The sequence below is a fragment of the Nyctereutes procyonoides genome, unplaced genomic scaffold (assembly GCF_905146905.1).
Source record: "Nyctereutes procyonoides isolate TBG_1078 unplaced genomic scaffold, NYPRO_anot_genome, whole genome shotgun sequence".
NCBI classification, from domain to species: Eukaryota; Metazoa; Chordata; class Mammalia; order Carnivora; family Canidae; genus Nyctereutes; species Nyctereutes procyonoides.
In genome coordinates, this window is record NW_026575140.1 from 18,506,253 (window position 1) to 18,783,869 (window position 277,617).

Genomic DNA, 277,617 nt, shown 5'->3' on the forward strand with positions numbered 1-277,617 from the left:
CTGGGACAGTGGGAGGCAAGGGGCTCTGCATATCATCCACCGAGTCCCAACGCTGCCCAGTGTACGGACCCGGTCCTATTGCCTGCACATTCCTAAGCACTGGGGAATAGGTGAGAGTGACTATCAATTGATCAATCACTGCATATTTGTTAAGCCTGATCACGTGCAGGCGCTAAGCTAGCTCTGCTGTGAGCCAGGAACTGCCGGCTTCTGCCTTCATGGAACTCTTCTTGCAGCATCTTGGGGGCTCCGTGTCACTCACTTCAAACTAAAACCAAGAAGTAGTATTTAAAGATGACATCAATTCAACCCTTTTCCCCTGAGCACCTGCAGAGGGAAACATTACAAAGAAGGAGTGGGGGGAAAGCGTGGAACTTTAGGTCAAACGGAATTACGGGTTCACACCTTGGCTGGATTCCCACCAGTTGTCTGATCATCTCTGAGCCTTAACTTCCTCACCTTTAAGATGGGGATAATAATGATTTGTGTCTTCTGGGCTCCCTGGGGAAGAAAGAACAAACATGAAAGCTCTGGCATGGTACCTGGCACTTGGCATGCTGCTCATTGTTATCGTGATATGCCTATGTAACGTTTACAAATCAACCACCGAACCCAAGCAGCAGCTGAGGATGTCTGGAATGGTCCTAGAAGAAATCAGGGATTTTTGCTCCCTGGTAAATCTCATCCTGCTGGAGTTTGCCCCCTGGATGGGGAGAGGAGGGTCTGCGGATGTCCCTAAAGTGGACAGCAGCTGCTCTGAGCCATCCTACCCCGTGACTCCACGTTGGCCCCCATCATCTCCCTCCTGGGTACAGCCTCCTCACTGACTTCCCTGTCTTCAGGTTGCTCCTCTGCAAACCTTGACCATGTCATGCTGTGGCCAGTGACCTGATGAAGGTGATATCCACAACCCACTCTCTTGCATGGTCCATGTGGTGGCTTTCGACTGCTCTTGGTCTGGTCCCATTTCAGGGCACTCAGCCCCGGGTCACCTTTTAGGCTTCTGCCCTGCAAGCCTGGGGCACTTTGCAAGCCTTGTCAAATGCATGTAGTTTCCTGGACAGGCTGAGTGTTATCCCACTTCTTACCTTTGTATGTGCCATCCCCTCTTCCAGGAGCACCTTTTCCCTTCTTTACCTGATTCCTGAAGACCTCCTGGAGTCAGTACACATACCCCGGGGCCACAGTATAGCTGGATCAGGTGTCCCCTCTCTTATCCTGTAGCCTAAGCACAGCATGGTCATTGCCTTTACATTGTCCTAGACTCTGAGCCTGATGAGCTAAATGCACCTGGCAAGTTACTCAGCCTCTCTGTACCCTCACCTGCCAGAGGGGATGGTGATGGCACCTAGATTGTGGTTGCCCTGAGAAGGAGCAGTTGTATGCATGCAGAGCACTTAACATACAGGAAGAGCTCAATAAAGGGTTGAACAACTGGCCTAACCCCACCCCTTAATGGCCTGGAAGTTTTGGTCACAATCATGCCCTAAAACCACATCTATATCATGAGGTGGGAGTGTGGGCTTGACCCTTTCTTGCTTATTTTCTCAAGGCTGTAAACTTTAGAATTCGAAGATCAGAATTTGCCAGCAAATGGTGGAGGGTTGACCAATTCCCCATTTTCTCACCTAACTGCCTCCGCAGGGGGCCAGGAGGAGAGAACAGCTCTACCTCTCTCCCGACACAGGCCCTATGTGCCTCCCCACCCCCACTGCAGCCCCGGCCAGGCTCAGGGATAGGATCCTTGCCAGGAGCCCCTCCATCTCGTCTGTTCTTGGGAGAGGGGTGGGGGGTGGGGGTCTAATTCCCCGTACAGGGATGCTGTGGGCAAACTGCCAGCATTCACCGTGCAATTCAATACACACTCACACGCTCACATATTCACTACGGAGGCACCTTCACTTAACAAAAAAGGCAAACATCTGGGGGTTTCAATGGTATTAACTGCAGACGTGTGTGGCTGTGAGAAAGCCTGGCGGAGAAGCTGAGCATTTGCTGGGTGGCTTTAGCTGCCTCTCCCGAAGACAGAAAGGACATGTCCTTGTTGCAGAGTTGGAGGTCCTCGGTGACACCAGGGTGCTTCCAGTAGGGTTCTGTCCCAGCCTCGTGCGGGGCCTGGTCTGAGGGGAGAGGCAAAGAAGCTGGCGCTGCTGGGGCGCAGGCAGAGGAGCGGCCCTTAACTCTGGGGAGGGACTCTGTTGTGTAGGTCCCTAGAGTGGGGTCAGACTCGCGGGGGGGGGCAGTCTGTCCCTCCCGGGGACGCCCGGGGACCACAAGGCCCAGGGCCCCACGGACCTCTGTAAAAAGGCGGGGGTGGGGTGGGGGGCTGGCGGGGTCTCGCAGGCTGACACAGCAGCGTGAGCTCATTGTCCGGGTGACTGAGAGGACATTCTCAGTTGGAGGAACCATCCCTGGCCTTGGCCCCCTGTAGCCAGCCAGGTGGACAGCCTGGGCGTGGAGGGGTGTCAGGGGCCGCGCGGTCCCGCCGCCCGCCCTCCGCCCGCCAGCACGGCCCGGCCCGGCCCGGCCCCGGGCTTGCACCTGGCCGCACCTCGGGCCGCCGCGTCCGTGCGTCCCGGGGCGCTGGCCGTCCGGGTCCTGGCCGTCCGGGTCCTGGCCGCCCGGGGCGGGCCGCTCCGCTCCGCACCCGCCGAGCACCGGCCCCGGCCCGGGCCCCGGCCCCCGCCCGGGCACCCGCCTGGGCACCCGCGGGGGCGCGGCTGGCCGTGACGTCACGCGCCCCGCCCCCGCGGCCCCCGCCCACCCCCGCGCTCGGGGCGGGGCAGGCCGGGGCCGCGGGGGCTCGGCCGCCGCCGCCGCCGCCGCCGCCGCCGCCCCCTCCCCGGGGGCCGCCCCCTCCCGTCGGGCCGCCCTCGGGCCCTCGCGGCCCGGCCGGGCCCGGCGGCCGACCCCGCCTGCGAGAGGCCGGAGCCGCGGCGGCCGCCGCCGTTGCCGCCATTGACGTCAGAGGGGCGGGCACATGACCCCGCGGGGACCAATCGCGCGGGCGCCGAGCGGCTTCTGCAATCTCTCAACTGAGCCGGCCCCCGCGGCCCCCGCCGCACACTCGCCCGCGGACGGCCGCCCCGACACACGTACTGTACACACGAGCGGGCGGCGGGGCCGAGACACGCCCGCCGCCGCCCCGGCCCCCGCCGCCGCCGCGCCCGGCCCCGCCGCCGCCGCCCGGCCCCGCCGCCGCCGCCGCCGCCGCCGCCGCCGCGAGCATGCACCCGACGAGCTAGGAGGAAGCGGAGCCGCGAGGAAGCGCCCGCCGCCCGCCCCGCGCCCCGCGCCCCGCGCCCCGCGCCCGCCGCCGCCGCCGCCGCCGCCGCCGCCGCCTCCGCTGCCCGCCGCCCGCCGCCCCCAGCCCCACGCCCCCCACCTTCCTGGGCGGGGGGGGGGTGCGGGCCGCCGCGCGGGGGCCCCGCCGCCCCGGCAGCCCCGGCCAGCCCCCTCTGCCCGCCCCCGGCCCGGCCCGGCCGGCCATGGATCTGGCCAGCAGCGCGGGCGGCGGCGGCGACCCCCGGCAGATCGAGGAGACCAAGCCGCTGCTGGGGGGCGACGTGCCGGCCCCCGAGGGCGCCAAGCCGGGCGCCGTGCCGTGCCGCCGGGCCCTCCTGCTGTGCAACGGGATGAGGTACAAACTGCTGCAGGAGGGCGACATCCAGGTCTGTGTCATCCGGCACCCGCGGACCTTCCTCAGCAAGATCCTCACCTCGAAATTCCTGAGGCGCTGGGAGCCGCACCACCTAACGCTGGCCGACAACAGCCTGGCGTCCGCCACGGTGAGTCGCCCCGCGCGCCGGCCCCCCGCGCCCCCCCGCGCCCCCCCGCGCTCGGGGACGGGGACCTCGAACTCTGCACAGGACCCGGCCCGCCGCAGCCCGGGCCCGGGGGGCTCCCCCAAGGCCCGCGGGGCCCGGCTCGACCTGCGCGGGGGGCGGGCGGCGGGCGGGGGAGGGGGGGCACGAAACAACCCGACAAATAAAGAAGGAAAACCTAACAACCTCGAAACCCCCAAACCCAGAGAATTTCCAGAAGCCCGTCCCTTTCTGGGCTCCACTGCCTTTTTCCTGCCCGGGCTGCGAGGCAAGACCGGCTGCTTCCCTTTCTGTGAAAAATCTCTTGGGCACGTTGAGAGGCGGGGAGGGGGGGAGGGGCAGGGGCAGGGGCAGGGGCAGGGGCAGGGGTCCCGGACCCCCTCCCCGCCGAGGGGCGGCCAAGTTCTGGAGTGGAAGCTGGCCTGTGGGGCCCGGCTCTCGCATTGTCTGTGGCGGGTGTGTATACGTGCGCTCTGCTGCCGGGTTTATTTTGTTATTGTTACTGTTTCGAATATATGGCTGGGACTGGGTCCGCTGGATGAGAAGGAGAGAAGTCATCCTGTGTTTCTGAAATCCAGTCTGCAAGGTGGAAGACAGCGGTGGTGGGGTCGCAGGGGATGGGGGGTGGCGGGCAGGAGCCTGAAGCAGGATGCTTTGTGTTTTGCAACAAGGACAGTTTAAAGCACCAGCTCTGCTCGGGCCTGAGCCTTGCCGAGGGGATCCCGTCCTCCGGATGGCTGGCAGGTCTTCCCCAGAATGCACACTCCCCCTGGAGTGGCCGTGATCCTGTTTACTAAGCACAGTTGTTGGAGGGGTGGTGGTGGTGGTGGCGGTGGCGGTGGCAGCAGAATCCAATGCCTGCCCACACCTGTGCCAAGAAAACCCAGCCAGGAAACAGGGTGTCGCTTACATGGCATGTCACAAACGTGTAGCGTGTGTAGACATTTCCCCGGGATCCATGTTCCCTTGGCAGTGTGTCACAGGCCGTGACATACACTCCAAGGAATGGGGAGGGGGAAAAGTTAGCAGAAGAAGCCCTACTCATTGAAACCACTCCCCCCTCCCGAAAGCATTGAAGCACACGAGGACTCTTATTCTGAATTTTGGGTCCGACGTGCTCAGAACACCTATTTTTTTTTTTTTTTTTCTTTCCTGTGGGCAGGTTGGTGCAGTATCTGCAAAGACTTCTTCCTCAGGGAGGATCGCTGGTTGCCGCGAAGCGTTCTGTCCCGGGTTCAGGCTCATACATGTTCTTAAACCCGTCCGGAGCCACAGGCCTTGGCGTTTGGCTTTTCGTTTGATGGAGGGAGAACCTTAGAGAATTCACCAGCACGCAGTGTTTCAGGGAGGAAGCAGTGCCCTCAGTGGTTCCCTGCCTGGGATCAGGAGCCCCCAGATCTGGCTTCAGAATTTTCCCCTGCTTCGGGGAGGGGGGTGCGATGCTGTTTTTTCTGGCCACCACCACCCTTCTCCCCCCAACATGAAGGGGAGCTGGGAGAGGGAGGAAGTTGTTGAGAGGCACAGGGACCCTCCATGGGAGAAGCCCGGAGTGTGTGCTGCTGCTGTTGCTGCTGCTGGCCATGGTCTGGGGGAAGCCAGCCTTGGAGCCCCCTCCCCCCCAACAACTTACTCTGATTGCTCAAGAGGTATATAGGAGAGAGAGAGGAAGAGAACAAAGACTGAGGCTGGCCACTGGTTTCTTAAGCAGCGAGAGGCCCCGGCACCACCTTCACCCACCGAGGTGGGTGGCACCTTCATGGCTTGGGCCTCTCTGGAGAGGAGCTGTGATTTTCAGGACGGGGGACTGAGGGCCATCCGTGGAGCAGATTTGTCTCAGCAGAACCCTGTTCTGGTGTTGGAAATGTGGAAGGAGGAGCTATGAGCAAGTGTCCAGTGGGCTGGCAAATCTGCCTTCCTCTGCCTGTGGCCACCAACCCCTCTGAGCAGGGGGTGTCCTTGGATTTTGCGATGGTGGGCTCCACCGGGGGCACAGGTGCTCTCTGTGCCAGCCCCTGTGAGTGTGGAGGGGGCTGCTGAGGGCAGTCCCGGCTGTGGCGGTGGCCTCCAGGGCAGAGGTGGGGTTGGATCTGCACCAGGGCCCTTGCTTGTCCCATCATGAGACACCTGGTTGGTGTCCAGGCTCTGGGGAAGCAAAGCAGCCCCTGAAGGGCTTCCCTGAGGCCTGGGCATTATGTAATCTGTCTGCATTTTATAGTGTGGCCCAAGCACACTGTTGAGAAATATTAGCCCAAATGAAACAAAGGTGAATTTGAGTGTAGTTCACTACAACAGAAGCCCTGGGCAGCCCAGTGGCTTTGCAGAGTCCCCTGGCCCAGCCTCAAGCTGCCGATAGATCCGGTATGTTCCTTATCAGGCCTTATCGTTCCATGAAATGTACATCATCCATGTATTAACCCGTCTGCACAGCCCAGCTCAGAACCATCTGGTAATTATCTAGTTAATTGTGTGGGCTTCAGGAACAAGGCTCAGAGTGATTGATCTGGATTCAAACCGATAAACAAACCAAATACACTCCTGCCCAAACCATCTTTGGAGTCTGTCTACACTGATCCAATTAACTGGATCGTTGTCAGAGATAAAGGCTTCCAGGACCACAGCTGCATCAGGCTAGGGTGCAAGCACATGGGGAGCTCCCAGCCCGCCCCGGTAGGCTGCTCCAGCTGGGTACACCCTCCCAGGTGGACCTCAGTTGGTTCCCCGCTGGGGGGATGGGCTCCGTCTGGGGCCTTTGGGGGCTGGCCTCGTAGCCCCCTGGCCTGGCCATAAACTTTGCCCTCTGTGGGGTCAGGTTGGAGCTTGCCCCTGTGCCAGTCTCCCGGGCCAGTTACTGATTAAATCCTTGCAGAGCCAGCAGAGTGCCTGACGCGGCCTGTGACAGCGCTGGGCCTGATGCACTCTGCTCGAGACTTTGGATCCCCAGTGCTCATAAACAAAGAAGGAAACACAAAGGCTACAGTGACCTGGCTGACACGTGAGGGGTGATGGGGAGGCGTCGGCCTCCTCCCCGGGGTACACACGACCGACCACACCTGCAGGCCTGCCCAGACCACGGCCTAGACGCGGTGCCTCATTCCCCTTTTGCATCCAGACTTCTCATTCCCCCAGCCTCCTTGGGCTTTTCGTGGCTGCTGACTGTAGTGTGTGTTGTAGCCAAGGGCCAGGAGTTCTGCAGAAGCAGCCGAGTCCCCAAGACCAGAATCCATTTTGCTGTTCTCATGTGTGGGTTGAATTTGATCACCTGCTAGACATGTTTGTCCGCTGGAAGAGGGCTTTTGTCTGCGTGCTTTGTTTCTCTGCACCGAAGAAGCACAAATAAGCTGCCTACCTTTTCTTTCACCTTATTTTATTACATGCAGCACATGCCAGCTCAGAATGGTGGGTCCAGCCCGAAAAGTCGTTTATTCCTTGACCAAACAGGTCGGGGACTGGAGCTCAGGTGACAGTGGCCTTCTTTCTTTTCAAGCCTTAATTCCTCAGTGACTTGTTTTTAAATTTTCTCCATGCTGCAGCCCCGATTGCAAGGTTCCTGGGCTTTTTATCATGGTGAGGAAAAGCGAAGTCGCCTCAATCCTTGTCGGTCTCTATAGTTGGGTGTTCTCTCGGGGACAGCAACCTTCTGAACCTGGAGGATTTTGTTAACTAAGCACCTGCTGGGTGTTCAGTGCTGAGTGGAGAGCCCGTCCCCACAGTGTGGTTCCCGCCTGAGAATTAAAGTCTGTGTCCTCCAGGGTAGTCACAGGTCCCACGGGGACATGTCTGTGTGTGCATGCGCACGCGTGTTCGGTTTTTTTCCACTTTGTCACTTGCCCCACTCCTGTCTGTCCATCCTTCCCGCCTTTGGTTTATTTGATGTTTTCTGTGGCAGTGAGTAAACAGAAATAATTTTTTTTTTTCTTGCAATACCATTTGTCATAAGATTTTGGAGTCTATCAAGTTTGTTTCCCGGGTAACATGTCTGATTGGAGCGGTGGAGGGGTGGGGCCGGAGACAGAGAGGAGGAAAAAAAAATCTAAATTCTCCATAAACAGCAAACATCTTCTGCCTTTCTCAGGTTATAATAAATAAACGCATTTTAAGGAGGGAGTAAGTTTTGATGCTGCCATTTGCCTAGTACATGTGGAGGTGCTCTCTCTGGCCATGAGCAAAATCGTGCCAGTCCAGGTGGACGGTTTCATGGCGTGTGGCTGGGCTTTGCTGCCAAACTGGCGATGGAGACAGGCGTGTGCTACTGGCTTGGGCTCCTTGGCCTACAAGTGGTTTCTGGCTTGGCACTTCCTGCTCCTGCACCTGCCGACTCTCCTGGCAGTGGGAGAGGGCATTAGGGTAGCCTGGCAGTGTGTTGTCCTGAGACCCCAAGCTGTCTCACGGTTCCTTATGGCCAGCCTTGGGGAACCAGGGTGGATTCTTCTCCAGGCCGGCCAGGCTTAGACCACGTGGATGGCACCCTCGTGGTGTTTTGGTGGAATAAACATTTGAGGTGGTTGAATTATGCCTTCGATTAAAGGATTAAATGAGATTAAGTGAGGCAATGTGATATGGTTTAGGGCGTCCCCACCAAGGGGCAGAACCAGCCTGGGCTTTGCTGTCACATGGAGCTGGGTCTTAATTCTGAGGTTGTGATTTCCTGGCTGTGTGACTTTTATTTAGCACATTGCTTTCCCTTGGTGGGCCTTGCTTTCTTTCCATCTGGGGGATGGTGTAATCCTACCTCATTTGTAGGGTCTCTGTAAACTTTGGAGATTATTCAGAGTCATACCTAGTAGGACAGCCAGCATAGGGTAGGAATGTTAGCAGGGGCCAATATTCCAATTTGCGTTTTCTTAATTGCCCCAAGAGAGCTTCTTGAAATTCTGCACAAGTAGAAAGGACTGTTGCTATTTAAAAGTGGGCAGTCTCCAGAGAAAAGTCTCCTTCGATGAGCAGTGCGCTTGGGAAAGTTAGGGGTACTTAGCAGATCTGGTGTATTTGAAGGCAGTGAGATTGTTGAAAGCAATTTAAGGAAGGCTCCTCAGGAACGCAGTCTAGTTTCTTTAAAAAAACAAAACAAAACACCCCACAAAGCTCTCTTTTTTTAAATTGCAACAATAATGTGCGCATCAAATAAATGCAGATGGTACAACAAGGCATATCAGGGAAAAACGACCTTTCAGGCCCCCCTAGTCCCCTGGTTCGCCTCTTTGTAGGCTCGCCCTGTTCCTCATTTCTTATGTATCCTTGTTGATCATTCTGGGCGTTTACATACCGTTCTGGGCCGTGATTGGTCACTGGACAGCATTTTTTGGAGATGATTCCAGATCTGTGCATGCACAGCTGCCTGACTCTTTGTCATGGTTGTGTAGTGCTCTGTTGTTGAAGTGCGACATGATGCTGGTAGACCATCTTCTGTTGTTGGACATTGAGGATAGACCCAATTTTTTGCAGTTTGAAACAAGACACTTGCCATTTTTATTCAGTGGAGTTGTTCCCATTTTGATTTTTTGGATGTGTTTTGCTTCTTTGGTGGTTGTTCAAATATTTAGTCCCAGAAATCTTTGCAAGGAGGAGCTGACTTTCCCTCAGAGGGGGAAGGGAGTGTTGCCTGGGGTCATTGCTGCCTACAGCCCTACTTCCATCTGGCTTCAAGTCACCAGCCACGGAGCCACCATGTAGAGACCTGGCCCCCGCGCCCCAGGAGCGGACCACAGGTGAGGGGGGGGAGCTCTGAGCAGTCACGCTGACCTATGGCTCGAGGACAAGAGTCTGTGCGGCCCAGGCTGGCTGTTTCCTGCTCCACCTGAGAGCATCGTGTCTATCCCTAGACTTCCTGCTTCCCCAGGATGGGAGCCAGGCTGCCCGCCCCGTGGTAGAGAAAGGGAGGAAGTGAGAATGTCTCTTCCCCACTCCTGGCCCTGGTGACAAAGCACCCAGTGAGTTCAACGGGGCGCCGAGGGAGGCGGTGCACATTTGAAAGGAAGCTTTGCTGACATCAGCAGAGCCATAACCAAAGGGTGATGAGGCCTGTGTGTGTGTGTGTGTGTGTGTGTGTGTGTGTGGTGTCCCTGTGTACTGAGGCAAAGGAGATCTCCGAGGAAACATTTCTGGTGCAGACATTGGTGCCTGTATTCAGTGGCCAGTTATACCTGCCACGTGCAGGTGTGTCAGTGTTGGGCTGTGCAGGGCGGTAGCTGCAGGGGAGCAGCCAGACCCAGTGGAGTGGTCAGACAGATGAGCTGGAGTCCCCACCCTGTAGCTTCCTAGCTGGGAGGTGACCTGCCTAACAGTCTGTATTTACCTGAAAAATTCAGATTGTGGGGATTTCCTTTTAGCCTTGATGTCTGTGAGGTTAAGTGAGGTAAGGCATGATAGTTCATTCACACATTTATTCAACAAAGTGCTCTAGGCACTTTGAAGAAAACAAGACCCTGCCCTCTAGAACTGCCTGTTGGTGGGATGGACGAAGATAATAAACCACTAAACAAGGAGATACAAAATTTGTCTGGTGGTAACAGGGGTCCTAGGGGAAACAAAGCAGGCAGGTAGATTGGGTGTTCAGAGCCTGGGGAGTGGCATCCTTGCTGCTTTGCACATGGCAGTCAGGGAAGTGGGTGAGAGCATCCCAGGCAGAGAGAGTGGCAAGTGCAAAGGCCCTGAGGCTGGATCATACTTAGAAATCACCTAGTAAAGTGGCTGGCATTTAGTAAATGCTGTGCAATTGTTATTACCCCTGTTTTCTAGGAGCTGTTATCATCTATTCAAAATATTTATGAACACCCAGAATATAGTGTTAGGTGTTAGGCATACAGGGAGCTCCCCACCCCATGGAGCTTTCATTTTAGTGCTTCTGGGGTGTGTGTGTGTGTGTGTGTGTGTGTGTGTGTGTGTTTTAGTTAGCCCAGCTCCCTCTCAAAAGTGAATAGCTTTGGAGCAGTGCTGTCAGAGACTCTTAAATTATAAAACAAAACTTAAAAACCAGCTGCCTTTGTCCATTTTGAGTTACAAAGGTCCGAGGACCTAGAACATGTGAATTATTGAATTTGCCTCTGGCATTTTGGTGGGGATGGGGGAAGTGGTAAAGGGAAGTATGTTGCCCAGAGACCCTTACAAATGACTCAGCAGCAAGACCGGGATTCACACCCAGGACTCCTGCTTCCCAGCACCTTCCAGTGCCTTCTAGAACCTTCCTGTGCCTTCAGTCTTCCTTTTTCTTTGCTTTCCTGCTGTTTTCAAGCTGCTATCAGAAATGATATCAAGAAAGCATATAAGCAGATTAGGCTGAGTAAACTCCCTTTGGAGGGAAGCAGAAGAGCTGGATTCTCCAGTCCCTGGGCTGGTTGGGTCTAGCTCAGGTGGGGTCATCAGGAGAGGGAAGATAACACTGGAACTTATGGTTGTTTTCCAGGTGTCTTGAGCCAGTCCCAAGCTCTTAAACGCCCAGAAAAGCTGCAGACAGGAGGTACAATCTGGAGAAACTCAGGCCCAGCCTGCCTGGCCCCTCTTTGGCTCACTGTCTGGGCCAGGTGGATGTGATCAGTGGCACATGCTAGCGTGAGGCTCCAAGGGCCAGTGGAGCCATCCGTGTGAATGGGGCTGGGCATCAGTCGGGGTAGGTTCACTCTCTGCTGTAACAACCAGCCCCCAAATCTGGGTGGCTTCACGCAGCATGGCTTATTTCTTGTTCTCATCAGTCCGGTGGGGGATTCTGGCCTACTGGGCACCTGGCTACATCTTGTGGTATCACTGGCTGCCCTCGGGGGCCTCACGGAATGGGTGATGGGGAGAGGGTGGGAGTCCCAGGCTGAGCTGTTGGTAGGTTTGGCCACTCTGCAGCTCATACCTCTGTCATGTGACAGCCGTTGAGCTCAGGGAAGCTGGGTTCTGGAGAAAGGAGGCCGTGGAATGATGAGGACTCCCCCCAGCATTGCTGGGACGCCGCAAAGGTCTGGAGGTCTTCAAGGTACTGGCTGCAGAGTTGCTTCTCTGGAAAGGAAATGCAAATGCCATGAGCTCTTCTCGTTCCTGGTTTGAGCTTATTGGTGGGTCAGGAAGTTTGCAGTCTTCTCTCTGGTAGAGAATAAAATAGGCTAAGCAAATGTATTGCAAAGAATGGAGCAGTGCAGTCATGGTATTTATAGTAACATTTATTGACTGCCTACTGTGTGCAAAGAGTTGAGCGGAGAAGCAAAGGCAGGTGTGTGCCCCCAGCATGGGTGTGCATGTCCGTGAATCTATGCACATCCAGCAGATATATATATATAATTATTTCAGACTCTTGCAGAAACATCTTAGTTAAGAATCAGTGGGCTTATCAGTTTAGTGTTTGCTGGTGTTTGGCAGACATTCCTTTGTGAATTTGTCAAGTGAGTTCAGGGAACTGGTGTTGGGAAATGAATGCCAAGTATTTGTAGAGTAAGCACCAGGCACTAAGTTTGTGAGTCGAGTACCAGACACTGTGTGTGCAGAGGGAGTCTCCCGGGTACTGCGTTTGCCAGTGAGTGCTCCCTGGTACTGTGCTTACAAAGTGAGTGCTCCCAGGGACAGCACTTGCATAGTCAGATCTCGTCTTTGGTCCCCAAGGCTCACTTACACTGGGGTACACTACAAACTTTGATGCACTAGAAGTCAGAGAGGTCTGTGTCTTGTCTCACTATTTGGAGGGAGGAGGAAGTGCCGCCAAAAGGGCAGGTGTTTTCAGGAAGGACTTTGCAGGAGAGACACTTCTAGACAGACCCAGGATTGAGACGGGCAGAGATGGGGGTGGGGGCCAAGGCTGGGAACCGACAAGGGGAGAAGTAAGCAAGGAGGGCGAGGCCAGACCCCCTGGGGCACATTCTGGGTAGCCTGTGCCATTCTCCCTGAGCAGCGTGCACCACAGGAGAGTAGGAGACTGAAGTGGAGACGGGATCACTTCCCAGAGTGGGAGCCACAGGTCAGGGCGAGGTTGGTGCTGGATTCACCAGGGCATGGTCAGGCCAAGAGGGCCCTGGTCACATTGCAGAGAGACAGGAGACTGGCTGCCAGCTGGGAGTCTGGGATCGCCCCCAATGGAAGCTTCATGAGTGCAGGGATCTGAGTCACCCGGGCCAGGTGTCTGTCACAATAGTGACCATGGTGGCAAGAACTTGTGAGTGTTCCTTTTGCCAGGTGCTGTGCCAGGTGGTGACATCGGTGATCCCTGTGCAGCCCAATGACATACCGTTTCTCTGTCCAGTTTACAGATGGGGACATTGAGGCCTGGCTTCCCAGCAGATATTCTTTGGCTAGATGAGCAGATGAGCGAGTGGAGGAGTGAGGGAATGACTTTGCTCATAGTTGGTTGGTTCTTCTTTATTGGAAGGGGTGAGGGAAGAGCTGTGCTTAGACTTCCACCCTCCACCCCTGTGACCCTGTGTATCTCTGGCCCTCTGCGTGACAGCCATATCATACTTACACTGCTCTCCCCTCCAGGACTGCCGAGGCAGACGAGATGGTGTGTGCAGCGGACCTATGTGGCACATGGTGTGCACAGCCAGCCTCAGGGGTGGACACAGGCCCAAGGGTTCCTGGCCTGCTGCCTTACCCATGAGGCTGCCAGGCTCAGCTGGCCCGCCGGGAGCTCCTGATGGGCTTCCATCAGAGGCTTTTGATACTTTCTAAGCCCTGGACCTGAAACCTCCCCTGTCAGCTTTAGCTCCCAAGGCTACCCTTCTGGAACCTTCCCTCCAGCCCCAGCCTGGTCCTGGGGTTAGGAAGGTAGCACTGTCAAGCTGAGGCCTGGGGCAGGAGTGGCGGTTTGCTTTGGATCTGCATTGGGGTCTAGGGCTGGCGGCGGGCTATGAGGTAGTGGGGCAAGGCTGCCCCTTTGGAAAGGGGAACAGTGACTTGGCTGACATCCATCTCTCGCTCTGGTTGATTCATGTGTCATGGCCCTGTGACCGAGGCTTGCTTTGGGAGTGGGGAAGCTGAAAGCACTTAAACTGTCCTTGTGTTCTGGTGGCTGCGAGGCTTGGAGACCCAAGCAGGGTCAGTCTGTGGTATCCGATGGATGCAGAGTCCCACATGCAGAGTCCCTTGGATGTATTTGTGCATTTATGCTCACATCAGCCTCCGGGGTTCCTATTTATACATGGAAACCAAAGCTCTGAGCGTCTGAGGCTATACATCTGGAACCCAGACAACCTACATCCAGAGCTGAAGACCTTCCCCACGTGCTGCCATGCCTCCTGGCTGGGCAGGGTGAGCTTGTTTAATCTTCATGATGCCCCTGTGAGGTGTTGCTCCTATTTCCCCTGTTTTACAGATGAGCATACTGAGGCCCAGGGAGATGATATCACTAGTTACACAGCTAGTAATGGTTGGAGCCAGGATTTGAACCCAGGCTGTCTGGCTCCAGAGTGTAAGTAACTGTGGATATCCTGGGAGCCGGGCTGAAGAGCAGACGGTGAGAAAGACCCAGAGCGGCCAGGCTGGGGTTCCACGCTGAGAGGAGGGCCTTGCGGTGGTGGAGTAGAGGTGTGTGTTTGGGGACAGCACAGTGTTTCTTCGCCCTGGGGGGTGCAGGCCTGTCTGTGGGAGAGCCCAGGTGGACATTCTCACCTGCCCCATGCCAATCTCAGGATGGTGGACTGAGCCCTGGGGAGCCTTACTTTCCTAGCCTGAGATGGCCTGGCCTTGAGGAGGTGTTCATCAGAGCTGGCTGTGATGACCTGACTACGGTGAGCGTGAAGTCCAGGGTCCACTGAGAGTGCACGTCCTGCCCTGCCCTGCCTGCCATCCGGCTCCACTACCTGTACCTCAGAGCTCTGGCACAGCACCTCTTCTCTCTGCCTCGGTGGAGGCCAGCAGCCCCTGGAGTCTTCCCTGACCCCCCAGTGAGGGCTCCCTTTCCCAGCCTGATGCCCCTTGCCTCTTTGCCTATCAGCCTTCTCTACTGGCTGTTCATGTTTGCACTTGTAAAATGAAAACAATCACTCAGGGATACAAAGAAGCAAAATTTCTCCCCATGATCCCAGCCTCCCAGAAGTCATGCATATGAACATTTGAGGGGGGGTTGGCCTCTGTGCTTTTCCTAGATGAGTATGTAAGGCACCCATGAGATCCTTTGCACAGCAAGCAGGGATTAGGTCTTGTTCGTAAACACTAAGCCATTAGGACCATTATCTCCAAGTGTTTCAACTTTGTGCCTATTGATATCAGGGCCCAGATCATTCTTTGTGGCAGGGGCCATCCTGGGCATTTCAGGATGTAGAGCATCTCAGGCCTCAAACCACTAGATGCTCCTCATAGTTGTAATGGCCAAAAATGCCCACAGACTTTGCCCCGTGTCCCCTGGGGCCACCAGTCCTGGTTGAAACCTCAGGTAGCTCATTTAATATCCTACCCACCCTGAGGGGCTCTGTTTGACAGAGTCAGCCCTGGCTGTGCGCTGGCCTGTGGCAGAGCTGGGAGCTGGTCACCTGGATCCACCAGAACACAGCACAGAGGGAGTAAGGAGAACTTTGTGGGGGCTGCAGGAGCCCAGATGCCTGTGTCTGGCCTGGCATGGGGCCAAGTGGCAGGGCTCTCCAGCAGGGACCCTGGAAGGAAATCCCGCTGGCCAGAGCATTAGCAGGCTTCCCACCCCTTTGATCCCTAGATCGGCCCCCCTGCTGTGCCTGCCTTGATGACTCAGGACTTCAGAGATCTGGGTTGTTGAAAGGAGAATTGCATCATGCCAATAAAATAAAGAAAGAAAAATTAGCATTAGAAAGTTTTGGTGTGAGGAAAATGAAGCAGCCTGTCAGAAGTAAAGCGTTTTTTTTTTTTTTTTGGGGGGGGGGAGGGCGGGAATGTGGCCAGGAGAGAGAGAGGGCTGGTGGGGAGGCTACCTGGCTACAGCGCTCTTCTAAGAAGGCCTTCATCTGCTTGACTGAAGCCCCACCCAAGGCCATGCATTGGGTCTGTCTGCCTTTTGGAGCTAGTTGAACCACACCACCAGAAAAGATATAAAAAAGATGCTCCTACACCAGGAGGTGTATGTGTGGGTCCTGCCAGCAGGTGCACTGCAGGAGTGAGGGGCTTAGGTTAGGGCTTAGGTTAGGTGTTGCTCTCTTCTAATGCCCTGGTGGTAAGCAGGGCCCCCTCTGGGCCAGGAGAGCCAAGCCCTGGCTGGATCTCAGCCCTCATCCAGCCCTGGCATGCCCTCGTCCACATTCAGGGCAGCCTTGCTTGGAGGAATCTATGTTGAGGATTGGGGAGCAGCACACACCCTGCCCCCACTATGGAACCCTTGGTGGAGATGGAGGTGCTAAAGACCCTGCCTCCCCAGGTCGGTCCCCAACAGGGCCCTCACTGTCATCAGGTAACGTGGTTACAAGTGCTGGCCACTGTTGTTGGATTCAGACGCTTCATATTAGGGCCTGTGGCCAAGGGCATGGTCCAGTTGTTTCCACATCTATAAGAGGGGGATAATGGTAGCCACCTCCCAAGCTGTCCTAAGGGTAAAGAAGATCATAGATGGGGAGCTTAGAAGAGTTTAGAAGAGTGCCAGCATAGTAAGTGCTCAGTGGATGCCTGTTCCATCGGCCCCACCTGTTTTATCATGGCTGCTGCTTCCCCTGCATGTGTTCCTGCTCCCTGCTCAACTGTCAGCTTCCCGAAGGCAGCATCCTTTTAATCCAGTGACACCTGATGTCATGCAGGCCTTTGGCTGAATGCAATTGTTCTGTAGTGCATCAAAAGCCCCCAGCATCATAGATTGGGAAGGGACTAAAAGCATCTGAAGTTTTCTTAGAAACCCTGGCGCTGACTGGTGACCTTGGAGCTGTCCAGGAAAACCTCAGGGTTTGCCCCTGACCCTGTCCTATGACCTCAGGCACCAGAACGTGGAATGGACCTCAGCCCTGTCCCCAACACCAGCCACCATGTATGTCCCTGACTTGAGTAAGATAGAAACCCACAGCTGGGAGGATTGAGGTATTATTGGTGGTTTTCACCTTAGCTTTCAGCAGCAGTGCTTGGAAAATAAGATTTTGATCTTGGAAAATATGATTTAAAAACAGAATTGAAAGTCACTTTTGTTTTCTCAACGATATTGCCCCTGACACTTGCACAGGGCCGACAGAGTGGTGTCCGGCCTGAGTGTGCCCGTGGTAGACCACTCATGGCCCTTCCAGGAGGCACACCTCTGTGTATGTCCCATCCCCACTCCTCCCACCCCACCCCCCACCCTAGCAGGCTTTTTGTCTCCTCCACCTCCTTAGATCTGCGATGACAGAGTCCCGAAACCCCCCTCCCTTTTTTTTTTTTGTGGTAGCTCGTTGTGTCATTGTGGCTCTATTTACACTGTCAGTGGTGCCAGGGGAGGGGCTTCTTCCTCAGAGCCCTGCTGTGCCCACATTTGAATGTGGAGTATTAAATGTGTACACTCTGGCTTCATGGAGCTTGAGTCTGGTTGTTTTATCCCAATGTTCCCATCCCAGAGGAGGAGGAGATTGCTGTCCTTCCTTTTGGATGAGGGCTGGGAACTCTGAGTCCCCATGGGCCTCCCTGGCGAGCCTTCTCAGACATGGGTCCTGGTCCCCTGGCGATCCCAAGATATCGCTCCATTCTTGGCTTTTCTCTGCACCCAGGACCTGGCCATGTGGCCTGCCTTAGTGGCCTCCATGCCGTCTGGCTTCCACGGGGTTTTGACCAGCGGGGACCCTGGAAGAGATGAAGGTTGTTGGCCCCTTAATTTAAGATTGCTGTGGGCGGTCAGGGTTCCTCCTGTCCTGTCACTGCCCCCCCTCCTCCCGGCCTAGTAATGGAAACACCTGTGGTAGAAATGGGGTGGCCAGCTGTACTGGCCTGCCTGGGACTGTCCCAGGGAACCTCTCTCTGTCTGCACTCAAGCGCTGTGTCCTGGGAAACCCCGTAGTCCAGGCAGAATGGGACAGTTGGTCACCCTGGGGAGAGAAGCCATCTTTTGTGCTTTTCCTGTGTTCTGCCCACACCTTGGTATGTCGTCCTTTTGTTACAGTTTCTCCAAATTACACCATTTTGTGTCTGCCATCTGTTTCTTCCTGGGGCCCCGGCTGATACACCAGGAGCTTCAGGAGGATGGAGTAGTTTTCAGTGCTCTTCCCGTTTAGCGCTCACAGTAACCAAATGGGCCATACTCTAAACATGGGAAAATGAAATCAATCTCTTGGACGTGGACTCTTTTCTGAAAATACGCTGCCTTCACAGAATGGTGATGATCATCCCAGGGGCACAGGCACTGCGGGCTTGTTGCCGTGTTAAGAAGTTTGATGCGCCATTGTGTTTAATCATTGTGACAACTCTGTGAGGGCTCTCCAGGGTCAGGAAACTGAGGCTGAGTGAGGTGAAGAGGTTAGCTCGAGGCTGAGGCTGGGTGAGAGGTTAGGCCAGGGTACAAAGCCCAGTGGAGCAATCTTCGAGGTTGGTATGTTTACTGATTGATGAGGTGTTTTACGACCCAGGCCAAACCAGACGAAAGCCACTCTTGGGCCGCTGCTGGCTTGGATGGGGTGTCTTATTGGGTGTGCAGGCAGCAGATCTGATGTTTTCCACTTCCTCCCATGTGGCAGGGTTGTGTGCACAAAGCATGCAGAATGGGCTGGTCGGCCGTTTTGGCTTTGCTGAATTCAGCCATGGGCAGTGCTGGAAAATGTTAGTCTGTTCTTTCCTTTTCCATCCCCCGCTCCCTTTAAATTTTTATAATTAGAATCAGAGGCAGAGAGAACCTGCAGGCCATCTAGTTCTGGGATAGCAAATACATGACACACGTGCTGCCACTCCTAATTCCCTCACCCCTGGTAGACATTGCTAATCAATCCTGGCATGATCAATCCTTGCTAGTGAGCCTGGAGACGGCTACTACTAATCAGTTGTTGGCCTGCAACCTGTTTCCCACTGTACCCATTCGAACCCGAGACCCAAGGACATTAAATGACCCTCAGGGGAGCCCCAGGACTGTAGTGATGACCCTCTGTTGAGAGATGACTTTGGGTTAAAAGTCTGACATCAAAACAAGGTGTGGTGTAGGGGGAAGGATCTGGGTTTTGCACAACAGTGCATGGATCTCAGTCTAAATCCCAGTTCTGCCTCTTTCTGGTTGTAACTGCGGGTAAGTCACGTGACTTCTTTGAGCCTGGTCTGTGAAACTGGAAATCGTAATCACTGCATCCCACGGTTGTGAGAAATAAGTGGCCTGGAGTATTTCTTCAGCATCTGGCAGATACTGATTGAGGACCTAGTGTGTGCTGGACGCCCCTGTAGGCGTGTCCTGTGGCAGTGCACTGCGTGGACAACGCTCCACCCTAGGGAGCTCTGCTGTCTCATAAAGATGAGGCCTGACTCAAGTAATGCTGGTTTTCTTCCTCTTTCCTTTCTGCAGGCCTATGAAATCGTACTGTTATTATTAATTTTTAACGACTCCTCTGTCACATCCACTTAAATTTTGGCCTGTTTGTGCTCTGCATGACTTGCTTTGGGAAGTGATTTATTCTTTCTTTCATTCCTGGTTTCGTTTCCATCCTCACAGTGGAGTGGATAGTCAGTAGATCTGTTTGTCAGTTACAGGCAATGGAAATGACAGGTCTTCCCAACTGAATGAGTGTGCCAGGACACTGGGTCTTGGACTTTTCTGAACAACTCACCCCTTTTTGAAAATTTGATGAAAGCTACAGACCCTTCTGCTGATGAAATGATAACAGGCTCCTGGGACTTAGCATCCGTAATGTAGGCATTCTTGGGGAATCCTGCCTGGACTCCCAGGTCATAAACCAGTCCCGGGGGTCTGCGACACTTCACGAGCAGGAAATGGAACTTTGTGCAGAAATAAACATGTAAATGATAAAAAAAAAGTTTCATTAAATATGATAGATCAAGATTTTCATTCAGAGTTCTGTTGCTTTGGCTGCAGAAGTGGGTTTGTCCACACAGCATTTTCTGTGCTTGTAGAGCTGTGTTTAGTCTTCTTGGTTATGGTGAAGTATTTTTTTCTTTTATCCTAGTCTGGAGTTTCAAGGTTGGTACTTCTTGCCCCTAAAATGTTTGTTTTCAGATTTAGAACAGTTCTTCTCTCCTTGATAAGGCCGAGCGCATCACTGAAGCTGCGCTGTAGTCGGTGCAGGGTGACTCCGCCGGCATCGCAGATGTGGTGCAGCGCTCAGCCCCGCTCAGTATGCAGAGTGACCTTGGGCTGCCTCACCTCTCTGACCTGTAGAGCTAGGGGACAGAGTGGCCACTAACCCCTAGCAGTCAGGGATTAAAGACTAATCATAAAAAAATAGACCCGGAGAGTGTCCGCAAGTAGGCCACGGTGGACTTTGTGTTTGATCACCTTGAACTTGACTCAGAAGCGTGGATCCTCTGTGCTGTGAAGGGCTGCTGTTTTTATTGAGTGAATTATGCTGGCTGCTGGCAAAGTGAGCTGAAGTGAGCTGAGTCCCTTTGTGTAAGGTACAGGATGCACGCGGTTCTAGGACAGCAAGGAGGCTGACCAGCATAGTTAAGAGAAACCAAGTGTCTTCCTTGGTGGGTATGTAGAAGAAGACCCCCAATAAATGAGTTCCCTCGCTGTCTTACTCTTTTTTTTTTTTTGAAGATTTTAATTTATTTATTCATGACACACACACACAGAGGCAGAGACACAGGCAGAGGGAGAAGTAGGCCTCCTGCAAGGAGCCCGATATGGGACTCAGACTTGGATCCTGGGATCACACCCTGAGCAGAAGGCAGATACTCAACCCCTGAGCCACCCAGTTGTCCCCAACTCTTTCAACAAGAGCCGGGGACCCATCTTTAGCCATATTCTGGAGTGAAACATGATTTAAGTGATTAGAGACAGAGAGAGGGTTCTGTGGGGCCATTTCAGATGTAGACCTGGAATTCTGCAGGGATGATTGCTTTGCCACTGGATTTTGCATTTGCGTGTTCTGAAGCCAAGAAAAGGAGTTGAACTTTCCCTTTTGTTTGCTTCATTACTCCCACCACGTTTGGCAGTTTGGCGGGATGCGGTTGTGTTTTTTTATGATGCTCAAATTCTTTTTTAAAAGTGTGCTGTGTGCATGGAAGCCTCTCCCTTCCCTGAGGATTTTGCAGGGCGATCCAAGCCAGCTCTCTGTCCAGCTGGGTACCGGTTGCCATGTGCTAGGCTGGGCGTAATAATGGAATCTACCATTTCTTGAGCACCTACTGTGTGCCAAGTGCTGGTACGTCTGTTTCATCTTCACAGCCATCTCCTGAGTGGGTCATGTCCGTGGCCTCCAGGGTCACACAGCTGTGGGTCTCAGAGCACGATTCACACCCAGGTCAGGCTGACCTGAGCCCTTGTGCTTTTTCCTAAGCCCCAGCTTTTGTGACCTCAAGGGACTTCCTGGGTGATCTTTATGTCCCCAGCCTTGTAAGATTCCACTTAAGGAAAACTGAGTAGGCATTGGTTGGCCAGCAAGGAAAGGCCCAGAGAGAACTCTGCTTCTCCAGCCTCAACAGCCTCCATGCTGAGCTCAGATGCAGCCAAGGTTGGCCCCATCCTCTCGGTTACTGGCCAAGGTGGTCTTCTCCAGGCTGCGAGCTCAGAGGCAAGGTTGGTGCCCCTGTGTGACAAGAGCCTTGGCCATATGTACAGGAAGGGAGAGTGCAGAGAAAGTAACCTCATCAGTCTCTCTACTTCACAGATAAGGAAACTGAGGCTCCAAGGGGCGGGTGGCTTGAGCATGGCCACTCAGATATAACAGGAGAGGTGTTCCGAGCAGGTGTTCACTGCCTGTTTACTTTACCTGGGGGAGGTGCATCTTGGGAGTTGGCATCACGACCTGGAGGTGTTCACCTGCCAGCATCTTCCTAGAATCCTCCCTGTGTCAGGAAGTGAAAGAGCAGGTCACTGAGTCCATGTCTGGTCCGGTGGGGACTCATCAGCATCTAGACCAGTGCTCTCGTTTTTATGGTTGGGTGGACCAAGGCCGGGGGGCAGACACTACTGGGTCACATCCCTCCCTGAGTGCAGCTTCTGGTTCTCTCACTTTGTCTTCCCTCAGTCTTAGGTATTTAGGTATTTGAGGCTCTGAATGTTTTTTTTTGTTTGTTTGTTTTAATTGGAGTGAAAGGTACATAGCATTTAAAATTTTAACCATTTGTAGGTGTACAATTCAGTGGCATTGAATGCATTTGCAGTGTTACATTACCCTCACTGCTCACTGTATCTAAACTTGTTCGTCTCCCACATAAACTCTGTATTAAATACTAACCTCTCCTCCTCCCCCAACAGCCTCTCTTCTATCTTCTCTCTATATGAATTTGCCTGTTCCAGGTAGCTCGCATAAGTGTAATCCTGTAACGCTTGGCCTTCTGGGGTTGGCTAATGTCACTCAGCATGATAATTTCAGGGTCTACCCACGTTGTAGCATGTATCAAATTCCATTCCTTTTTATAGCTGAGTAGTATTCCGTTGTGTGGGTATGGCCAAGTCTGTGGATGGACACTTGGCCCTGTGAGTAACGTTGCCACGCATGTGGCGGCAAACAGCTGTCAGGTTGACTGCTTTCAGTTCTTTTGGATGTATAGCCAGGAGGGGACATCGCTCTCCTAAATATGTTCATCTCCATCTCCCTCATTGCATAGAGAACTTGGGTTCATTGTAGAAAAATCAGACAGTACAAATAATGTGGAAAATAAAATTTACCTGGAATGCTGCTAGTTACTGTTTTTGCACGTGGTCACTTGTGCATGCTGTTTCTGTCCATGCAGGATTATGCTGTGTGCCCACAGTCTTCAGTGGTGTGGGATGGATCTTCATATCGAAATATAAAAACCTTTGTGTAAGATCCCGGGACTGAGGGAGGCGCCCCTCAGTCTTTGCCACCCTGCTGAGGGTTTGCCATCTCCATGAAGTATCCCTAACGGGTGCAGTTTGAGTCTGGGAGGGCCGCCCGGCAAGCGCCTGGCAGCAGGTTGGCCCTCAGCAAACATTTGTCAAACAAGGGAATAAAGAATGAGTGAAAGAATGAATGAGTGCAATGAACAGCTGAGATGTGTGGCTTGGGGTGAATGAGTGGTGGGGGGTCCTCTCGGGCTGTGTCCTCCCCCTGTGGCATGCAGCGGGGCCCATTGGGCAAAGCAATGTGAACACAGTAAGTTGTCCCTCTGCCGAGTCCTTGCTCACATCTGCGGGAAAGGCGGAGAGCGTCCCTGCAGCAGAGGCTGTCCCTGCAAAGCTGCGTGGGAATTTACTCACAGTGACCGGGTTACCACACAAATGTTTGCTTAGGGTCTCCTGTGTGGTGGACACTCAGCTAGTGGCTGGGCAATGGGGTGACCAAAGCAGGGTCGCCCTGAAGGACCTTACATTCCAGAGAGGGGTCACTCTTGCACGTGGTAATTTCAGATGGAACTACTAAGTGTGACAGACATCTTTTTTCTTTCTTTCCCCCTTCCCTTCATTTCTATCTCTTTTTAAAAAAATTAATTCAGTTGGCTGTTTCTTGGTTGATTGGCAGCCAGGGATGTATGTGTGGTTACTGGGTTCGAATCCTAGCGCTCCCACTTGCTAGCGATGACCTTGGCAGTGACCTTAAATGTGGTGAACCTCAGTTTTCCTGTCCATATAAAGAAAGCTAGTGGTGTCTGCCCCTAGGCTTTTGAGGAGGCTTGATGGTGACACACTTTGGAAGCACTTAGCACAGTGCCTGGCAGCTCCGAGTTCTCAAGGCTTGCTGTGCTGGTCACGGGGAAGAGGCAGCGAGTGTTGGGTCGTGAGGCTGCTGGCTGCGTGGTCTTCAGACGACCAGACCAACTCCGTCCAGTTGCTTGGTCAGCTGGAGAGGTGGACACTGCACAGCATCACTTCCCTGGATGCCATGGCTGAACGAACAAATGTCCAGTGCCCCCTCCTTGCGGGAGGTCGTCTCCTCCCTGGGAACAGAAACAAAAGGGCCCTGCTCTGAAAGAGGCCCTTGTTCCCTCACCAAGTTCGGGAAAGGCAAAGGCGACTTTCAGCAGACGGTTCCAGGAGTGCTGTGGCCAGGCCAGACTCTGGGTTTTCTCTGTGCCTCACTGGGGGCTGGAGCCTTCTGGTTGGATGATCGTGGTGACCAGAGCATACAGGAAAATGAACAAAGAGAAACCCTCAAACTACCCTTTGAAGTGCTCATGTCCTTACAGGGCAGGGGCAGGGATCTTTTTGGGCACAGAGAGGTTGATTTTAGTTGGACAAATTTCCAGTTTGTTAGGCACAGGGCTCAACGATGCCTCCTGCCCCATGTGGGCCCAGCCTGAGCGAGTGTGAGTTGGGTACTTGGGCTTGTGTTTGCCACTCGCTGTGGTGGCCTGGGGCAGTCCTTCTGTGTCTTGGAGGGTCGGGCCTCAGGTTCATGGCATCTTGGCCATTGATGGGGGTGGGGACAGAGCCAGGGTGCTTGCAGGGCTGGGGCTTGTCACAGGGCAGCCCCTACAGTGCTGCCCCCCCCACCTCTCCACAGGGGCGCCCCTCCACCTTCTTCCCTCCCCCTGCCATGAGAAGGCAGGAGGATTTAGTTGCTGTCCTCTCAAAAATGCCATTTTTACCCACATTCAGGTGTGGAAAGAACAGAAATGTAGTGTTTTATCAGCTCTTCCTTCTGGTTCCTGTGGGCTTGGGTTCCAGTGAACAAGACCATAAAATGCACAACGGGGGGCACTCTGTAGCCCTTTGGAGGCTGAGGTGAACAGGAGACAACCTTGAGGTGACTGGTGGATTTGGGAGGAAGGGGAAGCCACAGTTCCTCTGCCCCCAGGGGCCAGCTTGGCTCTGCCTCCAAAATCAGTTAGAGTGGGCTCATTCCCTCCCCCTCCAACCCACTCACACACTCAGGCACGTGTGTGTCCTACAAGTGAGGAGTACAAAGTGTGAAGGGCCTGGCTTCCCGCCCCAGCCCTCTTGGTTCCTTACATAGTGGAGCCTTCTGCCAGAAAGTAGGGCAGGAACGAGAAGATGCACCCCGTGCCTGCATCTCCTGTATGCACTCAGCGTTTAGGCATCCGTGCTTGAAACGTGCACTTACAGAACACCTACTGGGTGCCAGTGTTGTGCCAAGGGCTGGGAATACAGAGATGCAGAGACTCTGACATACGTAAGGGTGACAGGGGAGCTGGTGGAAGCGCTGGGGTTCCCCGGGAGACAGCTGCTGAGCAGAAAAGGGGTCGCCTCGGGCTGGTGGGGAAGGCAGGAATAGCATTGCAGGCCAAGAATGGCATTGGCTGAGCCCGGAGGTGTGGCAGGGTGGTACATCTGTGGGAGGGAAATGCTCTTGGGCCCGGAGTGTGTTGAGTGGGGTGGGCCCAGGTGAGCTGTCCTGCATGCTGGGCTCAGGACTTTGGACTTGCACATGGAAACCAGTTCCCTGGAATGCCCTCGAACACCTCGTTCCTTTCTGCTCAGCCTTGAAAAAGCCTTGTTCTTTGCCCTGACTTGATCATTGTAGGGTCTGAGAACCTAGGAAAGGCTGAACTGGTGACGAGGGTGGGGCTCAGTTCTTTGCCAGTGAGGAAATGGCCTCTCTCCCTCAACCTTTGGTGTTGGTTGAGAGGCCCAAAGGGGCGGGCCCTTGATGTCATTTCAGGCAGGAAGCATTTAAATCCAAGATAATGGAAAGAACCTTCTGGTATTGGAGATGCTGGGATCAGTCTGCCTTGGCAAAAGGAACCCTAGGCCAGTGATCAGAGTGGTAAGCTGGAGTTTCACCCTAGGTTCCACCCTCACCAGCTGTGTGACCTTGGACAAGTGGCTTTACCTCTCTCAGCTTTCGTTTCTCATCAGTAAAATGGGGTGGATAGTGGTACCAATCCCCTGGGCTTCTGAGAGGATCCAGTGGGAAAAATGCATGTCCAGCATTAGCGCTGTACCCAGCACAGAGAAAGTGCAGGAGAAAGAGAGAGCTCTTGTTACTGCTACTGTTACTAGCGGTATTGCCAAGACCGCAGAGGAGGAGGGGCCTGAGTGAGCCCAGGGGAAGGAGTGGCCAGAAAGGGCTTACCAGGGCAGGTGACCTGGAACTTTGGAGTCACACATTCCTAAATTCAGGCTCTGCCAGTCTCTGGCTCTGTGTGATGCTGGGCAAGTTGTTGCAGTTAAATTGAGTATGTAATTTCATTCTGTCTCAGTTGTCCCTCCTGGCAAATGGGATAGTAACACTCAACTCTCAGGCTGTGGTGGGGGTGTAAGAGCTGTCAGGTCAGGGGTCCTGCCCAGATCAAGTTTCCTGCAAGTCTTGGGAGGTGGTGTAGGGAGGTCTTCTCCTTTCCCGTGGAGCCCCCTCAGACAGGTGTGGGCAGGAGCCTGGAGGGCCTGTGACCTTGTCAGGAAGTTGGCCGAAGTCTGCAGGTAAAGAGTGCTTCCCTGAGCCCTGTTGGGAGCCCTGACTGGCCTGACAATTTACCCAGAGCCCTGTGTTATCTTTTGCAGAAGTCGTGAGCAGGAGGAAGGACAAACCACTTCCTCTACAGCCTTCAGATTTATCAGGCATAACTTTTGACAGTTTCAGTTTGAAGAGAGAAAAAAAAAGATGTCAAGAAGCATTAGATAAACAAAGTGGCCTCACGCCTCTGCCCTCTGCTTCTTCCCCAGCTGGGACCAGGCCTGTCCGGGGGGCCCCCGGTGCTTGGCAGAGGTAGTGGGTGTGCAGGTTCCAGAGGCGGCTCACCGTGGGAACTTTCTTTGTTGGCATAGACCGCTGGCCACGAAGTTGGGGCTCCAAGCCTCTGCCTGCTTTCCTGGCATGTGCATTGTGGCAGGGGGTGTCTGCACCTAGGCCAGGTCGCAGAGCCAGATGTTTCAGAAGTTTGACCTCAGAGCTGCTTTCTTTTCCTCTCTGGAGAAATGTGTCTGGACAAAGCACTAAAGATAAGGCCTGACCTGAAGCTGCTGATGGTACCTGGGGAGTCAGGGTTGGGTGCTTGCTCCTCCACCAACCTGCCTGTTAAGATGCCACACGAAAGTGGACTCTTGGGCTAGATTTGGGGGAACCACAGGGAACTGGGATTTTGTAAGTCAGAAATGATTAAATATTGGTTTTAAGTACTTGGAACTACTAGTTTGTAAGTAAACACAGTTCCTGACTTCATGATGTCATCTCTTTGCTGTAGCCCTGAGACTCCCAAGATCAGTGCAAAAGGAAACCTTTTCCTGATGAGGAAAGGGAGCATAAGGACTAGTGTAGGTTTACAGGTGTATGCATACAGTTGTACACTCGTGTAGAGATGCACGCATATACAAACACATGTATGTAGGCACACGTGATGTGCACACACAGTGTACACATATGGTGTATAGTGACACATGCGCACAAGTACATGTTACATACTACATGTGTACATACATATACATATACACGTATATACACATCTTCTTACCCACCACATCCAAGTCGCCAGCTTTATTTCATAGGAAGGGGAAAACGATGGCATTTCACTCAATGGAATTTTACTCCTTGCATTGAAATTTACTAAGTGTGTGTGTGATTTTGGGCAAGTCATATAATTTGTCTCAGTTTCTTCATCTCTAAGATGAAATCAGTAGTAATATTTTTTCATTATTTATTTTTAAAAGATTTTATTTATTCACTTGAGAGACAGAGAGAGTGTGTGTGTGAGCACGACTGAGGGGAGGGGCAGAGGGAGAAGAAGAAACAGGCTGAGCAGGGAGCCCCTTGAGAGGCCCAGGCCCAGGCCCCCAGGATCATGACCAACCCAGGCACCCCAGCAGTAGCATTTGTGACCTGGGATTGTGGTCAGAATGCATGAAACAAGCTAGGACAAGATTCAGGACCCTGAAGGTGTCTAATTAAGATGAGCTCTTCCTATTTTTGGTGTCCTTTATGGTGTCTTATCTTCAGTGTTCCCACGGCACTTGGTTGGCCCAGGGGTTGGGGATTTGACCCATCTGGCCCGTGGTTCTCCTGGTTTTGAGTAGATGGTGAACTCCATGACCCATTCCACACTGCTGAACATCAACTCTGTGCTGTGCACTGTTCTAGGGCATTCTAACACGGCCTCTGCTCTCTGGAAACTTAGAGTTCATGGGGGCAGGGAGGTGACAGCCAACAAGTCAGCAGTCATAAGGCCCTTCAGAGGTGGCAAGTGCCAGCATGCAGATCAGACAGGGCAAAGTGGTGGAGACAGGTGGGCTGGGGGCACATTTTAGGTAGTGCAGCCAGGGAGGGCCTGAGCAGGCGGCACTGATGAAGGGACCAGTCCTGTGGGGATCTGGGGAGGAACATTTCAGGAGTGGACAGAGCAAGTGCATAGGCCCTGAGGTAGAAGTTTGGAGGTGCGGTCAGGGGCCAATCATGACTGCCATAGCAGCCTCAGCAAGGAGCTTGGATTTTTTATTCTGAGTACCTGGGAAACAGGGGCATGATAAGATCTCGTGACCTTTTGCAAAGGCTAGTGAGAGAAGGGTCAAGGGCAGACTGTGTGTCCTGTTCTTCTCTTGTCCCTTTGAGCCACGTAGTGGCTACCCTCCATGGGTGTCAGGTCTGCTTATGTCCCGTCTGCTGCGTATGCCCTCAGTGACCTGATCTGTACAATGGACCTGAGGATAGGGTTCCTCATCCCCGCACGGCCCTGCCTGGTGGCCCTCCCTCCCCATGTCCTTCTCCGAGGTCAGTTCCTTTCAGCTCCCAGAGCACCAGCACCAGCGGCTGACGTTTCCCCGGCTTGTTTGTTGTGGGGGAGGGGTATTTAATTGCATTCCTCCTGAGTGAATGACACAGAAAGGGCAGGGGTATGTCAGCGACGCTGCTCTGTAATTTTCGTGTCTGGGACGGGTTTCAGAGCTGAGCTGTTTTCCTCTGACCGGCAGCGGCTGGTGCCCAAGTCAACAGCGGGGCACTCTCGAGATTGCCTTTGTTGGTTTTCTTTCTTCTTTCTTCTTCTTCTCCTCTCCGTCTTCTTTTTCAAATAAGTCTTTTTTTTTTTTCCCCTTCCTATGAAATAAAGCTGGCGACTTGGATGTGGTGGGTAAGAAGTAGTAGTTCCTGTCCCTTTGGTGTGGGAGTCAGTGGGGGTTGATTTAAACATTTATTTCCCATTAAGAGATTCATGGGCTTGGAAGCTGGCATTAGAAGTGGAGTGATCTCAAGTCCCGACTGGTGATTTGCGATGCCTGCAGGACTTGGGTCTGCCTCAGAGGGAGGCAGGGACACGCTGAGTAGAGGTTGCAGGCGGGTGACCCACGGGCCAAGTCCAGTCTGCCCATATATTTTCCTTGGCCCACACAGTGTTTTGGGAAAAAAAAAAATCCTTTAGTAAGTTGTCTGCATTTAAAAATCGGGAGAGTTGCCCTTAAAAAAAAAATTGGATTTCCATTTTCTAATAATAACAACAAAAGCAAACACGTTGTCACTTACTACGTGCCCGGTGCTGTTCTAAATGGTTCTCTCTGCTCCTCTGATTCTCAGAATGGTCCTGTGATGCCGGGGCCTTTATTATTGTCCCTGCTCCGCGGCCAGAGACACCGAGGCAGAGCGTGGACCAGTGCACTCCTTGGCCGTGCCCGCGTTCCTGTCTGGTGGCTGTGGGCTGGAGCCGCTGGCGGCTGCCTCTTTCAGGCTGGACACTTGCTCTGCACTTCACCTGCTTATTCGGGCCCAGGGCCTGCCTGGGGCCGGGGGCATTGGGCTTCAGGCCCTCTTGAGCCTGGAGAGGTCGAGATGGGTGGTAGGAGTAAAGCTGCTGGTCTTTGATCGAGTCACCTGTCGCTGATTTACCCTCCCTACGCCCCCCATGTGCAGTTCCTGTTCACCCAGGCGCACCTGGGCCGGGCAGATCCCATCCCACTTGTGCTCTGCGGGCGGATTTGTGCCGGCTCCCTGATTTCGGTCCAGACCTCCAGGGGGAGGATCCCAGGGGTGAACTGAGTTAGACCACAGGAGAAGACGAACCCCAGCCTCCTGTTTTGAGGCAGAGACACAAGGCCCCCCTACCCCCCATGTGGGAGGAGCTGCTGAGGGTGCCCAGCCCCAGGCACCCTCCTTGTGGGGCTTCCCTTGCCCCAGCCCCGCCCCTCCTGCCAGCGCCCGCCCTGCACTGGGGAGCAAGCCCAGGACGGTGTCCGAGCTGAGGCCCCGCCAGCCTGGCCCAGCCCTGCACCACGCTGTGGGGGGAGCACCGAGGGGAGCGCAGCTTCTGCTTGTCTTTGTCAGAATTGCTGGTGGGTGGAACGTGGTTCTGGGGTGGCCAGGCTGGAGGGTGACTCACTTGGAAGCTTTGAGACGTCATTTTACCTAAGGAGGCTTCAGCTACGTGGAGGTGAAGTGGCCCTCTCCACAGAGGGCTGTGGCTTCGTGGATGGGGCTGCTGCGGTCATCGTGGCTGCCCTTCTTTGTAGCAGAGAGGAGCGTGGGCCGAGAGAAGCCACCATGTTGGGAGGCTTAACCCTTCCCTCTCTCCTTCCTCTCTCTCTCTTTCTCTCCCTTTGTCCCACCCCCACTTCTAGGTGCTTCTAAAAAAGCCCTCTTTATTGCGATGTGCTTGACATACAGTAAACTGCATATTCTGTCTTCCTTTTAGAATGCTGAATGACGTCAGCCATCCAAAGCAGTATATAAAATACTGCGTAACTATAACCACCCAGTGTAAGAAAGAAACCATTCCAGCTGCAATTTCTGATGCTTCCACGTGTGCTTCTCTCTGATTTCAACCTCTGCGTTTCTCTTGACCCTGAAGTCTTCACAGATGTCTCCCCTTGCTGGAGTGTGAGAGTTTCTCCTGCTCCTGCCTTCCTTCCTTTTCCTCTTCTCATCCTCCCCGCCACCCGTGGCTTCCTCCTGCCCTCACTTCCCAGGGGCAGTGCTCTCATCCCATGGGTCTCCTGAAAGCCATCAGGAGAGAACACCAGGTTGGAGTCCTGAGTTTTAGCACCAATGTGCTGGATGCCTTTGGATTTCATCTGTGGTAGGGCTGTGATCATTCGTGCAGAATTGAGCTGATCCCCTGAGGCATAGAGTAGGTGCCTGATAAATGGTAGCTACTAAATAAATGGTAAATCATCCACTGGTAAAGCTAATCCATCCACTGAGTGTGCAGAAACCATCAACCTTGGAATTGTTGGCCTTGAATTCTCAAGGGGCAGATATTAGGGCATGGTATGGGCTCTTGAAGTCAAGGACCTCGCCACTGGGGTCATGTCCATTCCTACCGAAGATGGCACAGTGCTCTGCCTTGTGTGGAGACAGCCAGGCTCTCATCATCTGCAGTCAGACTTGATTTATCCTGCATTTGGGTTCAGGGTTGATGTAATATTAAAAAGAAAAGAAAAAATAACAGCAACAAAAAACAACTTAGCAGCTTAAACAAAACAAAAGTTTCTTTCTTTCTTTCCTATAAAAGAAGTCTAGGGCATAGGCTGTAATATGAGGACTAGTGTGGTTGGTCTGTATTCTTCAAAAGGACCCAAGCTGCTGCTTCTGTCTTGTTGCTCCACTCTTCTTAGCACTTTGCCTTACGGTCCAAGTAGCAGCTCAGATTCCTACCATTGCATCGATATGCCAGTTGGTGGGAAGTGGGCTGTTGGCCACCATGTCTGCATTCCAGTTAGCAGGAAGTGGGAGTGGCAGAGAAGAGTAGGGAGAGGAGGACTTCTACCCTTTTAAGGAGACTTCTGCTTTCATCTTATTGGCCAGACCAAGTCACATGGCAACTCCTAGCTGCAAGGAGTCTGGGGAATGTAGTCAGGGAGACACATGGTGAACAGAGCACAGATAGAACCTCGTGCTTCTAGAACAGGCCATCGTTTGGAAACCTGTTCACGTGTGGAATGGTGGAAGGAGCTATAAGTCTCTTCACAGGAGCTGGGATAAGGAGTGAGCTTTCTTCAGCAAGGTTGTAAGGTACAACAAAGGACCATCTTACTTGGGGATCCCAGGTTGCTCAGTGGTTTGGCACCTGCCTTCGGCCCAGGGTATGATCCTGGAGTCCTGGGATCGAGTCTGGCATTGGGCTCCCTGCATGGAACATGCTTCTCCCTCTGCCTGTGTCTCTGCCTCTCTCTCCTTCTCTGTGTTTCTCATGAATAAATGAATAAAATCTTTTTTTTTTAAAAAAAAGAACCATCTTACTTTTCATGGTACCAGAAATTGGAACCACAGTCCTGGGACAGTGTTGAGGGCAGAAATTCTGGCTCCCTGTACGTGGAGGAATAGGAGAGGTAGTAAGCTCTCTGAAAGAGGAAGTGTGTGAGCAGAGGTTTGAATGGACGTGTGTCTGTCAGGGAGGCCACTGAGCGTATTCTAGACCTGGAAGGAACGCTCATGGAACGTTGTCAAGGACTGGCTCTCTGAGGAATCCCATCCAGGGGTGGCAGACACACAGACCATGAGTTGTCACTGCCCCCCCCCCCCCCCGCCATCCTGCTGATGGTGGACATCACTCGTCCATCCTGGTGCCCTGCTGCACCCAGAGCCTCCCTGTTGACAGAAGTCAGCTCATGAGATAAACCCATTTATCTTTCCTGAATGAATCCAGCTCTCTCATTTCTGCTGGTGAGGACGTTCAAGGCCAGACAGGGAAGTGATGTACCCAGAGGCGCACTGCCAGGGTGGCCAGGGGACCCAGGGTTCCCAGAGTCCAGTCCCTTTCAGCCACACCAGTACCCCTCCTGTGGGTCCTTCACCTCTTGCAGAAGACGCCTGGAGCCTCCTGGAGCCAGTGTGGCTGCGTCCTGCTGACCGGAGCTCAGCACAGACAAACCTTTCTGGGAGCAGGCTCGCAGAGCAGCACCTGCCACCCGTCCCCAGTCTGGGCCTCGCTGGACACCGGGAGTCGGGGGACTTGGGCAGGAAGTGAAAGTGTACGCCAGGCCTTTTAGTTCTGCTATTGACCCGGCAGGGTTTTTCCTGGGGGGAGGGGCAGGGGCCCCGCTGTGTTTTCTTTGCTTAATCTGGCCTTGCCCCATAGAGAAAACAGACGCACAGTCTCCATCCTGTTTGTAAAGAGGGCGTTCAGTTACTCGAAGTTGCTCGCCTGGAAAAACTGGGAAGCTGTCGTCTCCCGATAGAAGCGAGTGAGCTGTGTGTTGGGGACGGCTCAGATGGGGCTGGGCTGCTCTGCTGATGAGGACAGTGGTGCGTTTGGACTGTCAGCGCTTGACTTTTTAAATTGTGGGGAAATGCACATAGCGTAAAGTTTTGCCACTTTAACCATTTTTAAGTGTGCTGTTCTGAGTACATTCAGTGGTGCAAGCATCACCATCATCCATCCCTAGAACTTTCTCATCTTCCCACATTGAAACTGTGCCCCTTTAACCACTGACTCCACATTCTTTTCCTTCACACCCCACCCCGGGCAGCCACCATTCTGATTTTACCGGCTCTCTGAGTTCCACTGCTCCAGGCTCCTCCTAAAAGTAGGAATCATACAGTATTTGTTCTTTTGTATCTGTATTTTTTTTAAATTGAGGTGAGATTCCTTTAACATAAAATCAATCATTTTAAAGTGAACAATTCAGTGGGATTTAGTACATTCACAGTGTTGTGCAAGTCCTGCCTCTGTCTAGTGCCAGAATATTTCCTCACCCCGGAAGGAAACCTTGTACCCATTGACAGTTGCTCCCCATCCCCCATACCTCTGGTCCTTGGGCACATGGTGTTTTTTTTTTTTTTTTTTTTTTTTTAAAGATTTTATTTATTTATGAGAGACACAGAGAGGCAGAGACACAGGCAGTCCCCATGCAGGGAGCCTGACGTGGGACTCGATCCCGGGTCTCCAGGATCAGGCCCTGGGCCGAAGGCAGGTACTAAACTGCTGAGCCACCCGGGCTGCCTGGGCACATGATTTGAAACCTGTGAGTTTATATATCTTAGGCACTCTGCAAATACATGTTGAATGAATGAGAGAAGATCATTGCCAGTTGCTGAAATCATGATGAAAACTTGGATTTCCCGAGCACCTGCTGTGTGCCAGGTGTGTGTAAGCATTTGTGCTTCTGCTCTGCTTGTACCAAGTGATCTTCATAACCCTTGATGCCGGGCCCCAGCCTGGAGATGCAGATTGCATTGGTCTAGGGGCGGCCTGGGCATTAGCCTTTTTTATATAGCTCCTGAAGTGATTCCAGTGTGAGAATGGCTGATATGCATTATTTTTATTGTGCTATAGTGCTCCTTCTAGGCAGGTAATAGTATCTACATTTCATAGCTAAAGGAACAGGTCAGAGAGGTTAAGCAACTTCTCCAAGTTCACACAGCTTCCAAATCTTTGAGTCCAGAGCCCTGACCTGATCCTTTCTCCTACTTTTCTAGATAGTTCTGTTGTATGTGATTGCATAAAGGGGGCTTATAGCTACTCAAATGTATGCTGTGGGACAAACTAACTACAGACTACCTAACTAGCATTTATGGAGTGCTGACTGTATGCCAGGCACTATATACTTCATTCGCCTTTTCTTATTTGACCTCTGCAGGAACCCCATGCAGGGGACTGTGGTAGTGACATATGTTTCCCCATGAGCTGGCCCTGAAGAGTACATGATGATTGGGGAGACAGGTGGGGCTCTATCAGCCATCATCCAGGGGTCTCCCCTCAGTCATTGTGGTGTGGAGGTGAGGGGAAAGGGAAGGTCAGCCAATGTGGTGTGGGTCTGAGGACCAGACTTGACGCCAGACACGGGAGAAGCTGTGTATCCTGAGGGTTTTGGCTTGGCTTCTGTCTTCCTTCAGGAACATCGTGTCCCATGGCTTGTCCCTTGCTCCTCATGTCTGTGTCTGAGATATTTTGTGCCATAGGGCTCATTCATTCAACAACTGTTACTCAGACCTGATGGCCTGGCTCCGTGTGGGGCTCTGTGGATGTGTGGTGGGCAAGACGAGCATGGTCTCCGTTCTCCACAGGCCTGAGGTCTTGCACAGAAGTCAGATCGTAGTGGCAGACCCTTACTTGAGTATGCCAGGCTCTGTGGGTCCGTGGGTGCTCTCATGCCAGCCTCATGGCAGTTGTGGCAAGCCCTTTGGGAGAGATCAGGAGAAGGTGACACAGAAAAGTTAGGAAACGTTTTCAAGGTTGCACAGCTCCTGAGAGGTGGAGGCTAAAGCTGCACGGGGCTGTCCAGCTTCAGAGTACAAGCTCTCAGGCACTGACATAATTATGAAAGAGGAAGTCCCAGGAGCATCTGCATGGGGTCAGACCATGCTGGGGCCAGGGCAGGCCCCCTCTTGAATGGAGGGTGCAGACAGCACGTTAGTTTCCTATAACTGCTATAGCAAAGCACCACAAATGTGGTGGCTTAAAACAAAACATATTTATCATCTTACACTTCTGGGGGTCAGAAGCCCAAAAATATGGTGCTGAAATCAAGGTGTTGCATTCCTTCTGGAAGTTCTAGGGCAGAATTCCAGTTTGCAGAGACTGCCCACATTCCTTGGCTTTGTGGTAGCTTCATCCTCCCTCTGTATCTGCTGTTACATCTCCTTCCCTGACTCTGCCCCTCCTGCCTCCCTCTTCTGAGGACCCTTATGATGGTATCAGGCCCACCCACCCAGATATTCCAGGACAGTCTCCCCATCTTAAGAGCCTTGACTTAACCACATCTGTAGAGTTGCTTTTACCAGCTAAGGGAACATATTAATGGGTTCTGGGGATTAGGACTAGCATATCTCTGGGCATTGTTGTATATCCCACTGCAGGGGAGAGTGGGGCTGGCTGGGGTCCTAGAGGTGAGAGCGTGGCAGTTGGGGGTGTTGCTCCCTGGGTGTCTGCCTGGAGTGAGGACCAGCAGGATGCGCGGTGAGCCAGATAGGGCAATGGAGCGCGTGCTGGAGGCCAAATGAGCCATGGTCCAGACAGGGAGTCAGGCACCCGCTAAGTGATTTCTGAAAAAAGTACCTCTTCTCCTTTGAGATGTGAGGGCACAGGAAGATCTGTGAGTCCCAGGAGGGTGGAGCCTGGTGGGGAGGCCCCTGCCCCAACTCCATACAGGAGTTTTGGTCAGAACTGGAAGTATTAGCATCCTTCAGGATCCAGTGAACTCTGAGACAGGAGGCAGTTTGGCTCTGTGGAGTCAGGCAGGCTCCACATAACTGCATGTGGACACCTGGGCTTTGAAGTCACTGGAGCTGAGTGGATCCAGTCTCCACCACACTCTAAGCTGAGCCTGTTCTCAAGGCTAATCATGGGATGTGCCTGGCACAGAGCAGGCCCATTCACTTGCTCATTCAGCAGGTGTTGCTGGAGCATCCTCTGTGTGCCAGGCAGGGTTTGGGCACAGAGCAGAGCAGATGAGGTCTTGGCCCTCCTTAGGCCCCATGCGGGAAGAACATGGATAAGGAAATAGAAAATCTTGTCAGCTGCTGATAAATTCTGTGGAGAAAAACAGGATAAGGAGGACAGGAGTGCCGGTATGAGTGGGGAGGAGTGCAGTGTCTGTGTGTGGTGGTACTTTAAATAAGGTGGCCAAGGGAAGATCTGGATGAGAAGGTGACATTTGAGCACAGACTTGAAGGAGGTAAGGAAGCAAGCTGTGTAGTTATATCAGCATGTGCAAAGGCCCTGGGGCATGAGTTTGTTGTTTCCTAGGAATGCAAGGAGATGGTCAGAGCACAGCAAGTCAACTTGAGGAGGTTCTAGGAGTTGAGGTCAGTGAGTCAGTGAAGAGCCAAATGGTATAGAACCTTGTAGGAACTTAGGTTTTGACTCTGAAGAAGAGAGCTGTGCTAGAGCAAACATTCAAGAATATGGCAGCTCCTAAGCTTGAAATGCGTCCCTCTCTCCCTCCTGCTCTCCCCCTCCCCTTCCTTTCCTGCACTGCCCACTCTGTTTTGTGGGAATGGCTGGCCCATTGGGGTGTGCCACATTGAGCCCAGGCCCCAGTCTTACCTGAAGTCTGATCTGGGGATTTGACTTAGCTGTCCCCTCCTCCAGGCAGCCTCGGTGCTGGTCAGATACAGCTTTTGCTATTTATACAGCACAGTGGTTTACAAACCCTGCTTCTAGAATTTCACAACCTCTCCTGCAGAGCATTATCTCTCCAGGCAAATAATGGTGATCTTTATCCAAATCAAAGGACAAAAATTAAGGCTGTAGATAGAATTGTCTGCATTTCAAGTTTTCCACCCACTACATTTTCCCTTAAATGTTGAGTCCCATTGGGATCTTGTGTAAGAGAGCATTTGTTACGGATTTAGTTAATATTTGTTGAACACCTACCTTGTGTGGGGTTTTCTGTTAGATGTCAAATTTGGTGGTGAATGAAACAGGTGCCTTCTCTACCTTTACAGAAAGCAAGAACAGAAGTCAAAAGTAATTTCAGACTTGTTTGGACGTCATCCTTTTCCATAGGTTACTCCAGGTCAGGCTGGAGGACTGCCTGGTGGAAGCTATCCTTCCCTGTGTGTCCTGCTGGTCCCACTTCCTTCTGGCAAGGTCAGTTTTTATGAAAAGGCCCTGGCAGTGGTGGGGTTCCACTTGCCAGTCTGAGGGAAATTTCTGGGAGGTGCAGGAAGCAAAAACTGCCATGCAGCACTCAGCAGGCCCTGGCAGTGTTGCCACGGTCCCCCCCTCCCCGAGGGGGGTGCTAGTGTATGTTGACACTAATGGAGAAAGATTACCCGGGTATAAAAATCCCTGCAGTGAAAACCTCACCGCTTGCCCCTGGTCCCTGCATGAGGCAGGAGTGCAACTGCCCAGTGTGCACACAGACCCAGCTCGTTGAGGACTGACCGTTGGCTATAGACTTTCACAGACACTCAAGAGATGGGAATATTGGCAGATCCAGTACCCAGAGGCCCTGGACAGGGCTGGAGGTGCCAGGTCATCCTCTTTCTGCTATCAGCTTATGGGGCTGTCTGAGGCTAACTTTTGGCTTCCTTACTCCTCTATCCCATCCTGGGAACGTGCTCCGCCCAGCAGCACCCTCTTCCCTCCCTCTGTGTCTTCAGGCAGCCCCTGAAGACCTCTCTTCTGTCCAAGGCTTGCTTGGCTTTCGAGTAGCAGTCCCCATCCTGCGCTGCATATCACAGTAATGTGGGAGCCTAAACCCTGATATTCTGACACCTGGGGTTTGGGGTTCATGTGATGGGGTGGTGGGGGGCCTGGCCTCTTCTTTATCATAACACTGTCTATTGTAATAGCTGCAGAGTGTTCTAGTGCACACGTGTACCACGGTCTTATGACAGATGTTTGAGTTGTTTCTAAATTTTCCTACCATAGTACGTTCTCCATCCATCTTTTTGTGAGATCCTGTCAGTCAGGAGATACTATAAATGCTTTTGAAATGGGTGGGGAAAGATCCCTGCATGCCTTGTTTAGCTCACCTGTCTGATTTCTGCCTTTTGCTGTCTTTGAGCTGTTTTACAACTTTCATTGTAGAAAGCCGATAATAACGTAAATGATTTTTGTCCATAAAAATGCCCATTAATTGTGCCTGCGAACCCAGTTAAGATTGCTGTTGGACACCACAGTTTGTAAACACTGGGTGATTTTGACACACAGCAAGGTGGAAGTCTTGGCTTAGAAAGTTCTAGGAGAGGGACGCGTGGGTGGCTCAGTGGTTGAGTGTCTGCCTTTGGCTCAGGGCATGATCCCAGAGTTTTGGGATCGAGTCCCGCATTGGGCTCTCTGCATGGAGCCTGCTTCTCCTCTTCCCTTTTCCTATGTCTCAGCCTCTTTCTGTGTGTATCTCATGAATAAATAAATAAAATCTTTACAAAAAAAATTCTAGGAGATTTCTAACCTGTCTCTGGTGGTCCCTCTGCACTCAGGGGAATGGGTGGCTTAGTTAGCACTGTGTGGACAGCCAGTGAAAATAGTAAAAAGAAAACTAGCATTTGCTGAGCACTTAGAATATATTGCCAGACACTTTATGAGAGTTTTTGTTATTGTTTAGTTATGCAAGTGGCATTTCATACAGATGAGAAGCAACTTGATGAAATAGGCACTCTTATTAGCCTCCCCCACCCTGTGCAGATGGGGAAATTGAGGCAAGAGAAGTTGCTGGAGATAATATGGTTAATGAGAGACAGAGCGGGGGCTTGACTCGCATAGCCTGCTCGTGCCACCCCATAGAGCAGTTGGAACCTGGTCTCTTGCCCGGACTCTGCTGCTTCCTTCACTGCATCACTTAGCTGCTCTGAGCCTGTGTCATGGGGCTGGTGACCCCGAGCCCCCAGGCCTGCTGCCAGATGGCGAGGTGTTAGGTGTAAACCTGGCGCCATGCTTGGCAGGCTAAGAGGGGGCTCAGCGAGGCCACACTCAAGGCCATCACCCTGTGTTCTTTGCATGTTTGTTAGCACATGTGTCACCTCCTTGGTCAGAGTGAGTGCTTGTGTTGGACTTCACAAGTGTGTGTCTACAGGAGGAAAAGGAGGCAGATCTAGCATGGAAGGGCTTTCTTGGGGACTCTTCAAGTTTCCAACCCCTGGGGCTATGAGGTCTGTAGTTGATTGACTTAAAAATTGAGGGAGAAGTGTGCACACACTCTGTGCCAGGGCCTCCCCTCTCTTCTACCGGCTAGTCCTCAGAGCAACCTCGGGTAGATGCCATCATCCTCATTTGACAGCTCAGGAAGACGAGGTTCATTCATTCATTCGTGGGCTCCTTCACTCATTTACCTCCCACGGGCCAGATCTGCACTAGACCCCAGGACACAGTGGCAAATTGAGGAACTGCACTTTGGGTCCTTACTGTGGCTCCCTCTTCTCCAGGGAAGCTGAAATGATTTGCCCAGTGGTCCGGAGAACTCAGGAGAGGTGCCCTAGGCCACACAGCCAGAAGTGCCAGGGCCAGGCCTGTGTGCCCTCCCCAGCCATTTTGCATTTGAGCATATGAGCTGACTCTCCAGGGAGACCCAGATGTCCCCTAGCCCCATTCACAGTTTCCGGGTGTCCTTAGCCCAAGGGGCCCCTCACCCAGTCCCCAGAGAGACCTAGGCTCCCCAGGAACTAATTTCTTAAGAGAACTTTATGGCTCTTAACTCCCTAAGCGGATCCAGATGTGCCTTGTGGCTGCGCAGCTGCACATGTCCTGGCCACAGCCAGCTTGGTTTGGAAGCCCGGCCCCGGCAGCCGCCAAGTCTGGAAATGAAGTAAATGAGCGAGTTGTTCTTGGCGATTTTCCCCTCATCTCAACCCAACTCAGATCAGAGTCGGGCTCTGACCTCAGGCATCACACATTCCAGCATTTCCCTGGCCTCCTGGGGTTCCAGGGCCCACGACAGGAGATGAGCACGTTGGGGGGCATCGAGTGGGACAGGGCAAGCATTCTGGAGGGAGCGTGGGATGTGGAGGTTTGGGGGCAGCTGAGACAACTGCATTCCTCCAGCTGCCAGTCCTTGCAGAAACAGCCGGGATGCTTGCTGGGCTGGGGCTCCCTCCAGCATGAGGGGGTCCAGGAGAGAGGCAAAACTGGCTGAGCAGTTGGGATGGGGGCTGATTTGGGCACCCCTCTGGCCCCCCAGTGTCTCTGCCCTGTGGGAGGGCACCATCCCAGCTTTCCGAGTGCTGGGGGCCCTTCCAAGAGCTGCACCTGGATTCCTGAGGTCTTGGGGAACCCGGTTCAAAGCTGGGTGGCCAGGAGCAAGCGTGGTGCCGACTCCTCCACCCCCCAGGTCCAGACCAGACCACACAGACCTCAAGGGTGAATCACTTTGAAGTGATGGGGTTCCGGGGCCTGTGGCAGGCTGAGGGAGCCAACTTGGCGGGAATGGGCAGGCCAGGCAGGCTTGTCCCACTTGGCTTCCGGGCAGCTCCTCCTCTCCAAAGGCGAAGGAAGCCAGAGACCTGGAGGGCAAGGGGTGGACTTGGGTGTCAGAGAGAAGCCGAGTTCAAATGTCACTTCCTAGCTGTGTGATGTTGGGCAAGTCACTTAACCTCTCTGAGCCTCCACTTTCTCTGCAATCGGGGGCATCTTTGCACCACCTTCAGAGGGTCTGTGTGAGGATCATAGGAGAAAATCCCTACGCAATGATTAGCTTGGCATCTGGCTTCAAACTGGTACCAAACAGTAGCTTTGGGAGGACTTAGCCCCATCACCATGTCAGAGCCACCCCCAGTGACACGCAGCTTGGACAAAAAAGATGTGCTAGTTCTGCTGGCAGTTATTAGGGAATCTGCTGATGCCCCTTGTCTCACTGAATCCGTGCCCCCAGCTCCTCCTCTGTACCAGCTCTGGAGAGGCCATTGGTATGCCCTGTTCATTATTATTACTGTTGGGGGCTGGATGGCTTGTGTATCCTAAAACTGAGAGTATTAATTAACTAATGAATTAACTAATTACTGGCTACATGATCAAAGCACACTAAAGCTGAGAGACATTAATCAGTAGTTAAGAGTTCAGATCCCAGAGCCAGTCTGTGTGAATTTTAAATTCCCTTTGTCCACTCATGAGCTGTGTACCCTTGGGCCACTTTCTGGGTCTCTGTGCCTTAGCTTCTCAACCTGTAAAGTGGGGATAACACTGTCTGCCTCAGGGATGGTGGGAGGATTAAGTGAGGTGCTATGTGTTCTGTGCTTAGAACGGGGTTTGGTACGCAGGGGAGTGCTGTGTTGGCTGTTATTCCCGTGATCATTCCTTTATTCTTCGACAAGTCTTGATTATGTGTCTGGTTCTCTCCAGGAGGAAGTGGGAAACACCAGGTTCCCGGGGCTGCTGTGAGGGTGACCTGCCAGTCTTTTCCCATTGGTGGCCACCCCTGGGGTCACCTGCTTCCCTCACTTTTCCTCTGCCCCATCACAGTTCTGGGGCTACTGGGACCCTAGAGCCTCCAGACCCCCTTCTGGGAACTCTTGTCCACCCCTTGACTCCCTCTGCTGTCTTGCAGCCCCTCGTGATCTTGATGGGATGAGGAATAATGGCCAGTGTGGGTAGAGTGGTGTTGGGAAAGTCAGCTGCGTGCTGCTGTCATGTGACTCCTGGTGCTGGGCGGTCACTGCGAGCGGGAGCCGGCCTCCCAGGCATCCTTGTGTGCTCCATTCACAGCTCAGTCTTTCATTCAGTGTTCCCATTCTCTTTGCTGTCATTCATTCATTTTTCACTTTATCCAATGTGTGGTATGTCCTGGCCTCATAGGCGTGAGAGATGCAGCCCTGAGCAAGGACTTTACTGATGCTGCTGGGGTGGGGGTGGGGGCTCTCAGAGGCTGACTTGAGGGGTCAGGGCAAGCTTCCTAGAGGAGGTGATATCTAAGTGGATGCTTGGAGGAGGAGCTGGAGTTAGCTGGGTGAAAGGGAGAATTGGGGCTTGTTCCCTGTATAGGGGACCTTACCTGCAGAAGCTCAGAATCACTGAGGCAAGGAGTGGATTTCCAAACCTGGGGCGGAGGCGGTAGTGCTTCCTTCTTGTATCATTGGATGCAGGGGCCTAGATGAGAAACCAGCAGTACAGGTCTTGTTTTGGGGGCCCCCATTCCAAAAGTGCTGCTGTACCTGGAGGTCCAGGAGCCCTTCGGACCAGGCAGGGACCCAGCACACATGATCCTCAAACTGACCCACGAGGCCACCATTCCCCTAGGCCCCAGCCCCTCAGGAGCCATGGTGTAGGCATCTGGGCTTTGGAGCCCCCATCCTCTCCGTGAAGTGGCACTACCATGCCTAGCTTATGGTCAGGGAGAGAACTGAGCCATGTGTGTGAAGTGCCCAGCGCAGGAGAGGGTTCTGCAGGTGGCAGCTCTTTTCTGTAGGCATCCAAGGTCCCAGTCCTGGCTGGGGTGGGGGTTGAGTGGGGGGGTGGCATGTCCGCCTGGGAGGAGGGAGGAAGAGAGAGACCCTGGGGGGGAAGGAAAGACCCTGGGAACTTTCCCAGCCTTTCAGTGCTAGGAATTTGGCTTGCTTCCTCCAGGGGTTCCAGAATCCAGTAGATGTACTGAAATCTGTAGTTCCCACTTCAGCAAGGCAATCCGTCATGCTTCTGGCCTACAGGATTCTAGTGTCTTCTCAGCGCCAGCCTTTTGGTCCCAGGGGAGCAGGCAGGGCAGCAAAGAGGGTATGGAGCTTATGGATACCGTGGTGGCCTGGCCAAAGGCCTGCAGTGGCCTGGGGAGTCTGACGCCCTGTGGGAGCTGAGAAAGGTCATGTTGGCCTTTGGTTAAGTGTGGCCAAAGGCTCCTGTTCCTCTGGCAAAATCATCAGCCCATTTATTAATTGATTAGTTCAACATTGAGCTCCTACTACATGCTAAGAAAATGGCACTGCAGTGAACAAAGTCTCTTTTTCATGGTGAGGGGAGGCCCTGCTCCTGACCTGATAAATATGTCGTATGTCGCAGGTGTGGGTAAGGACCACGAAGAAGACTAGAGCAGGGTAAGAGGGCAGGAATATCCACCATGTGAACAGAGTAGGCTTCGCCAGGGGAACACTTGAGCTGAGATGTGAAGGAAGTGACCAGGGGAGCCACCTGGGTATCTGCTGTAGAACGTCCCAGAGAGGGAGCAAATGCAAAGGCCCTGAGGGGGGACACGGCAGGCTTGGAGGAGTACTTGATATGGCCAGGCACTGAACTGTGTGCATGACACACACTGTCCACTTTTACCCAGTAACTCCGAGAGGTTATAGCCCTGTTATAATCCCCATTTTACTGGTAGGTCATATTGAAGCTCAGGGTGAGTCAGTACACAGCCAGTAAGTGGAGGAGTCAGGATTCAAACTTGGGGCAGACTACACAGCCGTGGCTCATGCGTTTGTGCAGTCACCTTGATCCTCATTTGGCCGCAGGAGTTGGATGAGGGACCAGGAGTAGAGGTTTTCGTTTGTGGGTCTTCCTGTCCTGTTACTGTGTGAAGTGTGGTGATGAGCAGGTCAGGGCTTTCTCCTTTGTAGGTGCTCGGCTATCAGCCTGGTGGCCAGTATGTAATAGGGCCCTGATGTGTGTCCTGTGTTGTGGGGGCAGATGGCCATGGCCAAATGTCCAGGGGTTTGGAGCTCTGGCGTCCAGTGTTGGCCTCACATGAGCCCAGGAGGACGGGCCTAGAGGGTTTGATGTGGGGCCTAGAACTTCCTTCCCAGAGGGCCTGGTGTGAGTCTCGTCTCTGTCACCACATGGCTGTGGCGCTGAGGAAGCCCTGCCCCCCCCCTTTCCTAGTTTTCATCTTGTTGAAAATGGGGTCATTAAACTCCCTGCCCTACCTTCCTTCCGTAGCTTTTGGTAGATCACGTAAGATTACATGTGAGGTAGCCTTTTGTCAGCTCTAAGCCCTGTATGCAAGAATCCCAATTTTTCCTTTACTTAGTTGCAAAAACACTATCAAAGCAACATTAAAGGCAGTTTAAGAAGAAGAGAGAAGGAGGGAAAAATCTTTACTCACAGTTCTACTCCATAACATAACCACAGATACCCACCCTACCCACACACACCCCAGCTGAATGGATTTGAGTGCACCTTTGGATAAGTTCTGTGCTTTCCGAAACCCATGCCACTTGCTACCCCGAACTCGAGAACCACAGAGACTTGAACTGTTTGATGTCCTTTGCTCTCTGAGCTGAATGGATCTGGCTACTCAGACTGACTTGTACTGGTTTTCTAATTAGTCCTTTTGGTTTTTGTCTATAGATGCAGGTATTTTTATGGCTCTACAGAGTTCTGTTTCCCCTCTGCTGTCATCAGCATGGATTCTCTTTTGCATGGTCTTCGCAAGCACTATTTTTAGTGGCTGCATGATAAGCCACCACACCGTGTTTTATGGATGTGTCGCCTGTTGGTCAGATACTGAAGCCATTCCCTGCCTTTCCTCTGTAGTAGAGAAGCCATAGCAGAATCTGTGTGCTCGTGGCTTCTTTCCCCCTTTCCTTACGGTGATGGATGATTATTTGGAGAAATTCCCAGCAAGGAGATTGGTTGGTCAAAGGGGTATGAACGTTTTGTTGGCTTTTGGTGGCTTTCCAGAGTAGGTGAACCCATCTGGAATGCCATGGGCAGCATGAGAATGCCCTCATTTTCACACAGCCCAATCAGCTTTGGGTTTCACGGATTTTCTTTTTCTTAAATTAACTTTGTGGCTTGAAAATGGTGTGGCGTTAAGTGTCATAGTCAACAGTTGACTTTGAGACACATGCCTGAGACATGTCCTCAGTCTGTGCTGTCCTTTTTCCTTCTGCCCCTTGTCTCAGCTATTAGCACCGCTCTTAACAGCAAAGATCCTGGAGTCCCCTCCAGCTAGGGCCGGGGGGCAAGGAGCAGCAGCAGAGAGGGGCTCCTGACCAGGGCGAGCAACAGGGACAGGGAGGTGGCCCCAGTTCTGCCTCTGGCGGTGGCAGTGTCCCCACAGAGTGAGAGCACGGTCCTGGCACACAGGGGGACACCACCATAGAGTGCAGAAGCCACCTGTCCAGTCCTCCCTGGGACCTGGCTAGGTGTCCGCGTGATGGGGCTGTGGGTGCCAGGACATAGCCGGCGGTGGGGTGGTAGGGTGGATTGGGAGACGCGACAGGTACTAGCTTCTCCTGCACCTGCAAGCATCTTCAGATGCAGGCATCAGTACCATTGCCTGCTCCCTGGCTGGACAGAGGATTGCATGCAATTGGCTCAGCGAAGCCCTGGGAGCAGGCCTGTCATGCAGGGCACACGTCAGTGTGGCCCGAGGGGCGGCCCTCTGTAGTGAGGCCCATGGTGGCAGCAGTCCCATGGCCAGCATTGGAGGGAGCCCCAATCCAGGGCCTTTCCCACTATATCCCCTAGTAGTGTGCTGATTCCATTTGATCATTCCCACTTCACATTTGGGGAAACCGAGGCTCAGAGAGTTGGTAACGACAAAGATAGGAACAGTGGCAGCAGCAAACCGTTCATGAGGCCCTGATGTGCACAAGGCACATGTGCCAGCCGCGAGCCTCCAGACTGTGGGCCTGACCGATGAGGAGATGAGCTTGAGGAGGAGCAGTGGGCGGCTCAGGGCCATGGGGCTTGCGGGGCCGCAGTGCCAGTTTGAACGCAGATCCCCTGTGGCAGAGGCCAGGCCAGGCCCGGCCTCCATTTCAGTTTTCAGGCCCAGCTGATGAACTGGAGCTTTTCAGAAGTTTTAGGAAAGATGATTTATTTATTAGCTGATTTTTAAAAAAATCTCTTAATGAAATTTTTTTAAGTATGTAGAACTGTGATTCTATATGTGATCTATGTGGTTGAAGCCAGAGTCCTTGGTTCAGAATGTTCCAGAAGCTTGCCTCTAGGTTCCATCCTCATGCACAGACTGGTCACCTGGCGAAGTGGGGGCAAAGTTAGGTTGGCATCAGGCTGTTGGAGCTGCCTCTTCCCGGGTCTCTAGCCTATGGAGGCCCCACTTCGTCTGTGCCTTGGCCTCAGGGAAGTGCTGTGCACCTCCACTGCTGCCCAACGGCATGTATGCCCCTGCTTGCTCACCGCAGCACCGTTCCCCTCTCTGTCCCTCGCCAGGGCTGAGGGCACCCAGACTGGGTCCCAGTCCAAGGAGGGTGTTTCCCGATCTGTGCTGAGAACGGAGTAGATGCCGGGGTGAGGGCTCCCCAGAAATGGCCTCTATTGACACAGACTGGGTGGGGGCGTGGGGAGGAGCCACGTGGCTGCACCTCCTACTCAGTGCTGGCAACTCCTCTGGGCCTTCTTAGGAACTTTCCAAGGGAAGGCCAGACAGCCCTCCTTTCACCTTGGGGAGGAAGTGGAGCAGGACATGTTTCCCACAGGAAGCTGACATCAAAAGGAGGTTTGGAGAGAAGTGCTGGTGGGTTCCTTTCCCGGGACTAGTGTTCAGGCGGCTCCCCATGCCGAGTGCCACACGCGGTTCTCTGCACGGTTCCAGGGGTCACGGTGTGGGCAGAGGGGCTGCCCTGCTTGCCTTGCCGTGATGCCACGTCTATGTGGCTGGGATGCAGACTCCTTTGGCTGACCCCAGTCCTGGGCTCCTTTGACTCCCTAGCACTGCCTGAGGGCCTCTGGGTACCTGGAGCTCTTGTACACAGAAGTGACTTTTATCGTGAGTGTCCTTAAAAAGAGGAAGTAACAGTAACTGCCATTGACTGAGAGCCTCTAGGTGCCATGCCCTTCCCTGCACTATATTGTTTAGCCCGCTAAAGAAGTCCATGACATGGGCGCCATTGTTCCCGCTTTGCAAATGAGGAAACCGAGGCACAGAGTAATTATATAATTAGTTGTAGACTATAGAGTTGATGGCAGACAGGACTTCCACCCAGTTCTGGTGACTAAAGCCTGATACCTGGTCACTCCAGGTTTTGGGCAGCTTAGGTGACTTCTCTGAACTCCAGTTTAAAACTTCTCTATGTGGACCTCATTATGCTCCCTATGGGAAAGGTTTGAATTAATGAGAATTACTAACTGTAGAGTGCCTGGCCCATAACACAGGGTCTCATGAGGAACAGATGCTGAGGCTCAAAGTGCACCTTCCTGGCCTGGGGGAAGCAGAGAAAGAACCCTGTGGGTGAGACCCCAGGCAGGTTGGGCACAGGCCAGTGGGAGTCAGGCAGGTCTACAGGGCTGAGGCTCCCCTGAGGGGGTCAAGTGGACATGTAGAGGAGCTGCCTTTGATAGTGAGCATTGTAGGGACCTTCAGGAGAGCAGATCCATCCAGCCTGTCTGCTGTTGCATTTCCCACAAGGAGAGAAGTTATGGATTTCCGCCCTGGCGTCCAGGGAAGGATGGGACTGACTGCTTGGGTGCGGTCCACTTGGGAGGACAGTGGGGAAGCGTCCCGCACTCACCATGCTGGTGTGGCTCTGCCCAGCTCAGGGCCTGGATCCGGAGCTGGTTGAAGTCACAGACGTGCTTATCAGAGGGCAGGCAGATGTATCCCCGAATCTGGGATATTCTGGGTCCCTCCTCCTTTGTGTTTTATGGAAGAAATGACTGACACATTAAAGCTGTTGGCTGCTGTTGTTTTGAGGCCATGGAGCTAGCTTGGTAGAGGAGAAGCAGCCCTAGCATGGCACCTGTGAGAACTGTCCCCTCCTCCTGGAAGTCCTCCCTGATGCTCAGTGGCAGGCACCCATCCTTCAAGGATGTCGGCTAGCTCCACTCAGCTCTTTCACTGTTGGCTCTTGTTCTCCTTCTACCTTATTCCCTGACCTAGACAGGAAGTTTTTGACTCCTCCATCTCACGCCTTAAACATGCATGGTTGTGACATAATCCTCACCCTCCCTGGACAGAGTGACCACACCAGGAGGAATGGAAGGAGTAGAACAGCTGGTGACCAAGGGGGGAAGCCTTAAAGATGTTGAAGAGCTTGGGTTGTCAGCTCAGCTGTACCTCAGTTTTCTTATCTGTATGATGGGGATAATAATGGGCCCTACCTCCAAGGGTAGATGTGAGCCCTAAGTGATTTCCCACATGTGACACGTGTCAAGAGTCAGGCCCATAGTGAGCACTCTAGTTATTGCTGCCGATTATTGCACTTAGTCAATTAAAAAATGTACGTGAAGGCAGTCTTTTTCTGTGTCTGCTGTTGTACTGAGGATATAGTGGTGAACCAAAGCAACACCCTGCCCTCATAGGCATTACTGGTCAGGAACAGAGGGACGGGAAACAGATTAAAGTACATGAAACATGCCTACGGTAATGGTGGGTGCCATGGAGGGGCGTACAGCAGGGAGTGGTTTTCATTGTCAAATTGGGGGAACTTTTGTGCACATGCTTTCATGATTTTGGTATCACAACGATCCTCAAACAACATCATGAAGAGAAGGTTTGTAAAGGCGTGGCATCCAGGTTGAGGTGGGGGTCAGCCCCCACAGATACCCCTGAAAGCCCATCTGGGCGTCCCAGGGAACACAGTTGGGAAACTCATGCTCCATCTGATGGGCTTCTTCCCAATTAAACAATCCGAGTCTAAGAAGAACATTCTGTTAAACAGAACGGGGTGGAGAGTGGGACAAAGGGCAGGTTTAGGTGGGAGCAACCAGCACCAACTGGAAGGCAGCCCTGGGGGTGCCCACATGCATCCTGGCAGTGGGGCTTTTTGGCTCACCCTGTACTGGCGGGGAGTTCAGGTATTGGAAGAGGGTCTGAGGTGGATTTGCAGACACAGTGGGGTTTCTGGGCTGTGGGAGGGTCTCATTGTAGAGAGAGGGGAGGATACAGCTTAGGGCCAGTGAACACAGCCCATGACATCTGCGCTGAGTCCCTTCCAGCCCTGCCTGGCAGCCTCCCGTAGCCATGGGACCCAGCAATTGGGGGCTCCCTTCTGCCCAGGTAGTTCTGGGCCCCCGATAGCTGCCATTTCTAAGAACAACCATCCTGTGAGAAGACCTGCTGTGTGTCTTACAACTTTCTACCTTGGGCAGGGTCCTCTCCCTCCATAACACCCACTATATGATGGCTCCTTACCCCAGAGGAAGAGCTTGGCACTTGGCTAGCTTGAGCCACTTGTCCAAGGCTGCCCAGAGATGCCCAGTTGGAGTTTGGGTTTGCTAAGCATGTCAAGGTGGGGGTTGAGAATCCTTTTCTGAAGAGCCCCTGGACTCTCCTGGAAGCTTCTGGAAGGGTTTTGGCGGGGGCGGGGGGGAAGGGGACTTTCACTGTCATCAGCTTGAGCACTACCGGGCCTTACGACACAGGCTGCTTTGAGAAGTCACAGTGATAAGTCATCCTGCTGGTGACGTCCAGCGTTGGCAGCGCGGCTCTCCAAGAGTGTCCAGGCCTTGGCAGTGGAGATCTAGCTAATCTAAAATCCCACAGGACTAGAGCAGAGCTTGGAATGCCAGTTTTCAGAATTGACACTGAAGGCCCCTCTATGGAGCTGCCAGGCCTGCATTCTGACTCTGTGCTGACAGAGGCCAGCCTGGAAACCTCCACACACACCCGGCCTCCCCCTCTGCGCAGGCGCCTCAGGGCCCGTGAAGAAGGCTCTTTCTGGCTTTGTAGTGTGGGGGCCTGGGTCCTTGGCATGCCACTGTTACCACTGCTCACACCTCTCTGAGTTGGCCTTTTCCCAAATGTGGCGTGGGCCCAGTGCGTCCGCCAGCGCTTCTGCTTCATTCCTTCTCTGGGCACGAAGTTTCAGTTTCCTTTTCATTGTTGTTTGTTTGTCTGTTTGTTCATTCATTTGTGCGTGCTTGCGTTCTTCATTCGTCATTCGTGTTCATTCATTCATTCTCAGACCAGGGTGGTCACTGAGAGGACAATTAGAGTCAAATGAAGCTGGCCCAGAAGCCCGCAATCCCAGCTGTGGGTCTGTGGGCAAATTAGTTCGTCTGTTTCTTTGTCTGAAAAAATGGAGCTGGTCCTCTTCCTTGACCTGTTGAGAGGGTGAACTGGAATAATGGGCGTGCAGCCCCTGACACAAATGTGTCCAGTGGATGACCCTTGTGATGTCCTGTGTCTGTGTCCCTCCCACCCCCTCCCTTCCCCACTTCCTGCTTTCCTCCCTTCTTTTCTTTCTTCCCTCCCTCCTTCCTTCCTCCCTTCCTTCCTGAAACACAGGATTGAGTCAGATGTGGCTCGTGTCCCCAGCCTTGCTGGTCTGGGTTTTCTCCTCAATTTTTCTCCACTTACACTCTGCTGGAGGCTCCCAGCAGCTCTGAGGGGTCCCCCTGGGTCTCTGGCCATGATCACCCATGCTGCTCAGAGCTGCCTTTCCCAGTGGTGTCATTAGACCTGTGCTCACCATGATTCGCTCCTAGTGGTTCTAACCCACATGCATGCATGCTCTCAGAACATGCCTACACACCCCTGCACGCGCGCACACACACACACACACACACACACACACGTGTTCACATGCCATACTGGTCCATGAGCAGCATGTGTCTTGAGCACTTGCATATACTTCCTCCTCCAAGCATCGTGGTTACACACAGCACACATGTTCTGGAACAGCCGAATACACCTTATCTTGCACACGCATGTACACTCAGCCCACGTTTCCCAGGCCCTTCATGTGTGCACATTCCCATGTATTCTGTGCTGTGCACACCTGGATGTACACAGACATCTCTGCCCAGCTTTGTAACCACTCTCGTACACTCACATACTTATTTTTTTTTAGTACACATCTGTAGCATTTATAGGGCCACCTCTAAGTGCTTTATAAACACAATCCATTTAATCCCCCTGACAGCATCATGAGTTAGTGACCATATTAGCCCCATCTTCTAGGTGAGGAAGCTGAGAGGTGGACAAGTCAGGTCAGTTATTCAGGGTCACCACTAGTATAGGGCTGGGCCCAGATTCAGTCCCATCCTGGCTCCAGTCCCGGCTTGGAGCCCTGGCATGACGCCTTTGCCCCGTGAGCATGTGTGAGCGTGGCACACACCCCTCACAGCATATATATGTGACCACTGAGCACGCGTTCTTAAGGTCATGGGTGCACATACCTCACACATGTGTGGAAGGACACACAGCACACACGTCTGAGAAAATGCTCCTCAGTCTCACACAGCCTGTGCTTTGCCCTGTTTCGGGTTCCTTCCAGAGTCCTTCTCACCAGGCTGGAGAGGGAAGTGATTCTGCAGGTCTAGGCTTGCTCACTTGAGGCCACCCATGCTCACCCTCCCCCTGCTTGTGGCCTCTCCAGCGCCCCTCTTCCTTCTGTCAGGGCCTCCCCTTGGCCTCCTTCCTATCCATCTTCTCAGCTGGCACAGGACCCCAGCACCCCAGCCCCACAAGCCCCCAGGAATCTGTGAACATTGGCACTGGACTGGGCCGAGGACACGGCCATGTCCCAGGGAGCAGAAGTGACTGGTCCAGAGGCTTCCCATGAGTCCGCGGCAGGAAGCTCGCGTTTCCTTCCGGTCCTTCGTTTCCTGACCGAGCTCCTTGCTCCTCCCCACCCCCAGCCCCACCCCGGCAGGGCCCTCTGACTCTGCACCACGCCCTCGGCGCCCAGTCTTGTCCTGTCCGGGACCCGCAGTTGTCTCTGCTTTCACAGGCAGGTCTGGGCTTGTTGGCCTGGGTGAGACTCTCTTCTATTTTGGCCTTGTCAGAAGCGTCCACGGACTTCGGGGCCACGACCCCCGTGTCCTTGGCCCCTCACCTGCTGGGCTCCCCAGCACGTCCTTGTCTGGACTCATTTCCACACCTTGCTCGGCTGGAGGAGCCTCTGCTTTCCTTCTCCCAAACATACCGAGCCTCCAGTGAGGAAGCATGTCCCCCCTTTGCCTTCTACCACCTGTAGCTGTTCCTCATCTCTGCTCCTCCTTCTGGTGTGTGCTACCAGCCTCAGCCCCTTAACCCTGAGAGCTGATGGTCGGTGCCACCGGCTGGAGTGAGCCTCAATAACTTTTCTTTCCGTTAGTTTTGACTTTTCAGCAAGATGCCCTTCCCTCCTTCCTTCCTCCCTCCCTCCCCTTCCTCCTCCCTTTCCTGCAGTTTTTCCTTTTTTCTTTCCATGTGCCAAGCACTGTGCTGTGTTGAGCCCTGAGCACCCATTTCTTTGAAAGCCCCACAGATTGAGCTAACAAAGGAAGAAAGCTCCAAGGAGATGAGAAACCACCTGATTATGCAGGTGCCCTCTGCCAATCGGTTAAAAAGTTTTTATGAGCAAATCTGGTGGTTATCCTTTGGAAAATAAGCAAAGGCAAACCACTTCCTGCCACTTCCAGGAGCTGCCGAGTGCCTGAGCTTTCTAAGATCTACTGAGAATCTGAAACTTTAGGCAAGCTTCCTCCGTTTTCCTGGAGGACTCGGCAGTTTGTGTTGGTGAAATCCCACTGGGCCCCGTAGGGTTGAGATTGCATTTCAGTCTTGTCTTACGGAGGAATGTCTGAGATCGAGTAATTTGGTGAGAGAGAGAAAAAGTGGAACTTTGGCGTGTACCTCCTGGGCAGCAGTGCTCGCCCCATCCAGGCTGGTGCCTATCGGTCTTGCAAATGCCACACCGCCTCAAGAGACCCCCTCTCCTGAGTCAGCCAGCTCTCTGGGCCCAGGATGAGTTCCAGCAGTACCCTGTGCCAAACGTGGATGCAAGGCTCCTTGCACTTCCTACTTGACCCGTGTCATAAATTTCTAAATGGGGAGAGGTATGTTGTTGCTCGCCATTCAGAGTAGCCAACTGTTGAGAGGATGGGGGACAGGACTACAAGGTGGTCAAGAAATGGGCCCTGGGTCTTAGACTTGAATTCAATTTTGCCACCAACCAGCAAGTTACATAAGCCCTCTATGCCTTAGTTTCCTTGTGCGTAAAACAATGATTTTAGTACTCCCCTGGGGATGGCTGGAGGACTTCTTATTCAATAAACACACATAATGCACCCACCATATGCTAAGCCTTGTACTTAGGCTCTGCAAACATGAACTATATAATCTTCACAATGGCCCTTGGAGACAGCTAACCCCTTAGCCCTGTTGTGCGGATGAGGAAACTGATGCCCAGCTGGTCGGTAGCAGGACTGGGCTCTAGACCAGGGAGCCTGGCCCCAGAGTCCAGGCTTGTCCCCACTGAGCTACATCGCTTCTCTAGGTAGGGTTAATTGAGCTCCTCTGGAGCAGCAGCAGGGTCACCACTTATCCTGTTTGCTTGGGACAGTTGCAGTTCATACCTATTTATAGTACTGGTATCATTATCAGCCGTGCCCATTTCACTTCATTCTCCTGGTTTGGAGGAGAGACCGCATGGTTGGCTTATGTATGGAGCACTTAGGACAGTTCCGGCAACTCTGTGGGTGCTCAATTCATGGGAGTGATGGAGGGAAAGGTGACGGCCATAGAGGATCCAGCTTGTGTAGCCAGGGGATGCCTTAGTTTCTGCAGAATGGAGAAGTCCTCCTGTATCAACCCATTCACCGACTGTCCCCTGGGCATCTCTCCCATGCCAGGCATTTGGGCATCGCTCTGGGGTGGTGTGAGGAGGGAGAGATGAGACACAGCCTGCAGTGCTGGGAAATGAAGTCACACCCAAGACCTGCCCTTCTAAGAAATGCAAAGTATTACCGTTATGATCCTATTCCCATTGCTTTGTTTGGCAAATTGTGACAGTATGTCACTAGCTGAGCGTATTCTGATTACCTATTGTTTGAATTAAAAAAAACAAAACAAAACAAAAAACCAAGTCAGGAAAAGGCTTCTGGTTAAGGGCTGGTATTTAGAAGTTTCCATTCTTGAGTAGGCCTCAGGGCAGGGCCAGCGCCCAGGCTGTGTGGTGCCAGGTAATCGGTTTATCTTTGGTGTACATCCATCATGCCCTGTCTCTCTGTCCTTAGCTATGTTTGCAGGATGTCATGGGATGTGGCTTTCCCAGACAGACTGCTCAGCAAAGACATGCTCCAGCCTCCTGGTAGATATTTTATTAAAGACCTGCCCTCATTCAGCACACGCTAAACATGGTGACTAAAGAACATAGGTCTAGAGTAGGTGACCAGCGCATTCCTGTTGGCCCAGAACTGTCCCCATTCTAAAATCAAAAGTCCTAAGTCCCAGGAAAACTGGACGGTTGGTCACCCTACTCTGGAGTGAAGCCAGCCCTGAGTCACCAGACCCAGCTCTGCTGCGTGACTACAGGGACGTTACCCAACCACGCTGTGCCTCAGTTTCCTCTCCTGCACGATAGGCTTCCCTGTTCCTATCTCACAGGGGCATTGTGAGGGGCAGTAGTTTCTGAGAAGTGTTGAGCACAGAGGCACCTTACAACTGGCAATAAACACTGGTTTCATAATGGTTATAAATTACCGTAAGATTTTCATCATGGAGCTAAGGCAGAAGATGTTATGCTCTGATCTCAGTGGACCACGAGGCAGTCTGCCAAGGCCCTCTTTAGATGCCAGTCTGGTCACCTTACCTGATAGTGGATGTCTGGAAGCACATTCCGAGTCTCAAACCAGTGCCTGGATCTCTGAGGCCGCTTGAAGCCTGTGGCCCCACTCTAGATCCTTGAACTAGTCGTGGGGCCTGGGGGTGACAGATGTTGTCACCTGGGAGTAGGACAGGACAGGGCTGAATTGCTGACATTTATTGAGTGCCTTCTTCACACCTGGCATTGTGTTCTGTTTGTTTTCTATATAAATCTTCACCTGAAAATTCTCAGTCTACAAACAGAGTCAAGGCTTGGAGCAGGTAAATTTTATCTCCAATGTTAGAAAATGCAGAGCTGGGCCTGGAGCTGCATTTGTCTCTCTCCACGGACTATGGCGCTACAGGTGTGGCCTGGGGATTGGGGCCCATCTGTGAAGAGACAAGTCCAGTGAAAGAGAGGTCTAGAAACTTCTAATTTGACATTACAGTGATATTTTTATTGTATTTTCAGAAGTATTGGATCAGAAATTACAAATTAAAAAAAAATCAGGTCTATTGCCATAGAAGGGTTGAGAAGCGTTGCCCTGGGCCCTGCTCTTTGAACCTTTGCAGTGACCACATGGGTGAGGCTCTGCCATGGGGACAAGGAGCCTGCCCACCCATAGCTTTACACAGTCCAGGTTTATTTCTCCTTCGTCTCCGGAATACCCCAGGACCCAGACTCACAGAGGTCCCATCTCAGCACTTGCTTCTGCTGTCACAAAGGTGAGGACCAGGGATGCGTGTGTGCAGGTGGCACACCTCACTTTATGTCTCACTGGTCGGAGTGCCACACAGGCACACCTGTGAGCTAGGGCGCGGTGGGGAGCAGGGGTGGGGGGGAACCTATCATGTACCAGATAAAGGAGGAGGCTGTGCCTGCTTAGGGACAGTGGCGCTGCCACACTCATGCCTGTTCTTGCTCCCAGATGTGATGGGTCCTCTGGGTCCGGACGACTCCCACAGCTTTAGGGCTGCTGATTCTGTCCTGCCATTCACATTCCAGTTTTCAGAGGTGGCAGAGCCCGTGGGCCCCAGAACATCAGTTTGGAGCCTCAGCACTGGGTTTCTGGTCCCTAGTGAAGGATGGCTCTAGAGTGTTGTTGGTTTGGGAACCGGAAGTCTTGTCTACTTCCATCAGGCTGTGTGAGGGGAGAAATTATGAGCCGTGTCAGAAAACTACTCTGAAACTTTGACCAGGATCATTTCCCTCCTGGGACCTTGGGTTTCTCCTTGGTGTGAAATAGTGGCTAGTTTAAATCAGGAATGATACAAACTATGGTTTTATTGGGTGCTTACTATGTACTAGGCATCATGCTCAGCAGTTTACACACAGCTCCATTCATCCTCCTGCAACCAGAATAGGTGGGACTGTCCTTAGCCTCTTGTTATGGATGAAGAAACGAAAGCTCAGAGAGGTTAAGAACGTTCTCCAGGTCGCACAGTGGGATGCTGGTTGAGCTGAGGTTGGATCCAGGCCGGTGTGGTTTTGAATTTGTACTCCTGAACTGCTCTGATGGTACTTTCTGAGTTGGGGTCTGAGGAGACCATAGTGAGGAAGGGTCCCCAGAGAAAGGTTCAGTCCTTCTAAAAGCCCAGTGAAATCTTGACATTTACTATTGAGATGTGGGTCCTGGGTCAATTCAGCCATTATATCACACAGGGAAACCCATCCTTCCTTTTATTAATATTTACTGTTTTTTAAAAACTGTTCTTATGCTATGGAAATAACATTGGAAATGAAGATGAAAACAAAACTTAGTAATGGCTTTGGAACACTAGGTCGAGGTGGGGAAATGTTTTCCAAATACAAAGATTATGAAGCAGGAAGAAAATAAAGTGCGTTGTGTGTGCGCATATGTGTATTTTATTTTTTAAAGATTTATTTACTTGAGAGAACACACGTGCATGTGCACGCACACGCACGTAGAGCCAAATGTGGGGCTCTGTCTGAAGCCCTGAGATCATAACCTGAGCCTAAATCAAGAGTCGGACACTCAACCAACTGAGCCATCTAGATGCCTCTAAAGCGTGTCTTTGATGTTGAAATGACTTGCATCCTTTTCCCCACCCTAAGATGAGGCCACTTGGCTGGCTCTAGCTCTCTGGGGTCTTGGATTCCTGCCCTCTGCAGATACTGAAGGCAGGCCACAGACTCCTCATCTCAGCCCATGGGGATGTCAGGAGCTCCAGAAAGCACAGGCTCACCCAGCGTACCTTTTCCATGTGTCTGTTTGGCTTGTCGATTCAGAGGGAAAAGATTGAGTCATTTAACTAATAAGTAATTTAAAATATGGCTCCAGCCTCTTGGAATGAGCATTTTATGTGAGGGGTGGAAAGGTTAAGTACCTTAACTGGGGGGTAATTGATAACATGGCGCCCCTTTCTGGAAGTGTCCATTTTAGAAGATTTGGTGAGGGGGAGAAAGGTTAAACAATCTAACTAGGGAGTCATTTAAAATACTATTTTGTTATTAGAGCAAATGCAGATGTGGAGTGGGATAGAAAAATTCTCAAGGCTTATTAAGATTAAACACATGACTTGAGTGAAGTTTCCAGATGGGGTAGATGTGGGTCGCTGAGTGTTTGCCTTCTCTATTTTGGGGTTGTTGCAGGAAGAAGAATCCTGGGCTCTCGGGAGGGTTTGCTGTGACCACGCCAGTACTGCTGTGCCTGTGTGCCCCCGGGCTTCCCTGGGATAGCAGGCCAGCCTTGTGTCTGTCTGTGAAGGACAGCATTGTCTCATCTCCGGAGATAGTCTCGGTCCACACCAGCAGATGCATGCGTATGTGTATTTCCTTCTTTGTGTAGACAAGTCACAGAATCCTGCACACAGGTTCCTGTATTCTTTTTCCCCCCCGAACGGTAATAGGAGATTGTTACAGATCGCTTTCTCGCTGTGGCTGCAGAGTACGCCACCGTATGGAACTGCACACTGCATCCCCTTCTGATGGGTGTGTCTCCAGCCTTTTGCCCTTCCAAGTAATGTTGCAGTCATCTGCCACATGCATACATCTTTGAGACAAGCAAGGGTATCTCTGGGATAAATTCCTGGAGGCAGAATCACTTGTTCAAAGGTTATGTGCCTCTGAAGTATCAACAGTTATTTCCAAACTGCATTGCCCTGGGAGGGTGCCCCCTGAGAAGGGTCCTGGAAGCCTGGGCTGGCACGCAGAGTGAGCAGGGACCAGGTTGGGGATTGCCATTGTATCCCTGGGCCTTCTATGCTGTGTGCTCCAGCAACTATGCAGCCCGGGCTGGGAAATGCTAAGGAGGACAAGTGTCACTGGCCCAGGACCGGCCTCCTTTGGCCTTGCCGGCCACTTGCTTGCAAAATGAAGCACATGACGCATTCATTGGGAAGAAGTGGAATTTGGATGTTTGGAGTGCTGAGCCCCCTTCTTGCTTGGCTGGAAGGCCCCCTGTTTCCAGGAATTCAACTCTTTACTAAAAATGTAGATTCCCTTTCACTTGGCTTCAAGAGCAGCAGCTTTCATGATGGGAAGGGAATCATTGTATTTATTGTTTTTTAAATAAAGACCGCTCTTCAGGGAGAAAAACCAGCAAGTCTCATGAAGAGCAGGTTCATACAGGTCTCTGAAGGTGATGCAAGCTCCCTGCGTGGCAGGCCCTCTTCCTGGATCCTGGGTCATCGTCCTCACTACTCTTTTTAGGTCCATCCTATAGATGACCAAGCGCAACTAGAGAGGAGCAGTGGGCAGGACCACCCATCTTGTATGCCTTCATCCCTGTTGCCCAGGTGCCCTGCAGCATGCCATGGAGGGAGTGGGGCTTGGAGGTAGTCACTGTGTTTGAAATAGGGGCTCCTCTGCTTCTTGGCTGTATCACCTCTGGCGCCTCGCTGAACTTGAGGTTTTGCAGCACTAAGAATGGGAATGACCTTCATGATAGGCTGGGTGCTCTTGGAGTCATGGCTGGCTGCCTTTTGCTCCTGCCCTGTCTGTCCATCTCCCTCTGGTCATCCTGAGCAGGTCGGGCGAGTGTAGCCCCAACACAGAACTCTTCCCTTAAATATTGGAGCAGCTCCTGAATACTGCCTGGGCCCCCCAAGGGCATGGTCGGACCAACCATCTGTTTGGCCCTGTGCCATAACTACGTCTCCATGGCTGGGTCTTACCTGGGACCCAGGACCTCCAGACTCCTGTCTTCCTGTCTCCCTGGTCAGAGGATGGGCAGAAGCAATGTCCTCTGGTGGCTGGAGCATGACCGTGTGATGGATGGCATGGAGTGGACGGGCCTCCCCCTGCCTCTCTGGGTGGAACTCCAGGTGTCCTTCTCTCCATCTAGAAGTCCTGCCCTGGAGGCCTGTGCCTGTGTCTAAATTGATTCTGGTTGGCAAATAGAACCTCATTTTCTGATCAATTTACATTTACACTTTCGGATGAGGATGCTTTTCTTTTATCTCTGATGGGACATTTGGCAAAAGCCCGACTGGCTTTGGCTTTGGCTTCTTGCCCTGTGTGCACCCTGTCAAAGCGTCCTTCCACCACACTGCCTTCTCCTTCCTCCTGTAATTTGTGTTTCTCATGGCCCATTTGGGGACAGGGAGACATCTGCTCCTCAGAGCTGCCCCAGAGCTACCCCAGACCGAGTTTTGGGGCTTTCACTTCCTGGGTGAGCACCAGAACGTAGCTTGGAGATGTACCCGTGACAGACACCCCATCTCCGGTGTCCTCACCCCCTGATAACAGTGATGAAACCAGTAGGGATAGTGATAAGACCACCTGATGTTATCAAGGGCCCTGGGCTAAGCACTTAGTGTGGTATTTTATTTAATCCTTATGACAACCCTGTGAGGAAGCACTGTCAGGATGAGCAGAGGAGTAAACTGAGGGCTGGCAGCTATAGGGACTAACAGACTTGTCACCAGCCAGCAACAGCTCGGGGATTCAGGTCTCAGAGGTGCAGTTCCAGAGCGCCCTCTGCTCAGCTACCCTCCACCACCCTTTTCTGCTACTGTCTCAGTCCAGCCTGAGACTGACAGTTCTCTCTTTAGTTAAAAAAAAAAAATCAGACCTTCATTCTGGGAAATTTGAGAAAACACATTTGACCACAGAGAAGAGTTTGTGAACCCCTGTGTGCCTGTCACCAGCTTCCACAGTTACCAACTCAACAGCCATTCTTGTCACTGAACTACCCTCCCCTGCACCCCTCTCCCCTGACCACTGAATTTCCTGGAAGTAAGTCCCTGACATCCTGTCATTTCATTGGAGATTACTTTCGTAGGTTTCTCTAAGAAATGAGGCATCTTAAAAAAAAGAGAAAGAAATATAAATGCAGTGCCATTCTCAATGCTTAATAAACTACCATATCCGTGATATGAGATGCCCGGTCAGTGTTCACATTTCCCCAGCTGTCTCATAAATGATTTTTGTTGAATTGTTCAAATAAGAATGCAAATACCGTCTGTACGTTATGTTTGCTTAATATGGCTTCTGTGTTCCCGTTCTGTTGATTGCTTCCCTGTGGTGTCGTTGATCATGTTCCTCTGTGCCCTGTCCTTCATGTACATTTGCTGTACATTCTGTGGCTGTCTAGCTCATTCTGGACCTGTGCTGTCCAGTACGATGGCCACCAAGTACTTGAAAGGACCAATCTGAGTTGAAATGTGCTGTGTGATGTGCGCACCAGATTTTGAAGACTTAGAATGGAAAGAAGAATTTAAAATATCTCACTGGTGATGTGCTATGTGGATCACCTGTTGAAGTGATGATATGTCGGACACAGAGGGTTAAGAAGTGAAATGTACTCTTTGTAGGTGGCTCTGTGGGCTTCCCGCACCTCCTGGGGCTGGGTCTCCAGGTGGGTATGATTCATGAGGCGGTTCAGGTGCTGGCCACCTAGCCCATCTGTTCGCATAGTGGTCATCAGCCGTTACACACCAAGGGTGCGGAGCACACGTAGTTTGAGTCTATCTTTCCTCACTTTATTCATTAGATGGAATTACTCTGAAAGAGGCTTCGCTTCATCTGCCACTTGGTTGTTCTGATGCTCAGTGCATACAGGAAAGGCAGGGGAGAAAAGCTTGCTTCTTCCCCCTTTATACCAAGTTTTATGGTAATGAGCTGTTTTTGTAGGATCCTCCAGAGGTTTGTTTTGTAGTTTTTTACTCTCCTATGAATTCATGGATTGACATTTATTTTTTAAATTTTTATTTATTTATGATAGTCACACAGAGAGAGGCAGAGACACAGGCAGAGGGAGAAGCAGGTTCCATGCACCGGGAGCCCGACGTGGGATTCGATCCCGGGTCTCCAGGATCGTGCCCTGGGCCAAAGGCAGGCGCTAAACTGCTGCACCACCCAGGGATCCCCATGGATTGACATTTATATTTGATGAATTGTAACCAAAATTCAGTGCAGTTACCTATTCTGTTTGATGTTCAGATTGTCACACCTTTGGTTAGAGGGAGCCATTTACTTTGGTTTCTGTTCTTTGCCTAAATCCTTTACAAATCTCTTGAGTCCTTCATCCAGTTAGCCAGTCAGAGAGTCCCCCTCGACAGAAGCTTTCAGTGGGGCAGGCCTGTGGCCATGGCTGCTCATTAGGCCCAGGCTATGGCGGCTGCCTGCCAGCAGGCTATTCCTAGGTGCCACCTTTCTCTTTGGCCTCATTGCCAAGGTCCCAGCCAGAGGCCAGCAGTGCTGGCTCAGGCCCCACACATAGTAGGTGTTCCGGAAACGGCTGTCCAGGGAATGAAGGGACTGCAAGCTGATCCTTCGCACCACCTGGCTGGATTGGATTCCTTTCCACCCTGGGATTCTCCAGGGAGGCTGGCTGGCAGATAGAGCTGGCCTTTGATTCTCTGAGCGTCAGGACACCTTTCTGGGGCTGAGCATGTACAGAGCTGGGATTAAGCCTGCAGGGTCACACTGAGGTGGTGGGATGAGCACTGGATCTGGACCCTTCTCAGAGTGGGGCTGCCCCCGTTCCCAGGCCAAGCTGTTTTGCAGGGGGCACAGGCATGAGTCAGCCCCCAACTCAGTTGCCAGACTCCTTGCTGGTGCATATTTTTAAAATTCCAGCTCTCAAAATCTCCGGGTTTGGTTTTCAGTCCACTGACTCGCAGCCTTTGCACTGTTGTCTCTGCTCCAACAATATTGGCTTTGCTCTCCTTAGCCCTGGCCAGGCGTCCTTGCCTCTGCAGCCCAGCCCAATCAGGGGCTGAAGGAAGGCTTTGTGATTTGGCCCCAAAATGGACCATGGGGCTTCTGTTCTGGTTGCTACTGCTAGTTTAAAAAACAACACAACACACACACACACACACACACACACAAATGCTGCCAGCTTTGTTGAAGCCCAGAGAATCCTCATCCCCAAAATAATGTGTTTGTTTGTAGAGGATGATTTCATGAACTTACTACACAACATCCGGTGACACTCCCCATCTGTTTGAGGGGTGGGTCTGTGTCTGGGTTTGTTGGGAGGAGGGCAGGTGTTCCAGCCCATGTGGTTAGGGGGTGGGGTGGGCAGGGAGGAGGTGAGGGACCAGGAAAGCTTCCCCTTTGGCGAAGCTTTGACCACCCCTGGAGGATTAGGGTAAGAGAAGTTTCCCAAAATGGCACAAGGAGGGAGGAAGAGGCAGCTGAAGTCAACCTTAAGAACACGTTTGGCCCTGGGGGTGGAGTGGGGGTGGCAGGAGTGTGATTCTAGAACAAGTGCACCATGTGGCTACTTGTTAGTCTGTGACCTCGGATAAGTGGCTTGACCTCACTGAACCTGCCATTTCTACATCCACAAAGTGGGATATTGTGAGGATAAAATGGGAAAACCCATGTGAAGCTGTAGCATATAGTTCCTGCACGTAGTGGGCACGTTGTAATAGGTAGTGCTAGCGTAACCAGGTACTTGCGGTTAAGTTGTGTGGGCTTTGGCTCCACCACTTAAAAACTAACTGTGTGTCCATGGATTAATTTCCAAACCTCTCTGCGCTTTGGTCTCCTCGTTGATAAAATGGGCTGTGAAGTATAAGTGACCAAATATGTATGAAATCCATAGATGCTCGGCATGTGTGTGTGCTGTGTCAATGCTGGGCATTACCATTCTGGTTAATGTTAATACAAATATCTATCAGGTAAGATGACCAGAAACCCAGAATGGGAGGCCCTTTACTCCAGTGCCAGAAGGTGCCAGGAACAGCTCACCAGAGCAACATCATCAGAGGATCAGGTGCTATCTTCGTAAATCTCCCACAGTCCTGGAAGGAGGCCACATCTTTCCCATTTCCCAGAGCTGGAAGCTGAGGCTGGAGACTATCCATGGCCACATAGCCAGTCACCAGCAGAGCCGGGTATCCCCAAAGCCTTTAGCCTTTTCCCTGTGCCTTCTCCCAGCTGGACCGAAGCACGACACTAGCAGAGAGAAATGTACTGGCAGCCAGCCTTTATTCTGTGCCAGGACATGCCAGAGAACCTGACCAGGATTTCAGGATCAACTGGGCAGGTGAGACTGAATCCTCTCCCTCTGTGCTCGGAGGCTTCAAAGTGACTCACAGCCCAGCGGAGCATCTCGGCCTCCTGGTTTCCTGTCCTTGAACCTCCGGGTCCCTCCTGCTTTAAAATGTGGAAATAGATCACTGCTGGGTGGTGCGGACGTGTGTGGGGATGTGAGGGGCGGGGTGTGTCCGGTCTGGCTTTGAGGGCCGGGCAGGCAGGCACCACTTGGCTGCTGCTTCAGAGAACACACTATCGATTTTCTATTGAGTGCCTGAGAGTGCAGGGCCAGGATCGGGGATAATGAGAGGCGTGTTTCGTCAGTCTGAGAACAGCTTCGATAGCTATCAGGAAATCAGTTGTCGGCCTGGCAGGGCTCTGAAACCATCCCTGCCTGGCTTTATTTATTCTTTTAGCAAACGTGTCTCCTGCACCAGGTGCTATTCCAGGTCCTGAATGTTCAGCTCTGCGTGTCTGAACCAGTTCCTCCCCTGGGTGGTCGGTTCCTCACCCTTCTTCTACTCTGGCGGGGATGGGGGAAGGTGGGGAGCTGGACAGACTGCCTGTCCCAGGTGCCCGTGTCTCTGGGTTCAGCCACTGGAGGTAGCAGGTGGGAGGCTAGGGGATTTCCCCCTGCCTCTGTCCCCGGAATTCTGACAGCAGCTGCGACTCCTCTGTGGCTCCACCTGCCACCGGACAGGCCCTGTGGTTCTGTTGCCAGCCCCTGGGCTTCAGGAGCTCTGCTTTCTCCTTCTGTGCCTCCCACCAAGAGGTGATGGCAGCGTCTTGCTGGTGCTGACCTCTGGATCCCCTCATTGTCCCCCATTTGGTGTCTCAGCTATGCCATGCCTCTGCATCCATTTTCCTGCCTGAAAGCCCTTGGTTCAAACACTCCAGGGACTTCTGTCTTGGTGAAGACCTTGACTGATCCAGCAGGTGAAGATCCCATAGTCCTTGCTTCTGAGTGATTTCTAGTCCCATCACCCAGCTGCGGGTCTGGGCCATAGTTTATTTTCCCTTTGTGGTCTTCTGTGCAGGGAACTCTCTGCCCCTCATCATGCTCTTAGCCTGCTGCAGCCTTGCAGGCAGTCTGGGCTGTCCCCTTAGCCACTTCTCTTTTCTGGCACCCCTGGGCCCTCGCTGAAGTACACATCGAATCATGGCTTCTAACCTCCAGTCTGCTGCTTGCTCCCCACCAATCTCCTGTAGGATCTCAGTCATGCTACACAGTTTTCTCTCCCTATAGCACACGCGCTCTCTTCCTGCCTGCTGTTTGCAGGCATGTACTCTTCCTAGGCTTGGAATCTCCACCTAGTGCTCTTCCTGGGCTCTGTGACATCTGTCCCTCTGTCTTGGCCAGCTCTAACATAGGACCCAGCTCTGTGTTCCCTCTAGAAGAGGCCGACCCTGCCTCCCCAGCCTAGGTGTCTCATTGATGGCTGGGTACTCTGGACTCCTGGCTCCCTGGAGCCGGCACCAGGTCTGGCTGTGCATTGCCGAATCCAGGGGCCTAGTGAGAAATAGCGAAGCACCTAGGTGTTTGTCTGTCTTAAGGAAATTCTCTTTCACTCACCTAGAGACATGCCCAAGGACGTGTAAGGGAACAGAGTGAAAAGCTAGAGATGGTGGCCAAGTTCATCAGTGAAGGACTAGGTTAATAATTTTAGTACATGCGTAGCTGTGGAAAGATGTGTAAGACACATTGTTACACAAACACATAAAACACAAAGTATTTTTTTTTACATGTACATAAATGCCTAGAAAAAGGATTCCAAGGAAACTCCCCAAATTGATAAAAGGGATTATCTCTGGGGAAGGTGAGTGAGATTAAATCCAGGTAACGGGGACTTTGCTGCTTTTTGCTCTTTATATTTCTCTATTGTTCGAATTTTTATGACAGCATTCCATCCACATGTTAGCTACATAATTGTAAAATAAGTGATGGGCTCTCAAGGGAAAGAACACCCCTTCCCCCATCCTCACGTTTGAACCACTGTGTCCAAGGAATCTCCCCTCAAGACACCAGGGAGGCTGGAATACACTTTCCAAAAGAGCAGCAGCGACTCCCTTGGGAACATATCAGAAACGACCCCACCCTTTGGGAATGCCATTTTTGGAGTTAGATATTTCCTGGAGACTTGGAAGATTCAGCCATGGCACAAAGTTGGCAGTGGCTTGAAACATCTATTTCAATGTTGACCTCCCGCCACAACAATGGGAACCTTTTATAGTTCTTGGATTTTCTAGGAAATTGGACACCAGCAGATTTGTGGAATTTCTTCACAGGCAAAGTCAATGAAAGGAGTCTGTTTGAGCACCACTCTACTCTCCCAACTCCACCTTGATTACTTGGATGTGCAGGTGTGCATGTGTGTGCTCACGAGTATGCACACACGTGCAAGTGTATGTATGGTGGGGTGGAGGAGAAAGCCGGTAATGCAGCTAGGGGACTACTTGCTCTTTTGAAGGCTCCAGTCAGTGGAATACTGTTTCCTAAGTTCCCTTGGAGACCCCCGTGGCTAAAGCCTATGGATGATCTCAGCCCTCCATTTCCTATTTGGCTCTCTATTTGGTTGAAAGATAGCTGAGCGCAGAAAATTTGTCACAATTCTAAAACTGACCTGCCATCTGCCAAGGGGTCAGCTCACCCGGCCTGCTGGCTCTCCTCTGGGCTTGTTGACACCACCGAGTTGGGAAATGAAGAGAGGTGTTAGGGTCATGAATGAAAACAGTGGCCTTATCGTGGAGAATGGAATACAGGAAATGTCCGGACTGGGAAAGGAGGAAGGGACAGATGTGAGAGAGACTTTCCACTAGAGTCCCCAAAGTGATGAGGCTGGGCCGCACCCCTTCAGTTTGGTGAGAGGTTCAGAGACTGGCTGTGGACAAGGAAAGGAATGTCTGCAGTGCACTGCGTGTGAACCAGGCATGGTGCTGGGCTCCTGGTTCACATGACCCTGTTTATTTCCCAGGTAGCCCTGTGTGGTATGTGCCAGCCAGCTGAGCTCAAACCCACTGTCTACCTGCTTCCTGTGCTCTGTGCTTATTGGTATTGATTAAAAAACGTAAAACAAAACCCCTGGATTACCGGTCTTAACCGCTACAGCAGATGAGAGCAGAGCTTGGGCCCCCCAGAGAAAGTCCTAGCCTCCTGGCCCCCTCAACTCACACAGTGCAGGAAGTGGTTTCTCTGGTCTGTTTTCCCACTCCACCACACCCTTGCTGGGCTTCCCGGCCCCCCGGGCAGGCGAGGAAACAACATTGCATGGTACAGATGGTACTTCGACCAGGCTCCTGTCTGTGCCTCCTGCTTCCTGGCTCTGTGACCTTGGGCAATCCCTTAGCCCTTCTGAGCCTCGGTTTCCTTATTAATAAAGTGTAGTTGCTCTGGAGCTGAGACATTAGAATAAGTGATATGTGGTCGCCCAGAAGTTGACCACTTTGAATCTACAAAATGGCAGTTTCATGTGGCTCTACGTATCTATACGCCATGGAACTGCCTGTGTGAGGGGCTGCGGCCTGTTGGACTCTTGTTTCCTCCTCACAAACCCTCAAGGTTAAAGGCTCTGCCTTCCTGGACAGTAGTGGATGGGAAGTGTCTGCCTCGGGATGAAGAGGGAGCATTGAAATTGTGACCCCCCCTGAGAGGCCCTTTCTGTGCTGAAGGGGGCCATTAATCAAAGCCGTCATTATGCCAGATTTGGGCAGTGGAGGGGAGTGGGCCCTGCAGGGGTGCAGCCATGGGTGCTGCCACAGGTGCTCTTATACGGCCAAGCAGTGTCATTTTAAATGTGTCATGTGCTGACAGGCACATCCCAGGCTGTTTGGGGAGTAAATGTGTGTGTGCTTCGTGGAGTCCAAGCATAGCTGACTCCTTTGGGGTGGGAGGCCGTGCTAGGTCTCCAGGGTCTACTGTTTGTGTCTCAGCTGGCTGTGTTGTTAGGATGCAGTGTAGCAGGTGACTGAGAGCCTGGGCCCTGGAGTCCAACTGGCCAGCTGTGAGCCCCAAGTCTGCCTCTTGCCCGCTGTGTGCCCTCAGACAAATTGCTTCACCTCTCTGCATCTCACTCTCTCATCTATACAGGTTTCCACCTCACTGACTCTGTAAGACACAAAAAAGATGCTCCATGTAAGGGATCTGGTATAATGCCTGGCATAGAGTAAGCAGTCTCTATGGAGTAGCTGTGAATGTTTACCTAAAATAATGCTTATTAAAAATCAGTATTAGCTCTTATTAACATGAAGGGCCTGATTCATGGAACACTGCATTGGGAATAATAAAGGTGACCAGAATTTCTCCGGGCCCATGAGTTAGAGATTCAGACAGCTCTGCCCAGTGTACTGTGTGATGCCAGGTAGCTCACTTAACCTCTCTGAGCTTCCTTCCTCTGTGAGATGTGAGTAGGAAGTAGGGAATTAGATTTATGAATATGATTGTGAGGATGGAATCAGATGCCTTTTCTGAAAGGGCCTTACCCAGTGCCTGGTGTGCCACAGGGGCTGCTGTAGTGAGCTTGTGGTTCTTACTCTAGGAGCCTGTGCTGACACAGTCCGTTGTCTCCCCTTGAGCCATGGCCATGTATTGAAAGAGGTACCTGTAGGGCTTTTACCTGATGTGTTTGGCCCTGGAGGTTTTTGCATCCCAAGAATAGGAATGCACTTTCAAAAGGATTTAATCTGGGGGCAAATGAATTTTTGAGGAGCAGGAGATGGGCTTTTAAACCAAAATACTGGTTGCTTCAGAAGGGTTCTCTCTGTCACTTCCTAGTCCTTGTGGCTGTGGACCACAGGACCCCATCAGCCCCCTGGCCTTGCAGGAAGCCTTCCTGAGTGGCCGCTGCATCATTGCTTACGGAGCGGATGGTACTGCACGGTTGCCATGGTAGCAGCAGGATGTGGTTCCTATGGTGATGGTCGGCAGCGGCAGGAAGACAGCAGAGGTTTCAGTTAAGTGGTGGCTCCGTGTTCGCCGCCCCCTGAACAGAGCAACATGAGCTGCCCCCACTGCCGCTCTGCTCCGTAAACTGGTGACTATTGAGGTTCCTGCCTCCCCGAAATGCTACCGCTGCTTCTTGGAAAGACAGGGCTGTGCAGGGGCGTTTCTGCTTCTGCTTCCAGAAGATAAGGGGCCCAAGTGTCTCCAGGGGCACATCAGCTGGGGAGGGGGCTGTGCATGGATCCTGCATCCAGCAGGCAGGGTGTATGGGGAGCTTCCCCAGAAAGCCCATCTCTCTGGCTCCCGGAAGGGGAGGCCACCTTTGTTTGCAGGCAGCTGTGGGATGGTGGACTCCCAAGAGAAACCCAAACGGTTTTTAAAACTCTCGTCATACCTTGCATTCAGATTCCCCAAATGGTCACACTTTGCCGGGTGTGTGTGTGTGTGTGTGTGTGTGTGTGTGTGTGTGTGTGACTTTGGTTTTCAAGCAGGTGATACTGCTCTTCAGTTGAGGGTTGATGAGATCAGAGAGAGGGAAAAAAAAAAGCCTTCTGAATGTTTCTTTTTCCTTTCTGTCATCCCAAATCTGACAGAATTTCCCTCTAGGAAGGTGAATATGTGATACAGTGAAATGTAGCATGCAGAATGATGTTTCTTTTTTATCTAGAAATGAGGGAGGGAAAGTGTGTAAGCAGGATTCAAGGGGTACTGTTACAATTTAAGAGTAAATCTGAAATTTAGGAGCCGCGCGGGCGGACTTGGGGGCTGCTGGCTGGTGTCAGTGTTGGGCAACGCCCAGCATTTACACTTGATAAGGCTTCCCAAGGGAAAAGAAATGTCAAGTGTCTCTGCCTTTTGCTGAAATCCTGTCAACCTAGTGTGGCAACACAATTCACTCATGTTGGTCAGGCGCTCCGATTGGTGATTGGTGATGTCATTGGGTTTCCGGGCGTGTGATTGGTGGATTGGATCCTACCATCAGAGCCAAGCGCCAGGTGGCTATACCTGGATTGAAACAAGAGGGATGGCTAGTTCTCCAGACATTTGTGCTCATGCATCCCCTGCAGGACACCCAGGCCCCCTCAAGTGCCTGTCTAAGGAAGTGGGAAGACCTCTTCCCCCACTGAAACAGCCAGAGGTGGAGGAGTGCCTTCTAGCAGAGGCATGTGGCACCAGGATTCTGGATTCCGTCGGGGAGGGATCCCATTTAGTTAGCACTGGAGCACACACTCCATGCTCTGAGATACATTTTCTTTCTGAATTTGAGAATTTTAAAAAAAGATTCACAATTTAGGATGGACGGATAGATAGCAGAATTCGTTACCTGACCATATACAGGTGTCAAAGTCACTTTCAGGTCAGGCAACACAAATAGAAAGCAAGAAACACTAGTACTTAAAAAAAAAAAAAAGACATTTCTCCTGCCCAGAACTGACCACTGTTAATATTTTATTCTCCTTGCTTTGTCTTTTTAAGCAAAGGAATAAAATATTACCGGAGAAGTTATGATTACCTTGACATTCACCTGTAGTTCACTACCTGCCTCCAGGTACCCTTCTTCATAAATTTGGTGTGGGTATTTCCATTAGACTTAAACACTTCCACATTCTATAAACAGTGCGTAGCTTTGTTTTGGGTATGTTTTTAAAATGTGCTCACAACTTGGCTTCTCCACTGGGCATTGTTGGTTTCTGTGTCTGAGATCTGCGTCTGTTGATTCATACAGATCCAGCCCTTTCTTTTCACTGCTTCAGAGTACCTCTGTGTCTGCCCTCTTGTTCTACTTGGTGAACAGCCACAGATGGGGGACAGGTTCACCCTGTCCTGTAGGTGGGCCTGCAGAGCCCACAATCACTCAGCTGCTTAGTGGGCTTGATAGCCACCCTACCCTACCCCCATTTTGGTGGGACTCCAGAGGCAGGAGCACCTCAGGCCTGCCTGGTCCCCGGCCAAGAAGCTGACTAATTCAGTCTGTCGAATCCAGGTTCCCGAGTCACCCAGCCCAGCCATGTTTACCTGATTAAGTCACTGCCAACCCCTCGCCTCCACAAAGGGCATCATGGCCTATAATGCTGTCTGAAAAGGAAACGTGTTGACAGCACTGTTGTTGGAGGAGTGCTGTGCCCATTTCCCCAACTACCTTCAGCACCTGGCTCAGCTGAGCACCGGGAGTCCCCATCCAGTGGCACTGAGCTCAGACAGCCTCCTTGCTCAGGGAGTGGGGACGTAAGGCTGACCTCATCCCTCGGCTCTCTCCCAGCGTCGGGGCCTCTTGAACCAAAAGTGAACCCCGGGCATGCTGGCAGAAACTCGCAGCTACCAGTTCCTGAGTCATTGGGACCTCAGGTGTGTGTGTGTGTGTACTTGTGACAGCATGCAGGCATCCGTCCACCACGGGTTGGGTCCTTTTTCCATGCCTTTGACTGTGGCTCCCTCTGACCCCACCTCTGTCCATGGCTTCATGGAAAACACTGCCCTGTGACCTGCTGAGGCCGTGCCACCATCCCTTGCTTGTAAGAGAAGTCTGTTTGGGGGCCAGACAGAGCTTGGTTTTTCCTGTTGTCAGCAGGCATCTCGAGCCTCCAGCTCATCGGCTCTGGGGGTAGTGTGGTGAAGGAGACGGTCATATCTGGGGAAAAGCAAACGCACGCAGACCTGGACATCAGAATTCATCTGGTGGCCCGGCCTGCCAGCCCTGTCCAGGTGGGTGACTTTGTGTAGGGTTAACTGAGTCAGCTGTAAAGTGATGTCACGCTGCCACTGACCTCACGGCATTATCAGAAAGTCCCGGTGGGATGACATGCTCGTCCCTGTGCTGGGCAGATGAGCATGGCCCTCTTTTATAGAGGTGGGAACTGAGGTGAGGCCAGAGAGGTGAAGTGACATGCCCGTGGTGGCATGGCAGTTCACGTGGCAGCCCAGCTCAGAGCCACCAGGAGGTTGTCCCCGGCCACAAGGGAGGCCATTCTTCTTAACGGTGATGGTCTTCCATGTTCCACAGAGACCTTTTTTGCTTTATTTTTTATCTGGTCGGATACACATAACATAAAATTGGCCATTCTGGCCATTTTTGGGCATACAGTTCTGTGGCATTAGGGACACACACATTGCTCTACACCCATCACCACCACCCATCTCCAGCACTTCTCCGTTTTCCCGCACTGAAACACTGTCCCCAGTAAATGCTGCCTTCACATTCCCTGTCCCCAAGTCCTGGCAGCCACCCCTTCTCCTTCTGTCTCTAGGAATTCTACTCCTCTCAGTACTTCATATAAGTGGAATCATAGACTGTTTGTATTTTTGTGGCTGGCTTATCTCACAGAGCACACTGTCCTCAAGATTCATTCTTACTGTAACGTGTGTCAGAATTTCTCTCCTTTCTAGATCCATGTCTGTGTGTGTACACACCACATTTAGCTCCTCTGTCCATCTGTTGGAGGGCGTTTGGGTTGTTTGCACCTCCTAGCTGATGCGACTAGTGCTGCTGTGCATGAGGGTGTGCAGGATCTCTTTGAATCCCTGCTCTCACTTTGTCCAGGTCTCCACCTAGGTGCAGGGAGCATGTTAGCATCAGGAGTAAAATAAAGGGAATGAAAAGAAAGCTCCTGACTTCCAAGAGTCCTCATCCTCAGGTCTATGGATAGAGTTCAGGGAATCTGTGAGCTTGGATGTGAAAAAAGACACTTTTATGGTCACTACCATGTACCTGGAATGTCACATTTCCTTTGGCGAGGACCGTACGCACAGATCTCTCTTCATAGCCTGTTCCCACTGTTATGGGCATCTCGAATATCTTCACATTCGTCACCACTCCAAGGTGGTGGTAGTTGTCAGACTTACAGCTAGATCTCGTTACTTGATGCAGTAAAGAAGTCATCTTCCACTCTATCATACATTTTAAGAAATATTTTGATTATTATACTTCAGTGTGATGGGTATCCTTTGCAATACTACGAAGTTATTTTATGCATTTAAAAAGTTTACTCTCCGGGCACCTGGCTGGCTCATTTGGTGGAGTGTGTGACTCTTGATCTCAGGTTCGTGAGTGGGTGAGTTGGTATAGATATAACTTTCAAAAAAAAAAAAACTTACTGTAAGAAAAGATCCAGATTCTTCACCACCCAAGGACTCCAAGACACACAAAAGGTCGAGAAGACCATACCATCTTTCCCCCACCTGCGAGGACACGCAGGCTTCTGCATCTCCTTGGGTGCACCTGGGTGACCCGAAGGTGCAGAACCAACCACCAGAGCAGGTTTGCATCATTGCTCCCAGGTATTTCCATGGAGGAGAGTTAGAGTTTCTTTGGAGGGGTGTCTGGGGTCTTCCATGCTTTTTAAGCCAGCCCCCAAATAAGAAGAGAAGTTCTACTTTGTAATCACCTTCTCTGTTTCTGGGATGGCCTTGGATGTGTCTTGAGTCTGTTTGGGCTTCAAGGAGTGAGCACATGGGGCTGTGAACTTTGCCATTCGGGAGCTGATTTTTTTTTTTTTTTTTTTTACTGGTGGAAGCAGTACCTAGGGTGGTGGTGCAGTTCAAACAAACCCATGCACTCACACAGCTCTGAATCCGAAGAGGAGTGTGCTTCCTTGGGTTTGCCTGCTTCAGAACAATCCCAGATCACTTGATCCCAGATCATTCTTTAGCTGGTTGGCCCAAAGTGGGGCCATGATGGCAGGTGCTGGGGAACCAGATGATGGGGCTGGTAGGTTTGTGGCTGACCCTGGCTTGGCAAAGAGCCGTGCAGGGGGAAGCCAGGCTGAGTTGTTCGCACAACTTTGGCTTCATAGCCTGCATGTCAGTTTATCATTTATCATCATCAATAAGAATAACGATAAGGCCTGTTGGTTGGCTTCAGGAACGGATAGGTGTCAGAAAAAGCAAGAATGATAAAGTGTTCATTGCAGAATATGGGTGACAAATGTGTGGGTTCCCCCTTAAGAGCTTTTCAGCCATCTTCTTCTTTCTTTTTTTGGCCCTATCACTTATTTACAGAGGTGCCTGACCAAAATGAAGAGATCAGTAAGTCATTGCATCTCATGTCCTGTCAACCCAGACCATCAACTGAAATGTTGCCTGTGCCCCAGAAGCCCCCTTTGGGCTTCTCTCGAGTTAACTTTCCTGACCGCTGGGTGGCTATAGTTAGCTTTTCTGAGGTTTCAGCTTTATAGAAATCAAATCTCACCGTGCATATTCCTTCATGTCTGCCCTCTTCAGTGCAATATTGTATTTGTGAGATTCATCTATGTTTTGCATATAACTGACAGTTATTCTTTTTGCTAGAAAATAGTCTGTCTTAAAAATATGTACCTCCACTGATGGTGGGCATTCAGATTGCATACATTCTTTGGTTTCTATGAATACTGCTCGGAGCACTCTTGCATAGTCCTCTTGACAATGTGTGTGTGAAATTCTGTTGGCTTATAGTTTGGAGTGAGCTGGTAATCACAGAGTTTGTGTAGATTCAGCTTTTGTAGATGATGCCAGACGGTTTTCTAAAGTGGTTGTACCAGCTTCCGCTCCTGGGAGCAGAGCAGTACATGGAATTTCCAGTTACTTCACATCAATGCCACTGTTATTGTCAGTTTTTAAAAATTTAGCCATCTTTGTGGGAGTGTAGCAGCATTCAGCTTTTCTTTATGCTTGAAAAAAATTATAGAATAATAAAATGATAGAATTTTAGGAAAAAGTGTGTTTCACAGTCTTATAACAACTTTATAGAAAAATAGTATTTGTGAGGAAAATGTTGAAATTGTCACTTGCCTGGCATTGGGAGTGAAGACACGTCTCTTCATATAGGCTGGCTGTATGTCCTGTTACCCTGTGGTTCCCCCCTCTGCAACAGGCCCTATGCTGATGAGTCCTGGATAAAATTTAAAAAGCTGAGTATAGACAGAGACCCCACATGAGGTTGGGGTACCCTGTAACTGAGCTCCTGCATTGAGATGCCATGGCACAGAGGTGGGCTCAGGCGTGGAGGAGGTCCTGCCTCATACCTCCTACTTTTGAGTCAGCATGGGAATTTGAAATAGCTCATTGACTTTTTGCTAATCCTCCTGGTAATGGCTCCCTGCTCCCTAGGGCTTTTCTTTCTGATCTAGCACAAATGATGCTCCTGTCTGGAGTTTCTGGCATATGTTGGCCATGGCCTAGCTGAGTTCCCCTGGCATGGATGGTGACCCTTGCTCAGGCCTGTTTCCACCTTCTCTTCCTCCCTCTTTGCTTTTACTCAACAGGTGTTTAGTGCCCATGCATTCACCCATTCTCCATCCTTTCCTTCTGTCTGCTCATCCATCCATCCATCCACCCATGCATCCACCAGCCCTTAGTGACTACTCATTGTAAGTCAGGCCTTGAGGCTAGCACGATAAATGGACTGTGCTCTTGGACTCTTAGCTGCTCCCTATACCTGCTCTTTGAGAAGACAGATAAGTAAACATATCCTTGTCAGACAGTGTGATGTGTATCATGGGATGAGCAAGGGGGAAAAGGAGAGGTATCCCAACCAAGTTAGAAGGATCGGGAAAGGTTTCGTGGAGGTCATGATGCTGACGCTGTGTCTTAAGGATGTTGTGGGATGGGCCCTGTGAGGTCAGATAATGGGGAAAAGTGGGCACCTGGGTCCCCTGATGGTGGGAGACACAAAGGGGAGTGGTCCCTGGCATACTCAGTGTGAACCTTTGTCACCAAGTGTGGGTGAGCTGAGTGTGCGAGGTCAGGCGGGAGATCCAGCTCTGGGGAGGTCACCAGGTGGGGCCTGCACAACCCTGCAAGGGTTGTGGGCTGGGAAGCCATGGGGCCCTGGAACTTTTACACAGCATGGCTTTCAACCTGCAAATCCGTGGCCCAACATGGTGAGGGATTCCACTGATGTGACTGAGTTCCAGATCTTGGGGTGGGGAGGTTTTCATGGGTTACATAGGTAGGGTCCCTGTAGTCACAGGGAGCCACAGAAGAGGAGAAGTGAGGACCAGAGCAGAGAGGGGAGCAGTGTGCTTCAGAGTTGGGAGGAAGGGCCACAACACAAGGCATGAGGACACCTCTGGACACAGGACGAGGCTAGGTGACAGGTCTTCCTGTGGAGCCCTCAGAAGGGATTCAGCCCTGCCCACACCTTGACTGCAGCCCAGTGAGACCCATCTTGGACTTGCAACCTCCAAAACTGTAAAACAATAAATGTGTGTTGTTTTAAGCACTAAGTTTACAGTATCCCTTGTTACAGTGGCTGTAGGTGCTTGATGCGCATCTGGGAATCTGTGTACTAGGGTTGGGAGTAAGGATGGGTATTGTGTGAGGCTTTTGGGCCAGGGATGGTTGTATTGTCACCATTACTGGAGAACCCCCTTCAAGAGTTCATCTTCCCTTCAGGCAGCTGTAAAATGATTTTCTTCATAGATAAGTGATTGTTACCATTAAGGCCAGGGGACAATTAATCTCATTTAGGTTCAAGGAGACTCTCTGGTCCTGATCCGTTCTGACCCAGGTCCCCGTGTGTGACGACGTTCGAGCCTTCTTCTTAGGAGATCCTGATCATCCCCAGACACAACAGGATATGAATAGAGCCCCACTTTTGGTGGTGGTTGGGGGGGAATCCCTGTAAAAGTGAGGGGATCCCTCAGAGCCCTTGATGGATTTCTCGTTACTCATTTCTCCTGTTCTGTTGGGCGGGAAGGTGGGGTGTTTAGTGAGTATCACTGTAACCTGTACTTTCTAAAGTCAAACAGATTTCTCTTGGTGGGAGTATTCCTCTTTGTGGGATCCGTGCAGCCTGTCTGACTCAGCGACTCACCCAGCGCTCTCTGCAGCTGACACTCCTGACAATCCACTTGACTCTCCTGCCTCCAGCTCACCAAGCCTGCTAGTTATTCACCTCCCCTCCTTCCCCAGAGGCAGAGCGGGAGCCTCTCCCGCCCCACTCCCACTCTCTCCCCGAGCTGGGGGCCTGTGTGACTGCTCCCTCCGACACTGGTGTGTCACCAGCAATGGAAATAACACCCAGCGGTACAGCCGGGAGCCTCCTCCAGATACTACCCAGGGCGGCATCACTGAGTAGTACTGTGTGCAGGCGCTCTGCTCTCTTTTACATATATTATCTTATTTGATCATTACATCTTCTGCATTAATTTTTTTTTTCTTCTGACATCCCAGGGTTGATCACTGGAAGAGCTAAACCTAGCACCCAGCACATTCACCCCCTCACTGCCATTTCTCTTCTTCTGCCATTAGCTTTTTTCTTTTATTTTTCTTTTAAGATTTTATTTCTCTGAGAGAGAGAGAGAGAACAAGCAGGGAGAGAGGGAGAGGGAGAAGCAGATTCCCCAGTGAGGAGGGAGCCCAACACAGGGCTTGATCCCAGAGATGATGACCTGAGCTGAAGGCAGACACTGAACTGACTGAGCCACCCTGGCACCCTGCCATTGTTCTAATACTGTCTCGGATGGTCGCTATCATGGGTTGCATTGTGCCCCCCCAAAAGATATGTTCAAGTCCTAACTTCCAGGACCCGGAAATGTGACCTCAGTTGGCCTGGGATGCCTGCACATGTCATCAGTGTAATCCGGTCTGACCTTTGCTTGGAGAACTGGGTTCATTGGGTTCAAGATCATTCTCTTTGCTTCCAAGTTAACTGATTTCAAGAGGTCAAACTGTGTGTTTTGTTTTTTCCCAGACTGGCTGATTCAAACCATTGCCACAGCCAGGAAAGGGGGGTGGGTGGGATTATTGACTAAGAAACATTCATTTCTGTTGCAAATTACTAGTTGTGGCTGGTTGTTGATTATCTCACCTCTGTTGCTATTTGTATTTAGAAATGGCTCATAAATTTTGCTTACGTGGGTCTGGTTTGTCCTCTAAAATGAAGCGATTGCATAGCCAATAACTCCAGAACCATACTGTGGCTCAATCGCTTCCATTTAATGGAGCTCCCCAATTGTCAGATTCGGAGCCGGGTGCTTTGCATACATTACATGATCTGTCGTTGGCATAGTAATCTGGTGAGCTCCATTTTACAGACAAGGAAAGTGAGGCGGGGGACACCAGAGGTCACAGAGCTCATATGTATGGGAGCTGGCTTTCCCACTGTGTTCTTCAGACTCAAGATACTTTTCTGTCCTGCTTGTCTTCCTGCTAACTGCCAACATGTTCATAATCAGATGACGGAGAGAAACAAATACATGTGATTGGTAGAAGAACGTGTGTGTGCATGCACGCATGCACATGCCTGTGCAGAAGGCCTGTGCATTTGTATCATTGTCTTTCAGAAAGTTGACCATCACTGATGTTGAAACATTGCCTAAACAACCTTTCCTGCCAGGCCAATAAATTGAGCTCCCCAGGTAAATCACCTGGCTTATTCCTAGGCTCTTTAAGAACCTTTTAAATCCTGAAGATAGCTCTGTACCTCCCCAGGGGTCAGGGCTGGTTGTCCTTAGATGGGTCCTGCAGGCCAGGCCGCAGGAGACTCTCTCAGCTTGTCCTGTGGCCAAGCCAAGAGAAGCTTCCGTGGGGCCAGAGGAAAGTGGGAGGTGAAGCTGGGGGACCTGGTGCTGCACAGTGGGCTGGCAGGATGCCCTTCCTTTTCTCCACCACCCCCAAAGGAGGGCAGAGGCGTGGCACCAGTGTGAGTTTGTACCCTTCTCCCAGAACGTGATTGATGCCCGGCTGATCTCTCAATGATTAACCATGCGACCTTGGGCACACTGTGTCACCTCCTGGGCCACCTGCAAAGGCAGTGTAGCCTCCTGGGAGTTCAACTCATGGCTTGCACAGGACCTGCCCAGTGGTGCACCTGGAGGCCTTTGCCCCAGCTGGTTCTTCCTCCTGGGATGTCTCTGCCCAGTTGTCCACACTGCCTTCTCTGGCACTTCTGTTTCATCTTTACTCAGAAGTCATCTAATAAGGTTTCTTTGGCTGTCCCACCGAAAATGTTGGCCCTCCCCCTGGTATTTTATTTTAGTTCTCATTCTCTGCCTTATTTTTTTCTTCTTAGCACTTACCCAGAGTCTAACAGACTATGCATGTCTTATTTATTTTGTTTATGGTCTCCTCCTGTTAGGAAGGCAGGGATCTTTGTTTGTTTTCTGGCCCTCCCGCTACCGTCTCCCCAGCGTTTGGAACAGGGCCTGCTCCATGTACAGACTCACTACTTGCTGAGTGAGCTTAATGGATGAATAAGTGAATCGGTTTAGCTCTGGAGGGCCCCGCTTTGCTCGTCAGAGGATGAAGTCTGCCTCCTGACGAGGGTAGCACTCACTCACTGGTAGATACACTGAGTGAGAGCTTCTGTTATTGTTGGTATTATTATTATTATTATGTGCTTCATCTTTAAAATCAAGGCACTGCCTCTGAAAGGTCCCCAGAGCATGAGCAGGGGCTGAGTCAGTGCAGGGTACAGAGAAGCTCCAGTCTGAAGGAGATGGCTGGTAGACCCTCTTCGGCAGGGTCATCCGTGAGCATCCTCAGGGCAGCCAGGGTAGTGGTGGTAGGGGGAGTGCATGGAGCAGCCGGGGAAGGAAGATCCTGGAGACTAGTGTTTTCTTTTTTCCCTGCTGTCTGATTCCAGACAGGACAGGAGAGGGGTGCCCTGGGAGCCTGGCTCACAGCTCTGCTGCCACCCCCAAACCCCAATGTGAGTCTGCGTGTCTCCACCAGGCTGGGGCCAGGGCCTGGTCTCCGTCGGGGTTCCTGCACCCGGGCACGTCCCGGGCAGCCTGTGGTCGGGCTGCGTCTCATGGCCAGGACTTTCAGGAATGCACCCTCTTGACCACACAAGCAAGGCCACACATGCCCGATTGTAGTGAACTCTGAACTCTTTAAAGGAGTGTGAGTCTCACACAGCACCCTCAGTGAGGACTTGTCACCTTAAATCTCATTTACCCACCGGGTTTTATGGGTTCCTTAACCATTTGCATTTCTTTTGTACGTGTTCAGATTCTTTGTGTTTCATTTTTAATTGGGGCATGTGTCTTTTTTTTTTTTTTAAGTAGTTGGGAAGTGTTTCATTTTTGAGATAAAAAATTGTGAATCCTTCCTCAAATCACAGGTCATGATCCAGCGTTGTCTTTTCTCCAGCCTCTCACTCAGTTTTGCATCGGGGTTTTTATTTGACATATAGAAGTTTTACATTTTTCCATGGTCATATCTGAGTGTCTTAATTAGTGGCTTCGTAATGAAATGTCTTAGTGGTTTAAAAAGTTCTTCCAAATTTCAAGACAGGGTAAACATTCCCCACTTTTTTGGTAGTGCTTTTTTTTTTTAAACGTGGAACTATAAAATTAGTCTAGAATTAATTTTTGGTATAAAGTGTGAGGCAAGGCATAATGCTGTTCTTTCCCTCTTTCTCAGGTAAGAAAATTGTCTAGTAGTATTCACTGAATAATGTTCCCTTTTCCCAATACTGTAAAAATCACAATTCTCCTGTACTAAAACTTCCAAATACGTGCTAAAGTCTCTCCTGTGCTGTCAGTTAGTGCTGATTTATTATCCTTGCCCCATCACAGTACTGTTTCAGTTATTTATTCGAGGTTCATGGTATTTGAAAGGTGAACCCCTTCATTTTACAGATGAAGGAACAGACACAGAGAAGTCAGTTATTTTGCCCAGTCACACAGCCTGATGGAGGGCTCTAGAGCTCCTATGCATATAATTTCCAGCATAGTTGACCCTCTCATAGGTGACATCTTGGTGTTCCTTTCTGTGCTCCTTACATTTGTGTCATGTTTGCTTACAGTGTATTACTGGGATGCTTTTTTTCTTTTTAAGGAGCGGTGGTAAGGTCTGTTTTTGTCTAGGTGGAACTAGTTATAAGTATCTGCCACATAAAGTTATTAGCAAGAATGAGATTAGAGGGGTGCCTGGGTAGCTCAGTCGGTTAAGTGTCCAACTTTTGGTTTTGGCTCAGGCCATGATCTCAGGTCATGGCATTGAACCCCACGTTGGGCTCCATGCTCAGCAGGGAGTCTGCTTGGGATACTCTCTCTTGCTCTCCCTCTACCTTCCCCCAGCTCTCTCTCTCTAAAGTAAATAAATAAATCTTTAAAAAAAGAGAATGAGATTAGATATGAGAATTTGGTAGTACTATACCTGGCACATAAAAGTATTTAATCTGTTCATAACAATTATTATTATTGGTCAACGTTATTGACTCTCTGTAGGGTGTGTCCTCACTTTGTACCTTTCACCTTTGGGCAGAATGCACAGTAAATACACTGTAGTCACATGTCCTTGAATTTTCCGGATATTCCCAATGGCAAATATTTGACTCTCTTACTCACCACTCCCTCCTGAATAAATTATTGGGCTAGCCCCACACTCTAAAAGTGCTGACAAACTGTTACAGTAACTAGAAGTTATATACTCCTGAATATTCCTATAGCCACAAGGTCTCTAGGTCAATTCATGTGTCTTGGGCTTCTGGAGAAGACTGTACACTCTGACTTCAGGGTGAGAGTGTCTTGGATCTCTGTCCAGGGAGTTGTGTCCCTGTGGTCCCAGAGAACCTCAGAGATGTGGGACACCAAGTTTACAGTGTCCTGTGCGTGCACTGAAGTGTGCACTTCTGGGTCAGTGTGATCCTTGTCTGTGGTATAAGCTCTGAGGTAGAGACAGCATCCCCACCCCGAAGTCTGCAGAGCAGACCAGACAACAGAAAGATGAATTTCCCTGTAAAAACTTGGAAATGAGATAAGTGTTAATTACTTGAGAATTACAGCAGAAGAGATCTGGTTGCTGGGAAAGCTAATGATTGGTTCATTGAATCCATTTGGAGGATGACGATCAAGGGAGCTTGGAAGAGCCCCCTATCCTTGTGTAGAAATCGGGTGTCACCATCTTGTCACACTCACATGGGCATGGGGGCGGGGGGCGGGGGTGATGACCGGTGAGCCCAAGTTGTGCCCACATAAACCGTCAGGTTGTAAGCAGCCTTGGTCATGCTCTGAAGGAACCTATACTTAGTTGTTCCTTGAATTGGAAATAGGTGGTCTTGCTTTAGAATGAAGTCAAGAGTGAGCTTTCGGGGGGTTGCCAGGGTAGGGGGTGGCGGCAGAGAATGAACTCGCAGCTAAAGGGAAAAGTGTTGTGTTATCTGAGAGCAGGGTCCATCCCAAGTGTGATTGCTGAGCTTCTCAGCACCTTAGGACCTAGATGGGGAGAATAAGGATGAATGGTGGCCCTTCTCCCCAGGATCATACTTTTGGACTAGGGGATTAGGATGTACCCAAGAGGCAGAAAGCAAGGTGAGGGGCAAGCGTAATTAGGGATGGCAGGTGTGTTTCATTGGGTTGAGAAGGATTCTGAGGCTGCATTTGAGCTCAGCAGGAAAGGGCTGAAGTCTCCTTCCATGATGAGAGGACCAGACACCAAATAAAACCAGGAAGCCAGAAAGACACTTTGCAGAGGAGGAGGGAGGACACAAAGCACAGACACGAGTTTATTTTCGTTTAGTTTCATGATGAAGAAATGTGAATGTAAAATATTCAAAGTGTAGAAAAATAGAAAACCCTCAGGAATTCTGCTCTCCAGAACAATCATTGCTGTTATTCATGGCTGCATCTCCTAGTACTTGTCTAGATCCCTGCGTGTTTTTCCCAAATACATTACTTTTTGTGTCCTCTTTTCTATCTTCACAACTATTGCTTCTTGGTCAGCTTTCCATGCCTTATGGCAAGATTTTAAAAATGTAAGCCCCGGGTACAACTTGGTGCCTTTCTCACCAGTCATTAACTCTGGGGCATTATAAATAGACCTTCAGGAATAGAATATTCACTTAAAGTACTTTTTTTTTTCCAGTTGTGGTAAAATACATATAACACAATTTACCATCTGAACCATTTGTAAATGCTTAGTCTGATAGTGCTAAGTATATTCAAATTGTAGTGCAACCAATCTCTGTAACTGTATGTGATGGGTCCTTTTTTTTTTTTTTTTAAGATTTTATTTATTAGAGACACAGAGAGGCAAAGACACAGGCAGAGGGAGTCTTCCTACAGGGAGCCCAATGGGGGACTTAATCTCGGGACCCCGGGATCACGACCTGAGCTAAAAGCCAATGCTCAACCACTGAGCCATCCAGGTGCCCATATGTGGTGGGTCTTGAATGAAGTCCTGCAGCCACCTCTGGGATGGGCACCTAGTTCCTGACCTTTAGATGAGGTGGGGAGAGTTTAGGGCAGATGGTGAGCAGAGAGACCTTTGCAGTAGGGTGACTACCTCCCCAGTACCTCCCATTTTACAGATGATGAAGCTAAGATACATATTGTTGTTGTTGTGTGTGGGGTAGATATTATTGAAACATAAATCTGGAAAGGTGCACAGATACTATACGGCTGCGCAGTGACTTATACAAACAAGTAACTTGCCAGAGACCATAGGGCCAGTCGGGGGCAGACCTGGGACGCAGACTCGGGTCTACTGCATCTGTTCCACCATACTGCCATTCAGGGGACATGGGGCCTGGGCAGATCTCAAGAATAAAGTTAGATACAAATGGCTGGGGATCCCTGGGTGGCGCAGCAGTTTGGCGCCTGCCTTTGGCCCAGGGCGCGATTCTGGAGACCCCGGATCGAATCCCACGTTGGGCTCCCGGTGCATGGAGCCTGCTTCTCCCTCTGCCTATGTCTCTGCCTCTTTCTCTCTCTGTGTGTGACTATCATAAAAAATAAATAAAAATTAAAAAAAAAAAACTATTAGATACAAATGGCCAGGTCAGGGGTTTTGTGAATGTTCAGTGGAGGAATTAGACGTAAGTGTTCATGGAGCTGCTTGTCTTGAGCAGCGAAGGGACCATAAGACACCTGTGCCATGAGAGCTGCAAGTTGACATATAGGACAAAGGTCAGCCAAAGGAGCAACTGACAATTCTCAGAGGGAGAAGCAAAACCCAGCGTGCAGAGTCTTGTGCAGGTGGGGTGTAGGATGAGTGTGGGAGTCAGGGAGTCGGGGAGAGTGCTATGCTCTGGACAGAACAACCACAGTAATAATTGACATTTGCCAGAGGCCTGCCCTGTGCCAAGCTCATTACACATCTTATGGTACCCCTCCCACGAGGTAGGTAGTACCATTGTACCCATTTTTAGAGGGGAGGACCAAGGCTTGGGCAGGTGAAATGCCTTGCCCTCAATAAGGTATCTGGTGAGAAGGAGAGGGATGGGGGCCAGTGTTATCAGAATGTCACCCACGACCACCACGCTCTGTGGTCTCCCCACAGACACCTAGAAGTCAGCATGCCCAAGAAATGGAGAGCCAGCAGTGGGGTCTCCAGCTTGCAGGAAAAAGATCCCTAGATCTGACTTCAAGGGCTTTTGTTGGAACAGTGGAAACACCGTCAAACCAGTTTCATTGTCATGAGTAAGTGTGCTGTGGGTTAGCTGGAGTTTTGTCAGTGGATTTGCTTGAAGCTGGTGTGTATCCCCATATTCTTACTTCATAAGTGGAGTAAGTTGATATCTGCAATTTAAGAAGAGTCTGGTTTTGGTAGGAAGTTGATTCAGTTACTGTTTTATAAGATTTTCTTGGTCTGGTCTTGATCCTGTGGATTTCTCTCGGTTTTGGTAATTTCTGGGTGGTGATCTGTCCTCTGCCATTTAAGCCAAGTCACACTGGCATTCAGCGGCACCCAGAAGAATGTATGAGAGTAGCCTCATTCCAAGAAGATACAGAAGGGTCAAGGTGGAAGTGGCACGTGACATCTGTGTTATATGATCTCGGGCAGTGATAGATAGGATTATCTGACTTTTTTTTTTTTTTTTTTTTTGCCACTGGCAAGTTGATTCCTTGTAAGGTCATTTAATTTCATCCATATCCAGTGAAAATTGTGTTCCTTTTGAATTAAAATAAAAGTAATGGCGTTCATCTGTTTTGGGAAACCTTCATCTGTTAAAGCTGATATGATCAGTCTGTTTACAAGTTCACCATGGGTCAGAACAACAGTATTTATATTCATATACACAGGACACTCGATTAGATAACACAGAGGAGGAGCACAGACTGATGGGGCGTGATTACCCAGCACCAGGCAGCCCGGACTCTGCAGTCCCCTTGCATGTCTTAGTAGCTGGGGATATCCCTCTTGTGACGCAGGATCCTGCAGCAAAACAGTCGGGTGTAGCCGCCTGGGAGAAAGAAGCGCTTGCAGCAGGGATTTTCCAAGCAGGCATCTCAGTGGCACAGAAAAACATCTTGGGAATGTTTCCATGAGCCCAGCAGTCCGAGGGCTTATGCAGCATGTTGAAAGGGTTCTCAACAGGACGTCCTTGGGGGTTGATAGTGATGGGCGGGGGCAGCTGCCAAATGTCTGGCTGCCCCAGGCGCCTAACACAGATGTTTGTGGAGCCCACAGGGATGGAAGAAAATGAGGGCCCTTTTGGAAGCACAGGCTGCAAAATCAGTGTTTTCAGGTGCAAAGGACACTTCTGCCAGAGAATCCTGTATTGACTCCCAGTGCTTTTAGGAAACATTCAGATTTTGATCTGGGGCTGCATATGATTCCATCTGGACCTATGTTTCCCACCCTCCTCAGGCACCATGGAGCTCACTTACCCGGCTCTAGCCACACAGGGTCCATTTCCTTTGTTCAGCCAGGCCACACTGACCACCTCCGGGGCGCACTGGCTTACTGTCCTCTTTGTAAAGACTTCCCTTCCACCCCCACTCTCTCCCTCCTAACCCACCTCTTGTCCTCAGCCTCAGGGCCAACGCCGCAGGGGGCCACCTGCCACAGGAGACCTTTTATGGTTTTACCTGACCTCTGACCTGGGATGGGATAGGTAATTCTCTTTATGGGCTTTATCAGCACAACACGCTTCACAGGAAACCATGACTCATCCATTAGTCGTCCTATGCCATGTTCACAGCTCTGTCCCCTACTCCAAACACCATGCCAGCGGTTGACCAGGATCCACTAGTGGGGGTCCATTAGGAAATGAAGGAGAAACAAACATTTGTAGTGAAGGGGGTGGCAGTAGTCATCTAGTTGCAAAATAATCCCAGCCACCTGGGGAGGGCCCTCCTACTGCTCCTTCTTGGTGAATCTGCCAGACACACAGCACAGTGGGTTAAATGGAGAAACCAGTCAAGGCCCAAGAGTGGTTGGTTGCTGTGGCAGCTTAGTGCCTACGTTGACCTTGGTGTCTGCTCAGAACACGCTGGTTTGATGAATCTACCAACTGTTTCTGGTCCTGCCCAATGAAGCTCTCCAGCCCACAAATGCTTTGACCACGCCATTCACTGCTCACCTTAGCTGAGAGGCCATTCCTGTGAAGCCAGTAACTAGTTCTTATATTCAGTGTTATTTTGATTTCTTTTTTTAAGCTGCAGACTTATCAGGCTCTAGGCTTGTTTGTTTTATATGCTGAACTCTTCTGTTAAATCTTATTGATTAAATCAAGATAAAACTCCATTATCTACTTAATATGGACATATGTTCTTCTTGTGAAAAATGATGCCTTACAGAAAAACAATAGGAAGTTCCCCTTCCCGTCCCACATCCCATTCTTGCAGCACTTACAATTTTTTTTTTTTAAGATTTTATTTATTTATTGATGAGAGACACACAGAGAGAGGCAGAGACATAGGCAGAGGGAGAAGCAGGCTCCCTGTGGGGAGCCCAATGTGGGCCTCAATCCCAGGCCCCAACGATCATGACCTGAGCCAAAGGCAGACAGATGCTCTACCACTGAGCCACCGAGGTGCATCCCAGCACTTACACATTTCTGTATGTTACATCCAAGCAGATAGTTTTATAGAAACTATGTAGTATAATGTTATTTAAGAGTTTATTTAGATATAAGAGGAAGACGTTTATAAGTATCTTTTTGTAATTTGCCTTTTCACTTAATAAGACTTTGTGGAGATGTGCCCGTGTTAGTTCAGTAGAACCATGCAAATCGTGCTCACTGGACTTGCTCCTCTAACTGTAAATGTCAGGAGGTTGAATGGGTGGGCTAGGGTAGCAGGCACCCTGTTGTCCCCTCCCTTGGTGTGTTGCTGATGGGGGAACGGGCTTTCTGTGGCTTCAAGTTGTGTTGTGTGTTACAGAGGGCCAGTTGTACTTTTTTCCAGACCTGAACACGCTGGTTGTGGGTGTTGCCATAATTGCACAATTTACTTGAAGATTATGTAAACCTATGCAATATGAATGTAAGGAGAGAGTGGTCGTTTTTACGGAAGCCAAATGGAAGGCTTAAGAAAGTAAGCCTTCCAGTAAACGTTACTGGAATCCAGGAGCTGTTGTGGGCGAAGCAGTGGGGAGGCTGTTCATACTCTGACAGCCCCAGGAAGGAAGGGGACAGGAATTGGCTGGTATGGATCGCAAAGTGTTGGGCTTTATGTGAGACAGACAGTGGGCATGTAAGAGGCAGGGCCATCTTCAAGGAAGAGGCGTTGTGTCTCTACCATGAAAGATGGAGAACAAATAACACATTTTATGTATTGCCAGAAAAGATAAGATATCTATATCATTTTGTAGTAATGATTGACTTCTTTTGGATTCATCACCAAGCTGCTGGTCCTGGTTCACTTACTACCCCAGATTCCCTAGAATGGTTGTCCCTCCCGCTCTGCCCCTGTCAACGGATGTGAAGGTCATTTGTCACCTTTCACTCTTCAACACGGTGCAGGAGCAAACAGCTCTTCTGAGATGCCGTGCACAAATCAGTTGTGGGAAGATGCTGAGACACCGAATTGCTGGGTGCAGGCTGGCCTCATTTGAGGGGAAGCTGGCACTGGTTGATTCCAAAGCTGAAGACGTCAGGCTGGGAGCTCTGTGAAGGCAGGAGCAGGTGTTTACCTGAGGAGGGTTGCACACGGGCTGGATCTTAAACGTACAGGTATGCAGCCAGTGCTCCGGTCTGTTTGTTCAGCAAGCATTTCTTGAGCCCCACGGGCGTGCAGGGGGCTGTGGTCAGCACCGGGGCAGCAGGGGAGGGAGGGGGAGGGGAGATCCCCGGCCCAGGGTGCCTGGTTTTGGGAAGCAGGTGGAATCATTCTGTGTGTGGGAGAACAGACTGCATAAGTGTAGTACTCTGGACCTCAGTCTGAGGGGAATGTTCTCCACCTGTCTCCATGTACTCGGGCTGCCCCAACAAAATACCACACAGGGGGCTTGATCATTTATTTCTCACAGTTCTGAGGCTGGAAGTCTGAGCTTAGGGTGCCAGCATGGTCGGCTCCTGGTAAGAGCCTCTTCCTGGCTGGCAGATGGTTGCCTTTGCCCTGTCCTCATGTGGCTGAGAGAGCAAGCTCTGGGTTCCCTCTTCTTGTGAGGACGCCAGTCCCAACACAAGGGTCCCACCCTCATGTCCTCCCCTCAACCTAATTACCGCTGAAGGTGCTCCTTCCCAGTCTCATCTCATTGGGGCTTAGGGCTTCAGGACGTGAATTTTGGGAGGTTTATTGCAAATACACACATTCAACCCATGACACCAGCCCCAGCACAGAAATGGTGAGAGGAGGGACATTTTACAATGGGGCAAAATATACATGGTTGACCTGTAGCTTTGCTCTTTAGGGGGATGTAAATTTCTGTTCTACGCTTAGTGAGAGGTAAGTTCAGGGGTCCCTTCCAAAGAGCGTTTGTCTGACCCCCTGCTGACTTAGAATCTGTGAGATGTGGAGGGTGAAGGTCTGGCATTGTGGGTCCCTGTGTCCCCGTCGGTTCTGCCTGTTGCTTGCTCTGTGGCCTTATAGAAATTGCTTCACCTCTCTGGGCCTCAGTATCTGACAGGTGGGCTACGGCAGGCTTGGGGAATCTGAAGACAGAATGGTCCTGAGATGGCACAGAGTGGCACCTGTGGCCAGGCCTTGTGGCCACCTCTGCCTCAAGCGACCAATCCCCTCCCGTCGCCTTCCCCATCACAGCCAAGGGTGCATGACAGCCCGAGAGCTGCCTGCATTGGTACCAGGAGAACATTTGGTAGTAATCGTATGCATCCCCATGGATTGCTGCTGACCGCTATGATGGCACTGGGCAGCAACCCCACATTAAATTTCAGGGCTATTTGGACTCTGCTGCTGTCCCCCTGGGCCCTGCCGCATCTGCATGTGTCCCTGCCTCGTCCTAGTGGAGCAGTAGGTCTGAATGTTCCGAGAAGGCCAGCCGTGGGCTGAGTCTGGGCCTCGGAGGCAGAAGGCCTGAGTTGAAGTTCTGGCTTTTGCTTGATTTCAGGCATGTCACTTCTTCCCTCCATGCCTCTGTTTCCCCATGTGGCTAAAACAGGATAAAACAGGCTATGGGCTTTGAACAGTACCTGACTTCTGTATCAGGCCTCCCAAAGAGGGAGTTTAATTCTGTGGGACAAAGAGAAAGCCTTATTTGCCCCAGACAGTGTCTCTTTCCAAGGAAGTTTGAGTTCATTGTTTAAAAATCGACTCCCTCTAATCCAGCTGTGGCCCCTGAAGCCCATTCTATTTCAAAACTACCCCTTTCTCTCTAAAGAAAAGGGTTTACTGAGCTAATTGCTGGTATGAACCATATTGCAGGGAAGAGGATTTATCCTGCTTAGAAGAAGGTGACTATTTTAAGGAACCTTAGCACATTTTTATTTGCATCTATCCACCTGCTGTAAGAAATCTCCATTGTGAATGAGCCTCCTTGGGGTGATGAGACTGTCAGCTCTGGGGCGGGAGGAGCAAGGAGAGAGCCCGGTGCAGATCTCTCAGGGTGAAATTGCCCCCCATTATTCCACCCATCCCTGGGGTTCCCCAATCACTTCCACCTCCTGTGGCACAGCTCTGAGTTTGTGGACACAGACCCACACTTCCCTTTTAAATGTGGGGGGAAGTTTCCTTTTAAAACAGGGCCCAGGCTGGAACGTGGTGCAAGTGAAAGAGTGGCTTGTGGCAGCGCCTCTGGGGCTGCATGGTACCCCTAGCCTGTGAGGGTATTCTCTTAAGAATCACCCCTTGAGCTCTCCTGCCCTCCAGGTGGGAGTCTGTGTGCACATGCATGTGGGTGCGTGCGTCTGTATGCAGGTGTCCAGGAAACCTCCCGTTTATAAACACTTCCTCCTCCGCACAGCCTGAAAGTGGCTCCCAGGCTCCGATGTGGCTTTTAGAACACACCCTTTTTGTTGCGTCTTGGGGTCTGGAGGCTCCCACTTCTGCTCTGGGCCCAGTGTGGGGAGCCAGACCTGTGATAATGTGCGTGTATGTGGATGTGTTTATATATGTGTGTGGCGTGTTGTGTGTCTACATACATGCGTGGGGGGGGGGAGGTGTGTGCTCCCCATCTTCAGAGTTGAGTAACTTGAGGAGTAGCACTTAAAACTCCCTGTCACCCACAGGACTAAGTTCAGCTCCTTATTTTCCTGGCGGAGAAGACTGGATTTGGCCCAAACTCAATCTTTTCATTTTCATCCCCTGCCAGTTCCTTACCAGGCACCTTGTGCCCCAGCCACAGACCACTTTCTACTGTTGCCCAAAGGGCCCGTGATCTTGGGTACTTTTAGACATTTGAGGATGCCAGGGATCCCCATTCTGTCCTCTTTCCTGGCCCCACTCATATGGTGTGAAACCTCCCAGGCCTGCCCAGTCCTCCCTCCTCTGGACAACTTCGCCTCCCATGTCCTTGCAGGACACGCTCTCCACGTGCACCATTGCATTTAACACATCCATTATCCCAGCAAATGTCTTGTTACCTGAGAATAGGTAGAGTTGAGCCATCATCACACCTAGCACAGTGCCTGGCAGGGTGTCCGTGCTCGGTGCTGGTCAGAGTGAAAGAACAGATGCTTATGTTGTGTGGCTAAAAGAGATCCTTGCAAACAACATCAGTAATAGTCTGTGTTTATTGAGTGTTGCTTTGGTGCTGGGTCCTGGGCTAAGCACTTTCTCTCTCCGGATACACTTAATTCATGCCATCCTGTGAGGCAGGCGCTGGCATTATTCCCCATTTTCAAATGGAAACAGGAAGCTCAGGAAGGAGGAGCAGCTTGCAGCAGGTCGCAGGGTTCTGTGCAGTGTGTCCAGAATGCTCACCCTGAGGTAGGGCCAGGTATCGCTCGGCTGATCTGCTTCTGTCCTGGAAACCAGCCTCTCCTTGGCATTGCTTCCACATGACAGCAGCTCTTGAGCCCCAGGTGCCCAGCTTTCTGGGCCCCGGGAACCACCCTGCCTGCCTGCCCTCCCACGTGCCCCTAGGATCTTTGCTCAGGATTTCCATGTGCGCTTACAAGTCTGGGTCTCAACTGAATGAGAGCACAGGGTCCCTATGTGCCCATAAGAGAATTGCTAAATTTGCTTCAGGCAGTGCCCCGCCCCCCCAATCAGAGGCATACCTAGTGATTGCAGGGAGAATCCATTGTGACCTACATCAGAAGGAAGTGGGGCAGGCAGTTGGGGGGGGGGGCACAGATGATGCTTGCTGTGAGTGAGAGAGTTGCCGAGCATCACCATCACCAGTTGGGGATGAAAGGCAGTGATTGATAATAGAATCTCACATTCATCCTCATTCCTAGGAGTTCTAATTTTTCTGAAACCTCCTGAGGGGACCCTGCTGCCTGAGCAGGGACTCGGGGAATAGCAGCCCCAGGGGAATGAGGAGCCCTAGTCTTTTCCTCTGAGGCTAGAGTAAGCTGACTTGCCCTGCTTCTTCCCTGGCATTAGCGGGAGAGGGACAGACACTCGAGAAAGGAGGAGCCTCCCTTGCTGGCAGCACCAGGTGAGACAGAGCCCAGGATGCAGGAGGCAGGTGGTCACTTTAGTGAGGATGAACTGGGCTGGAAATCCATTCCGAAGCCAGCTCAGTGCACATTTTCCCTTTCATCAGTTCTGTAGGCTTGGTGGCGAGGGGAAAGAGGCTCCGAGCTGCAGGCCATTCGTTCATGCATATGTTCATTTATTTAATTAATGTTTATTGAGGGTCTGTATCCCAGGAAGCATGTCAAACATTGGAGATACAGTGGTGGGCAAAGTCTACCTGTATCCTGCCCTCACAAAGGTCTCAGCCTACTGGAGAAGATTGATGCCAGATGATTGTAATATGGGGTAATACAGTAGGATAATGAACATCACGCATTCGTTCAGCCAGTAGGTGTTGAGCACCTACTATGCACCAGGCAATGTTCCAGGCCAGTGCTGCTCAGTATGGTAGTCACTAGCCACATAGGGCTATTCAAATTTAATTAAAAGCCAACAAAATTAAAAATTCAATTCGTCAGGTTTCAAATACACCATGGCCACACGTTGGTAGCAGCTCCCATACTGGCCAGCATAGATACAGACTGCTTGCAGCATCACAGAGTGTTGTATTGCACAGTGCAGGCTCGAGACTCTGCTGCAAAGGTGAGGCGCTCAGAAAGGCTGTCTGCCCTCAGAGTTCCAGATCTTACCGCACTGGACACAGAGGAACATGTGTTCCATTACCAGACAGAGTGACAGGTGCAGAGATGGGGACACACAGAAGCAGGGCATTTGAGCCAAGCCTGGCCTGGAGGGAGGGATGTTTCAGTGAAGTCTAAGTCATGTGAAGAGGGTACAGGGCAAAGGAGGAGGGGCAGGGTGTCCCAGGGAGGGGGAAGCCTGTGTGCAGGCCTGGCCATCAGGAGGAGGTTGGAGACACAGAAGGATCTTAGTGTATCTGATTGTAGATACCCTCTGTATTGACTTGGCCTCAGGGCCAGCTGAAGGTGGAAGAGACCAGGCCACACAGGCTCACCTCGGGAGACCGACCCCCTCCCTGGGCATGTGAGCAGAGGGTCCCACAACAAGGTCAGCCAGACCCTTGGAGTAGGGTCTGGTTCTCAGGGCCAGGGTGGACATCTTGCTTAGAGGGACGCACTGGGCCTCTGAGACAGACTGCCCTGCCAGGCAGAAGCTGAGGGTAGCAGGTGGAGAAAGGGAGAGGAAGGGGAAGGAAGTGTCTGCTTTGAGCTGTCTGCAGGCTCCAGAAACCAGGGTGTCTGTCTACTTGGTGCCCAAGAAAACAACATCGGAAGTAGCCCCTCCTCCCCTGCTGGGATGCAGAAAAAAGACGAGGCAGAGGCTGTAACCCTGGGGCAGCTAGGGTAGAAGGGATGTCTCTACGGGGAGGCGGGACCCCAGGCCTGGGATTGGTCCTGCCTGGTGCCAGGTGCTGCAGGCAGAGGGAACCCAAGTACAGTCTGGTAGCCAAGGGGCTCTGCTCTCTCCTGTCACCAAAGCAAGTCACAGCCACTGGTCCAGTTTCCTTCTCTGCAATCTGGTGACAATAATGTCATGATGCTGTAGGGCTACTGGGACAATTTCAAGGTACTAATAGCCACTGGTGTTTATGGAGGGCTTTAAGCTGGGATCTCTCACCAGAGGCCCTGCTGACACATGAGGTGGATCTTCCCCTCTTGGGGGCTATCCTGTTCATGGTAGGGTGTGAGCAGCACCCTTGGCCTCCACCTACTAGATGCTAGTAGCATCCACCCCCAGCATGCCTGGCAGTGTTTCTGGACAAATGCCTATGGTTGCAAACCCCTGTTTGCCATGCATTGTTCTCTTTATTCCCATAGCAGCCCATTTGCTCTATAGACGGAGCCAGCTGCCCTCAGAGCTAAACTGTTGACACCGGGATTTGAACCCAAGTCTGTCTGCTTGGGCTTGGGCACTCGCCATTGACTCCATTTTACTGTTGGTCTGGGTAGAGGGAACACAGCCCAAGGCCAGGTACACAGTAGGTGGTCAGTGAAGAGGACTTTTCTGATAATCTCAGTGATCCACAGCACTGGCTTATTCAATCAATAAACCAGACCCTCCATGCTGGCAACACAGGGTCGAGAGGGCAGGGTCCAATCCCCAGCTGCTCCCTGACTGGCTTGACCTACAATAGCACCAGGGGGCCAGCTTGAGGGTAGAGGGAGTCATTTGTGCTTCACAGGCAATGATTAACCTGGCCAGGCTGGGAAATCATTGGACGGCCAGAACTTTACCCTGGAAGATGCCAGCCTTGCTGACGTGGGGCCACTGATTTCATACCTGCTCTTCTTCCCTCCGACTTGTGCTGCCCCACAAGGTCAGGAGTGCGTAGAGGACCGCTGCGAGATTTTGCCTGAGTGGATTTCTCCCTCTCTTCCTTGCAAGGCTGGGTTTTGTGTAATGGGCACATATGCATCTGTGCATGTGTGTGTGGTGGGGGTATTGGCAGCAGCCCTGAGAGGAAGGCCCGAGGCCTCCTTGTTTGTTTACTGTCTTTGGAAACCACCATCAGTGATGAAATCATCCCCAAAGGGCAGAGGTGGCAGGGACTGGCCTTTGCTAAACCTGGCAGTCAGGGCCAGCAAGCCTTGAGCAGGGCCTGTGCTCTAGTGGGGCACCGGGTGCTGAGGGGCTCCCTCATGGGTCACTGCGTGTCCTCTTCCCCTCCGTGTTGAGAAACTGTGTGTGTATACTTGGATTTAACACGTGCCAGTGTGAGCTCTGTGCACCCATGTGTGTATTTCCATGTGTGTGCTTGTCAGTATGTGTTGCACGTGTGTGGTATGACCCACCTGTGCCGTGGTTGTAGGGCGGAGGGAATCAACTCCAGGTTCCTGGCCCATGCCCCTGTTGACCCATCCCCTTCTCCCCTTATTCTCACACACGGTGGATACACAGCTGGGCTGGACACACAGCTCTGCCAGTTACTTGTGTGAGCCACGGCTAGTGATGCACGCTCTCAGAGTCTCAGCGTTCTTCTCTGTGAAAGGGGAGAGTAAAAGCAACTTTGAGAAGGTGCAGTGAGGATCACAGGTGACACATGTGCATGTGGCTGGGGGCCCAGCTGGGAGAGGTCAGGCAGCAGATGGCATGTCCCCCCAGGTTGGGAAGGCGTGTCCTTGCCCACCGGAGGCTCAGGAGAGCAGCAGGGACTTTGGCAGCATTGGGCAGAACTGCATAGATGAGTCTTGTCCCATCAGCTGTGCTCTTGGTGTGGCCCAGTCCTGTGGCCACTGGTGCCAGGGGAGGCCTGAATTCAGTGGGGAGGTTGGTGCTTCCATAGCTTGCCTGGTTAGCTTGCCTGGTCAGAGTTAGAAATTAGTGGAAGGCTGAGGTCAGAGATCCTGGCTTTGCCCACTGATGACCACCATACTGTCATTCTTTTTTTTTTTTTTTTTTTTAAAGATTTTATTTATTTGTGTGACACACAGAGAGAGGCAGAGACATAGGCAGAGGGAGAAGCAGGCTTCTCGCAGGTAGCCCGATGTGGGATTTGATCCCTGGACCCTGGGATCACGCCCTGAGCTGAAAGCAGACGCTCAACCACTGAGCCACCCAGGCGTACCCACACTACCATTTTTCACGTGAAGCTGCTGCCCTTACCCCTGGCAACAGCCTACAGCGTTGTCCATATGTGCCCAGGAGAGGACAAAGACCATCCTAACCCCATTTTGTACACGCTGCCTGCCCCGCCTGCTGTCCAGCTCCATCAAATAGATTCAGAGGGTTCTCTGTAACCACGGACAACCAAAAGCGAAGACAATGGGAATATTTTCCTTGCCTTACCACCGCTTTCTGATTAGTCATTCTTAACTAATTAGCAAGTGACAAATGGGACAGTAAACCTCTGAAAATATCCACTGACATCCTAGAATCCCAGCCAAAGTCATGGTAGAGGGCCTGGCAAAGAGGAAGAGAAAGAAGACATTTGAGGGTCCTAAGGAAGGAAGCACAAAGGACCACGTTGCATTGGGTGTGCTGGGAAGGTGGCTGCGGGTGTACACTGCAAAGACACACTTGGGACATGTGTAGGACATGCAGAAACTGCCCCCCTCCCCCCCACTGTCTAGAAGAAGTGGTTTCACTTCACGGTCACCAGGGACGGAGGTGGACTTCCCCTTGTCCAAGATGGAAGCTGTGGAGGGGACCCTGGGGATAGCGTAGGGGTCTCTGGGCAAGGTGGCATCTGCTTCCAGAGGCAGCCGAGACCCCTCAAGTGGCCGGTTCCACCAGGTATGTGAGTGGCAGCTGCTGCTTCCAAGGACCAGTCCCCACGTGCCTTACCGAGATGGCATGTGTTATCCCAAGCCTTCCAGTCCCATGGGTGTAGGATGGCTTCTCCCAACTCTGTAGACATGTCCATGGAGGGTCCTCAGGGACCTGCTCCACACAGGCAGTGCACAGGGGCCCGGGTGGAGGTGCTCCTGGCCGCTGATGCAGTCACACCCCCCCACACACACACACAGCCTCTGGATTCCCTGGGGCACTCACCACCAGCAGTGCTGTCCTTTAACCTCGGAAGTGACATGAGTCATGTTTGTTTGTTTGTTTCACCATGTTTGTTCCACCCAAACCCGTCATGTCACTATGGCTTGGCTTCAGGGAGGCAGGATCTTCATCTTTCACATGCTGGGAAGTAGGAGGAAACCAGGTCCCAGTGGCTATTAGTAATGTCTGCCATATCACAGATGTAGGTTCAGTAGGGCTGATTGTCACTGGCCAGAGGTCCCATGGGCGCTCTGCAGCTTCCTGTGGCTGCTATGACCAATTCCCACAAACCTTGTGGCTTAAAAGCCACACGGATGTATCATCTTATGGCTCCAGAGATCAGAAGTCCAAAATGGGTCCCCTGGGCTAAAACCAGGCATCAACAGAGCTGTGATCCTTCTGGAAGATCCAGGGCAGCCAGTCCTTCCCAGCTTCCACTGGCTGCCTGAGTCCCTTGGCTCATGGTGACACCGCCCAGCCTATGCTCCTGCCATCACATCTCTGCCCCTGCCCCTACTGTCTCCTTCTCACAAGGACATTGTGAAGATGTGGGGCCCGTGGCATAACCCAGGCTCATCCCCCATCTCAGGGGCCTTCATGTAATCCCACCTGCAAGCAGCCCATGTGCCCTAGCAGGCCCATATTCACACGTTCTGGGGATTTGGATTGTGGGCATCTTTGGGGGCCATTGTTCTGTTGACCACAGTGGGCCAGGCCTAGTAGGAGGAAACAAGTCCCCACCCCCATCCCCACCCTATGCCCCCATTTGCCAGATGTTGGGCTGGGGCTGGGGATGACCAAGTCCCTGCCCTCACAGAGTTTCCAGTCCATTCCAGAGGGGGACCTGGCATCAAGGGGAGTTTCCACGGCAGGCGAATTTTATCAGGCACCGCAGCCACGTCCTTTGAGGGGGTGTGCGGGCAGGAAGTGACTTGTCAGCAATGGTCTGAAGAAAGAGGAGAGTAAGGGAAGTGAAGTGGGAGTAGGGATATAGAGATGGGTTCCTTGGTCACTTGCTCTAAGCGCCCAGGGCCTGAGCTTCCATTTCTGGAAGTCACTCCTCATTTTTGTTCACCCTGTCTTGTTCTCAGACCCCTCTGCCCCCTGCTTTTCTGGAAGATGGGAGGGTTCAGCTCCCTTCCTGCCCTGGTCTGTGGCCCTGGAGCAGGCCAAGCCTCCAGGAGGCCAACTGGACTTGGCTGCAGGGATGTGGGACATAGGACCCAGGACCATATTTGCAAAGGCAACAAAGTTGAAAGGCAGGCGGGCAGGCTGGGTTCAGCTGTTTGCACTGGGGGAAGCGCTGGCCTCAGAGATGCCTTCCTCCTACCCCGACCAGAAAGGGAGATTGTTTAAGACTCCTCTGATGAGGAACATCTATTCCAAACAAACTCTGCTGCCAGTGCTGTGCCATCCTGGAACAGGGAAGGTAACTGTGGCATGCTGTGCCACCCCATCACGGTGGGGAGTGAGGTTGCTCAGGCCAAGGGGAGGGCAGGACCTCAAGAACAGCCTTGAGATAAAGGCCAGGCACGCTCCACCAGCTTCCAGCACACCTCCCCTCTCAGCCCTGGAGATGCCATTGTGTCTTCTCTTTCCTGTGCCCTTGCCCCTTGCCAAAAGCAGTAGATGGCATGGCCAGGATTCCTCTTTGGGGTGGAAAGAAAATCAAAGAATGAGGCATGAGCTTCTAATTAACAAAGATAGATTGCTGCCAGGGGGGCCGCCCTCAGCTCCTTGGGCTGCAGTCTACCTGAATCACCGTCCTTTCGCATGCCCCCATTCCTCGGTGTTCCAGTACCCTCTGGGAGCAGGACCCAATAGACAAGTTTTTCCAATGGGCTATGAGCAGAAAGGATAAGTTTCCATGTCAGAATCAGATCCTTTACAGGGATTTAGAGCAACTGTAGTAAGTAAGTTAATGTTTGTCTTCCTCACTAAGCTCAGTGAGGGCAGAGACCCTAGGACGTAATGGTGCCAAGTAAGTGTACATTGAATGAACCTGCCTTTGCTGTAAGAATTGAATTTTGCCTGAGTTAACAAATTCCAGGTGTGTAGTTTAACATCAGAGAAAATATCCTTTTTTTTCAAAAGGTATTTCTACCTGTTATTCTGTATCTGAGCTCATTTAATGGAAGGGAAATCTCCTGCACCAGGTGCATGTCCAGTACCCTAGGGATGATCACTGTGCTGTTTCACTACTTTCCACAACTGTGTGCGGGACAGACATCATTAATCAACTGCAGCTCTTTCCTGTTGAGCCTCAATGCAGCTGCAGAAGCCTCCCCAGCACACTTCCAGGATGCCACTTCCAGGCATTGAGAGGTCTGCAAATCCCAAGTTGGCAAACATCCCTATGTAATCTAATTTATCTCAGACTTTCCATTCAAATTCCTACTTCCTGACTCAGGATAGATGCCATACTTCTTTCATTTTCTTCATTTACCAGCATCAACAGGTGTCCTTCCTATAGCCACTTTACTGGTTGAGTAACTCTGGTCAGGCCACTTTATTCTTCTGTGGACCTTCGGTGCTTGTCTGTAGAATGAAAGTAATCGTAAGCCCTGGCAAGACTCCCTGAGGACCCAACCAGGGCATAGAGCACTTAGTGTAGTGCCTGCTAGCACCTAGTGGGCGCTCAAGAAACAATCGCAGTCTAAAAATACATTTGTCTTTCCCCTAAATCCACAGCAGATTGAGCCCCTGGCAGCAGGTGGCACTGGGCTGGAAGCACCCAGGGAGGCCTAGCCCCATTCATAGCCTCTGGCAAGCCCTCCTTAGCTCACTCCTGCATCAGGAGGGACACCTTCTCTTGCCCTGGTGCCTCACCCCTCCATTCATAGCCTCAGGGGACTACCCCACACCAAAGGGCCTCATCTCAGGTTGGCAGCATCGGGTGAAAAGCCAGGAGGAGAAGAAAGCCTGTCATTTCCTTTCTTGCAGAAATCCACAAGAAATATTTCCAATGTTGTCATAGTTATAATAAGCAGCAGGCATCATCCAGGGAGGGGGAAGTGTGTTGGAGCTATGCGGGAAGAAGTTCCCCCAGTTCCTTTTTCTCCAGAGTGGTCGCTGTGGCTCTGGAGAAATCAGGGCTCCCCTGGGCTTCCAAGGGAAACATTTGTCTCCTTCCTGATTTAGCTCTAGGGTACAGAACTACACCCCAGCGGGTGTACACACTGACATGGGGACCCTGCAGACTTGCTCACATCACTGCCAGGCCTCCCCCAGGCAGATCTGAGCACGACCCTGCTGGCCCCAGGTTGCCAGACGGGAGGTGGGTGGAGAGGGCACCCAGCTGGGAACAGGACCATGGGGTGGGGGTGGGGGGTGGGGGCCCTTCTGTGCTTTGTGCAGCTTGTCAGGTGTGTTACCTGGGCAGGTGTGTTTCATCTTTCCTGCCCCCTGCTGGGAGCATGCAGCTTCTTCCTCTGTTTGTCCCTGGGTTCAGATTCCTCCCAGCTGCCTCCATAGCTCCATATGCCTGCTGTGGCTCTAGGCACGCCCTTAGCCACAATTTAGTGCAAGGAGCCCAGCAACCCTGGCAGGGCATGCCGTACCTGCCACCCTACATTGCTGAGACTGACTCTCAGGGCGCTGAAGCCCCTGACTCAAGGTCACACAGCTTCCAAGTGACAGAGCTGGAATGTGCACCTGGCCCTCGATTCTGGTGCATGTGCAGTGGAACTGTGTTGCCTCCCTGGGACACATGTTGGACCTCGGCTGGAACTTTCCATGGATGAATAAATAAAACTGGTGGTAGGGAAGAAACTCAAAACTTAAGAGGCAAGAAATGAAATCCAGGAGGTAGTTTTGATGTGGGTCAGTGTGGAAAGAAGGACTGTCTTCCTGGCCCTTCCCTCCAGCCCCATGGCCTTAGAGGAGCCGTCTCCACCTCGCAGACCCTCCACTCTTGTCCTGCAGGGTCCAGAACCCCCCCTTCCCTTAATCCATCCGTGATTGTGCATTCTAGAGGGAGTGAAACCCCTGGATACCAGTATTGCTCCTGGGACTGTCCCCTGTCCTGATGCCGGAACAAGTGATTATTCTCCCTGGATCTCAGCTTCCTCGTCTCTAAAATGGATCAGCAGTAATGCCTTCCAGCCTTGTCATGCAGTAAGTGCTCACTAAATAGGAACTTCTTCGTGGCTGTCAATTATTTCTCATACAGCTTGAATATAGTACCTGCCAGATAGAATCACCATCTTCTCTGCCTTTATCTTTGTTTCCCTGAGACGCACACACCCAGGATGAGCTGGAAATCATGCTGATGGCCTCCCTTAGCTCCCGATGCCTCCAGCTGGGGGAGGCATCTCGTTGGGGTCAGAACACAGGTTCTGGAGTCACACTGGCCATGCTGTCACCCTCTGACCTTGCGCAAGTCCCATCTCGTGTCCAAGCTTCTGTTTCCACTGCTATAGAATGGGGAATCACTATAACACCAATCTCATGGTTTGTTTCAAAGTCTGAACAAAACCTCATCACCTGCTTACTTAGCCCTGTGCCTGGTGCACTGGGGGTGCCCAGTGAGGACGGCTTTTAGCAGGATGCTACAGATATCTCGATAGATGCTGTTGCTGTTACATTAGGGTGTGTGTAAGTTGGGGAGGAAGGGCTGCCTGTCAGAGCTCTCATGCTTTCCCTGCTCTTGCTCCAAGAGCCCCCCCCCGCTGCCCCTCCCCCCCACTCTGGTTTTGCTGGAGCAGGCCGCCAGACGGTGTAAGTAGTGCCTAGGGCCATCTAGAGGGTCAGGAAATTGTGGATCTGGCCTAGTGCTGCCAGTCACTGGGCCACGGCCCTTTCAGGGAGGCAGGAGCTGCCCAGGGGCTAGGAGTGTCCTGCTGTGGCATCTCTGCCATGGCCCTGCCTTCTTATAAAACCTAGACCAGGGCCTCAGCAGTGAAGCTGGCCCCTTACCTGGCTACAGGCCACCTCAGTGTGCCAGTAGGGGCCTATCCTACTTGCTGGACCCCACTGGGGCCCAGCCTCCTCGGGGAGCAGGGCAGATGCAGCTCAGAGTGTAGAAGGTGGGGGTGGGGTGGGGAGACAGGCATTAATGGTTATTGCAGGAGGGTGTCTGCTCTAGAATGTGTCCATGGCCCTGACTTTACCTTCTTGCTATGATACATAATGCTGCTCTGAACATAGGTGTACAGATACCTACTAGAGTCCCCACTGTCGATTCTCTGGGCCATGTACCTAGGAGTGGAGCTGCTGGGTCAGGTGGTAATTCTGTGTTTGATTTGGGGGGAACTACCAAACTGTCTTCCACAGTGGCTGCCTCCTGCATTCCACCAGCAATGCACGAGGTCCCAGTTCCTCCACACTTGCTCAGCACTTGTTAATTTTCTGGTGTTCTGACAGTAGCCATCCTGATGGGTGTGAAGTGTCATCTCCTTGTGGTTGTGATTTGCATTACTGGAGACTGAAGGGGGATTAGTGGTTGCCCTGGGGTAGGGGCTGCTGAGTGGGGCCTTAGTGTGTGACAGGGACAGAGTTTCAGTTTGGGAGGGTGAGAAGGTTTCAGAGATGGATGGTGATGGTGCTGGCATCAGTGTGGGAACATTTCATGCTACTGCACTATATGCTTAAAAATGGTTAAGATCATGAATTTTATATTACATATATTTTATCACAGTTTTAGTTTCTTTTTTTCAAAAGGAGGTGCCACACTGGAGAAACCCAAGTTGACCAGCATTCTGTAAAACTCGGGAGCAGTGCTCCTCAAAACTGTCAGGATCTTCAGGGACAAAAGAAAGGGAAACACTGTTCCAGACCAGAGGGAGCTAGGGCAATATGAGGACACCTGTAATGTGCGGTCCTGGCTGGGATTCTGGGCTAGAAAGAGGGCTCTGGGGGGAAGCAGTGAAGTCCAAATGAAGCATCAAGGTCAGTGCCAGCACTTCTCTCTGATTATGACCAGTGTCCACGGTCATAAAGATGTTAATATGAGGGCAGTGGGTGAGAGTATAGCGGAAGTCACCACAAGTCCCTTTACCATTTCTCCAACTTTTTCATTAACCTAAAACAGTTTGAAAATAAGTTTAAAAGGGGAGGGACTAGTGTCTGGTCTGGGTGGGAGTGGTCAAGGAAAGCCTGCCTCTCTCCCCACAATGTTCCTTCTGAGTTAGGACCTGATGGTGGGGTGAAGCCATCCTTACATGGGGGGGGGGGGCAGAACGGGGCAGAGGTGCCCAGCCTGCCTGCTGAGAGAAGCGCTCCCCACCCCCATGTCCCCTAATTTGCTTTCTATAGTTGCGAACTTGACTATTTCAGGTATCTCACCTGTGTGGAATCATACAGTGTTTGTATTTTTAAGACTGGCTTCTTTCGCTTAGCCTTGCATGTATATGCCCTGTTTTCTTTACCCATTCATCTCTCTGGACGCTTGGGCTGCTTCTACCTTTTGGTTATTGTGAATAATGCTTATATGAACATAGATGTGCAAATAGCTCTTTGAGATCTTGCAGTTCCTTTGGGTATATACCCAGAAGTAGGATGGCTGGATCATATGGTCGTTCTATTTTTAACTTTTTGAGGGATCTCCATACTGTTTTCCATAGCGGCTGCACTATTTTACATTCCCACCAGCTGCGGGGAGAGTCCAGGGATGCTTGTCAACACCGTGCAATGCCCAGGGCAGCCTCCACCATGAAGAGTGATCTGGCCCCACATGTCAGCAGTGTCACAGTGCAGAAACCCTGAGTGTGAGTGAGCAAGGGGCAGAGAGAGACACAGAATGAGGTTGCAGAGGTGGGGGTGGGTCTATGCGGGCATGTTGCCATGAAAATTGTGATGAGCATGTCCCAGAAGAGGAAAAATGATAACCATAGCAGCAGTTTGTATTTGCTGAGCACTTCTCAGTATGGCGGGCACCACTCATCTAAACCCACACAACAGTAAGAGCAGCTGAGAGCACGTTGGAAGTGGGCTGCACACAGTAGGACCTCAGGAACCCAAGGTCACCCTCCTTGCCCACTGTAGACTGTGACTCTGTTCCCCTTCAGCATTTCCCCCCACCCCCATCCTTTGTCCTTGGAAAAGCAAGACAGAAACACTGGTGGTCAGGCCAGCAGATAAGACAGCCATATAAACACCCAGCCCCTCCCAGCAGAACCTGTGCAGCCGGTGGTTGTGAGTGATGGGGTGGGGTTACCTGGCAACTAGGCCCATGAGTCCTGCCTGCTGTCCTGCTACCTCCAGGACTTCCTTCTCTGTGGGGTTTCCAGCTTCTTGGTACCCAAGTCAGGGCATGCTGGGCAGGGGGGAGGGTGTTATTGTTTTATATTCAAAGAGAACACCACACCTGGCCCTGAACATGACTGATTGGGTTTGGAGAAGGAATAATGATGACAATTTATTAGTGCAATAGCAACAGTGATCTTTTATTGAGCACCTGCTGTGTACTGGGGTATCTTGCTCATGGTTCTTTTGTTTGTCTTCATTGAGGGCCTGCTATATGCTAGGCACAGGAGATACAGCAGTGAGCGTGATGGGCAAAGTCTTTGTTTTCATGACTCCTACATTCTGGTAAGGAAACAGAATAAATATGTGAACAAATACATAATATTTTAGGTAGTAGTCACAAGTATTCTGAAGAAACAGGGTAGGGTAAGATGACATACAGAGGACTCAGGATGTCATTTCCTGGGGCTAGGGGAAATATTGGAACAGAGCCTTTAATTAAAGGAATCAGCCTTTAATTAACGAAGATATTTAGGGGAAGTGTGTGTGTGTGTGTGTGTGTGTGTGTGTGGTAGGTGGGTACAGCATGTGCAAAGGTGCTGTGGCAGGAGCAGGATTGGCAGATTCAAGCAGCTGCAAGGAAACCAGTAGGGTTGGAACAGAGTGAGTGAGGAGGATAGCAAGAGCTAAGGCCAGAGAGGGCAGAGGTGGGCAGCAGGTCACAGAGTGTCTTTCAGGCAATCGCCAGGGCTTTGGGTTTTCTTCTGAGTGAGAAGGGAGTCTTTAGAGTCTTTAGAGGGTTTTGAGCAGAGGAGGGACTCAATTCAACTTTGGCTTTAAAAAGCATCACTTCACTGCTGGATGGAGAATAGTCTAAAACTCGAATCCAACAGCCATTTGCCATGTGTGTGGCCATTTAAATTTAAATTAATTGAGGAACACCTGGGTGGCTCAGTGGTTGAGTGGCTCGGTGGCTGAATGTCTGCCTTTGGCTTGTGGCATGATCCCGGAGTCCCGGGATCAAGTCCCATGTTTGGCTCACTGCATGGAGCCTGCTTCTCCTCCCTCTGCCTGTGTCTCTGCCTCTCTGTCTGTCTCTCTCTCTCTGTGTGTCTTTTGTGAATAAATAAATAAAATCTTTTAAAATTTTAAATTAGTTAAAAGGAAATAAAGTTGAAAATTCAGTTCCTCAGCATGGTTGCCATTTCCAAGCCCTCACCAGCCAGTGCAGATAGTGAACACTTAAAGGATCATGGAAAGTTCTGTAGGGCAGTGCTGTTGGAGGGAGGTGATTCATGTATACCAGGCACCTGCTGGAGTTGCTGAGCCAGTTCAGGCAGGAAAGGAGGCTGATACTTCGCCACTTGGTGGCGCTGGGCGAGGCCGTGACAGGTAGGGGGGACTCGGCACTAACGTGGAGGTACAGAGGACAGGGTTGGGTGTACAGGTGCATTGTGGGAAAGCCGAGGGCAGCTGATTGATTGTTGGCTGGAGAGGCCATTATGGGCTGAGGATAATGGTAACTCATGTGACTTTCCAGGTGATATGCACCAGGCACCGACTGAAGGCCATACGTGGCCTCCTGCAATCCCCATGCCGGCCCCATTTTCCAGGAGAGCCAGTGGGGCTTCACAGAGGGGCGTGACCTGCAGGACTCACCCTCACCCTGCTCAAGGTTCGAGCACCAGGATTCAAACCCTGGTCTTCTTGACCTTGATGCTATTCACAGGGTTTTTCACTAGCACTTCTCTTATCCCAGAAGCCACCCATGAGGTCCCAGACCCTCCCACCCCCAAGCACACTCATTAGGGACCGATCTATGGTGTTGGCCTTGCTTGGCAGGCCTCTTGGGCCTCAGCAGTGCTTACTGGGCTCTGGCCGGAGAGAGTGGGTCATGTAGCAAAGCAAGGCTGCTAGGATGCCTGCCCCATCCTTCCCAGCGATCCCCTGCCCTCCCCTGTCATGGGCAGACTACTCTAGCTGGGCTTCTGAGCACCCTGAGTGGCTCACTCATCTGTCCAGGGTTGACTCTGCTGGCACCGAAGAGCTCCAAGGTCATAACTTTTACAAGTCTGTGAGGGAAATAGGCATTTCCCCATTTCCCAATTGTGGAAACAGGCTCAGAGAGGTACAGGCACTTGCTGGAAGTTACACAGCCACAATGGAGTAGACGTGGAATTTGAACTTAGGGCTCTCTGAATCCAAATAGCCATTGCTCTTCACCACTGGGATCTATTGCCTCAAGCTGAAGCGCTGGCTAGTAGGGCCTCCTGTGGAGGGTTGTGCAGTTTTAATTTCAGACCTGGTCCCAGCCATGGGTTGAGTGGGCTGGAATCGTATGTGCCCTCGCAGGGCACTGACCCACCCAGAGAAAAGGGCATCTTGCTCTTTGCACAAAGACTCCCCCCAGCTCACCAGACCATGATATGTATTGTCTAAGGGCAGGGGTGGGAGGGCTGTGCTTATTTTGTAATTCCCACAGCCTGGCTGGCACCCGGGATGGCTGGCATCCAGCATGGTGGACACAAAGAAATAGCGAGAACATAGCAAAACCTGGAAGACTGGCTGGGGAGGCATCTTGGCTCAGTGGTTATGAGCTTGTCTCTTAGAACTCACGGTCCTGAGTTCAGATTCCAGCACTGCCTCTTTTGCCTTTGTGACTCATGCAGCCTATAAATTTCTATTAAGTGCAGTTTCCTTTTTGTTAAAATGGGAATATTGGTAATAATAATGTCCTCTACCTGGTAGAACAGTCCACAGGCTGGCAGCATCAGTCCCACCTGCAAGCCAGTTAGAGATGCAGGCTCTCAGACCCTACCCACACCTCTTTGCATTCCTGTCTGGATTTTCACAAACCACTCCAGGCCATCTTCTATACTTTAAACACAGGAGGTGCTGGTGCGGATGGCATGAGGTGCTTCAGGCCCCACCGAGCACAAGCAGTACATTGCTCCTGCTAGGCATGTCCCGTGTCCTCATTAGCAATGTCATCTGGAGCCACCGCCGGTCACGTACTCTGAACTCTTGTCATTACAGCACTTCCTGGTGCAGAGATGAGGTGCCCTGGAAAACAGATCGATACCTAGAAAAGCTTCTGCCTTTGGCCTTGCTCCTGCTGTGAGTCGGTGCTGTCTGGCCATGTACTGCTCCTCAAAGAGCCAGACTCTAATGCAGAGCACGGACTAGAGACCAGTGCTGCCGCCTGGCTCTGAGAGCAGAGCCCAGAAGAGCTGTAGGACTGAGCCCAGGCCCCCCAGGCCAGCCACTGAGCTGGGCCTTCTCTCCTCTCTTTGTAATTTTAGGACAGATCGATACATGGTCTGAAGGATCCCCCATCAGGGTGGGCTAAATAAATCTCCCAGGAGAGGAAAGAATGCAGCACTTTACACAGGCCAGGGTGCCGGGCAGCCCAAGAGGGATTGCCAGTAAAGATGTGTTTGCACTGGGCCTTCGTCCATGTTGCCCTCTGCACCCCTGTCTAAGTTGCCTTCCTTGGGAGAGCTTTCCTAAGATGCGTTTATGAAGACCCCTCGAGACTCCATTTGAAAGTGCACGTGTGTATCTGTGTGTGTGTGCAAGTTATGTATTTAATGCTCTCGCAGAAGTAAAACCACAATGCTGTTAGGAATCTCATTTCTATGTACTGTGGTTCTGAGCCCCTTGTTGGCATCCTCTGAGGGCTGATGGGGACCACGATGATGAAAACAAGAAGGAGCAAGTTCTCTGAAACCAGTCCCTCTTGAACCCGAGTGTACATAGCTGCATGGACATCTGTTCCAGGAGGGTGGTTCCTGGGTGGTGGCGGCAGTTGGCTGGGCTGCTCTGTATTTTGAACAAGCAAATCCAGGTAATTCTGATGTCTGAACTACAGGTATTGGGGAAAGAATCAGCAAGTTGAGCACATAATAGGTGCTCAATAAATATTTGATGAATGGAGGCATGTCACATAAGCATGAATAAAACATGAAAGAGCTAATGGATAAATATACGCAGAACGAGTTTACAAATGACAGTGTGCTGAAGGAGAGTGTCTGAGAAACGACTAGTACGTGTGTGCTGGGGTGCCTGGCTGCAGGTTGGGAATTCCAGGACAGCAGGGGTATAGCAGGGGCCTTCAGAGTGGGTTCAGTGAAGAGTGGTGTTCTGGGATGCCTGGTGAGGGCCTGAATGTTCCAGTTCTGGGAGTCAGGTGGAAAGGAAACAGTTATCATGGCATCTGTAGAAAGTCCTTACTGGGACCAACATCAGGGCAGTACCGTGAACTTCAGCCCAGAGTCTGGGCCCCATCTGAGCATAGAGAGATGGCTTTGACTTCATGGCCCACCTTCCAAAGGGAAGTTGGTTCTTCTGGGCACCGTAGGGCTTACTCAGAGGAGAGGAACATTTCTTCCTAGTCTTTACTGTGTAAACTCCTATGCATCCTCCAAGACCTACTGAAGTGTACTGCCTCCAGATAACCTTCCCAGTTCTACGTGCAGATCATAACAGCCTAACTGGGGAGAGCTGTGGGAAGGCAATTGGGGCAGGGCCTGGACGCCTGGCTCCACACTGGAAAGGAAGGAGACTGTGCTCTTTCTCATTCTCGTCTCCAGGTTCCCAAGAAAGCACCCCATCTGGCCAGGCTTAGGGTACATGCCGACCTCTGGACCAGTCACCGTGGTTACCAGGCAGGGTTCTAGTATGTGTGCGCAGCTTCCTATGGTAACCATGGTGACCCCACCGCCAGTGGGGGCAGGGACATTCATGGGGGGAGTGACGGTGACAGTAGCTGCACAGCTTGTGCCCCTCGCCCAGGAAGAGTTCACTTGCCTCGTGGCCTCTGATTCATGCTCAGTGGGAATGTAGTGTTCAGCACACAGGTACCTGCGGTTCTGTTGATCCCCCTTGGAGACCTTGTGCTCCGTCAGGACGTGCCGGCCTCGCCCGTTTTCCCCCACAGCCCTGTGTTGGGGCTGGTGCGCAGTGAATGGACACAGATGTCACACGGTGGATGTGCCACCTCGTCCCCTCCTCTGGGTATCAGGACTGGGACCCGAGTATGTCCAGCTTCAGGCAGCAGGAGGCTTCAGGAGAGAAACTAGAGCAGCAGAGAAATAGTTGGTCCTTTGAGGCTGAAATCAGGCAGCAGGAGACGTGGGGGACCGTTGACTGTCATTTGTTTAGACAAGCGAGGCTTCTGCCACTCTGTCTCAGACACTCTGGGGGAGACAAAGGCGTTTCTGATGGGAGGCTGCCCTCTCCCCAAGAAGGAGGGCGCGCCGGGGCGGCTGGATGCGTTTGCTTCCAGATGAAATTATGTGCTTGGGGTTTGAGTGGACTTAGGCCTCATTCATGCATGTCTGTTTGCTCAGCCTGCCAGGCCCCCATACCTGGTCTCCCAGCCTCCTGGGGACAGATTGGGGCCTCGCTGTTCTTCCAGGGAGTTAAGGAGCATTATCCTCCCCTGTCCTCTCTCTCTCCAGTAGCTATCACTCCAGGCGCCCACCCGTGTGAGGCTGGGAGGAGGCATGGAAATGGAGCCACGCAGAGCTAGCTTTGGGTCCCAGCTCTGTTGCCGTTTAACTGTATCACCCTGGGCATGTTACTTAACCTTTCTGTTTCCTCCTCTATACAGCGAGGCTCATGCAGCTTGCCTACCAGGTCTTGGCAAGGCTCAAATGCATTCATTCCTGTTTCTCCTAGGATTTAGCAATCCTGCTCTTAATGATAGTCCCAAGAGAATTGAGTGCTTTATCCACGAAAAGACATGAACAAGAATGTTCAAAGCAGTCTTAGTAATTAGTCTGAAGTTGAAAATGACCCAAATACCCATCAGTAGTGGAGTGGATAAACAAAACCATAGCACAATCACACAATGGAATACTATACAGCAGTGAACAATGATAAATACAGACAAGGTGTTGAGCAAAATAAGCCAGACACAGAGGAGTATGTATTACATGATTCCATTTATATGAAGTTCAGGGGCAGATAAAACTGGCCTATAGTAATGGAAGTCACAAGAATGGTGACTTCTGGGGGACACTGACCAGGAAGGGGCACAAGGGAGCCTTCTGGGTGCAGGGTGATGGTCCCGTGTACGTGTTCATACCCAAATGTTCATCAGGCATGTGTACCATCATTGCACAGGATCGTATGGAGGTAACACCTTGAACCCTCCTATCACTTCCAGAGAGAAGGATCCTGCAGCCATAACCGTCCTGTAGATGCTCACTGGGGAAGCACCAGGCTACATTCTCAGATCTTTGCTGCCTGGTGTGAGAGCCCACCGAGGAAGTGCTGCAGCAGCCATGGTGCCTTTGCTGTGCCTGCAGGGCCTTGAGGGTCCTCGTTGTCCTCAAAGGGTGTCATGCCTGGGGTGGAGGCACTGATGCTGCAGGCCAGGACCCCCTCATCCTTGCATGTGGCATCTGTGTAAGGCATATTTGGGCCTCAAGAAAACTGACCCTGGGAGCATTTACTTATTGCCCCGAAGTTCCAGCCCCACGGTTAGAGGCAAGGCAGACTGACTTGCCCTGAAAACCCCTTCACAACACCTCTGTGAGCCTCAGGTTCCACTTACGTAAGGACGAGGCTGTGGGGGTATGTGTGAAGGTCGCCCAGGAGAAGCCTGTGTCACACTGGATCACGGTTTAAGTTTGTTGGTTTTATTGACTCATTGCTTCCCTGTCAGCTGCCTGAAGGCAGGGAGTTCCGTCTGTTTTGTTCCCTGCTGTATCCCCAGCTCTTGGCACATCATGAGCACTGACTTGTTAGTGACTGGTAAAGAGTCCTCCTCATATTTCCATGTCCAAGGCTTTCTTTGGGGTGGAATTGAGGCCAGAAAACTTGAATGTACTCAAATCAGGAATGCTGAGTTGTTTGGTGTCAGGTTCAATTTTTTTTAAGGCTGGAAGTCACGAGGAGAGGACATTTTACAGATGTGTCAACTGAGGCCCAGAGACATGCCAGGGACTTGCCTTCCAGGGCAAGTGAAGGAGAGCGAGGGAACCTCTATGCTTGCCCCCTGGTGTTTGCTGTGGACCGTGACACGATCACTTTGCCTCTGACTTCCAGCTTGTTGTCCCCCCTCCCCCCCCCCCCGCTCTTCCCTGGGGCTCTGGCCACAATACCTGTCCTCTGCCCACTGGAGGTGCGGACATCAGAAGGGAGCTGTGTCCCCATCTGCAGGTGAGGGGCTGCTCGGTGACACCCTGCAACCTGCGGGCCGTGTGTCTCCCATCTCAACTGGGCTGGGGCCCAGAACAAGGGCCCCATGTCTCGGGGGTGAGTCATTCTCTGTCCATGCCAGGCAGGAGCTCCAGGGGAAAGGGCAATGACCCCACAGACTGCAAGCCTGGTGGGAGGAGGCCCAGGCACAGCCCTCAGCTCGCTAGTGGAGAAGGGAGGATAGTGGAAACTTTGACATTAGTGGGGATCAACCTCACAGGCCGACAGTAGCCCTGAACCTTGGCTCTTTCTGTTCAAGAAACCACAAAGGAAAGGGGAACTGGATCTGGCTACATAAAAAAGTGACCCTTGGGCATGGAAAAACAGACAAATCAGCCTTACCATAAACCGATTTGAAAGGCAAATGATGAGCTGAGAAAATGCAGTTGCAGCATATTTGACAAATAAAGAGTTAAATAACCTTAATACGCAAAAGGTTTGCATGAATCAATGAGAAACTGACTGCCTCCGGGTGGGGGGTGGGTGTGTGTGCAAAGCACAAAAGGAGAAGTACTGTGGCCAATAACTATGAGAAAATAACAGCCTCTCCATGATCAAAGAGATGTGCACTAAAAAGAAAATATGATGCAATTTCTCGCCTGGAAAACTGGCAAAGATTGAAATATGATAATGCATTTTCCAAGGAACAGAGGTGCCTGCAGCGCTTTTGTGAGGCCTCTTCCTCCTGGGTCTGTAATCCCTCTCTGAATTGGTTGCTCTTTGGGTGACCTTCTCTGCTCTCTCCTGCCGTCACCTTGTGTCCACTGAGAATGTTAGCAGCTGCCACTCATGAGCACCTACTGTGTGCCAGGCTTCCTGCACGTTTCCTCTCACTCTGGACAACCTATCTGGGATGGCTTATTGTTCCATTTTGCAGGTGAGAAATCTGAGGCTCAGAATGGTGAAGGGGCTCAAGTGACATCTTATGTTGAGTGGTGGAGGCAGAATTTGAATCTAGAGATAACGAGCCCCTGAGGCCATGCTCTCCTTTCATGCTCTCCTTTCTGCTTCTCTTCAGACCACCATTTGAGCCCTGGCTGTCGCAGAGGAGAGGACGTTGACTGGGGCCCAGGCGATCCTGGCATCTCTGGTCTTTGGTTCGACTTTCTTTCCAGAAGTCATAGCCTGCAGGAGCTAATTAGACAGGATCAGTCCTGCCAGGGAGGCCAGTGGGTTACAGAGGCACATCCCTATCTGGGCCAGGTGCCGTCTAATGCTTTTGCTTATTGGAGCAAATTATCCCATAAGGACCTGAACCCTCAGCGTGGGAGTGTGGGAGTGTGGGTTTCTCCTGAAGCCTGAGAGTCCCGAAGCACAGAGCATCACAGACATGTACACATGTGCACATGCGTGCACACCCATCATGCACACACTCAGGGAGAGCAGTGTGGCCAGGTAGTAGAGAACGTGAATGAGGATTCAGGTGACCTGGATCTGAGTCAGTGGTATGCTGTGCATCTGCTTTCTGGGGAGTGGTGCATTTTTAGGGGGGCGGGGAGAGGCCTTGATCCATAGTGTTACCAATTTCTACAGTGTAAATACTCCTACCAGGGCCAGAGCAAGACCACTGCATGCAGAATGGGGAAGAGACGTGCACAGCTGGCTCCCGGCAACCAGGAAGGGCCATATCTGTCACATGCCACTGCTGCTCCACTGCGCCCCCACTGTGGGAATGATAACCTGCTTTACAGGCTTGCTGTGAGGACGGGTGACTGAATATGTGCAGCATGCCTGGTGTGGCACCTGAGTGTAGCAGGTGCTCTGTCAGTGTTTGTTATTATGTGCGTGTAACTGCTCACTCACTGCCTCAGTCCATCAGCATCTGTTCACTGAGGACCTACTGTGACCCAGGCCCATGCTGGAATCCTCCTTTGTCTTCCTTTTTTTTTTTTTTCCTCCTTTGTCTTCCTAGGAGAATAAACAGCAGGGAAACTGAGCCCCTTCTGCAGGTGGACTTGGCCCTACCCTCATTTGCTGTGATTTGAGCCGAGGGCAGCCATGTTAGAAACCTCTACTTGTGTGGTCTCCCGACTTTGTAGCTGGTGAGGGTCAGGAGGGCCCACACTTGGCACCCAGGTGTGTGACCAGCTGCACATGTGCTGACAGCTGATCCCTGCACCCATGTCGTCTGTGCCAAGGTCATGACCTGGCCCTTCAGGAGCGACTGTCGTTGGGGCAGGCACAATGAACCTGGCTCCACCACTTCCTGGTGATGCCTTGTTCCAAGCCTGAGTGTCCTCATCTGTAGAATGTTTTTGGTTGAGGAGGGAGAGGGGGTTGGTTTTGAAGAGGCTGAGGCCAAAAGGCCCTTTCCCATGGTATGTTTCCAGTGAGTGAGGCACACTGCTTCATCAGGCTGGGGTCGGCCAGAGTTGGTGGGGGCCTGGCCCCTGGGGAAGGAGAGGTGGGGAGGAGGGAAGAGCCTCTCTGTAGTGAGAACACATGTCTGAGGAAGACGTCTGCTCGCCGTGGTTCCCAGCCCCCTTCTGTGCCCTCTACGGGTCTTCAGGTCATCGTACCCCCACTGCCACCCCCACAGCCACAGCAATCAGGAGCACATTTTCTAACCCCTTCGGGTGCCAGGTGCTCTGAAGGTGAGCCTTCCGGTCCCTGTGACCACCCTGCAGCATGTTCCTGTGATTCCATCTGGTGGGTGCAAAGCAAAAGTCAGATGCTGAGGTCACTCGCCTGCTCACAGGGACATGGTCGGACTCAGATTGGCAGCCTGATTTACCTCCCTCCAGATGCTGAGCTCTTTACATACCGCCACCCCACCCCACACACCCCCCAGTTAACAGCTTGGAGCCATTTGCTTTGGTAAAGAGGTAGGATTAGTATTGGCTGTACCTTAAGAAGCTTCTGGTAGTGACTTCCTTCCAAGGAGCACAGTATGGACAAGGGAAAGAAAGGATTAATGTTACTGTGGAGAAACCTGACTGACATCCCTCAGCCAGTAGGTCACAGTCATCAGCAGCAGTGACAGGTCATGTGAGGGCGTGTGCCCCAGCTATGATGTGAGGAAAAAGGGTTCTGGACCTCTGGGGCCTTCTTGCTAAAAACTACAGGCCCCATCTAATCCTGAGAAAACCATCAGTTCAATCTCTGTTGAGGGCCATTCTGCAAAAACACCTAACCCACAACTGCTCAAAACGGTCCAGGCCATCAAGAACAAGAAAAGTCTAAGAAACTGTCACAGCTCAGAGGAGTGAGCCTAAGGTGATATGACGACGAAGTGTTGTGGGGTATCCTGGATGGGATCCTAGAACCAAAAAGGAATGTGCAGTAAAAGCCAGAATAGAGTGTGAACCTAGGTTATAGTAATGCATCAATATTATTTCCGTAGTTGTGAACAGATGCACCACACTGGTGTAAAAAGGGGGTGTGGAGCATGGTGCATGGGGTGCACTCTCCATGCTCTTTCCATTTTCTGTAAACTTGAAATTGCTCTAAAAATATTTATTGAAGAAAAAAAAAAGGTGTTGCAGGGAGGTGTGGGCTCATGTGGCTCCCTTCCTGGTGACCCAGAGTGCAGAGTTTAGTGGGCACACAGTGTGGGCTGGCATGTGCCCCCCTCATTGCCATGGTTGGCCATACCCTGCCCCCCCCCCCGGGAGCTTCTCCTTGATGCCCAGCAACAATCTCAGCCTCTTCTTGAACCAGCATACTTGGGCTCGCATGACCTCCCAGGTGTTCCCCCGCCCCAGCCCCCCTGGCCTTCATCTCTTAGGAGGAAGGGTGTTGGGAAGAGCTCCACCATTATTAGCCTTTTGGTGGACTCCCTCACCAGGACGCCCTTGGCCCGACCCTGGGCACCAGCCCAGGACACTTTGATGTAGTGTCCTGGCTGGTCCTCGGGCTGTTCCCCTCCTTCTTTGCCCAGGGCTTTTTTGCATGTTCTTCTCAAGGCTTCAGAGACCTTGAGCTCACCATCTGAAGCGGCCATCTCTTTTTTGGATCTCCAGAATGGTGAACTCTGGCAGCCGCCTCAGACTCATCTTCCCATCTGCCCATCACATCAGCCTCCTGCTAGGCCGCCGAGTCCACCCTGAACCTGCCCAGAGCAGCACGCAGCCCCTGTTAGCACTCTCGCTCAGTGGGCAGGAGCACTGTGGGAGGAGCCCTCCCACTGCGAGGCCAGACTCTGGGGGCGCAGTCTTGGGAAGAGCCCCCCCCCACCCCCTTGCGAATTTCATGGGATGGAGTGGGGGCAGGATTTTTAGTTAAGTGAGTTCTTTTGAGTTCTTCCATTTATTCTAAGTTGTTACTTGCTTTTCTTCTGGGCCTTTCATAGTGGCAACAGTGACGGGACAGGAGCCAGTGTTTAGAGCACTTACTGTGCGCAGGCACTTGCATTTCTTCGTTCTCCCCACGACAGCCCTGGGAAGGAGTCTTCCTGCCCCTATTTACAGACAAGCAACTGAGGTACCATGGAGCACCTGTTAGTGGTGCCTGCTGACAGTGGTTGAGCTGAGATCTCAAACTCGATTCAGTCCGATTTCAAATCCAGGCTACTTCTTTGTGGCCCTGGTTTGCCTGGTGACTTGCAGCCATAGTCAGAGGGGCCCAAGGTCCCCAGTGGATGGTTGTGAAATCAACCTAATGCTTCTCATGTAAAGTGACATAGTCAAGGTCGGTGACCAGCTGGGACTTCCCTGTTCTAGCACCAGAAGGCCCTCTCTCTGGGAAACCCCTTGTCCCAGGCCAATCAGCATTTTGACCACCCTGCCCCCTCCACCCCAATGCAGGTTTTGTGACATTTCATGTGCTCAGTAGCCACTATAATTGGTACAAAACCTTTCTATCACTACAGAAAGGTCAGCTGGACGGCGCTGGTCTAGAGGGTGGGCACCGCCAGGGCTGCCCAGCTCAGGGACGTCCAGCTGAGAGCCTGAGGAGCCCACCTGTCTCAGTTCCCCATGCTTAGCATCCTGCTGGAGGCTGCGAATGCCTTCATCTCAGAGTCTCCTTGTAACCCTGCAGCCCCTTTGTCCAGACTGCCAGTTTCTCCCTTGACCACTCACCCCCCTACTGCTTGCCCTGCCCCATGCTGCCCGTCACCTGACCTGGACACCCTTCCCAGCCCTGGGAGACCTCCCACTGGCCAGCAGGTTCAGCACCTGGCACTGCTGTTGATTCAGCTGGACTGGAGCAGGCCCCATCCTGGGCTCGTGGTGTCTATAATCCAGCAGGAGAAGGTGATGGTTTGGTGAATCGTGGGAAGCCACTGAAGGCTTTTGTCCTGGACATACTGGGAAACTTTTAGGCACTAAAAAATTGACAGGGGACTGAAGGGGTGGTGAGCAGATAGGGGGAGGTCAGGTTAAGAAAGAGGCTTTGATTTTGAACTGAAATAGCCCCTCAACTTGCCTCATCTACTTACACATCTGCGAGTAGGTTTGATGTGCCAGACACTGTTCCGTGTGAGGGATGCGTAGGTGACCTCTGGGGCTCTGTCACCATCCCTACTCTTAGGGGTTCACAGACATACGAGTAAATACGTTTCAGCACAGTTGGAACTTACTCTAGTATGACTGAGTATTAGAATGGACCCAGTGTAAGGTCATATGGGCAAGGACTGTATCGTCCCCTGGGGTCCCCAGGACTCTGCACAGTAGGTGCCCATTAAGTGGTTGCTGGAGAAACATTTTATAAGGTGCTGTCTCCATCTGCCGAGATCTTTCTCATCCCCATCTCATTCCACCCTCTGGGAGGAGATATTTGTTGCTCCCATTTTATAGAGTTGAAAGAGGCATGCCCTGTAATTCTGGAATGTACTCAAGGAGAGTTCTTTTTAAGATAACTAAGATGTACTGAGCACATGCTAAACACTTTACCTGGATTATCTTTTTAATCTGCACAACAAATGTACAGGGGACAGAGGAGGAAACTGAGGCACAGAAATAGCCAGGCATGAGCCCATGTCGCATTGCACAGCAGTGGGACAGGGTCCCCGAGCTTCCTCTCCAGCTTTTCCAGGCTCAGAACGTTCCTGTGATGCTGATTTGGACTGAACTGACCCTGGCACCGACTCCCTAGCCCTCACCTTCCACACTGCCTGCAGAGACGACTGCAAAGCTGTCACCAATCTAGCTTTTCCAGGAGGCTTGAGGCAGCAGTGACTCGAGGCTGCAGGGAACTTTTCTCCAAGTTAAGCCAATGGGTCTCCTGGGTGATGATCGGGGCCCCAGGAAGGAAGGTCCCACACGGCGGCTGACTTCATCCATGAGTGCAGAATAAACACCACGATGAGTGGCCCTGGAGGCTGCAGCCAGGGCCCGAGGACACGCCCTCCCTACTTCCCTCCCCTACTCGCCTGGTGCCCCCAGGGATGCCTGATTTACTGCCAGCGTGGCAGCAGTGCAGCCCCAGCCAGAGTGTTTTGAGCTTTGTGTGGGCGCTTTGGAGTTCTCAGTTCAAGTCCTGCCTCTGGCACATCCTAACTATGAGAGCTGCGCATGTGAGGGGAGGGGTCTGTGCCAGTCTCAGGGAAGGACATGTTTCCGGCAAAGGGTCTGACTCAAGGTCTGACCATTCTGATCCCTTAATGAACACCTGAATAAATTTTACTGACAGCTCATTTCTAAAACATCTTATAAGAACAAATATAAATGCTTATTTTGTACTTAGTGCTATTCTAAGCACTCGGTGTATGTTACCTCGCCTAGTCCCTGTAACAACCCTCTGGGATCCGTGCTACCGTCTTCCACCAGATCTGCGACCCTGCTGCTTGTAAGATTCCCCATTCTTTTATGTACCTTGGAGAGAGAAGAGAATGCAGCCAGAGCCTTGCTACCCAACCAGCTTTAAGGGAGGTTCAACTGTGTATCTTTGAACTGATGAAATGTGGTTATGTCCATTCTAGATGAGGAAATCAAGGCAGAGAGGTGCATAACTTGCTCAGCACGCAGCTAGTGAGAGGCAGAGCCAGGATTCAAACACTAGTGGCCTCTTACCAGAGCCTGATGTCATAACCACTGCGCTGTGCTGTACAATTATGTGAACTAGTGTAAACAGGGAGTCGGAGCACAGGATCTAGAGTTGGGTACAGTTGTGGGTCCCACTCCCATGACTTACAAACTATTTGGCTTTGAGAGGTCCCCGTGCCCCTCAGCCTTGGTGTTCTCAGCTATAAATTGAAGTGTGATTAGCATGGGTTAAATTTGGTGAAGCTCAAGAAGCACTTGGCCACAGTGGAGGCTATTCTCTACTGAGGCTGTGATCACCACCACAGTTACCACCACTGCTACCATCACCACCATCAGTACCAACTGCCATCACCACCATCCCCGTGACCTCCACCACTACAGTCACCACCATCCCCATCACCTCCACCACTACCGTCACCACCATGCCTGTCACCTTCACCACTACCATCACTGCCATGCCCATCACCTCACCTCCTCCACTGCCATCACCGCCATGCCCATCACCTCCACCACTGCCATCACCGCCATCCCTGTCATCTCCACCACTAGTCACCATCCCCGTCAACTCCACCACTACCATCACCGCCATCCCTGTCACCTCCACCACTACCGTCACCACCATGCCCGTCACCTCCACCACTACTGTCACCACCATCCCTGTCGCCTCCACCACTACCATCACTGCCATCCCTGTCACCTCCACCACTACCGTCACCGCCATCCCCGTGACCTCCACCACTACAGTCACCACCATCCCCATCACCTCCACCACTACTGTCCCCACCATGCCCGTCACCTCCACCACTACAGTCACCACCATGCCTGTCACCTCCACCACTACCATCACTGCCATGCCCATCACCTGCACCACTGTAGTCACTACCACTCGTTCATTCAAGGTGAAGGACGCTGCATATAAAGTCTCTTCCTTGCTCTCCCTGGGGACTTTGGCACACTAGATGCAGCATCTCACCTAGTCAGTGACCATCCCAGCCCTGAGTCATATGAGTACTGGGTCTTTCCTAGCATTAACCTTTACATTGTCCATACAATGTACAGGTCATGCCTGTCTTCAGAAAGGAAAGGCAGGGGAATATTTTAATTGCTCTCAACCGCTATCCTGGGAATAATAGGCCATAATATTTGATTTGGAAAATGAGAGCGTTTTGGAGTTGTGTACATATAACGGGGGAGTAGGGGACACCACTTGATGAATTCTCTCTGGAGCACCAAGATGGAACACAGTGTGAGTCCTTTCATCCAATCTGCCAGCAAGCCCAGGGGCTCCACTCAGGGTAAGGGTCCAGGAGAGATCAAGAGTGGGAAATCCCAATGACACTGAGATGTGTCAGCTTTTGTTTCCTCATCTGTGATGTGGGCACTGAAATGCTGCACTTCCCCTTTCATATACCAATTTTGGGAAATAAATGTGTGATTTTTCTTAATTCTGAAAACTTTTGCACGTGTGGTGAGCTTAGATAATTATTACAAGGGCTTTTTCTGAAGGGACATTGTTAGAGACACAGTGGATTCTTAGCATGGAATGCCAGGTCAGGTCCTCACCTGTGAAAGGAGAGGAGAGCAGCAGGGAGTGGGGGGTGGGTGGGTGTGACACTGCTGGAGAGAACTGCACCCCATAATCCAGGCTTCCAACACCACCCAGAGGGATTTGGACATTTTCCAAGAGCTAAGGTAGTGCCTCAGAATTTCTTAAGAAGGGCTGTGGTCTTTTCATGCTGTTAAGAAGGACTTCTTCCCAAATAAATGAACTACCACCCTCATCTCCAACCCCTGCCTTCCTGGTGGTGCTGGGAATGTCTTAACCTAGTATCTCCTAAAATGAGCTTTGTTATATAATGTTAATAGGGGTGCTAGCAGAAAGTAAAAAATAACAACTACCACCACCACGACAAAACAAACACAACCAAAGATTGTGTGACGTAGAAACAGCATAGGCAGGTTTTGTGGCTGCAGGACTTCTCAGTGCCTTTAATATGTTACTGTGAATTGTAGATCTCAGTGAGGGGAGTAGCAGTTCTCTAAATGTATTTGTCCATGGGCTCTCTCCCTTCCTTCCTTCCTTCCTTCCTTTTTCATCCAAAAAATGATCTCCTTTTGGAACCCACGTTAGAGCTGTCCTTGTGGATTTCCTCATCCCTTCCCCCGGTTCCTTCAGCCCAAAAAGTATGAAGTCTTCATGGATAGGCTACTGTGTAGGATATTTTTCCTGAGCAGTCGGATAAGGACACCTTGGGCTTTTCCACATGGGAGATGTTGCAGAAGGCTGTGTGCAGGCATGCTTGGTAGCCCTCTCTGGGGGCTGAGACCTGGAAGCAGCAACACCTGCTCCCTGCCTGTGCTGGCTGCAGGCATGTGCCATTGCAGATAAGCCAGATCTCCCTCCACGCTGGTCCTTGGGGAAGGATGATGACAGAGGTGAGCCCTTCAAGCCACCTGCTGCCCTGGAGCCATCCACCGCCTGTGAGGTCCCACGTCACTCAGCATCAGCTGACCTCTCCTGCAGCGTCCTTCTCCCTTCTCCGTGATGGCTGGTGGAATGGGGGGAAAAGAGCATTTGGCCAAGAGTTGGGAGACAGATATTCCAGACTTTCACTTGAGCCACCCACAACGCTAGTATCTTCTCGTCATCCAGGACAGCCCTCCAGACTCTGGAAGGCAGTTTCTGCCTTGAAAGCAATTCTTTTCCTTAGGGAAAATGGTTCACCTTGAGCCTCCTTCCTGAAGGGATCAACAGAAACCTGCTGGGCCTGTTTTAGGGTTGGGTCCTATTTTGGGACGATGGGAGGAGACATGGGCTTATTCCTAAACCAGAGCAGAATGGGAGAGTCCCAGGCCCTACTGAGCACCCCTGCCCCCTGAGGGGGCTTTATGTTTAATCTGTTGGGACTCTAGACAAATATTTCACTTGAAGAAAGTATTCTGCTGCTTTAAAAAAAAAAAAAAAGATTTCCAAAGTACAAAGCTGAGATAGATGTGTCATTGGTTGCCTTTCCAAGGAACAAATGTTTCAGGTAGAGCTCAACTTGTCAAGATCTTCGGGTTCGTAAGAGTTCCTTCTCTTAGGGCCCTTGCAGGCCGAGAGGGTTAGAGTCTGAGGGCACCTCCACCTGCTTTATCAGCTGCCACATGCCTCCCACCTCTTCCCACTTTTGCAGATGCTGTCACCATCGTGAACTGAGGGTTTTTACTCATGTGCCAGGTACTGTGTTGGGCACTGGCATTCATTTTCTCATTTCCTTACCTTAGCAATGCCATGAGGGCACAGCTATGACCAGACCAGTTCCCAGAACACACAGGAGCCCAGCACTCAGTGAGGAGGGATGTCCAGTGCTTCTGGCACCAGAACCTCTGACATGGTGCGCTTTGTGCTGGGCACTGAGCTAAGGCTTTAACAATTCAGATAAAATTCCCTTAACGTGAAATTAATCATCCTAAAGTGAATGATGTTGTGCAACCACCTCTTCGGATTGCAGAACATTTTTACCACTCCAGAAGGAAACTCTGTGCCCATTAGAAGTCACTGCTCACGTCCCCCTGCGTCCCTCCTCCAGCTCCTGGCAACCACCAGTCTGTTTTGTCCCCTGGTTTTACCTGTTCTGGAAACTCCAAATACTTTAGCTCATAAACATACGGTCTTTGTGATTGGCTTCTTCCACTCAGTGCGACGTTTTCAGGGTTTATCCATGTTGTCGCGAGCTCTTCATTTCTTTTTATGGCTGGTTAATATTCTGCTTGGATGGAGCACATTTGGTGTGGCCATTCCTCTGGCACTGGCGCATGTGGGCTGTCTCTACCTTTGAGTTATTGTGGATGATACTGCTGTCAGTGTCGTGCTTGAGTCCCTGCTCTCAATTCTTTGGGCTGTATACCTAGGAGGGGAAATGCTGAGCTTTGTATTTTTAGGAACAGTGATATCTTTAACCCTCACAAAACACCCTGAAGTAGGTACAGATGGGGAAACTGAGACACCGTGTTGGAACCACCTACCTCACATCAAACAGCATCCACGCAGCAGAACCCAGGGAGTCTGACCCTCAAAGCCCAGACAGAGCCTTTAGCTCTTGTTCCCTGCCTCTGCCATATAGGGCCTGGAAGCCGAGAGACTGCTCCCCACTTGTAGGAATGCTCCAGGGCTCAGCGCGGTGGCCCTGGGAGTTCCTCCTTGGAATGTTTCTTTGCTGACATGCCGGTTCAGCCCCCATTTCGCTGGACGAGGCCTAGGCACTGTTTTTTTGTTGTTGTTGTTTTCATAGATTTTATTTATTTATTCATGAGAGACAGAGAGGCAGAGCCATAGGGAGAGGGAGAAGCAGGCTCCCTGCGGGGAGACTGATAGAGACTCGATCCTGGGACCCCGGGATCACGGCCTGAGCTGAAAGCAAATGCTCAATCACCAAGCTGCTCAGGCACCCCATAGGCACTGTTTCTAAAAATCACTTGGACTGAGCTTGAGAAGGACAGGTAAGTTTGAAGAGGTGGGCACCAGGAAGGGCTCCCGCAGAGGCCTGCCTGAGAAGGTGGTTCGTGGCCCTGATTACTCCCTGGTGCTCATTGGGAGTGTTTTCTTTGAGGTAGTGGTGGACCTTGCTACCGCTCCACAGAGGAACGCCTCACTTACTCTGAGACCACACTGATCCCAAACACAGCCCAGAACCCCAGGAAGAAGGACCCCGCGAGGTGGGAGCTGCCTCACGCTGAGCTCACCCCCTTCACTCCATCACACCCTTGGGCACAGGCCACGAGCATATGGCTGGGGTTGCTGAGACTGTGGAAGTAGGTGTAGCTCATGAGTTAGGAGGACGAAGGGGAGACTTTGAGGGACCAACACTCTGTCCTTGAAGAGCAGAATACCTGACAGCCTGAGGTCTGGGGAGTAGGAGGGGAAGATAGATGATCGAAAGAGAAGACGCAAAATGCACAGCAGCTGGGGCCGGTCACGGCAGGGGGCCAGCAGCTCACCACTGCTTCGGGACCTCCTGACGGTGGCAGTGTGCGGTAACAGATGCTCCCAGTGGCGATTATGTCATCAAGAAAAGGGCAAAGGGTATTCTCCATGGTCTGTCAAAGCTCAGAAAGAGGAGACATTTCTATCTAAAATTATTAAAATTTTTCTAAAGGGCCTTGGCACTCAGAGGGTAAGCTCTGGCTGGCGTTGCCTCTGACCTTGGCCGCCTGACTGGGCAGTGAAAGGGGGGATTGTTCCCAGGCCAGTGAACAAGATCCTGCCAACATCTGGGCTGCCTGGCCCCTTTGTCTCCCCACCGGTGGCGGGCAGCACTGGGAAGGTCCCAAGCCCCCTGTCTATGTGAACGTCCCCGCCTGCTGTCACGAGTCCTGCCCCTGAGATCGGGGCCATGGGCCCCTCGTACAGCTGCGGTCCCCCACAGCAGCAAAGACAGCTCTGTTCTTTGACCCTGACTACAATCGGCCACCCGTGTCTTCTCACTGTTTGTTGAGCAACTGTCCTAGGCTAAATCTGAATTCTTTCTCAATCGGTGCCCAGTTTTGCTTTGTAAAAATACATCGTTGGGAAAATTTGTCCCTGGGCAGGGAGGCCCAGCACACAATGGAAGTTGCCAGTAGAGCTTCCTACAGTCAGGTCAAGGATGTGGAGGGAGCAGCGAGTCTCTCCTTTCCCTGTTCTTTAGAACTGGGGCTACTTGGCGATACTTTTCTTTGGATCCACAGTTCCTCACCCCCCCCCCCCCCGTCTTTGTGCAGGTACCTCCAGGTACACCCTTCCCACATGAGGCCTGGGAAAGACCATCTGGTAATTCTTTTGTATGTGTGTGTGACTTAAAAACAGCAGTTATTATCTCACACCATTTTGAAGGCCAGGAAGCAGCTTCACTTCCTACTGGAAGCCTGAGTCCCAGGGCCAAAGGGCTTGGACTTCTCTCTCAAAGGCAGAGCAGGGCCATCCAGAATCATTGGGCAGAGGAGCTAGATGAGTGAGTTGTGTTTTAGGAAGAAAGCTTTAGGAAGAAGTGTTTGGAAGACAGTATATCTGGAATCAGGAGATCCAGACAGGAAGCCTTTGCAGTATTCCAGAAGAAAAACAAGAGGAGACAGAACCGGAACAGAGGATACAGGAAAGTGTGGGTGAATTGAAGGGGCAAGTAGCAGCTGGATTTGACCCTGGTGACTCACTAAATTCAGGCGTTGAGGCTATTGTGTACGACATAGCAGTTGGGTTTTGCACGTGGCCAACTAGTAGACATGGTTGCCACCAGCCAGGCCTGGGAGGACAGTGGGAGAGCCCACAAGGTAGGTGTGGTTTGGCTGGTGGTCTGGAGGAGCCTGGTGGTCATCAGGGCGGTGGTGACCAACAAGCAGTCACTAGAACATGAGCCCTCCACATAGGCAAGGAGCCTTGTTTTGCTTGATGACGTGTCCCCAACACCCAGAACATGCTGGAAGCACTTCTGTGGCACACAGGAAGCGCTCCATAAATATTTGATAAATGAATAAACCTTGAGTCTGAAGCTCAGGAAGCAGACTCTTAATCCTGTTTCTGGATTATTTATTTCAAGCTGAGTAGAAGGCTGTGTGTGTGTGTGTGTGTGTGTGTGTGTATAAAATCATCTTTCTCTGTGTAAGAATGACCCTGTTTTTACCTAAAGTGGTCATCAAGTTTTCATGGAAATTGCTGAGGCTATTGACCTGGTGTTGGGAGTGTGTGGACACCGATTGATTGGTAACACTGATGGCTTGGCTCCTCCTCTGAGGGAGGCTGACACTCTTGGACATGAACTCTGTTTCATCCTATGTGGACCAGCCCAGGGTCATCCATCATCTGAATTATTAACACATGATTAGAAGCCAGGAGATGATTTCTGCTCCTTAAATGGCTTCTGAAGGAGGGAGCCGCCTGAGACCCCAGCTCTCCCCCTCGTTGTCCTGGAAGGGGACGCCACTGCTGCCTGGAGTGCAGTCTGTGGGGCCTGCACACTCATACATGGGAGCCTTCCTGGGTGGCCCAGGCCCTCACTTGAGGAAGAACGGAGGCTGTCAGCCTCTGCATCCACCATCATCCTCATGTCTGTAAAATTCTTAGAATTCACTGCATTTAGACTTTTTAATTGGGGTGAAATCCACATAACATTAAATTAGCCAGCGTGAAGTATACACCTCAGTGGCCTTTAGTGCTCCACGAGCCCCACTTTTGTGTCACGCCCCACACTCACATCACCTCCCAAGGCCACAGATGCTCCCTGTCCCCTCCCCCAGCCCCTGACAACCTCTCACCTGCTTTGGGTCTCTATGGACTTGCCTCTTCTGGATGTTTTGTGTAGGTGCAGTCCTGTACTGTGAGGCCTTTTGTGTTGGGCTTCTGTCATTTAGTGTTGTGCTTTCGAGGTTTGGGTATGTTGTAGCCTGTGTCAAGTATAAATTCGTCCTATTTTGTAGGAAGATCCATGTCAGACTTTAGAGTTTGCAGACGCTCCGCTCCATGAGGTAGCAGCCCTCAGCTCTCTTCCCCAGACTTCAGCAGTTCCTGTTAAGGTGGCCCTGGCTGGGGAACAACCCCACCTGTCCCTCTCCTGTGTCCACATCTCCAGCCTGCCCCTTGACCTGACCAAGGCCACGGGACAAAGCACACACCTTTAGCGTGGCGTTCTCAGCCTGTCCCAACCCAGTCTAGCTCTCTAGATTTCATCACCCAGCTGTTTCCCTTGTGTGTACCAAGCTGTAGCCAGGCTCACTTCCCACTATTCCCCATATACGGTCTTCCTCTTGCACCCCAGATCCCCCTCCATCTCCTTGGCCCAGCAAATTCCAACTCGTTTCTCAAGAGTCAACTTGGAGCAAAATCAGTGATTGTTTTTCTCCCCGTGGGAGAGTCAGCAGCCCCCTTGTAGCACTTTGTCTCCTGTGCTCACCATGCCCCCCCATTCCCCACGATCTCTGGGAGACAGAGCACAGAGCCCTGTCTGTGAGTGTTTGTTGAGTAAGTGAGTGATCCAGTGAGTAAACAAACAACATTCTCACACTAAGACTCCATTGCTTCTCTCGCTAGCTTCTGTGATTTGTCACATTGTCATTGACATGTGCTCCTCTCTCTGCAGAAGTGGTTTGGGGTCTGCTTGGATCTCTGCAAATGGCATCACTCCACACCTACCCTCCCAACTTCAGGATCTAACTCATCGAGGCTTGATAAGAGATGGGATTTTGGAACCTCTTGACTCTTGAGTAAATGGCGTGTAGAAATGGACCTCTGTTGGATAACATACATTTAGCAATGCTTTTCACAGACATAGCAGAAAACACAGTGTGGCCTGTGTCCCTGAGAGGAGATAGCTAAGAGGAGTGTAGTGTGGCTCTTCCTTCATTCAGTGAGAGCAGCATTGATAACAGAAAGACATGGTTGTTTAAGGCTCACCTAGTTGCAGAGACACGTAGCAACCCCGATCCTTGCTGGCAGTCCCTTGAGTCACTTCTTACACTTTAGATTACTCGATGTCTCGTGTATTCGGGGAATCAAAGCCTGTGAGCCCCCAGCATTCCTCAGTTATCCAGTGGGAATCCAGGCATCACAGCCTGGTGTTCAAGGCTCTCCATAATCTGGATCTAACCAGTCTTTCTGACTCATCCCCCTCAACCTCTGTCTCTCCACCTGATAAAACTGCTATTCTCAATTCACCCTTCAAAACCCATCTCAAACATCGTGTAACTTTCCAAAGTTTTCTTGAATGACCCTATAGCTGAGTTAGTTCACCTCTCCCTGGGCTCCCATGGTTCCATATCTGCAGATACCATACACACAAAATTCTGATTATCAATAGGCATGTCTGATTTCCCTGATCAACTGAGAGGTCCTTAAGGGCAGGGATTCTGGACTGTGTTTTTTCTTGGAGCAAATTCTTGACAAGCGAATGAGAAGGTATCTATGTGGGTCTGTAACACTGGGTAGAGAGGGAAGGGTAGTAGAAAACTCAAGAGAGGAAAGATCTTTGGATTCAAATCTGCGGATTTCCAGAATCCTAGGCATTCACATATATCTGTTGGGACCCATGAGCTATTACCCTAATTTTGAAAACTGTAAACAACAGGAAGCATGAGATAGAATCTGTGGGGTTGGTTATTGGATTTTGTTTTTCAGTACAACTTACGCGATTTGATTTGACAATACCAGTTATGTGGCGTTGGTCTAGAATGCTGGTGGACAGAAACACGGGGTCTTTTGTTTATGGAAAAAAGGGGCCATTGTGACTCATAACCATGAGCAGGGGTCCTGCAGAATGCACCTGGACGATTGGAGTGGCTCTGTACAACTAGCACTCATTCCTATCTGTCTGTCCTATGCTGTATCAGATGTTAAATATTTTCACTCTCACCTCTTCTCATTGTGTCATAAGTAGATTGTTTTCTGTTCTAGGCAGGATTTTAAAAGGTGGAATGCCTGTGGGTAGGACTGATGCAGTGGTTAATCTGTGTCACATATGCACACATGGGGACTTGGACTAGGAGGCTTGCTTCACCTCCATGCCCAGAACCACCACTTAGAAAGTCCTTGGCTTCCCAGCTTCCATGTAGACCATCATACCCATCATAATTATCATCTTGTGTAAACCAGTGGCAAAGCCAAGGCACGCAGGGGTGAGGGGGCTGCAGAGCCTAGTGGGGATCAAGGCATTCTGAGTCCACATTCCAGAACTTTGCTCTTCCCACCTGGCTTCCTGACATGACTGAGCCTGTCTTTCCCCTCTCTGCCTTGGGGAATAGTTTGGGGCTTTTTGTTTTTTTAGATTTTTTTTTTAAGAGCAGTTTTAGGTTCATAGCAAAATTTAGGGGAAGGCACACAGTACTCCCATATAGCCCCTGCCCCCCACACTTGCATAGCAGTCCCCATATCAGCATCTTCACCAGAATGTACCTTTGGTACAGTTGGTGAACCTACAGTGACTTACCATCGTCACCCAAAGCCCATAGTTTTACCTAGCGTCCATGAGTTTGGACAAATGCACAGTGACATGTATCCACCGCTACAGTATCATGAAAGTAGTTTCACTGCCCTAAAAATCATCCATGCTCTGCCTGTCATCCGCCACCCCCCCCCCCCCGCCCCCCGAACCTGTGGCAACCACTGATCTTTCACGGTCTCCATAGTTTTGCCTTTTCCAGAATGTCATAGAGTTGGAATCATACAGCATATATAGCCTTTTCAGATGGGCTTTTGTCACTTAGTAATATGCATTTCAGGTTCCTCCATGTATTTTCAGGGCTTCATAGCTCATTTCTTTTTAGCACAGAATAATATTCCACTGTGTATATGTACCAGTTTATTTATCCATTCACCTACTGAAGGACATCTTGATTGCCGGGTTTGGGGCAATTATGAACAAAGCTGCTGTAAATATCTGCGTGCAGGTTTTTGTGTGGACCTGAGTTTTCAAGAGCAGATTTTTGGTGATGCTAGTGATCCCACCTCAGGCCAGCTTCCTTGGAGAAAGATCAATGGGTTTGTGCATAAGCAGCCAGCGTGTAAGAGTTCCCTTGTCACACAAGCAGCCAGTGTGTAAGAGTTCCCTTGTTACACATCCTAGAACCCTTGGGTGGAAGCCTGCAGCCCCCTCAGGCAAGATCTGAGCCGAGAACAATCAGGGATTTCCCACTTCTTTTTTGAAAGACACCAGCAATTTTGAAATGCCAGCATTTGCTTCCCCGATAACTATTGTGTTTATTTGTCTTAAGATTATACTCTGCCTGCCTCCAAGAAGGCTGTGGCTTCTCAAGACACCACGTGAAATGAGGCAATTAGGAGTACACAGAACGAGCCCCTCCAGATCCCCAGGGATGGGCCCCAAGCATCCCAGGCCTCGTTTGGCTGCTCGGAGCTTTCTGTTCAGGCAGGATGAGGGAAACACAGCTTACATTGTTTTTGTTTTCTGACCAGGAAAACCACACAAATCCTTCTCGTGGGCTGGATCCTTTCCCTTCCCTGCCTTTCTTCTCTGCTCCCCCGCTCACAGATGGAGCCTCTCTAGGAGATTCTAGGTAGGCCTGTCAACCACAGTTGTCTATAAAGGGAGAAAGTGCCTTGTGTGTCAATTCCAGTCGTTGACGCAAGGGGCTCGTTAGCTTGGTCCTGCTACGTCACCTTCTGGTGGTCTCATTTCTGGCCGGGGGTGGTTTACCTTGGGAAATACCAACAGTGGTTCCCCATCCTTCTTTAGTATTATCTCTGTGTGATGGTTAAATTACACTCTAGTTTCCTATGAAATTATTTGGCCATGCCAAAACCCAACATCCGCTTTGGCACCACCTGCTTTATTTATTCCACTTGAGCTTATCATTTGACATTCCAGCTCTTCTGCTCATTCATACTGTGTTCTTTCTGCCCCCTCCCCCTTCCCCCCTCCACAAGGGAAGCCCTGGGAGAGCAAAGACTCTTCTCTTCCCAGCACACAGTAGGCCCTCAGTGCTGCACACGCTGACAATGTGTCACTGTTCTGTCTAGACACCGTGCTGAATGAGTCACACATATGGGCTCATCCAGCCCTTGTAGTGACCCAATCAGCGGGGCTCCGCTATCATCCCCATATATCACAGATGAGGAAGCAGGTTCCAGAAGACTAACTTGTTCTCTGGCCCTGGGGCCCAGAATCTCTAGAGGCAGAGCCGGTGTGTGAGTCAGGGTTTCTGACTCCCCTGCCTGGGTTCTTTACCATTACAATTGGAAAAATAGATACAATTCCTTATATTCTGAACACACTATTGCTTTTCAATAAGTTTATATTCATAACAACAGCACGTACCTCCGTTTGAGACACAGTGTGCCTGTTTATGCAGACATACCGTTTTCTCAGTCTATGGGCTATGCTTGCAGACAGGGATGGGTCCCACTCCCCACGACATCCCCATGGCATCCCCACAGCCTGGCACATGCCTGGCACACATGGGCTCTCTCTGTGGAACGATGTAGGCGTACATGATAAGAAAAAAACAAAACAAAACAAAACAGCAAATCTCAAGGCCCCACTATGGTCTTTTTCCATAGATCAGGAACTATTGACCCAGAGAAAGGTAATCTTTTCAAAGGAAATTTTTTGTTGAATTGTATAAAACACCTACAGAAAGGCACACAGATATCAAGTGTACACATTGGTGTATTTGCACAAAGGAGCATGTCCTTGTAACCTGTGCACAGATTAAGCAGAGTGTGACCCCTCCGCCCCGACACCCTCCTTGGTCCCCCGTCCACCCCCAAAGGTGACCACCACCCTGACCTTTATCAGTATCTGTCCGTCAAATAAAAGGGCTTGTGCAGCATGTACTCCTGTGGGATGGAACTCATCCTATTGCTGAATAGACATAGTTTGCTACTACCATCGGCAGATGGTTCTCCATTGGGTGAATGCGTGTGACTTCTTTATGCATGTTATTACCAGGAGCATCTGTGAAATGCTGCTGACAGTCTTGGCGACGTGCGATCAGTGTACACTTTCCTGTTGAGGAGCTAGCTCCTGGGCACCAGAGGGTAGGGATAGAAGTAGCTGTAGCAGACACTGCCACGTCCTGTCCCAAAGTGCTGTGCCAGTTCAGACTCCGCCAGCAGTGTGTGAGTGTCGGCCTCTTCCCCATCCTGGCCATCACTGGATACTATGTTTTTCCCCTAGTTTTTAAAATTATGGTGAAATACACAGGAAATTGATTACTTTAGGGGCGCCTGGGTGGCTCAGTTAAGTGTCTGACTTTGTTATATATATTTTATTTATTTATTCATGAGAGGCAGAGAGAAAGAGAGGCAGAGACACAGGCAGAGGGAGAAGCAGGCTCCATGCAAGGAGATGTGGGACCCGATCCCAGGACTCCAGGATCACGCCCTGGGCTGAAGGCAGGCGCGAAATCGCTGAGCCACCCAGGAATCCCAAGTGTCTGACTTTGACTCAAGTCTTGATATCTGAGTGCCAAGATTAAGCCCCACATCAGGCTTTCTGCTCAGCAGGGAGTCTATTTTTCTCTCTCTTTCTTTTTCTCTCTCCTTCTGCCCCTCCCCACTGCTCATTCCCTCTCTCTCTCTCTCTCTCTCTCTCTCTCTCTCTCTCCCTCCCTCCCCCTCCCTCCCTCCCTCCCTCCCTCCCTCCCTCAAATAAAATCTTTTTAAAAAAGGAACTGGTCACTCTACCGGTTTTTAAAAACATACAGTTTCGTGTCACTAAGCATATCACACTGTGTGCAGCTGTTACCCCCACCCATCCCCAGAGCTGTTTTCCTCTTGCAAAACTGAACCTCCGTCCCCGAGGAACACTAACTGCCCATCCCCCTCTTCCAGTGGCGACCACCACTCTCCTTTCTGTCTCTAGGTATCCAGCCACTCTAGGTCCCTCCTGCAAGTATAATCATATAATATTTGTGTCTTTGTGTCTGGCTTATTTCACTTATTTCAGTGCTCTCAAGGTTCATGCAGGTATGTTATTTTCCTTCCTCTTATGGCTGAATAATATTCCGCCGTATGTATGTACCTCAGTTTGCTTGTTCACTCACTCGTGGGCACCTGGGGTTGCTTCCACCCTCCGGCAATTGTGAATCATCCTCCATGAACATGGGTGTGCAGATATCCATTCAGGTCCCTACTTTCATTTCTCTTGGGCATATTCCAGTAAGTGAAATTGCTGGATCATATACTAATTCTGTGTTTGATTTTTCTAAGGCACCTCCACACTGTTTTCCATGACAGCTGCAACATTATCCACTCACACCAGCAGCGTGGAGGTTCCAGTTATTCCATATCCTCTGTCAACACTTGTGTTAGTCTGGGGTTTGGTTTTTGTTTTGGTAACGGCCATCCTATTGTGTGTGAGGTGTTGCAAGTATCTTTTTTTCCAAAGCCATTCTGTGAAGTGTGTAGTGATCACATGGTGGTTTTAATTTGCGCTCAGGATGAAGTTATGATGAATTTGTCTGGATGTCTGCCTTGAAGATGGGTTGTTATACTCTGGGGTGTGGTAGGTGATGCTAGTCACCATCAGGGTGATTTCTAATTATTGTGATGGAGCTGGTACACAGTAGGTGTACCCTACATGCCTGTTGAGCTGAGTGAAGTTACTGGTGAGAGTGACAGCTGGGTACTGGCATTCCAGAGGTGAGAGCATAAAGACCCCCTTGGGCTGTGGTTAGGATGACCTGCTGCTATATGTCTTCCTTTGCAAGATGTTACCTGTTCCCTTCCCAAGTTCTTATACCAGCATCTGATCGCAACCCAAATTCAGCATCCTATGGAATAGAAGAAATAGAAAAGTGTCCACGACAGAAACAACTGCTTGTAGCAACCGTTCTGCCCCCGCCCAGGAGCCTTGAAATGACATCATACCTTCCTAAGTGGCATATGAAAGACCAGCCTTGAAGCTCTGACCTAATCTGGCCACGTCCATTTGGGTGTGATTTGTGCAGGGCAGCACCTTCTGGAAATAGTGAATCTGCATGGGCTCAGCACTTTGGGACTGGCTCTGGTCTCTGGCAGGCTGTGCCCAGATGGCACTTGCTACCTGTGCAAGGCGTCGTCCGTAACCACTTTGGTCTTCTAGCGTGTTGAGGCCAGCAGTCAGCCATATATTTTTAATCAGTGCCATTTTTGTTTGTACTAGAGCTTTTTTCCCCTAGGACAGGAAAGCCCAGTGACACCATATGCTTTATATCCCCAAGGGCCCCTTTCTTCCTCTTTCTCCTTCTCCCCATCTTCCTCCCTCTCCTGCAGCCGAGGGGCTGCTCTGTGCCATTCACAGATACCAGTGTTATCGTTACCATCATTATGGGGCTTCACAGTAATTACGAAAGTTGGGCAAGGGTGAGGCAGGATTTAAGTCTTGGCTCCATGGCTTCTTTGTGGCTCTTCTGCTCGGCGCCTCATTGACATCATCTGTAAAATGGGAAGAAGATGCTGCACACCTTAGGGTGTTCCTGTGAAGATTAACGGGTGCTCAGGAAGTCCTGCATGTGTTCAAGCTCCATGAAACTAGCTTCCTCCCACACTCAAGTTGTCATGGAAGGTAGACTGTTTCTGTCTGTGATGGCACAGGCCTGGCCAACAGCAAGTTGGCATCTGACCAGGGTCTTCTGTGATCTCAGAGAAGAGGTGTCGAATCCTGTTGGAGAAGCATGAGTTGCTGAAGGGTAAGGTGGGTGGCCCTGAGGAAATGACCGCATCCTTGGAGCGTGGAGCATGGTGAACGTTTCCGAAACTTGTGTCTGCTTACCACTGGCGATGCTTAGCCACTCTGGGGTCTAGCTTGGGGGCCTGCAGAAGGATGCCAGCAAGGAGGAACAGAGGGAGAGGGAGAAGCAGACTCCCCGCTGAGCAGGGAGCCCAACTTGGGGCTCGATCCCAGAACCCCGGGATCATGACCTAAGTCAAAGGCAGATGCTTCATTGACTGAGCCACCCAGGTGCCCTCAATAACGTTTTATTAGAATATAGCCACAGTCATTTGTGTATTGTACGTCGCTGCTTTCACATCACAATAGCACTGTTGAATTACAGCAGAGACTGAATGACTCACAAAGCATACAGAATGTTGTATGAGCCTTTACAGAAAATACTTGCCAACTTTTGGGTTAGATCAAAGGGCTAGGGCAGCCCGGGTGGCTCAGCGGTTTAGTGCCGCCTTTGGCCCTGGTTGTGATCCTGGAGACCTAGGATCAAGTCCCACATCGGGCTCCCTGTGTGGAGCCTGTTTCTCCCTCTGCCTGTGTCTCTGCCTCTCTTTCTCTCACTCTGTGTGTCTCATGAATAAATAAATAGAATCTTAAAAAAAAAAAAAAAACAACCCACAAAGGGCTAGAGTTCCAGTCCTGGCTTTGTTAATCACTGGGAGAATGGCTTTAGAACAAGTCATTTCTTTTCTCTGGGCCTCACTGGTCTCAGCTGTAAAATGGGATCCTGACGGCACCAATCTCATGGGTCATTCTAAGGAGTCAGTGGGAAAATATCTGCCAGTGGCTGACACATAGAGGCACATAGATGGTCCTTGATCAAGACACCCTGGACATAGAATAATGTGACACATTGAAAAAGCAGGATCCCTGTTCTCAGGAGCTCATGGCACACAAACAACTGACCTTAATACATAGGAAGGTCCCAAGGATGAGGCGTGCCCACCTGTGAGGACACAGAAACAGATGCCCCTGTTTCCAGGCTGTCCCAGGGCAGTTTTGCCCCAGCTGAATTACAACCATCAACTAGAATATGTTCTTAAAGACCGAAAAATTCACTGTCTGATCCCTGCTGGTCTCCTTACATCTGGAACACCACACAGGTACAGAGAGGCCTGCATGACATCAGTGTGTGATCTGAGTTAAATTACTACTGATATTAACAAAGAAAAATACAGTTGCTGTCCTTAGCCTTCCACTCAGTGCTCTAGAGCTGTGATCTTGAGCAAATGTACCCTTTCCTTTTGCAAAAGCATCTGTGCCGAGCACGGGGAGAACACTGGGACACACAAGGGAGCAGAGCTGGCCCTTTCAGCCACTGTAGCCACAAAGTTTCTGTTTTGTTACCACTTCCTCTGTGGCTCTGAGTCAAGTTTTGAGAAGGGTGCTGTCTCTCCTGTGGGGCTAAGAAGTCCCCTCTGTGGTAGATGTGCTCTGCCTTTTAAGAAAATTGAGCTCTGTCTCTGGCCTGATGCCATCCTCCAAACTCAGGAATCTCTGTCCTTTCCAAGACATAACTACCTGTGCTAGACACTCTACAAAGGAGCTTCTTGCCACATGAAACTTCCCTGTGATTCCCCACAAATGGGTGTCTCTTGGGCTTAAATATAAGCATTTTACCCTGTGGCCACCCAAGAATCCCACTCCTGGGGTATTTACCCAGATACTTTTATCTCTGCTCCCCCCCCCCCAAAATATGTACAAAAATGTTCACAGCAGCTTTATACACAGTAGCCTAAACTGGGAACAGCCAAGGATCCATAGATATCCGTAGTACATAGAAAGGAACACCGTTCTGGAATTAAAAAGAATAAGCCACAAACCTATGCATTTACAGACACACTGAACAAAAGGAGCCAGACACAAAAGCCTGTTGCCTATTGTGTGATTCTATGTGTAAGAAGTTCAAGAACTGACTTATAGTGATAGAAAACAGACAGAGGCACCTCCAGGTCATGCAGATGGGGGAGGCATGAGGGAGCCTGCTGGATGACTGGAGGCATCCCATTATCTTGACCTGGGTGGTGGTTGTGCAGGGCTGAGCCTGCCCCCAAAATATACCCTGCTAAACACATTAAGCCTGTGCCCTTCCACCCTTACTGTTTATGTTTGCCTTAATTTAAAAAAAAAAAAAAAAAAGGAGAAAGAGAAAGCCCAAGAATTGGAGAAAGTTGGGTGGTGGAAGGCTGTGCGCAGGTCTGGGTCCCATCTCAGGCCCTCTCAGGAATCTTTGAACCTTCCTGCTCATCCCACAACTTCCTGTTTCCAGACTTGGGGGGTCCTCCATGTGCGGCTTCCTGGACTTTCTGTGCCCTCTGCTGGGAGTGCTTGGCACTCCCCTCCCCACCTAACGCCAGCTCAAAGGTCACTCTGAGAAGCCTTCCCCAACGTTTCTGCCCTGTTCCTTGTCCTTTGTACCTTACGTTTCTCTATTACAGCGCTTATCACATTGTGTTGTTGTTACTGTGTGCACCTCTGCCCCTACTTCCCATTAGGAGGCCCACTTGGGCACACCCTGGTCATCTGAGGCTCCCAGGGCAGTGGCCAGCAGAGTGACCAGGCATCATGGTATAGAGGATACAGATCTGACCCCTAAGTCAACGATGTGGCCCTTCTGCTGACCACTGGTGACCTGGGGCCACCATTTAACTGCTCTAAGCCTCCCCTTCTTCCTCCATGAGACAGGGGTCCCAGCAGTGCCCATTTCCCAGGGGCCTTGTGCAGAATAGGCAGGATGGTGCCTATGGACTGCCTGAGGGGCTGGCATCTGAGATTGGCTCGACTGCTGCTGCTCCCTGACAATATTTGCTGACTTGGTGGGTGGAAATGTGCTGACTTGTGTCACAGCCCCCAAGAGCCTTGATCAACTTCTCGGACGGCAGAGGTACCCAGGGGCACAGAGGCAGAGCACCACGCCCTGGGGACTCAGATTTCCATCCCACGGTGGTGACTGAGGTTGGAGAGTCCGAACATGGAAATATCAGTTCTTCCTCTGTCATTAAGCCTCATGAGCCATTTGCCCATAAAAGGGGGCAGCTGCCATGACTGGACTCATGATTAATGAGCCAGAACATGCCTCCTGACCGTCTCCACCGAGTGCAGTCGGTGGAGAACAGCCTTGGCCTGCCCCGACTGGCCCTGCCTTCCCAGCCAGCCTCCAGGCACTGCTCTGCCAAGGGTAGGCAGCAGGGAACGGGGCTGGCGGCTCTGGCACGGAGGGCTCGGTGGAGATGGAGCCAAGAGGCTGTGGGCGAGTGAGTCTGGGGGAGGCAGTGTCTAATACACGAGGTCCTGCTTGTCATTGGTCTTCCAGAGCCAGCTGATCACCTCTGTGCTCAGGGCCAACTCCAGGCCAGAGCACCCCTCTCCATCCCATCTTTCTGGAGTCATCTGTGGGTAAGGGAGGAATTTGGAGAGCATTTGCACAAAGCCCATTCTTCCTTCTTGTTGAGGCTTGAAAATAATCACCTTGGTATAATGAGCTCCTGCTTGGCACCTGGCACTGTGTTGGGAGTTGAACTCCTTGAGCTCAAGCAGACGAGCCCTCACCATATCATGCCCCTGCCTTCAGCCCTGTCCTGGCTGCCTCTAGAGCCACCCTGGTATCCCCCTTGGAGTTATACTAGCAAGTTCTCCCAGGTGCTGAGCACAGGAGGGCACTTCATTATTCTCTGCAGCACCTGTAAGATAGGTATGCTGTTACCTTTTTTATTACAGTGTAATTCTCATACCATAAAACTCCCCATATGGGTCATGTGGAAGCTCTGGTTAACTTCTCCATATGCCTGCACCATTTCACGTTCCTGCCAGCATGGATGAGGGTTCCAGTTTCCCCATATTTTCTCCAACACTTGTGATTCCCTTTTTAAAAATAGCCATCCCAATTGATGTGAATACTATTCTCATTTTTGCAAGGGAGAGAAAGGAGGCTCAGAGAGGCCAAGTCACTTGCCTGAGGCCACACAGCCAGCAAGTGAGAGAGCCTGGATTTGACTCTAAAACTTGTGATCTTTTTTTTAAGGACTTTATTTATTTGAGAGACAGTGAGTGTGTGTGTGAGAGAGAGAGCACACGAGCAGGGCAGAGGCAGAGGAAGAAGCAGACTCTCCTGCTGAGTAGGGAGCCCGACGGAGGGCTCGATCTCAGGACTCCAAAATCATAACCTGAAACGAAGATGGACACTTTATGGACTGAGCCACCCAGGCACCCCTAAAACTTGTGGCTTTTCAAAAAACCTTTTATTGAAGCATAACATACATGCGGAGAAGTATACATACTGTGTCCTGCTTGATGCATTTTGACATTGTGCTACTACCAACCTGAATTAAGGCCTGGAACAGTGCTGAACGTCCAGAAGCTGCCTCTTACCACTTTCTGGTACTGTTTCCATTCAGGGGTAACCAGTAATGTACCAGCTCATCCTGGTTCTTCCGGAACTTTCCTAGTTTTAGTGCTGAACATCCAGGGTCTCCAGAAACCCCCTCAGGCCCAGGCAAAGCAGACAGCTGGTCACCCCAGTAACCAGTACTCTGACCTCTCACAGCATGGAGTAAGTTTTGCCCACTTCTGGACTTGATATAAATGGAAGCAGCTACTCTGTTATTTCTGTGGCTAGTTTCTTTTCCTCCTCAGTGTTGGGTTCATGCTGTGTGTAGCCGTAGATCATTCTTTGTCGTGTTGTGTTCCATTGGGTGAATATACCATACCACACATTCTTCATCTTTTCTTCCATTGCTGGACGTTTGGGTAGCTTCCAGTTTGTTCTAGTCTGGGGCTGCAGAGTGCTTAGGCAACATGTGTGTACAGGTCTTCGTGAGAACATATGTCAACATTTCTTCATAGGAATGGGACAGCTGGCTGCACGGGGTGCATGTGTCCAGCTTTAGCACATGTGAACGCACAGTTTTCCAAATTGGTTTAGCAGTTTTGGAGCATTCCAACTGCTCTGTATGCTGAGGCTTGTCGCCGTCTTTTCCCACTTGAGCCATTCTGCCTGAGGACAGTGTGGTAGTGTCCCCCTGTGGCAGACCCCCTCTGAGGTTTAACTCACTAGCTGTTGTAGACATAAGCCAGGATGTGTACCCTGAAGGTCTCGATTCTCCTCCCAGCTCTGTCCTGAATAGCTGTGTGCAGTTGGCCAAGGCTCAGAGCCTCTACTTAGTCTATCACGGGGGGTGATGGTAATACCTGCCTCCCAGTAGGGCTGCTGGAGGGGGGAGGGCCATGCAGAGGTGGGAGGTGGACCAGGGCAGTTAGCAGGGTTGTTCCTGGCCCCTGGGCCTGCTTCCAGCTCCTCTGGGCCTCAGTGGGAGCCAGGGCTGGTCCCTCCACCCAGGCTCCTTTCTAGACTCACTTGGTCAGTTGCTCAGCTGTCAGAGGTGCCGAGAGTCAGGCACAGGTGAAAAGTGCCATGCCCTGAGAACACAAATTTCTGTCCATCAAAGTCCCGCATTTTCCTGGGTCACCTGCCTCCTCCCTGGATCCAAGACTCCATGATTGTAGGGCTGTGTCCCTCACCTTCACTGCTGTGTCCCCAGATATTGGCACTGGGTTGCCCACATATGAGGGGTTCCGCTTGTTGAGTGGCTACGTGAATTCAGTCCTGAGGTGACCATTGCCCTAGCCACATTCCATGAGCTCAGGAGGCCACAGGAGGCCACTGCACTGGATGGTGCACATACAGAGTATTTCCATCATCACAGAAAGGTCTTTTGGACAGGGCTGACCTAGAATTCCTTATGCCATGCAGAACTTCATTATTAAGTTCCCTACAACCAAGAAAAGAAGGTTAAACCAAACACCATAAAACAAGAGTATATTTTTCTTATGAGAGATTTTCTTGCTCAAAACCAAGTTGCTTTTACTTGACACATAATTCTAACACTCTTGGTGTTCTGATTCCACAGGCTACAACAGAAGAGCATTAACTTTGTGAGGTAGGATACAGGGGAAGGTACGTTGGCAGCAGGAAGAAGTAGCCATTTGGTGCCAAGGGAATGGTTGGAGAAGCCATCCAAACAGACACAGCATCTCCAAGTCAGAGGCCAGTAAGCGGAGCAGCAGGCAGCTCTGTGGGCTACAGCTCACCAGTGGATGGCGGTACTAACAGTGGCCCTGGGGCAACCAGAAAAGCTGAAATTATGTTGGGTATCTTTGGTTTATGGAAACAAGGGGAGGGGAGTGTGAAAGGCATTTGAGGAGATTTGCTCCGGGACTGGGGCCCAGACTGACCCACGTAGCAGCAAATTGTTACCGCCGCTTTGCTTTTGCGGTACAGCTTTCCCTTTGTGGGATTAAAGAGAACATCAAAATATTTTGACAGGCCTTGCCCAAATGAGCCTGTGTGGGTTTCTGCCCTTGAGGCCGAGTGGAGCCGTAGGTGGCCTGGGGACCTGTGGGGCTGGGTGGCAACAGGCAGGCAGATCCTGACACCCTGGCTGTGCCGGGCTCTGGTTCTGGCACCCTCTCAGACTCTGGCTCCTGTGTGCATAGCACATGTGTGCACTGTGCATGCCCATCAGTACGCACGCTGGGATGTGGATCTGGCTGGAGGGCTTGGCAGAGCAGGGTGGAGGTCGCAGTCCTGGCAGGTGTGAGATGGAATCCTGGCTCTGTCTCTTAAAAGCAGGAGTCTGTGGCAAGTGTCATCACGTCCCTTTGCCTCAGTTTTGTCTGTAGCGTGTGGATCAACAGGGATGAATACAGCCCCCTGCAGTGTTACGTACAGTGGAATGAGATCATGCCTGTAAAGTCCTCTGCGTGGTGCTGGCCACATGGTACCTCCTCCATACATGCCAACCAGGGGGCACTGGTGTCTTTCTCTGTGGGAGGGGCTTCATGAGGCTTGGGTTTGCAGAGCGCATGTCCTTTCTTGTCACTAAAAAAATATGTTACTGATTATTCACCATACCTGAAAGGTTTGGAAACCACCCAGATGTCCTTTAGCTGATGAGTAAGTAAACCTGGCCTGGCATATCTATTCAGTGGGACACTACTCAGCCATAAAGAGGGAAAAAGTACTGATACGTGGTTCGCTACAGATGAGCCTCTGAAATGTTACATGCACAGAGCTAGAGAGAAGGGCCACGTGCTGTATAATTGCATCGATACGGATTGTCCACACAGGCAAATCAGTGGGGACACATAGCAAACTGGTGGTCAGCAGCACTGTGGGGGAGAGCTCATGGGGAGTGACCACTTCATGGTCTGGAGTCTCCTTGTAGAGGGCTGAAAATGTCTTAGAACCAAACTGAGACAAAAGTGGCACAACATGGGGAATGAAATGCCACTGAGTTGTACATCTGACAACAGTTAAAACTGAGACAAAATTTTATCTCACATGAATTTTCTAACAAGCAGCAGGGGGAGGTGAGCTGAAACCCACTCCTCCCATCTGAGCGCTTCGGTGGCACCACCATGGAGGGAATGGTGCTGTGGTTATTGTTACTGTTGTCGTCGTTGCTGACTATCCATGGGGACTGGAAAGAACTTCCCTCCCCTCTGACCGGATATCTCTCTTTCGAGGCCAGGGTGTGTGTTGAGGGGGCAGGTGGCAAGAGCAAGCCCTCCCTCATTCGAGCTGGGCAGTGCCACATGGCATCAGGCTGTGTGGAGTGGCTCCCCCTACATGATGACTCAGGCAGCATCCACGCGGGCACAGAGGGGACCTGTCTGTGGTGTGGCTCACCCAGCAGAGTACAGGAGGCATGGGCCACTGCCCCCACCCCGTGATAAACAGCCTGTTTTTGTCCACCCAGGTCCCCAGTGGGGGCAGGGTTCCTCAACTTCCACATTCCCTGGCCTGGAGAGGTAGCTCATGGAGGGTGTTTCCAGACCTGCTTCTCCTCTTGGGGCCTGGGAGCCTCTTCCCTACTCCCCTTCCCAGGACTGGTGCTGGGCACCTTCCCAGCACGTACCTTGAGTCAGCCTGGAGCCTCATCTGGGAGGTCGCAGACATCATGATTCATGTTGGCTTTGAGAGAAATCCCCATGGAAACCAGCAGGCAGGTTGGGTGGGAGGGAGCCGGCTCCCTGGAAAGCAGGGGGAGGTGAAGACGGGGGGCCTCGTGGAGGGTGCTGCTTCAGGGGCCTTTGGTCACCCTACTCCCTGCCCATTCTGACGTGGGAAGTCTGACGAGGTGCCCAGTTTGGAATGTCAGCTCTGAGGGCCTTGGGGGCCCAATGGGGGGTCTGATGAAGCCCCTCCAGTCTCTGCTGTATTGAGCCCAGATCCAGGCATGGAGGAGACACCAGAGATGAAGCTCATCTCAAAAACAGAAGCAGAAGCAGAGTGTTCTCTCTCTGAGGGGCAGACACCGAGAACTTCCCGAGGCTGGCCTCTCACTGATCCTCAGAGCAAAAGGACAGAGACACCCCCCCCCCCCCCCCCGCCGACTTGTTCCTCAGCCCCCGGAAGCATCCCTGGGAGCCCAGACCCTGGCTTACAGACTTCTGGGTGCGCTGTAGTCACCTTGTGGGCAGTTGGCAGCCAGGCAGCCCCTCTGAACTCACATGGGCCAGAGCATGGCTTCTAGCAGGACCCAGCCAGGCTTGGCGCCCAGGATGAAAGCCACCACCCCCCCAGCCTTAGCCAGGGCTCCCCAGATCTCTTAATATCTCTTTAATGAGAGCAATTTGGCAATGATGTAAAATATGCTCTTACCCTTTGTCCCAGTAATTCCATTTCTGGGAATCTGGCCTAAGGAAATAATCCTAAATATAGGGTAGAAAAACATGTTTCACAAGGATGTTCATTGTGGAGTTGTTTATAGTAGCATAAAATGGAACAACCACACTGTCTATGGTGGAGGCAGAGCAGTGATAAAATAGTGGCCAAATGTCTTATAGCCACTAAATGATAGTTCTGGAAATTACTGTCTAGGATATAGGATGCACATGTGATGTAACATTATGAAAAAAAAAGGAAGGAAGGAAGGAAGGAAGGAAGGAAGGAAGGAAGGAAGGAAGAAAGAAAGAAAGAAAGAAAGAAAGAAGAAAGAAAGAAAGAAAGAAGAAAGAAAAAGGCAAGTCACAAAATCAGTATGTACCGTATGACTTGGGCTGTGTAAAGAAAGATCATGCATAAAGAAATCCTTAGGAAAGTAGTACATGCCAAAGTGCTAATGAGTGGTCTTGACATTTTATCTGAAAGGTTGCCTCCCATTCATCATCTTCCAGATTATCTATAATATTCATGCATTGCCTTTCTTAGTCAGGTTGGAGTTATAATTTACATTTAGGGAAATTCACCCATTTGGCATTCAGATTTGTGAGTTTTGACAAAGGTATACAGTCAGGCACCACCATCATTGAGATACAGAGTACTTCTATCACCCCAGAAAGTTCCCTCATGCCCCTTGGTAAGTGGCCCCACCTGTGCCCCAGCTGCTGCTGACCACTGGTCTGATTTCAAGCCCTGTAGCCTTGCTCATTCCAGAATGTCACAGAAACAGGAATCGGGCAGTGTGCCTTGTCCTGCTCTTACACATAGAAATAACTTAGTCTGCTTATTGTCCTCTTATATGTACCTCACAGAGCTGGATTTCCTAGCTTCCCTCAGGTGGAGAATTTCATTTTTCCTTTCTATCTGACTCAGCCTTTACCCCATGTAGGAATCTCCTCCGCTGTAGCTCTGATCATCGTGTTCAGATTACTGGGGAATTATCAGTTATCTGTGAAATTGTCCCAGCCGTGTGAAAGTACCTAGGACGAAGGAGGTCCGTGGCCAGTTCTGGCTCACACCTAACTCTGAAGAGCAGCATTGAGGGGCTTTCAGGCCCGATCCGTCCCCTTTCCCTTGCAAGCTTCCTGGGCTCCCGCCTAGGCTCCGTCTGGGGAGGTGACACTGGTGACAACATGGCAGCAGTTAGTTCCTCTTATAATGAACATTTTATCATAGGATACTGTGAGACATGCAGAAAAGTGACAAAGGCAGTACAGAATTTCCATATACCCCAAACCCACTACCCTGGTGGTGACCATCTCACAGAAACAGGATACATTTGTCACAGCGAATGAACCAGTACTGATATGCGTTATTAAAGTCCATGCTTTATTCAGTTTCCTACGTTTCTACCAAATGTGCTTTTTTGGTCCCAGGACCCCATCAGGGATCCCACATTGCATGGAGTGGTCAGTCTCTGTAGACACAGGCTTCTCACGGTGGGGCAGTTGCTCGAGCTTTCTGGGTTTTGATGAGTACTGACCAGGTGTTTGAAGGAATGTTCCTCAATTGGGGTTTATCTGATGTTTTTCTTGTGGCTACACTGGAATTATGGGTCTGGAGGAGGAGAACCCCAAAGATAAAGTTGATTATTTCTCACAGTAGTTCCTTTTATTGGGCTTTTCAGAATGTTCCAGATGCTGTGCTAAAGCCCTCGGCAGATTGGATCTCCTTTAAGGCTTCTAATAATCCTGTCTATTAAATTCTCATTCTTACCGTTGAATGAAATGGGCTCAGAGAGGTACAGTAACTTGCGTAACATCACACAGTAAGAGGCTCAAACCCAGGTCCTGTTGATTCTACAAATTTTACTTTTTAGCCAGTACTGCTTCCAACAGTGGGAAAGCAGTACATCTGCTATTAAAAACCAGTATGTATTTATTTATACCCAACCTTTCCCCAAAAAGCCTGTGTTGCAACTTCTAATCAAGGCCACATTGAGGCAGCCGAAGCAGGGTCGTGAGAAAGGCAGATACAGGCGGTTAGCAAGCCCTGCCTCCTGGATATCGCACATGTCAGCAGCGGTCATCTCCCGAAGTGTGCTGCCACGGGCCTGGCACCGTCACAGGGCAGTACAAAGCCTCGTCGTGCTCCAGGTCCCTGAGGAGACTGACAGGTGTGCTTTCAGAGAAAGGAGGTTGGCCATTTGCTTGGTTTGAATAATCAAGTCCTAATGATGTTCAGAATGGGCCTTTTTCTATCTTTATATTGCGTGGTATGGTCTGGCAGTCTTCCAGATGTGCTAGCGGCCACATCTTAGCCCAGGTCTTCTGGGGGTACCAAGGGGTCAGCGGGCTGGAGTTTGGAGGCCAACCGGACCTCAAAGAGGGAGAGAGGTGGGTGTGAGCCATATAGGAAGGCCTCCAGCACATCTGGTACCCAGGTGCCATTGCTTCCTAAAGGATATATATTTTTTTAATTTATTAAATAATTTTTAACTTTTAAATTTAAATTTTAAAGTAATCAAAACCCTTCATCTTCCCAAGGATGTTATATATAGTGATTATAAGTAGTACATGGATGAACACTTTTATTTTTTTGAACACTTTTTTATTTAGGAAAATATTCATTTATTAAGAAAATAACTATTAGCTTCTAGATGCCAAGGTCTGTTTGGGCACTTGGAACAGAACAGGTGGAAATTCCTGCTCCCGAGTGCTGAAACACTAGCAGGGGAGACAGACAGTCAGCAGCAAACAATAAATATTTGAATGTGGGTTCAGAAAATAAGCATATAACCAATCCTCCAAACCCCTGGTTTCACTGATATTCTCAGGACAAGATGTGCCATTAGAGCTGAGTCACTGATGGCAGGATGTTGAGAACATAGTAGTGCATGGGCTGCTGGCATAGGGTAAAGGGTAAAGGGGAGCCCACACATTTGAACGCACCAGGGTAACCATCTGGGTCAAACACTGCGGCTGCAGGGATGGGTGTTGAAGGGTGGCCTGGTGCTGGAGAGAAAGACAGGATGAATTTGGCTGCCCCCCACCACCATGCCTGGGTCCCAGCCTTGTTCCATGCCTGGACTCATGCAAGAACTTCCAGGCTGTCCCTGCTTCTGTCCCCTCTTCCTGACTGGTCCCCCTGCAGCACTTAACCAGGAACCCCAGCTGGACCCACAGGTCCCTCTTCCCAAGCCATGTCTTACTGAGCCTTCCTCCTTTTGGCCTCCTCCCTGAACGTGCCCTGCCTGTTCCCACCCCTGGGCCTTTGCACAGACCAGGGGCTCCAGGTTGTATTTTCCCTCCACCTCTCCAGGGCACTGCAGCTCTTAGCCCTGCGCATACTTTTTTTGGAATCTTGGTGCAGCACTTGCTATTTATTTGCCTATTTTGTTTTTTGCCTCTTTGTGCTACTGGGCTGCTGTCTTAGCCACTGCTGTATTCCCAGCACCCCACGTGTGGGCTGTAACATAATAGGTGCCCAATAAATACGTCAGATGAATGAATGAGTACATGAACAAATCGATTGATCAATCTCTCTTATTTCCTGAGCCTGGTGGGCAATCATATCGGGGAAATTTGAGTCAGTTTATGCCCTCAACCCTCTCCACCTCTAGCACCACCACTGTTTCTCAACTTTGGCAGACAGAAATGGACATTTAAGAGCTCACAGGGGTCCTAAATCCTGATGGTACAATGAACTCATCAGGCCGTGGATTTTAGATCACATCCCCTCTTACTGATTGGTTAGAGCGCTGATTCCTGAGTCACCAGCTCAGTTCAGCCCTGGCCAGCGCCCTTCCCAGCTGGCTGTCCATGAGCACGTCACAGGACACCTCAGCTTCCTCATCTATGCAATGAGATGGCCCTGGCACCCGTCTGTGGGACTCTTGTGAGGATGGAAGGAGAGAGCGCTTGCCATGTATCTGGGGAGTGCTTGGCTTCGGAGAGGTTAGCTGTTACATTCTACCTTCTTGGCTGGGTTACACTTGCCTCTGATTCTGCTTCCTGGGGTCAGAGTGACAAGGACACCGCTGGTACCTGGTGGCCAGCACCTCCCCCTGGCTCCTGGTGCCTTGTCTCTATTAACAGGGAAGACGGACTATGAATTTCTCTGTCCCCATCTGCACCCCAACATTGGCCAATGATAGCTGTCACTGTTCTTTCTTTCCACACAAATGGTTGAGCCCTTGCCACGTACCAGGCACTGGGGAGAGAGGACAGGGACCAGGACAGACAGGGGCCTGAAACCTCCAAGCTGGAGTGTGGCCAGGAGACAGGTATCAGCAGATGACACACCATATAAGTCCGCAATAATTAAATGGGGTGTGGGGAGCACTGGGGGTATGGGGAAGGATGTGACCAGGTGGTCTATAGAGCCCGAACGGTAGCTGAGCCCCCAGATGTCCCTGCAGAGCTAAGGCCTGGACAGTAGAAGTGGAGAGGCCAGGGATTGGGCCACAACCTTTCTGGGCCAGCCTGAGTTTGTGGTGCCATGGGCAGCTAGGCCCGTTGGGGAGCACAGATGAAGAAAAGAAAGCAGGCAGGGCTGGAGGAAGGAGAAGGACCGGACCTGTGGGCCTGGCAAGGGTGGACGGGAGTGTGGGTTTCGTGCTTGGGCCACTGGGAGCTGTGAGAGGACACTGAGCAGGGAGGAGGGGGATTGAGTGTGCCGACTTGGAGCATGGCCCTGGGCGCAGAGTGGGGAGGTGCACATCTGTGCAGGGAGACAAGACAGGGAGACCGTTGGGGCCTGTGACTGCTTTCTGGGCTGGAGAAGGTGGTGGCTCGGCCGCAGTGAGGCCTGGAGAGATGCAGGCTCTGCCCTATGCTGAGCCCCATGGACACCCTGAGGAACAATGCACAGGCTTTGCCCTCCAGGTGCCCCCAGTCCACACCCCCAAACACGTGGGCAAGCTTCCACCACAGCCCGTTCCTGCCAGCTGGGATGCTGCCAGCCAGGAAAGATGGAATTCCTTTGGTTCCCAGAGTTGCCCAGTGTCTGTACAGTGTCCTGGTGGCCGGGGCGGGGGTGTGTTCTGGAACCTTCTGAGATGTGGATATCGTGCCTAATCTTTTCTTTTTCTTCTTCTTTTTTTCTTCCTGCTGCAGCCAACTGGGTACATGGAAAACTCAGTCTCCTACAGCGCTATTGAAGACGTTCAGCTGCTGTCCTGGGAGAACGCCCCGAAGTACTGTTTACAGCTCACAATTCCTGGGGGGACGGTCTTACTGCAGGTAGGAGAAGCAAACATGAGCAAGCAGTTTCTTCTGCCCTGCCCCCCGTGCTCTCACCCTCTGCTTTTCCCTCAGAGGAAGACGGCCAACTACCAGGAGGAAAGGTTGTTTAGCTTAGGGGGTGCTTTTTTCTCAGACGTAAGAAAGGTATAAACTGGGGCCCTCTGGGAAAAAGGAAGAGGGAATGTGCACAGACTGAGCTCCCACTGCATGCCTGCTACAGCCCAGGAGCTTTAGATCTCAGGCTTTGTTGTCTCTGAACAAACCTGAGGCATAGGTCTTCTGATTTCCATTTTGCAGATGAGGAAACTGAGGCACAAAGGCATGTTGTTAGGCCTTAAAAGGCTATGGAAAAGTGAGTAAGTGAGGAGGAGGTTCTTCTTGTTGGTCTTTGGAGACTCTGATGGAAATATGAGCTGTCTCCTTGGAACAGGGTGCATTTCGTGTGTATTGGTCAGGGCTGTTGGTTGGAAATGACGCAAACATTCAAACTCTGAGGCAAAAAGAGAACTTGATGCTATAAATATATTAGGGTAACTAGGCAGTAAAAGACCTTCAGGAATGGCTTGATCCAGGAGTCAAATGATGCTAATATTCAGTGCCTCTCTCTCTTCCCATCACCTGGCTCTGCTTCTGTGTGTTGGCTTCATTGTCAGGGAGGGTCTCTCTATGCATGGGAAAGATGGACTTCTGTCCTTTAAACATTGTGAGAGCCCACTTTCCTTCTAATGTCTTTCTATAAAATCTCATAGACGATTCTGATTGGCTCTGCTGTAGTCCCACACATCCCAGGGAATGCCTTACCCTAGGTTACATACCCAGCCTTGACCATAGCCCTACCAAGACCTTAGGGTAGGTCCACCAAGAAAAGAACTGTGGCAGAAAAAAATTGCTGGAGTATATACACACGACATGTTCTGTTTCATTTCAGGCAGAGCCATCCCCATTTCCAGCAGGGAGCCCAACTCAGAAACTAATTAGAGAGAATGCACACTCTCATCATTGGGAGAACAGGCCTTTCTTTTAGGAACAATTTCTTTCTAACTCTGCCCCTCCAGGGAGATCTGCCCTCAGCCCAAAGAGATGCTCCCTAAAACACGCTTCCAAAGTGGCCACTAGATTGCATAACAGCATTTGAGCCAAGAGGCACACAGTTCAGCCTCTGAGGAATGCTGGGTGCCACAAGCTGACTATAACAGCTAATTCTTCCTAAAAATCCTGTTCTTTACTGTCACCTCTTGGAGAACGCCAAAACCACGCTGGACCGTCTTTTTTTTCTTTTGTGTTCTCACCTCTTCCCTCTTTGCCTCCAGCCTCTATCTGTCCTTCCGGCCCCTGTGGGCTGGGTCCTGAGCAGCCGTGGAAGATTCAGGAGGGCAATGATAGGGTTCTGTGGAGAAGTTAAGAGGAGGAGTATAGAGAAAAATCTGTCTGTCCTCTGTGCTGCGGGAGGAAGGTAAATAAGCCCTTCCTTGGCCCCATCCTTGAGAGGTCCAGGGCCCTCTGGGGAGCAAAGCTGTAAACACATGGCCACAGAGACAACAGCTAAAATAGAGGCATGTCCCAGAGGACTGGGAGCCCAGAGCAGGGAGTGACTCATTTGGCCTAGGGTTCCAGAGAGGGCTCCCCCGGGATGGTGACGTTACAGCTGGGTATAGAGGGGTGAGTAGGAGTCGAGATTGAGGGGGGGCATGTACTCAGGGTGGAGGGAATGTGAGTACAAAGCATGAACGTGGGAGAAGGAGAGGCAGGTTCAGCACCTGTGAATGTGTCCAGAGCCGTGGGGTCACAGCCAGATCATACGGGTCTTATTAGCTGAGTGAAGAAGCCAAGGCTATATCCTCAGGGCAGTAGGGAGCCACTGAAAGCTCCTAAGGGGTAAAGGGGACAATGGAAGGCAGAGAGGGCTGAATGTGGGAGTGCCAGAGTGAGGCAGAAGGGAGGGAAACCTCCAGCTGGAGGAGCCCCCATCTCCTTGGGTGTGTAGTAGTTGCTGCTTTGCCAGCAAGAGGGCCTCTGGGGCATGAGGGGGCAGCGTACCCCCAAGGAAGGCCAAACATCAGTGAGGCTTGGAGGGATATAGGTTGCTGGGCAGTGGAATGTCCCTTTAACCCAGGCTGTGGCTGCGGGGCCAGCCGTGATGACTCGCCTGGCTGGGGCCACATCCGGCAGTGGCCTCACGTCAGAGCTCCCCCTGCTGAGCCGACAGGCGGGCCTGCTTCAGCATCCCCCTTGCTTGCTTGCTTGGTCTCTGCCCCCCCACTCCCCCACCCCACTGGCTCCGTGGACAGAGGCCGGAGCGGGAGAACGGGAGGAGGAGGAGAGCAGGACTCAGAGCTAGGACTAGGACGGGGAAGCAGACACAGCCCTCCACCCCATTCCTTCGGGAGCCCAGGTGGGTGTAGTCCCCCTCCCCCCCCACACCTCGATCTCTCCCTTTGCCCCTTCCATCCGCTTCTACCTTGCTTCCTTCTTGTCATCACCCTCCTCCCTCTTCCCATGATTCACGGATAGCTGTGGCCGTCTTGTTATATAAATGGGTTCCGAGTCATCTAGGAGATGGGCTTTGGGCTGGGGGCCCGTGTGGTGGTGAGGTGGCTGGGGGGTGCCCGAAGCCCAGGGTGGGGCCCTGCAGTGCCAGGCACAGTGCCCCTCACGTGCTTTTGTGACAGGCAGCAGGATCCTATGCTTTGGGTTTGTCTTGGTTCATATGGCAGGAACCGGAGCTGTGGCATCACCGCAGTCCTCCCTGCTGTGGGTAGAGGAAGGACTGAGAAGCAGCCAGGTGTGCCTGGGGGACAAGGCTAACTGGACGAGCTTCGTCTGGGTGCTCCTGGTCGGCAGAGGATGAAAATGCCTTGAGCCATGCTGTCCGACAGCGGCCACTGGCCACACAACCATCTGCATCTGCGTATATTACATCAAATTAAGAATGCAGAGCCCTGGGCCACTGGCCACAGTTGCAGTGCTCAGAAGCCACATGGACCTAGTGGCTCTTTATTGGACAGTCCAGACGAAGGACACTTCCATCATCACAGAAGGTTCTGCTGGACCGGCCTGGACCCTAGCAGTTTGCATTTTGACCCCGTGCTCCACCCACCCCTTTCCTGCTGGAGGAATTAGTCTTAGAGTGCTGGGGGGTCCGCAGTGTCCTAGCATCATTGAAGAGGTTTGTGTCCTCCTAAGAGCATGGCTCCTCCTTACCTAGGAGTGACGTTGGGGCTGCAGGGGTCCCCACCCTCACCTGCCAGTTTCTTCCAGGCTCTGTATCCATGTGAATCTATTTCCTCTCCCTCCCTCTCTCTCCCCCTATTCCTCCCCCCCATTCCTCTCCCTCTCTTCATCTCTCTCTCTCCCTTTATTCTTCTCTCCATCTATTCTTCTCTGCCCCTCTCTCTCCCTTTCTCCCTCTCCCCCTTCTCCCTCTCTCTCTTCATCTCTCCCTCTCCCTCTCTCTCCCTCCCTCTCCGTCCTTCTCTCCCTTTCTCCCTCTCTCTCCCTCCCTCTCTCCCTTTCTCTCTCTCCATCTCTCTCCCCTTCTCCCTCTCTCTCCCTCTATTCCTGTCTATTCCTCTTCCTCTCCTTCCCTCCCTTCCTCCCTCTCTCCATCCTTCTCTCCTTCCTCCCTCTCTCTCTCCCTCTCTTCATCTCTCTCGCCCTCTATTCCTCTCTCTGTCTACCCCCCATCCCCCTCTTTCTTCTTCTCTCTCTATCTCTGGCTGTGTCTCGCTCTGCTTCTGTTGCAGTTTCTCTCTCTGATGTCTTCCTCCAGGCCTCTCTCCACCCCAGCCCTTCTCTCTGTGCCTCTCGACCTCACTCCCTCTGTATCTCCCCCTCCCTCTGTCCCTCCCTCTCCACCCTTGTCTGTCTCCCAGAGACCTCCTTACAAAGCTGCTTTGTTAGAATTGGAATCGCGCCTCCCTCAGACCCCGGGAGCTGACCTATCTGAGTTCAGGGCAGGTTCAGAGCTACTCTCGGGCCAGCGTGCCTTCTCCCAGCCCAGGGACACCGTGCGCTCTGCCAGCAGGTCGAGTCTCCAGACAAAGGCGCCAGCCTCCCAGCCTGGTCCAATTGGTGTGTTTCTGGATGCTTTGTGTTTTTCAGCGTGAGCTCCCTAATGCCATGTTATTAGAATCCCTGGGTGCGGAAAGGGCCTATTTATCTTCTTTCCACCTTAACTCCCTTTGTGCTCCCGTTCCATTGTGAGAACGCAACGACATAAGAACATAAACGGTGCGATGAAAGCATCCGGGGCCCTCCTTGCCGGCCGTGGGGTGGGGTGGCTGGCCTCCGAGAGCCCTGTGGCGCTGATCATCTAGCATATCTGCCTCACGGTCGGGCGTCTGCCCATCTGAGAAGTAGACAGAGCGCCCTGCTCCTAAAACAAGGTTTCAGACGGAGCCAGAACAAGGAGACTGTCCTCCTCCGATGGTCTCCGAGGCTGGCTCTTCTCCCAAGGGGACCTCCGGAGGCCAGGCTGCAGGGGCAGGGACAGGGTGGGTTCCCTTCTTACTGGAAGCTGGCGAGAAAGAGCTTTCCGGTCTGAAAAGCACGTGCTGTTTTTTCCCTAAGAAGTCGGGCCAGGAAGGAGAACTTGGGAACAGTCACCCACAGTGCACCCTTGGCTGTTTTTCTCACCTCTCGAGACAATACAACAATGAGAGAGAACTTGGCAACTTTCGAAGAGGAAATTAGGCAGAATTTGCCTGGAATGAGGCCCTTCCAGTGTTCGAAAGATTTATCGCTGGGAGAAGTTGGCGCTGGCCGGAGCAGGGCTGCCTGCTTCCAGGGGCTCTTTCCCATGCTTGAGTCGAGTGACCCTCAGGACTCTGAGCTCTGCCCCGTGTCCCGCGGGGCCGAGTCGTCCTGGCTTGGCCACCCGCACAGCAGCATGGAATCCCTGTGCAGAAACTCGCCCAGTCCCCCGGGCCAGGCCCAGCCCAGGCCACTCTCCCTTTCATTGGAAGGCACTTAGAGATGCCTGCGCCGGGATCCTGGAAGTCCCCCAGCAAGCAAGCTCTGTCCTCCTTCCTCCTTCGAAACTAGACAAACCAAAGGAAGGAACGGCTCACGGCCCACCCTCTCTGGCTCCCTCAGTGAGAGATGCACCTCCCCTCTTCCGGAAGAAAGTTCTGGCCCACCCTCTTGTTTGTGGGGTGGGGCCTCCTGGAGATTGGAACGGGAGCCAAGCCTTCCTCCTCCCCTTTCACCAGCATCATGCCTTTAGACTTCCCAGCCCAGTTCCTGGAAGCCTGGTGGAGCCCAGGCACGTGTCTCTCATGTTCAGGGTGTACAGCCTGTGTGGTCACACAGACCTGAGTCCCAGCTCAGCTCCACCACTCTCTCTCTCTCTCTCTGTAGCCTCAGGCAAGCAGGGATAACCTCCCCGGATGGCTGGTTTCTCTGTGAGCTCAAGTCATGAGACCTGCCTCCTTGGACGATGTGAGGATCATCAGTGTTATTACACATAAAATACTTTGCACTGTGCCTCATCACATGTATTTAAGCAAATACATGTTGGGGAAGAGAGGGTTCCAGGCTGCACAGTTCCTTTCAAGTTTTACTGCATGTGAAATTTTCTTCAGTGAGCAGAAGGTGTGATGCTTCATCCATCTATTTAGCTGTCCACCCACCCAATCCATTTGTACATCTGTCTGTCCACCCATCTATCCATCTACCCATCCAACATCCATCCATCCATGTATCCATCTGGTCATCGATTCGACAAGTCAGCCAGTCTTTCACTTAACAACATCTCTCTCTATGGCTTTTGTGGACACCATGGTGAATAAGTCACACATGGTCCCTGACCTCAAAGAGCTCATAGCCTTGACAGAAAGAACAGCAATTGAAACGAGCAGTTGCAGGACAGTGTAGTTCTGTTAGGCGAGGCAGCATCACCTATTGTGGTCAGGGATGGCGAGGGGAAAGCATTTCAGGTGAGACCTGAAGGGTAAGTGAGTAGTTCAGCAGGCAGTGAGTAAGAGGGTGAAGGCACAATGTCCCTGGTAGGATGATGTTCTGTGTGAAAGCCAGATGAAAAGCAAGGCCGGCCAGGTCATGCTAGATCGTGCTACAGTGACAAGTAGCCCCAACTTCCAAGTGGCTCAAAACAACATAGGATTATTTCTCACTCAGGCTACACATCCATCGTGGGTCGGCTGGGAGCACTGCTGACGGAGCCAGCGCCATCGGGAATGTTTCTGGTTACCATGGCAAGGGCAAAGGGCCCTGCTAAATACAGCACCAGCTCCCAAGAGCTTCCACTGGAAGTGACACGGGTCACATCAGCTCATGCTTCATTGGCCAGGGCAGGCCCCATGGCCACAAGTCCCTACCGCATGCTGGGAAGAGAGCTGGCACCTTTGGGAGTGGACACCAATGACACCGCAGGCAGCAAGTCCAGGCCTTGGCTTGCTCACCAGAAGAGTGGCAGGAAGGGATAGGTTGGGCTGGCTCAGGTTGAGTCCTTAACCTGTTATCCATGGTGTATTCCAAAACTGCCTACACACCGTGTGCGTTTACCTGCATGTGTGTGTGGTGTGCACTTGGCTGTGATTCTACAGCTTTTTTTCCATCTCTCAAAGGGCTTCAGGTTTCTATAAATCCCCCCAAAAACTGAGAACTCCTGGACTGTGTCAGATCCTTGAAATCCCTTTGAACCTTCAATTCAAAGAGCCTCATTATTACAATGGATGGACAGTGTCTTCCTGCAAAGTGTAGCCAGCCTGAGGGGCAGAAGGGCGACTGTGGCCACCCCTCCTCCCGCTCATGCTAGATAACGATGAGCCCAGCGGGTGGGCTGGGAGACATTTGCTGCCTCTGCCTCCCAGGCGGAGGCGCACAGCTGTACGGTACCTCCCCTCTGCCTGTAGCTTAATGAATTCATCGTGCGAACTTCGTGACACCAGCCTCACCCAGGAGGTGGCAGTTAACCCGCCTGGACTCTGCCTCCTTTCCCGATCCTGTGGGTGGGACTGATAAGCCACAGAGGTGGGATGGGGCTCAGAGAGTGGCAGGAAGGAGTGCCAGGAAGTTAAGAAGGGAGGGTGGCCCCGACCAAGGCTCTGGGGGAGGCAAGGAGTTTCGAGATGAGAGAAGAAGGGGGCCAGTGGCTTGTGCCAGACGAGGCCGTGAGGGTGATGGTGAGGTTGAGGCAAGGCTGGGTCAGCTCCCAGGTGGGTGGCACGGCCTTCCCACCTGCTCTGAGCCTCCGTTCCTCACCTCAGAGTGATATGTGCAAAGTACTGTGCTCAATGCCTGGTGGGTCACATCAGCCGGCATTACTTCCTGTGGGATCTTGCTTCATACCCGTGCCTCAGAGAGGCAGTCTTCCCAAGCCTGAACTACAGACAGGGAGGTCCAGAGTCACACAGCTGTTTTCAGCTGGGATCTACAGACTGCTGTGCTGAACCCAAACCAGCCTTCTTCCCAGAATACGACACTGACTTCCTCCCGTTGAAACACTCATAGGAGGATGGATATGGCCGGGCAGCTGGGTTGTAATAGCAAGGGGGTTCACATTCTCCCACATGAGCAAGCACTGGGCACGTGTAGGGTATTCCTCCTGGAAGGATAGGCTGTAAGCGGAGGTGACCAGGACAGGTGAGATGGAGTTGTGTCCCTGAAGACACCTTCCTCCCCATCCAGACCATGAGGCCACTGTGAAAGGCAGGACATAGTGGACCCAACTGAGACCTGAAGATGAGGTCCCAGGTCCCAGGGCAGGAGAAGACATCTCTATTCCCGCTCCACAGCAAGCTGGCCACTTTGAGGTCTGGGCAGAGCCAGGCTGCCTGTGAGGGATGTCAGGAGGGCTCGAGGTATAACCAGGAGAAGCTGCAGCTCTGGGAGCTGGCTGGCTCCTTTGGGAGGAAAAAGTGCAGAGAAAGTTCTATGGAACATCCATTTTTGAGAAGGAAGAAGCGTCCAATGGCGCCATGCAGATCAATCAGGATTCCCAGATGGAAGCAGCCAAAATGGACTCAGGCAGTCTCCAGTAAAAGAGGAATATGCTCGAAGGATTGATGGGAGCCTGGAGAACAGGCTTGGGAAATGGACTGGAGCTGAGGCAGGTGGTGGGACCATATCCTAGCCTTAAAGGCACCTGCCCAGGAAGACACTGCTCTGCCTTGTAATGAATTCTTTCCTCCTTCATCCTGACATTAACTTTGCTCAAGACCCCGAGTCCTGGGCAGGAGCTCCAGACTGATATAGCCTAGATCACCTGCTCACACTCAACCAAGAGAGGGGCCGGGCCCCCTTAAAGATCCCTGACTGGCTTGCATGGTGGGGAGGTCCCCAGAATGGGACACACTGCGCCAGGTCATGAGGGAGTCAGGTCTGTGTTGGATTTGGTTGCCAAGGCAAAGGAAGGGAATCCCCGTCTGCCATTCACTACCACTGGTCTGCTTTCCGGTCTCTCTTGCTTTGTGTGTTCATTCTTGCTTGTGCAACTAGCCCTAATGGTACCAGGCACTGCTAATCAGCACTGAGGATTTCGGAATAAAAGTCTGCCCTCAAGGAGCTCACAGCCCCCTCATTCATTTGTTCATTCATTCATTCAGCAGGTGTCACTTGGTCACACAGGTGGTAGTCACACACAGGCACGTGTTTCCGGAGCATCACGCTGGAGCCAGTGAGCACAAACAGGGAAACATGCCTTCTTCGCCTGTCCTTCCTCCTGCTCCTCTCTCTTCCTTTTTGTCCTCACTTGGTCATTCAGTCCAGCCAGTGACACCTTATGGGCACTGCCTGGGCCCAGTGCACGCCCACAGAATCAGTAGAACAGCCCACATCGGCCCTAGACCAATGTGGCCAGACTTCCCATACTCATTTCCTACTGCTGCTGTGACAAACTGCCAACAAGGTAGCAGTTAAAACAACACATATGTATTATTTGTTTGCAGTTCTAGAGTCACGGGTCCCACTGGGCTAGAATCAAGGTGTCAGCAGGGCTAGTTCCTTCTGGAAGCTTATGGGACAATGGATTTTACAGCTTCAGAGACTGCCTGTGCCCCTTGGCTTATGGCCATGTCACTCCAGCCTCTGCTCCGTCTCTGACTCTCTGACCTCCTGCATCCCTCTTGTGAGGACCCTTTGATGACTTTGGCTCATCCACATAATCCAGAATAACCTCCGCATCTCAGGGTCCTTATTAATTCACTGAAATCTATGAAGCCCCTTTGCCACCTAAAGTAGCATATTCACAAGGCTTAGCATGTGGACAGTCTGAGGGTCCTGTATTTGGCCCAGCATGCCTGCCCCATTCTCTGGCCCACGTGGTGTGCTAAAAAGCACACACTGGGTTTGTGCTGGGACCAGCTCATCCCAGCTTGTACCAGCTCCTGAGAGCCAGTCATACACCCGTCTTCCCAGTCGTAGTCCAGGGATGTCCCTGCTCATGGCACAGAATCCTCCAAGGTGGGACTATTCACAGCACAAAAGGTGGCACGTGCTGTGATCGGGGCCTTTTTTTATTCTGGAAAGCCTGTTGTTCCACATTTATCAACACACCACTGGCCGTTGCCGCATGGATACTGATCACTGCTGTTTGTAGAGCATCTGCATGTGCCAGGCCCTGAGCTAAGTAAGCATTTTACAGGAATTATCTCATTGTTTGGGATCTTTGCATTGGTCTCCCTAAGCATGGGATGTATTTTATCATTCTAATGAACAAGAACTGTCATAAGACCACAGAGCTAGGTCAGCGCTGATAGGAGGTGACTCAGCCACAGACTCTCGGGGTGCTGCCGGTCCCGTGGCAGACTCTGCTTTGGCTTCTACTTCCTCGGTCAGGTGGCACAGGCTCTGCATCTTTAGGGGACTGGAACCCAGGGCTGTTGGACACTCAGTCACCGCGGAGTTCCCTAAATCACATAGAAGGTATCCCCAGGCCTGTTCCCCACTCAGGGCAGAGATAGATGCAAACTTGCCTTGCATCCATGGGCTGGTATCAGCCCGTTTGAGATTTGGAATGAGTCCCTGAACTTGCCCGCAGGAGCCTGATAACCCTCTGCACTGGCCACTGAGCTGATTCATTTCATATTCAAGCCTAGAGATTTCCCCAAACTCTGCCCTGGGAGAGTGGCTGAGCTTCACCAACACTTTGGGTGGGATACTTGGATCCCCTGGGTCCCCTGGGCAGAGGGTGACCCCTGAAATTGTAACCACTTGTACATGCTTGTTTGTGTATGTCTGTATAGGTTGGGTCCATGGAACCTGGACTCTCATGCTTGGAAAGAGGCTCCGACCTTTATCAGTCCCTGGACCGACAAGGTCAGGGTAAACTTGGGGCAGAGGGCCGTGGGGCTGTGGGGTCAGGCAAGAACAGACACTGTGGACACTTGGGTGGCTCAGTGGTTGAGCATCTATCTGCCTTTGGCTCAGGGCATAATTCCCAGACTCTGGGATCGAGTCCCACATCAGGCTTCCTGAATGAAGCCTGCTTCTCCCTCTGCCTCTCTCTCTCTCTCTCTCTCTCTCTCTCTCTCATGAATAAATAAATAAGTAAAGTCTTAAAAAAAAAAAGAAAAAAAAGCAGACAGGCATGACAATGCTGACAGTACCAGCCTCCCAGGGTAGACTTGCAAGGACTGAACAAACCAGTCCATGCATGGACCCTCGTGCTGTGTCTGGCACACAATAAATGTGCCATAAATACTGCAGTTGCCACCAAGAGCAGGGAGTGAGAGCAGCAGCAACGTTAACGCATGAGAGTTGGCTGGACCTTCCCTGGGCCCTGATGTGTTCGAGATGAGTTGATGACAGCGGTGATGGCAGTGATGACTGCGTTTCTGGTGACCACCTACTGTGTGCTGGGCCTGGTTCTCTCTGCTCCACAGGAATCATTCCCAGTCCTCACAACACTCTTGCAAGGTCACGGTTAATGGCCCCATTTTACAGATGAGAAAACCCAAGCCAAGTTGCCAAGGTCTGTGAACTAGGGTGGTGTGGATCTGGGAAGGTTTTGCTCCCTGTGTGGTGGTGATTTTTAATTCAGGTCTGCCTGAGTTCAAGGCCGGATGCTTTCTTCCCTGCCTTTCTGCAGCTGGCAAGAGGTTAAACCCACAAGCTCTGAAGCCAGCCTGCCTGCTGTGAACACACTAGTTGATGTGAGATCTTGGAGCCTCAGTTTTCCCTCTGTGAAACGGACGTAGGGCTGTTGTGAGGGCTGATGACAGAGTATGTGAATAACAAGTGCCAGGTACCTGGAGCAGTGCCTGGTGGGAAGGAGGCACCTGAACCGCTCCCACCCCATTGTCCCACCACCATGCCTGCTTCCTTTCCTCCCAGCCCCTCCCATGATCCTAAATAAGCCAAGATCTGTGTACAGTGAGCACTCTTCCAGCCACCAGTGTCCAGAGTCACTCCTACCCAGCAAAACACGCACACAGTGGAATGATGTCTCATTTCAGGAAAAGTCCCCCTGGTTGTCACTTCTGTTTTGTACCCAAAAGCTTCCACTGGGCAGATCCCTGTGTCAGGGCTGCAGAGCAGACCCCGCTGGGCAGAGCAGGCTGGGACCCCTGTACTGTGCTCTAAAATGCTGCAAACTGGTGACTGGACCTTGCTGTCCTGTTCTTGTTGTTGCAGGCTGCCAACAGCTACCTTCGAGACCAGTGGTTCCATTCTCTGCAGTGGAAGGTAAGTCCTGACTCAGTTTCTGATTGAAGGCGGCCGCCTCTGTTTTGGGCAGCCTCCTGGCTCAAAACTAATCTGTTACCTGGAGGTGTAAAGGTGGACATCCCTTGCCTTCCAGACGGCTTAGCCGAGGAGCCTTGCCCCATCGTGGAACGGGTTGTGTAAATCCCCTTCTGTCTCTGATGCTCGGGGCCTTTCTCCTTGCTATGGCATTCCTGCCCTATTGGCCGCTGACTTTGCTCATGAGCTTTGCAGCCTTTGCCACTTCCCAAAGGATCATAGAAGCATTTGCTCTCAGAAGAGGGGCTCTATTAGGGGGCCGGGTGAGGCAGGGCTTGAGGTCTCAAGATGCTGGGTTGAAAGTAACTTCTGAAGGTTGCTCCAAACAACCAACATTCTTCCATAATTTCCACTTCCTCTCAGTTACCTGGTTCTTTGGCCTACTTTTCCAGTTCAGCCTCCTCATAGGATCGTCCACAGCCTTTTAGCCTGTCAGGAAATGAGTTCTCTGCTGGTCACTGTCAAGACCCAGGGGCCAGATCTACTGAGAAAGATCCTCCCAGCCCCCAGGGAATCCACGTTCTGCCCCAGGGTGTGGACTGTGCAGTCAGCCTCTCTTTATGCCCCGCCTCCCTGGCCCTCCTGCCCTCTGATCTTTTAGTTTAGAACAAGCTGTGACAGTCCTGTGGCCTCACAGGGCCAGCAGGGCATAGCTGGAATGACCGGTGCATGTCCTGAGCTGTCATTGTTACAGTTAGCTGGAGAGCTGTGGAGCGTGAGCAGCTGGCCGTACGCAGGGTATAAGGCCTCATGCCATGTTGGGCTGAGCCGGGGAACACTCGGAATTCCTCCCGTGCCTCCAAGGGACTCTGGTCACAGCCAGCCCCAGGACGGAAATACAACCCCAGAAAGTGACATTCCTAGCCCCAAAGAGGGCCACCCCTCCCTTCTCCCCTGACAGCTGCAGGTCCTCTCACTTTGTGCCCGCATGGCAGTCTCGGAAGCTCACCAGAAGTCTCCACGTTGGAGCTGCAGAGGGAAAGGACTAGAATTTATTGAGCACCTACTGTATGCCAGGAACCTGAAGCTGGGCCCATCACGGCCACTTCATCCTCGCCCCAGCCTGGTAAAGCTGGTTATTGTCACTGCTCCCATTTTCTGCACAGGAAAGGTGAGGCAAGGCTGGAGCCCAGCTCCCATAGCTTGTCAGGGCTGGAGGCAGGGTTCAAACCTAGGTCTCCCTCATGCCCACAGGTTTCTGAATGCAGGCAGAAGGCAGCAGGTGGCAGCCAAGAAGGCCCGGTGGCACATTTCTGCTCACAGAGTCAGCAGGAGCCACTGAGAGCTCAGTTTCCCCAGTGCGATTATTCCTCGTCCCTGAAGCCTGGCTCTCCGCGGCTCTCTGTGGCCCTACGCATCCCCAGACAGGCAGAGCTTACGTCAGGACCTTCTGAGGGCCGTCTGGGAGTCAAATGCCAGAGCAGTCCAGGGCAGGGAAGATGAGAGGGATGGTATGGTTGGGGGCTCCGATGGAAGGGGCCATTTCATCGCCGTAGACCCCAGCCACTTGGCTCCTCCCCTTTCTGTTCTCCGAAGGTGTTTTCCCAGTGAGTGGCAAGTAGGTAATCGCCTTGCTTCCTCTGCTCAGGAAGGGGCAGGAAGTACTTGGAGACATCCTGCCTCCTTGACAGGCGGGGGAAAGGCCTCATTGCAAAGAGGGCCAAGACCAATGTCAAGGGAGAGTTTGGCTGTCTTGGGTGGTATTCCACAAAGCTCAGTTGTGCCTGGTCTGCTTGTTCTTCATCTGTTGTCTGCAGCCTATGGGAACCCCTAAAAGGCAAGGCTTGGGGAATTCGGGAATGGTGTGCAGCTAGCAGGGATGACCAAGAAGGTGGGCAGAGGAAGCTGAATTTCAGAAGACGGACGGGCTAGAAAGATGATTTGAAAGTGACAGTCTTGGGACGCCTGGGTAGCTCAGTGGTTGAGCATCTGCCTTTGGCTCAGGACATGATCCTGGAGACCCAGGATCAAGTCCCGCATCAGGTTCCTTGCATGGAGCCTGCTTCTTCCTCTGCCTGTGTCTCTGCATCTCTCTCTGCCTCTCTCTGCGTTTCTCATGAATAAACAAATAAAATCTTAAAAAAAAAAAAAAGATAGCGATAGTCTTGAAACATACAAATTTAATCATCAAGTATTGTGGATTGAACGAGTACAGAATTGGGGATCCCTGGGCTTCTCGCAGTTTTCAGGAGACCTGGATATCTACACTCAATTTGGGTGCCATTTGGTTTCTTTATGGTTGTTAAATTTAAAAAAACAACCCCCCCCCCACTGCCAAAAACAAAAACAAAACCAAAGAAAAGCATCCAGGAAACCCGAGTCAGAGCTTCATGGAACTGGCAAATGCCTAGCCCTTTTGCCAAATGGTAGGTGGTGGCCTTTGTTCCCACAATATAAAAGTTTTCACTTGTGTCTTGTCAGGTATAAAACTGGCAGATTTTCCCCTTTAACAACTGACACCACCCACCCCACCACCCCACAATAATTTAGGTAGGCTGCCACCAGGTGGCAGCGGTATCTTAGTGTCAGCAACTTGGTTTCGGTTTTGATGAGACTGGAGGAGGCATGTTTTCCTTCCTTTTTAAAATGGCGAGGACATCTAAGGTGTTTTGGAGGCATGTCCAGCTCGAAAAATGAACTGAGAGACCTGGAATCAAATTCTGGTTCTATGGCTTACTCTTAGGGTCTGCATAGATTCTGGCAAGTGTTCATTAATTCAGATGCAGTTACACCATACCAGGCATGGCTGTGCACTTTCCTGTCCCTTGTCCTTAAGCAAATGAGGGAACCAAGGCTCAGAAAGGTCTAATGACTTACCCTAGCCACACAGCAGATTTTAGTACAGATCTATGGGGCTGCCCTGCCTCCTACTTGATCCAGCTGTACCTGATTCTGAGCTCTGAACTCTTCAGCCCACTTAGGATGAGACCTTCTACCTCTCCTGATACAGCCTCTCTTTTCACTATATTTATAACCAACCTTCTTGGCTTTCTTCTCTTCCTCTTTTCAGTGTCTTTGTCAAAATTCTTGCAACCTCAGCTTGATTTTTAAAATATTCTAAATATTGTTTTTGTCACTGTTCCCCTACACTGTGTGTGTGCAAACTATAGCTGCCATGCACATGGAGAACCCATTCTTTTATTTGTAAAGAATGTTGCCTATTAAATACTACATCCCCATTGGTTTAGTTTTTACTGAGTTGTAGTGGTATCTCTGGGGCATTCTCAACAGAGAATTGCTCCTGGGGGAGCCAGATTGGTTCTTTGGGGCCTAAAAAATGTTAAGGTAGTACACTAGTACGTGGCCCTCCAAAGTTCAATCCCATTCATCAAAATCTTATTTTTTTAGTATTTAATTTCAAAGGGAGGAAGGGAAATAGGAGGGCACTGCCTTCAAAGGCTCCAGGGGGAGGGGGACCGAGGATAACTAGAAAAAGACTGGGAAATGCTCGGTCCGCCCCAGGTGATGTTGTGGGACAAGACAGCGTAAATAGGACATCTGTGTGATATCCTTGCCGCCTCCGCTCTGTCCCAGCAGTCCTGTTGTTCAGTGGCCTCAGAGCTGGGCCTCTGCCTTCTCATGCTGTCACCGTCCACTTGGGGAGTTTCCTTGGCCCAGACTCTCTGTTCGGAGCATTGTCTTATCTCTATGAAAAGTCCATTATTGATGCTTGCATGTGAGGAAATCCAAGTCACCGGCCTGAGTTCCCAAGACTACCCAGGAGGGGAGTGGGGTTTGACCCACAGCCCATCTCCCAGATTCCCTTTCCTGCTCCCCACCCCCGCCCCCCAGCTTCACTCTTTCTCTTGGCCTCCTGCCTTTGGCCAGCACTGTTCAGGGAGATCTTCCTCGCAGGAGGACTGGACAGCGAGCATCTCCAGTCCCTGGAAGGAGGGTGGGATGGGGTTTACTCTGGGCAGTGGGACAGCAGTGCTAATGCTCCCAGGATCCTCTGGAGCAGAGCATGCTGTCCTGAGGGCTCCCTGGAGAGGCCAGTCCTGTTTGGTTTGGGTGGTTTGGCCCCTGAGGCCAATCCCTAGGGGTGTGGAAGCATAAACAGTTGTACTGAGTTAATGAAGCCTCATTTCTGAGTCAGAGAAATGCACCTTGCAGGCCAGGTCGTATGGAGACAGGCATGTCTGTGTGTGCAGGACTGGGAAGGGACAGACCTGCTTACCTGCCCAAGGCCATGAGGGGACAGCCCTGTCCCTGTGTGCAAGGCACGTGAGGGCACAATGTGCATTTATGGAGCTGCGAGGAGACTGGCCTGTTTCTGTGTCCCAGGTTTTTTTTTTGTTTGTTTGTTTTGTTTTAAGATTTTATTTATTTATTCACGGGAGTCACAGAGAGTGAGGCAGAGACACAGGCAGAGAGAAGCAGGCTTCCCTGCAGGGAGCCCAATGTGGGACTCAATCCGATCCCGGGTCTCCAGGATCACACCCTGGGCCAAAGGCGGTGCTAAACCGCTGAGCCATCCGGGTTGCCCTGTGTCCCAGGTTTTGAGGCAAGACGCCTAGCTGTCCACAGCTGTGAGGGTCAGGCCTGTCGGGTGGACAAGCACCCAGCTGGCAGGAGACATGCTCCCCCATGAGGGAGCCCCAAGAAGCAAGATATATGTTTTTACATAGCTGGTGCTTCTGGTGCCTCCAGCTCTGAAAAACAGCCTTTTCACTTCCTGAGAGGGGTTCCATTGTAGGCCGTGGCACAGAAGTCTTGAAAACCAAGATGGTTTTATCCCCAAGGGGAAGTTGCATTACTAAGAACAGTCCCTGAGGTCTGTCCCAAGTGCTGGGGGCAGAGAAGCAGACTCTGTGTGAGAGGAGAAGCTGACCTGTTTTCCTGTCCCAAAGCCGCGGGACAGAGGAATGCCCTGAGCTCTGGCAAAATCCCAGCTCAGGTGTGTTGCTTCTGGCGTTCTGCTCTGGCCGGGCTGCCTCCTGTCCCCAGGCAGGTTTCACCACTGCCTTGTGGTCACCCCTTCTCCGGCTCTGTCCCTCTTCTATACAGCAGGAGGGTGGAAAGGAATGTGGGATGCATGTGCCTGTGTGAGTGAGAGTGTGTGTGTGTGTGTGTGTGTGTGTGTGTGTGTGTGTGTGTGAGAGAGAGATAGAGAGAGAGAATGTTGCATATGAGGGGTCACCATGTCAGGAGTGCATTGGGTATGGAGCGTGTTCATTTGGGCCTTGGTTTTCTCCTCTGTCAACCGGGGATGATCCAGCACCTTGCTCACTGGGTCGTTGTGAGGTGGGATGCTCCCTGCATGTGAGGCAGTTAGAAGGGGGCTGGCAGGCATGGCTGTGTGAGAGCATCACAGGCACTCCATCTGTGTGGTTCAGTGCCCCCCCGCCCAGCCAACCCCTGCACTGCCCCTGCAAGGCATGTTTTAGTATCGGGGATGAGTAGAAAGTGTCCTCAGGAGGGCCCTACCTGTAGTGGGTGGCTGGTTGACCATTCCTTAAAGGCTTTTGAGCATTGCTGTGCCTGGCAACTCATGCACATTCACTCCCTTAGTCCTTTCATGGTCCTGCCAGGTCTTCACTACCCCATCTCCTAGATGAGGGGCCGAGGACATTGCCAAGAACAGCCAGCTCCTAATGATGTCACAGTGGAGCTTCCACGTTGGGCCCTGGCTGAATCTGACATGAGGGTGGCCCATCCTATGCTTGGAGCCCCCACCGAGGCACAGCCACCACCATCAGGGTCCTCAGTGTGCAGGTGAAGACTGCGGCTAGAAACCTAGTCCCCTCCCTTATTGGGGACTTGTGGGGGCTGGACCCCCACCCTACTTCCACACGGTGAGGGGGGATGGTCCAGCTGCTGCCCAGATTCCCAGGCAACCAGGTCAGAGGGACAAAGGGCCCTAGAGCCGATGCCCCTTCCCTAGAGGGAAGCTCAGGGGGAAGAGTGGACCCCACAGTAGGTACCGTCCCCCGCCCCAGCTCTGACTTTCCTCCTAGAGCTGCTTCACTCTTCCTTCTTGGGCCTTTCTTCCTAGAGAAGAGCCACTTCCGGTCCTGCATCTGTGGCCCAGACACCTCCCAGAGCTGCAAACCCTCCCAGCCTGTGTATTCCGAGTCTTCATCCAGCTCCCCCTACTCACCCCACCCCGCAGCAAAGGCAACAGGTGGCCATCGTCACCCCTTTGAACCCTCATGAACCCGAGGAGAAGCCTGTCTCCCTATTTCCCATTTCACAGATGTGGAGAGCGAGACTGAGAGGTTAAACCCCTTGCTCAGGGTCAGTCAGCTAGAGTGTAGACAGAACTCTGAGTCCAGAACCTGGGGTGGGTCTGGACCACCGGGACCGCGGTGCACGCGCTGGACAGTGAGCTGACACTGCCTGGCCATCTCCCGTCTCCTTTCTGTTCTGGTGTCTGGAGTGTGCAGGGCCTCAGTGTTTCTGTTTTGCGCAACATTTCATGAGAGCTTTACATTTTTCTCTCGGTCTCGCAGACGTCAGCACAAGGATTATGGGAATTAGCCTCTGACTTGGCAGTCCCATTTCTCATGGGTAAGGGCTGATTGCCCTACCCTGTCCTGTGTACCCCAGGACCACCATCTGGCACCTGTCCTGGGCCCAGAAGGTCAAGCTCAGGACCAGCCCACCTCCACATCTGCCCCAAACATGCTGTATCCCCAGTGTCCTCAGACACCAACATTGAGGCTCTGCGTGCCCAGACCCAGTCTTGCTCCTGGTTTCCCATTGCCCTGGGCCACTGCTCTCCTGTGTGGCTCCTGGCTGGGCTGGCCGATTCAGGCCAAGATGCCCCTTTGTCTAGAGGGAGGGCAGTGACCCCTGCTCACCCGCCTCTGCCCCCACCACCCTACTCTCTCCTTCCACTTGCTCCCTCCATCCTGTTTATAACCGCTTTGAAAACACCTTTATAACTGCATGAAGGGCAAAGTCCATGTGCTCCTGCCAGCCCCCACTCCACCTCGGATTCCTCTCTGGTTGCAAAAGTCCTTGCGGACCTCGGCTACCTTAGTGCGGATGCTTTGGTAGCTGTGGCTGGGTGCACAGCACAGACCAGCCTGCTAGCTTCAGCACGGCATTGCCACCGAAACCTTTCGACGTGTTCAGGCCAACATGCATGAGCTTCCTAATGGCTACATAACATCTGTGAGGAGGTTGTGGCCTGAGTTACCACACGACTCGCTGTGGTTCAGGCTGTTCCGGTTTCCTCAATTACGGATAATGCACTCGTGCCTTTCCCCTGAAACTAAGCTTCCACTTCTTTGGAGCTACTTTTGTAAGGCACATTTCCAGAACTGTGGTTACAGTTCTGGAAGAGAAGGGGTATTTTTTGTGGCTTTTACCACATTTGCCAATATGCTTGCAAAGGAATAATTTCTGCAATGCCTAAAGGTGAGAGCTTGGGGCTGAACTGCCTGGGTTCAAATCCCAGTGCCACCACTCACTGGTGGTATGACCCTGGACTACTTAGTTTGCTCTCTCAGCCTGCTTTTCCTCCTACAAAAAGTGGGGCTCACAATAAGACCAAGCTCATTAGGTTCTTGTAAGGATTCAATGGGTCGGTAGCAATAAAGAACTTAGAAGAGCACCTACCATGTGAGTAAGCATTAGATCAATGTTGATTATTCTTACTCTGTCTCCTTTATGTAGAAGGGTCCTGGGCAGATGGCTCCAGAAGAAGGTGGCATTTGTAAGGCACTGCCATCAGCCCTTGGGGGGTCCATGACAGTCTTCACTGGTCAGTCACTGTGCTGCTTTCCCCTAAGGCAGAACTCTGCTCAGCAGAGCTCCTGCTGGCTGGCTTGAGCTGATGGAGGGAGCAGAAGCTTCCATCCCCCCTGCTCTGTGACCTTCTGAACCATTAGTACATCGAGCGTTGCTAGGATCTACACCTAGTCATGTTGGCTCTGGCCTGTGCTGCTTTGGAGCTTGTTCATGGGAGTAGTTGAGCTTCCAGACTGATGCCCTGGGTCTGGTTCTCCTCTGCTTGGGAAAGGTATGAGTGTGACTTGCCTGCCTCCAAGAAAGGAGGTAAAATAGGTGGGAAAGGATGGGCAGCAGTTGGCCTCAGACCTCTTCTGGGCCTACGCATACGTTTGCTTCATGCCTTTCCAGGTCAGAAAGGCCTGAATTCCATCCAGATTCATTTGTGGCCCTGGGTCAGAGACGGCTTTGTGACTTCTTAACAGGGAGTCATAGGGACTTGGTAGAGATGGTAAAAGGGGCAGCCTTCCCAAGAAGCAGGGCTGGGGGAGGAACCTCAGCTGAGGACGGCGTGGTGGAGCAGAGGCCCTCACAGGCCGCTTCTCTGGCACCCGTGTTACATGGAGCTGAATGGTGGCCTCCAGGGCTCAAGTGGCTGGCTCCCAGGAGGACACAGTCTCCAGACACAGCCGCCACCACTCGTGCCCTTCACCAGGCCATCGGGGCCTATAAGTAATAACAAGGGTGGCCTCGGGGATTGAAACTAACAAGTGGCAGAGGGCTGGGTAGCCCTGGGGAGAAGATCTCATGCCCTGTGGGCTTTCTTTACAGGAGACAGAACGATAGTTAGGTACCTCCTAATATCAGGAGCTGTGCTGGGGGCTTATGTGTGTGTGTACACTCCTGAAATCTTCCCCAGGTTTGATTAAGCCCATCTCAGAGGAGGAGCTAAAAGTGGAATAGGCTTGTCCACAGTTACACAGCTAGAACCAGGGTCTGAATCAGGGCAGTTGGTTTCCAAGCCCAGCGTCCTCCTCCTCCCAGCAGGAGATGGCACCACCATGAACCTGGAGAGGGTGGGGGCATGAGCTCAGCAGCCCCATCTCTGAACCCAGTGAGGCAGAGGGGTGCCTGGCAAGCGTGAGGCCCTTGCAGAGTGTCTCCACTATCCCTGACCAGAGCTCTCTGGCATAGACATGGGACAGTTTGGTCTTGCTAAGTAAATGTTCCATTGAAAGAATACATACAGAAAGGTACACAGATCAAAAGAGTATGCTGGATAAATTCTCCCAAGTTCTCAGAGAATTGACTTGAGTAACCAGTCACCCAGATTGAGAAACAGCAGCTGCCTCCCAGGCATCTCCTGGGCCCCCAAACCCCTCTGCTTCCCCGACCACCACCACAGAAGACCACTGTCCTACCTTCTGTTGACACAGATTGGTTTTGCATCCCCCTTTAGTTGCCCCAAAGTTTTCCAAAGTGGTCATACCAACTTACCCACCTGCCAGCAATGTCTGAGAGCCCTCAGGCACAGGACACTTAAAGATTATATTTATTAAGGCTTTTTTTTTTTAAAGATTTTATTTATTTATTTATGAGAGACACACATGCAGAGAGAGAGAGAGAAAGAGAGAGAGAGAGAGAGAGGGAGGCAGAGACACAGGCAGAGGGAAAAGCAGGCTCCATGCAGGGAGCCTGACGTAGGACTCGATCCCGGGTCTCCAGGATCCGGCCCTGGGCTGAAGGTGGCACTAAACCGCTGAGCCACCCCAGTCGCCCTATTAAGGCTTTTTTGATACTAAAAAGAACAAAAAGATCTAAAAAAAAATTCCCACTGCCCATAAACCTTAAGTTAATACATTTTAAGTTAAAATAAAACAAGCTACGAATTACATGTAACAAAATGCACACATTTTGACTGTTGGGTGTAGTGAGTTTGGACTGTTGTATTCACACGAACAGCCACCATCCAAATTCCTGTCACCCCAGAAGATTCCCTCATGCCCCTTGTTCCCCCAGATGTCCTCTGGCAACATTTAAGGAGAATGAAAGCCGTGGGTACACATGGCAGTTCTCGAAGGCACAGGAAGGTGTAAGAGGAGCTGTCTCCTCCCCATGCCCGATATCCCTAGGCAGTCCTGTGAGCCTCTCATAGGGGCTTTCAGAAGGTTCTGTGCATATTCCTCTTTAAACACCACATAGCCCATGTTACCCACACTATTCCCTTCCTTGCTTCTTTACCCTTTCATTGCATATCATGGCGATCCTCTCTGTAGCAGCACATACAGATCCCCTTCATCCCTTTTTTGGTTTTATAGTATTCCGTTCAAGCAAGGGCCAAACTTAGGGACTTTAGATCTTTGAGTAAAACACTGTTGTATAGATAAGGAACCAGAGTTTGCGACAGTGGATGGGGTGGGGGAGCATGTGTTGAGCACCTACTGTCTACGGGCCAGAAGCAGTGAGAGGTGCTTCTTGCTATGTGACCCTCAGCCCTCAAGACACCCCCACCTGTCCCCAGTTGGTAGGTCCAGAACCTGAGCTGAGGGGTGGGGGTGGGTATAAGGACCTGCCCCAGGCCACAGAGCAGGAAATGGAAGAGCTGGGTTTGCACCACCTCTCCGGGACCCCAAGCCTTTCCCTGTCTCCTCCTGCCCCAAGAAGGGCTTCCCCAGCCCCCACCAGAAGGCTGGCCTTGGGCTCTGGCCATCCAGATCCAGGACCCCTCCCCCCCCTTGTGCAGGAAGGTCTTCCCTGGGCCTCTGGAATGGCACATGACAGCCAGATCTCCAAATGGCCGAGAAAGAAGTGCATTCGTGGGTTGTTTTTTTTTCCCCCAGACAAGGAAGGGGGGACCAGAGCTTTGGTGTGTCATCCCACGCACGCTTTGATGGGGGTTGATGAGTCACTGAACCATACAAGGAAGTTTTTTCACGTAAATGGTTTGCGGGTGAACTTGTTTTCTGCCCTTTAAGGCAGATTTTTTTTCTTTCTTTTTCTTTAAAGAAGAGCTTTTAAAACAGAAATGTGAGGCAACATCTTGACTAGCAAGACCTTTTGTTCTCCAGCATCTGCAGTGGGTCCCTTGAGCAGCTGGGTGGTGGGCAGTGAGCCCCTGAGAGGCGGGGCCGTGGCGGGTGGTCGGGCCCCCAAGGGGAGGGTGGCCTACTATTCTGCTCGCCTCTGAGGCTCTTACCCGACTGTTGGCTCTGTTGGCTCGGAGACGAGGCCAAACAGACACGGAAAAGAGCAGCACCTGTCCCCACAGAGGAATCAAGGCCTCTCCTCACCTGATGATCATAAAATACCCAGCGGGGCAGCCAGCTCAACTCTCTGGGTGGAAAGGTTCTGGAGAAAGGCTAATTGACCAGGACACCTGGGCAGAAGCACTGCAGACCTGGTGCCGTCACCCACGTCCTGCTCCCCGGGGGATCCTGGTGCCCTCTTAGAACCCATAGATGGTTGCACAGAAACCCCTGACATGGACACAGGTGCCTTTCTGAGGCACCTGATGCCACCCTGACAGCCTGCTGACTGTGGTCGCTGAAGACCAAGGTGGCTTGTTGCCGGCTGGGAGCCAGAGAAATGGCAGGCGCCAGGCAGATGCTCGGGTAAGACCCCCTGGCAGAGCAGTTGGAACCTGACCTCCACCTGGAGCAGATGTCTAGGAATGTGTGGACCCTGAAAAGCACACCCAGGAAGTCCGGGGCCAAGTCAGTGTTAGCCAGGCAGTTCATTGGCGTCTGTTGGCTCTGAAGTCATTGTCACCGTCTACATCTGCCCCTAGGCCTCCCAGCCACAGTGGACATAGGGGTGCCCGACCAGTGGTTCTCAAAGTGGGAGTTCCCAGGCCAGCAGCATCTGCTTCACCTGGAAATTTCATAGACGTGTATATCTTCTGTCTCGTAATTGTGAATGTTCTCAGGTGATCCTGATGCCCACCAAAGTTGGAGAGCTGCTACAGTAGCCTGAAGAAAGGGCAGACAGCAATAGGCATTTATTGAGTGCCTCCTGTGTTCCCTCCACTTCACCTGTGTTGTCCTGTTTGGGCCGTACAATGTCACTGAGGCGTGGGGATTAAATCCCCCTTCACAGGCCAGAAACCTGACTCTCAGACTACTTTCCCTGTGCATCCAAGCCAGAATTCAGACCTGGGTCTGAGCCTCCTTCTGTGTCCTCCAGGCCCTGTTTCTGGGTCCCTTGTGGCCCGACATCAAGCATAAGTGGCGGAACAGATCCTTGGCTTTTGGGTCGCTCTGCCAGCACCTCCCCCAATTGTGCAGATGACTTAGAATCACCAGGATGGACACCCTCCCAAGTCCCACTCCGGGCTCCATCTCTGACTTCCCCTGGGCGAGTCTTGGCATGTCTGTCCTCCACGAGGCAGGGACAGCCGCTGTGTCAGTCCTGCCTCTCCACAAGACCCCCTAGCTACTCAGGAAGGCAGAAGCACACAGCACCCTAGATTCAAGCCCACTGCCGTTACCTGTCAAGCCATGCACACTGCAGAGCAGCTGCACATTAATTAGGGAGCTGAACCTTTTTACAGGTCGCTCATAAACTTGGGCCCTTTGCAGAAGGAGCCACCAGCCCAGAGAAGGCAGTTGGACAAGGCAAGGAGACTTCAGACGCCCCTTGAAGTAAGGTGAGCACTAAAGTGCTGAGACAGATCAACAGCGGAGGCCCCCACTGAGATGCTACCCTCTTGAGACTGAGTGAGGGAACTCCTTATTTGGGATGGAGGCTTCCCTTTATCAGGCCAGGCGGAAACAGGGCCCCAGGGTGCTGTCCCTGCTGCGCCCCCCCCCCCCATTTCAGGGAGTGAACTCCCACATGGCAGAGGAAGATGGGGCCTCTGGGATGGTATGTACATTTTTAAACTTACTCGATGGGTTGCTATTATAACCATGGGTGTTTCCTGTTAAGGACTGGCAGGAGGCCTCCTGCAGTTTTTACCTAAGGTTCAGTGTCACCCTGCTCCAGGCACAGGAAGGCCACTGGAAAAGTCATTGCAGGGTGGTAATAGGATCTTCTCAAGGGGCAAGTTTCAAAGGTGGGGTCTCTGCCTTGCCTGGGATATGAAGGGCCTGTGTCATGTTTATTGCTAGGACAGGCAGGACGAGCCTCTGGCTGTCTGAGAGCCTGGGGAGGATGGATGGGCCACGGTCCTGGAGATGCTGGTGGGCTGCGCTGACCAGGGAGCTGGAGCCACGACCCAGCAGACCACCAGGAGGATCTGCACGGAGGGCCAAGCCCAGGCGGGAGGACTGCTGTTTGCTTTGTTCTCATTTTCTAAAAGTAAATGCTGCCTTTGCCCACTGATGCACGAGGTGGCTTTATAAAAACACACAGCACAGGGAAATCTATACTGATTGATTTGCAGTGCCTTCAGGGATTAGGAGAGGAAGAGCAAGATGCAGGGACCTGTGCATAATGTGATGCCCTTTTTGTAAAATGAAATGGGAGACAAAACAGCAAAAACCGAGAACCAAAATAAGTCTATTTGCCCTTGATTATGTGTGGCCGTGGAGAGAGCTCTCAACAGATCTGTCCAGCCTACCACCTGTTTTTATGAGGAAGGAGGATTTAGGGGACACAGCCCCACCCACTCATGCTACCATAGCAGTGTGTGGCCAGAAAAGCCTGGGCATTCTTACCTGACCCTTTTCAGAAAATGTTTGCCAAACCCTCATATATATGTGGCGTTAGCATGGGTTTGGGAGTACAGGGATAGGGGAGGACGGGTGGGAGACAGGTGAGGTTAACAGGAGGCCAACATATATGATACGGATAAATTTATGTAGACATTTATGCTGGTGTGTGTGCACGTATGCACGCACAGAAGGAGAACTCTTGGAATGATGGCCACCAGCATGCAAACATGTAGGCAGTCAGCCACACGATGGAACTTTGGTATTCTTTACTCTCCACCGTAATACAGTCTGTATAATTCTGTCTTCCAGCAAACATATGTTATTTCAAAAACCAGGTAATCTCCTGGAACACTGAAAAGTTAAAAATAATAGGAGCTCAGATACCTTCTGGCTCTTTCCAAGAACGTGGGATTCTGACCGCTTTGAAAATTCTGTGGAAAGACAGGACCTCCTTCATGATCCCAATTTCTGAAATCTTTGTGGATTTTTTTTTAATATTCCTTTTTTATTAAATACACAAGACATGGATGTGGCTTCCTGTGACAATTTGAAACCTTACAGATAAAGCTAAAGCTCCTCCCCTGCCCCGGACCTTGGTTTTCCCTCAAGCCACCTCCCTCTTCAGGAAGATGCCTGTCATCAGCTTGACACCCCCCACACTCTGTGCAGTTCATGTATGTAAATATATGTGCACATGTGTGTGTGCACGTGTGCTTGTGTTCACTTCCACATCTACTGTACGGTGGAGGCGGAGCCCATGGCAGACCTCCTTTGTTCTTGTAACTGCTGTCTCGTATGACCCTGTGCGTGGGGCCACGGTTGGTTTGACATGTCTCCACTAGAAAACCCTGAAACACTGATGATGTTTCAGGGGTTTCTAGTCACCCTCAGTTTTTCTCAGAGGTTAACTATGTTCAGTCAGCATCCTGCTGCACTCAATAACTACCATTTATTGAGCACCTACAAAGTGCCGTCATTCAGCCTGAAATATCACAATCTTGTCAGCACCTACAAGAGGCAGGTGGTACTATCGTCTTCATTTTACAGAAGGGGAAATTAAGGTTCCAAGAAGTGATAGAATTCGCCTGAATTCGCCTGCATAGCTTGTACACAGCAGAACAGAAGTTCGAGGTCAGATATGGCCCACTCAGTTTACAATGTTGCACACATCTGAGAGCTGAGAGAAGGCCTTGCCTGAGCCTCCAAGCCCCTGGGCGTTGACAGGTGGTTGGGGAGGCAAGCGAGCAAAGGGAGGTGAGGGTATAGTATTGGGTGTACTGAGTATGAAACCGGGGTTCCCCCCCAGCCTCCCTAGAGTGCTGTGATCAGCTGTGGAAAGCACGCACAACACTTTCCCGGGTGTCTCGGACGGTATTCCAGCGGGGGATGCTGCGGAAAGTGGCCTCCCCTGGCTTATGGCCATGTGGAGACAGGGGTGCATTTCCAGAATGCTGAAAGCAGGTATGGAGCAGTAGCCGTGTATGCTCACAGTCTTCTTGACCCTGACTCAGGACAAGCAGGTCACCTAAGGGGGGGGTCAGGTGCCCCCATCGTACAGACAAGGAGACCACCCCTCTAGGCTCTCATGCAAGTAGAATCATCCAGTATTTGTCTTTTTGTAACCAGCTTATTTCATTCAGGAGAATGTCCTCGAAGTTCCTCTGTGTTGTAGCATGGGTCTGAATTTCCTTTTTCTTCGTACACCTTATTGTCTACACCACGTTTGTCCATCTACTCATCAGTGGACACTTGAGTTGCTCCCACCCTTTGGCTGTAGTGAATCATGCTGCTGTGCACATTGGCGTTTAAATATAATTTAAAATATACTAATGACCCCCCCAAATATAAGTAACTAGGCTTCACCTTGCCCCCAACACCCTTCTGATGAGATTGTCCCATGATTGGACTCTGTTACTGGAATGCTGTTTGAAACCCCCCAAGTGGCCCTAACACGTGGCCAGGATGGAGAACCTTGAAATGGTTATCTCAGGACGTACACCTAGCATGGTGCCCGCCGCAGGAGGCCCTGGGTTGTCAGCCGGTATGACAGGGTTGCTCTGGACTTGCATGTGACCCTCATAAAAGGAAAAGGAACTCCATTTGCTCCAAGCCAGAGCCCACCCCATGACTCATCTCTCTCAAGGACTCGAAGTTGGCCCTGTGCTGACATCCTGAATGCCGGGAGCTCCCCTGCAGCTCCCCTGGAGGTCCAGGTACCTCCTTGCAGCATGGTTGAGATGGCAGGTGCCCAGGTTTACTGGCAGCCCAGGGCCTGGTGTCGAGTGTGAACCCTCTGAGGGAGCAAGAAAGACACGGGGGTCCACTTCCCCCCCCAGGAAGAGAAAACCCAACAAATTCCAAACTGAAGAAGAGCAGGGAGAGGCAGGTGAGGGCAGGGGGTGGCACCCTGGGTGTCCATGCCCCCACCCACACCACACCGCGCCCATCAGATGGGCTGCAGCTGCCATCTTCATAAAATAAAAGGGTAGGTCAGCTTGAGTGGCTGAAGCGGGTGGTGGAGCAGCGGGAGGGCTCCGTCCTTGCTTTTCTGCTCACCAGCTATAGGAGTTTCGTGGGGCTGCTGTGACAAAGTGCCATGAACCCCGGGGGGCCTAAAGCAAGAGAAATTCATCTCAGAGTAGTGGGGCCAGAGATCCAAAATCAGGGTGTCCCCTCTTCCACGCAGATGTGCCTCCATCCACACACCCTATGGGAGGTCCTGGTCCTTCTTCTTCGGAGTTCTTGGCTTGTGGACGCAGAGTTACAACCAGCTTCATGTGGCAGCCTCTCCCTGTGTATGTGAGGCCCCACACGGCCTTGCTATAAGATTGCTGGTTGTCGGCTCTAGGGCCCGCCTCTGATCCAGCCTGAACTCATCTTCACTTCATGGCACCGGCAAAGACCTACTTCCAGATAAGGTCACATCCACCGATATCAGAAGTCAGGACTTGGATGTAGCATTTGGGGTACATAACCCACACCACCAGCAGTATGACCTCAGGCAAGGTATTAACCCCTCATTCCCCCTCCTGTGTATCATGGGGACAGACTCCTAGGCCCTACCGGACCCCATCTGGCTCTAGAGTTGGAATCTGCCTTAAAAAAAAAATAAAAAGATTTAGTTACTTATTTTAGAGAGAAAGCACACATGTGAGCGGGGTGAGGGACAGAGGGAAAGGAAGAGAAAACCTCAAGCCCACTCCCCACTGAGCGGGAAGCCCCATGTAAGGCTTGATCCCACGACCCTGAGATCACAACCTGAGCTGAAACCAAGTGTCGGCTGCTCAGCCAACTGAGCCAGCTAGGTGCCTCAGGATTTGCCTTTAAACAAGACTCCCCACATGGTTTCTGCTCACATTTTGTTTGCAGAGCACTCGATGGGTTTTAAAAGACCTAAGTTCAGGGCTCGGCACAGCAGAAGCACTTCAGACATGTCAGCCATTATCTCTGATCTTTGTTTTCCTCCATTTCGTAAACCCCGAGAACACCTTCCATGTGCACTGAGAAGTTCCAGTCACCACACACAGCAGGGCAGAAGCGCACGAGGCATAATCCCTACCCCCGAGGAACCCAGAGCTCAGTGAGAAAAACAGCCACATGCAGTCTTTTAAATGTGGTCAGACGGATCCATGTGATGATTGGATTTTGCCAGGTTCGGCAGGCCCTGAAGTGCCAGGTAGGATGTGGTGCCTGGTGGGGAGCCTGGCACCAGGGCCAGTTCCTCTCCTCACCAGCCTGATGCGTGGTTGCCCAGGCAACCAGCGATGCCGATGCCCGGGAGACAGCGTGGCCACCGTGCCCGAGTTCCCGCTGTTTCCTTGGAAGCAGTAATGACTGTGGAGAGACCGCCTCCGGCGGGCATGTAGGGGGCTGAGTGCCCAGGCTCTTCTCTTTCAAACAAATTGTCCGTCTCCCCAGGACCTGGCTTTCCAGGCAGATGTCAGCTGGACACCCAGCTGCAGTCATCATCATCCTGGAGCTGCTGCAGGGCAGCCCCGCATTTCAGAGCAGGTGCAGCCTCCATCAAGGCAGAGGAGGCTCTCAGGTGTGCCTGCCAGAGCGGCTCGGTGGTGGGCCATGAGGACCCACAGCTGCACTCGCTCCCAGTTCCAGCTCTGGCTCTTACTTGTCATGTGACTCGACTGCTCCTAGCCTCGGTTTTTCTCCTCTGGTAAATGGGCCTAATTACATCATGCACCTTGTTGAATGGTTGTGAAGATTCAAAAAATTAGTTTATATAAAGTGCTTCACACAGGGCCTGGCCTATGGAGAGCACTCGGAAGTGGGAACTGTTATACTCTCATGTCACTTGTCACTGATGTCATCATGCAGGGTGGTTGTTCCTGGAACCCGGTAACCACTGAATAAGTGGTAACCAATATTACTGTGTTTCGTAACTTTGTTAGCTTACCTGCTAACACGAGCCATGCTTTACCTGCCAGCTAATGGGGGATGAGGGCTAGGCCTGTGTCTCGTTTTGTGTCCTTTGTCTTACTCCCAGTGCCTCCATGGAGTCACTGCCCAGAGTAGGCATCCCTGCACTCCTCTTGAAAATCCTGAGTCCCTGGAGGGTAATCAGTGATGAATCCATCTGTCAATTAATTGTACCAGCAGGTAACAGCTCGGTAATTGTATTGGATAAATTAGCATCTCTTTGCACATCCACAGGGGGGCTGAGAGGTTTTGAGCCATCTCAGGTTGATGGTCAAGACCTGAGAGCTTGGGCAGCCCGGATGGCTCAGCAGTTTAGCGCCTGCTGCCTTCAGTCCAGGGTATGATCCTGGAGGGCCGGGAACGAGTCCCACGTCGGGCTCCCTGCATGAAGCCTGCTTCTGTCTCTGTCTCTCTGTGTGTGTCTCATGAATAAATAAATAAAATCTTTAAAAAAAAAAAAAAAAAAGACCTGAGAGCCAGGGAGGCAGTGTGGGGGATGATACGCATGGGTCAGTCACAGGCCAGGCTTGTATCTGAAGACAAAGTGATGATCTTTGATGCCAAAAGGTTTTTTTTTTTTTTAAGATTTTATCTATCTATCTATCTATCTATCTATCTATCTATTTATTTATTCATGAGAGACACACCGAGAGAGGCAGAGACACACAGGCAGAGGGAGAGGTAGGCTCCTTGCAGGGAGCCTAATGCAGAACTCAATTCCAGGACCCTGGGATTACGACCTGAGCCAAAGGTAGACATTCAACCGCTGAGCCACCCAGCCATCCCTTAAGATGTAGTATCCAGTCACTCTGGAGGACTAAGAGGGCCAGCGGCCTAAGTGTTGGGGCCCCCAGAAATACACTGTTTAGCAGAGATGAGTACCTACGTGGCCCCGTAGCAAGTCATGAAGGAATGAGGAGGTCAAGGGCCCCTCTTTAGGAATCAGAGAAGCTGGAGAAGTTGCCCAACCAACCAGTCTTCTGGGTGTGCAGGGGACATTTGGGGACACCACCCTATAGACCTGGGAGGGAAAGTCAGGGGAGCAGGACAGGTAGGCAGGGTGCTACTTTCCATTCTGGCCCCAGAGTGTTGCCTGAGTATGAAGAGAGGCAACGAATGTGTTACTCGTCCTCTGGGGATATTGGTGACAGGGGCCCCGAGGACCTTAGGACAGCACTGCCCAGTGGAACTTTGTGCAATGATGTGAGTGGTCCTTCTCTGCGCCGTCCACTATGGTAGCCACTGGCCACTTGTGGCTGTCGAGCACAATGTGGCCAATGGGACTGAGGCACTGACTTTTTCATTGCATTTCATTTTAATGAAGTTAAATGTAAAGAGCCACATGGGGCTAGGGACCTTGGGCCCGGGCAGCACAGCTTTGGGCCGTCTACTGGAAAGAAGTTCTAAAAGCCAGTCCGGTTCCTCCCTGGCTCGTTTCTCTCGGCAGCTCCAAGGAGCTCCCGTGCCGCCTTTCCCTTACTGACGGGAGGTGGGAGCATGCGTGCTTGTGCGAACCTGAGCCTCAGAGGCTGCGGCAACCAGCAGAGCGGCCCCATCACCGGGAGGCGCGCTTCCAGCACATTCTGAGTCACGCCTCTCCTGGTGAGGGGCACACTCCCGGCGACAGCTCAGTCTCCTGTGGAGGAGCCGACAGGCTCCACTTTCCCAGGCCGGAGAACCCCGGGCGTCTGTGGTTGCCTCTGCCGTGGGAGCGGTTGCCGGAGAGATGGCGGATGTTGCCCAGGTAACGTCCCCTCCCTGACGAGCAGAGGGTGAGGACTGCAATGGAGTGACTGACTGGCTCTGGCTCTGTCACACAGGAGGCAGGAGGCTCTCCCCGCTGGCTCTATTGTTTCGGGAGCTGGAGGGGCTTAGTCATGGATGCCAGGAGCCCTGCTGAGTTCCATGTCCTCTGGACCCCTCACTCCTAGGACTTGGTAGGTGACAAGAATGAGAGCTGCGGGTTAGCCAGGAATGGGGCTAGGAAGAGCCACGGAAGCCTTGGGCAGGATTTGGTCTGACCTGACATTGCAGATGAGGCAACTGGAGTACAAGTAATAGGCCCTGCGTTCCACGAGCACTGGGGCTGTCTGCTTTGCTCGCCGCGGGGATCCTTGTACCAACACAGTGCTTGGGGGAGAGGGCTCCTGGTCATTTCTGTTGGATGGTTGGATAGATGATGGATGGATGGATGGATGGATGGATGGATGGATGGATGGATGGATGGATGGATACACAGGTGGATGGCTGGGTGGACAGGTGGATGGATGAAGTAGAGCTTAGATTTGGACTGAGGTCCTCTGTTGCAAACTTGCGCTCTTGACCACTAAGCAGTACTGTCTCTGTCCAGCGTCCTCCCCTACCTGCCTGAGTTGGGGGTTTTTTTCTTAAACACTTTAATTGAAGTATGATTTACACACCTTAAAATCCACCAGTTGTAAGTGTATGATTCAGTGATTTTAGTAAATTCAGAGTAGTACAGCCATCACCACAATCCTGTTTTAGAATATTGCCATCATCCCAGAAGATGCCCTCATGTCCCTTTGCAGTCTGATCCCTGTTGCCACTACCCAGCTCCCCAGCCCCAGGCAATCGATGACTGTCCCACCTTCTGTCTTTATAAATTTGCCTTTTCTAGACGTTTCATATAAAAGGAGTCCTACAATATGTGGTTTCCTCCTGGCTCCTTTGACTTAGCTCCTTATCATGTTTATAAGGTTTGTCCATATCGTAGTACGTATGAGTAGATCCATCCTTTTTACTGCAAATACTAGCCCACTGTCTGGATAGACCACATTTTGCTTACCTGTTCGCCAGCTGACGGACATGGCTGACTGGTGGTTTCCAGTTTGAGGCTATTAGGAATAATGCTATGGATGTTCATGTACATGTCTTTGTGTAGAGTCTGTTTTTATTTCTCTCGGGTCAATTTCTAAGAACAGAACTGCTGGGTCGTATGATAAATTTATGTTTAATGCTTTGAGTAACAAACTGTTCTCCAGTGGCGCTGACTACTGTGTGTTGCCATCAGCACCACACACAGATCCCTGTTCCTCCACATCCTCACCGACACTCGGGATCATCTTTTCGGTTACAGCCAGCCTGATGAGTGTGAAGTGGTGTCTCTTTATGGTTGGAACCTGTATCTCCCTGATGGCTCACCTTGTTGAGCAGCTTTCTGCATGCTTACTCCTAGATTGGCTTTGACTGGAAAAGCCAGGGGTTGGCAAACTTCTTTAAAAGGACCAGATAGCAAATATTTGGGGCTTTGCAGGCCATGTTGGATTTCTATCATGAGTTCTTTGGATTTTTTTGCTTCACAGCCCCTAAGAACATTCTTGGCTTCCTTCCCCAGAAAGGAGCAGGGGGCCAGGTTTGGCCCCTGCCACACTTTGCCAACCCCTGCTTTAGGTCCCTCACAGAGAATTCCAGGGCCCCTGCTGAAAGAATCCCAGTGGCCCATGGGGTCCACGCTGAACATGGCCGAAGGTCACCCCTGCCTCCTGGTGAAAGGGCTCCAGGAGAGGCTCCTGCGAGCCTGGCCATCAGGGTTCCAGAGGCATCCCAGTCCCAGCCCCACAGTGATTCATCACCAGATGAGTTCATCAGAGTTCCTGGGATGAAACCTGCTCGTTTGTCACTCCAGGTGGAGTGAGTGGGTCCCTGGGGGTCCTGGGCTGGTCTCCCTCTGTGCTGTAGCTGCTCTGTCCCAGACCTTAGAGCCTCTTGTGGGTGCCAGCAGCCTGTCCACCCCCCATGACTATGATTTCACAGCCCTGCTCTCCACCTGCTGCTCCTCCTGGCCCCTCCCGCAGCTCCTCCACCCCCTAAGTTGCCTGGCCTCCAGCTCTCCAGGCCTGGTGGACTTGTCCTGGCCTTCACTGTATGCCACCAGGCATTCTTAACCCCCTTCATCACTGTGTCTCCTGACAGATGTACCCCTCCTCTCCACTGTCTGCACTAGCCCTGACAGATGTGATAGAGGGAGACCTTTGGAATTAACCAGAGCCGATTCTGACTCCTGAATTGTCCCTTTCTCGCTGTATGACCTTGGGCGGGTCGTGCCACCTCTCTGGCCGTGAGACTGCTGTGTAAACGGGATGCTAGAGTCCTGTAGCAAACCTTGCAGATGTGCCCCTCAGCCACTCCACTCTGAAGGCTACTCCCTCACGACTACATGTGACTGCCTGGGGGCATGTTCTTTTCTGGCTCTGAGAGCACTTTGTACTGGGCACAGTGCAGCCAGAAGTACGGCAGTGTCCAGGGGGTTGGTGGGTAAATGCTGCAGCTTCTTCACTCCCTGGTGGGGGGAGGGGTAGTGCACAGTCTCCTCGAGTCCCCACAGGATGCACAGCCACCCCCATGGTGGTCATGATGCTTGGCAGCACCTTGTTCACGATGGCCTCCCCCTCCCCACCCTGCATTGCTTTACAAATAAAGAAACCATTTGCACTTGGGTTCTTGTCTTAGGGTCTACTCTGGGGGCTGCTTAGCCTTGGCAGGTCCCCAGCTTCCAGGGTTACAGTGAGGATGGAGTGAGGTGATGCCCAGAAGCGTTCAGTGTGGTGCCTAGTGCATAGTATGCACTCATGACACATTGGCCCTTGTGACAAACCCTGGGACTTTCTGATTTGGATGCACCCACGGAACCTGGGGATGCCCATTAAGTAGGGGCTCAGGCATTCGCAAGAGAGCCGTTGTCCTTCCCCCTCTAAGGAGGGGTGTGTTGGTGAGCGCTGAGGCTCATGCTGTGCAGGGGCCCCTTTTGCCTGACCTTGCTGCCTCAGAGTCTTGGTGATGTTTGTCTGAGTGTGGAGGACTGCGGACAGCACTTGCGGCCCCCAGCAGCGCCCCACCCACCCACCACACCCCACAATGCATTGGCCATATCTGGCGAAGTTTCAACGAGGGTCGGGTGGAACTATGTTCACCCAAGATTAATGATTGCTATTTCTAGGCTGTGGAACTTCGGAGGCCCTTTTTTCACTTACCCTTTTCTTTGTGCTTTTCAGCATGGTTTACATTTCTTGCAATGAGCAGGCATTATTTTCACAAAAAAGAATGAAGTCATTATTCTTTCAAAGGTAAATAACTTGCAGCTGATCAGAAGATAGGGCCCTTACAGCTCAGACTGTATTCCACTCTGGAGTCTACTGTGGGAAGATGAGGATATGCATCATGTGGTTTTCTTTGGGGCTTAATATACGGCAAGTTTCTGTGACCATTTCGCAGCCATTTAAAAATAAAGCAATTCTCTGGGCGTGGAGCAAAACCACTGTGTCCAGGACTCAAAGAAGCATTCATCTTCAGGGATGGATCGGGTTCTTGCCTTGGGAAGTATCTCCAGGGTATTAGACTTTGGGCACTTTGTGTTTGCACCAGACCAGGCAGTTCGGAGGTGACAGTGCTCCTGGCTAATGGTGACAAGGACTGGGGCTGGTTCCTGGCCCCAGGAAGCCTCACAGAACTGGGTGTGTCTTGTCATTAAAATCATGAACTCAACAAGTGCTCATTGTCACCATCATCCCCACCAACTGCATATTTACTGTTCACTTAAACACCCTCTCCTGACAGTCGCTGTGCGTGTCTTCTAGTCATTGTAGGATCTAAAATGATTGACAAGTCAATGTTTCTGGTGTTTCCTCTCCCTTGCCTGAAGAAAATGATGCTGCCTCCACTCTCACCACTTGTTTCCTCTGCCCTGCTGCTGCCCCTCAGAGAGGGCTTGTGTCAGTCTAGTTCTTGATGAGGGATGGTGACCGGCAGAGCACAGCCAGACCAGGAGGGAGAATAAAGAGGCTGTCCTGGGCAGGCAGGCGGGCTCGCCAGCAGGTTAAAGAATGGTAGCAGGGGACAAGCTACATTGAAAGATTGGTGCTGTGAGGTGCCTGGGGGGGTCAGTCAGTTAAGCATCTGCCTTCAGATCAGGTCATGATCCCAGGGTTCTGGGATGGAGCCCCACATTGGGCTCCCTGCTCAGTGGGAAGTCTGCTCCCTCTCCCTGTCTCTCCGCTTGTGCGCGCGCGCGTTCTCTCTCTCTCTCTCTCTCTCTCTCTCTCTCTCTCTCTCTCTCTCAAATAAAAAAATTTTTAAAATGATCTGGGATGATGAGGGAAAACAGACTTTGGTGTGAGTTAACTATGTGGGTGATGCTGGTGATAATGGTGATGATGGGGCATGCATTAGCAAGTGAGAGACTGGAAAATCATGAGTTTGGGAACAAACAGGAAAAAGAAAGTGGGATCCTATTTGCATTGCTGTGGGCTGTCCCTTCTATCCTTTACAAGCTTTTCCATAGAGAGGGGTTAAGAATCAGGATTCCCTTCTTGTGGCCAGTGTCTGTTCTGCTTGGACTCTGCCTTTGAATGTGACTCCTTACAGAGAGTGGACCACATGGGTCCAGAGTTTATAAAGGTCATCCCATGAAAGAGGCTGCAAAGTATTTTCATGCCTGATTTGCAGAAGAGGAAACTGAGGCTCAGTGAGTGATATGCTTTGTAGGAGGAACCGGGCCCGTCTGACTCCAGAATCTACCATGTGTTCCACCCAGAGGCCTCACTCAGCACAGTTAACTGCTCAGGTTGATAAGGAACAGCTTCCCTCAGAGACCTCCTTGAAGGCACTAGGTTCCAAGACCACTTTGTAATTCCAAACTCGGAAATGGATGGTCAGGGAGACCCTGGCAGCACGGGGGGCCAGTGGGGGACCCTGACCCCCTCCCTCCCCACTCCCTCATTCAGACTCTGGCTCAGAGATTATGACTTGTCACCCTGGCTGGCTGCTGGCGCAGTGACACTAAACTTAGGTTTTCCCCAGGGAGCAGAGCACTTAATGAAGGAGTTCATCCAGTGGAGACTCCCAAGCAAGCCAGGGCAGCAGTGGGGCAGGCAGCTGCAGAGCCGGGAGGGAGTTTGGCTGGGACCTCCGCCTTCTGAGGGCTGCTGTTTCCATGATGTCAGAGAGGCGGAACTCTGCCCCACATCGAGGGAGACAGCAGCCCTCGCCCCAGTGCTTTCCAGCTTTGGACGCAGCCCTGAGCAAAGGTGAGAATGCTCGTCTTACTCACCAGGCGGAAACTGAGGACTCCCTTCTCGTTTTCTGGGGGCGTCTGGGCTTGTCACCACCTGGCTGGAGTTGGATTCCTGACCCCCAGCCCATCTGTCCTTTTTCTTAGCTGGGCTCCACTCTCCAAGGGGACCTCTTAGGACCAGGAGGAGGGAAACCATGTCTCCAGCTCTGTAGACCCTTGAATGCTTCCCCTCTGGCTGCACCTGATGATTAGGGAATGCTTTTGGCAGACGTGAGCCTTTTCATTCTTTTTTTTAAGTCACTGGAAACAGTGTGGAGATTTCTCTGCCAGTGTCCAGGAGGCCTGGTTGTTTGCAGGCATAGCCTTTGACTCCGGGCAAGACTTCTTTCTTTGGGAGTCCGTTTCTTAGGAGGGAGCGGTCCACACCAACGGCTTCTCAGGGCCTTCTACGTCCTAATGTATCTGTTTCTTTGATCATCTTTTGTCTTCCACCATCAGCACATCAATAACATGTCTGTGTCTCTTTCTCTCTCCCAATCAGAAAAAGATTTACAAATATAAGAAAGTCCTGAGTAACCCAAGCCGTTGGGAAGTTGTGTTGAAGGAGATCCGAACTCTGGTGGACATGGCCCTGACATCCCCCTGCAGGATGACTCCATCAACCAAGCCCCACTGGAAATCGTCTCGAAACTGCTCTCAGAGGTAAGACATTCCTCCTGTTTGATTTTGCACACTGCCCACCCCCTCCTTCCAGTTTTCTTCCTTTCCCTCTGCTGAGCCCGGTGCTATACCAGGCAGCAGAATTGGACCTGAGTTTACTCTGTCTCCACATTGCCAAAGGAGGCGAGCAGCCTACGGGAGCTGAGAAGGAGGTTTGCTCCTGTGCCTGCAGCCGAGCCACCCCAGGGGTGTGGCAGGAGTGAAGGGGCAGCTGTCACCACCCTGCCATGCCCCACCACAAAACGTGGGGGGATTGGTCTTGGGCCTGAGGCTGGGCTGGCAGTGATGATGGTGGCAGTGAATTTCAGAGTTTTCCAGTTCATGCCCAAGCCAGAGCACGTCTGGAAAACCCCCAGACCGCGCTTCCTCCCTGCCCTTTGGCGTTGGGGCCGGTTGCTCCACCCATGTCTGTCATCCCCCCTGCCCTGGCCTGCATCAGCTCCAGGGGCCCGGGCAGCGACGGCTTTCTGCCCCCATCACCCCCACAGAAGCAGAAAATCCGGCAGCGGTTTTCGCAGCTGGCACTGCTCTGCTTCACCAGGTGGCCCCATGCTAGGGTATGTACCACACTGGACACTGGCCTGGGCATGGGGATGAGGACAAGCCCCTGCCCACCAAAAGCCTGTGTTCCAGCGGGGACAGACAGAGGTGTGGGGGCTCAGTCAGTGTCAGTCACGCTGTTGGCGGAGACGTGAGGCTGCTTGGAAACACTGTTTACTCTGTCCCAGGCCCTATTCTCAGCTCCTCACAGATACTAATGCTCGTCTCAGTTGTTTGCCTGCCTGGCCCCCTGGAGACACTGCATTGATGACTCCTGATTTAAACTCTGCATGGCCACCAGAGTGATCCTTCTGTCCTCCTCCCCTGGGAGGGGCCCCTGCTCTCCTGGCACCCCCGGTTTCCTGGGTAGTTTCGAAACACCCCCCTCTGAATTCATACAAGCTCCCTCTGCCTAGAACCACCCCTTCCTCTGCAGACCCCGGCTGGTTGCTGCTCATCAGCCCAGGAAACTGGCCCAGACCTTCCATGTCTGCTGAATAGAGGGTCCCTTGCCCTGGAGGCAAGTAGGGGGAGGAGGTAGAAGGTGAGCGGCAAAGGTGGTCGCAGGTAGAGGAACAGAGGACGTGCTCTCAGGTGTGAGGCAGCTTCATTTCACAGAAGAGTGAAGACTCGGGCTTTGAAATGAATCACACTCAAGGTCTGGAATTTGAGACCAGGGTGGGTGCTGTATACCCAACTTTGAATCCTGGCTTCCCACTCTGAGCAGGGGCTGGCTGCTTACCATCAGCAAGCACCTGCTGTGTAGCCAGCAGGTGTCAGGTGCCATGTACACAGCATCTCGTGTGGTATATCCTCTCTGAGAGATGGGCCTGGCTGTCTCTATTATACAGGCAAGGAAACTGAGGCCCAGAGACACTGAGGGACCCACTGAGGAAGCAGCAAGGCTGGAAATGCCCCCTGAGGGCTCCCTTGCTCTCACAGCAAGGCCATGTCACCCACCCCCTTCTGCCCCACCAGCCCCACCCCCACCATCACACCATCCTTAGATCAGGCTCGCTGTCAGGACAATGGGAAAGGTGGCAGGCAGGCCAACCTCCAACAGCAGTGATTTCCCATCTTACATGTTTCATCTGACCACACGCCCACAGGCCTTTGCGTCACTTCTCAGGCCAAGGTTTTAAAAATCATCTGATCCCCAAGCACTAGGGTGGAAAGATAAAGGCATTTGAAGGGGAAAAGAAAAGAGGAAGAAGCTTGCATCTGTTGTGTACGTACTGTGTGTCAGGCAGGGGGTCAGTATTAATCACCCTGCCATTTGGTAAGGGACAGAGCTGGGGCTACAGCCCAGGCTTAACGCCTCTCTGAGTGACATGTTTTTTGAATACATGCTCTGTGACCACTGCTTCGGCAGGCATTGAGAGCTGATACTTTACACTTCTCCAGGGACCCTGTGAGGTAAGTACTAAAATGTATAGCCAAATAAACAAAGGCTTGGAGAGGCTGTCACTTGTCCAGGGTCACTTGGATGAATGATGGGCCAGGATCCACGCCCGGGTCTGTCTTACTGGAAAGCTCATGCTCTTGTGCATAGATGGGGCATAAACCTGGATTGGTGGAGACTTTCTGGTGAGGGGGGCAACCCAACTGTGTGAGACAGGGTGGTTGAAGGCAGGTATTGTAGAAACAAAAGGACCTGGTTCTACCCTTCAGGTGCTAACTGGCCTTGGATAGTTTCCTAGGTCTCTCACTACCATGTTCATCTGCGAGTTGGGGCAAAGATTAGCACCTATTTCATAGAATTAAGGATCAGGTGCTCTAATATATACCAAGTGCCTGCCCTGTGCCTGATATGCAGGGAGCACTTGATAAATGGTCACATTTTTATTGTCATGGGAGATGGTTATGATCTTGACCTTAATAAGCACTCCCAGCTGAAGAGTCTGGGGGATGGGTGGAAAAACAAATGCTCTTTCCTCCTTGCCCTTTTTTGTTTAGAGAATATGGGCTAGATTATTTGTTCTCTTTACTCACATTGTCCCCGGGATCTCCTTCTAGGAGGCTCGAGGTATCACCACACCAACAGAAGGTGGGCAGGATCCTGAGGAAGGGACTGGGGAGGGGAGGGGGCTGTTAGTTCTGAGAAAGGACTGTCCATCCACTGCCCAAACAAAGCCGGCTTCCCTGACTTCCTGGGCCCTTGTTGAGTTGAGTGTATGGAGAAGCCACTCAGTTTAGAGTTCCCAGGCCCCCTGTGATGCACTGGCTGTTCGTAGTTCTCTCCACCCAGGGTTGAAAATGGCCTTGGTGGAGAGAAGCGTCCCCGCAGAATGGCACAGGCTGCCACCAGCGATTAGAACAAAGAAATTGGCATCTGTGCTTGCTGAAGGCTCTTCCTGGGAAGGTGCACAGGTGCAGTAAGGAACAGGCTAGTGCCTTCAGAGCCGTCCACCACAGCCTGAGAAATGGAACAGCCCCTGGCTAGGGCCAAGCACCATAGCTCGGTAGTTAGAGATGCGGGCTTGGACATCAGGACAGACAGCAGTCAAACCTCCCGGGCAAGCAACTGAGCCTCTTGAGGCGTGGGTAGCTCACCCGTCAATGGGAGAGTAGAACCATCAGGTAGCTCACCTGCTGACGGGATAGTAGGAGAACCATGGTGAGAAGGAAATGGGTGAGATGAGGATTACGAAGTGTATTCAATCTGAGCATAGTGAGCCCGTGTTCAGCCATAAGGAAAGACCAAAGCCAGGCTTCCACTGACCCTGGGCAGAAAAATTACTGATGTTTAACAGTCTGCCATAAACAGGCCCCTTAAACTCTTCCAATATCCACAAAAAGAAAAAGCCTTTGAAATCAAAAAAACATCTTTCCACCTTCCTATGTTTCCGGATTCTAAGCACTGAGGGCCAGGCTCTCTCCATGGGAACCCGGGACTTGGGAAGGTGCAGACAGGCCCTGGTTCTGTGGCCGTCTTTTTGAGCGGCCTTTTGAGGCCAGATAGGAGCATATTCATGGCCCACTGGCTTCTGTTTTGCTTCAGTGGGTTGTAAACTTGTTAGATATCCTGATGCTCTTAAACCTGATGCCAGGTGGTGAGCAGGGTGGGGCTCTTTCCAGAACCCAAGAACTACCGCTCTTGCCAGTTCACTGGTGCGTTACAAGGGAGGAAACGTGGCTCCATTAGGAAATCTGAACAGACACCAGTAAGCGCCCAGGCCCGCCTAAGCGAACAGCACACCTCAAAACTAGCAGAGAAGACAGTAGAGATCGTTTCTGAGTTTTCCCATGACTTCTCATTTCTCACACATTCATTCCTTTCCTCAGTCACATAGTCACAAGATGGTGGTGACAGGTACCAACTGGGTGGGAAAATCCCAGATTGAGGAGAAAAAAATTAAGTATAATCCATTCAACTTTCTCTTGTTTCTGTGAGTTAATTGTTACAATTCAGATTTAGCTAAAACTTGTTCAGCTTATTGATCACCATTCTTCCCTGGGAACCGAGTTGAGAACCACTGAAATAATATGTGTGCTGTGCCTAAGAGATAGCGTGGCACACAGTCAAGGTTCAGAAGACTGTTTCTTTCCCTGTTTACTGTGAACCTGCCTTCTGGCTTCCTAGTGGCATTTGTATGACGAGAACGAGCATGGGGTTAAGCCCCATCTATGTATCCTCTCAACAGAAGCCTACAGAGGATCCACATTTATGGAAGAAGAAACTGAGTCTCACCAAGGAGGAGTGACTGGTCCAAGGTCACATAACTCACAAGCGGGGAACTGAGACTCCCAACTCAGTCCTCCCCCACAAAAAAGCCATACTTTTCTCCCTTCCTGGCTGATTCTTTGAGGGTGTTCTGATTTGCTTAATTAAGAAAAAGCAATAATTGCACTGAGAGGCTGAAGGCATTTTAACTGTTTGGACTTTGAGATGTAGATGTTCCATTTTATTAATACTATTTTGTTTTGTTTTGTCTTCTTCCTGTACTTCCAACTCAATCCCTTAGAACACAAACTTGACTACCCAGGAGCATGAGAACATCATTGTGGTAAGTCTCTTGGGAACCCTCTCCCACTGTCCACCTCCCGCTCCCCAGAGTCCTTCCCCGGGCCTAAGGGACTTCTCGAAGCACTTGTGTAATCCACCAGCATGGCAAACTCACTCATTCCTGTCTTTTCTGTCGAGCCAGATAGGTCTGCCCTCCTGCCTTTGCACCTTTCAGAGTCCCAATGGATGGGGGAGGGGAGATGCAATTATCAATCTTTGAGATTTGTAGCAAATGTGTCTTCATTGCCTCCTCCTTCCTGACTGTGCTGGGGTGGGGGGGAATTGATGGCAGAGAGAGTATAATTTGTTGAGAAGTACAACCATATTAGCTGAGAGGTAAGCATTCTCTTTCTTGCCCCAAGACATGTCTCCTAGTCAATCCACATATAGAACCTGGATTTTGTTCTCTCTGATATGCAAAGTGAGGTCGTATTTTCTAGGACTTGACTATGATGTAAACACCTTCAGAGTATAATATCTTCCTGGGTGACTTTAAGCTCTAAAATGTGACTCTCACTAGAGAGAAATGAAGTTGCACCTGCTGGAGGCCCAGCACTGTGCCGTGTATTTGAATCCTTAGGTAACTAAGACAGCCCCTACTCCCAAGGAGTTTATCCTCTACTGTAGGAAGACAAGTGAGATCACTGTACAAACAGAGGCACGTAGTGCAGAGAGTAGAGGGATAAACTCACCTGAGAGAGAAACCATGGTGCTTCCTGGAGGCAATGGTGTCTGAACTGGGTTTTGAAGGGATCAATAGGACTTTACCAAATGGCAAACAGAGTAAAGGCATTCCAGAGAGAGGAAGCAAAACGTGTCTAGAGATGTAAAACAACGTGGTACATTCTGGAAGCTTCAGCATTGCTGGAGTGTAAGGTATAAGGAAGTGGGAAGTAGGGAGGCAGAACTTGAGACAGAAGTGAGAGGCAAAGCCTTATGTGTCCAGAAGGGACATTCACCTGTCCAAGAGGTCCTGTGGCTACGGCCTTTGAAACAAGGGTAACATGCCAGATTCTATGCCTCTCTGAGCTGAATTAAGGTTTCATGGGTCCTCCCACCTGGCCCTGCCAAGCCCAGCCTGGAGAATCACCCTCCTCACCCCAGCTGGGTCTTGTGGGTACCAAAGGAGGTGAAGCCCAGGCCATTTATTATGGAGAATGAGGGGAGTACTTCCATGGAGCCCCAGCTACAGTGCCTGACACATAATAGGTGCTCAGTGGGTATTTGCTGAAAATATAGGTTTTTTGTTTGTTTGTTTGTTTGTTTGTTTGTTTGTTTTTTCTCTATGGTCCACCCTGACCACCCATTGCCTTCTCTTGCTAGAAGACAGGGAATGTGAACCTGGGCACCCCCAGTCTCCACCCACCTTTCTCTGGTATACTGTTAATTAATAGGTTTATTTAACAAACATTTTTGGGCATGTGAGTACAGGTATGTGCCAAACTCTAGTCTCTGTTCCACAGACTTAGAGTTGCTGTTGAGAGATTTACTGTGTGCTAGGAGAACCTGGCAGGTCGACAGATATTCAAATATTAACATGATCAGGGGTTGAGATTTGTTAGGGGAGCACAGAGGACAGACACCTAACATCCTCTGCCAGTGAGGGTGCTGGGAGGATGACAGAGGGCTTCCAGGTGGAAGTGAGCAAACTGGATCCTAAAGGATAAGAAGGAGTGCTCCAGTGAAAAGCAGTCCAGGGAGAGAGCCCAGCCTGAGAAAGGCAGAGCAGTGAGACTCTGGCTGGGGGAGAAGCAGATGAGGACATGGGTGCCGGGGAAGAAGTTGGCATCTTCCTCTCCCTGCTGGCAGTACCTGTGGGTCCCACCGTGCGCTTCAGCCCTGGAAGAAGGATGAGGACTTTGGACTGGGGATGAGCCTGGGAAAGGTATTTTGATCTGAGCGATCCAGGCTGCTTTTATCCAGCTAATTTGGCTGAGCTGACCCCTTCGTTAGGCTGGGCTAAGCTCCCCTGCTCAAAAGACATGCCTGAAAACAGAGATTTGTCTGAGGTCTGCCCCCGACCCTGCGTTTTACAGTCTCCCTTTCAGGGCTCCTTATTACCAGTGCCCTTATTGTCACTGGGAAGCCTCCCTTTGGCCCGGAGATTGCATTATCTGATTTGACCTCTTGGCAATTAGTCTTCTCCCAGTGAGGCTTGATATTTTTCTATGTGCTTATTTTTCAAAAATATTTTCACAAGTAACTTGAGTTGGTCTTAGGGGTCAGGCGTCCATCTGTGCAATAGGTAGTTGTCGGCTGGTGACGGCTGGTGCGTCCCTGGACGTGCATGAACCTGGAGCCCAGCTGCCATCCCGCATGGTGGGCTTGAAGCCAACTGTGGGCTCAAGTTTAGAGATGGTGCAGACCCTGGGCCCCCCACCCCACTCACTATGACCATGGGCGAGTCATGGGAGAACTTTAATTTGATTCTATTGAAAATATCTGTTAAGATATTCTTTAAAAATACTTTTGCAAGTATTTCATGAGTATAATTTCATTAGAAAGAAAGAGAGAAAAGGATTTCACCCTGAGTGTCCTCTCCAGAGACAGCCCCTAAGGGTTTTCAGGTGGTAACAAACCCACACAGATACAGGTGGGTTTTTATTTTTGTTTTTTGGCATTAATGATGCAATGCTAGATGTGTTGCTCTACATTGGTTCTTTCATATAACATGGCTTGGAGATGCTTTCAAGTCTCTTTGTGCCTATGCGCCCCAGGGTTTTCAGATTCAGTACCTGTGGCATTTGGGGATGAATCATTCCTTCTAGGGAGTCTGTCCTGGGCATTGTAGAATGTTGAACGGCAGCCCTGGCCTCAACCTAGTTGATGCCAGTAGCACTTCCCTGTCCTGATGATCAAAAACATGTGGGACGCCTGGATGCCTCAGTGGTTGAGCGTCTGCCTTTCTCAGGTCGTGATCCTGGGGTCCTGGGATCGAGTCCCACATTGGGATTCCCCGCACAGAGCCTGCTTCTCCCTCTGCCTGTATCTCTGCCCCTCTCTCTCTCTGTATCTCTCATGAAGAAATAAATAAAACCTTTTTAAAAAATATGTCTCTAGACATGCTAGCATCCCCTGGAAGGCAAAGTCAACCCTGATTGAGAACCACTGGTTCACCTCATACTCTCTATTGGCTCTAGAATATTTTTATTTAACCAGATGGCTATTCAGATCATTTTCAACTAACTAGGCATACTAAGCCTCAGCCTCCTCATGTATGAAATGGGTACAGCAACAGTGCCTTTCTTATAGGGCTCCTGGGACAGTTTAGTGAGCTCATGCGCCTAACATGCTCAGCAGATGACCAAGCTTATAGAAACAGCATGAAAGTATAAGCTCTTAATTAATCATACCTTTTAGAATGATCGTAACTCTGTGATGAGAGCAGCCCTTATAACTTCCCTGACCCTCTGTCTCTTCATCTGTACAAATGGGAATAACTCCCGCTTGACCTCACAGAGTTGTCATGAGGATCAAATGAGATAATAGCATGGAAGCCCGGAGCCCATGCCTGACACCCACTCTGGGCACTTAAATCCTTCCCATTTCTTTATTCCTTGACTCATTCTGGAGAAAGAGAGGTTGGTATGATTGAAGGGGCTCAGGCCTGCACGTGGTCCCTCCTCGCAGAGTGGTCCGAGAGCTGGGTCTGGGGAGCAGAGCCAGGCACCCCTGTCCTGCTGCCCCTGCTATGGCCAGACCAGCACAGTGGGAGGGCTAGGCATGCAGCTGCAGAGAATCCCCACCCGGTGTATGGAGCCAGAGCCGTGGGCCAGCCTTGTGCCACTTGTGTACTGTTGTCTTTCATTGCCCCATTTCTCCTTAACTGTGGTCACCAGACGGGGCTATTTGTGTTCTGGTCGTGTGGAGGGCCAGGGTTGAGAAGCAGTGTGGCAAATAATTCAGGCTCCTGAGTCACAGCCATGGGTTCAAGTTCTGCTCCGCCATATTCTGACTGCGTGATCTTGGACAGCACACCTAATCCCTCCCTCCCGCTGAGAGAAGGGGCAGGACTCACAGCCACCTCCCAACACAGCAAAGATCACACATGATGCAGTTAGCACCGAGCCCAGCAGGGAGCGTGCCCAGGATAGCGCCTGCTACTATGGAGGTTGCTGTTGCTCTGTCTCTGTCATGGGTGTCATTTCTGGCCCATGTAGCTGGAAGGGGACTGTGACAGGCCAGCGGGCTCAGCCTCACGGGGAGTGAGGTGCCCACCAACCCCGGCCCACACTGTCCAGAGAATGTTCTGTGCCGGTGGAGGTATTCTCTGCTCTCCCTGGCACAGTGGCCACTGGCTACACGGGACTCCTAGCACCTGACATGCAGTTCGTGTGACTGAGGAACTACATTTTTTATTTTATTTCACTTAAAATGGTTTATTCCCTGTCAGTTAAAATGTGAGTAGTTGCATGTGGCCAGTGGTCCCCGTGCTGCCTGGTGCTGCCCCAGACGGATGAGACCCTGGGCTATTGGTCAGCCTGGCTGCTGGTGCTCAGTGTCAGTCACTTCCTCCCTCCCAGAGGTTCATTTGCATGATGTCTGGTCATCTCTTCTTGGCATCCAGTGATGCTTCCTTTCCCCAATGGCCCCAGGCTCAGTGGAAGGTCTTGCTGAGAGGTACCTGCCCATATCCAAAGGCATCGCTGTGGGGAACAGATCACGGAGACCCTCTGAGAGCGAGCAGGCAGGTCTGAGCCGTGAGAGTCAGCGAAGGGAGAGCGTGTCCTCACCAAGCCCTCCTGGGAGTCGGGCCAAATCACTACCCCTTGCCCTGTGTCCAATATAGCCCAAGTCAGCCCCCGTGTGTTGGTGGTGCTCTGGGCAGCAGGCTTATTCTGAGGCTGAGACTCCAAAGCTTCTAGAATTTTCTCTCACCAAATCCCCCCAACAACTCTGTGAGTCACTTGATAGGCTAGAAGACTAATGCCCAGAGAGATTGAGTTGCTCACTCAAGGTCACACAGCCTGGCAGTCTTGGTGCTGGGTTCTGGGTCTCCTGTTTGCTAATCTTGTGCCCAGTGTGACAAACAGGAAAGTGAGCAGACTTCACATGGTGTTGACCATCCAGTACCTGACATGTATGGAGAGCTGGCCTTACTTCAGGGTTTATACCAGGAGTTCTCAGTTGGGTGCAGTAGGCAATGTCTGGACACATTTCTTTACAGTCATTCACATATTTTATTTGAATCAGAAGTTTAGCAACATCATCACAACAGAGATTATGAAAGGGGAAGAAAAATCAAGAATCAAGCGTCATTTGGGCCCTGGGAACCTTGTGCAGGAATGACAGTGGGAACCAGTAAGACTCGTACAGCTAGCCTGAGAAGGCTTGGTAAGGAACGAACTCAAGGGATGTCACGTATTCTAACCTCCCTTAATATAAAATGACCTGTTTGGAGGCTTTCTGGTTGTCACAACTGGCTGAGAGTTGCTGCCAGCGTCTGGCGGGTTGACCACAAGGTCACTGCTCAACCCCCTGTGAGGGACAGGGCCAGCCGACCCTAGGTGGCGACACAGCAAGGCTTGGAAGGCCTCCCTCCCGCTCCTGCAGTGATACTCCCTGCCCTGCTCTCCAGGCGGAAACTCAGGCGTTAGCAAGAGAGGATATAACGTTCTAACAGTTACACTGCAGTCAGCTTCAGAACTAGAACTTGAACCCAGGACTCTGACCCCAGCACCCAGGGTTATAACCGTTGCACTGTCCTGCCCCATAGCCATGGACTGTTCATCTGAGGGAGATGTGGATGGACAGCAGTGGGTCATGGAGCCCCTCTAGTTACCAGCATCCTTATAGGTGTGGTATACCTGGAGGGCAGCCCAGAACTTTTATCAGCTTCTCAGTGGGAGCCATGAGCACAGCCCACCCCCTCACCCCACCCCCACCTGGAGATGGTATGGATTCTTTCCTAGAGATTCCAGCTGACATTTGTTCGTTGTCTTTCAGGCAATTGCTCCTTTGCTGGAAAACAACCATCCACCACCAGATCTCTGTGAATTCTTTTGCAAGGTATGGCATTACTGAAATGGGGCTATGTCCATAGGAGGCAGCCTGCCTCCCTGTGTACATGCTGGGGTGGCCTGGCACAATTTGCTGAAAACCCAGGCTTCCCCAACCTGGGTCAGGGACCTGGACAGAGCCAGAAGGCCAGCCAAGGCAGCACATTCTTAGAGCTACAGCTCGCTCTGTGCCAGGCAGGTGATAAGCAAAGCCCACGGTCCAAACCAGTGGGTCAGGGAGGAGCATCCGGCTTTTCCTTGGAATATCTTTGTAGCCGTCTTGGGAAAAATTTGTAGCAGATTTTCTGGGTTTCTGACGTCAGAGCCAGTTTATTATTAGCCACGGCTCCTCTGAGCACCGGCTGGCCCACAGTGGGGCACAGCTATGGGGCTTTTCCTGAACAGGGAAAGCAGGCAGGGATGCCAGGTCAGCAGGGAGGAGCCACAGAGCAAGCCATCCACTCCTTTGGACCCAGTGCCAGGCTCCCAGTGGGATTTACATGGAACATGCCCAGGGTACGTTGGGGACCAGTCATCCCTCACTCTGAAAGCACAGTTCAGCAGTCCGGGGGCTGAGCCAACATGCAATCCTGTTTTGTTCTTTGCTGTGTGATTTTTTTTTTTTTTAATGTAATGATTTGATGTCCTTGGAGAGACGCAGAGCCTGGATGTGCTACCCCAGTGCTCTCTGCTCTTGCACTTGCTGACTCACTTCACTGGTGCTCCTTTCTTCCCGCTCCTTCCACAGCCACATGCTATCCTTGCGGGGGGAGGGGTGCATGGTGTAGACTATGTCCACCAGCAAGACGAACATGTGGCACAGCAAAGCAGCTACCTGGGAGACCTGGTGGTTTCTGGAGGAGGGGTGAATGTGGTGCCCTTGGTGCCTCTGCACCCTGCTCAGAGATCATGCTCTCTCTACGTTAGGGGACAGGAGCTGCAGAGATTACAGAGACAGGGATGCATTATCCCCTTTGGCGAGTCTCCCCACCTTTTCCAGCAACCCACAGAACCGAGGGGGCGCCCAGCCTGCTGGCCCAAAGTGCCCAGGTGCATTCTCAATGTGCGTGTATGGGCATGTGCCCATGTGTGCCTTCTGGGCCAGGCAGGTGAGCTTTTGAGGTTGTCCCTGCACGTGTCTGCATGCGTGCAAGAGTGTGTCTGCACAGGCCTGGGGCTTCTGTGCTGAATCGAGGCCCCCTCCTCCTTAGGGGCTTGGTAAAACCAAAGACAACTATAAACGGGCCTTCTTTGCCCCCAGTACTTGGGGGGCGTCATGCCCTGAGCAGGGTGGGGTCAGATAACCCAGCACATGGGCTCTTGAGAGGCTGGCCAGCTGCTCCCTTCCCTATCACAGCAGGTCATCTCCTCTGTCCGTATTTTGTCCAATTTAATCCACATCTGCTCCTTGTTCCCCTCTCAGGCTGTATGGTCTCTCCCAGATTTCATGGTTTTCGAACTGTTGTTCTAAAACAGTGGATCTAAAAAAATAAAAAATAAAATAAAATAAAAATAAAATAAAACAGTGGATCTTTGTTCAAAGTAAATCATACCTGGGGGGTCCTGGTAGCACAGTTTAAAAAGTAGTGATGTAGAAGAAGCCATTGTTTTCGGCATTTCTTGCTAGAACTCTAGTCGGTCCTGAAACAGGAGGCTGCCCTGCCCTTTGGAGGGAGGGGTCCCAGCCTGGGACTGGGGAGCTGCTGTGAGCCTTCAGGCTCTTCATCCTCTTGCGGTCAGCATCCCAGCATCAGGTATCTCATCCACCAGACGGCCTGCCCAGACGGGAGAGCTCAAGGGGAACAAAGCCACCCCCACTCAGTCCACCCTGGGCACGCCTGGGCAGCCTCGCCTGCCAGATTTTTCAAAACCAGAATTCTAAGATCTGAGAAAAGTGTATTGCTCTTGGATTTCCCAGGAAAGCCCTGATTTCTAATATTCCAAGTCCTGCGTCCTCATCCAGTGGTTAGAAATTCAGCATCCTTAGGGCAGGGCAGGCTATAAATGTGTTGGCGTGGCCGGGCCTTGTCTGTTCCACCCAAAGGCCTTCAGTTTCAATCTGAAAAACAGAACACCACCCCGATAAAGTACAGAGTACAGTAAAGGTGCATTTGATGGCTCGCAGACTGCTGCCAACTCATCAAAGCCAGTAGCGGAAAAGCCACAGAACTTCCAGGATTCTGGTGTCTAGGCACTAAACTCCTGGTAATCTCGCACCCAGTTTTCAAGACTCCTCTGTTCAACCGTGCACTCTGAATCTTGGTGCTGCAAAAGGGGTCACTGTAGTAAATACGGTGTCGGAATGGACGGCTGCCTGTACCACCTGAAACAGTCTCAGACCTTAAGAGCTACAGACCAAGTCAGGACTTCCAGAGGCCCGATCAGCTCTGGGTGGACCCTGCCAGGCTCGCCACTGACTGTATCCTCCTGTCTCCCCAGCACTGCAGAGAGCGGCCCCGGTCCATGGTGGTCATCGAAGTGTTCACCCCCGTGGTCCAGAGAATCCTCAAGCATAACATGGTGAGTTGCCCTGACACCCAGACTGTGAAGCCAGACTTTCACTTACCCCGGCCTGACAGCCAGGGGCTGGGGTTGGGATTCAATTTAAGTTGGAGTATTTGTGCAGCCTGTCCTCCTTGGCTATATTTTTTTCTCTTAGACAACAGGAAGAATCTTTTCACAGTAAAAATAACAAAAATAGTATGGCTGGGGAAGAAAAGAAGTTTCCCATGTGTCGAGTCACAAATAATGTCTACAGACACTCTGCCCTAACGTCTTCAGTAGGGACTGTCCATAGCATGTCCTTCTAGGGGCTGGAAAGGGCGAGAAGAGTGACTGTAGCATGGAGAAACCTGACAGTCACAACCGTGGCTGGCCGGTCACAGTCATCAGCAGCAGTGACGAGTCATATGAGGGCAGGGACCCTGATACAGTGTAAGGAGAAGAGCACTAGACCTCTGGGGGCTGCTTCTCTCAAACCCACAGGTCCCGTCTAATCCTGAGAAAAACATTTGACCAGTCCCCATTGAGGGACATTCTACAGAATACCTGGCCAGCACTGCTCAAAACTGTCCAGGCCATCGAGAACAAGAAAAGTCTAAGAAACTGTCACAGCCCACAGGTACTTAAGGCGACATGATGATTACATATAGCGGAGTGTCCTGAGTGGGATCCTGGAACCAAAACAAGACATCAGGGGAAACAGAGGCAATCTGAATACAGTATAGACTGGGCCGTAAGACTCTCAGTCCAGGGACAGCAGCAAATATCATGCTTTCTCCATGCTACATGTGGGGATACTGAGGGTTGGCAGAGTCCACTCACTGGCCCCACAGGCCACAGCTAGGAGGGAGAATAACTAACATCTGCTCACAGATATTTAGTGAGCACCTGCTTAGAGCCAGACACAGTGTGACACTCCAGCATATTACATTATTTGACCCTTATGAAAGCCCATATTTGACCCTTATGAAAGCCCTCCTTTCATGGATGAGGTGCCTGGGACCCAGAAAGGCTCCATAGGTCACTCAGGGAACCCATAAGCAGCCATGAGTGCTCCTGAGGAGTGCTGAGGAGCAACAGTCGAAAGCAGGACCAGTATTCCAACGTGCCCTACCAAGCCAGCTACCAGCCTGGACCCAAGTCACCTGGGTGCCATGTAACTGTGGCGCAAGTTGGGGTACTGAATCTGGTGTGGGGTGTTTATGGCTATTGCCCCCCTGCCCTGTCAAGATTCAGCATGTGAAAACAACAGTGTCTCCACACCAGCCCCCTAACCCCAATCCAGATGGAAGTGTATGACACATGTGCTCCTTTTCCCCATCCCACACTCATGGCAGACATCGGCAATCGATTGCAGCACTCTTCCTGTAGAGCCCAGAGATAGCTTCAGATCTGTCTCAACACAGCATTCCAGGCAGCCCCTAGTAATTGAACGGTGCTAGTACCATATGGATTCTATTTACCATCCTCTGCCCTGAGCAGTCACACACTGTAATTGAATTGCTGCTTATTTCTAAGATCCTCCTTGATTTGAGATAAACATATTTCTAGTTTTCTGAGCACAGGGGAGAGGAATACTCCATCCAGTTCTTTCTCCAGGACTAACAAAGAAATTCCCCATGGCGGTGATGTGGAGTGTGAATTTGTGCCCTAATTTGGACTTTTGTAGTTTCAGGGACACTCTTTGGCTTCAGGATGCTGCGAGGAAAAGATTTCTGATTATTAACTTTAAAATCACTATGAGCATGGTGTGAGGTGAAGGCTGTACCCTTTCAGAGTCTAGAGGAGAAATCTCAGAGGTTTTTTTCCGCTTTTTTCCGCAAAGGACTTTTCTATCAGGACTTGTTAATGGCAGAGCCACACCCCCCAGGGTATATTTGTCTAGGCCCATGCCTCCTCTAGCACTTACACAGTTTTGCATATTCCATGTTCATCAGTAGGCTGGTTAATAAGGCTTCTCTTGGGAGGGGGGGGGAGTTGACTTCCAAGGGAAAAAAGTCAAAATTCAGGCAGCCTCCCACAATTTAACCGTACAACATCTCCCTTATATTTGGTTAGTTTTATGGGCCTAGAGTGTTGACCACATAATAATTTTCTGGATAAAATTCAGAACAGCTTCAGGGCAAATCCAGAATTTATAGCATCTGTTGTGGCCTGGCAGAGATCAGGGACCTTCAGGCATGAATCCTCACTTCACTTTTGAAGAACTCCCCAAATGATCCTCTGCGTCTAGGGATGTGATAAAGTTTCACCGTCCCATTTTGCTCTTGGCGTCTACTAATTACATGCTATGAACTCTAGCAGAAGAGAACTGTAGATAGGATAGAGGGGGATTAGTCTCTTCTGCAGAAGAACAGATGTATGTGAAGCAGTGATGGTGGCTTCTGCTAGACGTGGGAAGCATGGCAGATCTTTGGTGAAGCTCATCTGATGCCCCCTACAGCTTATTACCAGCCACAGGCCAGATGCACTGTTTTGAGCTGGACCTCTCAGCTGGCGTAAGGAGTCTAGTGACTGGCTAATGGGTGTGCCTGCCCTGCCACGAGCCACATGACTGTCAGCATCACACGAGCAGTAACTTCTCTTCACCCCATGGGCACTGTTCCTCATTAAGGAGTCACTTAAACATTTGGAAGATGGAGGAAATCATACACCACAAAGGCATTCTGGGATTTCAGAGCTTCCCTTTTCCTCAAGAGTGCTTCTTTTGCAAATATATCATGTGTCCCACTTCATAGATGAGTACATTGAATCTTAGAGAAGAGCCTTAGAGAGCGTGACTCAACAGGACTGAAATAAAAATTAGATACCAAAGGGAAGCAGTCCTCTAGAATGTTCTCCTGGAGATTCTAAACAGTTTGTTCAACTGTATTCTCAAGAATGACCGTGGTCCCTGTGCCCACATGCCACTCATTGAAATGTTGTTGTAGCAAGGGACGCAAGAAGATGTGGCTGTGGTTCCTTGTGGACCACTGGGTGATCTGACTCCCTACTTTCTTTCCATGAGGAGCATTTTTAGCTATTCCAAAGAAATAAAATGTTTCTCACCCACATGTCAAAAGGCCATCAGACCCATCTATAATATTCATTTCCAAGAAAGTAACCTTGACTATCTGGAAATCTAATAGCAAAGATAAAGATAGTTATCTTTAGCAGGGTTGAATTGAAACAGTTTTCATGGACTCCTAAACCTTTGAAAGTGGAAGAGGGCATAGAGATCCATGGTTACATCCCTCACTCCATGGCACAGATGATGAGGCCCCAAGAGGACCACATGGCTTTCCTGTCACCCTTTTCCAGGGCACTAGGGGATTTGACATGTCTTCCTCCATTTGGAAGCACCATCAATCAAGTTTTAGTCTTCTCTTCATGCAAGAGGCTTCATCTAGCCTCGTGCTCTCTGTACGTACGTGTGAGTATGTGTGTTTGTGTGGGTGTGTATGTGTGTGCACACATGTACATATATTCCTCCTGGGCTTTCCCATTGGCTTATGCTGCCCTCTGTAAGGGCAGGATTCCCTGTTAGGGAGAATGGAAGCAGATGAGCCCCTCGTTGTCTTTGGGTCCCCCATTCGGTCTCTTGACTCCACGGGAAGAAGCACCCAGCCGCTCTGGAAACTTGCTCCTCTGAGCAGACAGGAGGGCATGAGAGAGATGTGTTCTACCCAGAGCTTCCATGAGGTCCCGCACACAGTCACTTAGATCCATGAAGAAAGTCTCCACTGTTTTATTTTAAATTGGAATGCTGATCCAGTTGCTTTTTATTGGGTTCCACTTTGTGGGGGCAGGAGGGCAGATGAGTTTGGAGATGTGACCCTCCCCTCTGATGTCGTGCTGGTCACCATCCTCACCACACTGACCTGCGCCTCCTGACTGTTCATACCCCAGCCCCGGGTTTAGATGTCCACAAGCAGAACTGCCTTCCCTGCCTCCCCGTGAATATGGAGGTGGATACAGGCTCCTCTCCTGACAAGTCCCTGAGCCAACAGCCACCATGTGTCTCTTCACTCTCAGATGAACTCTGTCACCTGCCCCAGTCATGCGCTGGGGAAGCTAAGAAAACAATGTCCACCAGTGCTGCTCATTGGAGTAGGCAGGAGTCTCTGTCCTTGTTCAGTGCCCCCAAATTAGGCATCATCTGGGGTGAGATGCAGGTCCTCAGTTGAGCTGGTGGATGGAGACATCCTCAGCCCTGGGGCCTGGGGCCTTTCCCTAACGTTGAGCAGATTTACCCTCCCCTCCCTCCTCTTGCATCCTTTTTCCCACAGACCCATAGGCATACCTCCCTCCCCAGCCACTCACTGTCCAGAACACACACCTCCCTTCCAGGCCATGAGCATCACACACACGTACACAAACATGTCTCTCACACAGACACACCTCTTCCCACACTCCATGTCTCTCACACATACCCTCCCACACCCCACGTCTCTCTCACACACACATGTCCTCCCACTCCCGATCTTTCTCACACACACCTCCTCTCACACCCCACATCTCTCACACACCTCCTCCCACACCCGTGTCTCTCACACAGACACACCTCTTCCCACACTCCATGTCTCTCACACATACCCTCCCACACCCCATGTCTCTCACATGCACGCGTGTCCTCCCACACACCACTGTCTCTCATACACACCTCCTCCCACATGCCGTGTCTCTCACACACACTTCCTCCCACACCCCATATCTCACACACACCCTTTCACACTCCACATCTCTCTCACACACACACCATCACCTGTCCAGCCAGCCTTTTTCAAGCTTGTCCATCTGTCTCTGATCCTCATTTTTGATTCCATGTGCCATGTGAGGGTAGCTTTTTCTACAACCAAAAGGACAAGGTCATCAAATGTTCCTTAGGTATTTTCTGGAACCCAGTGGGGGCTGGGGTCAGCCTAGAGCAAGAGGAAGCCATCAGGGATGCCTAGGTGGATCAGCAGTTGAGCGCCTGCTCCTGGTTCAGAGCATGACCCTGCGGTCTCAAGATGGAGTCCCATATCAGGCACCCTGCCTGGACCCTGCTTCCCCCTCTGCCTATATCTCTGTCTCTCTCTCCCTGTGTCTTTCATAAATAAATTTTTAAAAATCTTAAAAAAAAAAAAAAAGGAGGGAGCCATCTGAAGAGCCCATAACTGGAAACCATCTTCACCTGGGACTATGTCTGGTTCTTGGACCTCCTTCTTGCCCTCTTGCTCAGGAGAAGGAACAGGCATCTTTTCATTGATGATGTTTGGGGACGCCCAGATGTACGTTTGTCCAGGGCTACCTTTATTTCCTCCATACCCCCAGGAAGTCCCACAGCCCTCCTCCCAGGTTGGGCATCTCCTGACTGACGTGCTGAGTGGCCTCAGATAAGAGCTCACAGAGAGCAGGGGGCCCAGAAACTCTGAGGGGGCTGCAAAAGGAGAGTCTGCAGCTTCCCCAGGGACTGTGGGAGCCCCAGCTTACCATCTTCAGGCCCCCTCACCACGTTGCAGAAGAGAAGCCCCAGCGGGCCTGGTTTCTGAACATGGCTATGTGGCAGGTGGACCCCTGGGGGCATTGGTGCCATGCCAGTGAGTTTGCTACGAGTGCCAGAAAACTCTTCGGGATCAGGACCTTTTCTGAGCTCCAGGGCAGCCATCAAAGGGTATGAGCAAGAGTGTGACAAGGCCAGTTTCTTGAAATAAAAAATGAAATAAAAAAAAAATGTGTGCTTCCTAGAAAGAAGAGCTGGCTGGCAACACCACTGTTGCCTTCCACACCAACAGTTGTGATCAGAGCCAGGTCCCACTCCTCCTTCTGAGATCCTGACCTCTGCAGCAGGTCCCAGCTCCTCCCTTCTGCTCTCTCTGCAGGACTTTGGGAAGTGCCCACGGCTGAGGCTGTTTACTCAGGAGTACATCCTCGCCTTGAATGAGCTCAACGCGGGGATGGAAGTGGTGAAGAAGTTCATTCAGAGGTGGGTATCCCAGCTGGACCCCCTCCCCACCTTGCCTGCCAGCCAGCTCTCCTCTTGCTCCTTTAATGCCTGGAGAGAAGCTGCTTGTATTCAAAGGTTCTGAGCATCTCATCTTCCAGGGGGATCACCCGGCCCGGGTCCTCCCAACCACATGTGCTCTGAGCCACTTCCTAGCTGTGTGACATTGAGCTGGTTGCTGTACCTCTCCGGTCCTGTTTGCTCCACTATCCCCGGGGTGGTTGTATAATGAAATAAGATGATACCTGAGGAAGCCCCCAGCACAGTACCTGACACATAGTAGGAACTCAAGAATTCGTACCAGTCCTAAATAATATTGTTTCAGTGGGTCCCAGCCCTCTCCTTTACAAGTACCAAGTGTGTCAGGAGACATTCCCTCACTGGCCCTGGAGAGTCATCACTGAGGGCTTGAACAGCTCCCTTCCAAACTTGGGCAAGAGGAAGCCAGATATTCTGGTTCTTACTCACTTACGGTGTTTTTGAGCAGAGGGGTTTTGCTTTTTCTTGGATTTTTAAATTTTCTCTCTGTGCCTCCATCTCCTTATCTGGAAAATGAGAACCCCAGTACTCACTTCGTCCTGTTAATGTGCACGTTCAGTGAACTGGTACCCTTAAATACTAGGAACTGTGTGACCGTGAGGCAGATGTCAGCAATCATTGTCATGACTCTTCTCATTTTTTAAGAAAATCAAAATAGCCTGTTTAAGCTGGTTTTGAAGCTACGTGTTTCCTAAAAATACTCACCTAGAACTCAAAAAGTATTTCTAAATCCCAAAGAAGTATCCCTCCACTGGAGTGTAGGTGACTTCAGGTCCCTTTAAAGTACCCAGTTACGGTTTGCAAAATTTTTTCAGGCTAGGCTTCTCTTATCCCCAGTGGACACAGTGATTTTCCAGGAGTGTTTGATATTATTCTCAACCTCCACATAGCCCAGGAGTAGCAGTACTGGGCTCATTCTACAGATCAGAAAACTAAGGCACAGAGAGAGCCATAATAAAGAACACCTGGCTTTAAGGACAGACTTAGCAAATGTGTCCCAGGCTCCATGCTGGGCCAGAGTGACCATAATAATCTTTTCTTTCAAATAAGGCCACTTTTGAGACTGAAATGTGGTACTACACATTATTCCAAAACCCCTAGGTGTAAATATGACTGTCCCAGCACATGTGACTACCGTATGCTGAGTGTTTCCATGAACTGGGGTCCTAGTTATAACCCACTGAGGAGGGGCCATGTTCCCCTTTTATAGCTGAGCAAACTGAGAATGGACTTGAACCAGGCACGTGGATCGAGAACCTGCAGCCTGGAGCTTGGCTCTCCGCTAACTGCCTGTGGCAGAGCCAGGACCCAGATCCTGGTACTGCTGGATCCCCAGCAAAGAGCTTGGTGCGCTCCCTACCCTGACGGGTGCTGCAGCCTTCCCCACCTCCCCACACAGGCACCACTGTCCCACCATAGCTGGCCTGCTCACCCTGTCCTCTGCTCTCTTCCAGCATGCACGGCCCCACGGGACACTGCCCCCACCCCCGGGTCCTGCCCAACCTGGTGGCCGTGTGCCTGGCTGCCATCTATTCCTGCTATGAAGAGTTCATCAACAGGTCAGTTGCTGCTGCCACCAGGAGAGCCTGCTTGGGGGCTGCCACCACCTCGGGATGGGGACAGTGAAGGGCCAAGTCACTGGAGAGGGAGGCTTGTACCAGGTCAGGGAGTGGCATTCACTGGGACTGCCTCAAGTGTGTTTGCCAATCCTGAGTGCCCCTTGATTCCCAGCCCAGAACCTAGGGATGTTACTGGAAAAGCAAACACTGTGAATCAACACTGGCAACTGTGAGGCTGTTGTGTTGACTTGGCTTCAGGAACAAGTGTTTTATTCTGAAGATTTCTCATCACCTGGCACACAGTGTGTGCCACATTGGGCCTGTGTGAGAGCGAGAACGTGTGCACACAGGTGCAGGTGTGGGGGTGGTTGTGAGTGATGTCCATGCGTGTGAATGTGTGGGTGTCTGTGCACAAGGGCTGGCAGTAGGTTTGCTCCCTTTCCACCTTGTCTTTGTCAGCACAGGATTTTATTTTGCCCGTGGTGTGCATGTATCTCTTGAGTGCCCATGTGTCAGGCAGGGTTTTAGGGGCTACTGGGGGAGATAACCTACAATACGCAGGATTGAGTCGGAGAAAGGCTGAGAAAACAATAAAATGGAACCAGATGGTAGAGAGCGACCAGAAAAGGGCATGGCAGGGCCATGGCCTTGGGTCTTCCGGGGCTTGGGTGCAAGCAGCTGATTAGAGAAGTAACCCTAGGAAGCTCTGTGAGGAGACCCAAGAAAGGAGGACAGCCAGTAAAGTCTGATGACCACTGCAGGCACCTGTGCATTCCCCACTGGGATGTCCCCGGAGACTGTGTACAACACGTCTGAGTCATTCCCCTGAGGTAGTTACCTGCCAGCTTCCATTCTGTTCTGACTGAGGTTCACTCCTGGGATGCAGAGTGACGCAGATGCCACTAGTTTCTATAGAACTTTATACAGTGACCTCTGAGGCCATTAGGATATGATGTGTGGGACCAGGTGGCATCTGCTGTAGCTCCTCTATCCAGTTGTTCAAGTGGTACATTGCACAACTCCCAGAGACTAAAATGTGTATAGCTGGAGCTGGGAGCATAGCAGGAGGATATTTCAGTCCTTAGAGAGGAGGCAGTAGAGCATTCTGAGACACGGAAAATCTACAAATGAGACCTCTGAAACAAACACTATACTTTGAAGTCCTGGGGAAGGGGCCACTAAAACTTATTCAGGGCATATTTTCTTATGACAGGACTTGAAAAGGATGGATTACTGTTTTTAACGTCCTTAGCCCTTGGTCCTGATACTTGAAGTGGGCCTGTCCAATCTTGACTCATTTCCCTGTTCACAAAGAGGTGATAGTACCCCTGGGGCCAGAACATGAAGATGTCATGCAGTTCATTCACAAGTGCTTGTTCTATGTCCTACAGCATGTTATATTAAAAGCAAAATAAATGAAAAAAGGAAAGGAAGGGAAGGGAAGGGAAGGGAAGGGAAGGGAAGGGAAGGAAAGGAAAGGAAAGGAAAGGAAAGGAAAGGAAAGGAAAGGAGGAAGGAAGGAAGGAAGGAAGGAAGGAAGGAAGGAAAGAAAGAGAAAGAAAGAAAGAAAAGAAAGAAAGAAAGAAAGAATGTCAGAGGGTGGCACATGGCTGGTACAACCATCCCAGCATCCCTTGTACACAGTCATTGTCTTTGGCCTCCCACACTGAAGCTCTGCAGCCGGCCTGCATGCACTTCTAATGCGGGCCACCCTGGGAAGCAGGAAAACCATTGGAGAGTCACACACTCTCAGACTCCTTTTCTTCCAGAGGCCTGTGACACATCTCGGCCTCCCAGGGCCCACTTGGTGGACACCTGGCCTGAGATTGGGAGGGGGCAGGAGCAGTAGCATGGTACAGCACCTCCCAGAATGCTCCCACTAAGTCCTCAAAGCCCTCCCAGGTGCCCTGCAGCAGGCTTCCCTAACTCAGGAGCAGGAAACAGAAGAACACAGGAAATCCCTCTCCCAACACCCACCCCAGGAGAGGGGCAGGGGTGGCAAGGACCAGAATTAGGAACTGCACACACTATTGCACGTATAGAGGACCGGTGCGGCAGCAACTGGCTCTTGTCCATCTCATCCTCTCAGCCCTCATGTGGTGACAGCTCTTGTGCCAGGCGTGGAAGGCACAAAGGTGAACCAGCTATATGGAGCCCTTGCCCACCCAGAACGGGCAGCATAGCAGGAGATGGAGGAGGAGGGAGGGAGCGAGCAAGCAGTTTTATAGTATGTGTTGGTCAGGGCTGTGAGGGTGGAAGCCAGACGCATCATTAACGTGGTCTGTGTCTGAGAGTCTCAACCCTGGCAGCCTGTCAGCTGGGAAGGGTTGACAAAATCAGAACATATGCTAAGCACGCACATACCCTGTGACCCAGCTGCTCATAGCTTTTGCTGTATTCATCAGAAGACACGTGCAGGAATGTTCGAACAGCATTATTTGTAACAGCCCCTAACGAAAATCTGCCTCAACTCCAATGTCCTGCAACAGTAGAATGGATGGGTAGTTGGTGTCCGTTCACACAAAGGGATGCTATAGCACAGCAAGAATGGATAAACCAGAACAATCAGCAAACCGTGAATAAATCTCCCAAATGCAGAATTGGGCAACAGAAGCCAGACCCAAAAGATACATACAGTGTGATTCTTCTTCCTGGAATTTCAGAATAAGAAAAGGAATATGTGGTGGTAGAGGGCAGAGAATGGCCACCTTTGGGATGGGGAGGTAGGTAGAAGGGCATGAGAGAAGCCTCTGGGTTTCTAGAAATGTTTCCCACCTCGATCTAGGTGAGGGGTTCTCAACTGGGAGCAGTTTTGACCTCCAAGGGGCACCTGACAGTACCCGGAAGCCTTTTGGGTTGCCACAACTCGGGCAGGAGGAGGGGTACAGCTGGCATCCAGCGGGCGGAAGTCAGGACTGCTGCTAAACATGCTGCCGTGTGCATGGGAGCCCCCCGCAGAAACTGACCTGGCCCCCCATGTCCATAGTGCCAGGGTGGAGGAATCCTGACCTGGTGGCTACGTTTTACACAAGGGGATGTGTAAAAGTTCACGAAGCTCTGCACCTGAGATAGAAGTATGTGACCATGAGTTTAAGTTCCAGCCAGGGTGTACTAGAACCCTACAGGCATTTGGAAGCATAGCACTTCCCAATTCCATGGTCAGTGATGGCACCTTGAGAGTTTGGGTCCAGTCATGGTAGTATTCTCACCGAGGACACTGGCAAATACTACAGTCAGGCTCTTTTTTCCTGTGAGTTATTTACATCAGCGTAACACTGGTCATATTTTAAAAAAGAAAAAAAGGAGTGCCTGGACCCCATCCTCCATAAATCTAATTTAAACGAGATAGCCCCAGTTTTGTTTTTTTGTTGTTGTTGTTGTTGCTGCTTTTTAATTTTAAGCTTCCCAGGCAAACTGAGTGTGTGGCCAGAGTTGAGAACTCCTGCTCTGGGGGGAGGTGAGGAAGGGATCCTTCAGGGAGGTAAAACCTCTCTAAGTTGAGAGTTCCTGGCTGTCGGCAAGGCGAGAGGCAGGACAAGTGATCCGGGCAGAGAAAACAGCACGTGCCAAGGCCCAGCAGTGCAGATGGGGTTGGCATTAGTCACCTTTTCCATCTGTGGTCCTTATGTACCTGCCTCAGAATCCTCAGGCTCCTTCCTTAAAATGCAGACTGGACACAGGATTTCCTGGATAGGCCCAGGAATTCGATTTCTGTGCAAAGTCCACAAGTGATCTGCTCCTGGATAAAGGCCACTGTAGGGGAGGCAGGGAGGGAAACAGTGTCACAGAGAGCAGAGAGAGAAAGAGAAGCAAAGATGAAGTTGGAGAGGACAGCAGCCAGGCCAGGCCAGGCCTCCAGCTTCCTGTGCTGAGCAGCTCCTGGGGGTGACATTAAAATGCAGATTCAGGGATCCCTGGGTGGCGCAGCGGTTTGGCGCCTGCCTTTGGCCCAGGGCGCGATCCTGGAGACCCGGGATCGAGTCCCACGTCGGGCTCCCGGTGCATGGAGCCTGCTTCTCCCTCTGCCTATGTCTCTGCCTCTCTCTCTAGCTCTCTCTCTGTGCGACTATCGTAAATAAATAAAAATTAAAAAATAAATGCAGATTCAGATTCAGCAGGTCTGCTGGGGAAGCCTGAGACTCTGCTTGTCTAGCAGCCTCCCTGTAATACCACTGCTGCTGCGCCTGCTGCTTGGGGACCACGCTTTGAGTGGCAGCGCTGGCCCTGTGTTTCAGTTGTGGAGTGTTCATTCTGAGAGCATTGGGGTCGCTGATAGGTTTTAAGTAGAGACAGGATTTGATGAGATGTCAGTTTCCAAACTCCCCCACTGGCTTCTGCTACTCGGAGGATGGACCAGAAGGTAAAGTATGACCTTGGGTGGATTCCAACCAGGTGCCCAGGGGGAGACCTCGGGACCGCGAGGCGGGTCCTGCTGCATCCTGCATAGGCCTGTCCCAGCTCCTAGCTCAGAGCAACCCAGCCCCCTTGGAGCCCAGAGTAGTTTCCTTTTAGTTCCTCCAGGAAGTCACCGTAAGGGCTGCAGTACTGTGAGACCTTTCCCAGGCTCAGGTTCATCCCACTCTGGTGGTCAGTCCCTGGAAGATAAAGTCCTGTGTCCTCTGAGCCTGTCCTCAGTGCTCTCGGTGGGTACACGATGTACTCACAAAAGAACAGACAACTTGACCCAGGTTAGCATAGCTCACTGAAAAATCACCCGATCTGAGCCAAACAGCCTTGAAAATCCACTCCTAAATCCCAGCAGAGGCAAACAAAGGGAAATGGAGTGTTGAGTATTTGGGTAGCAAATTAGCTCTGAGCCTGCAGAGATGGTTACACTGCCCCCACACACACTCCGGACCACACACAATTTTCCACCAGCCGTTGAATTCTCGGACTTTAGTTGATGGGTTTTGCTCTTCCCCAGCAGAGTTTATAGCGTATTTATCAAACATCCTTGGTGGGCTCAGCTGAGGCCTGGTGTGTAGCACGTGCTGGAGAAATCCAGGCCCTCCAGGTACATTGCATCCGAGATGTGTGCTCAGCCAGTCCTTGTGTACGAGGAATGCGTACATCTCTTTGTGAGCACAGGGCACTTGTGTGTGGCACATTTAGGGAGAGCCTAGACAAGCAGCTATTTGTGATCATGCTGTCATGTTCAGAGTCTCTTGGAACTGTGGACTCAACCTTGACCACACATGAAAGCCCAGAAAGTTACTGGTATCTGGACCCCAACCCAGAGATTCTGATTTCATTGGGCTTCAGGATGTTCAGTACCAGGGATACCGGTATTCAGCCAGGGGTGGAAAGCTCTAGTTCAGGGGTAGAAGTGTAAAGGTGGCAAATGGAAGAAATCAGGGAAGATTTCATGGAGGAGGAGGAGGATCTGCACAGGATCATACAGTATCTTGGAAGCCACCATGGTGGTGAGGAATCAAGGCTTTATAGTCAGAGACCTAGTTTCAAATCCCAGCCACCTCAACTTAGAAGCCATGTGATCAAGGATAGGTCATATGACCTCTGAGAGTGTCTTTCCTCACCTGTAACGTGGAGATGGTAATACCGGCTGTTCAGAGAGGTCTGAGAATATCTGTGTGGTCTGTGATAGCGTTTAGTGTTGTGCTGCCCAGGAGCACCAACAAAGAAAGCCCATTGCTGGAATTGCCTTCATTTTAATGAGCCTCCCTCTGAATGGCCAGGGGGAGGGAGGGGTGCTTTAACAAGCCTCAAGGTTCTGACAAGTCCTGCTGTATAGAGGCCTAATTTCATTGTGTTTGGCCCAGTATTTCCCACACAGATGTGACATCAGTGATGCCACAGAGCCCTTTCCTCAGTGAATGCCTGTTAACAAACATCATTCCTCCAGGCGGTTGGAGATACCATCCCTGGAGGTTCTGCAAAGAGCCAGGGTGATTCTGTGGACAGGAGGGACCTGCAGACTGCAGGAGGCTAGAATTCTGGGAGTTAGAGTCCCTTTGAAGTGAGCTTCCAGGTGGAGATGGATGCTGAGCTTTCTCACCTGGCCAGGGATGTAGAGGTGAGGTCTGGGCCCTGCCCAGGGGGAAAGAGGGGCAGCCAGGTTCCAGGATGCAACTAGAAGCAAAGGCACTCAGATCTTCTTAGCTGGCCAGGGAAGGCCTTGTGGTAGAGGTGACCACCAGAGCCTTACGGGTATCATGTAGAAGTTGACATTCACTCGTCCATTCCTCAGCTGTGTGTGGAACGGACTTCAGCGTGAGCTTTAGTGAGACACTCAGATGTGGATGCCACCTCCACCTCTCCGTATCTTCACACTAGGAGCAGAGTGCTCTCCCAGACCGAGCCACAGTGTCCTCGGCGATAGGAGCCCCTAACCCCCGGCACCGCCACGGGGCTTCAGGGAGGTGATCTGCTCGGTAGAGCTCGGTGTGTTCACTGGGCCACAGCTCGTGGCGGGTGGCCCGTGCTCACACACCCTCTCCGCCTCTCCCTCCAGCCGCGACAATTCCCCCAGCCTGAAGGAGATCCGGAACGGCTGCCAGCAGCCCTGCGACCGGAAGCCCACCTTACCTCTGCGCCTTCTGCACCCTAGCCCAGACCTGGTGTCTCAGGAAGCCACACTGTCCGAGGCGCGACTCAAGTCGGTAGTCGTGGCCTCCAGCGAGATCCACGTGGAGGTGGAGCATACCAGCACTGCCAAGCCGGCGCTGACGGCCAGCGCGGGCAACGACAGCGAGCCCAACCTCATCGACTGCCTCATGGTCAGCCCTGCCTGCAGCACCATGAGCATCGAGCTGGGTCCCCAGGCCGACCGCACACTCGGCTGCTACGTGGAAATCCTCAAGCTGCTGTGAGTGTCCCCTCTGCATGCCTGTCACCGGTAGGGCAGGAGAGGGGGACTTGGCTCTGCGGCTGCGTGCAGCTGTCTGCCAGTTCAAGGCAGTCAGGGCAGAGCCTGCTGAGTATGTGGGCACAGGTATAAGTGTGCACACTTCAGGTGTGCATAAATGCAACTGGTGCACAGGATGCATATTGGAGGGCATGAAGGCACACATTTAGGGTGTATAGGTCTATGAACATATGCTTGTGCATAAGAGTGTGCGTATGTGTGGGGGGTATATAGAGGGCTGCACGTGTCCATGTGTGCTGGAGCATCTGGGCACACGTACAGATGTGTGCATAAGCATAACGTATATAGGTGTGTCCATGAGTTTGAGAATGCATGTGTAAGTGTCTGCAGCCGCTGCCAGGATGTCCATAAGCACATGGGTACCCAAGTGTGTCTGTGAGTATGTGAATGTCTTTACATTTTGCTTCAGTGGGCGGGGGGGCTCATTCTGAGTTTGTGAGTGTGTGTATGTTTAAGTGGCTTTGAGTTTGTGGGCGTATAGCATGTATGTGGTTGCTTGAGTGTGTGTATGTGTGTGTGAGTTGGATGTGGGGTTTATGTGGATTTTTCTGGCAGGGTTCTATGTGTGTGTTTTGAGTGCTTGTATGTGTAAGTGCACAAATATGAGTGGGTCTGGGTGCTTGTGCTGCTTCTGGGCATGAGCAGCTTGAGTGCACAGTGTGGGTCAAGCATTTGTGCACATAAGTTGGAGTATGTGTGTGTTTCTCTGTGTGCATGCCTGCAGATACGCCTGCGAGCCAGCATGGGACTGTGTTAATGTGTTGTGTGATCTGTGCGTGCTTTGGGTGCTTGGTGTGTCTTTCTTTCTTTCTTTCTTTCTTTCTTTCTTTCTTTCTTTCTTTCTTTCTTTCCTTTCCTTTCCTTTCCTTTCCTTTCCTTTCTCTTCCTTCCTTTCCTTCCTTCCTTCCTTCCTTTCTTCTTTCTTTCTTCTTTCTTTCTTTCTTTCCTTCCTTTCTTTCTTTCTTTCCCTTCTTTCTTTTCTTCTTTCATGTCAAATCCCAGGGCCCTGACTCCCAGCCGTGCCCAGTGGGCAGGGATGGAGGGTGGTGTGCAGATCAGCCTGTGTGCAGGCCTGGCTGATAGGAAGAGCTCGGAGAAGGAGACGAGGCTCAGGTCTGTTCCGGTTGGTGCTGCTTCTGAGCTAGCTGCTCCGGGCCCATCCCTACCCCTCCTCAGGTCTCGGTTTATGCCTCTAGAATAAAGGGCTCTTAATATTTGACCCTCAGGGGGCTTTCCAGTTCTGCCATTCACACTTGTATCACCCAGACCCGTCTCGAGCTCACGCGCACCTGTTTCATGGAGACCCGGGCAAAGGGGCCTCCTTGGTCTGGAGATCCCAGCAGATGCCTCCCCATGTCGCTCCAACAAGTCCTAGGCTTCAAATGGAGCTCTGCCCTACTCTCAGGACTGAGTCTAGACCCTGGCATTTCCAGGTGCAGTCAGTGCTGGGTAGGGTCTTTTCAGAGGGATGATGGGCATGACTCTGTGGTCACATCTAACCCATGCATGGTGCCTGTCTAGTGACCTGGCACAAGGGCCCCTCGATCCAGGGGTATGCCTGGCTCCCGGGACTGGTTGGTATTGCCGGACTTTCACCGAGTCCCTCTGTTGTTGCTTGGCTATGCAGCCTGTGCTCAGCCTCTCTGGTGAACGTGGTGTTGCCAAGAGTGCACTGGTGGGCTACAGGGTGGAGACACCTGTCAGTTGCCTGGTGAGCTGCTGACCTGGACTGGGAGCTGGAAAACCAAGGCCTATGGTATACACATACACACATACTTGCACAAACGGATACACAGGTGCATGCACACACACCGCTAGGCACACACGCTCAGAGGGCGTTTTTGAGAACACAGTCATTTTCTTTAAAGCAAGGGGCAGCCCCCACTTTCTCCCAGGAGCGGCGATCGGCCCTCCAAGGGACAGGGCAGCCATGGCCTGTGCCTTGCCCCAGCCCCCTTCCTTCCTCCAGCTGTTCTCCATAAACACCTGCAACTCCCAGGCCTTCTGCTGGCTTACGCCCCAACTCACATTTCTCATTACACACTGAGAGCTTGTGCTTCATCATGCAGTTGACACATATTTTTTTTCCTGCTTCGTAAACACGCTCACGAATGCGATTCTGTTCTCCCGGTCTGCTCCCATTGCCCACATGGCCCAGATGCCAGGGTGTTGGGGGGGAGGAGTGGCGGGTCAGGTGCCCGGTCCAGGGCTGGCCAGCAGGAGCCGGGTGGATTCCTGACCACTGCCCCGAGTAGCACCTCACCCCTGCCCGAGGGTCTCCACAACAGGCTTATATGTGTTGGAAGCCTTTTTCACTTGGCAGAGGGGAGGCTGAGAACACAACTGGGACCTGATAAATTCTCCTAGCCCCGCCCCCTTCCCTAACACTGATGCTTGCTTGTGTCGCTGGCCAACATGAGGCCCTCAGACACATCGGACTCACAAACCCCAGCAGCTCCAGTGGTTGGAGGAAAAAGCACAGATTCAGAGCCAGATGCTGCATCCGGGGCCATGGATGCCATGAGTGGCTTGTGGCCTGGGGTGAGTTACCGGTCCTCTCTGAGCCACAGCTGCCTCTGGGCACGAGCATGAGGTGGACATTCCCTGGGCGCCAGCGCAGTGTAGACGGCTCGCAGGCACAGATACTGGGCAAGTGGGAGTTACTACAGTTTCTGGTTATAACGGTGTTTCCTCTATTTCGAGATACTGTTGGGAGTGAGATGCATCCTTGATTTAACAGCAGCACTTTGAGAGGAAAAAAGCCCAAATATGGCATTCAGTGCACATTCAGATTGCACGACACGTGTGCTGTCTGAGAATTGAGGACTTGTGGCCATCTCACTTCACCGGCTGTGTAACTGGGGCAGCCTTCTTGGCTCCTGAGATTCGGTTTTCTTGTCTGTACAATGGGTGTCATGACAGAGGGCCTTTCCACTGCTGGCCCGGTGCTGGTTCTTGGTGGAAGTGTGTAGCTGTTACCAACAGGAACACTCCCTGCTGAGAGATGTGTGTAAAAAGGAAAAAACAGAGAATTTAATATGGAATTGGGGGAGGGGGTCTTAACAGCGTTGTGGGGACCAAAGAAGCCACACTTAAAGCCTGGGCCTGGCCCATCCACCAGGGCAGGCCCTGCCGCTCCCCAGAGCGTGGGCAGCCCAGCCCAGCACATAGTCCCTGATTAGTTTCGTGCCCACAAGAAGGCCTGTGCATCATTAGAATCTGACACCTTCGAAAAGTAACATAAGCCCCAAGAAGTTCCCTGGAGACCCTTAAAAAGGAAAACTCTTCCCAGCACAGGCCTGTGAGGCCCAGGCTGGGTGGTACAACGGAAAGAATGTGGACTCAGAAGCAAGACCGAGTGGGTTTGGGTCTCTAGGAGTTTGGAGTCCTCCTCTGAACCTGCAAGCTGTGTGCAGTTCACACATTTATTCCAGCATTCCTCTATCAGACGCTAGCCGTACATGTCCACTGGGCTAAGCTCTGTGCTAAGTGCCAGGAGTCCCAACTGACCTCCTTCCTAGTTCCCCTGAACCTGAGTACCGACGACATTGCCCTGCCTAGTGGGATGGAGTGTGGGAAGCTGCAGAGACACAGGAGGCGCCACAGGCAAGGGCATGGGCTTCTGACCAGCTCAAATCTGATTACTTGATCTTTTGCAAACACATGCATTTTGCAAGAGGTCTTATTGGGCTGGAAGTGAGCCAAAAGATGCTTCATCCCTCAGGGGCCTCCAGGGAAAATGCGGACAGATTTTGGGTTGTCCTAAAAACTGGCCAGCATAACCAGAACGTAGAGGCAGGCACTGGGTGGTGGACACAGGAAGTGTCACGCATCACCCGGGACAGTGCTGCTTGGTAAAGACCTGCCCCAGCCAGATGCCACAGCTCCCCAGTGAACACCAGTGGTTTGCTGCAGGGACAGGAATTGTTTAGGAGTTCGGACACCCTGTCAGACGAGGACTGGCTGAAACAGATTCCAAACACACAGACCTGGAGAGGAGAGTGGCTATGCTGGTGGAACTGAACCAAGTCCTGGGAGCATTGCCAGAACCTGATGCCCCCAGCGCAGGGAGCCACCACACTGTTGTCTGGCTTGTGGCCCAAGGGGGCTGGCATTCAGGTTGCGTGCTGCTGGACATGCAGCTATCAGGGCAAGGCCTGCCTGATCCAGGCCAGTGTGCTGGGGACTCCTGGCTTCTCAAGGCTCACATGGTGCACCTGCCCTCTGGCTGGTGTATCAGCTTCCATCATGTGGGTAGGGCAGCATTCTCCCCACATCATGCAGAAAAGTCCTGGGAAGCAGGAGGAAAGCATGTGCTGGGAGGAAGCATCTTGTCCACAGGGCAGCTTAGAGCTCTGGTTCAGGCAGCAGCTGTCAAGTCGGCTTCCAGTTCTGCTGCGTGTCCATTGTATGTCTGCCACGGCAAAGCAGCTGCCCTAAGCCCTGGGAACCACCCTGTCCCCATTTCCTGTGTCCACCCCCTCACCTGCCCTGCTTGTCCCTGGTGTTACCCACACCCACCACAGCAGGAGAAAGGAGGTTCTCAGCCATCTGGCTTCTAAACCATCCAAGAAGTGCCATGTGAGGCTAGAGATCGGGCCCCGTGCTCAGAGTCCAACTTCCCCTCCTATTAGCTCTGTGACCTTCGGCAGCTGTCCTGACCTTGTTGGGAGGTCTGGGGAGTTCTAGAGCCAGCCTGGCCCCATTAATGTGAAGACTGAGTGTTTGGTGGTTGACACCTAAGGCTCATCGCAGGCTTTCGGGATGCTCAAGGTGCCTATAATGTAGACAGACAGACATACAGCACATAAACAGATACACAGCATATTGGGAGAACAGTCAGAGACAAATGTCGAGAAATCTCCTTGGGGCAGGAGGCAGAGGAACACCACCAGATAGTGGTAAGAAGCTTAAGAAACACTGGATTCTAAATGCAAAGGAGCCCCAGGGCCATAGGCCCACGATTCAGGTCTGGGTCCTTTCCTCAGCCCAGGCCAGTCCAGGCAGTGTCGGGCCCCTCCTGTGGGCAGTGCCAGATACAGTAGGGATCTGACTGTAGCTTCCCCCTCAACACAGGCCATTGGATGAGTGCTTCAAATACACCCTCCTCTCAGAATCCAGCTTCCTACCCCAACTAAGACAGGATCCAGGTCAGACTGCATGTTAGAGCTTGCAGCTACTGAGGACACATGCTGTTCCACTCATCAACATCCTCTTCCATGTGCAAGTGAACCCCAGACCCTGGTTGCAGCTCCCTAGTGTGTGCTGGGTCTGCAGATCAACAGGCCTCTTCTGGGCACCAGCCATCTGCCTGGCCTGGTGCCCAACCTGGCAGGTGCAGAGATAAGATGCGGCCCCTCCTGGGGCTGCTTCAAGCATGGTGTGTGTGCACCTGGGCACCCGGGCAGTCTGCAGTGGGGGTGGGGGCGGGGCCGCTCCAGTGGCCTCACTCCTAGTATGTGGGTTAAAGTACTGGGACCTCAGAGGTGCCTGGTTGGCTTAGGACAGTCGGTGAGCACTGGCTACCTCTGGATTTGCTTTCCAACAGAGGCATTTGAGGTCAAATCCAAGGTACCAGTTGGTGACTTGTACAAATATGAAACATCTATGGGCCTTGTTTTTCTTCTGCAAAATGGGTTGTCATAACTGGCACCTTGCAGGGTGTCTGTGAGTATTACCTGGGGCACGTGTGGCTGCTCTAGTGTCTAGTAAAGGCCCATCCATCCCATGCCCTGCATGTTCCTGCTCCTGACCTCCTGGGGGCAGTTGGTACAAGTGTGTTGGGGGGCAGGGTGGGGGCCCTGCTGACTCCACAGCGGCCTCCAGGAGCTGTTGCTTCGCTTCCTGGGACCTCTCTCTGTAGCCACTTTGCTGGTTACTTAACTGCTCCCCGTCTGGAACACAGGCTGATCCCGTGGTCTCAGCAGGCCCCGACACGCAGTGAGTGCTCGGCACATCGCAGCTGTCACTGTTGTTCATGCTAACGTCTCTGTTCTCGAGCAACCGGTCCCGGGCCAGGGTAGGGGCAGGACCCTTCGGTGCCTGGTTCCACCTGAGGCCTCAGCTGCCGTCTGTCAGAGGTGGCAACTGCCAAGCCTGGATTTGATCTCTCATCCACCACAGCTGTGTTAACTCGCACAGTTAACCTCTCTGGGCCTCAGTTTCCCCATCTGTTGAATAAGGCCCATCTCATTTACTTCCCTGTGAAGACTAAACAAACAGAGGTAAAGGTCTTGGTGCGATGCCACGCATGTATAGCGTGCTGGCACAGTTGCAGCTGCTGGGTTTTTTTTCCGTTACTGTTACTGTCACCGTTGTTATTACTGTCATTAGCCGTGACTGTTTTGTTAAAGAGTTGTTATATGGGGATCCCTGGGTGGCGCAGCGGTTTAGCGCCTGCCTTTGGCCCAGGGCGCGATCCTGGAGACCCGGGATCGAATCCCACGTCGGGCTCCCGGTGCATGGAGCCTGCTTCTCCCTCTGCCTGTGTCTTTGCCTCTCTCTCTCTCTCTCTCTCTCTCTCTCTCTCTCTCTCTCTCTCTCATAAATAAATAAAAATTTAAAAAAATTAGGATTATTAAAAAAAAAGTTGTTATCTGGACATAACAGTAGAAGTATCTGATAAATCAGGAGGGTTGACCCAAACTGCAAATAAATAGCATGTGATTTTTATTTTTTATGAATCAGCCTATAAATTTGCTCCTCAGTTCTGGTAAAAAATGAGAATGCCTTTGGATTCCCAACATAAGCCTCCTTTGCTGGTCAGCTTGGGTGGCCGCACAGCCAGGTGGCTTCGGCAACAGAAATTTGTTTTCTGGCAGTTCTGGAGGCCGGAAGTCTGAAATAATCATGGAGTGGGCAGTAGGCAGGGGCAGTTTCCTCTGAGGCTTCTCTCCTGGGCCTTCTTCCTGTGACCTTACAGGGTCTGCTTCCCTGTGTGTGTGTGTGTGTGTGTGTGTGTGTGTGTGTGTCCTTGTCTCCTCTCCACGTTAGGATGCTAGGCACACTGGGTTAGGGCCCACCCTGATGGTCTTGTTTTACCTTCATCGCATGTGTGTCTCTAAACACAGGCACGCTGTAAGGTGCTAGGGTTAGGGTTTCGATCTGATAATTCCAAAGCCGGAAGGAGCAACGATCTGGCAACCTGGGTACAGGGGTGAGGTGGGATGAAACCCCAGGGAGCTGGAGGGCTGGCCCCTTCAGCTGCCATAAGGAAATCTCTGGACAGGTCCTGTCAGGCCCATAGATACCAGCTGCTTGTCTTCCCAGCTCCCTGGAAGCAGGAGGTGCCATGGGAGTCTCTGCCAGACGCTCGCCCTATCTCGGGCCATCTGTGACAGCACACGGTAAACCTCTCCTGATCCAGTCCAAGCCTGACTGTCACTCCTTCTCTCTCTAGGTCGGACTACGATGACTGGAGACCGTCCCTGGCCAGCTTGCTTCAACCCATTCCATTCCCCAAAGAGTAAGTCCCATCCCCGTCTCTGCCCTCAGTGGTCCACAGATCACCCCGGGGACACCAGGGACAGTAGTGGGAGATGGAGAGGTCGGTCTTCAGCTGTGGGACCCCTGGGGACACCTCCACCCCCCTCAGAAAGACAGGGAGATTACCTCACTGCAGCATTACAGGACGCACTGAGTAGGAAGGCACACAAAGCCCTCCCCACTGAGCCTTCATGCCACGAAGTTAGCGACTTTGATATGCTTCAGAGGAGACCAGGACTACGTGCCTGTGCTCTCCGGTGGCCACGGTGAAAGACACAAGAGCGGGCACGTGGAGTCGTTTTCTGTGCCATCCCGTGATATGCTGAATGCTCTCTCGTCATGCCCATTATGATTATTCGCTGGTGTTCCACAGCGACTTGGGTCAGAGATGGGCCCCCCATCTCTCTCTTGCCAGCCCTCCTCTCAATACTGAATTGATCCGAGGAAAATAGGGAGAAAACTCTCTGGTGGCTAATGGCCTGAGGAGAAGGCTTTGTCTGAATAACCAGGCCCTAAAATGCCGCCAGGCCTCTGTTTTGACAGATGTGGAGAAGCCAGGCCTCAGGAGGTGGCTCGGGGCTCTCTCAGGAGCCCATTAGCGAGCCTGTGTTTATGAGATGCGGCTCTCCAAGGGGGGACATTACACCCGGTAATTGCCCCATTTGCTGGCCCGGCTGGTCCCTGGGGCCCCCAGGACTCGAGACCGGAGAAATCTGACTCCTGAGAGCCACGCCGTCTCCAAAGAGCGGTGGCGTCATGGGCCGCAGCCGCCGTCCCCATGGCCCCGGGGACACACGTGACAGTTGGCCCATGATGCAATTCACCTGGAGAACGGTCCCCAGACGCCCCACTGCTTCAGGGCCGTAATTAGCACGGCTGCAGTCGTAGAGGAGTCTGGGTCATGGGCGCTGTTGCAGGTGCGGGCCCTGGGGGCTGGGGGGCTCCCTCTGTTCCCCTTCCTACTAGCTCTGCCCCCTCAAAGGAGGCCGTTGTTGTACAGTTCCAAGTAGGGACGAGATGTCCGTGTTTCATTCTCAGCTTCCTTCTCACTCTTCGGATCAGACAAAGCCTCACCGCTCCCAGAGGAAGATCTCAGGATCATTGTGGCTTCAAAAGCACCCCACTAACTGCAGTCTTCCCTCTGTTTTTGTTACAGAGCTCTCGCCCATGAGAAGTTCACCAAGTGAGTATTTGGGCAACGCCCTCACTACCTCCTTGCGGTGTGAACGTCCTCCCTCCCGAGGCCGTCCCCCAGCGGCCGGCCCTCCGTCCAGCCCGTTCATGCTCACTCACATGCATCCCGGGAGGCAACCGTGGCCCCTCCTGGAAGTTCTGCAGCACGTGTCCAGGCCTGTCCGGGCGTCTCCTGACCCCACCCACTCGACCAGGCTCCCCAGGCCTCCCCTCAGCCCCCTTCACGGTCCTCGCAAACCAGGGCCCAGGGAATGACTCTGCCCCCACCCCATATGTTTCAGGGAACTGAAGTACGTGATTCAGAGGTTCGCCGAAGACCCACGACAAGAGGTGAGGGCTCCCTCCCCTCTCGAAGGCACCTGTCAGGGCCTCCTCGTCTACCACGGGCATTCATAACAGTTGACGAAGGCTCTGTGCCTTGTGCATAAACACAGCCACCCCCTCATGATGTGGGGGGAGTAAGCCTGGCCTGAGATGTCTGTCCTTTACTGGAAGCCCAGGCTAACCAGAGGTGGTTTCTCACCAGCTGGCAGTTTCTTCTTGGAGCATGGGCCCTGCTTTAGGGGCAGGCCGGCACAGGGCTTCCCAGCCAGCTCCAACATAGCGCCAGATCCTCCTTACACCTGCTGTTCTGAGAATCAGCAAACCAGGGGAGACATGTGAGCTGGGATCTGAGCAGAGTTTCATTCCTGAACATGGTGGCTGAGAGCCTCCCTGAGGGGCCGCTCTGTCCCTCCAGTATCTGGGCTTCAGGGAGAGCTCAGCTTCCCCCCACCCCCCACCCCCGGAGGCTGTGTGAGCCAGGACTCAGCGTGGCCTGGGTTCCGCCATCCGCTGTATCAGCGTAGCAGTAGCTGGCCTGGATTAGGTGCTTCACCCTGCATCAGGCACGTGCATTTTCTCCTCAAATCCATCCCACCAGCACGAGTATGTTCTCTCATCACCCCATCCTACATCAGAAGCACCCTCCTTTTAGCATTGGGAACCCTGAAGCTGAGGGACGTCCCCATGGTCCACACAGCTAGTACCTGGCCAAGGCAGGATTCAAGCCCAGGGAGTGTGGCTCCAGAGTGTGTTCAGTGGCCAGCTCTGCAGCAGACGCACTGGGCCCGACAGGGCTGCAGGAATGAGCAGGACGAAGAGGAGCTCACACCCCCCTTCTCCATGGGCATGGAGCCGGGGGTGTGAGGGGCCCTGGCTCCCAGGTGGGGACAGACAGGACACGTGTACCCCCAGCAGAGCAGGCGGTTAAGGATCGACAGAGGAGGAAATTGTTTCTTCCCCTCAGTGGAGCCAGAGTATACTCTCTTCAGGCCCCACTGTAAACCAGTTCTAGAAGGATCAAGTTTTAAAACACCTTGATTCTCAACCCTGATTCCAAAAATGGTCCTCAGGTACAGTGGGAAGAGGCAAAAGTGGCAGATAGGGAGCTCTTAAGTGGTCGAATCACGGTGCTGGTCTACACCATCCTTCACTGCGTGTGAAGACGGATTCTCAGAATTCCCCTGGAAAGTGAGCCTCTATTCCAAACACAAACTTTGAAACTGACAAATAAGTGGTCCCAGCTGCTTCCCAGAGCGGAGAGGCGAGCCAAGTGCTGGGAGGGAGCTTCCCAAGCCTGGTACCGACCACGGCCCCGGGACTGGGGAGCAAGGGGCCGGTCCTGGGGCCTCGGGGGAGGAGGCCCTGCCCCCAGCAGGCCCCTCGCCAGGCTCCTGCTGCTTCTCCTTTGATTCTGTTTCTCTTCCTCGCTCTCGCCTCCCACCTTCTCCCTCCTGAAGAAGCCAGAGCTATAAATTGTTTGATATATTTGCTGAATAGAGTTTCATACTCTTGGTTCCTCATTTCTTTGAAGTAGACAAATTAGCGTTTGATATCCTTCCAACTCAGAGGGAAAAATCAAAGCCCCACCGCCTCTGTTTTCTGTTTACTTATGTGTGGGTTGTGATCAATTGAATATCTGTGAGTAAGTGGCTTTTGGCAGCAAATTGTCCTTCACTCCTGAAGGAAACGATCAGGCACATCTCAGTGCTCTTCTGAGGAAAGGGAGGAGGGGAAGAAGTAAAGGTCTTTGTCTTCCTCTGGTTTTCTCTCTCTCTCTCTCTCTCTCTCTGCAGTTATAGGAGGGGCCAGGGTGGATGTGGAATTCCTTACGCACACGTTTGCCCACGGACACACACATGCCCACCCACACACTGACACACAGAACTCTGGGAGGGTGGTTGAGACCCACCGGTGGAGAGAGCTGTGCTTGTGCACGAAACTGGCCCTGCCTGGACAGAGAGCCTCCAGGGAGAGGCACAGAGACAGAGAGGAGGCGGATGCCATGAGAGTGAGCAGACAAGTTCAGAGGGAGCTGAGGGCAGAGAGCAGGAGAGAGGAGTTAGAGATGCAGAGAGAGAAGGGAGAAAGAAGAGCTCCCCACTGCCCCCCGAGAAAGGCACAAGAGAAAAGGGGACTGAGCCTGGGCAATTGCTTTGAACCTCTCCCCCCCGCCCTGAGTTGGCTGCAGATTTGCTTCGATCCAGGGCAACTGACCAAGCCAGGCCTGGCCCTTTGTCCCGCAGAGCTGATGGTGAGTGGCTGGAGGTGCCCAGTTGATGGATGCCACAATTTTTCCCAAAAGGCCTTCCGTGGTATTTAGTAGGAGGTGAGAGTCACTGGACTAGAAGTTAACCAGGTTTCTTAACTGCTGGACTTGTTGGAGCCTTTAATGTTTGCATGTAGAGCCCCCCAGGAGCTGACCACCGTGTTCCTCCTCTGCCGCAGGTGCACTCGTGCCTGCTGAGCGTGCGGGCCGGCAAAGACGGCTGGTTTCAGCTCTACAGCCCCGGAGGGGTGGCCTGCGACGATGATGGGGAGCTGTTTGCCAGCATGGTATGTAGGGCGGGACCCCTCAGGGGGCGCTGTGGGCAGGCCCTGGGTTGGCCTCCCTGGAGGAGGGGAGCGAGAACTGCCCCCATCCAGCCGTAGCCAGCCTGGGAATGTCCAGACTGCCCCGAAACTGAAGAAGAGGGTGGTGCTGAAGGTGACCATGAGGTGTCACTTCCTTATTTCTTGCCTGAGCGGGTGCCCAGCGAAGGGCTTGGAGTCCCTGCTCTCACTTGGTCCCACTCAGCTCCGTGAGGAGGTGATGGCGTTACCCACCTCACAGACAAGGCCACTGAATCCCGAGGTGCTCACCGCCCAAGCTCACACAGCTCACTCTAGTGACAGCGTTCAGGCCACTGAGGGCTTGACCTGCACAGGGATTCTAGAAGGCCACTGCAGATCCACCAGTCTCCGTGACCTTTGCAGTGAGAAGCCAAGGGCAGGATGATCGTCTCACCTTGGAGGTGACAGATCTGAGGTTACCAAACCAGTAACTGCACCCTTGGTGACTTCCAGTACTTTCTTTGTGCCGCATATCCCACATGCACCGTTTCTTCATCTTCAGCCTGACCCCTGAAGCACACCCATGTTGAAGCAGCCTAGGGAGGTGTGGGGGCCTGCCCGAGGTCACACAGGCCTTCGGCCTCCACATCCCTCCCTGGACCCAAACCACGCTGTCCAGAGCCAACCCTCCTGCCAGTGGCAGCGTGTCCATCTCCTGAAGGGGGCAGACTCTCCTCCCAGTGGCTGGAGACCCCAGCTGTCCTGTTTGCTGACATCACCAACTGAGCTCTGGCTCCATGCATGTTCCCCACCCCGAGAAAAGAGATTCGGATGGCAGCCTTGCTATGCACTCGCCTGATGACGTGGGCCGGTAACTGGCCCACCGTGGGCTTCGCCTCCTCGTCTGTGAGCCAGGAAGTGGCGTGTTGGCTTCTTGGGCTCACCTTGCACTTGAATGCGACAGTGGGTGCAGGGTGCCCAGCCAGGGCCTAGCACACAGCCTGCTCAGAGGTGAGGGCTGCGGTTGGTCTCGTCTCTGCTGCGGGGCCAGCAGCTCACAAAGCTCTCCTCAGTGACAACAAATCCAGCGCTGCCTCTGGAACCTTTCTTGAAAGGGACTTATTTTTAGAGCCTCTTCCTCACGCACTGGCCCTCCACTCCTCACCCGCTGCCTGACAAGCCCCTCTCAAGTGCCCTGTACGTCCTGGAGATGCTGGCCTCTGCCCGCCTGCACCCCCCCCCCCCACCTCTCATGAGGGTTGCCCTGATGTCACAGCTTTACCATGGCAACAGCCAGCCAGTCATCTCCCACCCCTCGATGTGGGGACTCAGTGTGCGAGAGAAGTCGGGGAGCTGGCCGCTTCCCAGCCTGAGAGATTGCGTCTGTGTGCCAGAGTTGTTAATGATGGAGCGGAAAAAATATACATGGAAGAGGAAGCAGGCAGCCCCTGGGATGGCAGTGCATCGTTTCCATGGAGACGCAGGGCACAGGAGCGGTCCCCGTGATGAGGCTGCCGTCTCCAACCATGGAAGGGTGTTTGTTCTCACACCAAGTTGGGGGAAGGGCACATGGAGTGTTTGCCCCCCCCCCCCCCCCCCCCCGCCTCGCCCTGTTGGTTGGGGCCCCCTGCCCTTGGGCGCCATCTCCAGATACGCCAAAAAGAAACACAGTTTTCTTAATGGCTGCCCTGCTTGTAAAGCCAGGTGGAGCAGAATTTGCCAATTCCTGGATTTCTGGGGCAGGTGATCACTCAGCACCTTTGGAGCTCCCAGAGAGTTTGAGAAGGGGGAGGCGAGGCTCCCTATCATTCTCTGTCCCGCAGGGGGTGGCCCTGTACCCCTAAACACTAACTCCCCGCCCCCTGCCTGCCCTGGCAACCACCACTCCACTTCCTGCCTCTGAGTCTGCTGCTCCAGGCCCCTCCGGTGCGTGGAATCCTGCAGGAGGTGTCCTTTGTGACTGGCTTGCTTCACATAGCACCATGTCCTCGGAGTCCCGTGTCAGGGGGGCAGGGGGATCTTCTGAATCACTCTGTGGGGAGGGGTCTGAGGACCCTTTCAGATCTAGTGTCCAGATAGGATATGGGATGGGTCTTCTGGTTTGGGAATCTTTCTGGCATCCCAAAAGCAGGCATCTCCGGCCACAGCCCCGCGGTGGCCACCGCTCTTGATTCGGCCTTCTCTCTTCACAGGTGCACATCCTCATGGGCTCCTGTTACAAGACCAAAAAATTCCTGCTCTCCCTGGCGGAAAACAAGCTGGGACCCTGCATGCTCCTGGCCCTGAGGGGGAATCAGACCATGGTCGAGGTAAGGAGCTAACCCAAGGCCCTGGCGAGGCTGCTGTCTCGTCCTGTCCTTCATCCTTGTTGACTGAGCGCCTTGCAGGAGCCCAGAGCTGTGACAGCAGCTGGGAGCACAGCAGCAGATGAGGTGGATGTAGCCTCGGCCCACCCTGAGCCTCGAGGGAGCATGCGGCCTTCCTCAATTTATCCATTTCACTTGTGTTCTGTGTTGACCCAAGGGATCAAGGAACATGTCTGCCCCATTGTCTGTTGCTGTGTAGCAGACCACTCCAACGGGGGCTTAAAGCCATGATACTCATTCATTGGCTCACAGATCTTGGGGTGACTGGGCTCAGCGGACAAGTTCTTACTCTGGGTCTCTCATGGGGAGCTTGGAGCATCTGGGAATCCAGACCTCTCCACACAGCAGCCCGGGGCAGCAGCATTTCCACTCACCAGGGAGTGGAAACACACACCTGGCCCAGTTCCTCTCTATGTCCTCCTGAGGCCCCCAGACCTACTGTCCAGAGGCAGACTGCACGATCTGTATCGCTGTTCCTAACGCACCTCCAAAGTCAGCCGGTGTTACTTTGCCAAATTCTATCCATGAGAAATGCCAGCCCAAAGTTAAGGGAATGGAGATGAGAACACCTCTTAGTGGGAAGAATTTGAGCCCTAGAGCTTCTTCCCCGCCAGGGGGTGCTACAGTGAGATTTGGAGGCCAGCGTGTTAACAAGAAGGCAGGAGTAGAGCATCCAGGCCAGGGCAGCACTTGCCAGCCCTGCAGTAGGAAGAGGTGTGGTGGAAGGACAGGGGGAGGCCAGGATGGTGGAGTCAAGGGGCAAGAGGTTGGGGATTTGAGTGCATGTGCCTGAAGAGCCTACTAGGTGCCCAGAGGCCCCACTAAGGATCTTGGAGGTTTGTCCAAGTGGTTTTCAGGGGACTTGCAGGGACAGGGGTGAGCAGGGAGCCAAGAGGCAGGTGAGCCATGCCGTGAGGGCCTAGGCCCAGTGGGCTCTGCTTGGAAAGGGAGGAGTCCTTGGAGAGGGGATCTCGAGGCAGGACTGCCTGCATGTGAATCCCGGGCAGTAGGGCAGGGCAGCTGCCTGAGGCTCCAGGACAGTGTGGCAGATGTTTCCAGGGCTTCAGTTTAATTCAGCAAGCATGTCTTGAGCACCAGCCATGTGCCAGGCAAAGGGAAGAAAACCAGGGATGGAGAGGTGTCCTGTCTTCTGGGCTCTCTACCAACCCATCAGGCCCTAGCACGTATCCTTCCTTCGTGCATTTGCCAAGGGCCTGCTCTGTGCTCAGCTGGGTGTACACGAACGTTCCCATTGTATGGATGGGAAGCTGCAGCTGGTGATCAGCCCAATGTCACGCAGGCAGAAATGCAGAGAGGGAATACATTGGGTGCTCGCTTTCAGGATGAGATTTTAGGATACACAGAGCATGCTGAGCTGATCCATAGACCCCTGTCCCCTGGAGTGTGGGGCTGATGGCCCAGAAGGAGGGTTTGGCCCCCTGTACCTATAAGGAGCAGCCCTGCCTGGAGTCTCAGGCTGGCTGTAAGGCGCCTGCCCTGCTCTCGAGCAGATCCTGTGCCTGATGCTGGAATACAACATCATCGACAACAATGACACCCAGCTGCAGATCATCTCAACCCTGGAGAGCACAGGCGTGGGCAAGCGCATGTACGAGCAGCTATGTGACCGGCAGCGGGAGCTGAAGGAATTGGTGAGTCCACAGCCCAGCTCTGCAGCTCAAGAGCTGGGCCAGCCAGAGGGAGCATAGCTGAGACACAGCAGGGCAGAGTCCAGGACTGCCTGGGCCTGTATTCCAGCTAGTCCTCCTCCAGACCCTGAGAAGTCAGGACTACCACCTGCCACTTTTCCAGATGATCACAGAGAGGTCAAGTCATTGGCCCAGAGTCACACAGCTCCTAGGGGGCCTGGCCAAGAGTACATTCACACCCCCAGAGTCATCTACATCCCTTAGGCCCCTCTTCAAGGGCACCAGGGCTGGACCTCAAAGTGGCAGTGAACTCACCACCCTGGGCCCCTGGGGCCGCTCTCACACATGGCTGGTGGGGGAGGGTGTGTAAATACCTCAGCTCCCTCTCTGTGCAGGGGGCACATGTCTGAGACATGACCCAGAGACCCCCAGTAGTAGCTGTACGCTAACACTCTCTTCCTCAAGGGGCATTGCTGTCTCACTTCCCTGGTGGTGTTTCTTGGGATCCCCTCTCTGATAAACCACCTACACCCCAACCTGGTCTCAGGGCCTGCCCCGAGACCAAGACTGCCATGTTGCCTTCTAGCACCCACCCGGAGATGAAAATGGCACTGTGTGATGTTAACAAGGAGGGGTATGCATGGTGGAAGCTCAGGGGAAAGGATGGGTCTTGATCAGTCTGCTTCTGTTGCAGCAAAGGAAAGGCGGGCCCACCAGGCTAACACTGCCCTCCAAGTCCACAGTGAGTTGGTTTCATTTTCCTGCGGGGCGGGGTGGGAGGAAGAAGGTGATTGGGCCTCCCCGCTGGGGAACAGCAGAGTGTCTGGTAGAGGTGAACAAGGACAACATAGTCCTTGACAGGCCAGCTTTTCCAGGAGGGAACCAGGTTGCAGGAAACCAAACATGATAAAGATTATTGTTGATGTGTTGATGTTAATGTTATTATGTTACCAGTTAGTAATAATAGCTAATATACATGGAGTATATACGTGCCAGATACTGGGCCATGAGTTCATTTTATCATCACAACACTATGAAGCTATGCTTCTATCCACCCCCATTTACAAGTCTTCCGGAATCTTAATTCCTTGTGTCCTGCTGCTCCACTGTCCTTGGCATGAGACTTTAACCTCATGGTCCAAAAAGGCTGCTCAAGCTCTAGCCGTCATGTCTCCATTCAAGCCAGCAAAAGGAGGAAGAGCAAAGGAGACCGTGCCCCTTCCCTCTAAGGATATTCTGAAAGTCCTAGTGGACACATTTCCCTATATACCATGGTCCGGATTCAGCACATGGCCGCACCTGGCTGGGAGATTAGCCTTCAGGGCAGCCACATGATGGTTAAAACTCAAGGATTCAGTCACTGAGGTGGAAGGGAGAGCAGATATTACCCTTGGTGACCTCACGGTTTAATGATCACACATGCAGTGACCACACAAGCCTTGGAGTCGGGTGGCCTCAGTATTTGCAGGTGGGAAATGGGCACAAGCTGCTGCCTGGGAGGGTGAGTCGGCCAGGTACACATGTACGTGGGAGGGACATGGCCTCAGAACACCCCAGTCAGTGACTCAGGGTGTGAGTCACAGTACTGGAGGCTTTCTCCACCACCCACAGGGACGTGGAGGCAGCCCCTCCCTCCCCGGCGGCCCCCTCAGTCCAAGCCCCTGAGGCACACCATCACCCCACCCCTTGGGGATTCGTTGCCCGCAGCTACAGCTCTCGGCAGGGCAAGGGAAGAGGGGTGGGGAGGGGATGTGAAGGGGTCTCAGGAGCTGCTGGCAACCCCAGGCCTTCCCCGAGACCCCACCTGCCCGTCTGTTTGCAGGACGCCGACTTGGCTCGTTTGCTGAGTTCTGGCTCTTTCGGGAACCTGGAGAACCTCAGTCTGGCCTTCACCAACGTAACCAGTGCCTGCGCTGAGCACCTCATCAAACTGCCTTCTCTCAAGCAGCTGAACCTGTGGTCCACTCAGGTGCACACCGCCTGCCTACACCCTGCTCGGCCCCGCCCCCACATCATGCCCCCATGCACCCCTGCTCTGTACCTGCTCTGCACCCTCCACGGCTGGCCTTCCTGCCCAGAGCCCATGGCCCCATCCCCTGATTACCTCACCCCCTCCCCAGCTCAGCACCCATTCCCTAGGCCAGAGGAGGTTTAGGGTCTCATGAAGCCCAGAGGCCCATCTCACAATTGGAATTGCTGAGGCCCAGGGCAGGGATGTGCTGGGCAAAGTCTTAGAAGCGCTGAGAGGCAGGGCTGAGAGGTGGGCCAGTCTCACACAGCTGCCAGGGGGGCGCAGGGGCAGCTGACAGGTCTTTTTGTTGTAATAACCACCACAGCACACGCATGCATACTGCCCACGCTCAGGATCGTTTGCGCTATTGAGCATCTGACGTGGATCAGTGCATGTGGCTCCATACTACACCTGTGATGTGTAGGCCCCACTGGCGCCCTCGTTTTACAGAAGAGAAACCAGGGTGCTCCTGGCAGTCTGCCTTCCAATCCTGCCCCACCCCACTGTCCTGCCCAGGGAAGAGCTGCCTTGGCCTCCACTTGTAGCCAGAGCCACTGAGTTCAAAGCCCTGGACAGACAGCAGGACTCCTGGGAATGGCCTTGCCTGGCCCCCATCCCACCAGCAGCAGCTGGACTCGAACCCAGGTCGGGAGAAGATTGGAGTCTTTGGAGAGAAGTGAGAGCAGCCCAGAGCCCCAGGGCGTGGAGGCTGTGTCCCCATGACCTTCCTCCACTGCTTCCCCAGCCTCAAGGTCATTTCCCTGGGTGCCTTGGGGAGACCTCTCGATCCCCAGGGCTGAGAGGTTCTGTGCTCCACAGTTTGGAGACGCCGGCCTGCGGCTCCTGTCGGAACACCTCACCATGCTCCAGGTGCTGAACCTGTGCGAGACGCCCGTCACCGACGCCGGCCTGCTGGCCCTCAGCTGTGAGTACTGAGGGGGCCGCTGGGAGCAGGGGGTGAGGGCTGCGTCGTTCACACGTGCTCGAGATCATTCACATGTTCACTGAGCACCTGCTGTGTGCCAGGCACCGTCCTCAGAACAGAACAGGAGGGAAATATCCCTGACCTCAGGGAGCTTGTATTCTAGAAGAAAAGGGAAAAATGAGTACTCGTACCCTCCAGATACTTGCCTGAGAAATCAAGTTCAAGGCGAGTGCTCTAGGACATTGCTGCCCGGCTCCCCTGACCAGCAGCAGCCATCACTTGGGGTTAGAGGCGTGAATTCTCAGGTCACGCCCCAGCCTTCCTGTCTCAGAAACTGCATTTTAACAAGATGCCCATGGGATTCCCGCACACTGTTCACGTTTGAGAAGCGTTGCCCTAGCAGAAGTAGCCACAAGGGGCGCCTGCATGGCCCAGTTGGTTGAACATCCAACTCTTGGTTTTCTTCTCAGGTTATGATCTCATGGGTAATGGGATGAGCCCCACATTGGGCTCTGTGCTCAGTGGGGAGTCTGCTTGGGATTCTCTCCCTCTGCACCCCGTCCACACTCACACATGCACGTACTCTCTCTTGCTCTAAAATAAAAAAAGATCTCAATACACGTACACACACACAGACCCCCAGGGAACCCAGAAATGCTGATTCCTGTACCCCAACCCTAATCTCTCAGACTAAAACTCTTGGGTGCTGAGCCTGAGAATCTGCAGTTCCCATTTCTGACCCACTGATTTAGACCAGAGGCCCCATGCCTTGGCTGGGAGGAATAGAAGGCTTCCTAGAGAGGCGACTGGATCTGGGTGTACAAGACACATACGTAGGGATTGGCCCACAGGGGTTTGCTAGGCCGTGGCCATGGCTCCTGCAAGGTTGTTGGCAAATTCCAGATGGCTTGGGAAGGGTGGGAGCAGGAGACAGGAGTAGTGGAGGGCAGGAAGATGAGGTTTGGAGACATTTCTCTACAAATGTGCTCCTTGGACACTGTCATTGGAGTCACACAGTCCCTGGCGCAGAGCATCACATCTCTAATGAGCAGCTCCTGACTAAACTGAAGTTTGAGAACTGCCCTCAGGAAGTTGCGGCCTGGGTCAGCTCCACCAGGAGAGCATCCAGAGTTCCCCTGGGGGACGGGCCAGACCTAGTCCACGGGGGCCAGTGTACAGTGTGGCAGGCAAGCTCTGGGGACATTCGGGGTACAGGCAGTGGAGGTGACAGAGGGACCAGAAGGGAGGGAGGCTTAGAGGGCAGGGACAGAACAGAGGTCCAGACCAGCGCCTGCCTGAAACAGACCCCCTGGCTGTGCCCCTGAAACTCTACTTTTCCACCCCATCTCCTAAACGGGGGCCTGGACCCCAGCAGTCATTGCCCCCAACTTGACTGTCCAGTACCTGCAGCTGCCCTTGTGGAGGTCTCACCGACTTCACGACTGTGTCTGTCTGTCCTTATGCAGCCATGAAGAGTCTCTGCAGCTTGAACATGAACAGCACCAAGCTCTCGGCTGACACCTATGAGGATCTGAAGGTAATCCATCCCTGCCCCGCCCCCCCCATCCATCCATCCATCCATCCGTCCATCTCCAGCATCGAGACACTGGCACTTCACCCTCATGGAGCTTATTCTCCGGCAGGAAAGGCTGTTACACCTGCTTACTTAAGGCAGTAAATCGAATAATGGCAGGTTGAAAGGAGTGATAAAGAGGAAGCCAGCAGGGAATGGTCCCTTTGAAGTAGAGGCCCTATAAATGAGACCTAAAAGATAAGCCACAGATGCAAAGGGTGAGAGGAAAGGCAAGCGCCAAAGTCCTGGGGCAGAAAGGGTTGGCATGAGTAGACTTTGTGGCAGATGTGACTAGAAAGTAAGAGAGAATAGACTGGGGCCAGACTGAATGAGGCCTCGTAGGTCACAGGTCACAGAAGGGCTCTGGACCTCATCCAGTAGAAAGCTTTCAGAGGCTCTAAGCACTGTAGTGAGTTATACTTGTAAAAGCTTGTTCTGGCTGTTACCAGGAAAACTGATTTTTTACGGGGGCGGGAGGTGGTGCAAGCAAGAGTAGAAACAGGAAGAACATTTATGGGGCTGGTGCAGTCACACATGATAAGAGCCTGGACCGGCAGCCTGGGCTAGGTTGGCAAGATAAAATTGGGGAAAGGAAAGCAGATCCGAGTGGGGAAAGGCAGGGCGCATTTTGTTTGTAAAACAGGCCTTGGGCATTAGTGGAGCTGGGCCTTCAGCAGCCTGCCCCCATCCCCCTGGGCTCCGTACCATCTGCCCCAGAAGGCGTGAGTGGGGCTGCAGATAGCCAGTGCCAAGGACGGAGGGGCTGGGCCAGGCGGCCAGATGGAATCATGAGTACATTGGCACCTTCACACGCTGGAAGCCCCTGGGAGGGAATCCTCACCAGCAGGAACCCCCCCACACACACACACCTCAGCTTCCACCTCCAGCTCAGCCAGACCCACAGCTACTTCCAAAGCACCTACTATGTGCCAGGTCCCTGCGGAATGCAGTAACCCGGGCAGGACAGGGCTCAGGGACTAGCAGGGAGGGCACAGGGGACAGCCAGCCCTGCTTACTAGGGCAGAAGAGCCTTCACAAAAGGAGGGCGTAAGAAGTGAGTGTGCGAGGCAGAGCTGTCCACAGGGTCCCGAGGAGCCCGTGAAGCAGGGGCAGGGGTGCAGCCGGCCTGAGTGCCCATCCCGGGGGGGTTCAGACCTCGCTCAGGCTTGTCACCGACGCAGACTTCAGGGCCTTCTGTCCAGGCCCTGTGGGCATTTTGACCCCACTGCCAAGGATTGCTATGCCCCTGAAAGTTGAAGAAGCACAGATCCAGACACGGCACCCAAGCAGCCAAAGAGTGTATGTAGTTGGCCACTTGTGGAGGAAAGCCACTTTCACTCATTTGAGAGACACGTGGCGCCAACTTGCGGGTCCTGGCCAGTGAGGCCTAGCCTCTGTGCTGCAGGGATAGGACCAGCCTAGAGGTGGCCTCCCTGCCTCTAGGGAGGGGCCTGCACTCTGCACCAGGCAAGAGCGAGGCCATGCAGAGCTTCCCATCTTTCAGGAGAACCTGCAAACCTAGATCCCTGTGCCGCAGTCTCCTGGTTCCGAGGGGTTGGCTTAAAGGCTTTTTGAGTGCCGCACGGGTGACTGCAGCCCCCCAGTCAGTAAGCTCTACCAGGCCTGGGAAAGGAGCACTGTGCACACTGGCAGGTCATGGTGCACCCGGAAAGTGGAAGGGAGGGAGTGGAGGGAGAGAGCAAGTAGCCGGCTCTGTGCGAGGAAGGCTTCGTAAAAGAAGGAAGGGAGGAGCTGTGTCTCGTAGCAGGGATGGAGAGGAGCAGGAAGTGGCTCTGAGCAACAGCAGGTGGGATCGGAGGAGGGGGACCCAGGGGGAAGAATCGCAGCCACCCCAAGTACCTGCCCGCACGGTGATCCCACCCCACTCGCCTGCGCACGTGATCCACCCCACTCGCCTGCCCGGTGGCTGGCAGTGATGGCCTGTCAGCAGGAGGAAGAGAGAATAGTCCCCATCGGCAGAGCACGCCACGGGGGTCGGGGGTCGGGCAGGCCGTGCTGTCCGCCAGGCATTCTGTCCTTAGCACCGTCCTGGGTCCTGGGAGCCGGGGGACTGGATCACATGGCTCCACAGACGATGCCCGAGGCTCCCGGAGGCGAGGGGGGGGCTCTGCGCAGCTCGCGTGGCCAGCACAAGGCGGGCCTGGGCTCTCACCCCAGGCTTCCGGCCTGCAGCGCCAGGGATGCACAGCCTCCCGGAGGAGAGGGGGGCGTGGGGTCCCCTGCAGCTGTCGCCCGCCATCCCCGGGGCCCACCCCACATGCCGCGTCCTCACCGAGGTCACCCAGGGAGCCGCCGGCGGCCGGGCCGCTGAGGCGGGCGAGCCAGGCTCCTCCTTGCTGCCCCACAGGCCAAGCTGCCCAACCTGAAGGAGGTGGACGTCCGCTACACGGAAGCCTGGTGAACCTCCGCCCGGCAGGAAGGAGTCCGCAGCTGCCACACACGATTCTTGACTAATAGCCTAGAGCGCCGGTCCTGGGGCCCACCCCCAGCACCCCGGCTGTGAGCTAGATGGGGGAGTCTTTCTGGGGGCGGAGGGCGGAGGGGGGAGGGGGTGGGGAGGGGGGCCGCAAACACGCCCAGCCCCGCCTAATTCTTTTAGCTTCGTAATTGGAAACCTTGACCTGGTCTAAAATGGACTTTGTAGCAACCAGAGGAGCATCAGCGGGTCGGGGGAGGGGGTGGGGGGGCGGGGGGCTCGGGGAGGGGGGACCCTTTGTGGATTTTCTTTGCCTTCGTGTTTAACGCTGTGTGGGAAAAGTCAACCCTGATGCCACCACTGTCACACGACCTCGATGGGCCTCACGGGCCAAGGAAGGACGCGTCCTTCCTCAGAGGCTCCGCCGAGAGCCCCCCCCACCACTGGGAGGAGAAAACCCAGACATGTCATCGCACACCATCCTGTGTCCTCGCCATTGCTATGCAAAGTGATTCTCGTTGTACATAAGATTTAAATAATGCGCCTATTTAAGAAATGTTGACAAATTGCGGGTCTGGGACCTGCCTCTTATTTATGGAGTCTTTGCCCCTCCCCGCCTCCGCCCTCCCGCCCCGCCCGCCCCTGGCCTGTAGTACTGTATAAACCAGTCAGCTGTTGGGGTAGTGCTAGTATTATTGTTATTTTTTTAAAGGAAACAGACAAAAAAAAAAAAAAACTCCTTGGAAAATGAATTGCTTTTTTGTAACGGATTCCGTATGCCACTGCTCGGCCGTCCGTCCGTCCGTCCGTCCGCCCACCCTCCCCCACTGTGCATCTCCACCTCCCAGTGTCTCCAACTTGCTCTTGGGTGGGGGTCAGGCTGGGGGGGAGAAGTGGGGTCCCCACGTTGTAGTCTTGCTCCTGCCAGGCCCCAGCTTTCCCTCAGCCCCCTTGTACACATTTGGGGGTGCTGACCTGTCCCCCCTGCCCCCTGCCCCGGAGAGCTCCCATCTCCGGAGGCCTCAGCCACCCTGTCCCGACTGAGACTGGCCCATGGCCTCCCCGCCATCCTGTGCTTCGCGTGGTCTCCTCATGCATGCCCGCTTCTTTGCATGGTCTCCTGGGAGAAGAGAGAGACGTCGCCTCCACCAGCCTGACTGCCCACCCCCCCCCATGAATGTGACCACTGCAGCACAGACGCCCCTTCTGTCCCCACCCCTGTCCCCAAGACACACCAACCTCCGTTTATTTTGTAAACAGTTGGCTTTTTCTTAACGAGCCCTCACTGTACAGAACAGCCCTTCCATGGTTTCCTTGGGGTCCCCTCTCCCCCCAAGCCCCCTTTTCTGTTGGTTCAGCACAAATACCGCCCCCTCTGGCACCTCCAGACCTAACCCCCCAGTCAATGTAATTGTTTTATATATATTTAATCTTATTCAATGGAAACCATGCTTTTGTCGTTTTATACTTTGCTAGGTAGACTTTATTACCCCCCCGACTATGCCCTCATTTTTTTAAAAAAGGAAAAAAAAAGAAATTGGGTTTCATTCTTACTTCATTTCCCGTGCCAGGTTTTATTTTGTGTGTGCGTGTGAGTGTGTTCCGTTCCGTGTTCTGTTGTTTTCTGTTGTTGTTGTTTTCCGTTGTTTGGTTTTATTCTCTCCCCTCTGGTCCCATACTTTACAGCACTCTGGTGCAGGAAGAAGCAGAAGCAAAAACAAACAAACAAACAAAAAACTTTAAAAAAGGAAAAAAAAAAAAAAAGAACCAAGACATGCCACCTTTCCCCTTCGCACTGTTGCTTTTCCTGATGGTTAATACTACTGTCACGTAGCTGTGTTCAGAGATGTGAAATACTTTCAGGCAAAAATAAACTGTAAGTGACTCATTGACATCTGGCCTTTCTGTGTGGCTTCAAGGGAGCCTTTCGGTGGGGATGGGCTGGGGACGAGACCTAGGCCAAGGTCAGGACTCCGCAGCGGCCAGGGCTCCTCACCCTCGGCGCTGTTGACATTCGGGGCCAGACCCCGCTTTGTAGCGAGGCCATTCTGTGCATCCTAGGATGTCATGCGGTGTCCCTGGCCTCGGCCAGCTAGATGCCAGTAGCACCCACTCCCACCCCCAGCCGTGACAATAAGAAATGTCCCCAGGGGATAGAATCACCGCCAGGAGAAAACCCAGGCCAACGTGTGCATCGGGGCATTTTCTGCAGCTCTAGCCCAGAACTTCTAGGAGCAGTGCGCCTGGCCTTCACCTGGGGGGTCTTGGGAAAATGCAGATTCTGATTTTGCAAGGTCTGGGTGGGGCCCGACACTGCATTCTGGGACCTCTGGGCAACACAGATGCCACTGGTTCATGGAAGCGTCTCTGAGTTTCAACCATGCCTCCAGCTGCCCCCTCACCCAGACGTGCCCACGAGGCACCTCAGTGTGTCCGAGGAGAGACTTTATTTCTACCCTATCCCAAGTCATTTGCCTCCCAGGGTTCCTGACCCAGCAAGGGCGTTACCGCAGTCCAGTGGCCCTATTGTCCGACCCACCCCATGTGCAGGCTGTTGCCAGCCTTCTGAAGCCACTCCAAGTGTTCCCGAGTCTCCTTACCCGTCTGTGCCTCCACCTCCCCCACCCTAAGCCAGGCCCCTCATCTCTCTCCAGCAGACTGGAGTGGCACCCTCACTACCTCCCAGGTCCAACCTACACCACCTTCCTCCCCTCACCACCTCCCCTGCCTCCCTACATCCCTGCTCTCCGTTCCCTCCTCGCTTCTAGAGGCCTCTGTACACCCACTAAGTGGACAGCCCCGGAACATGATGAGTATTAGCTGCCCCACCTCTGGCCACACAGGGAAAGCAGGTGCCATGGGTGAGGGTAAGGAGGGTCTTGGATTAGCAGGGGTGATGAGTGGGCCCTGGCTTCATGATGGCCAGCTCGGGTGGGGACGAGCATGTGCGTGTGCAGGCGCGTGTGCAAGGCACTGCCAGCTACTCTGTCCCTGATCCTTCCCCCCCCACCCAGGGGAGGGCCTGGCTCACCCCAGCACACATAACTACCAAATGGAAGGGTGGACCCTGCCAGCCATCGTGCCCTTAGCCCTCCTCCTCACTCTGTTCTGCATCACCTGGGCTCCTCTGCCACTGGCTTCCAGGGGAGCCTGGAGATTGCAGGCTACCCTGCCCCGGGGGGGTGGGCAGGAGGCTGGAAGAGAAAGGTCAAGGCGTTTCTTCCCCTGGGCATCCCAGCTGGGCAGCCTCTCTCCATGACTCCGGCTGTGGGAGTGATACCACTGTCAGCCCCCGGCCGTCCCCTGGTGGGACCTGTGGGCTCCTGCTAGGTTGGGAGCCTCACGTCCTTTGACCCCGGCCGCCCTGCACAATGCCCAGCGTCCAGCCAGTGCCCTCCCCCTGGCACGGCCGAGGCTCCCGGTGTCTTCCCTTTTAACCAGTAGCTTAGAACAACAGAAATATATTCTCTCATGCTTGTAGAGACCAGAAGTCCAAAGTCACGATGTCGGCAGGGTCACAGTCTCTCTGAGGAGAAAACTCTCCTTATCTCTCCCCCGCCCCGCATCCTGGTTGTGGCTGCGCTCCTCCAGCCTCTCTGCGTCTGCCTCACGCCCCCCCTCCCCCGCATCAAATCTCCCTCTGCTTTCTCATATCAGGACACCTGCCGTTGGATTTAAGGCCCACCTGGATGATGACCCAGGATGACCTCACGGACAGCTCCTCAGTGTGACCACATCTGCAAAGATCTTTATACAAATAAGTTCACAGTCACATGTTCCAGGTGAATGTATCTTCTGGCTTCAGCTCCCTGCGGGGCAAAGATGGGGGTGAGATGAGCCAGTGTTTCATTAATCACACGCCGAGGTCTGGGATCCATCCGGAGGGCTTCGGGTGAGAGGGAGATTGCAATTATCTTACTCATTTTCTAACAGGGCACTTCCGTAGCACTCACTGTGTCCCAGGCACGGCACCAAGGGGTTTGCAGGTCTGAACTCATTTACTACTCCTGCCGAGCCTGGGAGGCGGGTACTAACATGACCCAATGGGGAAGTGGAGGCCAGGAAAGCCTGGGCCTCTGGGTCAGGGTCACCCAGGGAGCAGGGCATTTGGGGGTAGATCTCCACTGCTGGCTGGTGAACGGACGGGGCTGGGACCAGAGCCGGGACCACAGAGACACAGATACCAGACGAGCTTAGGAGTAAAGCTGCAGAATGTGGTGAGTGGTCTAGAGGGAAGGCCAGCAAGGACTCAAGGATGATGTTCGGTTTCTCGGCTCACTCCCCAAGGCAGGCTTTGAAGGGCCTAGAATTTGCGCCTCTGCCTGGCAGCAGTCCTCAGTGATGAGCAGGGCTGTCTCCCTCCTGGTGGGGTGGGGCGCTCCGAGGCCTGCTTTCCCCGGCATTGATCAGCTGTCCCCGGCTCGCCTGCTTCTTGGCACCTCCTGCCATCGTCTCCTTCCTTTACCCTTGATCCCACCCACATTCCCTGGGACCACTTCCCAAAGAAGCTACCTGTGCTGGGATCTCTTTTTTTTTTTTAAGTATTTATTTATTTATTTATTTATTTATTTATTTATTTATTTATTTATTTATTTATTTATTTATTTATTTATTTATTTATTTATGAGAGACACAGAAAGAGCTAGAGGCAGAGGGAGAAGCAGGCTCCATGCAGGGAGCCCGACGGGGAACTCGATCCCAGGACTCCAGGATCACGTCCCAGGCCGAAGGCAGGCACCAAACCACTGAGCCACCCAGGGATCCCCCGTGCTGGGATCTTTATCTCAAAGCTTGCTTCCGGGGAAGCCCAAACAAAGACAGGAACTAACATGCTGGGGGACAGAGGGAGCCCCTTCCGCCACAGGCTGCGAGAACCCTCCTAGGGAGACTGCACGGTCGGCAGGTAGTTCTGCCCTGACCTCAGCCACGCCGGGGACCCCAGAATCATCTTGCATCTGTTTTCAGAGCTGGAGACGGTGGCTGACGGAAGCTCTCATACATTGCCGGTAAGCACAGAAATGGGTTCGGCCGCTTTGGAAAGCGTATCGGCTGAAGCTAAACATCCGCCCACCCGTGATCCCACAACTCCGCTCCTGGGCGTACACCCCAGAAAGCTGAGGGCTCACGTCCCCCGAGAGACACAAGGATGTTCATAGCAGCATTCCTCGGAACAGCCAAAGACGTAGGAGCAACCCAAATGTCCACTAACAGGAGAATAAACAAACCAGGGTAGGCACACGGTGGGACAGCACACGTGTCCCCATCAACAGGACAATGAATAAAGCCACAGTGACACAGTCGCGTCGGAATTCTGAAAGACTGAAAAAAGCCAACTACGGACCCCCATAGTGACATGAATTAATTGGACAGACATCACGTGTGTGAAAGGAGCCAGACATAAATGAGGGTTTGCCATAGGATCCCATTTACGGGAAGTTCATGAACAGGTGCGAGGCATCTGTGTTTATAGGGGTCAGAGCAGTGGTTATTGACACTATGGGGGTAGGAGGTGTCATTGGGACGGTAGGAGGGAACTTTCTGGGGCGGTGAAACCCTCTATCTCTTGATCTGTGGTCACACAGATGTTTAAACACTCACAGAACTCGACATTTCAGATTTGTGCCATTTACTGCATATATTACACCCCCTTTTAAAAGTAGCATCAGGGGACACCTGGGTGGCTCAGTCGAGTCGGTTAGGTGTCCGCCTTCAGCTCAGGTCATGATCCCTGCGTCATGGGATCCAACACCACGTCAGGCTCCCTGCTCGGCGAGGAGCCTGCTTCTCCCTCTGCCCCTCTGCCTCGCTCATGCTCACTCTCTCTCTTTCAAGTAAATAAATATTTTTTTAAAAAGTGGCATCAGGTGGACATAACTCAAATGTCCACCAACAGGTAATAAATGTGGTATATACAGACAACGGCCTCTTACCCATCTGTAAGAAGGAATGAAGTGTGGATACACACTCCAACGTGGATGAATCTTGAAAATGTTATGCCAAGTAAACCAGACACAAAAGGCCACATATTGTTTGATTCCATTTATAGGAAATATCCAAAGTAGGCAAATCTATATAGAGAGACAGCAGATTGGTATGTACCGCGGGCTAGGAAGCGACTGCTTAATGGCTATGGGGTTATTGGGGGGCGGAGGGGTGATGAACATCTTTAGCCACGAGATAGAGGTGGTGATTGCACAATACTGTATTCTGGATGCCTCTTTAAGATGGTTTATGTTACAGGAATTTCGCCTCGATTTTTAAAAATGTCATCAAAAAAGAACTTATTAGAGAAAAGATGGCTGCTGTGTCTGGGCCTTAGGAGGGTGAGTGGTGCCAACACCACGACTTTCTCGTCCATCCTCACAAGCTGCCTCCCGGAGAATGTTTGTCCCCTCCTCAAAACACTCTACTGCCACCTGCTGGGAAATGGTCACTATAAACATGCCAGTTTCCTTAATAATTAAACTCCCTTAAGTGTGACACCCTTGTGCAATGCACAACATGTACGACTGTATACAGTAGGATATCTGACTTTATTTTTCAGTGTACTCTATTCAGATTTGGATTGGGCCTTGGAAACCTCAGTGCTGCCCTCTCCCCGTGCCCTCTCCAGTGCTGAGTCGGGTTAGCCCGAGCCAAGCTCCCTCAGATTGGCAGCGAGGTGAAGTCCACTCGGGCATGCATTGAACCTGCCCTTCAGACACACCTCCAGAAAGGGAAGCTTCTCCAAAGCACACTTGGTCACCTCCACAGCAGCAGGAGGCTGAGACCGGCTAGAAGGTCTCCACCAAGCCCTTGGTTCTAGACCTCTTGGCTGTGTGCCCTCTAAACGTAGTGGTAGGAACAATAAGCTGTTCCTCGGAAACACCAGGCTGTGTCCCCGCTCTGGTGTGCCGGGGAGGAGGAGGCTCGGGGAAAGGGGCGTTGGCACCCAGCTGCTTCCCGAGCATGGTATACCCGCTGTGGCAGCTTCTCTTTGGGGCTCCCCCCAACGATGGCCACAGGCCATCCGTTGAGGTGGGAGGTGGGTCAACGATTCTCTCACAGGTTTTTTATTTTTATTTTTTATGGATAGCTATCTCCTCTGGTGGTGGCTGTTCAAGACATGCACTGCCTTCTAGAAATAGGACGCAATAACATAAAATGTCCTAGTAGCCACATTTTATGAAACAGGCAAAATTAATTTAACCTATATTTTTTTTAACATACCCCAAATATCATTTCAACATGTCGATATAAAAATTATTGAGATATTTCACACTCTTTGTTTTCTGCACAAAGTCTTCTGTATTTGGCATGTCCAGCACATCTCAGGTGGGACTGGTCCCAGCTCAAGCGCTCAGCAGCAGCCGTATTTGGCCCGTGGCCCTCACGCGGACAGCACAGCTCCAGAATTTCTGTAAACCCAGAGCAGGGGAAGTGGCAACATGGTAGGAGGTGGAGAGCAGCAGGTGTGCAGGACTTGGAACAGCCTCACACGGCAGTAAAAGGGCTTTGGCTTGGATGTGGGCATTGAGAGGCCGCCTCAGAGCTGCCTGTGAGCCACCCCACGCAGGAAGGTCAGGCGCACATCGGGAGGCCGAGGCCTCTGCAGGACTGACCTGCAGGGCTGTCCGTCAAGCCCCCAGTCCCTCTGGAAAGCAAGCTTCTGTCCACTTTAACTGACTTTTTAAAAGTAGTGTGTTCATTTATGAGAGAAAGCTTGGTAGGTCACCACTGTGCACCACTGTGCATGAATGAGTGAATCAACGGGAAACCCCAAAGTAAAGGTTGGCCTTGAGCAGGACAGTCCCGCGTCCCCAGGGCAGCCAGGCCACAGCCCCGCCATGAGATGTGGATGTCCACCCTGGGTGTCCTTCCTCCAGCTGGCCGCCAGCGCGCCAGGAGAGCGCCCTCCCCTTGCTTCCGTAGCCTCATTCATTCACACAGAAAAAAGTGTTGCTCTGAACCTCGAAAACACCGAGCTAGGTGGAAGAAGCCAGTCACCAAAGTCCACATATTATAGGATTCCAACCACAAGAAAGCCCAGAATAGGGAAATCTATGGAGAAAGTCACTAAGGGTTGCTCAGGGCTGAGGGGATGGGTGGGGCAGTACAGGCAGAACCAGAGGGTTGCATTTTGGGGTGATGAAAATGTCCTTCGGTGGTGATGTTGGCGCGACTCTGTAAGGATCCTAAAAACCCCGGAACCGTACACTCTACTTAGGTGGATGGTGTGGTCAGTGAGTTATCTCTCAATAAGGCTGGGTTCTTTCTTTTTTTTTTTTTTTAAGGTTTTATTTATTTGAGAGAGAATGGGAGGGGGTAGAGGGAGAGAGAGAGAATCTGGAGCGGCCCCCCCAGCGCGGAGCCCCAGGCCACGCATCATCCCCCCACCGGGAGGCCCTGGCCCAAGCGGAAATCAAGGATTGGTGGCCAATTCCACTGAGCCACCCAGGCGCCCGCCAATAAGACTATTTTTTTCTAATTTATTGAGCACCCACTGTGTGCAGGGCACGCTGCCATCTCGTCCTCCAGGCCGTCCTGCACCCGAGCAGTCCGGGGGCCGACTCGCAGGTGCGGCGGCTGCTCCGCAGGTGGAGCCCGAACCGCCCTCCAGGCCGAGGGAAGGGGAAGGGCCTGGCGCGGGGGCCCAACCGACCGGCCCAAGAGGGGAGGGGGGGAGGAGAGGAGGGGGGAGGGGGAGAGGAGGGCGAGGGGGGAGGGCAGGCTCCCAGGACGGGGCCGCTGGTCCGGGAGACCCGCAGCCAGGGCTGTGGAGCGAGCAGCCGGCCGAGAGCCGCGGGAGGCCAAAGGGGCGGGCGGCGGCCCGGCCCGTGACGTCATCGTCGCCATGGAGACGCCGCCGCTGCCGTGGCCCCGGGCGGGGAGGGGGCGGGAAGCGCGGCCCGGGGGTCCCGCGTCCTGGGAGCCGCCGAGGCCCGGGGAGTAACCGCTGTGTCCCCGCAGCGCCCCCCGCCCCGCGCCCGGGAGCCGCGGCCGCCGCCTGCTGGTGCAGCGCTGGGAGCTCACCGGGCGTGGGGCTCTCTGCCCACCTTGCTCCGACGACCTTTCCAGATCCTTCAGGGACCCCTTCAGGTACTCCCCGTCCAGGCTAGTGGGCTTCAGCCTCGCGTCCGCGTCCTCGCTCATCTCAGGCCGCTTCCCTCTTCCAAGGCGGCGAAGGCGGGGAGCGACGCGCGTCCCGTACTTGGCCCGTGGGGCCCTCGGCCTTGCCCACGGCTGCTTCTCAGGCTGCACACGGGGGTGCTCACATTGCGGCCCGGGTGTGCGCGGGGGAGGACGGGGTGGGGTGGAGGCGAGGGTCCTGCAACATGGTGCCCCCGTTGCTGGTCACCCACCTCCCTCGGCTTCCCTCGGGGGCAGGGTCTGCTCACCCTGCTGCAGCCTTTTCAGGTGGGATGCTAGAAAGTTCTCTTGGCCCTTGGGGTCCATGTCACTCCCAGAAACTCACACCTTCCTGACATGCCATGGTTACCTCTCCCCACCCTGGCACCTCTTACCAGTTCTCTTTCCCCTGATTCAAGCAGGCACAGGATGAAGACTGGGGACACCTGCCTTGCCTGAGGGTGGGTGTGGGGCAGTGGGCCTGAGCAGGAGACCTGAGGAGGGGAGCATCTCTTTTTTTCTTCCCACTCCTATCTTCTGTTGGTGCTGGGATGATATAAGAGAAGGTAGGACCTTGGCAGCCACTTTGTAAGAAGCCCCAGGGTCTGGTCCTCAGTTTTCTGACTTTCTCTAGAATGTGGGGAACTTAGACCTGGATGATTTCAGGCAACCACCTCACTTGACTATCTGTTCATCTGTCTGATATAGGTGAGGTTTGGTGGGGTGGGGTCCAGAGCCAACCACCAGGAAAGAATTCTTGAGGCATCTTTGGTGCAAAATAGTGGTTTTATTAAAACACAGGGCAAAACCCTTGGGCAGAAAGAGCTGCCGCCCCCAGGTTGTGAGGAAAGGCTGATTATATACTTGGAGTTGGGGGGAAGTAAGGAAAAGCGAGGTTTCAAAAGGATTTTCACATGTTAAAGAAGACTCACCAGATTCCAAAGCCCTTGCCATAGTTAAGGTTGTTTTTCCCTCTAGCAAGGCATTAACATTAAGACAGTTGTGGGGTGCACCTGAGTGGCTCAGCGGTTGAGCCTCCCTGCACGGAGAGTCTGCTTCTCCCTCTGCCTGTGTCTCTGCCTCTCTCTCTCTCTCTCTCTCTCTCTCTCTCTCTCTCTCTCTCTCTCTCTCATGAATAAATAAAATCTTAAAAAAAAAAAAAAAAGTTGGGAGCTTCCTGGAAGAATGTCACGGACATCCCACCCAGGAGTGGGGGGATTGGTTGCAGGGTGTCAGTTTGTGTTTTGTCCTCAGCTAGGCTTCTGCTCCCTCATCACATCCACCCACCCATTTATCCACCCGTCCACCTTGTAAAACTGCTGCGTGCTGGTCACTCAGCTACATGTGGGGATCTGGCAGTGGAAACAGCCCAAACCCCTCCCTTGGGGAGCCTGTGTTCTGAGAGAAGTCAGACAACAAACAAAATTAATAAGAAAAAGATACGGTATCTTCAAAGGATAGATGTGATGGGAAGAAAAGGAATCCAAAAAGGAGGATAGGGAAAGTGGTGGACAGGTGGCCTGGGAAGGCCTCACCGAGAAGGGGACATTTGTGCAAAGACCTGAAGCAGGAGAGGAAGGAGCCAAGGGAAATTTGGGGATAAGAGCCTTCCAGGCAGTGAGAATGGCCAATGCAAAGGCCCTGAGGTGCGAGCAGGTGCGGAGGGTTAGAGGAACTGGAGGAGATGGAGCAGCCAGAGCAGAGTGAGCGAAGCAAGGAGGAGAGGGGGCCTGAGTCCCCTGAGTCAACGGTCCGCTGCTTGGAGGCCTTGGGTTTTACTGATGCTCTGCGCTCTCGTCCTAGCAGCTCAGCAGGCACGCTTCAGTGCCTGCTGCCAATGGCCCTTGCTGGGGATCCTCCTGTGCACCAAGTCATCCTATCTCCAAAATACGCTCATTATTTCCATTTCATAGATGAAAAAAACGAGTAATAGGATGGGATTCGTCTGGAGAAACGTGTGTATGGTGGGGGGCGGCCCCAGGCCTCTCTGATGTTCTCAGGGAGGAGACAGTGAGGCCTCTGCCATCAGAAGGAAACTGGCTTTTCTGTGGCTGCTCCACTTGGCTTCCAGAAAAGCCCAAATCTTCCTGTCACAAACTCCCCCGGGGGGGCAGGGGGCTCTGCTGTCCCCAGTCTCCAGTACTCCAGGCTGGTGGCCCTCTGAGCCACAGCCAGCAGCCTTAGCATTTGTCCCCTGGGGGGGGGGGGTCGGTGGAGAGACAGAAGCAGGTTTTTTCTATTAGGCAGGCCTAAAGGATTTGTGGGAGGATTGGGGGTGGTTCTCAACAGGAAAAAATGAGGCTGAATGGGCTGGGAAGGGGGGAGCTGCTTCCAGGGAGGTGGCCAAGCCGCTAAGCCCCCTGGCCTGTCTTAGCAAGTAACACAGACGTGATGTTTAGACAACGTTCGCTCATTCATTCGACAGATACTTAAACATGGGCCGACTTTGTGCCAGGCTCTGTGTTCTGTGAGGAGTGGGTGGGCGGCTGGCAGGGTGGGTGGGTGAATAAGTGGGCGAATAAAGGAACAGACGGGAGGATGGATTAATAGATAGATGGACAGATGAATGAATGGATAGGAGGTGAGTAGATGGGCGGATGAATGGGTGGCTGTGGAAAGGGATGAGTGGCCGGTTTAAGTGACTCATGAATGGGGGTATTAAGTGCCTACTGCAGTATAACAAATCACCCCAAAGTGTAGCGGCTTAAAACAACAAGCGTGGATCTCACCGTTTCCGTGGGGCGGGAGTTCAGGAGCGGCTGCGCCGGCTAGTTCTGGCTAAGGGCTCCCAGGTGGTGGCCATCGGGCCAGGGCCGTGTCTTGTTCGAAGGCTTTCTGGGTGGAGGACCCTCCTCTTGATGGCGCTGTTGGCAGGAGGCCTCTGTTCCTCACCACATGGTTCTCCACAGGGCTTCGAGAGTGTTCTTGTGACATGGCTCCTCCGAGGGTGAGCGATCAGAGAGAGAGACAGCAAAGCAGAAATTATGGTGACCTTTACCACTAGAATTCTCATGTCCTCTGTCATCACTTCTGCTTTTCCCTGCTTATCAGCAGCAAGCCACTGAGACCCGCCCGTGCCCGGAGGGGGCGGAATTAGGGCCCACCTCTGGGAGGAAGAGCATCAAAGAATTTGTGGACAGATTTTAAAACCGTGGCAACAACAGGGACACCTGGGTGGCTCAGCGGTTGAGCGTCTGCCTTTGGCTCAGGTCATGATCCCGGGGTCCAGGGATGGAGTCCCATATGGGGCTCCCCGCAGGGAGTCAGCTTCTCCCTCTGCCTGTGTCTCTCATGAATAAATAAATACAATCTTTAAAAAAAAAATGTGGCAACAGATAAATGGACGGTGTACTCACTATTCTCTGATGCTGGAATTTTAGAATAATCTCAGATGGTGGCCTGCTCCTTTAATTCTCTTGGGACACTTGTAGATGCTCCCAGTGCCAGGGCTCCACCCCAGGTCCTCTTTTTTTTTTTTAAGATTTTATTTATTTATTCATGAGAGGCACAGAGAGAGAGAGGCAGACACAGGCAGAGGGAGAAGCAGGCTCCATGCTGGGAGCCAGAAATGGGACCTGATCCCAGGACTGCAGGATCACACCCTGGGCCAAAGGCAGGTGCTCAACGGCTGAGCCACCCGGGCGTCCCCACCCCCAGGTCCTCTTATTTGAATTGCTCTGAGCAGAGTTGGATATTTGTGGTTTTGTTTTGTGGGATGATCTTAAACTTTAATCGTGACATTTATGCTCCCACTACATTTTTTTTTAATGGTGGTAAAATGGGTATAATGGAAAATTGACCATGTTAGCCATTTCCGAGTGTGTGGTTAGGAGGCAGTAAACACATTCACACTGTGGTGCAGCTATCGCCTCCAGAAATGTTCCTTTTCCCAAACCGAAGGCCTGCCCATTAAACATGAACTCCCCGTTCCTCCCTCCTCCAGCGCAGACTGAGCACCATTCTGTGAATTGGACCACTCGAGGGCCCAGGCGAGTCAATCCTGTGCATCTGGCTGGATTCACTCAGCACAGTGACTTGCAGGGCTCATCCACGTTGGGGGAGAGCAGTTTCATTCCCCTCGTGGCCAAACAGCCTCCCACTGTCTGCAGGGACCACGTTTTGGGTACACATCATCCGCCGGTGGACTAAGGTTAGGTTGTGTCCGCGTTGGTATTTTTAAGGCTCCAAGGTGATTCTGAGAAGTTAGAGGGATGCAAACCAAGGCCTGAGACCAGTGGTTCTCAAGCCTGGCTGCACATTTGCATCACCTGCTAGCTGTTTAAAAAAAAAAAAAAAATGCCTGGTGAGCCTGGCCAATCCACTGGATCAGGATCTCCGGAGGTGGACCTGCCAGGCTGCGAAAATAGCGGGCTTCCAGGGTGTGCAGACTCATTTCCAAGCCTCTGCTGCCCCCTGGTGGCAGCACCTGGGACTCTCCAGGACCCGCTTGGCCTCCCACAAGGAGCCCAGAAGGCCCAGGCCCAGTGCCGTCCCCTGGGGGACTGGGGACCCTGTAAGGCTCCACCTGCCTCCCTCCCCCACTATTTCCTGGCTTCCATGCCTAGAACAGATGAGTCTATGAGGAGAAGGCACGGACAGGTGGACGACTCTATTTCACTCCTTGCCAGCTGCATGACCTTGAACAAGCCACTTAATCTGTCAGGGGGAGGACCACTGCTGCCTGGACAAGTCCCTGAGATCGCAGTTAAGTACGTGTGTTAGCTTTGGGGAGAACCTAGAATTTCTTATCCATGGCTCTGCTGACATCTGGGTGGATGATTCCTCGTGGCAGAGCCATCCCGGGCACAGTACGGTTTTGAGCAGCATCCCTGGCCTCAACCCACTAGATACCAATGGACTCCCCAGTTTTGACAACCAGAAAAGTTTCCAGACGTGATAGCTGTTCCCTGGGGGGATGGTTGCCAGACAAGATGCAGGCTTCCCAGTTACCTTTGAATTTCAGATAAGCAACTTGTAACTTTTTAGGATAATTATGTCCCAAAGATTGTATTTTTGTTTGCTAAATCCAGAACCCCTACAAAACCACCTCCATTGAGAGCCACTGCCCTGAGAGTGTGATACCTGCTGGAGGCTAAGCCACCAGATGGAGGAAGTGCAGCAGGAAGGCACTGCCCTGGCCTGGCCCGGCCCAGGATGGGGGTTCCCAGGGACAGCCCAGCAACCGTGAGTGTAGTGAGCCCTGGGAGAGGGTGGCCCTGGAAGAGGAAGCTGGGTTCACAGTTGGGCAAGTCCCTCTGGGGGCTCAGAGCCACTGATGTGCTGGGGGCAGGGGACACCTTCTCCCAGCACCTGGGGACACAGCAGTTTGTGGCCAACTGCAAGTTGGAGCAGCTCATCCCCAGCTTTTCCCCAGAGAGAGCTCTCAGTGGTGGGGAGTCAGGTCCAACGTGCTCATTGGCAAGAAGAAACAGGCTCAGAGAGGGGCAGTGACTGGCCCCAGGCCACACAGCCAGCTTGTGACGGTGGTAAACCTTTCAAGCCAGGACTTTTGCCCCTGGGGTGGAGCCTGGGAATGTCCTCAACTTGTAGTAAGTCCTCTGAGAGCTCCCAGCATTTTCCAAATACACTGAAGCCAGGCCTCACCCTGAGGCTGGGCCAGCTGCTCTCCGTACTACTCCAGGGGAGTGCTGGGCCCCCTCTGGGGCTGCCCCTGTCGTGATCATCTCTTGTCACTGTCTGGTAAGGAGAGGCGACATGAGGAAGTGGTAAAGGGCTGGACCCGGAGCCAGACTGTCTGGGGCCAAATACCGGCTCTGCCCCTCACACACTCTCACCTGTGCCTCAGCTTCTTCATCTGTAAAATGGGAGTAATGAAAACGATACCTACTTTGTAAGGTTAGGATAAGGATTTGGTGAATTAACAGGGAGGAATGCTTAGAACAGTGTGTGGCAGGTAGTAAGGTTTACTACGCATCTTACTTTCTTCCATTCTTCTGATGACATCAACCCTTCTCCCTTAGGGAGCTGGTTCAGTGGGACTGTCGATCAGCCACCAGCCCAGCCCTGCCCTAAGAGACTTGTGAGTCAAGGAAAGAACAGTCACTGTACTCTATTGCCCAGTCACCGGGTCGATGAGTGAGAAAACCCTGATGAAGGGCTATTGAGTCCCTGGATCCAGCCTGACCTGAAGCTAGATCCTGAATGCTAAGACAATAAATTCCTCATTTTGCTTAAGCAAGTGTGGTAAATTCTTTCTTTTTTTTAAGATTTTATTTATTTATTTGAGAGAGAGGACAAGTGGGCAGAGGGGCAGGGGGAGAAGTAGAAGCAGACTCTGAGCAGGGAGCCTGATTTGAGACTCAATCCCAGGATGCAGAGATCACAACCTGAGCTGAAGGCAGACACTTAACTGATTGAGCCACCCCAGCACCCTGAGAGTCCTGATCCATGTACCCTTTTTGCTTCATAAAGCAAGAGAGGTTCCTCCAAGATAGCTCCCTTCTCCCATGGACCAGGACCCTCAGCTTGGCTTTGCTCCAGGCCACACTAGGCCAATGACCCACTCTCAAGGAGTCAGAGGGAGGTTCTCTGTTTGAGCTGTGATTGGAACAAACAAGAGGCAACAAACTTGGGGGCACCTGGGTGCCTCAGCTGGCTAAGCGTCTGCCTTCTGCTCAGGTCATGGTCCTGGGGTCCTGAGATCGAGCCCCATGCTCGGCTCCCTGCTCAGCAGATAGTCTGCTTCTCCCTCTCCCGCCTCTCACTAGTGCTCTCTCTCGCTCTCTCTCGAATAAGTCAAGTCTTTAAAAAAAAAAAAAAAAGAAGAAGAGGAAACAAACTTGTATAAAGTACCTCGATGTGCCACGTTCAGTGCTGGGGCTTTGCTGTTACTTTAGCTGCATGCAACAGGTGAGGAAATGGTGGTCCAGAGAGGTCCCCTGACTTGCCCAAGCCCACACAGCCTGGAAGCAGAGTCACTTCAGTGTAAACCCAGGTACTCGGGTTCCAAAGCAGGTGCACTTCTCACTGCACCACATGGCTGATTACCTGCAAGGGGGGATTGTTTTCTGTTGTTCCATTAAACAATTTTCTGAATTGTAAAGATATATAACATAAAATGTACTGTGGGTGGGGGAGGAACAGTTTAAGTCAGTGTTGCCCTTCTCAGCCAAAAGATGACCTAGAGAGAACTTATTACTCCAAGTGGCCTAGTGTCCTGGCAAACAGCCGTGAGGTCCCATTCATTCCATTCATTCATTCTCTAAGGTCCATTCATTCACTCAGCACATATTTATTGAGTCCCCAACGGGTGCCAGGCGATCGATGCTCAAGGCAGGGCCCAGTGTTTAAGGTCATTCTCGGGGTTGACTCTGTGCCTGCCCCAAGAGGGAAAACCAACCTCAGTCCTGTGCCCAGGAGCCTATCTTAGTCCCTCTTGGTCACTCTAGTTCCAGCAGAGCCCTGAGCAAAGAGCAGGTTCAAGATCAAGGAGAGTCTAGATAAATGGCAGAGTCCCGGTCCGGCCAGAGCAGGAACTCCCAATGCACAGTCCCTGAGAAACGATTCTGGCAACAAAGGGACTTAGGGGCACTTAGTGCAATGATGTACAACGTGCCTGATCACTGCTCTGGGGTGGGGGTGGGAGTTGCCAGTGCTGAGACCGAGGTCAGACACCAGTACACACCAACACTGCAGGTCTACCTATGGACAGTGTTCTTTTTTTTCTAAGATTTTACTTATTTAGGGATGCCTGGGTGGCTCAGCGGTTGGGTGTCTGTCTTCAGCTCAGGGTGTGATCCTGGGATCATGTCCCACATCAGGCTCCCTGCACGGGGCCTGCTTCTCTACCTGTTTCTCTCTCTCTGTCTCATGAATAAATAAATAAAATCTTTCTTTTTTTAACATTTTATTTATTTGAGCGCGAGAGAGAAATAGCAAGAGAGCATAAGCAGGGGGGAGAGGGAGAAGCAGGCTCCCTGCTGAGCGGGAGGGACGTGGGGCTCGATCCCAGGACCCTGGGATCATGACCTGAGCCAACGCCAGAAGTTTAACGGACTGAGCCCCCCAGGCGCCCGTATGGACGGCATTCTGGAGGGAAAAGGGGGGTGCCCTGTAGGGGGTAACCAGGATCAGGACCGCCTCCCCCACCTTCTAAAATGTCCTTCTAGGGGGCAGCCCGGGTGCCCAGCGGTTTAGCGCCGCCTGCAGCCCAGGGCCTGATCCTGGAGACCCGGGATCGGGTCCCGCGTCGGGCTCCCTGCCTGGGTCTCTGCCTCTCTCTCTCTGTGTCTCGTGAATAGATAAATAAAATCCTTAAAATAAAATCCTCTAAAAAAAAAATAGGTAAGATAAAACGCCCTTCGGATTCACCTGCGGCCTCCCGTCCTGTAGCCTGGGGCGGTCGCCGCTGTGTCCTTAGTCCGTGATCACCTTTTAAGAGGACGCTTCTTCACGTTCCCTCCAGAGAACCGGAGTCGCCCCGGGGCCTGACCGACGCGGCACGAGCCGCGGGCAGCTCGGGCAGGCGGGGCCCTGAGGCCGGGGGGCGCCGGGCCCCCCAGGAGCGCGGGCACAGGGACGGCGGGCGGCCCGGGGGCGCGGTGACGAGGGGCTCCCTCCTCCTCCTCCTCCTCCTCCTCCTCCTCCCGACCTGGAGCCTCAGCCACGGCTCCTCGGGCGCTGCGGCCACCCACAGGCCGAGGACGTGGACGCCGCCTCAGGCCGGCCCCGCGCCCCCCGGCTTGATCCCACCGCAGCCTCGGGGCCGCGCGCTCCCCACGGGGCTCCCACGGGGCCCCCACCGGCCCCCCACCGGCCCCCCACCGGCCCCGCGGCGCGCAGACCTACCGCCACTCCCAGGAAACGCCCGCCCCGGAAGCGGAAGTGCGTCGGTGGGTGGTGGGCGCACTGCGTTCTGGGAGGTGTAGTCCATAGAGGCCGAAGAGTCCGTGAGAGCTGTGCATTTTGGGAAAGGTAGTTTTCGAGGGATCTGAGCGCCCTAGGCGGGAGCCGAGGTGATGCCTAACGCGACGGGGGGCGGGAGGGGGGGGGCGCTAACAATTGTTAGATTAAGAGCGAATACTGGGACTTGTTTTTGTCTCTCCCAGCTACCAACACGCAGAGGGGCGGAGAATAAGACCTATAGCGCGCTTTTGTGATGGCAGGCAGGCCTGAGTTGCCTGTTCCTCATTCGGACCAGTAAAGCAGCTGCGTAGCCTCCCTGAACCTCTGTTTCCTTACCTGTAAAATAGGCAAATTGATCGTTCTTGCTTGGCAGGCCTGATAACATCCATCGAACATCCATCAAACACCTTTGCTTAACAAATCCCTCCTCCCTTTGAATCCGAGCGTACGGAGCGCACGGATGTCTTTGTAACCAAGAGTAAGAATGGGGCTCCCGGGGCACCTGGGGGACTCGGTTGGTTCAGGATCTGCCTTCTGCTCAGGTCATGACCTCCAAGTCCTGGGGTTGAGGGCACAGGCCGTGATCCCGTGGTCCCGGGGTCCCGGGCTCGGGCCGTGGTCCCGGGGTCCCGGGGTCCTGGGCTCGGGCCGTGAACCCGGGGTCCCGGGATCCAGCCCCAAGGCATTGTCCTGGCTCAGGGCGGAGTCTGCGTCTTCCTCTCCCTCTGCCCCTGCCCCTAGCGTTCATTCTCTCAAATAGATAAATGAGGGCAGCCCCGGTGGCCCAGCGGTTTAGCGCCGCCTTCAGCCCAGGGCGTGATCCTGGAGACCCGGGATCGAATCCCACGTCGGGCTCCTGGTGTATGGAGCCTGCTTCTCCCTCTGCCTGTGTCTCTGCCTCTCTCTCTCTCTCTCTGTCTCTCATGAACAAATGAGTGAAATCTTATAAATAAGCAAACAAACAAACAATGGCAAGGCCTCCAGTATCTTGTAAGTCCTCCTTAGCATACGAAAATCCCTTTGAAATCTCCCTTTTTGCTTGCTTCCCCCACCCCTTGAGTATATAATCAGCCACCCCTCACAGGCCCAGGGCAGCCGCTCTTCCTGCCCACGGGTCCTGTCCCCAGGCTTTAATAAAATCACCATTTTGCGCCAAAGACGTCTCAAGAATTCTTCGTTGGTTGTTGGCCCTGGACCTCACCTAAAACTTCATCATGGGGAGGTTTGATTGTGGGTTATATATTGGCTAATAGCATGGTATCACTGTTGACTCTCCTGAGTGTGATCACTGAATTGTGGTTATGCGGAAGAGTGTCCCCTTAGTAGACACCTGCTGAACTAACTCTGGGCTCTTGGACAGTTTAGAAAAAGAGAGAAACGGAGGAAAGGATATATTAAAAATTGGTGAATCCAAGTTTAAAAATATGGTTGTTCATGTTCCTCCTCTTGTAACTAAAAAGTAGGCATGAAAAAAAAAAACACAACAAGGAAGCTCCATAGCACTGATGAGGGGGAAAGCTTCTATAAACATTGGCAAGATTCTTTTTTTAAAGCAAGATACAGAGGTGGAAATACACAAAACACACAGACAGAAGACCCAAGAAAGAGGGGACAAAGGCTGCCTCTGGGGCAAGGACCTGGGGAAGGGATGAGGAGTGGAAAAGAGACTTGCTTCTCACACTTACTCTTTTAGAGCTTTTTTTTTTTTTTAAAGATTTTATTTATTCATGAGAGACACGGGGAAGAGGGGAGAGAGAGAGATTGAGAGAGAGAGAGAGAGAGGCAGAGACACAGGCAGAGGGAGAAGCAGGCTTCCTCCAAGGAGCCCGATGTGGGACTTGATCCCGGATCCTGGGATCACGCCCTGAGCCAAAGGCAGATGCTTAACTGCTGAGCCACCCAGGTGTCCCCCTTTTAGAGCTTTTAATTTTTTTTTATTTTTTAGCTTTTAAATTTTGTATCATGTCCATGTATAACCTGTTCAGATACCAAACCAAACCAAACCAAACAAAAAACCAATAACTTCGAAGAAGACTGTTTCTGGGAAAGCACTTGTGGTCAGAAAACCCCAGACTGGGCTCCCCTACTCCCCAGCTGTAGACCTGTTGGGAAACCCAAAACAGAAGGAAGGAAAACCAGTTACTTTCACATCCTTTCCCACATCTGCTCCTCATCACAATCTAGTAAGCCAGGCAGGTTTTAGTGGACCCATTTTATAGATTAGGAACACTGAGGACCAGAGAGTCTTAGCAACTTGTCTAAAGTCATATGGTGAGACACTATTAGAGCTGAGGTGGAAACTGAGCCCTTCCCAGTGACCCAGCCTGGCTCTGTCCCTCCTGCAGGTGACCTCTCCAAGCTCTGAGGGTTGGATATGGCTGGAGAGGGCCCAGGGTAGGAGGGTAAGGTGGGGTTGACTTCCAGGCTCTGGGTGTTCACTGAAGCTCAGCCCAGCTGCCTTCCTGCCTGTTGCTTTTACATGGGGCTCCCCAGCAGGAAACAGAAGTCAAAGCATAGGCTTGATTTACATGTTCATGCGCAACTGATTTGGGGCTTTATTTGGGGGACCGAGAGCTAACTCAGCCAAAGGGCCTCTTCCCTGAGCCCATCTGAGCTGCTTTTTACCATCTCTGTAATCTTCAACAAATCTCAAAGTGACCTTTTTAATTAAAAAAGAATAAAGTAATAGATGGATATTGTTATCCAAACAGGAAAGTATTTGACATTTCTGTCAAATTTCAAAACATACATACATGTTTTGATTATGCGATCCAGCATTTAAAATGGAAAAATGGAAAATCGTTTTTTTTTTCTGTGAATATTCTCCCCCAAGTGTTCAAAGATACAGATGGAAAAATGGATTGCTAATAAGAGAAACAAAGACACAGAACTGTAAACAACCCACTGGTAGAGCCAATGTTTAATTCAACTGGGCTCCGTCCACACGGGACAAAACCAAGGACAATAAGGTTTGCTGGATTTGCTGACCTAGAAAGATGTCCATAATATATTGTTAGATAAAAAAAAAAAAAAAAAAGATCCCATTTTTTGGGAGAAAATGGGCTATAAGCATACATACACCCAGAGAGCTACAGGTTTGAACAAACGTAGCAGGCAATCTATAAAGTAGGAGAGCAAATTATTTGATTCAAATGTAAAAAGAGCATTTCATTTTCATTTCTCTGAAGAATAGTGAGATCGACTATCTTCTTTTTAAATTGGCCAGTTGTGTTTCCTCTTGTGTGAATTGCTAAAATATTACTGTCCCTTGGTCTTTTGTCATGCAAAATGGGTGTAAACTTCTGGCACCATGTCTCTAAGAGCTTCTATTTACATTTCCAAGGCTTCCTTTGGGGTGGGGGATTTTGGAAAAGAGGTTACTGAACTGGAAGCAGAGGATGGTCTCAGTCTTAAAGCAATGAGTTATCCTGTGAGATGAGGGGCTCTGAGAAATAAGGGCGTCTCCTGCCCAACACATTGCTCCCGTTTCTTCCTTTCTTTCTTTTCTTTTTTTTTTTTAAGATTTTTTATTTTATTTATTCATAGAGACACAGAAAGAGAGAGGCAGAGACACAGGCAGAGGGAGAAGCAGGCCCCATGCAGGGAGCCCGACACGGGACTGGATCCTGGGTCTCCAGGATCACGCCCCGGGCTGCAGGCGGCACTAAACCGCTGCGCCACCGGGGCTGCCCTCTTCCTTTCTTTCATTTCTAGAATCTTCTCAAAGACGTGTCCTCTTTGGTTCTTGGTGGGTAGTCTGAACGTGGAGGTGGTTGTACCGTTTGAAAGAGGGAGGAGCTGGAACCAGAAATTGGTTGCCAAGGTTTGGAAAGGGTGAGGCGAGTGAGGGGCCCAGGGGCACCCTAACAGAAAAGATTCAGGAGGCACATGATTTAAGGAGGCAGTCACCCTCAGGCTCCCCTAGGCCCCTGGCGCACCTTGCTCGGGTCCCAGCCCTGCTGACTGCTTCTGGAGGACACCAGGCAAGATCTGCAGAAAGCTATTGTGCTGTAAGGCTGGGGTGGCCCCGGGTACTCTTCAGAGCCACCTCAAGTCAGTGGTAGCAGCAGACTGATAAAACTACATCCTCCTGGAGGGCAAGGAGGCCGAGCTCTGGCTCAGCTCCCGAGACTGTCCCCATGGGACCCTTCATGCCTCCCCTGAGGCGTCTGAGGATTTTAGACTCTGCCATGAAGAGGGTTCAGGGTAGACCTCTGGACAGATGGGGATCAACCATTTTTGTACTTAAGACTTTTCTGCTTCTCTCTCCATTTGTGGCAGCTGCATAACTGGTTTTCTCTAGAGGTGCCCTGCACCCAGCCTCCCCTGGCAGCCTCAGAGACTCCCCTGACATCACAGTAGCTGTCATTTATCAATCTCGTCTACACAGCAGGCATTGCATTTAGCACTTGACATCTCACGCCTCGCCGAGTTCTCACCGCAGTCTTGAGAGGTAAGGACTTTGTTATCTCCACCACGTTCCAGATGAGGACACTGGGGCCCAAAGAAGGTCGGCGACCTGGCCTTGACCACAGAGCTAAGAAGCAGCAGAGGCAGGATTTGAACCCACAACTCCAGAGGCACGTTCTTCACCAGGATGCCCGGCTCCTCCGTTTCTCATGAGCTTTGAGCCAGCTGAGTACTGGCCACTAGATTGGGGGTTCCCATTGTCCCCCAGAGGCCCTCAGAATTTTCTAGAGTGTCTGCAGGAGGTCACCTTGGGGTTAAGGCAGGTTCTATCTTCCCCGACTTCCCTGGGTGGGAGGTTCCCAGAAGTACAGGGCCAGCTCTATGGCCCCTTTTCCCCACGAGGGGAGGGGATGGTGTGAGTTGGGACACGTCCTCTTTGAACGTTCTCTCTTGCTGCTTCTGACCACTTCCTCTTTTCCCTGGGGCGGAGGCAGCTGTGGTGGCCCTGGTGGCAGCCATCCCAGCAGTGTCCCAGGAGGCTCTGAGTCTCTCCTGGAAGCGCTGGCGCGGCTGGGCTGAGGGTATGTCTCCACCTGGACTTCCATCCCCAAACCCCCCGCCCCCGGGCCCTCCCCTGAGTCCCAGAGACTGGAAGGGGTGCAGGGTGAGTGGGTTCCTGACTGAAAACACTGCCCCCGGGGCTGCCCACCCCCCATTCAGGCTCCACCTGGCCTGAACCTGCTTCCAGTAACTTCCATGGAGGACATGGCCCAAGTTCAGGACTCCTGCCTGCACAGCCAGACTCCTCAGGATGCCCAGGGAGGTGAGGCCCCCGGCTCTGGGTAGAAGCCCCAGCCTACCCCTGGGCACCTCAAAGATGAGTCCTCCAAGTGAGCAGAGGAGCTGTGGCCTGGGAAGAAGTTGGGCGTTGAGAAATGTGGGTTCCAGGCCTGGCTCTGCCACCTGGTAGCTGGTGTGCTTGGCCAGGTTGCTTTGCCTCCTGGGTCTCAGTTTCCCCATCCATGCAATGGGCACAAACCATAGCACTTCCAAAGGTTGCATTAAATAAAGGCCATGCTACATGTATCGTGCTAAGCAGAGAGCCTGGTAGAGCATCTTGCCCGCCCCTGGGCAGAGCCTGCAGCGGGTCCGAGCCACCCGGGGTGTGCCCCCCTCCCCGCAGCCCCTGCCGAGGGAGCCTGGTCACAGCTACCCTGGGCTGCTGCCCACCTCCACCCGTCCCAGCAGTGCCCGGCTTCCCGCCTGGAGCGGGTTCAGCCCTCAAACTCAGTTGACAAGGAACATCACGTTTTCTCCGTCGACCACCCCCTACTCCCGCCCCTGACAGCGGCATCAGTCGCCTCTGGCTGTGCCCACCCCAGGGTTATGCCCAAGCCCTGGTCCATCGTTTGTTTTATGGTGGTAAACTGTGCATAACATAAAATGAACCATCGTTAACGAGTACGTGTACAGCTCGGCGGCATTAAGGGTACTCACGCTGTTGTGCAACCATCGCCACCATCCGCCTGCAGGACTGCGACTCTGTCCTCGTTAAACACAAATGCCCACCGCTGGCCCAGCCCCCGCAGCCCCCACTCACCTTTCTTCGCTATGGATCTGACCGCCCTATGTGACTCTTACATGCGGAATCACACAGGATTCGTCTTTTTGTGACTAGTTTATTTCAATTAGCATAGTGTCCTCAGGGTTCATCCGTGTTGGAGCATGGGTCAGAATTTCCATTCTTTTTCTGTTTGAATAATATTCCAGTTATACGTTTAGACCACATTTTGCTTATTCACTTATCCATCAGGGGACATCCTGGCTGTTGTGAGTCATGCCGCTACACGCAGGGGTGTGCAAATATCTGTATGAGTCCCTGCTTTCAGTTCTTTGGGGTATATACCTAGAAGTGGAATTTCTAGATCATATGGTAATTATGTTTGATTTTTTTTGAGGAACTGCCCAAAGTCTTGAGGTTTTAAATAGGACACAGGCATTGGGGAAGCCCCTCTGGCCCTTCTGCGTACAGGGAGATATGAAATCAGAAGCTAGACATCGTGGGTTCAAATTCTGGTCCTGCCGTCTCCCAGTGGTGTGACGTTGGGCGTGTCACTCACCCTCCGCGCTTCGGTGTCTCAGCTGTAATGTAGGATGAGAAGAGCAATCTCACCACTTCCCCGGCCCCACACCAGCCTGGCCCCTCCATGGAGCATCCCTTTGGAGCTGGCCCCGGGGGCCTCCCCTTCCTCCCTCTCCCTTTTTTAAAGATTTTATTTATTTATTCATGAGAAACACAGAGAGAGAGGGGCAGAGACACAGGCAGAGGGAGAAGCAGGCTCCACGCAGGGAGCCCCATATGGGACTCGATCCCCGTCTCCAGGTCACACCCTGGGCTGAAGGCAGTGCTAGACCGCTGAGCCACCCGGGCTGCCCTTCTTTCCCCCTTTTTCGGGTCTCTGGGACTCTCTTTCCCTGTCCATGGCTTCACCTCTTGAAAACAAAAATCGGGAAGTAAGGGCCCAGACTAACCGGGAGAACCTGAACCAGGACCAGAGGGGAAACCGTGGACCCTGACCAACACGCTGGCATGGGCGTGGGCGAAGAGGAGCTCTCTCTTCTTTCCTTTGACCTTGATCGTGCCATTCTCCAAGACCAGGTCCAGTTTAGGGCCGCGTGAGGAGAGCGGGAGGGTCGTTGAGGACCGCCCACAGGCATGATTACAGGGACTGATAGGGACGGGGAAGAGGGCTCTGGACTGGGATGAAAGGAGCTGTGGTTTGGCACTTTCATCTTGAGGAGAGTCAGCGGGAGGGTTCCGGTTAGTGGGGGGTGGCTGTGGAGATGAGATTACCTCTGTCCCTGGGCCCGCAGCCAGGGCTCGCTGGCAGGGCCAGGACAGTTCCACCTCTGGTGCAGGCCCGGCTGGTATGTGGGTGCCGCCCGGCCAGCTTGCCTGGTGCAGGTCCCCAGCCCATCCCCACCTGGGAGGAGCTGCTTCTGCCCGCTCAGGGTGATTCCAGAAGGAAGGTCAAGGCAAGACCTGGCAGGCTGAGGACTTCGGTCCTTAGAAACCATGCCTGGGGGTTGACCCAAGGACCCCAGGTCCTAGGGACCCACTTCTAGCTTTGCCACCTCCACCTGGGACAGGAGGGGACAGAGAAGCCTCCAGGATGCCCCCCCCCACCCTTGCCTTCCCATTATCTTCTTTTCCCATCTTCATTCCTTTCCTATTTTCTCTTCTCTGTTCCTTTTCATCTCATACCAGGTGGTGGGTGATTTGGAAATTCACAAAGCAGTGCACTTCTCTTCACAGTTTATCCACATCCAGAACCCATAAGGAATCAGCTCTCAATTTCACTAAAGTTGGCTTTAGTGAAGGACTTTTTGCATGAACCTCTGGGCAGAGCTCACTAACAGAGACTGCTACTCCTGGCACTTCTCCCTAGCATTGCCAAAACCAGGTCTGTCTTCAATATTTGTAGGCATCCCCAAAGTGGCATTCGTATCTGTTCTGGGGCATTAAATAAAATATGCCATGAAGATTAAGTATAATAACATGTAGGAAATGCCTGGTACATTGTAGTCATTAAAAAAATAGTTACCATTAGCTTTTTATTTTTAAAAATAATGATTATAGGGGCACCTGGGTGGCTCGGTCAGTTAGCATCTGCTTCGGCTTCAGTTGTGATCCCAAGGTCCTGGGATGGAGCGTGGCGTTGGGCTCCCTGCTCAGCAGGGAGTCTGCTTCTGCCTCTCTCTCTGCCCCTCCCCCTACCTGTACATGTACTTATGTGCATATGTGTGCTCTTCTCTCCCCAATAAATAAATAAAATCTTAAAAAACAATGATTATTGGGCAGCTCTGATGGCTCAGCCATAAAATTATATAAATCATATAAAAATTATTATATAAAATTATATAAATTTATAAAAATAAATAAAATTTTTTTTAAAAAAATAATGATTATATAAAAAAGGAAGACAGTGCGTTTTTATTTATTTATTTATTTATTTTTAAAGATTTTATTTATTTATTCATGAGAGACACACACAGAGAGAGAGGCAGAGACACAGGCAGAGGGAGAAGCATGCCCCATGCAGGGAGCCTAATGTGGGACCCGATCCTGGGACTCCAAGATCACACCCTGGGCCAAAGGCGGCACTAAACCTCTGAGCCACCAGGGCTGCCTTTTTTTTGTTGTTTTAAAGATTTTATTTTATTTTTTTTTATTTGAAAGAGAGAGAGAGCATGAGCAGGGGGAGGAGGAGAGGGAAAAGCAGAGAATTTCAAGTAGACTCCACACTGAGCATGGAGCCTGATGTGGGACTTGACCTCACGTCAGACGCTTAACTGACTGAGGCACCCAGGCACCCCAGGGAGGACAGTGTTTTGTTTCGGTTTGTTTTTAAAGATTTTATTGATTTATTCATGAGAGACACAGAGAGAGAGGCAGAGACACAGGCAGAGGGAGAAGTAGGCTTCCTGCAGGGAGCCCGATGTGGGACTTGATCTCGGGTCTCTGGGATCATGCCCTGGGCTGAAGGCGGCGCTAAACCTCTGGGCCACCCGGGCTGCCAAGGACAGTGTTTTTCAAAGTATTTATTGAACACCTACTATATCCCAGACAGCGCAACATTGGAATTCTGCCCTGAGAGTCCAGCTGACTTTTCCAGCCTATGTCGGAAGCAGTGAGTCCCACAAAGGTCATCATCACCCCAACAGTGTAAAGTGAGGGAAATGTAGGAAGAGGAAGAACCAGCTGTGTGTTCTTAGGCAAACTGGTTCTCAGAGCCTCCGTTTCCTGATCTGTAAAGTGAGGCTGGAAATCCTCCCTTCCCCTTCTCCTGGGGTCGGGGGGTCAGATGAGATAAGCAGTCTTGGCAAGCAGGAAAGTGCTGCTGGGAGGAGCAGATGGGTGGCTCTCAGTGGAAGACAAGGCCTCTGCCTGTATCTTTGACTGAAGTACCTACTCTCAACTCCTGAAAGCCATCTCTTGCAGAAGCTTGGAGAACACCCCTCAGGGACAGTAAACGTGCTTTTCTCCAGAGTACCATGGCGTTAGGAAAAGAATGTTCCACAAAGTCCATCCAATGACGATCATTCCCCTGGTGACCCCAGCTATGGGTGTGGCCATGCCCTTTCTCATCTGTCCCATGCCCTGACTCTGGGCTAGTTGACACTGTGTGTTTCAAGGAGACCAGGGAAGATGACAGTATTCCTGGGAGGATAGATGGGCTTGTCCAGGGGCGTGGTGGGATTTCAGAGGTAGGTGCTAAGGCCATGTGGTAGAACCATCACTATCCCATCAGGATAGGGAATAGGATTGCCAAGCCTGGGGACAGCTGGGGAGGCCCGGGGGATGAGCAGCATTTCCCCGGGGGAGGGGGGGCTACCTAGATGGCTTGACTTTGTCCCTCCTGCTCTTCAGACAGAGATTAATGGGATAGTAGTAATTTGCTGCTGGGTCTCTATTATGACTGCCAGCAGTCATGAGGTACTTATACGCCAGTGATTTGTAAGACTACCTCCTTTAATCCTCACAACAATTTTTTTAAAAATATTTTATTTATTCATGAGAGACACAGAGAGAGAGAGGCAGACACAGGCAGAGGGAGAAGCAGGCTCCCTGCAAAGAGCAAAGAGCCTGATGTGAGACTCAATCCCGGGACTCTGGGATCCACCCTGAGCTGAAGGCAGCCGCTCAACTGCTGAGCCACCCAGGCGTCCCTCTCACAACAAATTTATAAGGCAGCTACTATCATCCCCATTTTACAGGTGAAGAGGCTGTGGTACAGAGAGATGAAGTATCTTGCCCAAGATAGCACGGTGAAGGAGCCGAGCCTGGAGCCCAGCCTAGGTGATCTGAACCCAGAGCCCATGCAGCTGACCACGCCATATACTGTCATGGGCCAGGGGAATCTGAGTAGGGGAAAGAAAGAAGGTAATTCTTAGATCCCAGGTCCCCTGTGAACCTGGCATTAATATTGGTGTTGAAGAGTCACAGGTGTCACTAGAAAGGTGTCACTGGCTCTATTTTATGGATGAAGAGTAGAAGCGCAGAAAAGTTGAGTTGCTAAGCAAGGGAGCTACACTTTGAACTGGATGTCTACACTGCAGACCATTGCTCTTTCAGTGACCCCACCACCTTATCTTGCTTCCTTGGCATTTGTTCTAAGACTGATCTGTCTTGGGAACCCTGGGACCAGGAGCCCAGGCCTGGAACAGACATAACAGACATACCAGTCTTCTACACATGTTTTCTTTTCTTCTTTTTTTTCACATGTTTTCTGAAATAATATAAGAGATCCCAGTTGTTTCCACTTGGTGCTACTTTGGGCAAGGGAGAGGAAATGTGGTAGGAAGTGTAGTGACCTCGCATCTTCTGTGCATGGATGTTTGCTGAGCCTGAACCCTGCTGAGATGGAGAGTTTTGAAAAGAGAATCATGTTGGAGTAGTTGTATCTCCTTTACTTCAGGGGTGAGTTAAAGAAAAAAGAAAGCTCTAGAAAGACCCAAATTAAAAATTCCATCCGTCTTCCTTCCTATTTCCCGTCCACCCACCCATCCATCCTTCCATCCCTTTATAAATCTCCATTAGTAATCTCTTGCTCCCTGACCCCAGAACTTCATGGTTCAAACAACATTAATTCACTATCTTATTTTGGAGGGTAAGGAATTCAGGAATGTCTGACTAGTCAGTGCTGGCTATTGGTGAGAGTCCTCAGTCCCTCTCCACAGGAGAGCCTTTCCAGAGGGCTGCTTGAGTGTCCAGCATGGTGGTGGCTGGCTTCCTCCTAGGAGAGCAGCCCAAGGGACCAGCGCAGAGGCTGCAGTGCCCTTGATGTCCTAGCCTCACACATCACACGCTATCCCTTCCTGAGGATGCTGTCAGTCAGAGTCAACTCTTGTTCATTATTGGAGGAGGCAACACAGAGGCATAAATCCTAGGAGATGAGGCTCATGGGGGCCATTTAGGAGGCCAGCAACCACCATTCATCCATCCATCCGGCCATCCTTTTGTCATCTACCCATCCATTCAATCAATAAACATTTGCTGGGCTCCAGTTTGTGCCAGGCCCTGGAAACAACACATATACACCCCAAAACCAACCCAAAACTGACAGAAAAGAGGAACCCTAAGAGAAGAAAACCATTGTTGAACGTTTCCCTCCTGTTTTGTTTTGTTTTATTTTGTTTTTAAGATTTTATTTATTCATGAGACACAGAGAGAGAGAGAGACAGAGACAGAGAGAGAGACAGAGACACAGGCAGAGGGAGAAGCAGGCTCCCTGCATCCATGCAGGGAGCCTGATGCAGGACTTGATCCCGGGTCTCCAGGATCACACCCCGGGCCCAAGGCGACGCTAACCCACTGGGCCCCTGGGGCTGCCCCTCTTTTTTCTTTTTTAAAACAATTTTATTGAGGTACAATTCACATACCATACCATTCTCTCACTTAAAGTATACAATTCAGTGGTTTTTGGTATATTCATAGAGTTGTGAAAACCATGACTACAATCAACTTTAGAATGTTTGTACCACCCCAAACAGAAACTCCCACTCTTTAAGTATTCACTCCCCATTTCCTCTTTTCTCCAACCACCTCTAATCACACACTTATTTTGTCTCTATGGATTGGTTTGTTCTGGACGTTTCATGTAAACAGGACCATACATTATGTGCTCTTTTGTGACTGGCTTCTTACCATGATGTTTTCAAGGTTCATCTGTGGTGTAGTGGATGTTGGTCCTTCATTCCTCTTTTATTGCTAAATACATTCTGTTGTATGTGCAGACACCATTTTGTTTATCCACCCATCAGTTGATGAACATCTGCCTTGTGTTTCCACCATTGGGCTATCACAAATAAGGCTGATATTAACATTCACGCACACGTTTTTGTGTGTCTTCAGCTGTCTGGGGTCTACACCTGGGAGTAGAATTGCTGAATCATATTGTAACCCTATGGTTAAACTTTTGAGGAACTGCCATATTATTTTCCAAAGCGGCTGCCCTGTTTTACATTCCCACCAGCAAGGTAGGAGGGTTCTCATTTTCCCCTCATCCTTGTCAACACTTGTGATTACTTTTTTTTTTTTTTTTTAAAGTAAGCTCTACCGGGCAGCACTGATGGCTCAGCTGTTTAGTACTGCCTTCAGCCCGGGGTATGATCCTGGAGACCCGGGATCGAGTCCCACATCGGGCTCCCTGCATGAAGCCTGCTTCTCCCTCTGTTTGTGTCTCTGCCTCTCTCTCTATGTGCCTCTCATGAATAAATAAATAAAATCTTAAAAAAAAAAAGTAAGCTCTACCCCCAGAAATGGGGCTCGAACTCAAGACCCTGAGATTGAGAGTCGCACATTCTACTGACTGAGCCAGCCAAGTGCCCTTGTTACTGTTTTTTTTATTTTTGCCACCCTGGTGTGTGTGAAGTGGTATCTCATTTGATTTCATTTTGCATTTCCCAGATGGCTAATGATGTTGAGCATCTTTTCATGTGTTTTATTGGCTGTTTGTATATCTTCTTTGGAAAAAAAATCTATTTGGATTTTTTGCCCATTTTTAACTGATTTATGTGTCTTTTTGAGTCATAATATTCCTTTATATTCTAGATACAACATACAAGTCTCTTATTTAATACATGATTTTCAAATATCCTGCCCCATTCTGTGGGCTCCAGTTCTTTTCCACTATACCTTTTTTTTCTAATTGTTAAGATATTTACTAAGGTATTTGGAAAATGCAGAAATATATAAAGAAGTGGAAAAATAACCACCCAGAGATCATGATTCATATTTAATCATATTTCCTTTTTTTGTCCTTTTAATCAATTCATTTATGTATTTATTTTTTTGATGGGTAATCTTTGCACAGATACAGAATTCTAAAACTGGCATTGAGTATTAGTGACTAATGACTTTGTTTTTATTTTTTTTTCTTTTTCTTTTCTTTTCTTTTTTTTTTTTTATGACTTTATTTTTAAAGTGAGCTTTACACCCAACATGGGACTTGAAATCATGGCCCTGAGATCAAGAGTCACGTGATCCACTGACTCAGCCAGCCAGGCACCCCAGAATTCTAAAAGTTTAATGTAAGTTTCCTGCCCTCAGCCCCAGCCACCCAAACTCCTTGCTAGGGATAGCCACTGTTGCCACTTTCCTGGTAATTTTTTGGAGAGTTTATTTTTAAAATTTATTTATTTATTATTTATTTTAAAGATTTTATTTATTTATTCATGAAAGACACAGAGAGAGAGAGAGAGAGGCAGAGACACAGGCAGACGGAGAAGCAGGCTCCCTGCAGGGAGCCCGACATGGGACTCGATCCTGAGACTCCATGATCATGCCCTGAGCCAAAGGCAGACACTCAACCACTGAGCCACACAGGGATCCCTGGAGACAGTTTGTATGCACATACATATACACATCAATGTCCCCTTAAATTGTAGAATATTATCCTTTTTTTTTTTTAGATTTTATTTATTATTCATGAGAGACATAGAGAGAGGCAAAGACATAGGCCAAGAGAGAAGCAGGCTCTCTGCGGGGAACCCAATGTGGGACTGGATCCCAGGACCCCAGGATCACAACCTGAGCTGAAGTCAGACACTCAACCACTGAGCCACCCAGGTATCCCAGGATATTATCCTTTCTACTCAGCACTTGCCAACAGCTTCTTTCCAGTCTTTCAAGTCAACTCACTTTTTCTTTATACTGTTAGGAATCACCCTAAAGATACAATATATCCAGCAGTTGTAGGAGGTAGACCAGGAACCCATTCTAGTGTTGGCCAAAACAAGGAGTTTACTGAAGTATGTTAAGTGGCTTGTATATTTTCCAGAAGGATGGAGATCCAGGTCTAGAATCTATACCACCTGAAGCAAAGCAAAACCTGGCACTGGTGAGTCCAGTGGAGACCTTGCAGCTGATCCTCTGATGCTGCAGCCTCTGGTCCTGATGCTACTAGACACCGGTGTCCACGCTACTACCTTTGCTGGGTAGGTGCCCTCTGACCCCTGCTTCTCCTGTTACCAGCTTCTGAACACAAGCCTGGTGCTGGTGCATCTGCCTGGTGGGGCAGACGGGGAAAATCTGGACCCTACCTGCTAGGGAGTCTGGGAAAGCAAGGGTCTGGCTTCCTACCTTGGCAAGGCATAGCCTCATAAGTGGGTATAGCCCAGACATAGGAGGGCAGGTTCCACTGGGCAGCCACAAAAAATGGCATAAAACTTTAATGTAAGTATGTTTTAATTATAGAATTATAATTCCTCTGATTGTAAAGGCATTGCATGAGTGAGAGGTGGTGTGTTGTAATCACTAAGTATGCTCGGTGCCAGGGCTAACTAGCTAGCTTCCCTATTACATCTGTCCCTTACCTGGCTTCTTACCTTTGGCATGATTTGAACTTCTGCGTGCCCAGCTTCCTCATGAATAAAATGGGGATAATAATCAAACCTCGCTCTGAGGTTGGCCTGAGGACCAAACAAGTTATCAGACAGTAAGGTTTAGGACTGTACCTGGCTCATCATATTTGCTATTTTGCTCTTTTTATTAACCCAAAGTTGAACCTTTTAGAACACACAGAAAAGTTTAACAAATTGGACAGCCAGCATCCTGACACCTGTAATCCTCTGCTGTGTTGGTTTTATCACAACTCTTTCGATCTGTGTTTCTTTCCAGTCATTTATACATCTTAATTTTAATGTGTTTAAGAGCAATGGCAAATCTATATATATGTCACTATTGTCTTTTTAGTTATTTCTTTATTTTAAAATTATTTATCTCTCTGTTTTTTTGTATTTTAAAAGATTTTATTTATTCAAGAGAGACACACAGAGAGAGAGAGAGACAGAGACACAGGCAGAGGGAGAAGCAGGCTCCTCACAGAGAACCTGACGTGGGACTCGATCCCCAAACTGGGATCACGACCTGAGCCAAAGGCAGGCGCTCAACCACTGAGCCACCTAGAAGTTCCTTTAAAACAATTCTTCAGTGTTAGTTTAAATAATATGTGTGTAGGGATCCCTGGGTGGCACAGTGGTTTGGCGCCTGCCTTTGGCCCAGGGCGCGATCCTGGAGACGCAGGATCGAATCCCACGTCGGGCTCCCGGTGCATGGAGCCTGCTTCTCCCTCTGCCTATGTCTCTGCCTCTCTCTCTCTCTCTCTCACTCTCTCTCTCTCTCTCTCTCTCTCTGTGTGTGTGACTATCATAAATAAAAATAAATAAATAAATAAATAAATAAATAAATAAATAAATAAATAATATGTGTGTAAAATTTGTCTTGTCCTTCCCTGTCACACAATGAGCTGAGTCCGGTAGGGTGAAACAGAATTTGTCACCTAGAAGGAACAGCGAGAGGACAGATCAGGGGCTTCCTGACAGTGGGGACAGCTGCAGTGCAATACACGCCACCCCCCCACACCAAGGCAGGCTGATCAGTGTCCCTTCAAGTGGACGTTTAAATACTTGTTCAGATTTTAGTTAGAGGAGAGGAGAAAGAAGAGGCCCCAGGAGAGGGCATAGAGGGAGAACTTCAGATGGCAGGGCCCTTCCTGTCTTCTGGTGTCCTGCACAATTCTGCTCGGCCCCAAACCTACAAGCCCACTTGACAAAGCAAACTCCTCATATCAATCATCTGTTGCCAAAACAAGGAGCTTAAAACCACAATGCACATCAATTATCTACAATGGTTTCTAAGGGTCAGATGGTATGGGCAGGTGTATGTTTGGAAAATACAGTAACCGCCAGCTGGCTTTTGAATGGACTCCCTCTCCTCAGAAGGCTGCTGAGCCACCATTAATTATTACCCAGGCACGTGGGGTCCTGGGGGGTCTCATCCTTACCCCTGGCAGTTACCTTTCCAGTTACTAGCTGGGCTCTCTGACAGTTCCCATTGCCCGTGGCAAGCCCAGTTTTCTTCATCTTGTAAGAACCTTGTGTCCACCCCCAATTTATGTCCACCAGGAACCTTCAAACGTTCCCAGATTTGGATCTAGGGTTTTTGCCAATGCCGTCAAGTTACGATGTCATAGTGGGTTGTAGTGAGTCCTAAATGCAGTGACTGGTGTCCTTATAAAAAGAAGAGAGGACACAGAGAGACACAGAGAGGCCATGTGACAATACAGGCACAGGTCGGAGAGATGCATCTACATGCCAAGGGACACAGGGCTGCTGGCAGCCACCGGGCACTGGGAGAGAGGAACCTCCAGGAGGAACTGACCCTGCTGACACTTTGATTGGGGACTTCTGGCCTCCTGAACTATTACAGAATCAATTTCAGTTGTTTCAAGCCACCCAATTAACGGAACTCTGTTGGAGAAGGTCATCCTGCCAGGGACAGTGTGGTCCCTTACATGTCAGTAGCCTGGCTGGCTGCTGGGCAGCTCGGTTCAGATCTGATACAGGGGTTCAGTCTGTGAGCGATGTCCGCTGTGGACACTGGGCTGCATGGCTGAGGGAGGTGACACCCCGGGAGAGAGCTGGGCAGGACCACAGTGGCAGGGAGGGTTCAACAACAGATGAGTCACCAAAGTGTGTTGATTTGCTCCGGCCTTTTTAAAATTTTTTAAGTTTGAAAATCCAGATTGTCCTTCTCAGGTGTGTCCTACGTCTCCCTGTCTCCGTTGATTTTGTCAACACAGGCGCTGTTTATGGTGGCCACAGCTGTGACCTTTAGAACCAAGGGGAAAACCAGGCTGTTGTCTCCCTACTTGGGTCCATAAATTATCGTTGCCCCAAAATATGGAGGATGTGGGGCAGGGGCATGAAAGGCAGCCACTCGTAGGGGAAGGCTCGGTCCCTCCCTCTTCTGCTAGCAGGAAGACCCCTGGGAGGGTGAAGCTGTGCCCCACTTCATGGCTTTTAGGGATTCAGCCTCCACTGTGTACCCATCCAAAGCAGTCGGGTTCCCCTCTTGGGGCCTTTGCACTTGCCTGAGAAGATCCTTCTCCAGATCCTCACTGAGCCAGTTCCTCCTCCTCCTCAGGTCACGCTCAGATGTCACCTTCTCTGAGCCACCTTTGTGACTGCCCTAAGTTTCCCTCTCACTTCCTCCATTATACCCATCTGCTTTGTCACAGCGCTCATTGCCATCTGGGATGACCTTGGTAAGCCGTTTCCTTGTTTATGGTCTGTCTTCCCCATTAGAATCTAGGAGCCACGGGGATTTTTGGTCTGTCCCCAGCTCCTGTAACAGTGCCTGGCACATGGCAAGCATCTGATTAGCACCTGAGCGACAGAAGGTCTGTGCCAAGAATGCACAACCATGGAGAGAGAATGTCTTGACCGGTCTTCCCGCCCTCAGCCTGGCTCCCTCAACCCACCCTCGCACAATGGGTTTTCCAAGCCTGTAATCATCCAGACCACTCTCCCATCCTAACACCTTCTGTAGCTCCCCAGTGCCCCCCAGCCAGTGTCCAAACACCTTAGCGAGACTCAGCAGGCCTGCGTGAGCCAAGCCCTGCCTTCCTTTGGGGCACGTACACCCTTCACTCCAGCAGAACTACACCCTGCCCAGAGTGTGTCAACGGCATCATCCACGCTGCTCTGCCGTCTGCCACCCGCCTTCTCCCCGGTCCTGTCCCTGCTCAGCTGACGGCCCTCGCCTTTCACTAGCCTCACTGCTTTCGGGAAGCCTTCCTGACCCTCTTCTCCCAAACCTGCATTCATTACTAATTCTCCCTCAACCCCCCTTGGCCTTATAATCTGTATTGTTAGAATCTCCTTTTAAAGTAAAGTATGATTTGTACTCAGTAAAATTCACCCTTTTGCGTACATAGTTTTTTTTTTCTTTTGTGTACATAGTATACGAGTCTTGGCAAATTCATATAGTTGGGTCATCTCACTACAAGCAAAATGTAAAACAATTCCTTTGTGCTTTTTTGTAGTCCCTGGCAACCAGTGGACTCTTGTCTTTGTGATTTTACCTCTTCCAGAATGTCACATCAGTGGAGTCTCACTGTGGTAGCGTTTTGATTCTGGGCTCTCTCACTTAGCATGATGCAGTTGAGGTTCACCCTTGGTGTCTTTCCTACCAGTTTACTTCTGCTGATCGATGAGTGCCACTTCGGTGAGGGCACGTTGGTTTATCCTTTCATGCGTTTAAAGGCATTGGGGTCTTTTCCTCTTTCAGTGATTATGAATAAAGCTGCATGCAGATTTGTGCATGGACACATGTTGCCATTTCTCGCAGGTCAGTCCCTAGATGTGGGATTGCTGGGTCCTATAGTCAGTGCTGGGTCCTTTTTTTTTTTTTTTAAGATTTTATTATTGATTGATGAGAGATGCACAGAGAGGCAGAGACACAGGCAGAGGGAGAAGCAGGCTCCCTATGGGGAGCCCGATGTGGGACTCGATCCCAGGACCCTGGGATCACACCCTGAGCCCAAGGCAGATGCTTAACCACTGAACCACCCAGGTGCCCCTCTGTGCACCTTTCTAAGGAACTGCCCATCTGTTTTCTGGCCAGCCTGCCCAGCAAGGAGGCTGCACTGTTTTGCATTCCCAGCAGCTGCTCCACACCCTTTCCAGTACCGGGTATTGTCCGTTGTGTTTACTTTAGCCATTTTAACAGGTGTATAATCTATTTTTTTACCTGCTCAGCTGTGACCTCCTGATAGAGAATGAATCTGTCCTCTCCTCAACCACAGAGCCTAGAATAGAATTGTGACTGACCCATAGTAGGTACTTAGTAAATACTTGTGGGTTGAGGGAGTGCTCTGTTGAATTGGTGTTTAAGGAGAATTTGTCTTGGAGTCCATGGGGGGAGGGTGAGTCAATGTGCCCTCTCCCAAAGTGTCCACTTGCTGAACGCTGACAGCCTCGTTTTTCAGTTTTGTTTTCTAGTATAACTAAGGTGTGCTCAGTAAAGAATATTTAGAAAACACTGAAAGCAGAACAAGTCAGAGACAACCTGTTAACAGAGTGAGCAGCCTTTTAAAAATATTTTTTTATTGAGGGATGCCTGGGTGGCTCAGTGATTGAGCATCTGCCTTTGGCTCAGGGCATGATCCAGGGGTCCTGGGATTGAGTCCCTGCCGGGAGCCCGCTTCTCCCTCTGCCTATGTCTCTGCCACTCTTTCGGTGTCTCTCATGAATAAATAAATAAAATCTTTATAAATAAATACATAAAAATATTTTTTATTGAGATACACATAAACTTGCACAGATTGTAAGGCTCATTTTCATCAAGTGACCATCCCTTGTGACTGCAGGATCAAAAAGGAGAATGTCACAGCCCCTGAGGCCCCTTCCTTCTGTCTCCCTCCCAGGCAAAGAGAACCACTATTCTGACCTTAGGGGCATTGATCAGCTTTAACCAACCAGCTTGGTTTATAACAACTCTCTCTCTCTCTCTTTCTCATGCTCTTGGAAAGCTCTTATGCTTCCTTCAAGACCCAATTCTGATGTCACCTCCTCTGAGAAGTCTTCCCAGCCCCAGAAAGTGTATTGGTTTATTCCTCTAATCTAGCTTTTATCATTCTTTGGTAATAAATGCCTCTTTCTGCTGTCTCTCCCTTGAGTGCGGAATGGGCTGCCCTGTTTACCTAATACATGGTCAGTAGGTTGAATCATGACCTGCCAAAAAGATCTAGGGCCAAACCCCCTGTACCTGTGAATTTTGTTTTTAAAGATTTATTTATTTATTTGAGAAAGAGTGGGGCAAGGGCAGAGGGAGAGAGAGAGAGAGAGACAGAATCTGAAGCGGACTCTGTGCTGAGCCTAATGTGGGGCTCAATCTCACGACCCTGAGATCAAAACCTGAGCTGAAACCAAGAGCTGGATGCTTAACCACCAGCCAGCCAGGTGCCCCTGTACCTGTGAATGTGACCTGAATTGGAAATAAAGTCTTTGCAGATGTAATTAGGATCTCAGGATAAGATCATCTTAAATTCAGAACCCATCTTAATATCCAGTGACTGGTGTCCTCACCAGAGAGAGGAGAGAGAGATTTGAGACACAGACACAGGGAGGAAAGTCACTGAACACCGAGCAAAGGTGAGAGGGATGCAGCCCCAGGCAAAGGAAGGCAGGGGATGGCCAGCAGCTGCCAGCACCTAAGACAGAGGCAGGCGCTGTGCTGTCCCTGAGCACCTCCAGAGGGAACCACCCCTGCCAACACTTGGACTTTGGGCTCTGGGCCTCCAGAACTGTAGGAGAATGAATTTCTGTTGGTTTAAGCCATCTAGCCTACAGTAAGTACTTTGTAGCTCAGCCCCCGGACACTAATCTACAGGGTCTGGGGTCTCCCAAGGACTCAGTGTTTGTTGAATGAGCAAGAACCGGGTTGGGAGCTGTGGTGGGAACAAAAGGGAGCCAGCATCCTGGGGTGAGCTTTCTCTGGCTGTCTCATGTGACAACTGCAAGACCCCCTGGACATTGCCCCCCCACCCAGCTGTTACCTTGTTTTGCTGCACCCCTCGTATGCTGCCACCCCCCTCCCCATGGCTTCCTGCCTCTAGCCAGATGTGGGTGCCCCTTGCCCTGGGAATTGCTGAGGCCAAATGGGCTCATGACCCAGTCCCCATCAATGACATGGAAGAGAAAGTGTGCTGTGGGCTTTTGGGAGAGTTTTCCTCTTTCTTGCTTTCCCCCTTTTCCGTGTGGCTGCCAGGAGTGGCAGATCATGGGAAGAATCTTCATCCGGTTGATGTACTTGAACTTCTGCTTGCGCGGTGCCCGCCTCCCAACCACTCCTGGGCTTGGGGGTGACGTGTGATTAAAGACGGCCTTTCTCCCACTCCAGCCGTGGGCAGTAGGGACTTCTGTGCTCAGCAGCGCAGGTCGCAGGTCGGGAAACAGATGCTGACAAAGCCACTTCGCTGGGGACACAAGGTCGGGAAGTGGCAGAGCTGGGATTCCTACCTGGGCCTGTCGGTCTCCACGGCCTGCATTTTGAGCTGTTCCCCCACAGTGGCTCTTGCTTTTCAACTGTCTCTCCTGATCTTTCAGGAGGCTGAGGGCCTGGGAAGGGCCAGCTGCAGCCAGTTCTAAGGCACAGCGGGGACGGTATGTTGTGTGTTCACAACAAAGCAATGACTGCCCTGTCAGCTCTGGGGTCCCCCTTAAGCAGGATTGGTGCCCAGGACTTGTACACACGTTGGCTGACTCGCTCCTCCACGGCCACCATCATAGTGATGAAGAAATGGCCCCACGGAGGGTGGCAGTTCTGTGCAGAGCCATGCAGACAGTGAGCGATGGGACAGGGCTTCCACCTTGCCCAGTCTCACTCCAGAGCACCCCCCGCCCCCCGCCCCGCACCGTCCCCGGCTCTCCATCTATGATGTGTACCCACAGGGAGGGGCTTTGATGATCACTACTGCTGTCCTTCAGCCCAGCAGTGCCCGGCTCCTCGAAGCTACTCAGCAAGTGTTTGTTGAATGAATAAATGAGTCCCAAGCAATGAGGCTTGAGAAGCCCAAAGGAAAACCATGGGACCAGAGGCTCTTCCAAGCAGGCCTCAATGTAGACAGCAGACTCCTATAACTCAAGAGCAACAAAGCAAACAACCTGATTTAAAACTGGGCAAAGGACTAGAACAGACATTTCTCCATAGAAGACAAAAAACTGGGCAAAGGAGTAGAACAGACATTTCTCCAAAGAAGACAAGGTATGTGAAGAGGCACCCCAAATCACCCATCACCAGGGAAATGCAAATCAAAACCAAAACGAGATAGCCCCCTCTCACACCTGTTAGAGGAGCTAGTATTTTTTTTTCTTTTTTAGATTTTATTTATTTGTTCATGAGACACAACACACACAGAGGCAGAGACACAGGCAGTGGGAGAAGCAGGCTCGCTATGGTGAGCCTGCTGTGGGACTTGACCCGAGGACCCCAGGATCATGCCCTGAGCCTAAGGCAGATGCTCAACCACTGAGCCATTCAGCTCCTAGCATCCCTAAAAGAGCTAGTATTAAAAAAAAAAAAAAGGTAGGGGATCCCTGGGTGGCTCAGTGGTTCAGTGCCTGCCTTTGGCCCAGGGTGTGATCCTGGGGTCCTGGGATCCGGTCCCGCATTGGGCTCCCGGCATGGAGCCTGCTTCTCCCTCTGCCTGTGTCTCTTCCCCCCTCTCTCTCTCTGTGTGTCTATCATGAATAAATAAATAAATAAATAAATAAATAAATAAATAAATAAATAAGGTAATGGGTGTTGGCGAGGATGTGGAGAGAGGGAAACCCTTGTGCATTGTTGGTGGGAATGCAAACTGGTGTAACCACTGTGGAAAACATCAAGGAGGTTTCTCACCAATGAAAACCAGAACCACTATGAGATCTAGCAATCCCACTTCTGATCTATTATCTATCATCTATCTATCTATCTATCTATCTATCTATCTATCTATCTATCTATCTCCCTCCAAAACCTGAAGATGGGATCGTGAAGGAATACCTGCATTCCCATCCTCATAGCAGCATTACTCACCATAGTCAAGATGTAGAGACCATCTAAATGTCTACTGATAAATATACGGATAAAGAAAATGTTCTATGTACCTACAATGGTATTACTCAGCTTTTAAAAAGATGGAAATCCTACCATTTGCAGCAATGTGGATGGACCTGGAGGACAGTACGTGAGTGAGGCGAGCTGGTCAGAGGAGGACAGCTGCTGCAGGACTCTTCTGTGAGGCACCTAAAGGACTCAAGCTTCTAGATGCAAAGATGCAAAGGATGGAATGATGGCTACCAGGAGGTGGGAGCATGGGGAATGGGGAGGTGTTCTAAAGTTTGGTTATAAAGTTCTTGTCACTCAAGATGAGTAAGTTCTAGAGCTCTGCTATGCAACATTTTACCTACAGTTGACTATACTGAATTACCAAAGAGAGAGTGGATATACCATGTTAAGCGTTCTTGCCACACTCACATACATAACATAAGGCAAAAAGCAACAACAACAAAGTAACACAAGGAAACATTTGGAGGTGATGGCTATGTTTATTACCTTGATTGTGGTGATGGTAACAGGCAACTGCATCCGTCCAAACTTATCAACTAGTATACGCTAATTATGTGCAGCTTTTTGTATAAAAATGATGGTTCAATAAACCTGAAAAACAAAATAGCAGAGGTTTCAGGCCCCGCCCCCCACCCCCCCAAACTGCTAGGCCTGGCTTGACCCTCACAAGGTCTGGAAGCCAGCTCTGGGTGGTACTTCCTCTCCCAGAGGCCTGCCAGCCAGCAGCTGGGACTGGGCTTGTCCCCAGGGGACATGCACTTCTCTGAACAATGTCGGGAAAGGAAACCAAACGCGAAGGCTCTCAGGGGTTTTCTGCTCATTTTTGGCCCTGGCGGTGGAGGGGGAGGCCAAAATACTCCTGGGGCAGGGGCAGGGACTTCACTGGGGGCTGAGAAGGGGCCCACCACGTAACAGACTGAGAGGCTGTTACTTATTGACAACCCTGTTGTCCTTAGCAGTTGTTACCCACTACCTTGAATTCTTTCAAGAACTTTCTAAGGTAGGATTTGTTTCTTTTGAACAGCTTTATTGAGATATGTCATATATACACAAGTCACCCCTCTATTTTTTTTTTTTTAAAGATCTTATTTAGTTATCTGACACAGAGAGAGAGCACAAGCAGGGGGAGCCACAGAGGGAGATGGAGAAGCAGACTCCCTGCTGAGCTGGATGTGGCTGGATCCCAGCACCCTGGGACCATGACCCTAGCTGAAGGCAGAGGCTTCACTGACTGAGCCACCCAGGCACCCCGATTCACCCCTCTATAATGCATAGTTCAGTGGCTTTTGGTATATTCATAGCACTGTCCAACCATCTTCACAATTTTAGAACTTTTTCCTTGCTCCAAAGGGAAACCCCGTACCCCTTCCCCTACCTGTGTGCCCTCAGCAACCACTAATCTACTTTATGTTTCTAAAGATTTGCCTCTTCTGGACATTCCAAAAGGACAGAATGATGAGGAGGGAAACCAGGGGTTCAGAGAGGGTGACCGCCACAGCTAAGGAAGTGGTGGACTCGGGACTTGAACCCAGAACGGAACCTGTCACTTTGCCACCACACCACAGGGTCCTTCTTTCTGATGACAACATTCAAAACCATCAGCTCTGATGCTTGAAGCAGGATGCCTGTTTTAGCTTGTCCCATTTAATCCTCGCCATTGGCCTGGGAGGCAGGTACGGGATTTGCAGAGAGGGAAACAGAAACCCTGAACCCTGAGGGCCTAAGCGGCCGGTGCACCCTGGCAGCTAGCGAATGGAAGAGGGTTTTGGGGAAAGGACATGTATGTAATGAGCACTGGTGAGGAACACAGGATAAACAGTTGAGGCAATTGCTGATGAAAAGACAATTTTCTTTCAGGTTATTCCCCCTCTCCCCTCCCCCCTCTTCTTCTTTCTTTTTATATGAAAAGGAAAAGAAAGTTCCCTCCACCCTTTGAGGTCACTTCCTGACCCATTTGTGAATCTGTGTGGAGTGGTTACAAATTCACTTCTCCCTGCCTGAATGCCTCCTGTTACAGCTTTGGATGGCCAGTGGGACTCTGAGTCCATGGGTGCTGGCACCACGCAGACCTGGGTTCCAATCCTGCCTCCACTGTCTACTGACTTGACACCCGCGAGTCCTCCCTGTGATGTTTTTTTCTTTCTTTTCTTTCTTTTTTCTTTCTTTTCTCCTTCCTTCCTTCCTTCCTTCCTTCCTTCCTTCCTTCCTTCCTTCCTTCCTTCCTTCCTTCCTTCCTTCCTTTTGATAGGGTGGCTTCTCCCCCTACCTACTGTGCTTTGGAAAAGAAATGTCATTTTGTATTTTAGTGCTCCCAGAAGGAGGAGGGGTAGGGAGGAGCTAATGTCCCAATTATTTTGAGCAAACAAGCTGAAGTTTAAGAAAAAGAGATGAGGAGCTCTAAAGATTCCCATTCATCGCACCAGATGAGGCAGAGAAGAAAAGCAATTAAAAATAAGAAGAAGCCAACTGCCATGTACTGTGACCATCATTTCATGCCGATATTTTAATTGCCAAGATGCTGTAGGCTTACAATCATAGATTAACAGAGAGTTCTTCCATCCTTGACCCCAGGGACCAGAGAGAGCTTCAGCCAGAATTAGCATCTGTTTGGACAGAGGTTAGGAGCCAAAGCTTCCAGGAGTGGTCTCCAAAACTTCTGATTGCACACAGTCTCATTTTGTCAGCAAGAGATTCAACACACTTCCCTATACGAGCAGATTTTGTAAGAGTAAATTGTCCACATACGTGGTTGTACCAAGGTATCGTGCACATCGTATAACATGTAGCAAATTAAAAGTGTTAAAAGGATTGTTAAAGGAAATAAACTGTTAAAAGGAAATAAATATAAGTTGGAGTACTTAAAAAAAAAAGGCAAAGAAATTTAACCTAGAGTTAGCCATATTTCTTGGAAATTGGCCCCATGATTCCAAGTGGCTGACGTTATAAGAAGCCTTTCACAGATCTCTTTAGAAAACAGGGCAGCCAGTGGTCTGTGCGAAATAGTCACTGGTACACTCCTGAGATGTGCAGGGGAAGAAATGAATCTATGGATTTCTGAAGTTGGTGAGGTGAATGCATCTGGTGGCTTCAGAAATAACATTTTCGGTAGGAGCAACATTCATAGGTTCAAAAAACGATGTAGCTCAAGCAATTTAGGAGCAAAACTGATGTGCTCTGACGGCTCTGTGGGTGACCCTAACACTGGCTTTAATCACGAAGGCGCTTGCATCAAAGGTGCACATGAAAAGTGTGAATTAGGGACGCCTGGGTGGCTCAGTGGTTGGGCGTCTGCCTTTGGCCCAAGGCGTGATCCTGGGGTCCCTGGGTAGGTCCCACATCAGGCTCTCTGCATGGAGCCTGCTTCTCTCTCTGCCTGTGTCTCTCATGAAGAGGCAGAGGATTAAATGGGACAAGCTAAAACAGGCATCCTGCTTCAACCATCGGAGCTGACAGGTTTGAATGTCGTCATCGGAAAGAAGAAGGACCCTGTGGTGTGGTGGCAAAGTGACAGGTTCTGTTCTGGGTTCAAGTCCCGAGTCCACCACTTCCTTAGCTGTGGCGGTCACCCTCTCTGAACCCCTGGTTTCCCTCCCCATCATTCTGTCCTTTGGGATGTCCAGAAGAGGCAAATCTTTAGAAACATAAAGTAGATTAGAACAAATAAATAAAATCGTAAAAGAAAAAAAATAAAAAAGAAAGGAAAACATTGTCTCGTGAAACACCAGAATGCAACAGCCATCAACTAAATACCACAGCGGGCATTTGACTATCACATCCGTAGCTTCTGAGTTCACAAAGTGAGTCATTAAAAAAAAAAAAAAAAGTCTCACTGGGAAACAGATCAAGTCCCAATTGTACCTTCCTTTCGGGCCGGCGCCGTTTGGATCCCGCCTGACAGATGGGGAAACTGAGGCTGGGCGTGAGTATGTGGAGTGCCCAAGGTCGCGAGCGGGGGCCTGACCGCAGCGCGGCCTCAGTGGCCCTTCCCCACTCCGGCCCGAGAGCAGCGGGCTCCGGGCGGTTCTCGGGCGCTCGCGGACTGCACGGGGAGCAGCCGGGTGCAGGAGGCGCCCCGGGAACGCTGCGCCGCGGTGGCCCCCGGCGGCCGGCGGCGGGCGGGGGGGGCGGGGCGGGGCGGCCTCGGGGCGGCCTCGGGGCGGCGGGGGGCGGGCCGGGGCGCGGGGGGCGGCCCCGGGGTCACGT

The 277,617-nt window shown here is 51.8% G+C and overlaps 1 protein-coding gene across 1 annotated transcript; it reads left to right on the forward strand.

Moving 5' to 3' along the window:
* The first annotated feature begins 3,408 nt into the window (after positions 1 to 3,408).
* Positions 3,409 to 234,466, forward strand: CMIP (c-Maf inducing protein). The gene is given in 22 exon segments (XM_055307156.1): positions 3,409 to 3,788; positions 145,221 to 145,346; positions 156,942 to 156,992; positions 182,386 to 182,479; positions 182,482 to 182,546; positions 187,070 to 187,111; positions 193,057 to 193,119; positions 195,549 to 195,629; positions 201,455 to 201,558; positions 203,070 to 203,174; positions 209,647 to 210,000; positions 217,460 to 217,525; positions 218,702 to 218,728; positions 219,021 to 219,069; positions 221,509 to 221,616; positions 223,806 to 223,922; positions 225,491 to 225,631; positions 226,323 to 226,370; positions 227,451 to 227,597; positions 228,459 to 228,564; positions 230,031 to 230,101; positions 232,506 to 234,466. Coding segments are annotated over 22 exon segments (2,319 nt in total). The 5' UTR covers positions 3,409 to 3,488; the 3' UTR covers positions 232,560 to 234,466.
* The last annotated feature ends 43,151 nt before the right edge of the window (positions 234,467 to 277,617 follow it).